Below are 288,358 nucleotides of genomic sequence, written 5' to 3'. Positions count from 1 at the left end.
GGAATGCCTCTGCTTTCCTCCCGGGCGGTCAGAAACAAAGACGGAGGACATTTGGCTTTGGCTCACAGATCACCTTGGCGTCTCCATTCAGGTCCACGCCATCTCTTTAGTAACCGATTTGAGACATGGCCTATCATTGGCAGGTCAGGTGAAGGGTCATGAATGCCACAAGATATTTCCTCAGCAGACTCCGACCAGGAATGCGGGGATTAAGAGAAGTTTTCAAGATAGGATTTTTTTTAAATGAGAAACAAACAAAGAACTTTATTGTGTGTGGGCTGAGAAAAGAGACAGAGGGGAATCGGTTTAGGCACCACAATGAAATGGATCCAAAAAAAGAAGCAAAACTTTTGCTGCAAATGTCTACGTCTGACATTTTTCTACTCCAAAATGCAGCCTCAAGAGACGAGAAAAAAAGGTTTTAAAATACAAACAATAAATACATAACGAAATAAAGCAAGACAGAGCAGTCATAAAGTGACCAGATTTATTTTATTTACACTGAAACACATTAGCGCCACCTAACAGATTTTGCCAGTGAAGAGCTACTTTTTTTTCATGTTGTTAGCTTTTCAAGCAAAAACACTCATTGATTTCTGAATAATGGGTGTAAAAGCTTTAAGTGTATTCCCTATGAGTGTTTGCTTTCTTCCAGTATGTTGTTTCTTTTTTTCAGGCAGCAAATTACTGTAGTCTAGTGCATAATTTGGATAGAATTTCTTCCAGGTGTTTATAGGGGGGCACAATTGGGTTGCAACTGAAGGCAGTGTGAGTCTCTCTCAGTTGGGCAGTATGGTGTTCAGTGGGGGGGGGAGGATGTGGCACTCTGCCGATGACAGAAACTGCAAGTCTCAGAGACAAATGACTTGTGATAGCACTTTTAAGCATACTTGGGACATTCTGCAAATGGCAAAATCTTCAGATGAATGTATAGTGTTGACCAATAACAACCAAGCGCATGTGTGCATTGTCAATTTAAATAAATGTGGAAAAATATTAGCTGTACCGTCGTCTTTTGCTTGAGGCAAAAATAAATGTGGATAAATACAGAAAAAATGCCCCAAAAATAAATATGGATAAACACAGACAGAAATGTCAAAAAAAATAAATACCATAAAACTGGGAGCCCTAAATGTAATATATCTAGGGGTAGATGTATCAAGATTCCATTTTGCAATTTCTAAATAGCAATTTTTAAGGAATCGCTATTTAGAAATTGCAAAATGGAATGTATGTAGAAAATCGCAATTTTTTAGCGATTTCTTAGTCTTCCTTATTTGCGAATTCGCAATTTGCGAATTCGCAATTAAGTAATAATTTCCCATGCATTTCTATGGGCCAGGAGGCCCATAGGAATGATTGTGAAATATTTCTTGATTTGCGAATCGCAATTTGAGAATTCGCAAATTGAGAATATTTTCAAGGGTGCAGGGGTGTCTCAAAGACGCCTTGCTGCACCCCTGAAATTTACATGTGTGTGCATATGGCGCACATACATGCCCTATGGGCATGTATGTGCGTCACATGCCACCTTCACAAATGCCAAATAGGGCATTTTTAAATGAAATCGCAAATTACCACCAACTACAAGTTGATGGTAATTTGCGATTTCTTAACCCAAATTCGCAATTTCTAAAACCCACATATATCGCATTTAAGGAATCACAACATTTGCGATTCCTTAAATGCTTAAGTAAAATAAGGAATTGCGATTCCTTATTTTGCGATTTTTTGATACATTTCAAAAAATGCAAAAAAGCCATTTGCGATTTGCAAAGGCCGAAATTCGCAGAATTTCGGCATTTGCGAATCGCAAAAGGCTTGATACATCTACCCCCAGTTCCATTAAAACAATCAATACATTATTAATTTAAATTCATTTAATAATTATAGAAATATATAGAAATGTACAAATGAATATATGTATTATTACATATACTTTTAAAATCTAATATAAAAAATTATACTTTAACACATTCAAATATTTAATAGTCTTTAAAACTAAATTTTTCATTCCATTGAGTGCAACATTAGGGAAAGTGTTGGATAGTGGAGGGGTACAAATTACTATTCCCACTCCAGTGGGTGCAACAGTAAGGAAAGTATTGGATAGAAGAGGGATAAAACTTGATATTCCCACTCCAGTAAATACAATAGTAGAGAAAATGTTGGATAGTGGAGGGGTAAAACTTGCTAATCCCACTCCAGTGTGTGCAACCGTAAGGAAAGTGTTGAATAGCGGAAGGATACATCTAAATATTCCCACTTCAATTAGTGCAACAATAGGGAAAATGTTGGATAGCAGAGGGGTAAAAATTACTCTTCCGTATCCAGTGGGTGCAACAGTAGGGAAAGTGTTGGATAGTGGAGAGGTAAAAATTACTATTCCCACTCCAGTGAGTGCAACAGTAGGAAAAGTGTTGGGTAGCAGAGGGGTAAACATTTCTATTCCCACTCCAGTTTGATCAACAGTAGGGAAAGCATTACAATTCATGAAGATCAGAGAGGTTTTGTGAAAGAAAGATATCTGTGTGAACTCACGTATGAGCTTATAGGGTCTATCGATTTTGCTACAACATTTGATACCCCTCTAGCTATAATAACACTAAATGCGTCAAAAGCATTCGATAAGGTGAGATGATCATACCTTTTTACAGTGTTAGAGAGAAACAACCTTGGGGATAACCTTTGCGGAGTGATTAAGTTAATCTATAAAGAACAGGTAGCAAGGGTCCTGGTAAATGGAAGATTATCTTCATCCTTTAAAATGTTTAGGGGTACAAGAAAGGGCTGCCCCCTCTCCCCTCTTTTGTTTAATTTTATATGGAGCCTTTTGCTTTTAAAATTAGGCTAGGTTAGGAAAGTTGCACTATATGCGGACGATCTTATGGTTTACTCATCTGATTTGGATATTGCTTTACCAACAATTTTAAGGGTAGATGGGGTGGGTGCAGGGGCGGACACATCCTCCTCAGTGCAGTGTGCAGCACCGAAGGTGGACTCATACTCAGCGCTGCACACTGCAGCCAGTTCGGCCAGCCCAACCCCTACACCAGAGGACACAATTGGAGTGGAGGTAGAGGGCTGCAAGGGTTACGCACTCTGACTATGGCTGTGTGTTTGTGGTCTATGCCCAGTCCCCTTGGGTGTGCCTACAGCCCCCTGAGTTTGCATGCCAGGAGGTGTGCACTTCGACTTTTGTGGGGTGTGCTGTCTGGGTCTGTTGTGGTGCATGATGGAGTCTTCCTGCGTGTGCGTTGGACAGGTTTTTGAGTGGGCTGTTTGAATGGGTCAGAAGGAGGGGATTTGGACTGCTGCAGGAGGGAAACTGCTGCCATCAGAGAGGAGTCATGGACTGCATTAACTGACGTTGGTCAGACATCGTAGCTGACATGCCCTCCATGAACGACAACAACTGTGTTATTATTTGAGTGTGGCCATGGAGGACATTCAGTATTGATGACTGACCAACCTGAATCTGGCGGAGTAAATCCACAGACTCCGCACTGAGGGCAGCAGGGGAGACAGGGGCAGGGGCTGCGGTGCCGGGGCCGAAGGAGACATGGGGGCTGCACGGACAGAAGGGACCGGAGCAACTGGGAGGGTGGAGATGGTTCTGGAGGAGGCGGGGACAGACACAGTGATGCTGCCAGGTGTTGTGGCATATTCCCCCTCCTCCTGGAAGTCAGAAGCGGATTCGTCTGCGTTGTAGGATGTGTCGCCTTCCAAGAGTTCCACAGTCTGACTCCCCTCACCCTCCGTGCCACTGGCTCCCTCCGACTCCTCAGCGCTGGTGGCACTGTGGCTGGGTCCCTCCTCCAGGCCCATGCAGCTGTCTCCTCCTGTCTCTGTTGATGATGCTGTGGGCAAGGAGAAGAAACAGAAATGCATCAGTCACCTGTACATATCTGATACATGAAAACAAAATCAGTAGGTGCCACTGGAAATCATGGCATGCATCATGAGTAACAGCCAGATAACTCTGCACATATTTGAGCCTTGTACAGCCCAGTTGGTATAGACACAATGCTACTTGGACATAATGATCCAAAGAACACACCAGGCCACAACTTGAATGAGAATTACACAGAGAAGCTAGTGTTTGTTTACATGAGAGCAGATCAATACAATGAAGTGATGCCACCTCAAGTTCACAAAGAAATAAACAGTAGTGGTGCCCCTCAGGGCAAACTAACCCACCTCACTCCCCAAGGTGACACAACACTACGAGCCCTGTAAGTACATTTGGCAAAAAATATATGTAACTAAATGTCGGCATCTTGGGACTCACCATACTTGACACAATCGACATGTATTGAATGTGTTAATTCTCCATCTTGTAAAGAGAACATGTATGTGCCTGCATGAAAGATGTCTCACAATGAAATGCACACAAACAACATTTACACATTCATTAAAACAGCTGGCACCCTTTAGGATAAAACACTGTTAGAAACAAATGGCGTTGCAGATTTGCCATATACATGGTCCAACGGAGATCTTGATGTCTTGACACTCATTAGTTTGTACAATTGACAACAAATGAGTTTCAAGACCTCAAGACCACTGTGGGGACATGTATATGGAGATCAAGGCACACCATTAATCACTAACACTGGCCTCTTTGAAAAGGATATTTAAGCATTTTATGACAAAATTAGTCATAAGACCACCATCAGTTTGCTTAACCAAGGGCCAGGTAAAAATTAGATATTTTTTCTCAAAAAAGCGTGACCATTAAAACATTTACGACGTTAGAAGAACTCAAAACGCCATTAAAGAGGACCACTTACTCAGCTGTAGAGCGAGAATTACCCCTTAGGTCCGTGGCGGGGGAAACCTTCACGTTTAGACAATCTGCGAGGAAGCACAACAGGAAAAGAAGGAATTTATATTTTTCCTGTGTTTAACCCCGTTTTTTCAAAACACGGAGGTTCTCTTTCAAGTCCCGATGCCATCGTGCCTTGCATTATTATTTAAATATCGCTATATGGCTTACTTTCATCCAAACGACTCCCCGCAAGTACACCTAGTCTGTACACGTCCACGGCCTGTAATCACTGAGCCGGTGGAAGCATCTTGACTAAGTGAAAGCAAAAACGACGTTTGCTACGTGAAAGCACACGTGACCGTCGTGCTGGATGGTCATAAATTTAAAGGGGAAGTAACTTTTTGGAAATCTGCTCGTATTTTTCTTGTGTGTGTGAATGGTATAAAGCTTTATTGCTATCTCATAGATCTAACACGACTAGGTGCTTAAATACAGATTCGGCAGGGAGTTGAATCATATATCAAATGTTTTCGAATTGACTTTCTCTAACAATGTAGTAATCTAATGAATAGAGTTTAACTTTATGCAATCGCCACAAATTGTGATGAAAGGTGGGGGTCTTGATGCATAGCTACAGCCTCTAGATGTTTTTCTTTGTATCTATTGATATTTATCAATGAAATAATTGAGAAACAACGTGCAATAATTCACCATATCTTTTCAGATTTACCAGCATGCAACTATGACAATGTCTAGATGGAATTTCGCGTGTATAAACTTACAGATAAGTTTACGAATTTAAATTTTAAATAATTTGTTTACCCCGCCTTGTATGAATTTGGTGCCTTAGTGAGCACTGAACATGAGGCCAGGGTTATTGTGGTCCTGAGGAATGCTGGGCTGAATTTGGGCCCTTGCAAGAAACATGTCGACCTTTTAGGACAAGAGGTTTCAATTAACTCAGCCTCATATTTGTCCGCCTTTCTACACTTGTTTTTAACAGAGTTAGAACTACCCCTATATTAAATAAGTTTTCTCTGGGGAGTAGTCCACACTCTTTTTATTCGAGCACTGTTATTTTTGACTACGTAGCACTTTACGTTTTCACCAAGAAGGACCCGATGAAGACAACTGGCAACCAACATATTTAGTTGGTGCCTGAGGGTTCTTTTTCGGCTTTGAGCTATGCTTTTCTCCCACTTCTTCTTTTTCTCCTACTGTGTTCTTTAATTTAATATTTATGCATTTGGCACTCTTTTGTTGTTTAGATATATTAGTCTCAAGGGGTATGAGAGTGACTGTTTGACCCTTTCTCTCTTGTTGTTGGTATACTCTTTGAAAAGGAGCCAGCTTCTTTCAAGAAAGTGGAAATGTCGTTTTGTGTGCACTACCTTATGAGACAACTATCATGCAGGCACATAAGTGTCCTTTACACAATTCGTCAGATTAACACATTCTAAACATGAACAACTTTTAACAAGTGTTGTGAGTGCCAAGGTACAATCATTTATGTGACACAACTTGAAATATGTCAGTTCTCACATGGGCATCTATTCCCTGATGACACAGTTGCTTGCACATAAAACCTACTGGCTGTCATGTGGAGTGGCACACATGTCCCAACTCTGGACAATGCTTAACCTATTGGGCCAGCAATTGTGATGAACAAAATCATTGCTGCATTGTGGACACACCGTTATCCCCAGGCAAAATGTCAACACAGAAGTGTGCACACTAAGACAAAACAGCATTGCATCTGAACTACATACATGTGGGAAAAATGTATGAGCCTGAATCATGTCTGGAACAAAATGACATAGGCTGCCAAGCCCCAACTGAAATCACTGGCCACCATCACAGGGGCAGTGCATGGTGAATCATTGTTCTGCCAATTCTCACCCACAGGTCAGACCTGACAAGGCTAAATCAGGCAGGCCCATGTAGACCTCTCCTGCACAACACCTCCATCCCTCAGTCAATGAGAGTGATACAGCTCAAGAAGTGAGACCTCTAAATCAGGGTAACAAAAACTGTGCAGCAACAATTCCAAAAGTAACCCAAGCTCACATTGTGGGGCTGGCACTACATATTTGTAACAAAACAACCATCAACAGATTGTTGTGAATAGGCACACAGGCACTGCCTAGTGTGAGTATGCACAAACCAAATCTTGTATCCCTGTCCAGTGGACACATGTAACAGACACAGGAAAAATACAAACTAAGCCAGGGACCAATGCCACAGAGGCAGACCCATGCTGAACCCACATAGAATGGGCAGAGTGTTGGATGACACACATGATTAGGAGGCAAGGGTGTCTCAGAGGACTGTAGTGGGCACACTGATCCGTGGTTGTGGAATGAGTTGACTGTAACATGAGCAACCGTCATGGCACTAAGCATATCTCCCACTGATGTACATCATGTCTGGGAACACAACATGGGTCATGCATGCTGCAAGGGTGTGCCGTGGAAACCTCACACTCCTATGTTGAGACTCATCATCAGTGCAAACAAATATGAAGCCCAAACACAGTGCACAGGTCATGGCACAGGCAAGGTCCCAACACATGTCATAGACCACCCTCCCACATGATGCGGAAATCAATGTGCAGTCTTATTTTTTTGCACCCTAGATGAACATGTGCAAATGTGATTAAACACAGACCAGGGGACACATGTTAACGAGGGGAAGTGATGACAATGAGCACCAGGTGACTATGGGGAACCGAAAACAAACTGCACATATAACCTGTCCGACCAGACATCCAACTGTGGGAGTGTAGCCAGGCTTCAGAAAACCTCAAAAAGCAGGTGACACACAACACAACAAACAGACATGTACCTACCCCCTCCTTGCTGCTGTCTCTCCTGCAACTGCCCATCGAGGTCTGGAAACACGACCTCCAGGACCCGGAGCATGTGGGGGGTGAGATGACAGCTGCCGCCATGCCGGCGTGGAGGTTCCAGCTTCAGCTTTACCCTGGCGATACGCCGGGTCCAGCACCGGATGTCTTGCCACCTCTTCTGCACATTGCGCAGCCGCCGGCGATGGCCCCCCACAGACCTGACGGCCCTGACAATGTCCATCCAGATTTCCCCCTTCTCGTAGGCAGTTACCTGTCAGGAAGACAAAGTGAAACAATATCACTACACCTGCTCCATGTCCCAGAGACACACACTTACACACCATTGATAATATGAACAGGGCATAGGATGCTGACAGGACTTGCATCATTGTCCATGTGAATCTAGCCTGTGGGCAAGCCACAATGCACTAAATGGCATTGAAAGGCAACATATGGCGTAACGGGTGCAAAACACTCACTGATCATGGCACACACTAGGCAACACATGCAATTTCAGGGTGTGGGAGTGCACATGCCAAGCAGTCACATATCCCACTCAACAGTAGAACCCTCAGCAGACCAGACAGACACAGCCTGGCACGAATATGTGACGTTTTTCCACATACAAATACCCCGCATACCATCACTCCGCAAAAATGATTCCGCAAATACTATCACTCCGAAAATTAACACAACGCAAACTTTTACAACGAATATGCCTTTACCACGCATGCCTTTACAACGCAAAGGCATGCATATTAAAGGTATACTCATTGTAAAAGTTTTAAAGGTAAGTGAGTACCCTGCAAAAACAGTAACCTACACTACACAAACACTACCCTACACTACACCAACACCAAACCACTACCCACTACCCTACACTACCTTACACTACACTAACACTACCCTAAACCCTAAAACACTACCTACACTACACAAACACTACCCTACCCTACACTACACCAACACTACCCTAAACCCTAAAACACTACCCTACATTACACATACACTACCCTACACTACACAAACACTACCATAAACCCTAAAAAACTACCCTATACTACAAAAAGACTACCCTACACTACACCCACACCACAACACTACCCTAACTCCTAAAACACTACCCTACACTACACATACACTACACTAACACGACCCTAAACCCTAAAACACTACCCTACACTACACATACACTACCCTACACAAACACAACCCTAAACCCTAAAACACTACCCTACACTACACATACACTACCCTACACTACACAAACACGACCCTAGAACCTAAAACACTACCCCCTGCATGACCCTACACTACACAAACACTACAACACTACCCTAAACCCTAAAACACTACCCCCAGCATGACCCTACACTACACAAACACTACACCACTACCATAAACCCTAAAACACTACCCCCGCATGACCCTACACTACACAAACACTACAACACTACCCTAAACCCTAAAGCACTACCCCCAGCATAACACTACACTACACAAACACTATAACACTACCCTAAACCCTAAAACACTACCCCCAGCATGACCCTACACTACACAAACACTACAACATTTCCCTAAACCCTAAAACACTACCACCAGCATGACCCTACACTACACTACACCACTACCCTAAACCCTAAAACACTACCCCCCGCATGACCCTACACTACACAAACACTACAACACTACCCTGAACCCTAAAACACTACCCCCAGCATGACCCTACACTACACAAACACTACAACACTACCCTAAATCCTAAAACACTACCACAAGCATGACCCTACACTACACAAAGACTACAATACTTCCCTAAACCCTAAAACACTACCCCTGCATGTCCCTACACTACACAAACACTACAACACTACCCTAAACCCTATAACACTACCCCCAGCATGACCCTACATTACATAACCACCACCACTCTACACTACACTAACACTACACTACACTGCACTACACTACAAAATCACAACCCCAGCACGACTCCCACCCCTAAAAAATTAACCCAAACCCCCTTACCTCTCTCGTCGTCGTGGTTCCACACTCCTCTGGATTCCATCTTTTTAAGTCTATTATTTTTTCACAACGCATGTACATTTACCATACACGCCTTTACAATGTAATTCGTTGTAAAGGCATGCGTGGTAAATGCAGCTGCTTTGTGAAAAAATGCGGAGTGATGGTATGCGAGGTCAATGACCTCGCGTAGTAATGGTATGCGGACTGAAAGTCCGCAGGAAAAAAAATTCGGAGTAACGGTGCCGTACCGCCTGGCACAGATCACTCGCCTGTCACTGACAACAGCGGATACAACCCTCACTTTGCACATGTGCCACTTGACAATGGGGTGGCACAGGTGTCATGCTAGCTTTGCAAGTCGGGCACACAGCACTGGTTACTAGTCACATCAGATGGCTAGAGCTGCGTGGTGCAACACATCACATACACACTCACCCAGATGACAAGGCACATTTACATACTTCAATGTCCATGAGGTTAACCACATCATTTGGACAATCTCACCACAGATCCCCTCAAGTCATAAACATCTGTGAGTACAGTCACCTGTCACTCTGGGCGGAACACTGTTCCACCTCAGGACATTTGGGAATAAGGCCACCATGGTCTGGCATGGCTGAATGTGTCATTCAATATGCAGTGAATGTCACAGTAAGCAGAATGCAAGTGAGGAGTGAACACACATGAACTATATCATGCTCTGCATGAGAGACACCACCATGTACACCCCCTGGGACTCACTCAAAACCACATTGCTTGTCTGTCCCACCAATACAAAATGCCTGTTGTGACACTCACACAACAGGTGCACAGTCAAAGGTAGTGGAGTCAGGACTCACCTGCTCCCCTGGTCTCCCATACAGCTTGCTGTACTGTGGTAGGAGGCTATCCAGCAGGGCCTGGTTTTCCTCCTCAGTGAAAGCTGGGGCCCTCTCCATAGTACGAGCCATGAAATGCCAGAGGGTGCAGAGACAGCTGCAGTATGGTCCAGTCCAATGTTGTGCAGGCAAGTGCCCTCTCAGGGGTTCTTGCTGCCTTAAATCAGTGCTGATGAGGGGCTTTCGGTTCGAGGAGTACAGAGTGATAGGTCAAATTCGTTTGCATCGTACGTTTCCTCCAATCCCTTTGAACATCCCGGTCTGACAAGCATTTGCATCGTTCAAAATTTGAGCTTCAGCTCCACAATCCTTTTGCAACATTGCATTTTTTTGCCCAACTGCCTTTTGCAGGCCACCTGTAGCACACACTCAAATCTCAGTATCCATGACACCCAGGATGCATTCAGGGCCTACTACTCGTCCCCTATGTGTCCCCTAAGTGATTTTGAGATACACACGTGTACGGTGCGTTTCACACGCTCGCGTATGGCACCATTGCAATAGTGAGATGATGCGCACACACGACTGGAGTGTAGGGTTACGGTGCACTCGCGTATGGCACGATTACAATAGTGAGACGATGTGCACACGCGGCCGGAACGTAGGGGTATGGTGCGCTCGCCTATTGCACGATTACAATAGTGAGACGATGCGCACACGCGCCCGGAATGTAGGGGTAGGGTGCGCTCATGTATGGCACGATTACAATAGTGAGACGATGCGCACGCGCGCCCGGAATGTAGGGGTACGGTGCGCTCATGTATGGCACGATTACAATAGTGAGACGATGCGCACACAGAGCCAGAACGTAGGGGTACGGTGCGCTCGCATATGGCACGATTACAATAGTGAGACGATGCGCACACACGATCGGAATAAAGGGGTATGGTGCTGTGAATGCAGGGGTACGGTGCGTTTCACACGGTGCATTTCACATGCTGATGCCAATGCAGGGGTATGGTGCATTTCACACGCTGTTGTGAATGCAGGGGTACGGTGCGTTACACACGCTTTTGTGAATGCAGGGGTACGGTGTGTTTCACACAATGCGTTACACACGCTACTGTGAATGCAGGGGTACAGGGCGTTTCACACGCTGTTGTGAATGCAGGGGTATGATGCGTTTCACATGGTGCGTTTCACACGCTGTTGTGAATGCGGGGATACGGTGCGTTTCACACGGTGCGTTACACATGCTGTTGTGAATGCAGGGGAACGGTGCATTTCACATGCTGTTGTGAAGCAGGGGTACGGTGCGTTACACATGCTGATGCCAATGCAGGGGTACGGTGTGTTTCACATACTATTGATAATGCAGGGGTACGGTGCGTTTCACACACTCACGTATGGCACCATTACAATAGTGATACGAGGCGCACACACAGCAGGGATGTAGGGGTACGGTTCAAAGAAGGATGTTTATCAAGTTCTTGTCATTGCATACTTTCATGTGCAGGCCCTAGGTGTGGCAGTCAGTGACATAGCACAGGGCATCTAATCTTGTTGCACAATCGATGTGTGATGACCTGTTGACACATGTCATGTCTGATGGGACACTATGTGGCACACATCACCTTGACACTTGTCCCATGTGTATCATTATGCAGATTGTGTCCTGCACATCAACACTGGGATGGCACAGTCATCTGTGGAAAAGTAAATTTTGCCATGTTCTGTGTCCCTACGTGTTCCCCATCTTATGTTGCATATGTATGATTAATATGCATATGTATTCCCCATGATCGATTAAAGACGCAATTACAGTTGTGTCCATCTCTAGTATGCCAGTTTCCAGTTCTCGTGAATACAACGAATATTAGGCCTATGTAAAGTTACGTTGCCACGTTTCTCAGTATGCACGTTATTTCATTGTAAAGTCCCTGTTTCTAGGCCTCAAAAGGGCCCGGACACCAGATTCAGCTCCTGTCTCCTGAGCCCTCGCTGAGGAGCGATACAGCCCCCACCTGTATCCCTGACCCTTCACTTACTTCCTGCCTCACAGTGCCCGGCCCAGCCTGGCTCTGCCTGCTAGTCTGCCAAAAGTATGTTATGATTCTAGTTATCAGTCCAGCCCTCTTTCTCCGCATTCCTTAGCTACTGAATCGCATCAATAGTTTCCGTCATGGTCTAGCCTTTACGTCTCCATGTAAGAGAAATACTGTATTAATGGTCATTTAATATTCCTCAACACACACTACATGAAGAATAATGCATGCACCAGTCTTAGAGTCTGTTAGCCTTTACCCCGATAAATTTGAGTTTATATCAACATGTTCTCTAAACATCAGATACTAGATAGTGTTTAGGTACATGTCGCCCTGACTCTCCAGACTTCAGTCTCTGCTCCTAGCGCAGAAGTCATAGCCCCCAGCTTCTCCTAGTAACACGTCATTGTCAGTTTGCGCGCACCACTAGGTTAGAGGTCCCGGCTCCTCAGATAGCCCCCTCCATGTCTCCGCCCCATTTATGACATATTCTGTTACGTTTACATCACATGTCTATGTAAACGCCTTCTGTTACACCTCTTTTCACCCTTATCTTTCGCGACTGTTACTGACCACACCCACTGCTCCGCCTATTGTATGTATTGTAATGCAATTGTTTTAGTATATATACTTGTGCACTGTTATTAAAAGTTACGCCAACACCGATCCTGCCCCCGGCAGCGCTGCCATCCTATTCCTGTGCAGGTTGTCCTGTTCCTGTCCTTATGCTGTATTAAACCTGCAAACTCCTACTACCTCGAATCCTGACTCTTATTTTTTGAGCTATCTGTTATTACTATGTCCAGTCAAAAATAGATCCGGTATTATTTATTTATATACCACATAATGGCGCCCGAACAGGGACTTGCCCTTTCCCCACGCGCCGGAGAAGCCACGCAGGCCCCCTGATCCTCTGCAGCCGTGACGGAACCATACCGTGCACGTGCAGATATTTCTGCTTCAAGTATCCCTCAGGCCCACGGAGGAGACGGAGGTTGCGGTCCAGCATCCAGACGAGGCGGTGGAGGAACACGGCGAGTCCCGACCAGAGCCCAAGCCGAGAGTCCAAGGTCCGAGGTATCCGGAGGCCCACCCGTAACAGAAGTCCGAAGTTCGTCCGTCCGTCGTCGTAGCAGTCCAGTACAGTCCGAGGCCTTCCGTTCTTGCTGCCCGGTGAGTACCATTGCTGGGGTAGTATCTAGACAGGGTCAATCTAATTGACTCTGGTCCGTGGGTTTTGGTGGTACACAGACCCAACACGAAGTGTCCACTCCGGTGGATGCGGGTCCTGACGTGTCTCTTTATGAGACCGGTAAGTTTCGTACTGTTTCAGCAGTGCATCTAGTCTCTGTTCTAGTCAGTTCTGTTCTCGAGAAAATTCATGTATTCTGTTTCCAGTATTCCAGGTAGTATTTTGTCAGAACTGTTATTTTAAATGTCATTCATGTATTTTAATGTCGTGGTATGAAAGTGGTGTAATTATCGTGTTCATTGTGTATTGTATTGTATCTAGATTACAGTTCAGTCATGCCTTTGTTTTCCAAACTACGTCAGTTAAAAACCAGAAAAGGTCTGTTAGAAGCAGCGGTTCTTGTCCCGCCTAGGGACAGTCCAGGTCACTTTATGTATCAGAAGCATGGCATAAGTGCCATATTGTATCTAGATTTATGGGTAGAGTACACCAAAGAGTTAGAAGAAAAGTATAGATGGCCCGTATCAGGTACGTGGGATGCCGAGTGCATCATGCGAGTAGAAGAAGCATTATGGAAAAAGAAAGCCAGACAGTCACAGAAAGACGCCATCGAGTTATGGCGCAAAGAATCTCATAAAAGAACCGAAAAAGAAATCAGAAAGTCAGAATTAAGTAGAGAATCCTTAGAACGAGCCCAAGAAAGGGAATTAATCGAGATAGGTGAGCGAGTTAAAACCGAACAGTCAGACAGACAGAGGAATGCCCTCATTAAGGGTATGTATCCTCTTCTTGCCGAGGGCTTGCCAAAAGCGACCCCGGAGACATCCAGTAATTTTCCGCCACCATTAGTTCCGACTAAGCTACGTCACAAACCGACCGCAGCTGATATTTTTATCTCGTCCTATTTGGACGACACAGTCCCAGAATATGCAAATCCTGTTCCGCCAGTTCCTGTAAATCATGTAAATCCTCCTCCAGACACCGGGGCACCTTTTGCAGTACCTGCTACGGTACCCCCGGTCCAGCCCATAGTACAACTTCCCGCCACATCAGCCACTCTGCCAGCACGAAGAGTATCAGTCGACGATTCTAGTCTAGGGGCCGCAGGAGGAGGTCCTCCTGGTACCCCGCCACCACACCAACGTGTAACGTTAGTCGAGTTACATGAACGTGCGTTACAGCGTACGCCCAAATATAAGTCCGTTGCAGACATCCGACGAGCTCTTACTGAATGCCGCTATGATCCAGTCACAGGCGATGATAGTACGGTTATATATTCCATACGTGTAAGACGGGTGACCGGGTATTTGGACACCCTACCGGATATGAAAGAAGACCTAGACAGAATATATCGTTTCATCCGTACAGGGGATGACCCAGAAAGTATTGGCGAAGCCATGTCTCAAAGGAAAGCTGAGATCCAGCTCATGATATTAAAGTTTCTGATTAATTGTTTAATAAGGGAACAAGATTATCCGACCAAAGATCCGGCCGAAATGAGAACCCTGACAAGGTGGAGTGATAATATAGCCGAGGGTAAGCACAGAACCATCAGTAGTATAGAGAGTATGTACAAGAAAATTCGTAAAGAAATAATAAGGTTACACGAACAACGTAAAACAGCACAAGTAAGCGAGAAAGAGAATGACTCTCCTACAGAAGAGGTAGAGGACGAGAATACCGCCAGAATAGCGTATGTAGGTAAATCTAGATTTCCAGACCGCCATTTACGCCTAGAACACAAGAAAATCTTTCATCATCCAGCACCGGAACAAGGTTCTCTAGAACAAGTATTTCAAGCTACCGATCACATTCTGAAATCACGAATCGGTTATAGTGAGTTAAGTACCATGCATGAGCAAGAACTAGTCCGATCAGCAGTCCGATGGGCTACTGATTCTACCACTTTTCCAGATGAAATAGTGGCACAAATGTTTCTGAAACTGCCCCCAGCCGAGCAACGACTGGTGGGTATGTATATGATTCAGAAGCTCATCACATTGTATGAGGGTCAACATTCTGATCCAGGTCCGTTACATGATGTCCTGAACGAGTTACTCCAGTATAGATGGAAAGGTTTAGGTACCGATTTAATTAGTGTCATTCTAGAACAGCGCCATAAATATAGAACGTTCCTGAACCCGCATTTTGTTCATGTCTCACCTCCAGAAAGTAAACCGTTTTACATAGATAGACAGAATCCGTTACGAGAAGTACACCCAGTCAGGACAGCAGATGGTGAAATGCAACGAGTATTTGTTTACACCCCGATTACAAAGATGGAACTCTTAGAGATGAAGAAATTAATTCCTTGTCATGACAAAGATCCAGCAGGGTTCCACCGAGAATTAAAGGACGTGCTCCGTATGGGAGAATACACGTATCCAGATGTTATTAAAATGTTAAAGGTCCTGTTGCCCGCAGGGGTATACGAGAAACTCAAGGAAAAAGAATGGGAGGTGGGAGAGAAAAAGATCGATTGGGCAGTTCTAGAAGCTGAAGATAAGATACGAGTACCAGGTACCGGTCTTGGAGAGAAATGTAAAGAATTACCAGAACTGTTAATACAAGTTTTACCCAGATTGTTAGCCACTAAAAAGGAAGACTGGGATGCAATCTCAGCCTGTAAACAGAAACAAGACGAAGACACTAGTGATTTTTATTCTAGATTTGAAAAATGTTTCATAATAAACAGTGGATTGAAGACGAGTAGTGAGTCATACCCTCATCTCTTTGTTACTAAATTAGTCGAGAATTCAAGTCCACAAGTTAAGAATCGAGTTTTGAAAGTCGAAAGTACATGGCAAGCTAGTACCCCGTCCCAGATGTTACAGATGCTCCAGTATCATCAGAATAGAATCAGAGAAGAGCAAGAACACGAGAGAAAACGTATGAAAGACACGAAAATGAAAGTACTAGTTGCACAATCTATTCCTCAAGACAGTCAGAAGAGGGGTCCGAATCAAGCCAGTCATCCTACAGCTCCCGTTAAAGGGACATGCAATTATTGTAAACAGCCAGGTCATTTCATAAACGAGTGTGCAGTTCTGAAACATAATATAGCCACTGGTAAAACTAAAGAAAGACCACGTCCGCCTAGACAAGAACAAGTTTCACAGACTTCTCAGCCACAGAATGCACAACAGACAGTTCCAGCACCGCAGCCTATTGCTGCAACACAGCATGTTACACAGCAGATGTACCAGTATGCTCAGACAGAGTATCCAGAGTATCAACAGTATTCATGAAACAGCCTAGAGAGGGAGGTAGGCTTGCCTCTCATCGAGATTCCTGTAGATCAAGAGGGTCCCTATGTTCATAGTCAAGTATTAGGGAAAGACAGAAAGTTTCTGATTGATACAGGGGCAAGTAGGACCACTATAAGTCACGCCGAAGTTCCAGGGGCTCCGCTCTCAGGCTCTAGAAATGTTTCCCTTGGATTTTCAGGAAAGCCTATTGTAAACGAGATATCAAAGCCAGTTACTTTAGAAGTGGGTCCATTGTCCCGAACTACTGATCTATTACTTACGAAGTCATGTCCAGAAAATTTGTTAGGCATTAAGACACTGAAAGAATTAGGTGCAGTTATTTGCTGTTCCCCCGAGGGAATACGTTTGTTTTTACGTGACTTCAAGGGTCACTATGTATTACGAGATTTTGATCCAAGATTGTCTAATGTTCCGCAGCATCTATGGGCGCAAGGTCCAACTGATGTTGGCTTCATGCAAATCACACCCCATCGTGTGACTCTCAAACAAGGTGTAGTGTTACCGCGAATCAGACAGTACAGATTGCCACCTGAGGCTGTAGCAGCCTTATCCAAAATTATTGACGAGCTCATGGCTCAAGGAGTAGTTGTAGAAACTGACTCCAATGCATGTAATTCTCCGATCATTCCAGTCATGAAACGTACTGATCCAAATGCACCCCCAGTATATCGATTAGTGATTGACCTTCGAGAACTCAATAAATGTATCATTCCCCAGTACCCAGTTGTTCCCGATATTTCTTCCCTATTGACAGCCATTGATTCCGAAGACTCATTTTTCACAGTCATAGACCTCAAGAACGCGTTTTTCAGTGTCCCCATTCATCCAGACAGCCAGTTTCTTTTCGGTTTTTGTTTAAATGGAAGGAGCTATAAATTCACACGAGCTCCTCAAGGTTTCACAGAAAGCCCTAGCATTTACAGTCAAGCACTTAAGAGACAACTAGACAACATTCACATGCCAACAGACACTGCCCTGCTCCAGTATGTCGATGATCTACTGATCACAGCCCGTTCTAAACGTGCTTGCGAGCGAGCATCACTTACAGTCTTGTTTTTCCTTGCCGAGATGGGGCACAAGGTGTCCCCTTCGAAGCTTCAATTCTGTGTCCAGCAAGTGATCTACTTAGGCCACTTACTGTCCAAGTGGGGTAGGCAGTTGACACCAGACCGTATCCAGTTAATAGCGAGTCTTCCTCAGCCCAAGACCCAGAAGGAGGTACGTGCTTTTATCGGCCTTACTTCTTATTGCAGACAATGGATTCCTCAGTATGCATTTCTAGCCAAACCACTGATACAGTTAACGACACAGGAGGCAGCCGTATCGACTGTCCTCCCTTGGACATCTGAACATACACTTAGTTTCAATGAGTTAAAGAAAGCTTTATGCCAAGCTCCTGTTCTAGCTACACCGAACTACAGTAAGCCTTTTACACTTTTCGTCACAGAACGTGATGGTACAGCATTATCTGTTCTCACACAAGATCAAGCAGGACAATACAAGCCCTGTGCTTATTTCTCTAGCACATTAGATCCAGTAGCCCAGGCTCTGCCTGCGTGCCTCAAGTCAGTTGCAGCCACAGCACTAGCTATCAGACAAAGTGATTCCATAGTATTAGGACATTCCTTGACAGTACAAGTTCCACACTCCGTGGAAGTTCTTTTAAACCGAACACAGACTCAGCACTTGACAATTGCACGTTTAACAGGTTATGAACTGACACTGTTCCAGCCACACATAGAAATCAGACGCTGCAACGTTCTAAATCCTGCTACACTGTTACCGTCAGTTAATTCGAATCCTGCCACACACGACTGTGTGGAAGTAGTTAACACTATGACTAAGCCAAGACAAGATCTGACAGATATTCCATTACCAGATCCTGACCTGACACTTTATGTGGATGGTTCATGTATGAGAACAAGTACAGGAGAACTAGTAGCCGCGTATGCAGTAACTACTGACACTGAAGTTATAGAAACACACCGTATTGACACCCTGTCTGCTCAAGCAGCAGAGCTAGTTGCTCTGACCCAAGCCTGCATACACGCCAAGAACCTGAAAGCTAATGTTTACACAGATTCACGCTACGCATTTGGAGTTGTACACGACTTCAGAGTGCTCTGGCAGGAGAGAGGTTTCATGACTTCTCATGGAACCAAGATTCAGCATGGTCTCCTTATTCAAGCTCTGTTAGATGCCATACATTTACCGACATCTATTGCTATCATGAAATGCAAAGCACATACGAAAGTTACTGACATTATTTCCCAAGGTAATGATCTAGCAGATCGCACAGCCAAGCTTACAGCACAGACTCCAGACATGTCAGTTAATCCGACACAGACACATACTCCAGATCCGACTACCTGTATGACAGTTAAGGACCCTACTCAAGATGTCATAGATATCCAGTTACATGCTACTCCCGATGAAATCAAGAAATGGTCCGAACAAGGAGGGGTCCAGACAGATCAGGGATGGGTAACGAAGGGAAAAGCCACATGGTTTCTCCCCGACTCTATGGTTCAAGTCATTATCAATACCGCACATAGTCCAGCACACTTAGGAGAAAAAGCTATGTTAGACAGTATCCAGAACATTTGGTTTAACAAGCATTTACGAGCTGCAGCCAAGCAGAAAGTCCGTACCTGTATGATATGTTGCCAGTTTAATCCAGGTAAAAGTGTCCCGGTGGAACAAGGTGGATTCCAGCCCCCTGACCACCCTTTTGAAGTCCTCCAGATGGATTATATTCAGATGGAGCGATGTCGAGGTTTCAAGTATGTCCTTGTAGTTGTATGCGCTTTGTCTAGATGGACAGAAGCATATCCAGTCCCAGATTACACAGCCGCGACCACTGCCAAGCAGTTGGTTCGTGAATTCTTCCCCCGCTATGGACTCCCTAGGGTCGTATATTCTGATAACGGCCAGCCATTCTCATCTGAACTGATGAAACACGTTTCCCTGTTGTTAGGATACCAGTGGAAGTTCCATTGTGTACGCCATCCTGAAGCAGCCGGTCTAGTAGAAAGACATAACCAAACCCTGAAAATCCGCATTGCTAAAATCTGTCAAGAAAAAGGTGTAGATTGGCTAGTTGCTCTGCCAGTCGCTCTGTTTTATATGCGCATGGTCGCACATTCCAGATCAGGTCTGTCCCCGTACGAGGTCGTATTCGGCCGCCCCCCTAATATGTGGGGTACACCTAGACCCCGAAGTATTACAGATGTTTCAAGTAATATGCTGACAGATTACCTAGCTTCCTTGATGTCTGCCCTACACTCTTGTCGTTCACAGGTTGCCGCCGCATTTCCAGACAATACCGAGGTGGCACCGCATGAAATCGTTCCCGGAAGTCTGGTTCTCGTAAGGAACTTTGATCGTTCAAGTCCGCTGGAGCCCCGCTGGAAGGAGCCCAAGCAAGTCCTCCTGGCCACCCGTACTGCCGTCAAGCTGGAAGGCAGGAAGGGCTGGGTGCATTTGTCGCATGTAAAGAAGTTTTATGGACTAAAGACTGTTTCCAAGAACATTTCCGAGGATTTTAAAGACTGCCAAAGTTCTATTCTCAAGGACTGTCCCGCAAAAGACATTGATACAAATTCCTCCCTGTTAGAGAAAACTCCGCAGCAGGAGTATAAGTTAAAATTAAGGTCTAGTAAAATAAGTCAGCCAGTTTGATTGTCTAAGTCCTCCCCTAGGTGAAACGGTTAGACCGGTTTCTGACATGTATAAAATAGACCCCCATAGAGAGAGAGTTAGTGAGAACTCTAAAAGTTGCATTATTATTTTATGTTTTCTGCTATATCTCAGCCTTATGATTACCTGCACGAGTTATGCATTTTATTTATGTTTTCCAGTTTCTCATGTAAATAAGTCTTCTAATACTACAGTAGAGCATACGTTTAGTGATCTGCCTCCTCATGAACTATCTTATCGTCTTGCTATGCGAAATAATTCCTTTATCCGCATGTTACATTATTCACACCAGACCAGCAATGCCACTAATTGTTGGGTATGTGGTCGACTCCCCCCTTTCCAGACACCGAAGGGAGTTCTGCCACTGTTTCCTTATCCATTTTCACATAACGGTTCATGTGGAGCATGGTCCACGTTAACGTCATCCTCAAATGATATGTCCTTTCTGAACAGTACATGTTTTCCAGACAAGCAAGGTCTTCCCCACAGAACAGGGTTAGATCTAGAAAATGAAGTTTATAATTTGGGTAATTATTCTTCGAATTTCATGGTCCTGAATGTTCAGTCTGATTCTACTCCAGACTTACCTGCTATGTCAGTACTACCAGTCAAAGGTGAATTATGTGTCAGAAATAATGGTTCCGTACATGTAGGACATAGTGATTGTACTACTATTGTCAAGTATAGTGACAGTGGGAAATCTATTTTCAAAGCTTCACGTCATTCTTATTTTGTTTGTGGTCAGACCGCATATGTTCGTCTGCCCCTCGATTGGGAGGGAACCTGTTACATTGCCTTCCTACTGCCACCAGTTTTTCTAGCCCCACCTGACTATCATAGGAACTCCCACCTAGTACATACTAGACACAAGAGAGGACTCCCAATTGTCGATTATACTGAAACTGCTCTAGAGCAATACATAGATATCAATAAAGGTGTCTTCCCCTACTTAGGTACTGTCGTGAATAGTAAACTGATACGTAGATTAACCAGAACACTTGAAGCAGTAGTGATTGAGACTACCTCTGCTCTAGGTAACTTAACCGAAGAGCAATCCTTTATGAGAATTGTCGTGCTCCAGAATCGTCTCGTCCTTGACGTCATACTGGCCGATAGGGGCGGGGCATGTAGAGTCATCGGATCTAGTTGCTGCATTTTCATTCCTAATAACGCGCCGTCTGTTTATTCAGCTATAACCAGACTCCATAAAATTGCCCATCTGTTACACCAAAATCCAGGCACCTGGACATGGTCCGGTTGGTTCTGGAATATAATTTCCGCCTGGGGATGGAAAGTGTTGTCCTTTCTAGGTATTGCAGTAGCGATCATATTCAGTTGCTGCCTCTGTATACAATGTGGCCCTGCGATTTGCGGCATTTGTGCTACCTCTTGTATTCCTAGTCCCGAGTCCCGTTCTAAATCCAGTTCCAAGAAAATTCGAGACGAGCAAATGATACTGTATGAAATAATAGATGGTATCATGAATATTGATGTTTCCTGATGGAAACGTAGTGACAAGGAGGGAATGTGGAAAAGTAAATTTTGCCATGTTCTGTGTCCCTACGTGTTCCCCATCTTATGTTGCATATGTATGATTAATATGCATATGTATTCCCCATGATCGATTAAAGACGCAATTACAGTTGTGTCCATCTCTAGTATGCCAGTTTCCAGTTCTCGTGAATACAACGAATATTAGGCCTATGTAAAGTTACGTTGCCACGTTTCTCAGTATGCACGTTATTTCATTGTAAAGTCCCTGTTTCTAGGCCTCAAAAGGGCCCGGACACCAGATTCAGCTCCTGTCTCCTGAGCCCTCGCTGAGGAGCGATACAGCCCCCACCTGTATCCCTGACCCTTCACTTACTTCCTGCCTCACAGTGCCCGGCCCAGCCTGGCTCTGCCTGCTAGTCTGCCAAAAGTATGTTATGATTCTAGTTATCAGTCCAGCCCTCTTTCTCCGCATTCCTTAGCTACTGAATCGCATCAATAGTTTCCGTCATGGTCTAGCCTTTACGTCTCCATGTAAGAGAAATACTGTATTAATGGTCATTTAATATTCCTCAACACACACTACATGAAGAATAATGCATGCACCAGTCTTAGAGTCTGTTAGCCTTTACCCCGATAACTTTTAGTTTATATCAACATGTTCTCTAAACATCAGATACTAGATAGTGTTTAGGTACATGTCGCCCTGACTCTCCAGACTTCAGTCTCTGCTCCTAGCGCAGAAGTCATAGCCCCCAGCTTCTCCTAGTAACACGTCATTGTCAGTTTGCGCACACCACTAGGTTAGAGGTCCCGGCTCCTCAGATAGCCCCCTCCATGTCTCCGCCCCATTTATGACATATTCTGTTACGTTTACATCACATGTCTATGTAAACGCCTTCTGTTACACCTCTTTTCACCCTTATCTTTCGCGACTGTTACTGACCACACCCACTGCTCCGCCTATTGTATGTATTGTAATGCAATTGTTTTAGTATATATACTTGTGCACTGTTATTAAAAGTTACGCCAACACCGATCCTGCCCCCGGCAGCGCTGCCATCCTATTCCTGTGCAGGTTGTCCTGTTCCTGTCCTTATGCTGTATTAAACCTGCAAACTCCTACTACCTCGAATCCTGACTCTTATTTATTGAGCTATCTGTTATTACTATGTCCAGTCAAAAATAGATCCGGTATTATTTATTTATATACCACACATCACTACTGGCACCTGTCTCCTGATGCCAGGGACCAGGGCACTTTGTCACTTGACATTTCACGCTCAGCATGACCCTATGTGACTATGTCCAGTGTGTGTCATGTTTAACATTGAGCTTGCTCTTTGTGTTGTGTAAACTGCATCAGCTGTTGGTACATCTATCATGGTTCTGTGTTGAGATGGGAATGGTTTCACATCTACGCACACTATGCCACATGTACATTCCCACGGCTTTTGGGTCTGATGGCATCAGACATCATTTTTCCCCAAGCATACATGTCAGCATCTTGACAATTGCTGTGTTGTTTTGTTGTCATATGCACACCTTAATCGCAATGTGTTTGATATGTACATTTGACATTCCATGTGACCTGTGCGTGTGCCTTGCAGTCAGCTGGCTGGATGGGATGACAACCTTTTACTGCAGGTATTGTGATGTGTGTGACTCCAGTGATATCTCGATACAAAAGGGGGTGGTGATGGACAGAGCATCTGAACCAATCAAACACTCACACCCAGTCAACAGATCTGGGTTTAATCCATCACCGTTCTTTAGCCCACTCTGCCACTCCAGTTCAGACATGGCCACATGCAAATCAGTCTGACCCTGTGCCTCATAGGAACAGTCCAACCCGAACTACCAAGCCATGCCTTCCCTGGACCGGAAACAAGCTTCCTAGGACCGGTTTCTGGCATTCCAGCCGTCTTCAGCCAGGCTTGCTTGAATCCAGTGGCAAAGTGAGCAAGGGACTCATGTCTGAGCATACCCTGCCAACTTATGGCGAACAAAGAAAAACCAAAGGAAATGATGGACTGAGCGTTGACAATACAAGCACTCACCCCCAGTCAACTAATCTGGGTTTGATTCATCACCGTTCTTTAGCCCACTCTGCCACCCCAGTTCAGGCATTGCATATGGCCATGTCTGAACTGGGGTGGTGTGGAGTGCAAAAAAACGGTGATGGATTAAACCCAGATCAGTTGACTGGGGGTGAGTGCTTGTATTGTCAACGCTCCGTCCATCATTTCCTTTGGTTTTTCTTACCGCAACAGGAAACATTATCATTCAATAAATGCCCTGGTGCTGATTTCCCACATTTGTGCACGTTTTCCAGGATCGGCACACAATGCTTTCATCATGAGGCATAGCAGGGTGCCACAAATGATGCTGCAGCTGCGCAACGATCGGGCATGTCTTGTTGGTGGGTAAACTCTGTTTGTCCTGTGTGTTTCAGTATCTTTAGCTCTGACGGCATCTCCTAAGCCACTTATCTACATGATGTATCTTTGTAGGTGACTCGGGATATCCCAACATGCCATGGCTAATGACATCTCTCCGCAACCCTAGAACAGCTGCAGATCAGCGGTACTATAATGCACACAGGCAGAACAGGCGAGTGATTGAGCGGACGTTTGGCCTCCTGAAGAGCCGATTCCGGTGCCTTGATAAGACTGGCGGATCCCTCCCATATGCACCGGACAAGATCTTCATCCTGTGCTGCATGCTGCACGGATCACTGACATAATAGCGATTACATTAATATAGAATTACAGAAATATCGAAGATAAAATATCGAATACAAAAATATCGAATTCCTATCTACAAACAGGTAAGCACAAAAATATTGAATCAAAAATATCGTTTAAAAAATATCATTAGTCAAAATATCGAATGTTTTGAAATATCTTGAAAATAATTTAAAATTAATGAAATATTAAAAACAATTAACTAAAATATACTTAAAAATACTTAAATAACCTTAAAATTATTATATAATTAATTTAAGTTTAAATAAAACCATACAATTGTATTTTTTAAAACATAGAATTATATTAACATAATATTAAAAAAATAATATACAATATTTTTACAATAGAATAGTATGAGGATACAATTTACTATTACCAGTCCAGTGAGTGCAACAGTAGGGAAAGTATTGGATAGCGTAGGGGTAAAAATGACTATTCTCACTCCAGTGAGTGCAACACTAGGGAAAGCGTTGGATAGCGTAGGGGTAAACATTACTTTTCCTACTCCAGTGAGTGCAACAGTAGGGAAAGTGTTGGATAGCGTAGGGGTAAAAATTACAATTATCACTCCAGAGAGTGCAACAGTAGGGAAAGCGTTGGATAGCGTAGGGCTAAAAATGACTATTCCCACTCCAGAGAGTGCAACAGTAGGGAAAACATTGGATAGCGTAGGAGTAAAAATTACTATTCATACTCCAGAGAGTGCAACAGTAGGGAAAGGTGTTGGATAGCGTAGGGGGAAAAAATACTATTCCCACTCCAGAGGGTGCAACAGTAGGGAAAGCGTTGGATAGCGTACGGGTAAAAATTACTATGCCCACTCCAGAGAGTGCAACAGTAGGGAAAGCGTTGGATAGCGTAGGGGTAAAAATTACTATTCCCACTCCAGAGAGTGCAACAGTAGGGAAAGTAAATGCTTCATATATCAATAAAAAAAATATTAATACCAATAAAAAATGTATTAAAATGAATTAACAATTTGATATAATATAATAATTAATCAATTAAAAATACAAATAAAAAAGCAATATTAAAATTCATTAACTATTAATACAAATTAATTACCAATTAACAATTAATTAATTATCAATTAAAATTAATTAACAATTATTTCAAAATAAATACCAATACATAAATTAATATTTAATTAATGACAATTAAATTACTTCCCTCCCTATTCCCCTATAAACCCACAACCCGCTACGGGAAATACATTTATAAAATTAACATAATTATCAATTATTCAATTAATAAAAATATATTACCAACTAATTTTATTAAATACCAATTAAAAATTAATTTCCAATTAATTCAAGATAAATACCAATAAATAAATTAAAATATTTAATTATTTATAATTAAATTACTTCCCACCCCATTCCCCTATAAACCAACAACCCACTACGGAAAATAAATTTATATAATTAACATAATTTCAATTAAGTAAAGTTAATTGCCAATTAAAATGTAATTAATTACCAAATAAAATTAAATAACAATTAATTCAAAATAAATACCAATGAATACATTTAAATATTTAATTAATTATAATTAAATACTTCCCACCCTATTCCCCTATAAACCCACAACCCGCTAAAGAATTAAATTACGGAAAAATTAAATAACATAAAATTCATTACTTAAAAAAAATTATAAAATAAATATACACTTTTCACACATATACTAACATACAAAACACTTTAAAAAATGTGATATTATTAAAAATTCGATATATTTAATACCTATGTTATATAGTTTGATAGTTTGACTTTCTATATTTATGGAAATCGATATTAAATTACTTACCTTAAATTTGATATTTTTGTTGCCTATATTCTGTCCATTCGATATTTTGTCCATTCTATATTTTGACTTCGATATTAGTGCTATTCTATATTTTTGATTAGATATTTTGTCTGTATACCATGCTGCACAACATGGCAGTTGAGAAGGCAGTGCCACTCATCCTGGATCCTGAGGAGCAGGAACATCCCCCGTTGAGGATCAAGGGCTTGGTCACGATGCAAGTTAGCTTATACGCAACATTTTCCCATAATTATGAGTCACTGGGAATGAGTGTGGAAGCTTGTAGCATTGAGTGGCATGAGTTGCAATGTGTGTGTCCAGCTGACTGTATGCAAAGTAATTTAGATGCGTGTTCTGATGTGTCACGCAAGTGCTGATGTCATGCCACACATTAATGCGCAGTGACTTAGCTTGAAATTTGCATGTATCCTACATTGTTCCTGTTTTTTACATGCCCATGTCTTTGGCAAAGATTTTTACCGGTGACTTATTGTGTGTCTGCCATTTCCAGGTTGCTGTGCCTGTTGTCTGTTTGAGTCATCTTAGTCCTCCTGCTATTCCTCATGATGATTGCAATGTGGGCCGAATCAGCGTTCCATGCACAGACATGGGTAAATGTCATTTCGGGTAAGAGATCCAAACAGGCTGTTTGTGCTTGGTATGGTTTGGGAATGTGTGGGGACTGTTTCTGTGCATGTTGTAGTACCATCCATACATGTCTCATCACCATGGATCAAATGACATGTTGCACCACTACCATGACTGGACAGTCACTCTTCTTGACAGTCATCTGTAGTGGAGTGTGGACTCTGGTGAAGGCATCAATGTGTGTAAACCTTGCCCCTGACACATTGCGGATACCGCGGCTTGACATTGTGTGGGACATCACACCCACAGGCTCTATGGGGAATTGCAGCCTCGCTGTGTGCAGCAGGATGTGTTTGGCTCATCCACTTAATCCTGTGTGCCAGTACATTTTGATTTCCAACAACCATGTTGTGAAGGTGTGGGCCAGCGTATGTCCCACATGTTCTGTCAACTTTTCCTGTGAGTCTGTTTGTATGGATGCATTGCCTTTTGTGCCAGTATGTCATGTCACTGTCACGTCGCTTCCTCAGGGTCGGTGGAGAACACTGCTTTGCAAGCCTTCTCGGTAAGTTGATTTTGACTTTCTATTCACATGATGCCAAGAAAGTTGCACTGATGAAGTCACTATGTTGGGCTGTAGCAAATGTAAATGCTTACGTGGCACCAGTCGGGTGCCGTTAATCCCAGGATACTCCTGTGGCGTACTGCATATCCTGGTCACGGTAGGGATGGTTTTGTGCCATCACTCCTCATTACTCTCTGTTGGGTTCTGTTTGGCATTTGAAAGCCTAGTTGGACGAGGCAATGACTGGCTCTTGTAGGACTTCCTTGTGTTCACCTAATTACCTCCCTCGTTGGATGAGCTTCTTAAGGCTCCTTCAGGGGACGTGCAATTTCCCATCTTTACCCTCACTGATTCCCAGGGGTAACTACAGATTGTTGGCTTTGTGTGAGTTGCACTGCAGCGCATTTGAATTTCTATATATTGGAGCCTTATTCATACACTGTGATTTTCTGCATTACCGCATGGCTCTAATTGCATTGAAGCAGCCTGTAGAGCGTTGTGCCCCCTTCATATAGCTGCAATACTCTGCTACCTGTTATGTGTCTTCTGCGAACCGTGTCCTAGTTCCACAATCCTTGGAATATGATCATAATATTGGCCAGTTATTTAGCAACTCGTACAACATAATCTTTGGTGTGTTATGGTGATTCATCCACTTTCCATGTGCTATGAATCCATGTGGATTGTTCATCTCTGTTTTCACAGCAGGGGCTTGTAGAGCTCCTCCAGGAATAAGCTCAAATTTACCAGTTACGTGGCAGTTAAGACTTTTTAGGGTATGTTGATAACTGCTGCATAAACACATGTAAACGTATGGAACAGCCTTCTATGTAAGTGTGTAGTAATGTCCTTGTTCTATCGTCAGCTCTAGTATCACTTTCATTACTGTGATCCAAACTAGGATACAGTGGCTGTTGTTTTAATTTACAGGTGTAACTGTTACAGTATAGCTCCTGAGGTATTCTGTGACTCTGTGACAAGAAGTGTTGAATCCTTATGCTTGTTTACCTTTGTTTCAGATCTCCCTCCCTGCTGTTTACCTTCCTTTCCTTCCCTCACCTGATCACCCGTTTGAGTCTGTCATTTCTACTCAGACCAAGGGGCTATCGGGAGATGGACCACTTTGAGCATCGCACGTTTCTGAGGATTCAAGGACCTACAAGTCCCAGGCAATCCTGTGCAGATTGTTTCACCAGCAGTACAAGTAAACTCATTGCATGACTGTTATTTTCTTCAGAGCAATGGCACTGGCCATGGACATTGGCTAAAGCAGCATGGCCTCAACACATACTTGTTCCGTTTGTGTAGAAAATGTGTTCATCACAGTACAATGTGCCTCATCACTGTCAACGCAGATCTCTTGCCACTTTGCATGTATCATCTATGGCATAATTGACAAAGATTGTGCATATGGAAGTATGTGTACTGTGGCAACATGCATGCAGTTTATCATGGCTAATGATCCCTATTGTGCATGAAGTACATGGTTGTGTATGTATTAGTGCAGGTTGCTACCCACAACGGTCAGGCAACACCTGCTGACGCTGTGTGTCCTGTGCGCAGCTTGGCCTTTTGGTGCCTGATCTTGTGCCCATCATTTTTGGTGATTGTTCATCCATTTTCTTTCAGTGACACATGAGTAACCAGACACTCATTCCTTTCCATACACCTGTTACATTGTGCCTTTAAAACCTCCTTGTCTTTATGTGCTAGTTCATGCCTGGTGTGTCACCCCTTCTGCCATCAGGTGTTCACTCATTCCTGCTGCTGCCTCCCCTGCGGCACCACCTCACCGAGTGCCCTGTTTCTGCAACACATACGCCTCCCAGATGCTTCTCCCTCCCTCCACCCATTCTTAATGCATGCAATAGCTTGTCTGTGCCACTGTTGCGCAACCTCCATGCCAAAGGCATGAACCTCAGCGCCTGCAACGTGCACAATGCAAGATCCTCTGGTCCTTGCATGACCCATGTAACACAACAGACTCATGCTCCAGCCACCCTCCAATCAATTAACACCAGACAATCAACCACATGCTATCAGGCAAACCCTAAGCGCACACACGACAGCTTCGCATGCTGTGTGTGCAACTCCTACTGCAAACACCGCGCTGGCCAGCCTAATAGACCATGTCTGTATAACCAGGTCATGTACCTCCTACTGCACACCCGCTCCATCCACCAGCATGCCATTGGACTCTGTTACCTCACATCGCCTTCATTACAGTAACCTGGTTGAACGCATCCTCAGCACACAACTTCCACATTGCCATCACAGACGGATACAAGATCACCCTCAGGGACTGGACCAACAATCCAGGAGGATGAATTTCAATTCATTCACAAGTACACCTTCAGAGTCACAAACAACACCAAGGACACACTCAGCATTGTCAAGCACCTACACTTCAGGTTTAACAACAAACCCCTGCCAAGTCTCAGACTAACACTCATCTACATATCTCCAGGCCTATATCCACAATTCCGCTAAGCCATCAACAACTACATCAGCACGCAGGCCTTCACCTACAAAGATTACATGTGGCAAAGGGACAACAACTCTGGCTGGAGGACAACCCCACCACCATCCTTCATTGGTACATCAACATTTGCATCCAGTTGTCCGACAAGCAACACACTGCACCACACTCCGCTACAGATCCACCAAAAATGCTTGACCTAAGTCCACACAAATGAGCTGTGTGGCACCCTCACGCAGGACACTCCAACCAACGACAACGCCACACCCTGCAACCGCACACACTGGATCAGCGACTGATCCAACACTCTTGCCACATTGACGGACTTTCCAGTAAAGCAACACAACAGTTAAGCCACCAGGGACAAGGCAGACCTACTGAATTCATACAGGTCTAGCCTGACTCTTGTGCAAACCTTGCAAACAAACAACCATCAGTTACCTATCAGCCCTAAAATCCGCAACACACAGACATCACCATATCATCAGCACGGACAAGAGGACAACCTTCAGATATGGCCTAGGCACCAACACACACAACATGAATGACCTAATCGGCATTGTGAGTGAACTATCTAACCCCAGCTCTCCCTCCAAAATACATCCCACCCTTGCAAGGCCAAGGGGATCCCTGGCAACTTTCTACCACTCCAAGCTCTTGGGCGTAAATGACAGCCTCACCACACAAAGGCAGACAGCGCTATTATCCACAGGACATACCCGCCTCAGGTCATGGACTCCCGTCAGCAGCAAAGACACCACCCGGGTCATGTTCACCATCCACCGCGGCTCTCCATAAGGACCCTTCCCACACAACATCTCAATCACAGCATACGCCATCCTTGAGGCCCATCTCAGGCATGTTATGAATGTCTCCTTTGAGTATGCCACTTTCCATGTGAGCTGGAGGCATGCAGAGACCCATGCCCTTCTTTAACAACGGACGGAAGTACCGCAGGATCTCCTGGAACATCACCCTGCTTCCCTACCCGGCAAATGCCATCAAAAAGACAGTCAACAAGCAACTGGCCATCTCCCTCCAAGCAAACATCTCCAGGCAACCCGCCCCAGTCCATCTTCCACAGTAATCACCCCACTGCAACAGCCCTCATTGCCACCACCAACTACATCTAGGACCCTGCTCAACATTGGTGAGACCACCACCCTCACCCCATCGACCTCTCAATGGCATTCTACACCATGTGCTACCACACTGTCAGATCACACATCTCCAACACTGGGATCCAGTTTAAGGCCCAGGATGAAATCACCAAGTACCTCACCAGCAAGGCCCAGGGCGTCCGCCTCCCCCTTCGGCACGCAGTACACTGGGGTCACCGGGCCCATGCCCCAGGGCTCATCTCTCAGCGTGACAATCTACAATGTCTCCATGACCCCCCTCTCCACCATGTCTTGCGCACACAACCTCATCATCATGTCCTAATCCATTGACACCCAGCTGCTCCTTACCCTCACCAAAGACCCAGCCACTCCCAAATGCAACCTTCAAGAAGGCAATGAGGTGCGTTGACAAATGGATGAACATCAGTCACATGAGGCTGGACTTGGACAAGACTTAGCTCATCATCTGAGGAATGTCCCCTTACGGCTGGGACAACTCCTTGTGTTACACCGGCCTGGCACAAGCACACAGTGGCCACACACACAAGCAGATGCTCATCGTACACTCCTCGCTCACAATAACCATGCAACTCAACACCATCTCTACCTCATGCTGCAAGTCCCTCCGCATGCTGCAAATGATCTTCAGATAGATCCACTTCTAGTCAAGACAGACAGACACCCAGGTCCACGACACCAGCCGGCTCAACTACGGCAACGCCCTCAACGCAGGAACAACAGCCAGACTCCAGGAGGACTTGTGCGCATCCAGGGTACATCCGCACACCTCATCCTCAACATCCCCTGCCACAGCCACATGAACATCCACCTGAGATACCTACAATAGGCTCACTGTCAACTGCAGGATCACCTTCATACTCCTCAGCCACACTCAGGAGGCACTCCACAACCCCAGCCCCAAAGACGAATATGGACGTCTCCCAACCAACACTCTATCGCCCCAACTCCGTCCAGCCAACCTTGCCCTGGACACCATTCATCTTATCCACAGTACAACTGCATGCAGGAGATAGTTCACCCACATCAGCAAACAGACCTGGTACTCCCTCCCTGGTCACATCCACATGACCCATAACCTCTACACCTTCATAAAACTCTTGCAAAACTGTCTGTCCGAGCAGTATGGCAAGCCCCCCCTTGCCCCCTCCTTCAGCAGATTGAAACCATCACGGGTGAGTATTGTGATCCATGTATGTATTTGATGATACATTGTGACCTATGAGTGTCCTCGACCGACTCAGATCCCTGTGTATGGATGGCTTGAGTTTGTTCCACACTCTGGAATACTTTGACATATTCCCACACGTATGTTGTTGACTCATGGAAAATGACTGCAACATCAATTTCACTTGTGTTCGTTTTGTTTATTAATCTGTCTTGTGCGGGAAATGTGAGTAATTGCTAGGTGCTGTACAAAAATGCTGGAAATCCAAAGTTCATAGAGGGAGATGCGATGCCTTGCAGTTTGAGTCAACAGAGTCCAGAGCACAGTGCTTGGCATAATTGTTCAGACTCCAACCAGCAAGTCCATGTGGGAGAGTAGGACAGTCAATGAGGTGATGCTGTTGCACACAAAGGCAAGATGCCAGACCAGGAGACCTGGGAGATGGGCATGGCCCACTGCCTCTCACTGTCTTTTCCTTGGACGACCCACCTTCCTTGGGGGACTCTCATATGCAGGCCTTGACGATGCATGGGATGCTCCGTCGGACGATTCCTCCTCCTCCTCCTCCCTCCCTGTGCCTGTGGGTGGTCTTCGCCTAGATGTTTCTTGCCTGGTGACACAGGGAGGGTGCTCAATGTTGTCAGCAATATGACGGAGTGAATAACTTATGTCCTTTTGCACCGCCAGGAGCTCAGCCAGTTATGCCTCCATCCGTCCTTGGTGTTGTTGTTGACTGGCGTGTTGCTCGGCCTGCAGGTTTTTGATCTCTGTGAGGGCCACCACTACCTGGTTGAACTCACTGGTGTCCCGCCGGTATGCCTCCATGATGTTGCGCAGTTCAGACATACCGGGCCCTGCAGCTCGCTGGTAAGGTTCTCGCCTCCGCCTGGTGCCACTCCCACCACCCTTGCCCACATGAGCCTGGCCTGCAGTTGTGGGCACATCGGGTCGACGGGACCCCTGAGGGAGGGCAGTGGTGATGTTGTCTGCCACCTCCTGGGTGCCCGGCGAACCTTGTCCCTCATTATCAGACTGGCTCAGCTGTTGAGTGTGGGCAGGGATCCGAGATGTCTGCTGGGATGTGGCAGGAATGGGCGTGGTGGTTGGCGCAGATTGTCCTGATCAGCTGCTGCATGGGTTTGGGCACCAGAGGGGCCAGGTTGATCGGGGTCATCCGTGGAGTGGTGAGAGGCGTCGCTGTTGGTGGGATCAGGGTCCTGCGGAGCCTGGGACTGTGATTCATCTCCCCCATTGTTGGGGGTAGATTCTGCACGTTGCCCTGTGGGTGTGAGAGACAGACAATGTTAATGCAAATTAATGCAACATCTATTTTTCATATACATTGTCGTTGGCACTGTTCCACCTGGTAGTTTTCTATGCTTTGGATTGTTCTCAATGTTCAGTTGTGGAAGGGTATGTTGTGGGGTCAGATTGATCTGTGCTCAGGAGTCATTGACATGTGAGGGACTATTTACAATGACTGGCACAGACATGCATATCAGCAGGGATTGGCCAGTCATTGTGCACCACAGCTATGCCAGGATGGATGCAACACATTTACAATGGTGGAAAAAAGTCACAGCTGTGTCACGCATCTGTGCCGTTGGAGTGGCACATTGCTGGAGTTGAGATGCCGGCGCAACGCATCACCAAAAATGCTCTGTGGGGCCCAATCTGCACAATGCTGCGTCAATCCTTACGCCTGCTTCAAGCATGCACAGGGTTTTGAGGCAGCATGTGCATAAAAGTGAGATTTCACTCAGCCACTTTTGGGCGGTTTTGTGGCGCCGTGACAGCCACCCACCGCCCCCTGCACCAGGACGCCTACTTCTGGCGCAGGGCTTTAGAACGTGGCACACCTCCCAGATGCGACACTTTGTAAATACCCAGCACCATGGCACAACTTTTGTGAGGCCGCTGCGTCACAAATGTGAAGCAACGGCGTCGTGAAGGAAGCGCAAGGGACTTGTGAATCTGATTTCGCGCCAGGATACTCCGGCAGTAATTGAGCACGTAATAAAACAGCATATTAATAATAATAATAATAATAATTTGGAACAGGGCCTCCCTCGTGGTTTGGCTGTCCCCCCATGGAGCAGTGGTTGTGAGTTCCTGTCCAAGATATCTGACCTTGTTGCCCTGGTGTTTGTGTTTGCACTGGTCACAGGAGGGCCTTGTGCTGCCTACACCAGGGCCCAGTGTCAGCTATCTTGTCAGTACATTCCCACTCCCTGTGCATTTTGCATAGTGCATTGGTGTGTACCTGGGCCATATGGGATGAGGACGATTGGGCATGGGCGTCCTCAGAAATGTTTATGAGGTGGCCAAATAGTTAGCTTCCTCACCACCCCTTGCACCCTTCTGGCCCTCTGCCTTGCACCCTTTTGGCCCTCTGCCTTGTACCCTTCTGGCCCTCTGCCTTGCACCCTCCTCCCCTCTGCCTTGCACCCTTCTGGCCCTCTGCCTTGCACCCTTCTCCCCCTCCCCCTTGCACCCTTAATGCCGTCTGCCTTGAACCCTTCCCGCCCTCCCCCTTGCACCCTTCTCACCCTCCCCCTTGCACCCTTCTGGCCCTCTGCCTTGTACCCTTCTGGCCCTCTGCCTTGCACCCTTCTTCCCACTGCCTTGCACCCTCCTCCCCCATGCCTTGCACCCTACTCCCCTCTGCCTTGCACCCTCCTCCCCTTCCTTGCACCCTTCTGGCCCTTCCCCTTGCACCCTTCTGGCCCTCTGCCTTGCACCCTTCTCACCCTCCACCTTGCACTCTTCTCACCCTCCACCTTGCACCCTTCTCACCCTCCACCTTGCACCCTTCTGGCCCTCTGCCTTGTACCCTCCTACCCTCTGTCTTGCACCCTTCTGGCCCTCCCCCTTGCACCCTTCTGGCCCTCTGCCTTGCACCCTTCTTGCCTTCCCCCTTGCACCCTTCTTGCCCTCTCCCTTGCAACCTCCTCCCCTCTGCCTTGCACCCATCTGGCCCTCTGCCTTGCACCCTCCTCCCCTCTGCCTTGCACCCTTCTGGCCCTCTGCCTTGCACCCTTCTCGCCCTCCCCCTTATACCCTTAATGCCCTCTGCCTTGCACCCTTCTCGCCCTCCCCCTTGCACCCTTCTCACCCTCTCCCTTGCACCCTTCTGGCCCTCTGCCTTGCACCCTTCTCCCCACTGCATTGCACCCTTCTCGCCCTCCCTCTTGCACCCTACTCACCCTCCCCATAGCACCCTTCTGGCCCTCTGCCTTGCACCCTCCTCCCCTCTGCCTTGCACCCTTCTCGCTCTCCCCCTTGCAACCTTATCGCCCTCACCCTTGCACCTTCCTCCCCTCTGCCTTGCACCCTTCTCGCCCTCCCCCTTGCACCCTTATCACCCTCTGCCTTGCACCCTTCTCGCCCTCCCCCTTGCACCCTTCTCACCCTCCTTCTTGCACCCTTCTGGCCTCTGCCTTGCACCCTTCTCCCCCTCCCCCTTGCACCCTTATTGCCCTCCCCCTTGCACCCTTATCACCCTCCCCCTTGCACCCTCCTCCCCTCTGCCTTGCAACCTTCTCCCCCTCCCCCTTGCACCCTCTTCCCCTCTGCCTTGCACAATTCTTGGAAACCCCCTTGCACCCTTCCCACCCAATGGAGGGTGCTGCCACCTGGGACAATGGCACCATTTCAAAAGCATGATGGACTAGGGCCGGCCCTGACTGGTGACTCAGACACACTGGTGACCCAGGAGGGGGCCAAGACCCTCCTTACCCCCCTGCGGACGCCCATGCAATTGGGTGTTCTTTGGAGTCCCACAATGCATTTTGTGACACCCACCCTCCCAGCATACCGGACGTCCATTCTTGGGTCTGTGCTTCCTGTAGCATGGGACATAGCATGGCCTTGGTTTGTCAATGGGTCATACACATGTTAGTGGCATTAGCATTGTTTTTGCCTGTAGTTGTGGGCGGCGGGCGCTTGGGGGTTGATGCAGGCTCTTTTTGTACTTGGGGTGTGGATGCCATTACCCCCATGTTACATGAGTTGTTTGTGTACTCACTAGGCTCTATGACTCCTTCAATGCCATGAACTCCCACCGGTGGTAGCAAGGCCATAACCTTCTCCTCCCAGGGATGGTACTGTTCTGGTCTGCGGGGACCAACACCTCCAGTGTGTTGGCTCTGGGCGTATTCTTTGTCCATCTTCCGCTTGATCATCCTCCGCAGATCGTACCCACTGGCCTGGCACTCCCTCCTGGTGCGTCTGATGGGTGCAACAGCATTCACCTTATTGACTATCCTCTCCCACAGGTGTGCTTTATCAGCTATGCTGGTCCATCTGACCAATGTGCCAAACACCTGTGGCTCGACTCTGATGACTTCATCTACAAGAATCCCCATCTCCTCCTTTGTGAACTTTGGATTCTTCTGTGTGGACATGATGTGGGGTGAATGTGATTGGGGGTGACAGTGTGTATGGATGTGGGTGTGTGGGTCTGAATGTGAATGGGGGTGTGGGTCTGAATGTGATTGGGGGTATGTGTGAAGGTGGATGTGTGCCGTTGTTGGTGTGTTGTCAGTGTCTGTAGCTAAATGGGTATGTTGCAAAAGATCATGGTTTGTGTGTGTGGGCCCTTTTTATTGGTCCATTTGTGGATGGGTCTTATTTTGAATTTTTGGTGGGTGTGTTATAAAGGATGGGTCTGAGTTAAGCCCTCTGTCTGCCTGTTTGGATCTGGCCAGGACATTTATTTCCAATGGTTTGTACAAAGGAGACATGTTTTGTGGTGCTGTGCGAGTCGTTTGCATCCTCCTTGTACTGTTTTTAGGGGTTTGCGTGCTCTTCGTTCAGGTGGTTTGTTTCGTATTTACTTTTGAGGCTCGCTCAAATGCGACGTTTTTACAGGGTTTGCGTGCGCTTCGTTCCGGGGGGGGGGTTCGTTTCGTATTTGATTTTGTGGCTTGCTCATACGCGATGTTTTTACAGGGTACGCGTGCGCTGAGTTCAGGGGGGTTTGTTTTGTATTAGATTTTGTGGCTCGCTCATACGCAATGTTTTCCATACAAATCGCACTTGACGGGTCATACAGCATGTTTACGAATCGTACGGTTCACTTTCCGGGTCCATATCGTACGGATTTTCACTTGATTTTCGTATGGTTCGCAAAGATTCGGACGTACTACGCGATTCGGACGGATTTGTACGATTCGTACGGTAATTGCTACGAATATGAATCGTCGTACGGATTCCTTTCCTGATTCGGAATCGACCCCTTGATGACTGAAGTTTCTCTTATGAACTTCACAGAGATCCAAGAGAAGTATGATTTATCCCCCTTACATGCTTCTGACTTCTCCTACCTTCGATCATCTATAATTCAAATCCAGTCTCAGAAGTCCTCGTTGGATTCATACAATCAGACACCCACTCTCTCTCTGGATTTCTCTACTCAGTTCAAGGCATCTGCTATTTACAAGATATCATCTCGCCCGACTGATATGAGAACCAAATCCAGTATAGAAATGTTGTGGGGAAAAGATTTGCAGCAAGAATTCTCGTTTCAGACCTGGGATTCCATTTGGGTAAAAATTCACTCCTCCTCAAGTTCAGCAAGCACAACACACACCCTATATTATTTTTATAATAGGCTTTTTCTCATCCCTACCCCTTCATAGGTTCAAGTTGTTAGATGTTACAAAATGCTGGTCTTGTCCTCACAAAAATAGTGATCTGGAAGAAATTGAATGAAATTTTATCCACCAATGTTCCCTTTGATATTGTACACGTTTATCTGGGTGGCTCCTACCCTATATGGGAAAGCTAAGGAAGCGTGGGTAAATTTATTGACTTGTTTATAGCTTTTATACTTTTCAGATCATCACCAAGAATTGGAAGGACTAAAATGTCGTACCAAGCCTGGTGGAACCTGTTATGCCATCATCACAGACTACATCACGCACATGCCACCTTTATACCCTTATGATAAAAATAGATTTACTTTGGTTACCACTTATGACATTTCTATCCAGATGGCAGTTTGACCTACTTCTTTTGTAAAATGTCATATACCTTCTTAATGATATTATTTTCAGTTCGTTGTTATTGTTATTTATGCATTACTGTTCAGCTGCTTGTTATTATTTTCCCCTTTTCTCCTGTCCTCTCCTTTCAAATGCTAAATTGCTCATTCTTATGTACAGGTTTAGAACATTGAAATTGGTATTGATCTTATACTAACTAATAATGCTCATACCCGTTTGGGTTTCTTCTTGTCACCTTCTTCTTACTTTACTTAAATTAGGGTTTTGGTCCTGTTTGAACTTTGTTTGTATACTTTATACTGAGATTTTACTTTGTATATTATCTAAAAAAAGCATTCTAAACAAAGAAAAGTGGTACAACCAGTACATACCAAGTAGAAAACACAATGAACTCTGAAATATGATTGTTTTCACCTCCAATAAATCAGTCACACCTACAAGAATGGTGGTTCTCTTCATAAGTTGTTACACTTTCAAATATATATGCCTCACCTCTTATAGGATCTGGTCATTTGCAGCTCAGGAGTGGTGAAACTTGAGGTAAGACAAAGAAACATTTTAATAAACTGCAGCAAATTATGTGGAGGAAAACCTTCAAATCTTAGTAATATTGGACAACTATGTGATGGTATAGAGTTTTGCTTTTCTTTAACCCCTTCACTGCGGCGGCTATTCCGCCGCAGTGCTAAGGGGGCGGGGCGGCCGCGTGGCGGCTGCATGCTGGTGACGGAACCGCTCCGTCACCAGCCGCGGTTGGGCTGTGCTTGTGACGGAGCGGTTCCGTCATGGCCCGCCCCGCTCAATAGAACGCTCAGCGCAGGCGCGGAATTCGCGCCACGCATGAGCGGCGAGCGGGCCATGACGGAACCGCTCCGTCATCAGCACAGCGCACCCGCAGCTGATGACGGAGCGGTTCCGTCATCAGCGTGCAAGGGGCTAAAAAAAATAAGTAAATAAACAAGACTTTTAAAGATAGTGTGATTATATGACTAAGCAGGTAGGTCAAGAGAAAAATGCTTTTCATACCTACCTTATTTGTGTAAGATATCAAAGGTTAGCAGCAAAAACAAAGATCTTGCCTCATGCAAGCACTCTGGTGTACCTTAGTCAAGGACTATAACTGTAAAACCTACTCCACCGCACTCCTGCTCCCTGCAAGAAACCTTTATGATTTGAGGGTGTGTGGTATTTGCAGGCATGGTGCAAGAATGTTATATGCTCCGTGTAAAGTGGCATGTTCCCACAGTAGGGCTACTCTTTCAGTAAGACAAGGACTGTTTTAGGGCTTCCATGCTATTAGTACTTGATGCCTGGTACTGATGTCTGGCCCTGGGCCCATGTGAGAAGCAGCAGGAGCTTATGCTGCTCTATGTTGCTGCCTGTGCTCTCTCCCTGATCTTGATCCATAGCATTAGGGACCAACCTTTTTAACTGAGGCCGTGCTGCAATTGTTCTTTAGCCAACGGGCTGCACGAGCAAACAAATTGCCAAATAAACTGAGGAGAGTCTGCAAACGTGGGTGACAGATTTTGCATTTTCTTCCCCTTGTTGGTCAGTAATTGATCAAAAAAGATACAAATGTTATTCACAGGCATGACAGAGTGGATAAAATGTAACTGAGAATTACACTGCTTTGTGAAGTTTCAGGCATACATTAGTTTTCGGATACCAGCGCTTTACAAAACTTTTCCAGGCCACATCACTTTTACGTCATGTTATCCTGCCCCCTGTTCCTTAGCTCAACATGCCTCTAGACATCAGTGTACATTCTTCAATGAATACATAAGTAGATGTTGGTTCACATGCAACATTTTCGAGCAGTCAAGCAGCTTATAGCAATGTTAGACTGACTTCAGCACAGTGATGATTTTCCGCCGCAAGGTCAAATCCTAGTGAGGCAGCTCAGAGTGTTAACGCAAATGCTATATAGGCTTAAGGTCACACGTTCTGATCATAAGAATTCTTTCAGTGGGTTATGTGCCTGCTACAGACACCTACATGTTTATCACAGCAGTGTCAGATTTTTTTTGGGCAGAGTTTCTTTTTTTGAATGTTGAAAAAATGAACACCAGAGAATGGGGTATTGATTTTATTGATCACTAAAAATATTTTTATTTTAATTGGGTTATAAATAAAATGTATTTTTTTGGTATAATTACATATATGTACTGCACAATGAATATAGTAGAGTGATTAAAAATAAGAGTTATAATATCTTTGTTCTCTCTTATTTTCGTTTTCTCTGAAAATTCTTTAGATATTACCCCCAGGATGAAATTTTCCATATAACCTATCCCACCTGATCTATATTCATTGAAGTAAGCACCAATGAGAGCCAACAGGTTAATTCATGGTCTATTTCACTTACCAGTGCTATTCAGGATAGGGATTGTTTGCAGATCCTGAATCCACATCACCTGATAGCATTTCGTCCATATAGACAGATCAAGCACAATGAAGTTCACCTTTTTTTTAAATAAAGGAGCAGCCATCTTTTTTTATATGTGCATTCAAGGATTCACTCCACCTTTTATACAAGAAAAAGGTCATGAAGTTAAAGCTGCAGGAAAATGATTTAAGTTTGAAATTTTTCTTGGAATTGATTTCTTATCTTAATAATATGTCTGCATTTGCTCATTACTTCTGGGTCTTATTTGATATCTGTGGTATGAACGTTTCTGATGTTCACAAATTACTTGTGAGGAGGATTGTCACACTAGAAACATTAAGGGGGTCATTACTATGGCGGGCGGACACATTCCGCCCACCATACCCCCAAGATTCGGGACCGGCCAGAAGACAGTCCCACAAGGCAGTCCCACACCCTCTATTAGGGTGCGCTCACCACACTGGCGGGCGCATCGCGGATTTGAAACATTGCGGCGGGCAGTGCTGATAGCACCACCCGCCGCAATGTCACAAAGTTAGGTTGTGCCTTTCAATGCAGAATGTGACAGGCACCATGCGGCGCCTGCCACGGTGTACATTGAAATTCAGGTGGGTACCATAGGTACACCCCATGTGCACCCCCCACCCCCCAAAGTCCCTGGGGGATTGCAACAGGCCCCCTCAATTAAAATCCGCATACCTTTCCGCCACGGAAAGGCATGTTTCCACCCCCATTGTAATATGGCTGGCGGTGTGTAACAGACACCACCACCATGGGCCTGCAATTGCAATTGATACAATTGTAACTGCATGACCTGTCCTCAACCGGATGATCCTGAGAAAATCAAAGTGCTCGGGTGCTCAACTGAACATCATTGAACCGCTGGTCTCCGCTAGGGCCTGACAGAACAGAGTTGTCGATGTTCTCAGTGAATGTCCAACAAGAATTACTTTTCTGTTTCTTAAATTTTCCTGAGGGTAAATCCTCCTCCAAGTAGTTTGCGACCATCAAACAAAGGACATACTGCAAATATAAAAGAAGACTGCAAAGAAAAGAGCAAATGGAGAAATAATAATAATATGAGGTATCATTTCACAGCAAAATATCAAGCTAAAATCACGTTCCTGCTGCTTTGACTTCATGCCTTCTTTCTTGTTTAAAAGGTTGAGAAAATCCTTGCATGTGCTTATGAAGTAGGACAGCCGTTCCTTTAAAAAACGGATTCTCCTTGTGTACACGTGGAACAAATGCCACCAAGTGACTTGGATTCAGGTACTTCAGACAATACCTATCCTATATAGAGTTGGTAAGTGAAATTACGTTTGGATTAATGTTTTTGCACACAATTGTGCTCACTACAAGAAATATAGACAGAGTGGGGTAAGATTTACAAAACATTTCATCCAAAGGGGCTGTAAAGGGATGGTTTATTTCAGTGCAGAATGTCACCATACCGAACTCTGCCCTAAACGTGGTTAAAATCCCACTTTTAAACTAAATGTGCCCCCCTTTATTCTTAAAACCTACTTGTTAGAACCTATATGTGTTGTGTGATTTTCCCCTAACTTTTTGCCTTCGACCTCCTGTTTTGCTGACTTAAATATTGCTGTCCTTAATCCTTTGTGAACTATCACCACTGCTGACCAGTGCTAAAGTGCTTGTGTTCTATTTTTAAGAAATGGTAAGAATGGCTTATACCCAATTGGCTGATATAGTTTAATAGTAAGACCCCAGTTAAGTGGCACTACGTGTGCTCATGGCCTGTAAATTAAATGCTACTAGTGGGCCTGAAACACTGTTTGTGCCACCCATTTAAGAAGCACTTTACGCATTGCAGACTCTGTATGTTCAGTGTTAGACTGCCATTGTGACCTGACAAAAGTAAACCACTTGCCAGGCCTGACCCCCCCCCCTCCTTTTTAATGCATATGAGTCATCATGGGTAGGCCCTGGAAATCCCAGAGAGCATGGTATATCGAATTTAAAAGGTAGATCATGCACTTTCAATTTTTACATGTCCTGATAGTGAAATACCTTTCACTACTGTAAGTCCTACCTCCACCATAGGTTTGTATTTGATGTTGAAGAAAAGAGATGGAACTGGACTAACAGGTTGTCAGACCTAGAGATATGGTCCAGCCTCATCCAGATGTGGACGGTCAGAGACGGGTTCAATCTTGTCCCGGTATTCTCCCTGGCATGTGCTCAGACTCAGCTTACACTGGTAGAGGCCGCACTCATGTTAAGGGCCTCACTGTGACTGATGCCTCACCTCCTGAGGGCAAAGCAGGCTGGTCCTCATGGCCCCTGGTGGTCTGGGGAGCGAACTTTAACAAAACAGAGACAGACAGTAAGGGGCTGCTGAGACATTTGTAACATAGATTTGTTAACATGAAACTAACATCTCTGGAGTTACATCAATGATTTGAGGTTCCTAAATTTCCCTAAGTGAAAATAACCTAATTGTAGGCACTCAACTTTTGAAATTTGTATGTGTTTACTATTTAGTGTGCTTGTGGAATTGACTGGGTCTTGAGCACTCTGCAATCATGTTATCAAGTAGTACAACCAATACGTACCAAGTGGAAAACACAATGAACTCCGAAACATGATTGTTTTCACCTTCAATAAATCAGTCACATCTAGAAGAATGGCGGCTCTCTTCATGGTTTGCTGCACCTTCTACTAATATATGCCTCACCTCTCATAGGAACAGTTCAGTCGCAGCTCTGAGTGGTGAAACTTGAGGTAAGGCAAATAAACATTTCCTTCACCTACAGCAGGTTACTTAAAGGAAAACCATGACATATTAGTAATATTGGAGTACTATATGCTGGTAAAGAGTTTTGTTTTCCTTAAAAAAAAATTATTAAATAAGCAAATCTTTTTAAGATAGTATTGTGATTATATGGTTATGCAGGTAGGTCAAGAGAAATAAGCCTTTTTGTGTAGGAGGATAAAGGTCAGCAGCAAAAAGAAAGTTCTTACCAACTGCAAGCATTGTGGTGAACTCTGGTCAAGAAGTATACACTTGCAAAATCTACTCCACCCCAGTCCTGCCCCTGCAAGGGATCTTTATGATCTTTATGATTTGAGGGTGTGTGGTACATGCAGGCATGGTGCAAGAGTGTTAGATGCTCTGTGTAAAGTAGCATGTTCCAAACAGAGGGCTATTGTTTCAGTAAGAAAGGATTGTTTTGGGGCTTCCATGCTATTAGTATTGGATGCCTCTTACCAATGCCTGGCCCTGAGGACATCTGAGAAGCAGCAGGGGCGTTTGCTGCGGTATGTTCCTGGATGTCATCTCTCTATGATATTGTTCCATAAAAGGAAGGACCGACCTCTTCAATTGAGGCTGGGCTGCAATTTTTCTTTAGCCAGCGGGCCACACGAGCAAGCAAATTTAGCTGAGGAGAGTCAGCTAAGGTGGAGGTCAGATTTTGCATTTCCTACCCCCCATTTGTCAGTAATATATGATAAAGTGATAGATTTTATTTAGAGGCATGCCTGAGTGGATACTATGTAACTGAGAACTACAGTTCTTTGTGACGCTTCAATTGTGAGTTTTTGGATACCAGCGCTTTACATAAATTTCCCAGGCCTCACAGCATATTTACATGATGCTATCCTGTCCTCTGTTCCTTGAGCTCATATGTGCAAGAGTGTTAGATGCTCTGTGTAAAGTCGCATGTTCCAAACAGAGGGCTATTGTTTCAGTAAGAAATGATTGTTTTGGGACTTCCATGCTATTAGTATTGGATGCCTCTTACCAATACCTGGCCCTGGACACATCTGAGAAGCAGCAGGGGCGTTTGCTGCGGTATGTTCCTGGATGTCCTCTCTCTATGATATTGTTCCATAAAAGGAAGGACCGACCTTTTCAATTGAGGCTGGGCTGCAATTTTTCTTTAGCCAGCGGGCCACACGAGCAAGCAAATTTAGCTGAGGAGAGTCCGCTAAGGTGGAGGTCAGATTTTGCATTTTCTACCCCCTATTTGTCAGTAATATATGATAAAGTGATAGATTTTATTTAGAGGCATGCCTGAGTGGATACTATGTAACTGAGAACTACAGTTCTTTGTGACGCTTCAATTGTGAGTTTTTGGATGCCAGCGCTTTACATAAATTTCCCAGGCCTCACAGCACATTTACATGATGCTATCCTGTCCTCTGTTCCTTGAGCTCATAAGCATCCAGGCACCAGTGTCCACTCTTCAATGGATACATAGGTAGATGTTGGTTTACATGCAACATTTTGGTGCAGTCAGGCAGCTCAATAGTAATGTAAGACTGACATCTGAACAGGGAGGCTTTTATGCTGCAAGGCATATGTGTATATCCTAGTGAGGCAGCTCAGTGGGTTAAAGCAGTTGGTACACAGCCTACAGGTACATATTTTGATCCTAAAAACTCTTTCAATGGGTGATGTGCCTGCTGCAAACACCTTCATGATTATCCAAGCAGTGTCAGATTCTTTCATGGTGGAGTTTCATTTTTTGAATGATGAAAATAAATGATCGTCATAGAATGGGGGATTAATTTTATTGATCATAAAAACTATTTTATTTGCATTTGGTGATAAATAAAATATAATTTTTGGTATATCTACATATAAGATTTGTAAAGTGAACATAAAAGAGTGGTTAACAAAGGAGATATACTTTATTCTCTCTCTCATAGTCTTGTTTTCTCTGAAAATCCTTTAGAGATTACCTCCCCTTTGCACGTAAGTTTCTATCATTCTTAACCCATCATGTCTGCATTCGTTGAAGAAACATCAACGTGGGCCAACATGTTAATTAATTGTCTATTTCACTTACCAATTCTATTTAGGATGCATATTCTTTCAGATCCTAAATCCACATCCCCTCGTAGCATTTCGTCAGGGTGTACAGATATAACACAAGGAAGTTCACCATTTAAAGGAAAAAAAAGGAGTGGCCATCTTTTTTTTTATTTGCATTTAAGGATTCACTCCACCTTTTACACAAGCAAGGAGACATGAAGTTGAAGTAGCAGGGACATGATTTTAACCTGCAATTTTTCTAGGAATTGATACCTAATATTAATGAAGTATCTGTATTTGATCTTTACTTTAATGTCTTCTTTGATAATTGTGGTATTTTCATTTCTGACATTCACAAACTCCTGGTGAGGATAGTCACACTAGAAATATTGAGAGTCTGGGAAAATATATATTTGGAAATTGCAAAGGCTTTAATTATCTTTAAAATAAAGATTGATGATTGATGCAAACCAGATCTAGAGGACTGTCTGCACATATCATATAAAGGAATAACCAGAGCAGGCTACAGTGGGAATTAAGATTTAAAAACTGTGTTAGGATCCATAAAATCATCTATGATTTGCAATAAAAACATCCAGCCACAGAATGTCTACTTTGTTTATTACGGTTCATATTTTTGCATTTTCAAATGTTCAAAAAGTGTCGGAAATATGAACCACGCTAGCCATCAAGCGCTACTAGAGTTCCAAGGAACACAATATTTATTCATAGTTTCTAATAGTGTATAATTAATCAGAATTTCTATGTGTAAAAGAACAAACCTGGAAGGATAGTCGGGACTTGAAACCGGGTTTAACAATGACACTTAACCTCTGATGGACCCAATACCAGGAGATACTGGTAGCAGTTACTCCAGAGACACCAGCCTTCCAAAGCTACCTAAATCTAAATGTCAAGATCCCAGTAGGAATGACAAATAACCAGTGGAATTATTTCTGTTTAATCTGATTCCAAGGATTTTTTGCCATTCCCAACTCATAATAGAAAATGTTTTCTAATCCCCAGTAATATGCGTCTAGCCATAATGCTTTCCCAGGGGCTTTAATTACCAAACCAATTAAAGGGCCACATACAATGAGAGCCTTACATTGAAAAAGTAGTGGATTACCGTGTGACGTTTAATATTCACAGATATGAACCCTTAGCAGTACCGAAACTGCTTCAAATCCATTAAAGTACAACACACCGATTACCATTGACCTGAGTAATAACATCACTTCTTTGTCAAGGATCAGACAGTTTGTGATGCATGTTTAGAAACTAATCAGTTACGTAAATTAAGAAAAGCCATCCTCGGCAATGATCTGGTGTGAGAAGCATCCTTTTGTATTATACATGCATTAAGGGAGAAAACAAGATATATTCAATATTTAATCGAAAGCCCTGCCAGGTGATTCTCTGGGCCATCTGGCATTATCATTCCGTTTCCTGGAGCACCCTTATCTTTTAGAGCCACTGCATCTTGAGGCTGTTTACATTTTTGCTGATGCACTTTACATTGGTTTCCAGCACCCAAGTGATGCTGCGTTTCTGACAGGTCATGCAATTGCTGCAACTTCAACTGCATAACCTGTCCTCAGCCGGGTAATCCTGAGAAAATCAAAGTTCTAGGGGGCTCAACTGAAACTACCTGAACTCCTCTCGCTGCTAAGCACGGACTGAACAGACTTGGCGATATTAATGCCCAACAAGAATGACTTTCCTGCTTTTTGAATATTCCTGCTTGGAAATCCTCCTCACAAGTAGTCTGTGAACATCAGAAAATGACACAACACAAACATCAAGTAAGACCCCAAAGTAAAGAGAAAATGGAGACATAATATTAATATAAGGTATAATTTCCTAGCAAAATATCAAGCTAAAATCACTTTCCTGCTGCTTTGGCTTCATGCCTACTTTCTTGTTTAAAAGGTGGAGTAAATCCTTGCATGCGCTTATGAAGAAGGATGGCAGGTTATTCTTTTTTAAAGTGATACTCCCTGTGTACACCTGGAAAAAATGACACTTAGGGGTCGATTCCGATTCGGGGAAAAAAACATCCGTACGATTTGTATCCGGTGCCCTCTCCGTTCGAATCATACCCGTCCGTCCGAGTCGCCAAGTACGATCCGCATTCCTTGAATCCGTCCGAATCGTCGCAATCCGTACGTATTGCAAGGCTGAAACTGTGAACCGCACGACTCGTACACATACCGTACGACTCGTACACATGCCGTACGACCCGAAGAGTACGATCCGGACCGGAGTATGAGGACGCGATTCGTACAGTCCACGTCAGGTAAGGGCGAGTCATATGGAAAAGCACACAAATATATACACACCGTACGGTGCGTACCCCTGCGATCATGGGGTGTACGAGCCGTACTCAATTGTACGATGGGTGTACGAGCCATACCCCCATTGTACGATGGGTGTACGAGTCATACCCCCATTGTACGATCGGTGTACGAGCCGTACACCGATCGTACGATGGGTGTACGGCTCGTACACCCATCGTACAATGAGGGTACGGCTCGTACACCCATCGTACAATGGGGTACGGCACGTACACCGATCGTACAATGGGGGTACGGCTCGTACACCCACCGTACAATGGGGTACGGCTCGTACACCGATTGTACAATGGGGGTACGGCTCGTACACCCCATGATCACAGGGGTACGGTGCATACCCCTGCGATCATGGGGGGTACGAGCCGTACCCGGGGGGCCGTTCCGTACCTGTTTCGGCACAAACTCTGCTTTTACGGCTGTTTTCAGCTCCCGTAGAAAAAGGGTCGTACGGAGTGTCGTCAACACGGATCGTACTTCCTGGTTTGGAAATGGCTGCCAATTTACGTACGGACGTGGCGTACAGCGTCGGCCGGAGTGTATCCGTATGTACTTTTTATTTGTACGGTGTTTGGTACGAGTCATACGGAGTGGCGCTTTGGGTTAGGATCGTACGTGCTAGTTCGTGCGGGGACGTTGTAGGTGTACGATTCGTACGGGAAAAAGGCTCCGTACAGCTAATCGGAGCGCTTTTTACCGGATCAGAATCGACCCCAAAGTGACTTGGATTCAAGATCTTAAGATGATATTCTATCCTAAATAGCAATGGTAAGTGAAATTAAACTTGGAATTATTGTGTTTTCATACAATGGTGCTTACTTCCAGAAATGCAAACAGGGTAGGGGAAGATATACAGAACCTTCCATCTAAAGGGGCCATAAAGAGATGGGTTATATCAGTGTAAAATGCCATCGTACACCGCCATTTATTCCTAAATCCTACTTGTTAGACCTGTATGCTTGGTGTGGTTTTCCCCTAACTTTTTGTCTTCGACCACCTGTTTTGCTGACTTTGATTTTGCTGGCCTTAATCCTCGCTGCACTTTACCACTGCTAACCGGTGCTAAAGTGCTTGTGCTCTCTTTTTAAGAAATGGTCAGTTTGGCTTATATCCAATTGGCAGATATAATTTAAAACTAAGGCCCTAGTAAATTAGCACTCCCTGTGCCCAGGGACTGTACATTAAATGATACTAGTGGGCCTGCAGCACTGATTGTGCCACCCACTTAAGAAGTACTTTAAACATTGCAGCCTGTGTATGTTCATCTTAAGACTGCAATTGTGACCTGGCAAAGTAAACCACTTGCCAGACCCAACTTTCCTTTTTAATACATAGGAATCACCCCCTTGACAGCCCAGAGGATAGAGTGCGTATTTAAAAAGTGAGCATGTCCTGATATTGTAAAACCTTTCACTGCTGCAAGACCTACATCTCCCAAAGGATTACATTTGAGTTACCTTATAACATTTTATAAGTGTACTTTTTGAAAGAGAACAGGTAAACCCTAACTTTCTTGTCTCTGGAACCCCAATTGAAACTCCTGAATTATGGTAAAGTCGGATTTTAAATTAAAATTCTTAAATTGCCACTTTTGGAAAGTTGCCATTTTTTTGCCTCAACCATTTGGTGTCTGCAGCTTATCTTTGAGTCACATGACTGGCTGCGGTTAACAGGTGGGCTTTGTGTATTCTGCCTAGACAGCCACACACAATGGGGAGATTAGTTGTGACTGGATCGGCCATCACTGGAAGGATGGGAGGGAGGAGCTGGACCCAGCCCCACTTACACTGGAATGGGCTGCAAAACCACTGTAGTTAGACTGGAGCCAGGGCCAGGAAGGCAGGGCACCTATGCACTTCATTGGCTTGCCCCACTTAAATTCCTTTCCGGACCTGTGAGTACTCTGCTAGGAAGAAGGAATGCTGTACTGATGAAAGGACTGCCACTCTGCTGAACTGCTGTTCTGCCATGCTGCCCTCTTGCCTGATTGAGAAGGAATGGACCTGCATCTCTCCAACCTAGAACCCAGAGTGATTCCAAGGGTTTGTTGGCTGGCCTCCTGATCTGAATCCTCATGGACATAACAGGCTTCCAAAAGTGGTGCCACCCCAGTCCTGGACACTTGGAAATTTGCTTAAGGCAGTGGTGCTAGAACAGTTTCGAAGCCCATAGGAATCAATGGGCAATACCGAATCGGTATTTACCGATTCGGTAAATACCGATTTCTACAAGTGTGTAGGGGGTGTCACTTTGACACCCTCTAGCACCCCAAATACAGGCACGTCTTACATGTGGCACACATACATGACCTAAGGGCATGTCTGTGTGTCACCTTGCACAGATGTGCATGCACAGATGTGCATGCACACCTGTATTCGGTATTTTACCACCCAATAGGATTGGGTGGTAAAATACCGACTCTTAAGGGCCTGTGGCACTTTCTGAAGTGCCACCTACATGTCATTTACATAATCGGTAAATTTACAGATTCTGTATTTTACCGATTCTGTATATTTACCGAATCGGTAAATTTACTGATTCTGTAAATGACTTGCCCCCTACATGCCAATTCCTAAATACTGGTCGGTAACGGCGGAAATCGGCCGTTACCGACCGGTATTTTGGCTCCTACATCTGGCCCTAGCTGTGCTATATCTAAGGTCTTCATAAATTACATCAGCTACATCACTGCTGGCCCTGAATAAATAATCTGGTGAACTGTCCCTCCCTACCAAACCTGTTCATTCCCCCAGTCTCTCACACTGACAAGTTATGAATCAGTAAGATTTTCAGGGGACGATTTCATGGGCTGAAAAACCCCTCAAATTGAGGCCCGATCCACAAGAGCAGATTGAAGTTAAGGGTCCGAAAGTGTGGCTGTGCATGGAATGCTCGGTCTTGAGTAAATTCCTCCAGGTCTTAAACAATAGCCTGTTACACTACTCTTCCTTCAGACAAAATAAGTTGAACAATAAAAGCTTCTCATCTGAATAAACCTCAAATGATGATATATTTAACACTATCTACAGCGTAGGCCTCTACATAATTAAAATGAGTATTGTCACTTTACAGAAAAGTGATTCAAAAATCTCTTTTGTTTTTGTGTCAGAGCCCATGTTCTGAAAACTTTACAACTGCTTAATTTATGATAGCAAAATGTAATTGGGATAAAACAGATATGGTGTCCTCCATTAATGCACCCCATAACTTTCTAAAGATTCACACTCCCCAGTTCTATATCTGAGATAAAAACAGACATAGCTGCAGTATTCGTATTAAAAGTAGGGCTACTTCATTTACCCCCTGTCTACTCCATGTGCTGCTTTTGTGTCATTCAAACATATACCATATTGTCATGATACCTTATTTAAGAATTAAGGTGTATTTCAAACTTTGTTTTAGATGTACACGTGAAATTACAACCTTGAGTCAGGGCCCGCCAAACTGTAAGCTTGTGCAAAAAGGATGGACATGGTGCTCTAGGACGGTAATATTTTTTGTCAACTGCATTGTTTTGGACCAATTTCTTCTGTCGATTTTCAAAATCTTTCACATTACTGACAATTTCCAACAAAAACTGAAAATCATTAGAAGCATACCCCCAGATTCATCAATGTCCCATTTTGCGAGTCCTTAATAGCGATTATTAAGGAATCGCTATTAAAGACTCGTAAAACGGGATGCATGTAGAAATCGCAATATTTTTTGCGATTTCTACTGCTTCCTTATTTGCGATTCGCTAATTGCTAATCGCAAATAAGGAATGGCTTTCCCATTCATTCCTATGGGCCTAAAGGCCCATAGGAATGATTGGGGAGTCATTCCTTATTTGCGATTAGCAATTAGCGAATCGCGAATAAGGAAGCGATTTCAAGGGTGCCAGGGTGTCCCAAGGACACCCTGTAGCACCCCTGAAATGGTCATGTACACTGGAGTTGCGCACACACATGTCCAAAGGACATGTGTGTGTGTAACATACAACTTACAAAAATGCACTAAAGTGCATTTTTCTAAGTTATCGCTATTTACCACGTAGTTATACTTCTCCGTAAATAGCGGCCCCAGATTGCGAATTCGCAATTTTCAAATGGTTCATGAATTGCATTTAAGGAATCACAAATTGAGATTCCTTAAATGCAATTCATCGCAATTTTGCGAGTTCTAGATTAGCGATTTTTGCATTTTATATGATGAATCCCAAATGAAAAAATAGCGCTCGCAAAGGGCCAGATTCTCAGAATCTGGCCCTTTGCGAGCCGATTTCAGTTTGATGAATCTGGCTGTAAGTTTTTAACACCTCATGACAGCTCTACCCTGATTAACATCTAATTGTGGTGTTTATTTTTGTTGTTTAGCTCCAGGCAGCTTTTGCTCTTTCCACTCATCACTGCCTCAAACTCCTTCCCAAGTGCTTTAGGCTCTTTCATTGGATGCCTTTTAGTCTATTTCAATGTTCTGCTTCAATTTGCTGCTTTCTTTGTATCCTGTGTGTTGTCCACCACTGGAGCACTGCTCTCCCATGCTTTTGTTGAATTTATTTTGTGTATTCCAACATAGCTTATTCGAGGAGACTCTTTTATGTCAGTGCATCTTCACTTATCATTTGTCTTTTAACAATTATTGGGAGTTCATGGCTGTCGTGCTCTTCTAATTCCTTTTCATTTTGTATTCCTTCTCATTGTCCCCTGTTCATTCTTTTCATTCTTCATGTTATTCCAGATTTCAGCTCACTACACAATCTACTGAATATTTTTCTCTTCCGCTGCCCCGCTCTTGTCTTTCGTTCCACTGCTCCTGATTCCCTCTCACTACATTGTCTGAAGATTTGTCTCTCTTACTACTCATTGCTTCTTTCAACTCCTGTTGCGCCAGATCTCTCTTGCCTTCTGCATATTCTTCTTCCCCGCCATTCCTCTACTACGCCATGATGTTAGCTCCTAGTGGCTTTATCAATGCAGTGGAAAAACAATGAGCATACAGCAGAGACCAGCCAAGTAAAAAGTATCAAAACATTTCTTTATATACTTTGAAGATCGCCAATGTATTGTGACATCACACAATGCGTTGGCATCTAGAATGTTTAGAATTCAATGTGTTTTATCATTTCAGCTGAGTTGTGTCTTCATGTTTCATCATGCAAGACAATGTCATCTTAAAGTACAGAAAACTATTGGTTGGGATTTGGCAAAGTCAATCTTATCACTTGCTTATCATTAGCAAACTGATGCCAATTGTCTTTGCATTTTGAGATTTTTGAATAAGTACCTCATAGCTTTTGGCAGATGGTCTTGTTGGCCAGATTTACTAACCTTTCCGTACATGCAACGTGCTGTTCTGTGTTGCATGAAAGGGAGAGAGCAGAAATGCACCACATCTACTTAGATATGGCACACGTCTGTTCTCTCATAATGCTGGTGTACTTTAAACAGACTATCGCCAACGCAGGCACCCTTCCACCATAGTGAAAGGGCTCCTGCATTACGAAAAGGGTTGTTTTTGCACAGACAGAGCTACCTAACTGCATATAAACAATCCTTCAAGGCATTTTCCTCTTTATATGTGTGCTTCAAATGCTGCACCTGTCGAAAGAGCAAATAACAAGACATGTATTTTTTCTCCTCATTTTGCATTCTTCAGGGAGACGTAATGATTTCATGCAATCCCAGTTTACATGCCTTTATAAATCTGGGATTGTATGAAAACCATGGGTGGATGCCCAGGAACGGCAGGGCTCCACCCATGAAACCCCTCCCAGAACGAAATGTAAAACAGTACATTACATTTCTCCACCAGGTCATGCAAGGCGGTGCAAAGCTCCCCTTCTCTGGCTTTATAAATATCTCTGGCTTTGAAATATGCTAGAATGTTAAACTAGCATTTAACATTCTGGTTGAAGCACAAAAGTTGAGCAGCCACAATGGAAATTCTTAGTAAGTCTGGCCCTCTATTCTTACATGCCTTTAGTTATGCTTTTCCAGGGATACTTACTGGTCTAATAATCCTAATAACAACTTGCTCTTATAAATCTCAATGGATCAATTACCTCAAAGGCACTGAGTTTAGATCCCAATACTTGTTGGACTCTTTGTGGATGTGAGTTTATTTTTGTCTATGGAGATTCAGTAGTAGGTGTTAGCAAGGGCAGTTGTGAGGGAGTCAAAGGCCCTGTGTCCCACAGCCTCATATTTGTCCTCTCCCTTGGTCCAAAGATAGGCTGGGGGGGGCTGAATCGATTAAACTTCAGGACAATGTTCCTCTGTGCACAAATACCAACTACTCTTCATAATTTTCTCATTTGTATTTTTCCTTTAAAATTGGTGAGAAATTTAAGTTGGGCGGAACCAAACAGGACCCCATTTAAGCTTTTGTTCTCTGTATCATCCCCATTGCCTTAACCGAATGGAAAGATAAATCCCAGATGTGTTCCTACTGTGGTTGGAGAATGTGTTAGTCCTCATTCCCTACTGTCCAAAGAAGAAGAATTTAAGGACAATACAGGGCTGTGGAGTTTACCAATTCTGCAGTGGACAAATATTAGTTTGATCACAGAATTGTTCTCATGTGTTATTTCATTATCTGCTATAATTTAACTTATTTGGATTACTTTCAACTTTTGTTTGTAGATTTGCCATCATCAGCCTCCTGACACTCTCTCAAAAAGTCCTTTCCTTGTATTAAAATTATTTTCTAGAAATGCTGTAAGTGGATCAGCCATTGACAAATATGGTTTGTGTTTTTTTTACGTCCCAGTCCAAATTCCGCTCCTCTGCACAGCTCCAATATTTTGCCTAGGTGCACTACAGGCAGCCGCTGCTGTTTATCCTACAACAGTGTCACAACAAACTGCTGACTCGGTTGTCCTCTCCAAATAGATGATATTTGATTAGTACACAATGCCAATTCCAACTGGAAGGGCTCTTGTGGTGTTTTGTCTCAGAAGGCAACATTGTTTTCAAGTCGGTCTATACTCTCTCGAAGTCCTGGTTGATAATTTTAAACTCTTGAACATTACAGATGTTTCCTTTATTTCACATGAAAACCAAACAGAACTTTGCTAGCTTAAGCATTCATGTTTTATTTTGAAAGAATAATGTATTTAATGGTTATGACATAGCCATGTAAATCTGACATAACAATGTTAACCTTACTCTTGCTTCCAGATCAACATCATTGCTATCGCTCACAATGGGAAATAAGGATATTAATCTACTGGCGCTCATCATGGGTGAGGATACAATGATTCAAGTGACCACAGTGTTGATTACATTCCAAACCAAGCCTATGTAATGTAGGATGCTAGAATATTTTTTATATGTTCCAGTGACACCATTTCACATAACTATGTAACAATGTATAGGCAATTGCATTTCACAATCTATCAATTCTGATTTAGGAAATATATGAGCATGAGCTTGGCTGAAATATGCTAAAGTTCCATTTGAGGTACATTAGGGGGCCTACCTTCACAGATTTACCCACAAACAATGTTAAAACTTGACAAAAGAAAATTCAAATTAAAAGGTGGTGGAGCAAGTATCACTTAGCATCTGTTTGAAGATGCCAGTCCACTTTTCTATGCGGCAACAGACCTGGCCTCACATTTAAAGGAGTGCAAGGAGTCCAATGCACCCACCTACTGGTGGCCAATTGGGGTGGGGGAGTTCCCTGGGACCCTTGTGCAACACTTCCCTCAGTATGTGGCACACCGTTTCCTTGCCTCTGTGCATACATCAGTAAAACTTTATGGGCAAAGAAACAAAGTGTTTCCTCATTTGTATTGTCCATTGTTCATACTCTGATGCAAAAGAGAGAACTCTCCCTCATAATCGCACTGTCTAAAAATGTTCTCCCAGACAATCCATATTATAGAAGGGGCTGCTTTAACAACCAGGGCTACTCCTACAACATCAATGAGCCCGGGGGGACCATGAAGTGGGTGCACATGCCTGTTGTGCCCTCAGCGGTACAAAAGGGGGTGTTGATGGACGGAGCATCTGAATCAATCAAACACTCACACCCAGTCAAAAGATATGGGTTTAATCCATCACCGTTCTTTAGCCCACTCTGCCATCCCAGTTCAGACATGGCTATATGCAAATCAGTCTGACCCTGTGCCTCATGGGAACAGTCCAGCCCGAACTGCCAAGCCATGTCTTCCCTGGACCGGAAACAAGCTTCCGAGGACCGGTTTCTGGCATTCCAGCCGTCTTCAGCCCGGCTTGCTTGAATCCAGTGGCAAAGTGAGCAAGGGACTCACGTCTGAGGATACCCTGCCACACTTATGGCGGCCAAAAGCAGGACAAAAGGGGGTGGTGATGGACAGAGCATCTGAATCAATCAAACACTCACACCCAGTCAAAAGATCTGGGTTTAATCCATCACCGTTCTTTAGCCCACTCTGCCACTCCAGTTCAGGCATGGCTATATGCAAATCAGTCTTACCCTGTGCCTCATGGAACAGTCCAGCCCGAACTGCCAAGCCATGTCTTCCCTGGACCGTAAACAAGCTTCCGAGGACCGGTTTCTGGCATTCCAGCCGTCTTCAGCCCGGCTTGCTTGAATCCAGAGGCAAAGTGAGCAAGGGGCTCACATCTGAGCGTACCCTGCCACACTTATGGTAGCCAAAAGCGGTACAAGAGGGGGTGGTAATGGACGGAGCATCTGAATCAATCAAACACTCACACCCAGTCAAAAGATCTGGGTTTAATCCATCACCGTTCTTTAGCCCACTCTGCCACCCCAGTACAGACATGGCTATATGCAAATCAGTCTGACCCTGTGCCTCATGGGAACAGTCCAGCCCGAACTGCCAAGCCATGTCTTCCCTGGACCTGAAACAAGCTTCCGAGGACCGGTTTCTGGCATTCCAGCCGTCTTCAGCCCGGCTTGCTTGAATCCAGTGGCAAAGTGAGCAAGGGACTCACGTCTGAGCATACCCTGCCACACTTATAGCGGCCAAAAGCGGTACAAAAGGGGGTGGTGATGGACGGAGCATCTGAATCAATCAAACACTCACACCCAGTCAAATGATCAGGGTTAATCCATTATTGTTCTTTAGCCCACTCTGCCACCCCAGTTCAGACATGGCTATATGCAAATCAGTCTGACCCTGTGCCTCTTGGGAAAAGTCCAGCCCGAACTGCCAAGACATGTCTTCCCTGGACCGGTAACAAGCTTCCGAGGACCGGTTTCTGGCATTCCAGCCGTCTTCAGCCCGGCTTGCTTGAATCCAGTGGCAAAGTGAGCAAGGGACTCACGTCTGAGCATACCCTGCCACACTTATGGCAGCCAAAAGCGGTACAAAAGGGGGTGGTGATGGACGGAGCATCTGAATCAATCAAACACTTACACCCAGTCAAAAGATCTGGGTTTAATCCATTACCGTTCTTTAGCCCACTCTGCCACCCCAGTTCAGACAAGGCCATATGCAAATCACTCTGACCCTGTGCCTCTTGGGAACAGTCCAGCCTGAACTGCCAGGCCATGTCTTCCCATGGGATCCGCTGTAGGTTTCTTCAGGAGGGCGCTGATCTTGGCGTGCTTCCAGCTCTCCGGGAAGGTGGCGGTGTTGAAGGAGGCGTTGATGATGTTCCGGAGTTGGGGTGCGATGGTGGAGTCGGCCTTGTTGAAGACGTGGTGTGGGCAGGGGTCGGTCGGTGATCCGGAGTGGATGGTGTTCATCGTGGGGGCTGTGTCTTCGGTGGTCACAGAATGGTAAGATTTTTTAGGGGGAAGGGTATCCATCATGTAAGAAATTCTCTCAACAAGGTCAACTGCGGCAGTATCCGCATTTGACAAATCCAAGGTCTGAGAGTTAGAGAAAAAATTTGCGACCGTATCATTGGAGATCAGGGCAAAATTACGTTTTTCTTCCGTTTTAGGTTCTGCCTTTTGGGAAGTACCTATCATGGTAGTCATTAGCTCAAAAGGAACGGCATGGTGGTCTGACCAGGAGAGAGGAACGGGCACATTCACAGAGATACAGTCGTCATTCGAAAAGATCCCATCAAGGGTATGACCAGCAATGTGAGTGGATGACTTCACTAACTGATGTAATCCACAGCCATTCAGGGCCTCTAGAAGTGAAAGAGTATCATGATTAGTATTATTTGCTAACTGAAAATTTAAATCACCAAGAAGCGTGAGCCAAACGAAGCCCTAGGCCCGGGTTGCCTATAACAGACAATCCCAGAGAAACTTTCAGTGGGAGTAAAATTTATGGAAAAATAAAGTGCCTGATAGGCATCAAGAGTGGAGGTGAGAGGCATTGTCCAGCAGGTAAATGCGTCCCTGACCAGGATGCACAGACTGCCACCACGTCGCCCCTCCCTATCCAATCTCAAGAAGCGATAGCCCGGGGGAATAGCCTCTGCGAGCTCGGGGCCTGATGAATCATTGGCCCATGTTTCGATAAGGAAAACACAATCCGGAGCATTTTGGAGAACAAAATCTTTAAACGCAATGTTGTTCTTTATAAGGGACCTGGAGTTTATCAAAAAACCCTGCAGAGGCCACTGAGTGTGGGAGTGCAAAGGATTGATAATAGTAGGGGAGATACTGGTTACCACCCCACCCCTAAGGAGGAGACAACATCTCCTACAATTTGAAGGCCCTTTTTTTGACAGCCTTTCCGATTTCCAGACATGAGGACAGCAAGGAGGAATTCTCTTACCAATGTCCAGCAGGTACACCCTAGAATAGCACCTAATAGCATCAGCAGTTTGTGTCACAGAAACAGCATCCCCGGCCCCTGGCGCAGACTTGGCGCAGACGGGCGCAGACGGACTTGCCTTTGGCAGCCTTCGGCGCGCCCGCTGCGCGCGTCCGCGGCGTGGGACTGGAGGCATGCTGGTTAAGAGAGCAGGAGGGAGGCAGCACACTAGAGCGCTAACCGGCGGTTTCCACCCCTCGACCAGCTGGCCGAGGAGCAAAAATGGCACCGCCTATTCACCCTCCATGACACACGGTAAAAACCGCGGTGGTTACACAAATAAAATATTAAAAGAAGATAAAATGTTAAAACTAGCGTGGAACAAATCAAAAACACAAAGTAAGCAGGACTGAGGTACCTGCAGGCGTCCGACAAGTACACAATGTGTTTTCCAAAATGTGCATCAAGTGCAGGCATGGATGCGAAAGGCAAGGAAAATGCTCGGATGACCGTTTTTTCCATAGTAGGTGCCGAAGTTCCAGTGAAAACACAATTTAAGGTGGCATACTCTAAGCAGAGGTAAAATAAATGTCTGAAGTAATAAATGTCTGAAGTTAAACTAAAAATAATTTTAAATTCCTAGCTCTAAAAAGGCATATTTTAAGTGTTGGGTATGCCCATGTGGGCATATTGAATTACTTGATGCCTGTCATGTCATGAGTTTCCATCTGTTCCTTCTGATGGTCATTACTCTGTTGGTGCGAAAGTTTCCTGAATACCCACAGAGCTTTAACTTATGATCACGTGTAGTAGCGAGTACTGACTGTCTGAAATCAAGCCCTAATATTTGATTAGTTTTTCCTAATATAAATCTGAAACGTCCTAAGGATCCCCTTTAGGATAATTTTTGGGGCAAATAATGTAACTTGTTTTACAAGAAAAGTCCTACCATGTTACCTCTGAAATGACCAAATAGTGAGCGATGTATTTGGAAAGTAAGGAGAGATTATGTTCCTTCCATTGAAATTTGATCCTATTTGGAACAAAATTTATATCTGCAAACACTGTGCCTATATGTATGAAATTTGAAAGATAGCACAAGTAGTGGTTGGCGGAAAGTCTGGCCTGATGAACACAGAATTGTCTTGACTTCGGATGAGTTTACCATTTGTTCCTGTCCGTCTATTAATTAAGAGAAATGACAGGATAGCAAAACTAACTTCACTAAAGGGAACAGGCTTTGCCTTACCAGAGGACCCCTGCAATTTTGTAAAATGTAGTTCTGTTTTCAGATGGTTAATTATTACACACAGACAGCATTGAATTCAATAGAGAGGTTCCACACAAGTTCAGTACATACAATGGTCTGATTTATAAAAAATAAAAAAAATCTAATCTGCCCAGTTGCAAACTAGAAAAAGTGCCCGTTTGCTTGAAGACCTACAGAGAACGTACAAATGTGTGTCTATGAAAAGCATCCAAGGCTGTAGTCAGCCTCATTGAATATGAAGGGACTCTACATGTGTGGATAGTCCAAAAGTTCTGATGGGCAGAGATATGGGCGTCACTCAACATAGCAACAAGAAATACTATCCTCTGTGGGATCCATGTTGTTTGAAGGTCAAAACTCTGCTGCCTAGAGCTGCCCCTGTCCCTCCCCTCATGGGAGTCATGGGAGATAAGGCACAAGGTTAATTTTCTGAAACACTCTAACTAACATAACAACACATTTCTGCCTTTAATTTACAGGATTTGCCTTGACACTGGCACCTACACGAGCCACCGGTAAGTGTTATTCCCACATTTAATCTTTACAGCAGTTTTCCCTTGGATAGGAAGCTTGTTATGTTAGCAGCAACAAATGTAAATATGGCAGTAAGAACAGCGGCTGTATTAGGATTACTGCAAACATTACCACTTTTTTTAGAGCCTGTCTGGTAAATAATAGTAATAATGAGTAGTAACATTATTATTTCTGGTCATTTTCTCATCTTTTATCTAGCAGACTCTCACTGCCGCAAACAACACTGACTATTAGGAAAGGTGTGGCAGTATCATTGCCACTCCTGACAGCAAATCCCACTAATCTTTAAAAGTAGAAAACAGACAATATATATGTGATTTATTTTCATTGTGCATAATTCTGGTCGAAAAGAAAGGGGGGGGGGGCAGGAAAATAGGCAAACCCATGTTAATAGATTGTAGTGGAATTCTAATTTACCATGTGGTGGAGAAACATCCTCCTAGTCATCCAAAATTAAAGGTATGAAATAATAAGTCTTGCGTGGCATCATGAAATGTGATATATTTGTATAAATTGTGGAAAAGGTAACTACAATGACAAGAGCATCTGAATGCACCAAATTCCTATATTTGTATCCTTTCCAGCCATTGCTTGTTTCCTACAGTGCCTGATATTATTATTTATTTACCAGAGTAATGGACATGTTTTATATACGTTTTCTGCTGTGGGAATCATGCAGAATGTATATGATGATGGCTCACAATTTAGTTCTGGTCTACCTCGGAGGCATAATTGGGAAGCCCTTGTACAATAAGACCTGAGTGCCTCAATCATCAGAGGTCATTATACTGAACTCTTTGACTTGCTCAGCGTTTTCCTTGCACCTCTTCTTTCCCATCAAACAATTTTATGCATACATCTCACATTCCGTTTGTCATCTTGATAAAAGTAACAATATATTGAACAAGCAATGATAAAGTCAGAATGTCTTAAAGGGTGGCCTACAATGCTATTGGCTTTTTCAAATGCAAAGTACTTCCTGTCATCCAACTTAAAATGATATTTCCCCATTATTATTTGTTTTAATAAAAGTTTGGCAAAAACCATACAAAGATGGGTGCGCTTCTGAGTGCACACAAAGTTGGCCATTTATTCATGGTTTTCAAACATTGTATACTTTGTTACTGTGAAAAAATTGAGTTGTTGGTTGACTGGAATATGAGCTCTGGTTCAGCAACAGCCAAAATCCCTGGCAGGATGAACCATGAAAAGTCACTAAATTAAGCTGTGCTTAACTGGAGGGAATGTTTTGAGAAGGAAAATGTTCAGCTGAGCAAGGCTGTAGACGGAGTCTATGGAGGGAGCATCCTTTTTGGGGAGCTTCTGGATAAAAATGTCTACATATAGACCTTATTCCATTTTTGTTAGTCAAAATTCTGATCACTACTAAACATTGCCAACAGACCCCACACACGAAATTCAGAACCTCATGCTAGACATCACAGAAGAATGCAAAAGCAAAGGTTTTTTGACACAAAATAAATTCCTATTACTCAATATTGAATTTACCAGAACATTGGTTATTTACATGCTCCCCAAAATGCACTAGAATACCAAAACTCCCCCTGGTTAACCAATCGTATCAGGTTGAGGGTCCATTCTGGAGCCCCTCAGACAATATGTAGATTTTCTCATAAAAGACTTTATTCCCAAGACATGTTGCTAAAATTAAAGACAGCATGGATATGGTCAACCAAGTGGGGCATTTCCCCTTCAACCCCTACACTGATATTCTCTGCATGCTGGATGTTGAATCCCTCTACACTGGATGTTGAATCTCTCTGCACTAACATCCCCCAAGCTGAAGGACAAAGGACAAGAAGTCATTGAGAATATCTTTAACAGTAGACCACACCCCATGCAGTTCCCACTACATTTCTATTAAACTTATTCCATATCTGATTGACACTCAATGTATTCTCATTCAATGGTCAATTCTATCAACAGGTAAAGGGGACATTTATGTGAGTGATATTTGCCCCAAATTTTGCAGTACTCTACATGGATGACTTAGAGACTAACAAGATACAGACTCCCACCAAAACCTTCTTCAATAGCGTATCTATTTGGAAGTGCTATATAGATGACATCTTAATGTTCTGGCAGGGCAATGAAGGGACCTTATTTGAATTTCACCAATGGCTTAATAATAAGTTCAACGGATTGAGATTGATGCTAACACATAGTAAGAAAGACATTTCCTTCCTTGATCTTTTGATCAAACACGTTGACTGCAAACAGTTTTCCATTCTTTTTCGCAAACCTACAGAGAGGAAAACCCTTCTGGTCTATAGCAGCCACCATCTTTGAATTAGAAGGAGTTACTCATTTAAAGAGGACAACTTTCAATAAGCCAACATTCTGGCTGAGAGATTACTCACAAGAGGTTCCCTTCGAAAATTAGTTCATAAATCAATGAAGAGAGCATGACACTGCCCAAAAGACACGCTCCTTACACCAAGGACCAAGGAAGCCAAGAATTAATTTGTATGCGTGACAACCTTTTTGCCTGTATGTAAACAAGTAAGAAAGTATATCCTCAAACACTGGCTCACACTTAATACCAGCGATCTCATTCTCGAGCTTCCTCTCTTAGCATTTCGCAAAAAGTGAAATATTAAGCACCATCTAGTAGGAAGCAGCCTTCCACTCAAAAAAAACATCACAGACCCTTAATGAGCTTTGGGGACTGTCCCCGCAAGTCGGACACTCCAAATGTGGTGACTGAGTTGCCTGTCAATTCAGCATTGAAAGCAAAGAATTCAAGTATGGCGACATTAACATTGTTCTAAACAGTTTTCAAATTGTAATACTATGAATGTGATCTATGCCGTTTTTTGTCCATGCAATCTAATATACCTTGGAGAAACAACCTGGAAAATACAGATTCATATCTTCCAACATTGGAGCCATGTCCACTGCAAAGTACCAAATGCACCGCTAGTTGACCATTTCTTAGAAAAAGGACGCACAGAGGACGAAATTCGATGACAAATAATCACTGTGGTAAAACCATAACCCAGAGGTGCAGACATCAACCAGGCTCTTAACAAAGAGTAAGAGTCAGTACACAGGTTTGAACTGAATGGAAGATTGGACCTCCTTAGTATGAACTGAATATATACGGTTTGATAACCTGGCCTTATAGATTGGATTGTAAAGCAGTGACTAGAATCACATTTGAAGTAATTGGCACAAACGCAAATCAGATGTTATTTTTTGCTTCACCTGTAATATGTGGTTGGGCTTTATTGGGAAATATGTAATCTTTCCTTCAATTCTGCATTATTCTCTTTAGAAGGAACCAGTTAACTATCATTATCATGATTGTTTATTTCGAAATTTTTAAACTTATCCTTCAATTCTGCATTTTGCTCCATGGAAGGAACCAGCTAATTTTCATCACAATAGTTTATTGACACCGATCTCAGATATTGGATGCTTCTTTGCTTTACACTTCCATACTGTCATCTGTCATTAATCGCCTTACCCTCTCCTGAAATAATAAGTCTTGCGTGGCATCATGAAATGTGATATATTTGTATAAATTGTGGAAAAGGTAACTACAATGACAAGAGCATCTGAATGCACCAAATTCCTATATTTGTATCCTTTCCAGCCATTGCTTGTTTCCTACAGTGCCTGATATTATTATTTATTTACCAGAGTAATGGACATGTTTTATATACGTTTTCTGCTGTGGGAATCATGCAGAATGTATATGATGATGGCTCACAATTTAGTTCTGGTCTACCTCGGAGGCATAATTGGGAAGCCCTTGTACAATAAGACCTGAGTGCCTCAATCATCAGAGGTCATTATACTGAACTCTTTGACTTGCTCAGCGTTTTCCTTGCACCTCTTCTTTCCCATCAAACAATTTTATGCATACATCTCACATTCCGTTTGTCATCTTGATAAAAGTAACAATATATTGAACAAGCAATGATAAAGTCAGAATGTCTTAAAGGGTGGCCTACAATGCTATTGGCTTTTTCAAATGCAAAGTACTTCCTGTCATCCAACTTAAAATGATATTTCCCCATTAATATTTGTTTTAATAAAAGTTTGGCAAAAACCATACAAAGATGGGTGCGCTTCTGAGTGCACACAAAGTTGGCCATTTATTCATGGTTTTCAAACATTGTATACTTTGTTACTGTGAAAAAATTGAGTTGTTGGTTGACTGGAATATGAGCTCTGGTTCAGCAACAGCCAAAATCCCTGGCAGGATGAACCATGAAAAGTCACTAAATTAAGCTGTGCTTAACTGGAGGGAATGTTTTGAGAAGGAAAATGTTCAGCTGAGCAAGGCTGTAGACGGAGTCTATGGAGGGAGCATCCTTTTTGGGGAGCTTCTGGATAAAAATGTCTACATATAGACCTTATTCCATTTTTGTTAGTCAAAATTCTGATCACTACTAAACATTGCCAACAGACCCCACACACGAAATTCAGAACCTCATGCTAGACATCACAGAAGAATGCAAAAGCAAAGGTTTTTTGACACAAAATAAATTCCTATTACTCAATATTGAATTTACCAGAACATTGGTTATTTACATGCTCCCCAAAATGCACTAGAATACCAAAACTCCCCCTGGTTAACCAATCGTATCAGGTTGAGGGTCCATTCTGGAGCCCCTCAGACAATATGTAGATTTTCTCATAAAAGACTTTATTCCCAAGACATGTTGCTAAAATTAAAGACAGCATGGATATGGTCAACCAAGTGGAGCATTTCCCCTTCAACCCCTACACTGATATTCTCTGCATGCTGGATGTTGAATCCCTCTACACTGGATGTTGAATCTCTCTGCACTAACATCCCCCAAGCTGAAGGACAAAGGACAAGAAGTCATTGAGAATATCTTTAACAGTAGACCACACCCCATGCAGTTCCCACTACATTTCTATTAAACTTACTCCATATCTGATTGACACTCAATGTATTCTCATTCAATGGTCAATTCTATCAACAGGTAAAGGGGACATTTATGTGAGTGATATTTGCCCCAAATTTTGCAGTACTCTACATGGATGACTTAGAGACTAACAAGATACAGACTCCCACCAAAACCTTCTTCAATAGCGTATCTATTTGGAAGTGCTATATAGATGACATCTTAATGTTCTGGCAGGGCAATGAAGGGACCTTATTTGAATTTCACCAATGGCTTAATAATAAGTTCAACGGATTGAGATTGATGCTAACACATAGTAAGAAAGACATTTCCTTCCTTGATCTTTTGATCAAACACGTTGACTGCAAACAGTTTTCCATTCTTTTTCGCAAACCTACAGAGAGGAAAACCCTTCTGGTCTATAGCAGCCACCATCTTTGAATTAGAAGGAGTTACTCATTTAAAGAGGACAACTTTCAATAAGCCAACATTCTGGCTGAGAGATTACTCACAAGAGGTTCCCTTCGAAAATTAGTTCATAAATCAATGAAGAGAGCATGACACTGCCCAAAAGACACGCTCCTTACACCAAGGACCAAGGAAGCCAAGAATTAATTTGTATGCGTGACAACCTTTTTGCCTGTATGTAAACAAGTAAGAAAGTATATCCTCAAACACTGGCTCACACTTAATACCAGCGATCTCATTCTCGAGCTTCCTCTCTTAGCATTTCGCAAAAAGTGAAATATTAAGCACCATCTAGTAGGAAGCAGCCTTCCACTCAAAAAAAACATCACAGACCCTTAATGAGCTTTGGGGACTGTCCCCGCAAGTCGGACACTCCAAATGTGGTGACTGAGTTGCCTGTCAATTCAGCATTGAAAGCAAAGAATTCAAGTATGGCGACATTAACATTGTTCTAAACAGTTTTCAAATTGTAATACTATGAATGTGATCTATGCCGTTTTTTGTCCATGCAATCTAATATACCTTGGAGAAACAACCTGGAAAATACAGATTCATATCTTCCAACATTGGAGCCATGTCCACTGCAAAGTACCAAATGCACCGCTAGTTGACCATTTCTTAGAAAAAGGACGCACAGAGGACGAAATTCGATGACAAATAATCACTGTGGTAAAACCATAACCCAGAGGTGCAGACATCAACCAGGCTCTTAACAAAGAGTAAGAGTCAGTACACAGGTTTGAACTGAATGGAAGATTGGACCTCCTTAGTATGAACTGAATATATACGGTTTGATAACCTGGCCTTATAGATTGGATTGTAAAGCAGTGACTAGAATCACATTTGAAGTAATTGGCACAAACGCAAATCAGATGTTATTTTTTGCTTCACCTGTAATATGTGGTTGGGCTTTATTGGGAAATATGTAATCTTTCCTTCAATTCTGCATTATTCTCTTTAGAAGGAACCAGTTAACTATCATTATCATGATTGTTTATTTCGAAATTTTTAAACTTATCCTTCAATTCTGCATTTTGCTCCATGGAAGGAACCAGCTAATTTTCATCACAATAGTTTATTGACACCGATCTCAGATATTGGATGCTTCTTTGCTTTACACTTCCATACTGTCATCTGTCATTAATCGCCTTACCCTCTCCTGCTAATATGGTCACGATACTACACCACCTTTCAGAACGTGGAATAAATGGTTCATGCACCGCCCACCACCTGCCCACTTATGCATTTTTATGCGAATGTGCACGTCATTACATTAGGTCTCCCTTGACCTCTCAGAGCGTCTCCCCATACTCCAGTACAATGAATAGACGCTGGAACTGACTCTGGTCCTCAGCTTATCCCAGGTAAGCACACAGTCATTCTCCCTTCTTACAACCCCTCGCTTAGAAACTTCCTTCCATTGGTTCATCCTTTGTTTCCTCTACACCAGAAATTTCGGCCACTTCCACTCCACACCACCAGGAATCTGGTCCACCCAGACTACTAATCACCTGTTACTCTTCTCAGGCTTGCCGCAGAGCCCAATTTAGCGCTGGTTGCTACCAATTACCACAACACGTTTGTTTCTCACAATTGCAAAACAACAGCACCATAGGTCAGTTACAACTCTTTGGGTAAAGTTAATTACATTGGGAATATAGGGCCAGATACACAAAGGTAAACTGAGACAAAATTCTAACTTACGATTTTCAGTATTCACAAAGGGCATTTACGAGTAGTAAAGTGAGACTTCTATCTCAGTTTAACTTATGATTTGATCTTAAGTTTAGCTGAAACTAGACTTTTGTTATTAGTTAAAAGTAAGACCAAAACTGAAGTTAAACTGAGATAAAAGCCTAACTTTGCTACTCGTAAATGCCCTTTGTGAATACTGAAAGTCGTAAAGTTAGACTTTCATCTCAGTTTATCTTTTTGAATCCGGCAAATTGAGTCCCAAATTGCCAACACTTTCTCCTTACCCCCCACAGACCCAGTTGAATTCTTCTAAAAAAGGATTCTCTTCCATTATCCCATAAAGGTGTGTTCACCCTGGTCAGTATGCACAATCATTTTTGCACTGTTACAGTTTTTAGTTTCATTCACGCCCGCCAGCTCATACATCACTGACTGATTTCAGGCATAGTCACTCTCCACGGAGCTATTAATGTGTATTTGGACACCATCAATTTGTCTTAAAGGTTTTTCACGCACCAATAACACCTAAGAGCATGCGCATCACCTATGCATGCCTAACCGGCAATGATCCATCAGCTATTGCCTATTTTAATATTTTTCCTTTATCTTCCTTTTTTCTCCCTTTTTTCCATTTTTTTTTCTTTCTTCTCCTTTCCCCATCACCCTACAGGCATCCTTCTCAGGCGTTAATTGTCATGTCCTGATAATGAACCCAGTATCTTACTAAGGGATCAAAACGTTGTCGACTCTCAGAACCTTGGCACAAGTGTACACCTTGGCACAGATATATATTTATCAGACTAGCGAGAAAAAATTACAGAAGGGTCATATTGAAGGCAAGGGGTGACCATGACACACAGTTTTAGATTGACCTAAAGCTGGCCAGCTCTAGGAAAGATCCCAAAATTTTTTGGGACTTGGTGAGAGCAAGGGACAAACCCACAGACTCAGTGTTAACGTGTAACATAACTGGTGAGGTATGGATCAACCATTTTACCAGGCTCTACTCTCAATCAATGGGCCCGATCAATAGCATGCTGTCACAGCTCTCTGATGACTACATAGAATCCATCGAAGCTAACCTCTTCTCGTCTAAGGAAGTAATCGGAGCAATCAACCGCCTGGTCCCAAATAAGGCCGCGGGCCCTGATGGCATCCCAGGGGACCTGCTTCGGGTTAATCCAGCTGAGTGGGGGACACTCATTGCCTCCCTCTTGAACAACGCCTTGTATGGGGGTAACCTGCCGGACTCATGGAAGGGCGCAGAAGTCGTCCTGATCTTTAAGAAAGGAAGTCGGGACGACCCTGCTAATTATTGCCCTATAAGTCTTCTAGATTCTACCCAGAAGGTGGCCGGTAAGGTAGTTCTAGGTAGGGTTCTAGGTAGAGTTATACAGTGGATAGATGAGAAGCACATTCTCTCAGATTTTCAGGCTGGTTTTAGATCCGGCACGGGGACCATCGAACAGTCTTTCCGGTTACTGATGATCTACTGGAAAGTAGTTGTACTGGGCAAGGGCAGTCTGTACCTCGCTTTCATAGATTTGCGGACTGCCTTTGACCTGGTCCCACGTACCCAACTTTGGAGTGTTCTTGATGCCTTGGGCATTCCCCGCTATTTACTTAATCTTATTATAAAGTTCCACAATGCCAACTTTGCGCAGATCAGGTGGGGGTATCAGGCCCAAAAAACACCACGTATTCCTGTAAATAGGGGTGTCCGCCAGGGTTGTGTGCTAGCCCCCACTCTGTTCTCCTTATATGTGAACGGAGTGGTGGAGCACCTGTCAAAACATCTAGCTGATGCACCCTCCCTGGTGGGCAGGAAGATCCACACCCTACTATTTGCAGATGATACCCTCCTGATCTCAAAAAGCCCGGTAGGCCTACAAAGTCTTTTAACCAATTTTGAGGCCTTTTGTGATTCACGGGGACTTGTTATTAATGCGGGGAAAATCAAATTCTTGGTGTTAAACCCCCCAAAGAAGTCTATCATCCCACCCTCCTTGGACTCTGTCCCTCTTGAGAGGGTTAAGGAGTTTGATTATTTAGGGATCCGCCTGTGCGATTCCATGAGTTGGAAACCCCACCTCCACAAAATGCTGCTGACCCACAAGAGGGTGGCCGGGACACTTCTCAAGGAACAACGCGCCTCGTCTCTGAAACTCATCGCTCCAGTAATCGACATTTACAGGGCTAGAGCAGTGAGTGCAGCGCTGTATGGGGCGGAGCTATGGGGCACGCAGACTGTAGATTCCCTTTCCAGTTCTGAAAACAAATTCCATAAAGACCTTATGGGACTACCGTATAGTACACCGTCCCTCCCACTCCTCCTAGATGCAGGAACTCGGCCCATCAGGGACCTGGCGAGATTACGTCCTCTTCTTCTGTGGGCTCGAATTTGGAGGGTCCCAGAATTGTCTAGTTATGCAGAGGGCCTTAATGATCTCCTTTCTTTACCAGGCTGGCCTAAGGTCCGCTGGTTAAAGGAAGTTAAGCGCCTTCTTTGTGACCTGGGTCTCGAAGAAGCCTGGCTTAGTAGATCGGCCCCGCCCAAGTCAACTCTGAAGCAACTATATTGGTCTTGGGTTATTAATGGCAGAAGTAGTAAGGCCATCCTCTGCAAAACAAGTGTGGAATTTTTGATGTTCAAGGAGGTCCCCCTATGCGAACCATACATGGATACGATATCAGATCCTAGGGAAAGGGTGCTTTATTTCCAATTCAGGGTGGGTTTACTCCCGGTGGGTAAATTAACTGCTAGATGGAAGGTTCCTGCACAAAGGACTTTGTACTGCCCCTTCTGTGCGAACAGGCCCGAGTCAGTCCCCCATTTAATATTTGAATGCCTAGCCTATGCAGCTCCACGTGCCAAATGGCCTAAACCACTCTGTAGGAGTCTTGGCACCAGATCACATGAAGAAGCTTTTCGAATCCTAAGATCTGACCCTCGCCCCTTGTTTGCATGTGGCTTGGCCAAATTCTTAGGTTGGGCTTGGCGCCTCAGATCCTCTAGGTTACTGTATCTTCCTTAAAGTATTTAATGTAGCCTGTTCTCATGTGCAAAAATGTATTCTTGCTTATTACGAAATGTATGTCAATAAGTATGCACTGAGTTTTGTAACGTTTTTATCCAATTTTGTACTGCTTTTTAAGATACATGATATCGAAATAGAGCTTGTTACAACATATATTTATCTTGCTGTTAATATGTGCCAGGTGTCACTATGTATGTTCTGAGGCCTAAATAACTAAAATCGTTTCTCGGCCACCATATCCAAATACCTGAGTTTGTTTTACTTACATTTTCTGTTGATAATTGTCCCAATTATATGTCTGTCCTTGTCATTTTCAGAATAAACTATTATATTCAGTTTTGATATATTATGCTATACATCTTTTTCCTCTCTATGTGAATCATTGATGTGAGGGACCACTAGCCCAATTAAAAGTTAGCACTTAATAGATTTACTAAGGCAACCAAATATCATCCAGTGGGATTGGAAAGGCAGGTCTCAAAATAGTGAAAAAAAACGATTTAGGAATTGTTACCACCAGGACATGTAAAACTTAAAAGTAAATGTCCAGCCTTTCAATGACAATGCACGCTACACTATAGACTAATTATGGCTACCTGGGGGGTGACAAATCCAATAAAAGGGAGTTTAAGGCTTGGCTATGGGCTTACATTGCCAATTTGAATTGGCAGTTTAAAACTGCTGTCAGGCTGAAATGGCGGGCTTGGGGCATGTTTTAAGAGGCTACTTAAGTGGGCGGCACAATAAGTGTTGCATATACCCTAGTAGTATGCAAGCCCTGGTTACATGGTATACCACTCAACAAGGGACTTATAAGGAACTTAAATGTTCCAATTTGGTGTAATACAATCTTACCTTGTTTAGGGGAGTGGTAAAGTGCACAGAGTACTAAGGTCAACAAAAATGAATTAAAAAAAGGGAGACACAGGCAAAAGGTTTGGGGGAAGACCCCTGTAAGGTTTACAGGTTCAACACATGCCACCCCCAGATGAAAGTGGGGATAGCTACCCAATCTCCTGGGAGTTCCCATTCCAAAGGAAGAGGAATCGGGATAGACCATCAGCATTGGAGTGATCTGAGACAGTAAGGTGAGGTCCATTCCCTGTATAGAGATGGACCACCTCAACAATTTTGGGTTCTCATGCCTCGTCTGCTTGAGCCACCTGAGAGACCTGTGGTCTGTCTGAACCCAAAAGTAAAATCCACACAAGTATGGTCTCACCTTCTCAATGTCCAGACTACAGCAAAGGCACACCTTTCAATAGCATACCATCCCTGTTCCCTGGGAATTAGCCTCCCGGAGATGAACGCTGCAGGCTGGTATAAGGCCTCCTCATTTAGCTTCGATAGGACAGCCCCCTTGCTATACTCTGATGCATCTGTTTGAACAAATAATCATTTGGAAAATCCAGGGGCCTTTCTCACAGGGACTGTGAATATGGCCTAATTGAGGGTGTCAAAGGCTTTATGACTGAGCTGTCTCATGATTACCTTCTTTGACTGGTTTTTGGAAGTTAGCTCAGTTAAGGGGGCAACAATAGTGCATATCCCTTGACAAACCGCCTTTAACAACCAGTGAGGCTCAGGAAGGGGTGTCCAGGCAAGTAAAGTCTCTCTCTCTCTCTTGCCCTGGAGGGACTGTACCCTGCCTCCACACACCAATGTAGTTGTGGCAGGTTGTGACAGCTAACATTGAGATATATGCCTCTTGCACTGAAGAAGCTGCTGCTTGAGTAGAATGTCAACTCGAGCTGCAGAAAGCAGTAGCTCCGTCTGCCATGAAGCATAATGCTATTTGCACGGATTTTACAGCATCGGACAAACTATTGGCACTTAAAAGCAGTGCAACCTAACTCAGTTAGCCGCTGCTAGAAATCAGCAGAGTGCAGCCGAGTTTTAATGATGCTTTGTGGAGTTCCATGGAGTAAAACTCTGCAAACTCCACCCAGACCTCCTAAAAAATACTGTGAGAACTGAGAGAAAACTGAAACCAACCTACATGTCTATCCGCACAAGGTGCATCACCGTTCAGCAGCTCCAGCTACATTCTTCTCTGCATCAGCAAAAGTGCTCAGCAGTTCATCGCCAAAGAGTTTGCGGGAACTCTCATCTGCTACAGACTCCTGCCTCGTCCTGCTGGAGATTTCGTCTCCCAAAAAGTAACTAAGTTCGAAAGTAGAGATCTTCATGGCAACTTTGTCCACCAGCAACCCAGGGGTGATGCTACCTCCTCGGACACTGCCGTTCTGAACTTTTACCTCCACAGAATATTATCTTCAAAAGGTTGATAAGCAAATGCCAACCAGGATCGATCAACTTCTTGTATTGGACCCGCTTTTCATTGTAGTAAGCCATATTATTCGGCGTTGCCCTAGTCTTAAGCAACTAGGGGTGATATTTACAACAGAACTGGGGGAGCGTGTTCTCAGCCTCCTTTGCTTATGTACACGTTCCACCACTTCAGAAATGCAGGGCTGCAACATTTTTACAAGAATATGGTACAACCCTGTGTTTCTTCCTGCGCTGATGCTACACTTAACAGTGTAGCGGCAACGCAGGCACCCTTGCACCATAGGGTGTTTGACTGCAGGGGAAGGTTGTTTATGTACAGGAAGGTCCCCCTTACTGCACATAAACAATCTTCAAATGCCATTTTGTCACTTCTATGTGTGATGCTTATTGGAAGTTACAAAATGTCATTTTATTTAATGGTTGTTTATATGCAGAAAGGGTCCCCTTCCTGAAAATAAACAATCCAAGGTGTTTACCTTTTTCCATGTGTGCTGCACACAGCAGCACACATGGAAAAAGCAAAAACGAGGGTAAATAAATAATTTCTCCTTGTTTTACCAAGTAAAGACCAAGGTTTCCCTGGTCTTAATTTTGCCGCTGCCTCCTATTTCTTCTACCTTTGTATATAGGGTTACAGTGTCAAAATAAGTAGGTGTTGCATTGGAACGCCCACCACTTCACCCACTGCCCACCCTTTTCATGCTAAGCATTGCGTGAAAGGGGGCCGTATTTACAAGGCAGGGTTAAGCCATGTTAAGTGACTTAACACTAACTTGTAAATAGGGAAAAGCCCCTATTGCCACAGGAATGGCACAGAAAAATGATGTACCCATGCATATAGGGCTCGTAAATAAGACCCTAGATGTCTCCAGTTCATGCTTTGGTCTTTTAGGTACCTGTTTTTACTAAACAATTTAGAAATTCATATTTGCGGTTCTACCGATTGGATTTTAGTCATTTTGGAATCAAATCATTTATTAAAATGTGCTGTTTCTCTACATTGGTTTGGGATTTTTCCTATGTTGTGTTTTAACCTTATTACTGTTTGTGTCTTGCTTAAATACTTCAAACTTTGCATCTAAGTTAAGCCTGACTGCTTTTGTGCCAAGATACCAAAGGGTTAAGCACTAGTTAATTTAGGGACTTTTGTGGTTTACCCTGATGGGGAATGTGGCTGCTGCTGCTTGACCAGTGTTAACCCTCCAGCCAAACAACATGCCCAGTTTCTCACTGAAAGTGAAAGAGGTTATGAGGAAGACATGTTTGACAATTAAAATAAATATAGGCTGATGGAGATAAAGAGATAGCATGGAAGATAATCATTGAGCAAGAGAGAAAGGGAGAGGGAGAAAGAGAGAGAGAGAGAGCGAGAGAGAGAGAGGGCAGGAGTGACTAAATGGCGGCTTTACTTGCAGATTCATTTATAGCGTCAATTTAATGCAACTTGCCTCTTGATGTTTTCTCTGCAGGTACATGCCCAGTGAATTCGTATTTTGACAGTTGCGGAAGTGCTTGTCCAAGGAGCTGCGCCCACCTGGGTGAGGTTTCAGTTTGCACAACTCAGTGTGTCCCACAGTGTGTCTGCAATCGTGGCTACATCCTGGAAGATGCAAACAGCACACCTCCATGTATATCCCTGACTCAATGTTTAGAATGCAAGCGTAACAACGCCTTCTACACCAGCTGCGGCACAGCTTGCCCTCTGAACTGTCAGAATTACCGACATCCACCCAGTAGCTGTACATTCAACTGTGTTGCGGGATGCTTTTGTGGGAAGGGATTTGTCTTCAGGAGTGGGAAAGAGGGCAGGTGTGTGCCACTGTCCCGCTGTCCGAAGCCATAAAGGGGTAGACACAGAAGGGAATATCGGAAACAATACACTTGGCCACCAACACAGATATGTTATCATTTTCTCTGGAATTCTTATTATAATGGTTGCAAATCATACCTAATCTGTCACTTATTTCTTGCTTCTAAAGGGTATTAAATACTGCTAGCCTGGCATTCATCCCCAAACTATAGCTGTATTTATAAGAAAAAGCAAAATATTTGTACAGTTTCACAGTTTTGTGTTTAATGTGCTCTTGTAAAAAAGCTACCCATATTCACGCTCCATGCTCTCCCATAAACATAAGGCAGGCCAGACACAATCGCTTAGGAGGTTACACCACAAAGCAAGCGTAAGTTACCTTGATAATCTCTTCTTCTTTCAATGCAGTTTCCACCGACCTTCATTTGATAAGCCACATTGTTCCAATGTCCGGTGCTCAGTAAATGTGCTCACCCTATCTGAAAGATGGGTTACATAGTCATGCTAACTGGAGCAAAGACCATATCAGAAGGACCTTTTTGTATGGTTTCTGGATAAACATGGTGCTCCCCTCATGCATGTTCTGTGTGCAGGTTATTTGTTTTAATGCACCAGGGTCAGTTGGGAAACATCCTTTACAACGCAACTTTTACCACGCAGTGCTATTACAACGCAGATTTTACAACGAAAACCATTATAACGCATTGCGCTGGGGGGTGCTCTAGGATAGGGAATAGATTTGATTTACTATCCAACACCTTCCCTAGTGTCCACGGAGACTGGAGTTGGAATAGTAAATTAAACTATTCACTATCCAGCACCCCAAAGCGCTATGCGTTGTAATGGTATGCGTTGTAAAAACTGCGTTGTAACAGCATGCGTGGTAAAAGCATGCGTTGTAACATCATACATCCGGGTCATTTAGATGCTACAGCAAGGCAAGACTAGGTGCCTGCCTAGTTCACCAGGTGGTGAGCTAGGCAGGTACCTAGTATAGGTCTTGTATTGCCTTGTTGTAGCATCCCATGGACCAAGCTGCTTTAGAGGAAATAACCAAAACACAGTACATGTATCAATATACCTTGTGGCCAGACAATGAAAAGGGCAATATTATTAGTTGTGGTACTCACAGGGTTCATAATTTTTGTTTAATGTAAACCGTTTTACCTGGACATTCAGCAACTCAACCTGAAAAACACATGTACGTCCTCGGCAGGATAAAGTATTCTACATATTTGAGAACTCCAAATACCATTTTTAAATACTACAACTGACACTAGCATCTATTATAAACAATATGTACACTTTTCTGCCGACTCTCCCAGTATCCCACCATTTCTTACTTCTACATTCACCACATTGTTCAATCACAATTTCACTACATTCCCCTAACGTTCTCCTTTCCGTCATTTTTACACATCAACATGCTCCCTCTCACTTGAACATATTCATATACCAACAATTCTCCCATCATTTCACTTACTCGTCCCTTGCTTGCACGCTTATTCACTCACTGATTCACTAAAGTGTCAGAAATGTGTGCAATCACGTGCCCTTGGTTTTGGATAAAATGACCTGCAGTTTACCTGCCCATGTTCTTGAATTACCTTGCAAGGATTCCCGTGTATGTACAAGGGTGGTCAGTATGGCCTCGAAGAGGTTTAGAGACAGGGCATAAAACCTGAACACTTAACTTCCCTGATTAAAAGTATAGAAAAAACCGCACTAGAGAGGTACAATGCCTACCTGTGTGGTGCATTCCAAAATGGACGCCTCCTGAACGAGTGTAAGTTGGTAGATTTAGCTATGTATTCCATGTGAGTAGAACGCTCACATAAGCCATTTCCCTCGACATTGAACACCCTGCCCTTCATTATATCTACTACACTGCACCTACTCCAACCTTAAGGAACACATACATGTTTACAACTTCACACTTCACTCCACTCAGAAGTCTGATCTCCGCATCTTAACTTGAAATGTTGAAAGAGAAATCGAATATGTTAATAAATAGATACATAGGGTTGTGAATAAAAACAACACATGCTTACCGTTGTTTATAAATCTTCCAAACATCTGAAACATCAATATCATCCTGCACATATACTGACTCCAAAATCTCCCAGTATCATTACATTGACAAGATCATCACTGCCAATTGAATACAGATTTACTATTCAAATTCAAGATCCTATTCTTCACACTATAGTATAAATCATTATTATGGCATCTTAAGGGAAGCTTAATATTGAAAATTATTTACTTTGGTCGGACAAACAAATACATCTCCCAGTAGATCTTTGAGAAGATGTTATCTTTTTTAATAAATATTAGGCACCACCACAGCGGTGATAAAAAAGCTGCACTTCCTGATACATATTAGGAGGATTGATCTTTAAGGTGTGGGTGGGTGGGAGACCACAGCTCTGGTGAGTGGGATTTGAATGTTGTATCATGAAGATTACGGATGAGTAATCAAAGCTCACCGATCTTCATCATACCCATTACCATTCAGTGTCTCAATTTACCTTCTTCAGTGAGAACCCACACCTGCAATCCTCCTCTCTATACACTACAGTTAAATGCATGTTCACCTATGCAGGCACCAGGCACTGCCCTTGAATGACTTAAAACTTCTGTTTGACGTTTTTACCAAAGTTCATATAAATGAGTAGTTTTTGCTTGAAGCATGTGAAATCATGGGTTATTTACTTCTCTGCTGTACTCCTTGTTACTGATTGAGTAGTCATTGTCTTTATCGCTGACATTCTCTTTAAATAAATGTTGATTACAAAGCTCTTTCATTGTTTGACATGTTTTGTTATTCTTCCTGATTTGTAAGATTTACAAAAAAGTACCAGATTTACTTAGCCTTTGCGGCGTTCTTGCATTACAAAAGGTGATGCAAGGACAATGCAAATGTTTCAGTAAGTGTTAAAGAGCCACCCAAGGGGTGATTTGCCTAACGCTACATTGAGCTTGGTGATTTAACTCTATTCCAGATTTACAAAGGTGTGTAACCTGAGATAGCATCAAATTGATATGCCTTGCAAATGATGGTGTAACAGAATTTTTTTTTTTATCGCTCTTCTTAGTTCTTTGTACTCATGATGCATCGATTTTGAAATGAGGAAAATTCCTTTTTAGGTTGTTTTTGTGCAGGATCCCTTCCTGCACAAAAAGAATCCTGTATGTATGACAAAAATCCTTCAACTTCATGCAAGGGTGCCTATGCTGGTGCTAGGCAGCACACAGTGTGCTCGCGCAAAAAGAAGAAATGCCCCCATCTTTAAATTTGGAGCATTTCTGCTCTCTCCCTTTCATGCCACACAACATAGTAGGTTCCCTTATTATGTTGTGTGAAATAGTAGTAAATATAACACTTAGGGCCCAATTCCAATCACCCTCGGAAGGGCTCCGAACGTGATCCGCCGGAAAAAGTATGAGCAGTATGCGTGTTCTCTGCCCGACTCGTACAGCTGTACGAGCGACCAAGTACGATGCGAGAAATGCAAAATCTCCGACTGAATCGTTTTCGGGTCCAAACCGCTCCCTACGCCTCGTCCGTAAGCAAAACGTGCCGTGCAATGGAGTTGATTTCCCACTGAGCCAGTATGATGCACGTGTCAGACAGCTGGATTGAGTCAAAGTTTCTGGCTCGCAAAATGTCAGGGAAGCTGCATATGGGTGTCCGCGTCGGACCCCCCGTCACCCGTAGCGTTACGACTCGGACATAGGCGGCGACCCAAGGGTCTCCCCAACACAGGCATGCAAGATGTGGATGGCACTGACGCAGACCCACTGTAGGTTGCGCCCTAGAGCGAGACGTACCCATTCAGTCAATGGGAGCCCATGTACGCGTCGTTCGACCGGCTCCCATTGACTTCTCCGGCAGCATGCGGCCGCATCGTACTCACTCGGTCGGACTGTAGGAGTTTGGCTCGGTCAGAAAACTCTCCGGATCCGGCTTTGTCGGAGAGCTTTCCGACCCAGATCAGAATAGACCCAAAAGTGTTGAGATTTCTCAAGTCTTAATATGATTTTTGACTTTGACAGAATACATTGGGCGTACATTCACTATGCCATTTGTACCTTTCAACTTACCCTAATGATATCATTTCTGTGTGAATATTCAAATGTCAAATTCACAATGAGCTCAAAATATATTCACACTGCTATTGATTACTAGGGACTAAAGTGAGACTGCTGCTGGTGTTGAAACTATATGTTTCAGTCTGCATGTTACAATGTTTTATGGATGAGGAATATGTTTGAGAACCCAGAGAAAATATGTATTCATTTTAGGTTTCTAGCACACAAGTATATTTCCTGTGACAACAAATTACCCCTCATTTTGTTAATCTACTGCAATATCTTCTGTAGTGAATTCTATTTTCAGGTTTACAGCTTCTATTCCATCATGGAGCAGTTCGGGTATGCCACACATTTGTCATAAATACAGAACGTTATCCTTCTCGTTACTCCTTAGCCTCTGTGGGGAATTGTCAGTAAGAAAATGCTGCTGCTGTTAGAAGTACACATTTTACACATACAATACGACTTTATCCTCGCATTCCTGAGCAACACAGTGTAACCTGTAAAATTGTGCTCCCAGTTTGGCTTTTGGAGTACTTTCCGTAATTTCTGTGAGAAAAACATGGAAAAAGATATTTCTTTCGAACATGGTTCAACACATCGCAGCAGTGGGTCAGCATTTTTCACAGGGTAAAATCACCTGAGAACTAACCAGAATTCCTAAAATTAGTACAATATGACCAAAACATTGTTTATTAGGGGTTAATCTTTCTTATAACCCTTCACATTTACTGTTTTTGTGACCCTCAAAAACCTAACTTTCATTATAATGCATTTTAATTACGACCTGTTGTGTAGTTTCCACCCATCAGTGAGAACTGCCTATTTGGGGGCAACATAAACTTAGAATTGTGCCTGACTGATTACATGCAACCTCCAGGATATGCAACCCATGGCCCCCCTCCTGGCCCTACCCCTAAGGTCAGGAACCTGCGAGTAACCTTTGATGACCACCTTAACTTCATGGCACATGCTAACAAAGTAGCGGATACAGCCCACTACAAACTCAGAATGATAAGGAAAATCATCCCTTTTCTGCCGAATGCTGCTGCCAAAACACTAGTTAGTTTCTTGGTTTTATCATCCTTAGATTATTGTAATGCACTTTTTCTTAATGCACAAGCCAGGGTTACAAAAAAGATGCAGACAATACAGAATGCAGCAGCACGTCTGCTGTCCAGAACACCTAAATCCGCTCCCATTTCAGACACCTTAAGGACATACCATTGGTTGACGGTTCAAAACAGAATCAAGTTTAAATCCCTCTGCATAGTCTATAAGGCACTTCATGATCAAGGACCACGCCCCCTCAAGGACCAGCTCACTCCTTATAGACCGGTTAGACTGCTCCGATCCACAACGCTCAACCATTTAGTGGTTCCACGCTCCAGAACAGTCTCTTGGGGCGACCGCCGCTTCTCAGTTGCGGCTCCTAAGATATGGAATACCCTGCCACAACACATCAAAACCAGCCCCTCACTTTTGCAGTTTCGAAAAAGACTCAAAACCTGGCTGTTTAACCAGTGACACGACTTAGCGACCTGCCTCAGTTTCTAATCTCCGGGGAAGGACATTTCAGTAGTCTAGCGCCGAGACGCCTGCGGGTATTCGTTCGCGCTCAATAAATGTCAGTAAATAAATAAATAAATAAATATGCTTCCCCTTGGACTACTGTAGTAATGTCAGCCATATTACTATGATGTATTTAATGTTCTGTTATCACCAGGTTGGTCATTCCCTTGGTGATAGAATGTGTGCACTCAAGCTTCTGGGACTGTTATCTTATTCCCTGGAAGCTGAGGAGTTGAACAGTATTAAAGACTGTTTCTCCACCTACTTTTGTGTATTTGGTCACTTCAATTGGCGACGCGGTTGGCCTATCTACAGTTCATCTCCACAACCTACACATGCAGATTACCCTCTTCAAGATTGCTGATTCTACTTTTCATCATTTTATCTTTATCAGAAACGAAAGATGTTGATGGACCTCTGAAGTACTTCAGATTATCTAATGGTCGATGGGACAACGTGTCTCGACTGATTTAGATAAACTTGGCAGTGAGCTTTTTTTATCATCTATTTTCTGTTGTACGAGAGGATCTTATACAATTTTATTCGAGTGGAAAATCTATGAAAGTTTACTTACTGGCATCCTTCAAGTGCCGAGATTCGTCAGTTCGTGTTTGGCTGAATTTAACTTTCATTTTCGAGCTGCTGCTGAGCACTGTTCCCCGAGGGATGATCGTGAGTCTGGGAGACCGTTGGTCTTTGCTCCTCTGTGCCCTTGGAGCTAATGATGACGTGGTGCGTCATTATTCACGTGACGTGCAGACGATCTACCCTCGAGTTCAGTGCGCGCTTTGTCATCCTTGAAGAAGCATTACCTCTATGATGTCAGTGCGTGCTATGTTTTGATCACGGTGTCATTCTCACTGTTTCTTAGCAACACGCACAAGGAGAAACGGAGCAAAGAGACGACAAGTGAGTACTGTTGGCCCCCATTGCGCACACGGAGAATAGCGCAAACGGACAATAAACATAAGAATTAATATTTTCTCACCTAAGAGTTGACTACAATATTTATTTTCATTGTGCTTTCATTTCATCCTCAAGAAACCTCGACATCTCCAGTGTATTAGAACTTTCCGAATAAGTATTTAAAAGCATTGAGAAGCTTGGATATATTTTCCTTATCAGTGCAGTTCTAATAAGGTTCACAGTACTTCAGTTCCATCTTGTGTTTTTTTATAAAACAGTCGATTGGAACACGAAGTGGAATACAAGCATAGAGAACTGTATCTTTACTTACTAACATTGAAATAGGTCAAGAAAATGAACTGTAAATGCGTAAGAGCTGTTGGGATATTTATATATATCTTTAATAAATATATATAATTTTTGTGTCCATTAGGAAAGGAGCATTTTTTATTAATAAGAGAGTACACTTTTTTTAGGTATCAATATGCAGAATGTGCAAGCACCCTCCCCTTTCCTACAGCTTCCAGGAGACCCACCTGTGGAGTGGAAGGTATGGTACAGGGCTTTCACCAAATATTTAGGAGCCATAGGTGGTATCAGATTCAGTGCTGAACGTACGAAATTCTTTCTGGAACACAACTTGGGCATGAAGTCCAAGCTGTTTTGGAACATTTGCCTTTACCCGAAGTGGCTGAAGGTGCTGAACCCCTTAATGATTTTGATCAAGCTGTTCAAATGTTAGAGAAACAATTTGATGTGGAGAAAAGTTTAGTTGTAGCCAGACACACATTTGTTTACAAGAGAACAACAAATGGCTGAAAGTATTGTTTCATATGTGGCTTCATTACGCATTTTAGCTTCTGATTGTGAGTTTGAGGGTTTCACCTCACAGCTCATTAGGGACCAAATTGTAGTTTGCTGTAGAGATAAAAAGGTTCAACAAAAGCTGTTTACTTTAAACAAAATCCTCTCTTGAGGAGACGATTTCTATTGTTAAAACTATAGAACTATCTCAAACATCGTCGAATGAATTGAAATCTGACAAATCTACTGTAGGAGTTGTGAATGAAGCAAAAGATGGAATAGAGAAAAATACTGGATCTGAAAAGAACAGCAATGAAAGTAAAGGAAAACCGTCTTTTATTAGACATGATAAGAAACAGTTATATCCTCAAAAGAAAAATGTGTGTTCAAAATGTGTTTTTTCTTCCCATTTCCCGAATTCACGCATTTGTCCTGCTAGGAATGCTTCATGTAGAAATTGTGGCAAGCAAGGTCATTTCGCTAAAGTTTGTATCTCCACAAAGAATGTCAATGCTGTGTGGGAAGACAATGATAGATTGGAGAGGAATACAGAAGTTGTAAGTTCAATGAGTGATCAGATGTTAGTTGTCAAGGATGATTGTAAGGAGTGTGTGGATCCTATTGTTGACATTATAGTGGATGGGAAAACCTTACAATTACTTGCAGTTTCAGGGGCGCGTATGACGATGATCACTGAAGAATTGTTTGGATCTGTGTGGGGTGATAGACATCTTGAACCTCCTGATAGAAGTCCGTTATTCTATGAGAGAAGGAAGATTGAATTGAAGGGGTTCTTTGAAAGTACCTTAGTTTTCAAAGAAAGATCCATAACAGGGAAAGTTTATGTAGCGATTAAGGGTTTGAATATCCTAGGGTGGTATCACCAAGGATTATTCGGGATGACCTGGAACAAAAGAACCTGTTTCAGGGTGGGTCGAGAGATTTCCCAAGGTTTTTTGTGACACTCTTGGATAAATGAAAGGTTTTAAACGTCTCTTCAAAGTAAAGGATGGAGCTATCCCTGTAAAGCACAAATTAAGAAATGTACCTTTGAGTGTCAGAGATGATTTAACCAAGGAATTGGGGAAAATGTGTGAATCTGGTGTGATTGAGCCCATCGAATCTTCCCTATGGTTAAGTCCTTTGGTCGCTGCATGGAAAAAAATGGAAATCTCAGGGACTGCATTGATTTACGCAGTCTTAATAAAGATATATGGGTGGATTCACACCCATTGCCCCGCATTGATGACATAGTTGCTAAATTTCAAGGATCCAAATGGTTTTCGAAGATATATTTATCTTCGGCATACCATCAAATTGAACTGGATATGTCATCAAAACATTTAACTGCTTTTGTATCTCCAGTTGGAACATTTCAATTCAAGAGGATGCCGTTTGGGCTGGCATCGGCGGCATCCGTTTTTCAACGTGTGATGGAAAGGGTCTTGGTGGGAGTACTAAATACGGTCGTCTTTCAAGATGACATCCTTGTGGCAGGGGAATGTAGGCTTTCTCATGATAACAATTTGACTGAAGTTTTAAACAGTCTAAAAGAGAAGGGAATTGTTGCTAATGTGAGCAAGTGTGTTTTTGGTGTTGAATCTATTGAATATTTAGGACATATAGGCATATCAGGGAAGGAATCCTACCTAGAGATGGTCTTATTGAAGCAATCTGCAAGGTCCCTTCTCCTAAGACCAAGGAACAAGTTTCATCTTTCTTAGGGATGTGCGAGTTTTATTCCAAGTTCATTTCTAATTTTGCTTCTAAAACTGTTCATTTGTGTGAACTTTTGAGAAGAGGAACTGTCTTTCTGTGGGATCAGAGATATCAGACAGATTTTGAAAATATCAGGAGCGAACTTGGTTCTTGCCATATTTTGACTCCTTTTGATCCTTCTTTGGAATCTGTTGTTTCAGTTAATGCAAGTCTTGATGGTCTCGGCGGTATGTTGACTCAAATGAAACTTAGTGTTGAGCATACGGTAGGTTTTATTTCTAGATCATTACGTCCCAGTGGGAAGAATTATTCTGTCGTTGAGAGAGAACTTCTAGCATGTTGTTGGGCAGTAGAAAGGTTTAAAAGTTTTCTCTGGGGTAGAACTTTTAAATTATTGACTGATCATAAACCTCTCATTCCTATCCTTAATGGCGTTATTGTAAAAGATCATACTCCTAGAATTGCTAGATTGAGTTCTAAGCTTCTTCAATACAATTTTACTGTTGAACATATTCCTGGAGGGAAAAACATCAGACCTGATTTACTTTCCAGATTGCCGTTACCTATAGTACACAGTGATTGTGTAGGTGATGATGATGAGGATTGTTTAATCGCCAGTATTGATGTTTGAAATGGAGGATAATTTAATGAAGAGGAATGGTTTGATGCATTACATTCTGATTCTATTCTCAAGGAAGTAAAAAATGTATTATTCAAGGTTGGCCTAAGGAAAAACATTTAGATAATAGTGTCCAACCTTTTTCTAAAGTTGCTGATGAGTTGTCTCTAGAAGGTGGTGAAATGATTTTGCGTGGTGACAAGTTTGTTCCTCCTGTAAGCCTGAGAGATCGTATAATTATGGCTGGTCATGAAAACCTGCACCAAACGTTGAATTCAATCTATCTATTGGTGGCCTTCAATGGATCGTCTTATAGAGAATACTGTGGAAAATTGTTTCACTCGTTGCTCTAGTGACAAAGTGATCAAAACTGTGATTCCTCCTAAAGTAAAAGTTGATTTGCCTTCTGGTCCATGGATGAAATTGGCATTGGATTTTATTGGACCTTTAATGCTCTATCCTGTAAATACATATTTGCTTTGGTGGTTGCTGATTATTACAGCAAGTGGTGGGAAGTTTGTTTTATGGTTGATCCCAACATACACAAAGTCATCAAATTCCTGGAGAGTCTTTTTGCGAGAGAGGGTTTTCCCAAAGAATTAGTGTCAGACAACGGAGTACAGTTTGTTTCTAAAGAAATGTCTACATTCCTGAGTCAATCTGGTATTAGTAATCTTCGGGTGGCACTTTATCACCCTCAAGGGAAAGGTTTTATTGAGCGCATGAATCTTATTTTGGTTGATTGTGTACAATGGGCTGTTTCTGGAAATGTGGATGTCAAAGAAGCTGCGCAAAGTATGCTTTGGGCTCATCGAACCACACCGGGTACTGAATTTGGTAAAAGTCCATTTGAGTTATTGAGGGAAAGAGTTGGTATGTTTAGCATGTGCCCAGCTTGGATGAGACAGTGGGGTTTATTTTATTTATTTATTTATTTTTAAAATTTCTAGAGCGCGCAAATACCTTGCGGTGTCTCGGCGCTTTGTCTTCAAAAACTTCAATGGGATGTTCGGAAATTAAAGCTAATGATGAGGTGAACTTTTCTATACATGATAAACTGAATGCTAAAGAAAGGGATGGATGCAATCCTGAGGTGAGGTCTCACAAGGAAGTGTGGAACCATAAAATCAATGTGGGAGATTGGGTAAAAATAAAGATCCCTCACAATGTACCCAAAGGTTTATCAAAATTTAGTCAACCTGTATGTGTTGATTCTGTGTCACATCATGCTATCAGAGTCAATGGGAAAAATTGGTGGAATGTATCCAGAATTTATAGAATTCCTGACAAAGTTGTACTTCAAATTGGTCTGAAATCAAATACAGTTTTTCATACTAGTAAACCTATGATTAATGGCTCAGATTCTGATGGGAGGAGAAGAAGTCCTAATAGTCGTAGGACATCAGCAGAATTATCTACTCCACTGTTGAGGAGGAGTAGTCGCATGAGATATTCACCCAAGCGTATCGATTTGTAATGTGATATTCACCCAGGCGTGTGGATTTGTATTATCTTGCATGAGTTGTTCATCCAAACGTATGGATTTGTAATTTTGTTTTAAAGGGTTATCTTTGTTAATTCTATTTTTATTATATTCCTATTTACATTATGCTAATGCTTACTTTCATTATCATAATTTATTCTTTTCCTCATTTCTTTTATTGTTTTTTTTAAGAAAGGGAGATATTGTAGTAATGTCAGCCATGTTATTATGATGTATTTAATGATCTGTTATCACCATGTTGGTCATTCCCTTGGTGATAGAATGTGTGCACTCAAGATTCTGGGACTGTTATCTTATTCCCTGGAAGCTGAGGAGTTGAACGGTATTAAAGACTATTTCTCCACCTACTTTTGTGTATTTGGTCACTTCAACTACCTATATTGCAGTGCTACTGTTATGCCCACAAACCTAAACAGGGGACGAACAGTTCTGGCAACCACTGAACATGACAACTCTGTTGCCCCAAAACGGACAGAGAAATATACAAAGGATACACAGAGGGGCGATTTCAATATTTGTTGTACAGTAGAAATGTTTACATAGAATATTTGAGCTGGACAGCATTTACACTGAATGACCGAACAGTGGACAAAATTAATAGTTCAACCATTTTATTGACACATTTTATATATTCATGCATATACACTAGTACAACTGTGTAGTGCACTCCTAAAATATGAGACCCTGACCTATGTGTCTAAGATACAGATGCATGCTTTACTGAAATCCTGCTCTTGGATGATCTAACCCCATTAATTGATGGGTAAGAGTGTAAAACCCTGCCTTGGTCATGAACTGGACGACCCTCACTGTAATGCCGGTCAGCTGCTAGGTTAAAGCTTCCGCATAAAGGGACCCCTTGAAGTCAGCAGAAGTGTATCATCTGATTATGTTAGGTAACAAAACACTATATATCAAATGGTATCCTTGCCTTGGGCCGAGATTGTATTCAGTCTACCAAGGTTTGCATTTCACAGATAGCTGCGTTGCCACATGGATGCAATAATAAAGCACATTTTTGTCATGCACCTGAGCGCCGTGTCTAATGTCAAGACAGTGTGATAGTGTGCTCACAAAGTATTCTGTGTCATCAAGGCCAGTGTTTCCTAGAAACTAGCCCAAGAGTTATGAATTCAAATGTGTGCCAAAGATTGACTTGGCAAAGAGAAGGCAACCTTAGGAAACAACAGCGTATATGCAAAAATGGCACTAATTCTTACGGGCCTAACTTGGGCACAACTCCGAAAGCCATGTAAACGGTTAATACTTAGGGCTCTAAATCACCAGACAGTCGCTCACAGTCGTCCAGCCTTGAAAATACTGCAAATCTGTTTGTATAATTGGAGAAAAATGGCAGCTCCCCAGTAATTTATGGTTTAAATCTTTTATTATTTTCAACATCATAGAAAAAACAAAGAGACCACAGTCGCTATTTGGTATATTCGTGCAGAGCCATCTTTAAACCAATCACAGGCAAATCTATCACCTAAGTGTCCCGGTTTAGATCGCTCTTCACAGCTCACTCCCTGCTGACCAGAGTTCTCCCTACTCACTACGGTGGTGCAAAAGTAACTAAGATCAAAAGGTTGAATAGTGGAGCTCGCATTCTGGTTAAACCCACTGCAAATATGATGCACTGCCCTACTGTCACTAAAATGTATAATTATACAATGACCCTCTATATCAAGGCAACAGAGAACCAACGGCGGACTCCAAATGCCGCATAATCCTCAAAGTAGTCGCCAAGGTGTAGTCTAGGTATCAGATGGTTGAGTGGTGTGCACGAGCTACTCCTGCACCCGCCGTTGAGGGATGCAACCCGCCAAGGCAGGAGACAATCTATGAAAACAATGGAGCAGTGCACTCCCAAGGTGATATAGAGTTCAGAAATGAAGCGTAGTAGTTCCATCGTAGGTATTATCTTTATTACAGTACATCTAAATTCATAGAAACAAACAACAGCCAACGCATTTCGTTCATCAACTGATCTTCGTCAGGGCTGGAAAACAAACATAAATGACATACATGAGTGCTGTGAAAAGTACACAGTGAACAACCATTTACCAATACTAACACTCTTGAGAACATTACATATACGACAAAAGGATGCTATATACAAAGGTGGAACCAAGGGCCACACTGATGCCATAAGTTAAAAAACGGTTATGAAAGGGGGGATAGGCCCAACAGACCTGAACCAGGTAGGGCCTTCGTATACAGTATAAACAATGATTTACCTGGTATCCTTGTCATTTACACTTGTTTTACTTAGAACAAACCACGCTATATTTCTTTCGTGATTGGGTTATTTAATCACCCTGTTTTTTCATGATTTCATCATCTGTTGAAACGAGTCTGAACAGTGAGCAGGCAAGAAAATACACGCAGGTAAGAGAGTCAATCGATGGGAGCGGGCTGGTTAAGAGAGCAGGTGGAGAACAGTGAAAAACGCCTAGAGAGAATGCCTATAAATTCGAAATTATAATTCCTATCGAACAATAAGGAGTGCAGGTCCATCCAAAATAGGTTGTACATGAGGACCAAAAGAGCTTTAATACAGAGAAAAAAAAGCTTTACCATATTGGCAGATGAGTCCAATGTGGGAAAATAAGATGCCCTGATGAGAGCCCACAGAGATAACAGTGAGGCTTGAAACGCGTCGGTTCAGCGATTGTTTTCGCTGGTTTAAATAAAGGAACAAAATAAAGGAATAAGATTGATACCTGATAAATACACAACAGCGTTCAAATTAAAAAAGAACTCTTGCTCAATTTTTGTGCATCAAAGAGAGTTTAATCTTTGTTCCACATTGGTTTAGTTTTTTATGTGATTGTATTGTGAAAAGTATTGTAACAGTCTTTTTCATTGGTCATAATTTGTTTTTCTTGCATATATAAATGTAACTTGTGTAATATATAAATGTATGTTGTATATGTCTTTAAACTGGTTGTGTAGCTATGTGAAGGCCAGATTCCTTCCCCAAAAAAATGATGAAATCATGAAAATACAGGGTGATTAAATAACCCAATCACGAAAGGAATATAGCGTGGTTTGTTCTAAGTAAAACAAGTGTAAATGACAAGGATACCAGGTAAATCATTGTTTATACTATAAGTTAAAAAACGTCAGAAAATACAATTAATAAAACCTTGCTAGCAATAACCAAGAGTGAAAATGTCCCAGTTGTTGTGTTGAAACTGAATGGTGGACCAGCATGTAAAATGTAAATTGTAAATTGATACTTATATAGCGCACTACTCACCCGCAAGGGTCTCAAGGCGCTTGTACGAATACCGCTGTGGAACCCATCCTGGCTTTCCCTGTGAGGTGTCCACTCCTGGGCACCCCCAAGGTGGAGGCCAGGCATCCTTAGCGTTGTGGGGGCCGTTGTGGAGATTAAGCAAGCTATTGCCCAGAGTTGCAGAGTGGGACTCCATGATTGGAATAGGCACCGAGGCAAGAATTATCAGGTCCGTGGAATTTTGAGCCCAAGACCCGCCAAGGCAGGGAATTGAACCCTGTCCCGGGCTAGACCTCTGCATCAGGGTCTGCCGCTCTAACCATTGAGCCACACTTCTCCAAAGCACATAAACATATTTAAGGAGTCATGCGGTGTGTGCGGTGGAAAGGGGGGATCCAGTGTGGTCCTCTAGAGTCTGTGCTTGACTAAATGCAGCAGTACTGTAATAATTCTTTTTCTAGTGTGTACAAATCTGGAACGATCTACCTGACACTTTACAAGGGGTACCGGGGCTGTTACCCTTCAGGAAGGCTTTTAAGACCTACATGTTTAAAAGGGTAACAGCCTCAATCTAAACTGTCAGTTCGGTAGCAGGCGGCCACCGGTGGTGATTTGCGCTATACAAAAATAAAGTAACATAACATACTCAAATGGATGCATCTGAAACATATATACTGTCCCTATTTGTTTAAAAGGGCGTAGGGATGGGAGTTTGAACATGTGAAATCAATATATGCCTCTGTAACCCTCAATATGGCCAGCAGGTTAGCCTCTAAGGTAATCACAGAGCATGACCCGCCCCTGCGTGAGATGTAATAAACAAATCCGAAATCCCCTTTAAGATAACATCCAAATTCTCGCCCTTCTGTGTATAACAATATGGAATGCTAAAATAACTGGGCCAGGATGTTAAAGAAAATAGCATTCACCCAAAAAACAGCATTTAATACATACCAATGTGTTAAGAGCAAAAGCGTCACTTAAGGTAATTGGAGTCTGTCCAGTAGAGCATCAATATGTAGCGTGGATCTCCATGATAAGAGCCAGAGGAAATAAGCCTGAAAATGAAGTGAAAAAAGCAGAGAGGTCACATATCATCCTGCAGAGTTAAAGCGGGCAAGTAATAGGGTGATCTAAATAAAGAATCCCGAGAAGCGTAGTGCGTGGCTGGAATCAATCTGCCCCTGCGATAAGCATAATTGGTGTTATGAACGAGAGAGGTGGCCCTCGGGTCAAGACCGTTAAGGATTGCTCTTAATATGTGTGGCAAGGACATACATATTGATCTTTTCAAGTTTCTACGTGTATTGAAATTAAAAGAATTCTTTGCATCGCAAAGTCCGCCTGTTGTGCCTAATGTGTATAATGCAATGTCATCTGCTAGAACCATAGAGGAAATTCGACAGGTTCAAACCCTTCTACCCATTGAAAATGACACGGTGACGGACATGCGTACCCTGCTTCTTGACTTAGATATCACTGAAAACACCACCCATGATAGTGGACTCAGATGTAAATCTTAATTTACTCCCCAGGTGGAATATCATCCCAATATTGACACATTTGGAACACTAATAACAGAAGAATTGTATAACCTTGCGAGACATCTAAAATATACTTCCCGCCAACACCACACCCTCTCCAAACCCGAAAGGGATGCCCGAACTAAATTACAAAATGACACCAGCATTGTAATAAGGGAAGCAGACTATGGTGGGAATGTGGTGGTTATGGACACCAACGACTATATGGGTGAGATTAAATGACAACTCAATGACCAGGCATGTTATGCACAAATTAGCTACAATCCTATGTCTGCTTTGCAAGCCACCATCAATGGGAGGCTTACTGAATGGAGGGACGAATGTTTAATCACTGATGATGAGTATAGCTAACTACACGTTGAACATACTCAATTTCCTTGCATCTACATATTGCCCAAGGTGCATAAAGGAGGCAGGTTCCTCCCGGGAAGACCAATTATTTAAGGGGTGGGTTCACCAACGGAGAGACTTTCCGAATTCGTAAGTCTGACACTGCAGAAACAAGTCACCAGCCTCCCTGCATACATAAGAGATAGTAAGGACATTCTCACCAAATTTGACGGATACCTATGGTCCATTGAACTACGAGCACAGGTTCAGGTCCTCACGCAAAGAACAAGGTCAGCTCACCGGCAGTTTTGTGCATGAAGGAAGTTCTAAGGGCCCGCGCTGCATGGGGGAAGGCGGCGCTTTGTAGCACGATGTCAGCACCTCCCCCAGCAGCAGCAGCAGCTGTGTCCACTCTGGAAGATACGGTGCACCCTGGGACCAGGAGTCCCACCAGGGTGTTTGCGGCATGACAGAGAGCCTCCCGCAAAGAACAAGGTCAGCTCACCAGCAGTTTTGGGCACAAAGGAAGTTCAAAGGCCCCTAACTAACAAGAAACCACATCTCCACCTTTGTTGAATAAAAAGTATGAATAATACATATATACATCAAAACTCTTCAATAAGTCATTTTGGTGCTCGAAGCAATTGCCCAGATCTGGTCATGTGAGGTTGCAGAGATACCGGAGAAGTGTGAATGACTGACACTGCTGTCAGACACATTGGTATAGTCATTGCACGCTCTAGCAACCTAGTTGGATAAGGCTCAATTCTGAAATCTGGACTTAGGGAATATCGAGGCATATGCTTGAAAGGCAATGAATCTAGCAAAATGGACATTACAGGACAATGAGCAGTCACTAGGTTTCCTCTACTAGTCACAACCCCCAGTGGGTCAGCATCAAAAGGATCATCAGACTTGCATTTCCATTTCTGCTTAACAATATCTTGTGCTCCTCATTTGAACACAGTGCTTAGGGAGCAGCAGCATCTGTCCGCATGGGTCTTCATTTTGCATTTGTGAGATGAATTAGTGGTGCAAAGTCTATAAATGTCAATAGCTCTCCAGTGGTCCATTGTGGCAATTTGGTTTCTATGGCTTTACAAAACATTATGGCAGAATGGGAAGTTGTCTTGTATACATGAAGTGTAAACCTAAGCACTTATTTGAGTTCAAACTTTACCATTGCACTGAACGGACTTTTTGAGTGAGAAACTCTTCAAATTCTTAGATATTGTCAGATTTTAATATCAAAGGATCACTCCATGTTGCAAAAATACTTTCAAATTACTCAACAACTCTGTCATGAGCAGTTGACAACAAATCTTCCACAAGGGAAACACAGAAATAGGCATCAACAATTACTCGTAGATGAAGTCCATTGTCAAGAGGTCCAAAGAAACAATTGCAATCTTCTCCCAGGCATGTTTTAGAAAGGTCAGGCATTTTTAATGGGTGTGGGGTTGTTTTGGATAACAAGCAGTTGTACAAATAGCATGCCCTTAACTATTTTTCAAATATTTCATCAAGATGAGGAAACCACACTCATTCCCTTAACCCCTTCGACGCTGATGACGAGCTGGGCTCGTCATGAGGTAGCCTCCTGCTACGCTGAAGACGAGCCCAGCTCGTCACGTAACATGCGAATGAGTAAATCTCAGCGTACGGGCGGAATTCCACCCGCACGCATGCGGTTAAAGGTTGTTTAGTACCAACAACTCCACGATGTTCCTCATGAGTCAGTTAAATAACTTGTTGTCTCAGACTCTCTCGTATGATAATTCTTGACCCTCCTCCGATGATGCCTTCTGGTGTAACTGAAAGTTATTCCTGCACTTTTTTGATTTTCTGGTATCCAAGGTCATTATGAAAAGGTTGTCTTTGTTTTCACTATGATTGATGTGTAATAATGGCTTTTATTATTAGCAAACCTCTGACAGTGCTTGTGGCAGCAATGCTTTGTTCCACCAATATGAAAGCAGGGGTACTGGATTTCACGATGAAGTTATCATAAGCATCAGCCATGTTAGAAGTAGTGCCATTGTAATCTATTTGCACATGTGAGAAGTAGTCAGCAGGATTTTGGTCTTTTCCTGGATGATGCACAATTATAAAATCATAATACTGCAAATGCAACCCCACCTCTCAATGTGAGGAGGCATCTTGGCTTTTAGATTGCCGAAAAGGGTGAGCAGTGCTTATTCGTCAGTGACAACTTTGAAATGCTGTCCATAAATGAACACATGAAACACTCACAAGCCCAAACCACGGCGAGGCTTCGTTTTTCAGGTTGTAAATAGGCAGGTTCTGATGTTGCCAAACTTTGGCTAGCATTAGCCACAATGCATCTTGGGGCATTGGGCTAACCAGTGTGCTAGGCAAGGTTGGCACCCAACTTCACTGGGCTTACTTCTACAACAACCTCCATCTGCAATTTTGGATCAAAGTATGCCAGTTCAGAGGCATTTTTTATTTGCTCCCCTCATATAGCTGCCCCATAGCAGACAACTTGTGACACACTTACTCCTGTATAGGGCAAGATTTAGCTGGAGCTCTTTTTCGGACATGTACAGCGCAAAATATTCTATTAGGCATTGCAGTCCATTCGCTGTCCTTGATAGCGGGACAGCGTTGTCTGCATATAGAAGTACCGGGGTGATCCTGCACACCTTTCGAGAGCATTTCACATCATTATACGCTAGCCCTGCTCAGGTGTCTGAGGTGGCCCTCTCCCAATTCCTGGCTCGTCACCAGCTGCCCCAGATAGACCGCGCCACCTTGATGATCCCATCCAAGCGACGGAAATCAGACACGCCATGAAGGCATTAGCTACTCACAAGGCCCCCGGATTAGGCGGCCTTCCACTAGAATTGAACCGCACCTTCGCATCCCAATTAGTCCCCCAACTAGAGAGGCAATTCCGAGATGCACTTGATGACCGCACCTTACCCCAATCCATGTGCAAATCGGTTGTAGTGGCCCTTCTCAAACCGGACAGGGATCCCCATCAGATGGGCTCTTACCGACCCATAGCCCAATTGCCTGCAGACTATAAAATCTATGGGAAAAACCTGGCGGATAGATATGCCACTGTCCTTCCTCAGTTGATCCATCTGGATCAAAATGGATTTGTTTCAGGCAGGAACACTTCCTACAATATCCGGCGGCTGTTCCACGTACAGGACAAGATCCGTGACCGTTTCCCACGTGCTGCGTGTCTGGTCCTGGATCTTGAAAAAGCCTTTGATACCCTATCATGGGCATACTTATTTTGGGTCTTGCAACATATAGGAATAGGACCTCGCCTCCAGGCATATACTAGGCTCATATACTCCACGCCCACCTCCAGAATGAGAATAGGCCCCCTCATCTCCGCCCCCTTTTCAGTCCATGCCGGTATCCGGAAGGGCTGCCCACACTCCCCCCTACTTTTTGCCATGGCAATTGAGCCCTTGGCTGCCGCTGGTGAGGAGTGGGGAATCCCTATTGCCAATTCCAACCATGCAGTGTCACTATACGCTGATGATGTCCTCGTATAAGTCCGGGATATTGCAGCGGATCTCACCTCTATATTGCTAATTTTGCAAGACTTCGAGGAAGTGGCAGGACCCATAGTTAACTGGTCCGAGTCCACCGTCTACCCCTTGGTACAGGCAATGCCCCAGTGCCAGCTGAGGCTAGGTACTGTTGAACTCTCATGGAGCCCCCCGGCAGTACAGTACCTGGGAGTCCGACCGTATCATACGCCGCAGGACATTTACGAGGGTAACTATTGAAAGCTGATGGCAGGCATCAGATCATCCATACACTTCTGGAACGTTCTCTCACTAGCAGTCACTGACAAGATAGCGATCGCCAAAATGATCCTAGTTCCAAGACTCCTATACCTCTTCTCCAACCTCCCAGTGGTTCCCCCTGCTCATTTTTCAGCGAACTAGATACCTTGCTTGGGATCCTTTTCTGGTGATCTGGCATTAGGCGCATCGCCCTGGCAAAATTGCAGCTACCGTTCGACCAAGGAGTGCTAGCTGCACCATCCTTCGAGGCCTACTTCCTGGCAGCCCAATTACGATTGGTGTCCAGCTGGACAGCGGGCCAGATGCAGAGAGAACTGATTACCACGGCTGGACAACTTCAAACTTCCGCCATCCACTGCATGCTACTACCAAGAACTACACCCCCGACCAAGCCACTCCAGCTGCTGAAGGATCATGCCTGTCTTGCACGCATCCACAGAGAGAATGTTGCACATGTGGATGGAACACGCCATGACAGGCGTTGTGTGCTCTATTTGTTCGGACAATTGCAGACATTTGAGGCACTCGTGAATGACTAGGGGACAGTTCTTGCTACACAGACTGCTCTTAAATGACTACTGTCAACATTGGCACACAATTGTTGAAGAACCCCCTACATACGCGGTCCTCCATGCAATCCTACAGATGGACCCAGGGCGACACCTAGTTACCTGGATATATAAAGCCATACAATCCCTTAAGCAGCCCACACTAGCATCCCTCAGGGAAGAATGGCAAACCGACTTTTGCAGGCCTTTACATGATGGGGAATGGGTCAAAGCACTAGCATACACCAAGAAGGTATCCCGCAACTACCGCTTCAAAAACATACAAATGCATATCCTGCATCGGGCATATTTCCTTCCTTTGCCTGCCCTAGATGTCAGGTGCCTGCTGCCTCTTTTTCTCACATGCTATGGGACTGCCCATCCCTCCACAGCTACTGGCGTACTGTCCATACTACCCTTAAAACGATCACGGGACTATGGGACCTTAACACATGGGAAGCCAGCGCCCTTGGTATCTGTAAGCAACACAAGCACATGAAAGTAGAAATGTGCTTTGCCTCCCTAGTGCTCCTCCTGGCCAAACGATGCATAACTATGTGCTGGAAGGCACCAGAAGGCACTCCTCTGGCGGCCTGGGTGGGTGCGTTCAAGAAAGGGGGCGAAGCGGAAGAGGAATACTATGAGGGGAGGAAGTCCACGAAATTTGAAAATATCCAATCTCCATGCCCTGGGCCATGCTACATCACACAAGAAATGGCAACAGGGCGGAAACACAGGGGGTGGTTCCCCCATGGCTCTTACAGACCCTGAGACTGCTGGGGGGGGGGGGTGCAACGGGCCCAAACACCCAACGGGTCAGACCTAATGGCTGCCAACGACCCATCACCACACCCTCACGCAGACAGCTCTTAGCTCCTAGAGTTGTTCCTCCCCCCTCCCCCTATCCGCTTCGGCGCAACTACACCATGATGTCCCACAATAGTGCAGCTCTCAGGCGGTCACATACACGTAATCACACCATAAGACACAGTGCATCCCAGTTTTCTACCCAAGTTTGTTCACGGTTAGAATGTAGCTGATATTTCAAAACCCCTACGAGCCCATGTGTGGGGACATAATACACATCACACCCCCAGCGTGACGAGGCAGGTGAGATGCATGAAGGTTACCTGTAGATGGGCACAGACCCATGAGGGGCATCGCCAATTAATAGACTGAGCAAAAAGGCTCAACAACCTTCAAAACATTATGTTCTGATGTCACAATATTGTGTCCCCGTATGGGAACACTTGTACGCCAAAACCATCGGCAATGAAAGACGAGATGTATGTAATAATCTTAAACGCCAATAAACATGTTTTTAAAAAAAAATGGAAGTACCGTGGTGGGGCGTGCTGCAATGTTTGGAGCATCTGCAGGTTTATTTTGTAAAAAGGGATCCACATTATTAATATATAAGGAGAATATAAGAGGCGCTAAAACTCAGCTTGTCGTATTCCGCGCGTTACCTTAAATTCCGGGGTACATTCCCCCATTGATCTAAACTGTGTCTCTCCGGCTTGGTTTAATTTTTTTCCAGGCCTCCTCACGAATCTCTATTTTCCTTTGTTTCAAAGTATTTTTTTAGTGTTTCCTCAAGGTGCTATTCCTGGCACTATCTCTTGGCTTAGCTTACAGGGCTGTTTTTAAATCCCTGTTTAACTTCATACACTCCTGGTTAAACCATCTGGGGCTATGTGCAAAAACAATCCTCCTCTTTTTAGATGTAAGGTCGCCTGCTGTTTTGGTCTTGATATTACAAAAGGCAGTAATAATTGCAGAGTTTATAGAGGAACTGTCCAGAGAGATATTTATATCATCTTGTTTTTTCCCTTTAAGATTATCCATGAAAATGGTAGGGTTCACACCAGACCATTTTATTGACACCCCGTTGTTACCTTGGCTCTTGAAATTTGTATCCGCTGCCTTCCCCCTTTGTCATGTCAAGCTAAGCCTCAAAGTCATAATTAGTGGGTGATGGTTGCTAAGCAAATTTACACAGATCAGTAGTTTTTCCAGTTTTTAGCTGTCTCTCCAACTGGGATATCTGGTTCCACAACTGCTCGGTTATACTTATGATTTGCGTTGTTAATTGCTTCCCCATAGGGATCATGTGGGAAGTGGGGATTCAGTCACCGAAACGGTTACAATATCATATGGTTCTCCCTCTACAATTCCACATTTATCACAGTTAAAATCACTAGCCCAAACTAATACATAATCCCCACGCGCTCCCTCTAAAAAATGATCCAGGTCCTCTTCTGGTAACTTAACAACCCTGCATCTTGTGTTATCGAAAATGTTATTATAAAAATGTATTACAATGATGGACTGTTTCCCCTCTGTGACAAAATTAAGGGTGGGCGTAGTTCGCGAAGTAGCGCTACGCGAAGCTACGCGAAGTGCACTTCGCACTATGCGAACTTCACGTAGCACTACACGAGCTGCTTAGTAGCATGTTCGTACTGTGCAAGATGCGTTTTCAATGATTGCACAGTGCGGACAAGCATCCGGCACTGTGCAAGCATTGAAAACGGCATCTTGCACAGTGCGAGCTGTAGTTTTCTGCTGCTCGAGTAGATTATTACTCGAGCGGCAGCTTTCTCAACGCGAACAGGTAGTTTCTCATTGAGAGCTGTCGCGAGCATGCGCAACCACTCACAATGAGAAACCTGACCTCCTCGCGTTGAGAATCTCGCCGGGATGTCATTTTGCTTGCTCGTGGTCGCGAACATGACGTTCAGGACCGCGAACAAGCAAAAAATGACCGCTGCACTACACTACGCTGCACTATGCATATTCGCACTGTGCTACGTGCAGCTCGCGTAGTGCGAAGTTGCGAAAACTTCGCAAACTCCACGAGCGTAGCGTAGTGCTTCGCCCAGGGTTAAACAAAATGTGAAACTTGATAAAACTGTGATATAGTGTTGGCTTTCCTTAATTTTAGAGGCAAGGTTACCGCAATTAGAGTCGCTAAGCCTCCTTTTGCTCCCACTATTCTAGAGGGGCTAGCCTTAGTACAAACAGTTTGAAAAACAATAATAAAAAGGGCTCAGTATACCAAGTTCCCTGTATCAGGATTAAAGCACACCCATCTATCATTTTGAACAATTCTTCTTCCTTAATCGTATTTTTAATCCCTGCCACATTCCAAGGCAAAACGCGTAAGTGGCTCATCGGTTCGTGTACAAAACCGGCTTCCATCAAGTTATGAAAAAAGTTATGGTTCTTTTTGCTGGTCAGTGGCTCACACAGGTCCCCCTTATCAGTTTGTACGCTTAAGTCAGCGTCTATCCTATTTAAGGTTAGGATGTGATCCGTGTTCCTAAGTAATGACTCAGCCATATCCTCTCTCTGTCAATCCATTTCACTACATTTTCTCAAGGGTGCATACTTAGAAGCAATTGGGATTGAGTTATACTTGGGAGTTATATTTGCTTTACTTTGTCCAGGTCTATAAAAGAAGCCAAGAGGAACAGCAGTTATATAATCATTCTGAATGAAACGTGGCGTGGTGGATTTCTGTGTAAAAACTTTCATTAGATTCCCTTCCAACTCTCTCCTGCGAAAATTCAACACAACACAGTCCCCCTGGAAAGAGTTTTTTTAGAGCTACCCACCCTATTCAATCTCTTTAGCATTATAATCTTCTGTTGTAACATGTTAATATCAAAGTTAGTCTTTACAGAAATCCAGTGAAGTACTTGGTTTTTCAATGTCTCATATGATTATTGTTGTTTTTCTGCTAATTTTGGAACATTATTCAAAACAATAACATATGGAGTTGCCTGGGGTGAGAGATGTAACAGCTCTTCAATATTATTACTGGGCTGCATTGTACCATTCACTTTGGCCACCAAGTTAATTTTAGGAGGTCTGGGAGAGGGGGCCATATCTTCTTTATTGGCCGTTAAATTTGTGTTCGGTCGGGTGATTAAACAGTCCCTTAAAGAGGATGTAGAAAGAGTTGCACTTCGCTTGGCTACACCAACAAAGATAGGGGTACCTAATCCTTCTTTTGATCTTACAACTGGATCATTGGCACTGGTAGTTTTGTTCGACATTTTGAAGATAATAATAAATTAGAAACTAGGGGCCAGATGTAGGTAATCAAATACCAGTCGGTAACGGACGATTTCGGCTGTTACCGACCGGTATTTGGTGATTGAGATGTAGGGGGCCTATATTTTACAGAATCGGTAAATTTACCGATTCAGTAAATATACCGAATCGGTAAATCTATATGTAGATGGCACTGGAAACAGTGCCACAGGCCCCTAAGAATTCGTTATTTACCTTGTAATACTATTGCATGGTAAATAACGAATTCCTGTGTACATGTACATCTGTGCATGAACACCTGTGCCATGTGGCACACATACATGCCCTCAGGGCCTGACACAAGCATGAATCAGGGGTGCAACAGGGTGTCAAAGTGACACCCTGTCTTCCTTGTCAATTCGGTAATACCGATTCGGTAATTGCCATAGGTTCCGATGGGCCTCAAGGCCCATAGGAATCAATGGCAATTACCGAATCGGTAAATACCGATTTGGTAATCACAGAATCATACAGATTCGGTAAAAATTACCTAATTTTTTCCTACATCTGATTTACCGAATCTAGACTACCGAATTGTAAAATTCGGTATTCTAGAGTCGGTAAATCAGATTTACCTACATCGGGCCCTAGGTCGGTTTGATAAGTCACATACTTATGAACTAGTTTAATTTCTGACATCAGGCGTTGTTCGATGCTATCTAATTTGCCATGTAGTTTTTTGAATAAAGTATTAAGGTTTTGCGGAATGATATTCCCCTTATGCCAACCCAACCTTTTTTCCCTCCTTTTTTCCGCTTTGGCTTAGATTTAGCCTTCACTACCTAGTTCTCCACGAGGCCAATATTCATTTGGGAAATTTGTTTTGCTTTTTTTGCTGGTGGGGAAAGCAGGTCGGTATTATTGGACAGTACTGAAATTTCCAGTGGAGTTGTTAGAATGCATGGGTTGGCTAAATTTGGGGCAATGTCTTTGTTAGTTACATCAGTGATAAGTAGTTCTATCTCAGTGTCCTTATCTCTCACGTTACTCATGTGTGATGGAGAGTCATGCCACCCTCTAATACAGACTCTTTTAATACAGCATCTAATGGGGTTTTGGTGGCTGCAAGTTGTTCCTCAACATGCACAATCTCGCTATCGATCAACCCCACAGCATTTTTCAAATACTTAGTGATGAGTGCACTTTTTGCACGTAGCTTTCCCACAGTGGGCGGCAATTTCTTTTTGCCCATATTCCAGCAGATAATTGTTCACAAGGTAAAGCAAACAAAGGATTATATCTCCTTACTGGTAATTAGCTGCTCCTGAAAGGCCAAGGGGGATTGAACAGCTCAGCCTCGGTCAGCCACGTGCGGGCACAGACGGGCCCGCCAACGTACAACCCGTGCTGTGGGAGCTCTGTCCGCTAATTGGGCACCCTCCAGGTGCGAGTGATGAAGGCAGCGGGCGTACCGGCGTTGGGATTGTGATCCCTCTCACCTGCGTGAAGAAACTGGCAGGGAAATGGTCTGGCAGCAACTGGTGGCAACTGGTGGTGGTAAAGATTGAGCTCCCACGCAGTGGGAACCATGTCCGCTACTTGGGCGCCTCCAGGCGCGAGTGATGATGTTGGGGGTAAATGCGTCATGTTGCAGCTTGGGGATTGTGGTCCCACTCCCCGCGTGAAGAAACTGCCAGGGATTGGCAGGGAAAAGGTCCGACAGGTGGCAACTGGTGGCGGTAAAGATTGAGCTCTTGAGTCATTCTCCCATCAGAGATGGTATGACCAAAACTTGAGTTCGATTTTTTTTATTTCACAGTTTGCTACACTTAAAGTGAGACCTGCATCGGGAAGTAAATGACACACTTTTGTAAGAGTTTGATTGTGTTCCTGTTGTGGAACCATATAAACTATTATATCACCACTGTAATTGAAAGCATTTGCGACTCGGTGTATAATGCAACAAACTTCTGCAGCTGATAACTCTCCGAAACATAGCCTTTTATATCTAAACAAACCAAAACAAGTCAAAATTGAAGTAATATACCTGCAATCAATTTTTCTCCAATTTGTGTTGATGATATCCTTTGTTCAAATCACAGGGTAAAAGACTTTCGCTCCATTCAGCTTGTCATTCATGTCAGCAATTCGTGAACCTGGAAGTCGTTTTCTTTCAATCGCCATGTTCATTTGGCACATATCAATGGAGACTCATACAGCTCCTCCACTATCCTTCTTCAGTACTACCACCATGAGTGATACCCATGGCATCATACCACTGAATCACTCAACGATGTTTTATTTTAATAGTGTTTTAAGATCTTTCTCAAAAGCCTCTTGTAAATGAAATGCAATTCGACTATGTAATTAAGCAAAATGACAGATGTCCTAATTTATATGAAATTTCACTTTCATAGTCTTAATTCTTCCTATTTCATGAAATAAGGATGGAAACTGATTCACTATCTCTTGATAGGCATTGACATTGTAGTTTACATGGCTCTCAGCAGTAGTACTGACGCCGTATAAACACACACTCAGTGTGATGCCTGGCAGGGCACAAATTGGTGCTTGTCTTTATATACTTCACAGTTGCTATGACTAAACCTTGAATTTGCAGTGGCGTGGAAGCTGCCCAAGTGTACATTTTGGTTATCAATGGCGTTAGACAGGTCACTGGACACAATGCATTGTACTTTTCTACTGGTAAAATGTTTATCGGCGCACAACTGTCGATGATAAAGGGTAGGGAGCACCCATTCACTTTCAGTGTTTTAGTGGAATAATGTCCAAATAAATTTCACACTTTTACTTGTTAATCTAGCATTCTTGCAAGATGCCTATCCTACATGCAGACGTCATCCAGCGGTTAACAATGACATTGCACACCCATCTTCCTCACTGTCGCTTGACAAAGGCAATCTTTTAGATAAGGAATTGACAACAATCAATGTCATTCATTTTTTACTTGCTTAACTGATGTGGGTGCTTGGTCTTGTGGGTAGACATAAAATATAGCATCCTTTTTATTTTCTCGACATAATGCACTTGATCTTTCCTCCATTTTGTTTTCCCGACGTGACACACTTGATTTTTCCCTTGCTTTGCAAACTGTTAAAAAATTATTCTCTTTCCCACAGCCTTTGCATATCTGTCCAATGGCGGGACATTGACCTTCATGTGCAAAGGAAAATCCACATTGGAAACACAACTTCTTATTCTTTGGAGACATTACCTTAGGGCCTTCTCCCTTGTGTTTGCCCGACTTTTTACACTCAGCGCTGATTAATTTTGGTCCGTCCCGGCCTCCATTTTAGATGCTTGTCTATCGACTCTTTCTTCTGCTCTGGCAGCCATGAGTACTCACTCCAAGCTGAATGTCTTTTTTAGCATTCATCATCTATGGAATCGGAGAGACAATCATTTATTACTCTGAAACGCACGATCTCTTCTTCATTGCACTTGTTAAACTTGCAATCCTTAATAAGCAAATCAAGTCTTTTTACAAACTCATCCCTTGGTTCACCAGTTTTCTACCATTCTTGGTTAAACATGTACGTTTCAAAGTCTCCATTTGACTTTGAATACTTGGGGTCATATTTACAATGAAGTGGCAGAGCGTGGCTTAACACCACACTCCTCCACTTCTGAAATACAGGCCTGCACCATAGTTACAACAATATGGTGCAGCGCTGCAATACCCCCTGTACTGGGGCTAAATTTAGCAGCCTAGCGCCAATGCAGGCACCATTGCACCATGGTGCTAGGGTGTCTGCATTGAGGGGAAGATTGTTTATGAGCAAAAAGTGCCCCTTCCTTCACATAAACAATTTTTAAATGGTGTTTTGTCACCATTAGTTAGTGCAGCACACTTAGTTAGGGACTCCTTCCTGCAGATAAACAATCAATGGCCTTTTGCTGTTTCAATGTGTGCTACATAACACAGCACACATGAAAACAGCAAAAATGAAGAGAAATAAGGCATTTCTTCTCATTTTGCCTGTTCCCCTGGTCTTAATTTTGGCGCTGTTTCCTATTTTTAGCATTAATCCACATTAAGTGGCTTAACACTGCCTTTTAAATATGGCAAAGCACATATCGCCACAGGAATGTCACTATAAGAGACGGTCCTGTGGCTATAGGGCTTGTAAATATGCCCCTTGGTGTTCAGCACCTCTTCGATTTGATGGTACATCACTTCACCACCTTTCTTTATTACTTCTTTTACTGCTTCTCCCACTACATTTTCAGATATTTAATGATCCTTTTGCCACTTACTTATTCCAGCACATCAATAAAATCATCATAAATTTTGATCCAGACAGTTCATCTATTGCTAATATTCTACTTTTTGGAGGTACAGAAGGGAGGTAATGGTTTTAGGAATGTGGCATCATCATAACCTGTGGAACTCTCTGATGTCTGGAGCAGAGATCACTCTGGCAGAGTCTGGTGCTTGCTTGGACTGGCACCTTTGTCAAGCACTAGCCATGTGCTAACATTTGGATCGTCGCACACCCTCCCTGGTTGTGAATCTCTCTCTTCTTCTTTGGCAATTAGTATCTGCTTTGTGTTTTGCATTGGTTCTTCACCCTTCTCACCTTTTTGTATTGTATCTGATTTCTACTGCCTTTAGTGTTTCTTTGCATCAGAAATGTTTCTTTTTTAGCACTGTAACTGGTTCTTACTCTCTTTAGCATTGATGTCCTATATGAACTATGGCTCTGTATGGCATTGTGGCACAGTACCATTTGTCTCAACTTTACCAGAAAATTTCTAAGTGACTACAAATAAACTTTCTGTTAGATCTTAACTTTTTTTTACAAGTCTTGCACTGGCTGGCGTAGCCCTAAGAGTTTACATACTCCAACCACTGTTTTCCGATTCGACTAAAGCAAATGTGGACGACAGTAATCTCTTCTGGAGATCACTCTCGTTTCTTTGTGTTACGGCGTTTACTTAATAACCTATATAAATCGCCAGTTTTAGCATCATCCCTTGCTAATGATCATACCACACACTGAGGTTTGTATTAAGTGTCTTTTTTCCTCAATGCGTAAACATCAACTGAACATTCTACATGATGAATTCTATCACCCACACCGATCACTGTACTATGAAGTCCATCAGGAACCAAAAGGGCTTCCGTCATCTCTAACCCAGAAGACACTGCAGTTGGCAACTGTCATCACTAGATTAAAACATTCACACATGAGACAATGTTTATGCATGTTTGGGTGATTTGTAAAACTTCCAGCATGAAAAATGCAATTAAAACATAGCTCCTAAAGGGCATTACATTTATAATCACAACACAGTGCAATTATGTTCCTTTTCTCATAGAGGATGTCTGCTGCACATACTCATAACATATTTCAGTACTGCATTTTAACCATAGCCCCTAAAGAGCAACACATTTAGAATCACAACACATGTGTAATTACATCTTTTCACCAGTAGAGGGTGTTTTCATAATATGATCAATCAATCAATTAAACAGAATTTGTAATGTCAACACTGTCGCACCTAGGGGCATCTTGGCACTCTATCTCCATTGAAGAGGTATGAATTGCTTCTCTTTCTGAAGTCTGCTAGTGAGAGGGCTGTCCGAAGCTTGAGAGGAAGGTCGTTCAAGGTCTTGGCTGTGATGTAGGAGAAGAAGTGGCCACTGCAGCAGCTGTGACGGATATGTGGGGTACGTGTGAGGGCAAGTGAAGAGGAGCTGAAGTATGTAGACGGTTGGTGGAAATTCAGTAAATGGTTGATATAGACTGGTCCTAGGTCGCTGGTGACGAGGCGCTGAGTGATGGTCTTTCTAGGGGTGGTTGGGATACATTTGTAGATTCTATGGAGCATGTGGAGTGTGTGGAAGCAGTAGGAGGCAACTGCGTTGACTTGTCATTTCATGATCAGTTGGCTGTCAAGGATGATGGTGAGGTTGTGTGTATGGTCTGTCAGTATGGGTCAAGGTCCGAGTTCTGCAGGCCACCAGCTGTGGTCCCATGTGGAAAGGTTCTTCCTGAAGATCAGTACTTCAGTTTTGTCGCAGTTGAGTTGGAAGCAATAGTCTCTTATCCATTTGACTATGTTGGTCATGGCGTCGCAGAAGTTGGTTTTGCCGTTGGAGTGGTCTTCATTTAGTGAGAGGACCAGCTGAGTGTTGACTGCATAGTAGATTATGTTGAGTCTGTGAGACTTGATGACAATTACAAGGGGGGTCATTTAGACGTTAAACAGGGTGAGACCGAGGGATGATCTTATTTGGACACTGCATATGATGTCTTTGGGTGCGGAGGTGAAAGGAGGCAGTTGGATACTTTGTGTGCGTCCTGTAAGGAAGAAGGCAATCCGTTTGAGGGCATCTTGCTGTATGCCTATGTTGTAGAGTCTGTTGATATTGTGTTGTGGGTCGTGGGGTTGAATGCCACGGAGAGGTCGAGGAAGATCAGGGCAACAGTTTCTGCATCTGTGTTCTGATGTTGTTTGTGGCGCCTTCAGCGCGGTCTTGGTACTGTGGTTGGCATGGAATCCTGATTGTGAGGTCTCCTGTAGCTAGTTTTGATCCAGGAATTTGGTGAGCTGTTTGTTGATGGCTTTCTTGAGCACTCTGGCCAGGTAGGGTTGCAGGGAGATTGGTCGATAATTTTCCACTGACCGCTGGAATGAGTGAAGGCTATCATTAGGAGGGGTCTGAGGTCTGTGTGTTTCCATCTCTCCAGAAAGGGCGTTGTGCAGATGGAGTTGCTGAAGATGCTGGTGAATTGTGTGCAGAATGGGTTTGTTGAGAGGTTGTAAAGGTGGTGGAGCAGGGGTCGGTTGACACCCCACATTTGATAGAAGACATGATGGCTGAAATGATCACAGCTTATGTTTATCACCTTGAGGCCACATATACTAACGCCATAGACTTTGCCTCCTGAGGGCGCAACACTCCATACCGTAGAACACCTGGTCATACCTGGGGGTTCACAGTAACACCCAATTTAGGTTGGGGACCCTGGTAATCCTTTTGGAAGGGAGACTCATGCAGCTCCCCCTGAACTTTAACACTTGTTTAGTGGTGACCTCGCCCTCCTGGGTCCAACACAAGTCAGAAACAAGTGCCTTCCTCAATACAATGCAGTCAAGCTCCACTGGGCTTTATGGGGTGCTCCTCTGGGTGCAGTGAATATTCAATTACTGGCTCTCCCACTGTGTTGGGGACAGCCACTTCATGCTTTCTTTTTGTAGTTTTCCTTTTTTTAAACAGCCTTGCACCCCTTTTTTCAGAGTGCCTAGTAGATAGTTCTACCCCGTCTCTGTTTGCTTTTTTTCATTAAGATAAAAGATTCCTTTACAAACACCACGTCTTCTGCAGTTATAAAACCAGGTCTTAAAAACAAGTCTGGGCGCCCCAAATCACCAAAACAACCCTTTATACATTTTAGCCATGGGATATCAAGCATATGGTCCAGACTCATTACTTCTTTCAGTACCTCATGATTAAGGCTTAAGTCTTTATTCAGCAAGCAATTGAGCCAAAAGAGCAATGGACGTATAGCCAGAGTATCATAGATAAATGCAGTCCCAGTCTCTTCATGTACTATTAGGTTAGCGGTACCTTTGGGAACCCCCAGCAGTTGTTCTAAAAAATTATGCTCAACCACCTGAATTCCCTCTGAGGCTACATATCTCCATAGTTCACTTCCGTAGGTGGCAGTTGCTACGCTTTTTGCCTGTTACATTTTCAGTAATGCCGCAATTGGGCGCTTGCCCATCTTTGTAGCAAAGTTGAGAATAAATGCATTTAATATTGTCACTTCCCCCTTCCTTCTCCTAACCAGGGCTCTCCAATCCAAACAATCATCCATTAGGGCGTACAAGTAAGAGAAGGTTGGGGTTATAGACACCTTCTTTGCATTCACCCTAAAGGAATACTGCTTCCTAGGGCATAACCCAACTTGCATTACAAATGATTTTGAGTTATTTACAGACAAATCGCGGTCTGCCATAAAACTGCAAAAGGTATCCAACAAGGTTTGTAGACTTCTTGGGGTTCCGGCTAGGAGAACCGCATTTTCCGCATAAAGCAGAACGGGCAGACCCCTTCGCCCCACATATGGAAATCTACCCCTGTTTCCAACAAGGTCTTATCTAAATCGTTGATATAAAGGTTAAAAAGAAATGGGGCAAGGATGCACCCCTGTCTTACACCCCTTTCAATACTGAAATCCCTGGAGACCCCAAGGTCCTGAGCATACCTAATATTTGCCCTCATATTACTATGCAGATCCCTCAGGAAGTCCACCAGGTTGTCCTCCACCCCCATGGCCCTCATGGATTGCCACCTTCTCCCCCGATTGACACAGTCAAAAGCAGAGGAGAGATCCATGAAGGCCATGTAGATTGTCCCTTTTCGGGCAACCGTGTACTTCCCGAGGATCAGGTAAATGTTGAGGCATTGGGCTATAGTAGAGTGGCCTGGTCGGAACCCATATTGAATATCTGAAATGATCTTATTATCTTACGCCCAGGTAGCCTGTCTATTCAATAGAACCCCTCCCACAACCTTAACCATGGAATTAATAAGGGAAATTGTCCTATAGTTCAATGTACTATTGCGATCACCTTTTTTGAACACTGGTACAATAGTGTATATGCCCCAAGATTTTGGGCAACCGGCCTTAGCTGCTGCATTAAGCTCACCCAGCAAGACCGGGGCCCATAGTGAAGGGTTTGATTTAAATAGGTCCGGCGGAATACCGTCTGGCCCTGGCGCCTTATTGCACGACAAACCAGCAATGCTTTTCTCCACTTAGCTCTGGGAGAATGCAACCAAGGCATTATTTTGAGCGCCAGCTTGTGGTTGAACTAGGGATAAATGGCTCTTGAAAACATGGCTAAAATGCGCGACCCAATCCTCTTCCAATATATTGGTACCAAGACCTTCACCCATAACCCTTTCAAAAAGAGGTTTATTGATAATACCCCAAGATTTAGCGCTACTACCTAACGTGCTAGGGTCTACCAATTCGCGCCAGATTGCTTCCTTCAATTCCGCCTTGTGGCTAGCCAGTATCTTTTTTGTAATTAAGTCAAAGGGCACGGATCCGAGGTAGATCCCTCGGGTTAGTTTTCAGAGCATCCTTCAAAACTCTGGCTGCTTTAGAGCATGCATAGTTAAACCATTTAGGATCATTAGATTATGTTTTTCGTGCAGGGACAGAAAGCAAAGCCCACCCCTTAGCAACAATCTCTGAAAATGAGTTGAGGACGCCTGCTGCTGAAGAGTCAGGGGACACACAAGATGCAAATTATGCAACACAAGACTTATGGACCTTTTCATAGAAAAGGTTTGGAGTCACCTAAGACCATTTAAGTCGACGCATAGCATCTTTCAATTTAAGCACGCCCGGCACTACCTCCCTGCCCCTCCAATTCAATATACCACCCCCCAACTGCACACACACTGGATTGTGGTCACTGAAAGAGCTCTCCGTAATTTTAAAACCCTGAAAGATAGCCTGAAGGCTAACAGAGATCAAAATATGATCTATAAAAAACCCTCCACTATGCCCTTTAAAGGACGGCACGGGCTGTTTACTAGATGGAACAGCAAAAGACATAGACGAAAACAGATCGTATTCATTAAGCAGATCATTGAGTACATTTCCTTGTGCTGAGTGCTCAAAGTGAAGACCCCGTATCCTGGCACACCCCATATCTCCCATCCTAGTTGTTTCAGGGTCACCACACGGGTAGACATTAAAGTCTCCCACTATCATAAGGCTATGAGAAACATAAACACAATGCTGCCTAGGAAGACCATTCAGCAGTGTTATCTGACAGAACCCCTGTCTTTTCAATGCATTATAAAAGTTAATTAAACACACACTAGTGTTTCCATGTTTTAATAGAATAGATTGGGAGTCACTTTGGGCAAATGGGAGGACCTTAATCCTGCATTTCAAAGCTAAAGATGTAAAAATGACTAAACCACCCCTTGCCCTTCCACTTGCTAAAGGGGCAGCAGGAACATAGAAAGCTTTGTACCCCTCCAGATATAGGTTGCAGTTCACTAGCCAAGTCCCTGTAAACATATCAAGGAGAATTGACTGATAAACGGCACCCACATAGGATCTGCGATCTTCTCTGCCAACCCAGCAATGTTCCAGGACAGAATGTTGTAGTCCTCTACCCTGGGTGAATCCTTAGATGATACAATGGGCAAAACCTCCGGTGACTTCAAAATAGGGAGCTCAAACGATGTTTGTACTAAAGGCCCCGCACCTATAAAAAATGAATGAGCTGGTTTTAAGGCCTAAACGTTTGATACTTAGGGCTCTAAACCACCAGACAGTCATTCACAGTCGTCCAGCCTTGAAAGTACTGCAAATCTGTTTGTATAATTGGAGAAAAATGGCAGCTCCCCCGTAATTTAAACATATCACAGGCAAATCTATCACCTAAGTGTCCCGGTTTAGATCGCTCTTCATAGCTCACTCCCTGCTGACCAGAGTTCTCCCTACTCACTGTGGTGGTATAAAAGTAACTAAGATCAAAAGGTTGAATAGTGGAGCTCGCATTCTGGTTAAACCCACGGCAAATATGATGCACTGCCCTACTGTCACTAAAATGTATAATTATACAATGACCCTTTATATCGAGGCAACAGAGAACCAACGGCGGACTACAAATGCCGCATAATCCTCAAAGTAGTCCCCAAGGTGTAGTCTAGGTGTCAGATGGTTGAGTGGTGTGCACAAACTACTCCTGCACCCGCCGTTGAGGGACGCAACCCGCCCAGGCAGGAGACAGACTATGAAAACAATGGAGCAGTGCACTCCCAAGGTAATATAGAGTTCAGAAATGAAGCGTAGTAGTTCCTTCGTAGGTATTATCTTTATTACAGTACATCCAAATTCATAGAAACAAACAACAGCTAACGCGTTTCGTTCATCAACTGATCTTCGTCAGGGCTGGAAAACAAACATAAATGACATACATGCGTGCTGTGAAAAGTACACAGTGAAAAACCATTTACTAATACTAACACTCTTGAGAACATTACATATACGACAAAATGCTGCTATATACAAAGATGGAACCAAGGGCCACACTGATGCCATAAGTTAAAAACGGTTATGAAAGGGGGGATAGGCCCCACAGACCGGAACCAGGTAGGGCCTTCGTATACAGTATAATCAATGATTTACCTGGTATCATTGTCATTTACACTTGTTTTACTTAGAACAAACCACTCTATATTCCTTTCGTGATTGGGTTATTTAATCACCCTGTTTTTTCATGATTTCATCATCCGTTGAAACGAGTCTGAACAGTGAGCAGGCAAGAAAATACACGCAGGAAAGAGAGTCAATCAATGGGAGCAGGCTGGTTAAGAGAGCAGGCGGAGAACAGGTAAAAACGCCTAGAGAGAATGCCTATAAATTCGAAATTATAATTCCTATTGAACAATCAGGAGTGCAGTTCCATCCAAAATAGGTTGTACTTGAGGACCAAAAGAGCTTTAATACAGAGAAAAAAAAGTTTTACCATATTGGCAGATGACTCCAATGTGGGAAAATAAGATGCCCTGATGAGAGCCCACAGAGACAACAGTGAGGCTTGAAACGCGTCGGTTCAGCGATTGTTTTCGCTAGTTTAAATAAAGGAACATTATAAAGGAATAGGATTGATACCTGATAAATACACAACAGCGTTCAAATTAAAAAAGAACTCTTGCTCAATTTTTGTGCATCAAAAAGAGTTTAATCTTTGTTCCACATTGGTTTAGTTTTTTATGTGATTGTATTGTGAAAAGTATTGTAACAGTCTTTTTCATTGGTCATAATTTTTTTTTCTTGTATATATAAATGTAAATTGTGTAATATATAAATGTATGTTGCATATGTCTTTAAACTGGCTGTGTAGCTATGTGAAGGCCAGATTCCTTCCCCCAAAAAATGATGAAATCATGAAACAACAGAGTGATTAAATAACCCAATCACGAAAGGAATATAGTGTGGTTTGTTCTAAGTAAAACAAGTGTAAATGACAAGGATACCAGGTAAATCATTGTTTATACTATAAGTTAAAAAACGACATAAAATACAATTAATAAAACCTTGCTACCAATAACCAAGAGTGAAAATGTCCCAGTTGTTGTGTTGAAACTGAATGGTGGCCCAGCATCTTAAAGCACATAAACATATTTAAGGACTCATGCGGTGTGTGCGGTGGAAAGGGGGGATCCAGTGTGGTCCTCTACAGTCTGTGCTTGACTAAATGCAGCAGTACCGTAATAATTATTTTTCTAGTGTGTACAAATCTGGAACGAGCTACCTGAAACTTTACAAGGGGTACCGGGGCTGTTACCCTTCAGGAAGGCTTTGAAGACCTACATGTTTAAAAGGGTAACAGCCTCAATCTAAACTGTCAGTTCGGTAGCAGGCGGACCACCGGTGGCTTCTGTTGTGTTCCTTTCTTTAAAAAGCGCTTAGAGACCAGTGGTGATTTGCGCTATACAAAAATAAAGTAACATAACATACTCAAATGGATGCATCTGAAACCCATATACTGTCCCTATTTGTTTAAAAGGGCGTAGGGATGGGAGTTTGAACATGTGAAATCAATATATGCCTCTGTAATCCACAATATGGCCAGCAGGTTAGCCTCTAAGGTAATCACAGAGCATGACCCGCCCCTGCGTGAGATGTAATGAACAAATCCGAAATCCCCTTTAAGATAACATCCAAATTCTCGCCCTTCTGTGTATAACAATATGGTATGCTAAAATAACTGGGCCAGGATGTTAAAGAAAATGGCATTAACCCAAAAAACAGCATTTAATACATACCAATGTGTTAAGAGCAAAAGCATCACTTAAGGTAATTGGAGTCTGTCCAGTAGAGCATCAATATGTAGCGTGGGTCTCCATGATAAGAGCCAGAGGAAATAAGACTGAAAATGAAGTGAAAAAAGCAGAGAGGTCACATATCATCCTGCAGAGTGAAAGCGGGCAAGTAATAGGGTGATCTAAATAAAGAATCCCGAGAAGCGTAGCGCGTGGCTGGAATCAATCTGCCCCTGCGATAAGCATAATTGGTGTTATGAACGGGAGAGGTGCCCCTCGGGTCAAGACCGCTAAGGATTGCTCTTAATATGTGTGGCAAGGACATATATATTGATGTTTTTAAGTTTCTACGTGTATTGAAATTAAAAGAATTCTTTGCATCGCAAAGTCCGCCTGTTGTGCCTAATGTGTATAATTCAATGTCATCTGATAGAACCATAGAGGAAATACGACAGGTTCAAATGTCGTGTATTCCTATAGGTTCTGAATCGATCCCCCTATTCCTGACCCTATTCTGGTTAAACTAACTATCAAGTTAACTAACAGTCAGCCCATGAGGCAAGACAAGCCCCCATGATGCAGATACCGTTATCTGACGCAGTCACACTACGGCACAGGAACGTGTTATCTGATTAGGTCATAACGCTTGAGATCTAATTAGACAAGGACATTCCTCCAGCCCCTGATAAGGCATACGACGTTCTCATAACAAATCAAACCTATGACAACCTGGGAAAAACCCTGCGGCCATTGTTTTGATTTCACCGAGAACTTTAGTAAAGAATGTGCTAACGAGCAAGTCGTATGACATCTTTATTGACGTACCTATGTCCATCCTTACGTCAATCTCGGCACCTTTAAGGTATAAATATTACCGATCTTGCCCTATGTAAACACACGCGTGGTGACAAGACGGAGCAGCCATACTTGCCGAAGCCGAGAGCAGAAGCAGACACCGCTGGCGCAGCCCCGCCTTCCTGACGCGCTGAGAGACGCGCTGCTATCTCAAGCCGAGAGACCCAGCACCGGCGCTTCCGGGTAGCCCTCGCAGGCAGCCTGGAATATCGAGAGCAGAGAAAGAGATACCATTCCTCATTCATCCTAAATTCCAGGTACAGAACTGAATAACCCCTCACAGAGAATTCCTTAGTTATTCAATTGGCAAAAACAAACTTAACTTAAACTGTAACTTTCTATTCCCGCCCACGCATTAGACTTAGGTCAGGTACACGGGGTAGGCGTATTTAGAAACACCAGTTGAGTACGTTTAGTCAAATGTATAGGTGTATGTAAATATATTTTAATCATTTTAAACATCATATGGCTCAGAAACCATATCAATGTTTTTACAGTATTATTTTATACTATTGCTTTTAATGTATGCACTTTACTTAACTATAAGTATTGCAATAATATCGATCCATTTCTCATGTATGAGAAAAGAGACTGATCAATAAATAACACCTTTTTATTGAACACGCCCGTCTCTCTTCCTTTTCTCTACATTCTGATGAGACTAAGAATGCACGTACTGACTGAGTAAAATAATTGCCTTGTGCTCACACGACTCTCGAGATTGACTCTTGATTAGGGGAGAGCAAAGTTGTCATGTTCTATGGTTGTCAGAAACTAAATCCCTTCTTGTCTAATCAGGGAAGTTAATTCCTCCTTGAACATTCGAGAAAGTTTCTAGCGAACTCTGAGCTACGCTGGCAAACCCAAAAATTAAGTCTAGTATCGACAGTAGTAGACCTAGTTAACGTCTGGTCTAGGCCTTTACTGCTGTAGGTATTATTCCAATGCGCAGAGCCTATTGGGAAAATAGGAACTACACTACATGGCGCCCAACGCGTTTGGAAAGGGCGATAAAACTAACGTAAGACATTTAGAGTAACTCAGTCGTGCTTTCTCACTCAGACCCCTTTTCCCATTATACTCCAAAGACGTCTGGAGTGGGTGAAAGGTTATATCCTCCAAAACCTCGCAGGAGGGAACTCCTATGTATGGTTCTTGGTATAGTCAACGTTGAAGGATACACTGTTCCAAAATATTGTGCATCTAATCTCTGTTTCCATAAAGAAACCTGATCTGCAAACAAATATAATACCATCCGGTCAGTAAAATGACTGAAAGTGATGAAGAAAGAGAGGCAGTTAGATTAGCAACTGAACTCGCAGATGCTGATGCTACCATGCAAGCAGCAGACCCGAATATAACACTCATTCCGGTCATTAAAAGGAGATCTATAACCTTAAAACTTATAGAAAATGGACTGACACCTAGAGGTGGCACAGTCATATTCGTAATTGAGGCACACGAATATCGGCAGACAGAGGTATATTATTCATGGATACATTTTCCAGCAGCTAATGCTGTAACAAAGTACTTCCACTATTACAAAGTAGAGGAACCTCCTAATGAGTACACTCCTTTCGAGGAGGTGGAAGTACCACTCAAATTCCAAGAGCATTTGCTCTTATTTGATGGCGCCCTAATACATAACAATCACATTACAAGGCTCGTTCCTTTAGGTAGACCAGGAGCAACGTGGCCGGTCTTAGCCGGATACACACCACATCCAGACATCGAAAGAATGCCTGCAGCAGAGCTGTTAATACAGCTAAAACAACTACTAAAAATCCATAGACAATTAGTTCAGTATGTAATGCGGACTTCAACAATTCAGCCAGCGATCAAACTTCCACAGCTGACCCCTCACCAGGGGAACACAAATAAAATTACACCACAGAACATCCAATCCTGCCTAGGTAAAGTTCCAGCTAAACGGGAACAAATACCATTCTGGTTGGCACAGAAAATTACCCAAATAGAGGCGGTGTTTCCTGACACCACCCCATTAGAAAAACACAGGATTCTGACTATATGTCTCCCAATGGGAATCGCACCACACATTGAGGACTGTGACACTTGGGGTACAGTCTTTGCTTCCATCTACACAAAAACGCACGGTGTTCCATCCATTTCGGTAATACCAGATGTGCTAAAACAAATTCAAGATGAATACGGTCCAGAACCTGCTTTAACTCTTGGTATGAAATTACTAAAAGACTTCAAGCAGGTCTCGGCTATATTATTAGCCAACATAAAAGGTGAAGCAGCAAACGTGGCGATCCGCCAGAGGTTAAAAGAGACAGATATAGCAGACCAACCAGCTGAAATTGCCAGAATCATAGAAAAATCCTATGAAGAACTAGGCAGAGATAGTCTAGGTGGAATACCAGTAAAACTGCAACTGACTACAAGTCCAGAAAAAATATTTTTTAATAATAATTCACCAAAAAAGAACTGGGATGGAAACAAACAATCCAATCCTAAAGAAAAGAAATTCCAGTCCCGAGGAAGGTCTCCCAGGCGAAGAGAGAAATCTCCAAACCAAAGACAGGGTGACCCCTCTGGGAATAGATATAACCTTAGAAATAGGGATAATATTAAAAAACCTGATAGATATCAAGACATTGATACACGTCCCTCTCAATCTTTTCAGACTTCCTCGCAGAAATCGGAAAGAAGAGGACGATCAGAGGAGCACGCCAAGTCCAAAGACAAGGAACCTGCTCAGCTAAAAAAGAAATTACAATTTCCAAAAAAGAAGGTAGCCAGTATCAAGGTAGTTAACAATGCCGAGAATACTGAGGACACAACTGAAAAACGGAGAGTGGGCTCAGACAATGCTAGACAGCGCAGCAGAGGTGAGCATAGCTCGCAAAGTCCTTATGAATCATCTGGAGACAGTGGACACGAATGAATATCTTCAAGTGGAAACTGCAGACACCAGAGTTAGCAAACCCCACAAGATATACGAGATAACATTACGTATAGAGGGAGATAAGACTAGGAAAATAAGGGGACTATTTTGGGATAATCTCTCCAAGGGCTATGATATCCTTCTAGCTGAAAAAGACTGGCCACCAGAGTTTGTCAGGGAGTGCCCTCATGGCGAAGAAGTAATTATGCCTGCCTTCTTGAATTAAATCCCGATTCATAAAAAATATACACTTGCTAGAAAGTGGGCAGTGGCTCTAGCACCTGCTTTATATAAAAATCATGTAGGATGGGATGAGGATTCTCCTCCTCACAAAATCCAGTTAAAATCACAACCAACTGCACAAAGGCAGTACCCAATTAAGCAAGAAGCTAAAAAACAGGTAAATGAAATACTAGATCAGCTAGAATACCAGGGGGTGATTGAAACTTGCACCTCACAAATGAACAATCCTTTGTTTCCGGTCTCCAAACCAGACAACTCATATCGTCTAGTTTTGGATTACCGACACCTTAACACATGTTGCAAAACTTTTGCAGTGCAAAACTCACACAGTGCTGCACTAATGAATAACATAGTGCGCAAAAAATACAAAACAACCTTGGACATCTCCAATGGATTCTTTTGTCAAAACATAGCACCAGAGAGCAGATATTTAACTGCATTCTCAGTAAATGGCACTCAAAAACAATTCTGTCGGTTAGCCCAGGGGTACAAGAACAGCCCGGGGGTATTCTCAGCGAGAGTAACAGAATTACTACAACTATATGATGATGAAGCATTATCCTATGTCGATGACATTTACTTAACAGATGATGACTTGGAGACTCACTTGAAAAGAGTGAACACCATAATACTTGGGTTCGCTGCAGAGGGTTACAAATTCAACTTTAAAAAGTCCAGAATTGCCCATCTGAAAGTCCTGTACGTAGGATATGAATTATCAAGTATAGCCTGGCTAACAATTTTCTAAATACTAGAAGAAATGGAAAATCTAGAATATAAAAAAACATATCCTCTGCCAATCGACATTCTGCCTCTACGACATTACGCCTGTGTAATCTATACAGACGGACATGCTCAACCCTCCGTTTGGGGAGAACAAGCATACAACCCCACATGTGAGATTACAAAAGAAGTGTGGCGCGGAGGTAAACTGAGACCTCTATTAACAAAATCACACTCGGTAGAAACTAATTCAGAAAAACAAACTGAAATAATAGCATTGAAAATGGCGCTAGATAATGCGGATCGCGAATTCCCGACACTTATAGTGTCAGATTCATATTACTGCGTCAAATCATACAACAAGGATTTGCAGACATGGATTCAAAACGGTTACAAAGATGACACAGATGCACCAATAAAGCAGAAACTGCTCTGGGAACAAATAGCTCTTTTACAAAAAAAACTACCAAAGACTCACGTGATACATACACTGAGTCATCAACGTGATGGCGTTCACGTTGCAGGGAATTCATTGGCTGATGAGGCCGCGAAGGCAGCTGTGCAAACGGCTTCCGTAGCTGCCGTCACCCGGTCAAAAACAAAAATAGACAGCGAAATATTACAAGCTGTCAGCGCTTCAGAAAAGGATTCGATAGAACCACTCCCTAAAGGCTTTCCAGTAAAATACTCATACATAACTGATGCAAACAATGTTCCTTTTGCTCAAATCCCTGGAGTGGGGGATAGGGCAATTCCAAACATGGAACATAGGTTAGGACTAATAATAGCGGCACACGAAGGGCTTGCTTCAATCCATGCTGGCGTCTCAGCCACAGTATCATTATTAAAACAGAGATACTGGTGGCCACAAATGAGAAGACAAACAAGGAACTATGTTCTAGAATGTGAAATATGTCAAAAAATGAAAGTATCAACGGTGAGACGTCCAGCTCAGACGCCCCTTCTAATCTCGGATAAACCATTAGCCTGTGTTTATCTAGACCACTGCGGTCCCTTACAAAGGGATGGTAACTATAAATATATCTTGGTTGCAGTGGACTCATGCACGAGATTCATATGGATGTGGCCCCAGCGAACGGCTGACGCCAGAACTGTTATAAAAGATTTGCGAGTCTTTATCGGCACATACGCAATTGGCATGCTGCATTCGGACAACGGTCCTGCTTTTAGCTCTCGGGCTTATAAGGAGGCCATGGTCAGCATGGGCGTGCAATTGCGGTACTCTTGTCCATTTCACCCTGAGGGGAACGGAATTGTTGAAAGAAAAAACCGTGACATAAAGCAATCTATAACGGCAAAGGTATTAGGTTCGGGAGCTGGGTGGGTCAAACATCTAATAAGTGTCCAACGTAGTCTAAATAACTTGCCAAGAAATTCTCTGAAGGGATTCAGTCCGTACGAATTATTATTTGGAATTAGGATGATGATCTCTGACCTTGATAGTCAGACTTCAGTGGTGAAAGAAAAAACCTTTGATGTCAAAGACCGTTTGGCTATTTTGCAGGACTTAAACAAAACAAGAAAAGACCTGAGCAACATACAGTTGAAACAACAGCCAACAACCACTGAAGAATCACCACCTGTCCCAGCAAGACCTGTCTGGATTCCAAAAGTCGGGGATCTAGTCAGGGAGAAGATCGCGGTAAAGAAGGAATTTGGGCCTTCCTACAGAAAAGCAGTTCCTGTCTTGTCTGTCAACGGGACAAGATCAGTTGTACTACCGCCACTTGCTGGAAAAAAGGAGAACCGAGTTGTATCCATCGACCTGGTAAAACCACAACATGTGGCCGATAACAAACGGTAGGCCAAGTGGACTCCCTATAAGTAGCAGAACACCAAGGTTTGCTACCAGTACAGAGGTCCTATCAAAAAGGCTCATCACATTCGAAACGCCTACAGAAGAACAAGAAGGACTATGCAACAATGCAATAGAACTCAGACCTCTGAAAACCCAAATAAAGACATTTAGCAGAGACACACCAATCTATACTGAAGTACCAAGTGAAAATGCAAGAAACAAAAATCCTGAACCAATTGGAACAATTGACAGAACTGCATACGGTTACTTCATCAACTTCGATGATTCCTCTGACAGCCTCAGTGAATCAAAGACACAGCCATCATCAAAATCCTTTAAAGACAAAGCTAAGGAACTTTTGAAACAACTGAAAGAAACATATCTGATTTCTCCATGGATTGAATTTTGGGTGGGTTTTGGTGCATTTATCCTCATACTTTGGCTCATCATGGTATTTACTTTGGGACGCTTCATTGAGGGAAAATATGCTAAAATGGACACAGCAAGTCAGAACATCAACTTGATCCTCAAACCACACACATCTTCACACGTCGAGAAAAGAGAACTTTCTTCAGCCAACTTCACAGCCAATCCGATACCTGGTGGGGTAGCCTGGGATAACACTGACTATGAAATTGATGGCCCGGTCGAGATCCTGAAATATCCACACCAAATCAAGATCTCCTTGAGTGATTTTGCAAAACCAAACTCATTTGCTGATGATTGGGACTTCGAAAGCATTAACAACATGATGTCTGACTTAGTAATGTCTGCTAAATTTACAAAACATGATTATTTGCAAGGTTCTACAAATTATGATAGTATGTATTGCTATAACCATTATGGTAACCATTTTTTACATAAATCTGCACAACCTAGAAATGTTTTAAATTATAATCAATGGGAACATTGTGCTACACCTCCAAAAGGGAGCTCTAGAACCGTGTATGACAAATATTCATATTTTTCAGGTTTTAACACAAGTAATGCTGAAACATTTTATTTTAAATTGTCAAACAAGACAGGGATGAAAACCATGATAACCAACACAAATTGATTTATTCAGACTCATTCTTTGAACAAATGAATACTTTTGGATTTGATTATTGGGACAAAAATGTTGATTTGAAAAGTGTTTGGGGTACAAAAGAATGGCAAGTACAGGGTATAGAAGCTTTGTTTAGAGCCTGCATGATCCCAGAACAAATGATATTTTTAAATGACACTGTTCAACAAACCACCTGTCTTGGCTTAGCCAAAATCAAAGATTTAAATAAACCGTCTATTCCAAAGCCAACAATGTTTAGCAATAGCTCTGATACAGATGAAGAGATAGACGTAAACCATATATTAAACCAAAACAGAACACATCCTGATTGGAAACAGTGGTTGATCTGGCCAACAGATACTAATAACTGTCAAGACAGATTCCTGAACAAAACACAGGGGTTCAAAATGACCAGGCCAGACCCAAGATATCCCCAAAGACATCACCCAGGGATAATAACAACCTACAGTGTGGGCAAATTATGCCTTCAATGGCTACAAACTTCCACACTGCCTGAAATTAAGCAACACCTAACTTTACTTACTGATGGTGCTGACTTGCGTGATTTCATAATGGGACCACGCAAACAGGGTCAAAAGCGTTTCATAGCAGCCTCTGTATATGCAGCATACAATGAGGCCTGGGAGGTTACTCAAATTGAAACAGCAGAAAGAATACGGGAAAATGACCGTATCAATTTGGAAAAATCACTTTCTGTAGTGGACAATGGGTTAATGACTCTGTCCTCCAGAATTTTTTCATTGGACAGCATTGTGTCTTCAGCAATCGATATATTATCGCAAGACTTACTGTTATTACAACATGGTCAGTCACAATTGCGTTCTATAGTACAGCTTGGCTGGACATTACAAAATCTGCGTTCAGGCTACGTGCCTTGGCGTTTAATCAACACAACGTCACTATTCCAAATCTTTAACCTTACTGATAGACAAATCGGTATGGCGCAAAAGGGTGCTGATTATACAATCTTGAGCATTGAAAAACTAGAAAGATTACCAATGACAATGTCAGAACGACCTGTCAGTGAATGGATAATCCACGGAATCATAAATATTCCTATCTCAACCTTCAGGTTTCAATACTGCCAAAAATATATACAGGCTGGCATGTACGAGAAATTGGGTAAAGGGTACCTTAAAACAACTTGGAACCTGCCCTATTCACATGCATGTGTCAGTAATAAAGGACAGAAAGTGTTTCTTAGTGGCAACAATTGTGCTATGTCACTAAGCGGCACGCTTCTGTGTAACGGTATTAGTTTGCACGGAGCCTGTGAAGGGAATTCATACAACCTTTCATGTCACCAGCAAGGCGCACCTGCAACAGAAATAGAACCATTCTTTCAAAGACTCTATAATGGGAGTTACATTCTTATTGTAGACCGCAGATGTTGTAGTCTTATGCCCGGGACTCCTTATCTAGTCACTACAACAGCGAAGGTCAAGTGCTGTGGACGTTCTTTGTTCCCCAGCTCCTTTCCAGACAGGGAGGCAAGGGCATGGCCCAATTTGAAAATTACTTCTATTCGAATAGATACTTTAAGCAGAATGAAAACAGTGCTTCTTCAGACGCCTACAAGGCTCACGTCATCAAAAGAAACGTATGATCTACAAGTCGCAAGGACGACTGCAGAGATACATACATTATTATCAACTAATTCCCCCGTACATTTCGCGGAAATCCTGAGCGAAATCTTAAATATTTCTGATACCAATGGGATCTCAGGGGTATTTAAGACAGTATTTTCGATGGCATTAACACCATTCAAAGCCATACTGGGTATTTTTCCAGATTTCGTCCATTCGATTTTTGGCGGACTTCCCTTGATCCTGGGACTAATTGCAGGAATCCTATTCCTAGTCCTTATTTTTCGTTATGGCAACCCATGTCACAGATCAAACTCTCGCGACAATGGAAGATACGATCCTAGCCATTGGATACCGGGACCGGATATCAAAAATCCTGGGACTCTCCCGGCTTAGAGACCTGAACATGACTTGGTTTCTATCATTTCGACCAATGTGGCAAAGGTGTGTTTTACCTGTACTAAGGTGTCTGCTATGCGGAGAAGAATGCGTGTTAGACACCTGTCTGACGCTACAATCGGATGCGCCAGTGGATGCAGATACACTGTTGGTTCCTACCAAGGTTCACGCTTTGTGCTGCCCTCAAAGGCTGCCAATCCTGATGACGGCATTCCTGGAATCTTCACCACTACGATTGAAGAGTAGTGAAGTTCAAGATGAAAGCAGCATCGAACAGGTACGACCTTCTGTCAGTGATGCAAATCAGAATGTCAATGGAGACAATCATGCGCATGAATGCATGGTTACACCTATTTCCGACTTAGAGGAACTTTCCCATGAAGCTGTTGACAGTTTTTTCGAAAGCCTGAATGATATGATGTTCTCTCCAGAACAGAAATAGAGACTTTTGAGTAAACTCGCACACGGCGTTCCCTGAATTCGGCCTTCAACTTTAAAAATAAAGTCACATGAACAATTACAATCCAGTTCGCGGACAGCAATTTTCAGTAACCCCCTAAAATATTTTCCCATATTTTTTCCGGGACACTGATCTTCTGCTTAAAGTAAGAAACTATTCCTAGAGAACTAAGATTTCTATTTTTAGATACTTTATAGACTTTAGCTGCCCGCTGGTATGTTAACAAACATTTTATTATGTGATGAAATGGTCTCGAACTTTCTTTCTGTATAGCCATATTAAGAGCCATTTCATGTGTATTTCTCATATACCAAATTAGCAATAATGCATACAAATGCGTGTTTACTTTTGCATTTAATTCATAGCTTAAGTGCATACAATATATATGACTGCAATTTTTCAGTATATTTGAAAATTTCAAAATGCATTTATGTATTTTGGGGTGGTATACACTATACTCTGTAGTATGTTGTACTATGTTATACTATGCATAGATTAGTAGATATGACCATAGTTAGCGTGGAGTGGGTGTCGTGTATTCCTATAGGTTCTGAATCGATCCCCCTATTCCTGACTCTATTCTGGTTAAACTAACTATCAAGTTAACTAACAGTCAGCCCATGAGGCAAGACAAGCCCCCATGATGCAGATACCGTTATCTGACACAGTCACACTACGGCACAGGAACGTGTTATCTGATTAGGTCATAACGCTTGAGATCTAATTAGACAAGCGACATTCCTCCAGCCCCTGATAAGGCATACGACGTTCTCATAACAAATCAAACCTATGACAACCTGGGAAAAACCCTGCGGCCATTATTTTGATTTCACCGAGAACTTTAGTAAAGAATGTGCTAACGAGCAAGTCGTATGACATCTTTATTGACGTACCTATGTCCATCCTTACGTCAATCTCGGCACCTTTAAGGTATAAATATTACCGATCTTGCCCTATGTAAACACACGCGTGGTCACAAGACGGAGCAGCCATACTTGCCGAAGCCGAGAGCAGAAGCAGACCCCGCTGGCGCAGCCCCGCCTTCCTGACGCGATGAGAGACGCGCTGCTATCTCAAGCCGAGAGACCCAGCACCGGCGCTTCCGGGTAGCCCTCGCAGGCAGCCTGGAATATCGAGAGCAGAGAAAGAGATACCATTCCTCATTCATCCTAAATTCCAGGTACAGAACTGAATAACCCCTCACAGAGAATTCCTTAGTTATTCAATTGGCAAAAACAAACTTAACTTAAACTGTAACTTTCTATTCCCGCCCACGCATTAGACTTAGGTCAGGTACACGGGGTAGGCGTATTTAGAAACACCAGTTGAGTACGTTTAGTCAAATGTATAGGTGTATGTAAATATATTTTAATCATTTTAAACATCATATGGCTCAGAAACCATATCAATGTTTTTACAGTATTATTTTATACTATTGCTTTTAATGTATGCACTTTACTTAACTATAAGTATTGCAATAATATCGATCCATTTCTCATGTATGAGAAAAGAGACTGATCAATAAATAACACCTTTTTATTGAACACGCCCGTCTCTCTTCCTTTTCTCTACATTCTGATGAGACTAAGAATGCACGTACTGACTGAGTAAAATAATTGCCTTGTGCTCACACGACTCTCGAGATTGACTCTTGATTAGGGGAGAGCAAAGTTGTCATGTTCTATGGTTGTCAGAAACTAAATCCCTTCTTGTCTAATCAGGGAAGTTAATTCCTCCTTGAACATTCGAGAAAGTTTCTAGCGAACTCTGAGCTACGCTGGCAAACCCAAAAATTAAGTCTAGTATCGACAGTAGTAGACCTAGTTAACGTCTGGTCTAGGCCTTTACTGCTGTAGGTATTATTCCAATGCGCAGAGCCTATTGGGAAAATAGGAACTACACTACACAAACCCTTCTCCCCATTGAAAATGACCCGGTGACAGACATGGGTACCCTGCTTCTTGACTTAGATATCACTGAAACCAACCATGATAGTGGACTCAGATGTAAATCTTAATTTACTCCCCAGGTGGGATATCATTCCAATATTGACACATTTGGAACACTAATAACAGAAGAATTGTATAACCTTGCTAGACATCTAAAATATACTTCCCGCCAACACCACACCCTCTCCAAACCCGAAAGGGACGCTCTAACTACATTACAAAATGACACCAGCATTGTAATAAGGGAAGCAGACTATGGTGGGAATGTGGTGGTTATGGACACCAACGACTATATGGGTGAGATTAAATGACAACTCAATGACCAGGAATGTTATGCACAAATTAGCTACAATCCTATGTCTGCTTTGCAAGCCACCATCAATGGGAGGCTTACTGAATGGAGGGACGAATGTTTAATCACTGATGACGAGAACAGGTACCTACACGTTGAACATACTCGATTTCCTTGCATCTACATATTGTCAAAGGTGCATGAAGGAGGCAGGTTCCCCCGGGAAGACCAATTATTTCAGGGGTGGGTTCACCAACGGAGAGACTTTCCGAATTCGTAGATCTGACACTGCAGAAACATTTCACCAACCTCCCTGCATACATAAGAGATAGTAAGGACATTCTCACCAAATTTGACGGGTACCTATGGTCCAACAAACTACGAGCACAGGTTCATGTCCTCACACAAAAAACAAGGTCAGCTCATCGGCTGTTTAGGGTACTAAGGAAGTTCAAAGGGCCCCGCGCTGCATGGGGGAAGGCGACGATTTATAGCGCGATGTCAGCGCCTCCCGCAGCAGCTGTGTGCACTCTGGAAGATACGGTGCACCCTGGGACCAGGAGTCCCACCAGGGTGTTTGCGGCGTGACAGAGAGCCTTCCGCAAGAACAAGGTCAGCTCACCGGCAGTTTTGGGCACAAAGGAAGTTCAAAGGGCCCCTAACTAACAAGAAACCACATCTCCACCTTTGTTAAATAAAAAGAATGAATAATACATATATACATCAAAACTCTTCAATAAGTCATTTTGGTGCTCGAAGCAATTGCCCAGATCTGGTCATGTGAGGTTGTAGAGATACCGGAGAAGTGTGAATGACTGACACTGCTGTCAGACACATTGGTACAGTCATTGCACGCTCTAGCAACCTAGTTGGATAAGTCTCACTTCTGACATCTGGACTTAGGGAATATCGAGGTATGTGCTTGAAAGGGAATGAATCTAGCGGAATGGACATTACAGGACAATGAGCAGTCACCAGGTTTCCTCTACTAGTCACAACCCCCAGTGGGTCAGCATCAAAAGGATCATCAGACCTGCATTTCCATTTCTGCTTAACAATATCTTGGCCTCCTCATTTGAACACAGTGCTTAGTGTGCATCAGCATCTGTCCGCATTGGTCTTCATTTTGCATTTGTGAGATGAATTAGTGGTGCAAAGTCTATAAATGTCAATAGCTCTCCAGTGGTCCATTGTGGCAATTTGGTTTCTATGGCTTTACCAAACATTATGGCAGAATGAGAAGTTGTCTTGTATACATGAAGCGTAAACCTAAGCACTTATTTAAGTTCAAACTTTACCATTGCACTGAACGGACTTTTTGAGTGAGGAACTCTTCAAATTCTTAAATATTGTCAGATTTTAACATCAAAGGATCACCCCATGTTGCAAAAGTACTTTCAAATTACTCAACAACTCTGTCATGAGCAGTTGACAACAAATCTTCCACAAGGGAAACACAGAAATAGGCATCAACAATTACTTGTAGATGAAGTCCATTGTCAAGAGGTCCAAAGAAACAATTGCAATCTTCTCCTAGGCATGTTTTAGAAAGGTCAGGCATTTTTAATGGGTGTGGGGTTGCTATGGATAACAAGCAGTTGTACAAATAGCATGCCCTTAACTATTTTTCAAATATTTCATCAAGATAAGGAAACCACACTCATTCCCTTAAAGGTTGTTTAGTACCAACAACTCCACGATGCTCCTCATGAGTCATTTAAAAAACTTGTTGTCTCAGACTCTCTCGTATGATAATTCTTGACCCTCCTCCGATGATGCCTTCTGGTGTAACTGAACGTTATTCCTGCACTTTTTTGATTTTCTGGTATCCAAGGTCATTATGAAAAGGTTGTCTTTGTTTTCACTATGATTGATGTCTAATAATGGCTTTTAGTATTAGCAAACCTCCGACAGTGCTTGTGGCAGCAATGCTTTGTTCCACCAATATGAAAGCAGGGGTACTGGATTTCACGATGAAGTTATCATAAGCATCAGCCATGGTAGAAGTAGTGCCATTGCAATCTATTTGCACATGTGAGAAGCAGTCAGCAGGGTTTTGGTCTTTTCCTGGATGATGCAAAATTATAAAATCATAATACTGCAAATGCAACCCCACCTCTCAATGTGAGGAGGCATCTTGGCTTTTAGATTACCGAAAAGGGTAAGCAGTGCTTATTCGTTAGTGACAACTTTGAAATGCTGTCCATAAATGAACACATGAAACACTCACAAGCACAAACCACGGCGATGCTTCATTTTTCAGGTTGTAAATAGGCAGGTTCTGATGTTGCCAAACTTTGGCTAGCATTAGCCACAATGCGTCTTGGGGCATTGACTAACCAGTGTGCTAGGCAAGGTTGGCACCCAACTTCACTGGGCTTGCATCAACAACAACCTCCATCTGCAATTTTGGATCAAAGTATGCAAGTTCAGAGGCATTTTTTATTTGCTCCCCTCATATAGCTGCCCCATAGCAGACAACTTGTGACACACTTACTCCTGTATAGGGCAAGATTTAGCTGGAGATCTTTTTCGGACATGTTCTATTAGGCATTGCAGTCCATTCGCTGCCCTTGATAGCGGGACAGCGTCGTCTGCATATAGAAGTACCGGGGTGATCCTGCACACCTTTCGAGAGCATTACACATCATTGAACGCTAGCCCTGCTCAGGTGTCTGAGGTGGCCCTCTCCCAATTCCTGGCTCGTCACCAGCTGCCCCAGATAGACCGCGACACCTTGATCACCCCATCCGAGCGACGGAATTCAGACACGCCATGAAGGCATTAGCTACCCACAAGGCCCCCGGATTAGGCGGTCTTCCACTAGAATTGAACCGCACCTTCGCATCCCAATTAGTCCCCCAACTAGAGAGGCAATTCCGAGATGCACTTGATGAGGGCACCTTACCCCAATCCATGTGCAAATCGGTTATAGTGTCCCTTCTCAAACCGGACAGGGATCCCCATCAGATGGGCTCTTAACGGCCCATAGCCCTATTGCCTGCAGACTATAAAATCTATGGGAAAAACCTGGCGGATAGATATGCCACTGTCCTTCCCCAGTTGATCCATCCGGATCAAAATGGATTTGTTCCAGGCAGGAACATTTCCTACAATATCCGGCGGCTGTTCCACGTACAGGACCAGATCCGTGACGGTTTCCCACGTGCAGAGTGTCTGGTACTGGATCTTGAAAAAGCCTTTGATACCCTATCATGGGCATACTTATTTTGGGTCTTGCAACATATGGGAATAGGACCTCACCTCCAGGCATATACTAGGCTCATATACTCCACGCCCACCTCCAGAATGAGAATAGGCCCCTTCATCAGTCCACCGCGGTATCCGGCAGGGCTGCCCACAATCCCCCCTACTTTTCGCCATGGCAATTGAGCCCTTGGCTGCCGCTGGTGAGGAGTGAGGAATCCCTATTGCCAATTCCACCCATGCAGTGTCACTATATGCTGATGATGTCCTCGTATATGGCCGGGATATTGCAGCGGACCTCACCTCTATATTGCGAATTTTACAAGACTTCGAGGAAGTGGCAGGACTCAGAGTTAACTGGTCCGAATCCACTGTCTACCCCTTGGTACAGGCAATGCCCCAGTGCCAGCTGAGGCTAGGTAATGTTGATCTCTCATGGAGCCCCCAGGCAGTACAGTACCTGGGAGTCCGACCGTATCATACGCCGCAGGACATCTACGAGGGTAACTATTGAAAGCTGATGGCGGGCATCAGATCATCCATACACTTCTGGAACGTTCTCTCACTAGCAGTCACTGACAAGATAGCGATCGCCAAAATGATCCTAGTTCCTAGACTCCTATACCTCTTCTCCAACCTCCCAGTGGTTCCTCCCGCCCATTTTTCAGCGAACTAGATACCTTGCTTGGGACCCTTTTCTGGTGATCTGGCCTTAGGCGTATTGCCCTGGCAGAATTGCAGCTACCGCTCGACCAAGGAGTGCTAGCTGCGCCATCCTTCGAAGCCTACTTCCTGGTAGCCCAATTACAATTGGTGTCCAGCTGGACAGCGGGCCGGATGCAGAGAGATTGATTACCATGGCTGGACAACTTCAAACTTCCGCCATCCACTGCATGCTACTACCAAGAACTACACCCCCCAACCAAGCCACTCCAGCTGATGACGGCGCATGCCTGTCTTGCACGCATCCACAGAATGCATCGCGCAGGGCCTCCGTACTCCCCTCTCCTGCCACTGGTAGGGCTTCCCAAAGGTCGCACACACTACACAACGAGAATGTTGCACATGTGGATGGAACACGCCATGACAGACGTTGTGTGCTCTATTTGTTCAGACAATTGCAGACATTTGAGGCACTCGTGAATGACTAGTGACAGTTCTTGCTACACAGACTGCTCTTAAATGACTACTGTCAACATTGGCACACAATTGCTGAAGAACCCCCTACACACTCGGTCCTCCATGCAATCCTACAGATGGACCCAGGGCGACACCTAGTTACCTGGATATATAAAGCCATACAATCCCTTAAGCAACCCACACTAGCATCCCTCAGGGAACAATGGCAAATCGACTTTCGCAGGCCTTTACATGATGGGGAATGGTTCAAAGCACTAGCATACACCAAGAAGGTATCCCGCAACTACGGCTTCAAAAACATACAATTTCATATCCTGCATCGGGCATATTTCACTCCTGAAAAACTCCAGAAGTGTTTCCCCGATGGTTCCTTTGCCTGCCCTAGATGTCAGGTGCCCGCTGCCTCTTTTTCTCACATGCTATGGGACTGTCCATCCCTCCACAGCTACTGGTGTACTGTCCTTACTACCCTTAGAACGATCACGGGACTATGGGACCTTAACACATGGGAAGCCAGCGCCCTTGGTATCTGTAAGCGTCACAAGCACATGAAAGTAGAAATGTGCTTTGCCTCCCTAGTGCTCCTCCTGGCCAAACGATGCATAACTATTTGCTGGAAGGCACCAGAAGGCTATCCAATCTCCATGCCCTGGGCCATGCTACATCACACAAGAAATGGCGATGGGGCGGAAACACGGAGGGTGATTGCCCCATGGCTCTAACAGACCCTGAGACTGCTGGGGGGGGATGCAACGGGCCCAAACACCCAACGGGTCAGACCTAATGGCTGCCAACGACCCATCACCACACCCTCACGTGGACAACTCTTAGCTCTAAGAGTTGTTCCTCCACCCTCCCCCTATTCGCTTCGGCGCAACTACACCATGATGTCCCACAATAGTGCAGCTCTCAGGCGGTCACATACACGTAATCACACCATAAGACACAGTGCATCCCAGTGTTCTACCCAAGTTTGTTCACGGTTAGAATGTAGCTGATATTTCAAAACCCCTACGAGCCCATGTGTGGGGAGATACACATCACACCCCCAGCGTGACGAGGCAGGTGAGATGCATGAAGGTTACCTGTAGATGGGCACAGACCCATGAGGGGCATCGCCAATTAATAGACTGAGCAAAAAGGCTCAACAACCTTCAAAACATTATGTTCTGATGTCACAATATTGTGTCCCCGTATGGGACACAATAGTACGCCAAAACCATCGGCAATGAAAGACGTGATGTATGTAATAATCTTAAATGGCAATAAACATGTTTTACAAAAAAAAAATGGAAGTACCGTGGTGGGGCGTGCCCCAACGTTTGGAGCATCTTCAGGTTTATTTTGTAAAAAGGGATCCACATTATTAATATATAAGGAGAATATAAGAGGCGCTAAACACAGCTTGTCGTATTCCGCGCGTTACCTTAAATTCCAGGGTACATTCCCCCATTGATCTAAACTGTGTCTCTGCGGCTTGGTTTAATTTTTTCCAGGCCCCTTCACGAATCTCTATTTTCCTTTGTTGCAAAGTATTTTTTTAGTGTTTCCTCAAGGTGCTAATCCTGGCACTATCTCTTGGCTTAGCTTTCAGGGCTGTTTTTAAATCCCTGTTTAACTTCATACACTCCTGGTTAAACCATCTGGGGCTATGTGCAAAAACAATCCTCCTCTTTTTATATGTAAGGTTGCCTGCTGTTTTGGTCTTGATATTACAAAAGGCAGTTATAATTGCCGAGTTTATGGAGGAACTGTCCAGACAGATATTTATATCATCTTGTTTTTTCCCTTTAAGATTATCCATGAAAAGGGTAGGGTTCACACCAGACCATTTTATTGACACCCCGTTGTTACCTTGGCTCTTGATATTCGTATCCGCTGCCTTCCCCCTTTGTCATGTCAAGCTAAGCCTCAAAGTCATAATTAGTGGGTGATGGTTGCTAAGCAAATTTACACAGATCAGGAGTTTTTCCAGTTTTAAGCTGTCTCTCCAACTGGGATATCTGGTTCCACAACTGCTAGGTTATACTTATGAATAGCGTTGTTAATTGCTTCCCAATAGGGATCATGTGGGAAGTGGGGATTCAGTCACCGAGACGGTTACAATGTCATATGGTTCTCCCTCTACAATTCCACATTTATCACAGTTAAAATCACTAGCCCAAACTAATACATAATCCCCACGCGCTCCCTCTAAAAATGATCCAGATCCTCTTCTGGTAACTTAACAACCCTGCATCTTGTGTTATGGAAAATGTTATTATAAAAATGTATTACAATGATGGACTGTTTCCCCTCTGTGACAAAATTTAAAACTTGATAAAACTGTGACATAGTGTTGGCTTTCCTAAATTTTAGAGGCAAGGTTACCGCAATTACAGTCGCTAAGCCTCCTTTTGCTCTCCCTATTCTAGAGGGGCTAGCCTTAGTACAAACAGTTTGAAAACCAATAATAAAAAAGGGCTCAGTATACCAAGTTCCCTATATCAGGATTAAAGCATACCCATCTATCATTTTGAACAATTCTTCTTCCTTAATCATATTTTTAATCCCTGCCACCTTCCAAAACATAACGCGTAAGTGGCTCATCGGTTGGTGTACAAGAACTGGCTTCCATCAAGTTATGAATAAAGTTATGGTCCTTTTTGCTGGTCAGTGGCTCACACAGTTCCCCCTTATCAGTTTGTACGCTTAAGTCAGCGTCTTAAGGTTAGGATGTGATCCGTGTTCCTAACTAATGACTCAGCCATATCCCCTCTCTGTCAATCAATTTCACTATATCTTCTCAAGGGTGCGTACTTAGAAGCAATTGGGATTGAGTTATACTTGGGAGTTATATTTGCTTTACTTTGTCCAGGTCTATAAAAGAAGCCATGAGTAACAGCAGTTATATAATCATTCTGATTGAAACGTTGCTTGGTGTGGGCCAAAGGCGGGCCCGGTCACGCCCACATACAACCCGTGCTGTGGGAACTCTGTCCGCTAATTGGGCACCCTCCAGGTGCGAGTGATGCAGGCAGCGAGCGTACTGTGTTGCGGCGTTGGGATTGTGATCCCTCTCACCCGCGTGAAGAAACTGGCAGGGAAATGGTCCGGCAGCAACTGGTGGCAACTGGTGGTGGTAAAGATTGAGCTCCCGCGCAGTGGGAACCCTGTCCGCTACTTGGGCACATCCAGGCGCGAGTGATGACGTTGGGGGTAAGTGCGCATGTTGCAGCTTGGGGATTGTGGTCCCTCTCCCTGCATGAAGAAACGGCCAGGGATTGGCAGGGAAATGGTCCGGAAGGTGGCAACTGGTGGCAGTAAAGATTGATCTCTTGAGTGATTCCCCCATCAGAGATGATATGTCCAAAACTTGAGTTTGATTTTTTGAATTTCACAGTTTGCTACACTTAAAGTGAGACCTGCGCTGGGAAGTAAATGACACACTTTTGTAAGAGTTTGATTGTGTTCCTGCTGTGGAACCATACAAACTATTATATCACCACTGTAATTGAAAGCATTTGCGACTGGGTGTATAATGCAACAAACTACATTTTGAGGAGTTCTGCAGCTGATAACTCTCCGAAACGTAGCCTTTTATATCTAAACAAACCAACACAAGTCAAAATTGAAGTAATATACCCGCAATCAATTTTTTTCCAATTTGTGTTGATGATATCCTTTGTTCAAATCACAGGGGGAAAATACCTTCGCTCCATTCAGCTTGTCATTCATGTCAGCAATTCGTGAAACTGGAAGTTGTTTTCTTTCAATCGCCATGTTCATTTGGCATATATCAATGCAGACTCATACAGCTCCTCCACTATCCTTCTTCAGTACTACCACCATGCGTGATACCCATGGCATCATACCACTGGATCACTCAATGATGTTCTATTTTAATAGTGTTTTAAGATCTTTCTCAAAAGCCTCTTGTAAATGAAATGCAATTCGACTATGTAATTAAGCAAAATGACAGATGTCCTAATTTATATGAAATTGCACTTTCATAGTCTTAATTCTTCCTATTTCATGAAACAAGGATGGAAAATGATTCACTATCTCTTGATAAGTATTGACATTGTAGTTTACATAGCTCTCAGCAGTAGTACTGACACCGTATAAACACACACTCAGTGTGATGCCTGGCAGGGCACAAATTGGTGCTTGTCTTTATATGCTTCACAGTTGCTATGACTAAACCTTGAATTTGCAGTGGCGTGGAAGCTGCCCAAGTGTACATTTTGGTTATCAATGGCGTTAGAAAGGTCACTGGACACAATGCATTGTACTTTTCTACTGGTAAAATGTTTATCGGCGCACAACTGTCGATGATAAAGGGTAGGGAGCACCTATTCACTTTCAGTGTTTTAGTGGGATAATGTCCAAATAAATTTCACACTTTTACTTGTTAATCTAGCATTCTTGCAAGATGCCTATCCTACATGCAGACTTCATCCAAAGGTTAACAATGACATTGCACACCCATCTTCTTCACTGTCGCTTGACAAAGGCCATCTTTTAGATAAGGATTTGACAACAATCGATGTCATTCATTTTTTACTTGCTTAACTGATGTGGGTGCTTGGTCTTGTGGGTAGACATAAAATATAGCATCCTTTTTATTTTCTCGACATAATGCACTTGATCTTTCCTCCATTTTGTTTTCTCGACGTGACACAATTGATTTTCCCCTTGCTTTGCAAACTGTTACAAAATGATTCTCTTTCACACAGCCTTTGCATATCTGTCCAATGGTGGGACATTGTCCTTCATGTGCAAAGGAAAATCCACATTGGAAACACAACTTTTTCTTTGGAGACATTACCTTAGGGCCTTCTCCCTTGTGTTTGCCTGACTTTTTACACTCAGCGCTGATTTATTTTGGTCCGTCCTGGCCTCCATTGTAGATGCTTGTCTATCGTCTCTTTCTTCTGCTCTGGCAGCAATGAGTACTCACTCCAAGCTGAATGTCTTTTTTAGCATTCATCATCTGAAGGAATCGGAGAGACAATCATTTATTACTCTGAAACGCATGACCTCTTCTACATTGAACTTGTTAAACTCGCAATCCTTGATAAGCAAATCAAGTCTTTGTACAAACTCATCCCTTGGTTCACCAGTTTTCTACCATTCTTGGTTAAACATGTACGTTTCAAAGTCTCCATTTGACTTTGAATACTTGGGGTCATATTTACAATGAAGTGGCAGAGCGTGGCTTAACACCACACTCCTCCACTTCTGAAATACAGGCCTGCACCATAGTTACAACAATATGGTGCATTGCTGAAATAACCCTGTACTGGTGCTAAATTTAGCAGCCTAGCGCCAATGCAGGCACCCTTGCACCATGGTGCAAGGGTGTCTGCATTGAGGGGAAGATTGTTTATGTGCAAAAAGTGCCCCTTCCTTCACATAAACAATTTTTAAATGGTGTTTTGTCACCATTAGTTAGTGCAGCACACATAGTTAGGGACTCCTTCCTGCAGATAAACAATCAATGGCCTTTTGCTGTTTCAATGTGTGCTACATAACACAGCACACATGGAAACAGCAAAAATGAAGAGAAATAAGGCATTTCTCCTCATTTTGCCTGTTCCCCTGGTCTTAATTTTAGCGCTGTTTCCTATTTCTGCTGCCTTTGTAAATAGGGGGCAGTGCCGAAATCAATGGGTGTTGCGGTGCAACGTCTACTGCAACATCCATTGCCCTCCCCTTTCTCGCTAAGTACAGTGTGAAAGGGTGCCTTATTTGAAAGGCAGCATTAATCCACATTAAGAGGCTTAACGCTGCCTTTTAAATATGGCAAAGCACATATCGCCACAGGAATGTCACTATAATAGACGGTCCTGTGGCTATAGGGCTTGTATATATGCCCCTTGGTGTTCAGCACCTCTTCGATTTGATGGTACGTCACTTCACTACCTTTCTTTATTACTTCTTTTACTGCTTCTCCCACTACATTTTCAGATATTTAATGATCCGTTTGCCAATTACCTATTCCAGTACATCAATAAAATCATCATAAATTTTGATCCAAACAGTTCGTCTATTGCTAATATTCTACTTTTTGGAGGTACGGAAGGGAGGTAATGGTTTTAGGAATGTGGCGGCATCATAACCTGTGGAACTTTCTGATGTCTGGAGCAGAGATCACTCTGGCAGAGTCTGGTGCTTCCTTGGACTGGCACCTTTGTCAAGCACTAGCCATGTGCTAACATTTGGATCGTCGCACACCCTCTCTGGTTGTGAGTCTCTCTCTTCTTCTTTGGCAATTAGTATCGGCTTTGTTTTTTGCATTGGTTCTTCACCCTTCTCACCTTTTTGTATTGTATCTGATTTCTACTGCCTTTAGTGTTTCTTTGCATCAGAAATATTTCTTTTTTTAGCACTGTAACTGGTTCTTACTCTCTTTAGCATTGATGTCCTATATGAACTATGGCTCTGTATGGCATTGTGGCACAGTACCATGTGTCTCAACTTTACCAGCAAATTTCTAAGTGACTACTAATAAACTTTCTGTTAGATCTTAACTTTTTTTTACAAGTCTTGCACTGGCTGGCGTAGCCCTAAGAGTTCACATACTCCAACCACTGTTTTCCGATTTGACTAAAGCACACGTGGACCACAGTAAACTCTCCTGGAGATCACTCTCGTTTCTTTGAGTTGCGACGTTTACTTAATAACCTGTATAAATCGCCAGTAGTAGCATCATCCCTTGCTAATGATCATACCACACACTGAGGTTTGTATTAAGTGTCTTTTTTCCTCAATGCGTAGACATCAACTGAATATTCTACATGATGAATTCTATCACCCACACCGATCACTGTTCTATGAAGTCCATCAGGAACCAAAAGGGCTTCCGTCATCTCTAACCCAGAAGACCCTGCAGTTGGCAACTGTCATCACTAAATTAAAACATTCACACATGAGAAAATGTTTATGCATGTTTGGGTGATTTGTATAACCTTCAGCATGAATAATGCAATTAAAACATAGCTCCTAAAGGGCATTACATTTATAATCACAACACAGTGCACTTATGTTCCTTTTCCCATAGAGAATGTCTGCTGCACATACTCATAACATATTTCAGTACTGCATTTTAACCATATCCCCTAAAGAGCATCACATTTAGAATCACAACACATGTGTAATTACATCTTTTCACCAGTTGAGGGTGTTTCCATAATATGATCAATCAATCAATTAAACAGAATTTGTAAAGTACAGCACTGTCGCACCTAGGGGCATCTTGGCACTCTATCTCCATTGAAGAGGTATGGATTGCTTCACTTTCTGAAGTCTGCTAGTGAGAGGGCTGTCCGAAGCTTGAGGGGAAGGTCGTTCAAGGTCTTGGCTGTGATGTAGGAGAAGAAGTGGCCACTGCAGCAGCTCTGGCGGATATGTGGGATACGTGTGAGGGTAAGTGAAGAGGAGCTGAAGTATGTAGACGGTTGGTGGAAATTCAGTAAATGGTTGATATAGACTGGTCCTAGGTCACTGGTGACGAGGCGCTGAGTGATGATCTTTCTGGGGTTGGTTGGGATACATTTGAAGATTCTATGGAGCATGTGGAGTGTGTGGAAGCAGTAGGAGGCAACTGCGTCAACTTGTCATTTCATGATCAGTTGGCTGTCAAGGATGATGGTGAGGTTGTGTGTATGGTCTGTTAGTATGGGTCTAGGTCCGAGTTCTGCAGGCCACCAGCTGTGGTCCCATGTGGAAAGGTTCTTCCTGAAGATCAGTACTTCAGTTTTGTCGCAGTTGAGTAGGAAGCAGTAGTCTCTTATCCATTTGACTATGTTGGTCATGGCGTCGCAGAAGTTGGTTTTGCCGTTGGAGTGGTCTTCATTTAGTGAGAGGACTAGCTAAGTGTTGACTGCATAGTAGATTATGTTGAGTCTGTGAGACTTGATGACAACTACAAGGGGGGTCATTTAGACGTTAAACAGGGTGGGACCGAGGGATGATCTTATTTGGACACTGCATATGATGTTTTTGGGTGCGGAGGTGAAAGGAGGCAGTTGAATACTTTGTGTGCGTCCTGTAAGGAAGAAGGCAATCTGTTTGAGGGCATCTTGCTGTATGCCTATATTGTAGAGTCTGTTGATATTGTGTTGTGGGTCGTGGGGTTGAATGCCACAGAGAGGTCGAGGAAGATCAGGGCAACAGTTTCTGCATCTGTGTTCTGAAGTTGTTTGTGGCGCCTTCAGAGCGGTCTCGGTACTGTGGTTGGCATGGAATCCTGATTGTGAGGTCTCCTGTAGCTAGTTTTGATCCAGGAATTTGGTGAGCTGTTTGTTGATGGCTTTCTTGAGCACTCTGGCCAGGTAGGGTTGCAGGGAGATTGGTCGATGATTTTCCACTGATCGCTAGAATCAGTGGAGTCTATCATTAGGAGGGGTCTCAGGTCTGCGTGTTTCCATCTCTCCAGAAATGGCATTGTGCAGATGGAGTTGCTAAGGATGCTGGTGAATTGTGTGCAGAATGGGTTTGTTGAGAGGTTGTAAAGGTGGTGAGGCAGGGGTCGGTTGGCACCCCACATTTGATAGAAGACATGATGGCTGAAATGATCACAGCATATGTTTATCACCTTGAGGCCATAGATACTAACGCAATAGACTTTGCCTCTTGAGGGCGCAACACTCCATACTGTAGAGCACATGCTGCTCCAGCTTGGGGATAACTTAAAAACACCTGGTCATACCTGGGGGTTCACAGTAACACCCAATTTAGGTTGGGGACCCTGGTAATCCTTTCGGAAGGGAGGCTCATGCAGCTCCCCCTGAACTTTAACACTTGTTTAGTGGTGACCTCGCCCTCCTGGGTCCAACACAAGTCATACACAAGTGCCTTTCTCAATACAATGCGGTCAAGCTCCACTGGGCTTTATGGGGTGCTCCTCTGGGTGCAGTAAATATTCAATTACGGGCTCTCCCACTGTGTTGGGGACAGCCACTTCATACTTTCTTTTTGTTGTTTTCCTTTTTTTAAACAGCCTTGCACTCCTTTTTCTCAGAGTGCCCAGTCTCACCTAGGCACCCATGAATAACTTCCTTCATGGTAAGACAACCTGGGGAGCCTACATCGGCTGTCCCTGCTGGCTCTCTGAACTGCTAGCACTCTGTTGTGCTGCTCCAGGCTCCTGTGACCAGACATGTGGTCGGTGGTTGGCCTTCCTGCTCCCCCTAAACATGGATTTGATGAGTGTGTAAAGTGTAGAGAGAAGACTCCCTACCACCTCTCTGCAAACGGGGCCAAGAGATTGGGTCCTGAGACTCCTCCTGTCTTCCCAGCGGATCGCAACGGTGCCCCCTCGCGTTGCACCATCCCCGCAAATCCACAGAAGGCAGCAGGACCCTCTTCCTGGTCCCCTTCTCCTTATTTGCGGTGGGGTGCAACAGCACTCCCTTGCCTTGCAGCTTCCAGGGTCTCATGGATGGAGTCCTGGGCCCCTTGTCTTGATTTGTGGGGGGATGTGATGGTGCACCCTTGCCAAGTAGCTTCTAGGGGGCAGCCCCCAGGCCCTGGCACACCCGGGGGCCAAAAGCAGCCTTGCAGCTGAGCTCCACACGCTCCAGATGAGGTAAACGTTGCCCAAACATAAGAAGATAGATTTCCTAGAACCTGTTGGGCTAATTTGAATGATTGTGGTCTTGTTTCAATCTTGGTGGTAAACACTAAACACTTAGAGCACTTTCTTCAGGCCTCCTTGCCTAGAGAGTTATGAACTTTGTACGGTGCCGGTTTCCCCGGCTCCCTTTTTTTAACTGGTCCTCAGGGGTGTAAGAGATGAGCTTCCCTCATCCTGGGGAGTGACACATTGGTCTTTGGGTCAATTAGAGTCAGAATCTTGGCGAAATGTCCGTCAGGGGGATCTTCCTTCCAATTGTTCATGGCGGCTGCCTCCAGTTCCAGCATCCATCAGAAAAGCACATCTGAAAAAGCTCTCCTCCCTGTGTAGGACCATTTAAGGGGTGGTGGAAGGTTGCAACAGGGATGCACCTCTGGCCTATCCTGATCTGTCATATCAGCTCACCAACCCTGTTCCACCTTCCCTACACAGGCCTGCTGAAAATTCTTCAAAATGGCATCACTCAGGAGCCATTTGCCACATCAACTCTGAGGGTCTTAGCTCCACCCCTCACTGACATCACTGCCAGCTCCCCAGCAAAACTTCGAAAGGGCCCCTCTCCTAGTTTGGCTCGAGAGGACTGGGCTTCCTCCTTTGTTTAGTAGCCTTTCTTTTTGGCACACAGTGACAGATGGCTGATTGATGCAGAGCAATCCACCCCACCTCTTCCTCCTCAGAGCTGACTTATGTACTGTTAATTGTTCACTTTCTGGGGCACGGCCTTTATTCCTACTGCTGGGGAAATAAATAACTTACTCAGCTCAGTAGGGTGGCAAAAGGCTGGGGTTTAGGTCCTGAGCTGACCCATAAATTGGACTTTACAGAATTGTTCTTTTCACACAAGTTACACTGTACATTGGTACAACTCTGGTGTCTGTTGGTCAAAGAGAAGTAAAGCTGCAATCTTAGGCAGTCTTCCCCATGCATTTATACCAAGGTGTCACCACAGACAAAACAGTAAACCCACTGACTTTTCCTAAATGTGTACACCAAAATTATAAGGCCTATCTGAGGTCAATCTGAGATCAATAGCCAACCCTACAAAGTCCCTTGTGTGCCAGACTACATGTGCGCAGTCTCTGGGCTGCCATGACAGGAATCTCCCACATGCCGCACTTATGCATACTCACACATGTGTGCACACTTGTTCACATATAACCAGTCAAGTGCCTCTTAACCTTGGTACATGTGTTTACTGCTTGTGTCTCCCTTTTAAGATAAGGGCGCTTACCTTAAAGGGCAGACACTAGCAGTAAACACACGCAGTCTATTTTACCATTTTACCATGAGTTTACCGTGGGTGAGTCACAAGTTATAAGGCTCACCCACAGTAAAAAGTAAAAAAAAGTGATCATAAAGCGAAAATTCCGGACAAATCAGATGGGCAAATCACCCTACAACAGTGATGCATTTGAGGAGCCTTTCTTTTCTAAATGTGGATAGAATACACTTCACATTCTCTGCAAGTTCAATATAATTTAAGGAAAATATTAGAGTATCTATACATATTAAATAGAAAAAAGTATGATTTTCATTCATCCAAATATTCAAATAGCCTTTCTAGACAAAATAAAGAAAATATGTTATTCAGATCTGACAAATTTACTCTAATAAGGCTTAGTCCAGCAGAAATGATATCACATGGCAATGTTTCCAGCTAGTGCAACACTCTGATGATCCACTTGTCAGTCATGTTTTGTAATTAGTGTACATCCAATTCATTGAGTAAATATTGGAAATAATCGAGACAGACTTGATACCTCATAACATACTGCTAAATATGTTTATATATATTTGTTGAAAAAAACAATGATTTATAATGTATTCAATGCCTCTTCACACCTATGAGGCATTAGGAACACATACATTTCGCAAATACTTACACCCATTAACAGGATACAGGCTGTACACAATTATTTAGAAAAGTGTCCAGTAGTCACCTGCCACTATGTAAACTATAAATCAAACTAACATACTCATTGGAGAATGGATCAGTGATGTCATTAATTATGTCATTTAAGATCTCATCAGTGATATCATAAATGTGGTCATAGAACATGTCATGAGCAATGTCATATGTGAGGTCATAAGCAGTGTATGGGGTGAACAAATTATAGTTAACTCTGCTAACTATAACTCGTAAATTTCTAAAAAACAATTGAGCTCAGAATGTTAATGATGTCAATTACATATTCACTGAACTATAACATTACTGTGACATTTGTTTTTTTTCAGTGAATTCCCGAGGCTTTTTAAACAAAAACAAACCTTTTTATCTCATCTAACTATGACATTACTTTAACCTTTGTTTTTTCAGTGATTTTCTAGTTTTATTTTAATATAAAGAATTATTTTATTACCATACGTAAGCCTGCGGCCAGGCCTTGTGGCAAAGCCGGGCCATATAGCCAAGCCCACTCTGCACATGGCCTTCAGCTGTGCACAGCAGGGTGTTGGCAATGTGGCTTTATCATTCATTCCACCCAGCATGGGACTGGCCGCAGGCACCCAAAGGAAGGCAGTCAACCCCATGTTGTCGATGCCCTTTGCTCTTGCGTAGCATGGGGCTAGCCACACAGCCTGTGTTGCAGCAAGGCCCTGCTTCCAAGTCCCCGCTAACAGCCAACACCACGCTGCAGACAGCCTTTGGCCCCTCATCAGCGGGATCGCCCCACAGGATCATGGTAATTGTAGTCGCAGTAGTTCAGAACGTCGTATCTTCCTTTAAATCTAAATATCATATTCTTCGCCATCCCTGGACACGTGTTTCGTGGTATTTGCCACTCGTCAGCAGGGAGCAGGTCACTTCTGGGGTTGCCAATGGCTGCCGCATATCACCAGGTATAGTACCAATACAGAGGCGCGCAGGTGCAGAGTTCCCATGCTCGTCAGCCAAGAACCAAAATATCAAAAAAGTTGGGCTCGCACACCGCTCACTCATCTGCGGGATCGCCCCACAGGATCATGGTAATTGTAGTCGCAGTAGTTCAGAACGTCGTATCTTCCTTTAAATTTAAATATCATATTCTTTGCCATCCCTGGACACGTGTTTCGTGGTATTTGCCACTCGTCAGCAGGGAGCAGGTCAACTTCTGGGGTTGCCGATGGCTGCCGCATATCACCAGGTATAGTACCAATACAGAGGCGCGCAGGTGCAGAGTTCCCATGCTCGTCAGCCAAGAACCAAAATATCAAAAAAGTTGGGCTCGCACACCGCTCACTCATCAGCGGGATCGCCCCACAGGATCATGGTAATTGTAGTCGCAGTAGTTCAGAACGTCGTATCTTCTTTTAAATTTAAATATCATATTCTTCGCCATCCCTTGACACGTGTTTCGTGGTATTTGCCACTCGTCAGCAGGGAGCAGGTCAACTTCTGGGGTTGCCGATGGCTGCCGCATATCACCAGGTATAGTACCAATACAGAGGCGCGCAGGTGCAGAGTTCCCATGCTCGTCAGCCAAGAACCAAAATATCAAAAAAGTTGGGTTCGCACACCGCTCACTCATCAGCGGGATCGCCCCACAGGATCATGGTAATTGTAGTCGCAGTAGTTCAGAACGACATATCTTCTTTTAAATTTAAATATCATATTCTTCGCCATCCCTGGACACGTGTTTCGTGGTATTTGCCACTCGTCAGCAGGGAGCCTTTGGCCATAAGTAGCAGGAGGTTGCTCATAGGGTTTGGCCTCCTGCCAGTTCTTGTGGCCAAACTCCCAGCAGGTTACCAACACCACACCACACACAGCTTTTGCTGGGCTCAGTGTAGGGTTGGGCCTCGGGCCTTCGAGCCCCAGGGACCCTATCCCCTCCAAAACATATGTATTAAAGAACAATTAGCTTGCGTCCCCTGGCGTTTATTTGCTGCTGGAGACCCCATTCCATGGGGTCAAATACAATCAAACAGGAAAAGAGGACATGCAGTTCCCCTCCCAAGCCTGAATAAGCCCCAGGGACCTCATCCTCCAAGGCCAAATACTTAAAAATGAAAGGGGAACTGCATAGCCCCCCTCCCAAGCCTTATTAGGACCCATGGACCCAATCTCCTTCGACCAAAATGTATACAAAATGGGAGGGTCAGAATGGCCCCCTTCCTGAGCCATATTAGGCCCCAGGACTCCCATTCCAGAGGCAAAGTTTCTTTTTTTAAAAGGGAGGGAGTTCCATGTGGTACCCCTCATGGAGCCTCATTAGGCCCTGGAGACCCTATCCCCCAGAGCTTTATGTATTTTAAAGGGGAGAGAGGCCACATGGGCCCATCCCAAGCTTCACTGGGACCTGGGGACCCCATCCTCCAAGGCCATATTTTTCTTAAACATGGAGGGGGCTACCCCCTTTCTCAAGCCTCTTTAGGTTCTGGGACCTCAGCCTTCAAAGCCATATGTAATATAAAGGGAAAGGTGGCCTCATTGTATCCCATCCCACTGCCTTATTAGGCCCTGGGGGGCTTTTTTAAAAAAAATTCAGACATGATGGGGCCTCACGGCAGGCCCCCTCCCCTCCCTGAGTCTATTTTGGCTCCAGGGACCCCATCCAAGTGGCCTCATTTTTAAATAGGTGGGAGCTCCAGTGCTCACCCAAGGCACACACTATGCAGACATTGTTGGTCATGGCAGGAGCATCTGGGCCCTCTCTGCCCAGCCACCTCACCGACGGCTGCAGGAGATTTCATTGCTCCTAGGGGGAGAACCTATTTATGCAGCTTCTTCTGGGTGGATCTATTTCCTTGCCCACATCAGTGTGGGAAGAGAAATAGGTCACAAACCTTCTCCCAACTGGCAGGAGCTTTATTAAACCTTCTGTCCACTGGGAGTAGACTTTTTGTTTGCTCCTGTTTGATGGCTCCTTCCTAAAACCTCAGGAAGGGTTTCCACGTGGCCCCCCAATACCTTATTAAATGCCTTGGGCACCGGGATCTCCAACCTTCTCTGTAGTAAGAATTACTTCTGATCGGTCAAAATCGTTGTGAGCTACTAAAGGACAAGCAACTCGCGCACTTTTTTGAGAGACCCCTCATGCCCAGCGTCATTGACTTTTAAACCAAATTTTCTCTGAGCACATACTGTGGTTTCAACAATATAAATAGAGTTATCTTGAAACACTGATAGGAATGTTATTAGAATTATGTTGTCATCACGCTTCAAGACCTTTCACCTTGCTTTTCATCAGGGAAGATATGGAAACACTTCCCACATAGGATCACATCTCAAAGAAAACACTTCCAACCACACACCCTTCATGATATAGCTTGCTGAACATGTAGGTAAGTGATTTAGGGCCCCATATTGAGTTAGTAAAAGCTATAAATACTGCAACATATTGCCTCTTTTTTCTTCCTTATCACACATGAAGGTTCCTTGAAATGCATCCGTTAAGAGTGTTCACAGTGCAAAATCTCTTATGTGCGACTATAAAGCTCTGTCTGTAGTAATAACAACCTAGGCCACATATATGATGCATATGTTAAGTGAATTTTGATTTCTTGCCATCAGCCTTCCTGAATCTCATTAGGAGTGGCTCTCTGCCTCTGCCCGTCCTCAGTGGAGTTATTACCTTCTATCGCCCAGAGCCCCACTTTCACCCTGCCTCTAAAAAGTGAAGCTCTATAAAAAGCAGGCCAGAGCAACCACACCACAGTGCTCCCAATGCAATTATACATGTCTGCAAGCTCTGGAGAATTGCTTCTTCCCAAACAAGCAGGAAGTAACTACAGGGCTAATGCCATCAATCACTAGCACGGTTAGGACGCGACCCCACTGGTACTCCAAGGGCACCTTGCAGAGCAGTCTGTGGCTGCGCAGTCTTGGTCAGACACTCCCTCCTACAAGCACCACCTACAGTTCTGAATGCATCTCTTTAATGGTATTTAGAATTACATTCATACACCCTCTTTCAATAAAATAACAGCACATTTTCAGTAAAACATCAAAATGCATTTAGCATAGCGAAAAACAGCACTTGGTGGCAGGCAGTGCTTCTACACAGAAAGCTAACACTCCCCACTGGGCTTTGAATAACTGCAGGTCCCACCCGTTAGCAGCCCAGCTCTGGACTGGATCATTCACAGTTGCACTCACTCACAGACAGGTTCATTCACTTACAGGCTCTCATTATGAGTGTGTGCTTACTCCCTTTCATGCTCACTCACCACTCGGTTCACTATTAATCATATTCACTCATGCTCACTTACCAAATACCGGTAGCTCGCAATCAACCAGTTGGAGACCCCTCCCACATACGTTTGAGTCTGGTTTCTCTCGAAATTCAGAGCTGCATAATATTGGTGAGCCCCAGTTGTGTTTTGAGTGCATTTATGACACATTATTTGCTAATACCATAAGTACCTTTTGACAAACCTGTAATTGTTCTCTGTGCCAAACTTTCTAAAAATTAATCCGCCTCAGCACTTTCCTGGTAAGTTTCTGGGTGGCCTGTCAAGTGGGCGCTAAGAAAAGGAGGAGGCCTCAAAGCATTGATTTCTCATGCTAATTCTCATTGATAATTTGCTCGCCGGTAGGAAAAAAAAGCTGAATGGAATTACGTCAAATTTGGCAGAAAGTTAGAACTTTACACTAAAAGCGTACTTACCATTATGTGGAGGACACCCTTTCAGCAGTTACCAAGAAAATTGCATTTGTGGAGTTTCTCAGGGTGGTAATGAAATGATTAAAAGTTAGGCATTTCTGGACAGTTGCTCCAGCAGGAGTCCCACTGTGCCAAATATTTAAAAAAGGCTTTCCGATTGACAGAGAGTTTTTTCTCCTATAGATTACTAGTTGCCCTAAGGAGCATTTTTTCCTGTCGACTACTTCAGTAAAGTGGGACCAGTCCTGCTGTAGGGGTGACAACTAATCTCATTGACTGATCGCAATTCCGAAAATATTGCCCTGAATATGATTTAAAAAGTAGTATTTGGGAACTGGGTAGGGACAAATTGAAACCCTGCACTTATGGGAGGGACACAGTGTGACCCTTCCCCCAGAGGAGGAGCTAAATTAAAGAAACAAATTAGTGCGGTCCTTCCATAGGAGAATGCAGTACCCCCACAGATGTCACCTCTGAAGCTTCACAACCATGGTAACTTAGTACTGTGTGAGATTCTCTAAGGGAAGCTTGTATGGTACTGCAGTATTGTAGGGAAGAAGCTTGGTTCCTGGTACCATGGAAGTATTTGCAAAAAAATAATATTTTAAATGTGAGTTGATGGTCCATTGAGGGATGTGGCCAACAACACCGTGCCTGCTGCTGGAATTGGCCACCAACAGTGTTATCTGAATATTATCAGTGACCCCAGAAGTTCGCTGAAATAAAACAAATGTATGACACAGTGACGTTTTAGTTAGGTATGGTAATAGGATTTTAGCTTAGTTTAAAAAACCCTCAAATGTTCTTGAAAAAGCCAAATGTTAAAGCGATATTACAACTAGACGTCAAAGTGACAGAAAAAATATTTAAAAAACAAAATGACACTAAAATTCACCACTTATAGTTTACTGAGCTAACTATAACTTGTGTCTCTGTCATGCTTATCACCTCACACATGGCATCACTCATGATGAATGGCATCACTGATGAAATCTCAAAGATAACATTGATGGCATCACTTATCACATCATTGATGAAAAATCCATGATACTCCTATTCACATACATCAATAAACCATTACATCATTTTAAAAACAAAGGAGAATGGTTGGCCACCAGTGGAGGATTGGGTGAATGGGTCAGGTTCTCCATGCACCCCTTCAGAGCCAGGCTACCTCTTTGCTGCACACAGCTTCTGCAAGATGAATGAATGGATGAACGTTGCATTTCCAGAGCGCAATGTCACTCATAATTGATCATCCTAGCGCTCTGATGTGGGAAACTATGAACCCTAACAAAACCAGATGGATCAATTTAAATAAGTGCGAGGCAAAGTGCATCCGAGGCAAGGAAGAGACAGATTTTTGAAGAGCTTTTAAATATTTCTTCTGTCAGTGAAGCAGAGATTTTGGTGCCGAACACCATGAAGGACTTTCCACCTTGATATTTTAGTCTAAAGGGAAGAGGTTTCAGCAGATTTGTATTTGCAGATATCAGTGTTCTCTGGGTCTTATAATGACAGAATCTGGCTGTGAGATATTTCGGACCAGTGGATCTGAATGCTCTGAAGACTCAAAACAAGGTCTTCAGTAGGATGATTTTGTCTATTGACAACCAGTGGATATTTTCTTATGGCAGGCAATGTGGCGCTCACCTTAGGAAGCTGTAACACCACTCTAGCTGGCAGACTATTTGAAGTCCATAAAATAACAGTTTCACCTCAATGATCTCAATCTATGTGACCTCCAGGACTGTAAATACTAGTTGATGTACTCTATTGTCTATGTTTCTACTCATGTTATGGTGCTCTGTCTATGTTTCTATTCATGTAAAGCGCTTTGATACCCTTCGGGTCTTGCAAGCGCAAAAACTCCTAAAATAAAATAAAATAAACCTGCATATTGGCTGTTGCAGTAGTTGAGTCTTGATGTGATGAGGGCAAAGGCTTCCGTTTTCTTAGTGGTAAGGGGGGAAAAGTGGAAAAAAGCTTTTGAGGGATTTAGTCAAGTTGAAACACACCCCTGATACCGTGAATTCTTGAGGTTGGAAGGAGAGGTAAGTGTCAAATATGAATCCCAGATCCTTGGCTCTTGTGCCCAATCCTCACCTGGCAGCCAATCCCTCCACTTCACAGTGGAGGGTTTGACAGCTGTTTCCACCTCTTTAGAGCTAGGTGGAGGCCTGATTGCAGGGTCTGGTACCACAGTTCTGACTCCACATGTACCTAGTCACTCCCCCTAGCACAGCCCTTTGCTGTGCACATCAGATGTTTAGCAACAGAGCATGACCTCTGACATGCACCCAATCCTCTATAGGTGGCCATCCGCAATGAAGGTCTGATAAGCAGCCTTCCACCAATAACCAATCACAGCAACTCACACTGCCTTTGGCTTCACAAAGCGGAGGACTGGCCACATCAAGTAACCTCCAAAAAGGCCCAAGTTTCAGCAAGAAGGTCAATCAGAGTGGAAGGCTGGCATCTAAGTACCTAGACAATATATTTATTCAACTCTACACCTATGTACTATGATGGTATATAGTTTCATCTCAAAGACTGTTCAAAATGGCCATATTTGATAGTGAAGTTAAAAACAAGTATGCTCCAGACATCTAAATGGAAGAAGCAATCTGCCCAGTAGCAGCATGTAGATGGCAGGCAATTCCGAAAATATTTTTACAATTAAAAAATGACAATGAAAAATAAAGAGAGCAGGAGTGGCAGGGGAGTGGTAGAGGAGAAACAGATGTGTGGAAATTATTGGGAAGAAGGAATACAAAGCGCTGGGGTAGGGATGTGAGGTGAATGGATAGTTCAAAGGAAGGTTCATGGAAAGACATGTGCTTCCATGGATTGCTGAAGCACGAAGAAAAAAAGAATTCCCTGATGTCATTAATGGAAGGATACAACAAGTCACCCTATCGGAAACACAGAAAAGCATTTATGGTCCATGTGCAAGAAGAAAACAAGAATAGAGAGCAACTTGTAAATTACTCTGCACCAGAAAACATTATAATGAAAAAGGTATAAAGTAGATTAACTACTGTAATATACAATATGAATACTCCGGACTAGAATGGCAGCAGGCAGATGTATGAATCTGGTGTTAAATATTGCAGGGATTTGTTAGCATGAGCTGAACGCATATTGCTATTTCATTTACACATATTCACACAGAAATCCCTATTCATTCATCCAATAATTCTGTATTTCCAATAGACATCGCTTACCTCTACCCTACCACAGAATTTCTCTATTGTTAGTAAAGTAACACATCCACTTTATCCTTCATTTAAGCTCGGGTTAAGTCCTACTACTCTCCCAGCAGTAAGTTTTAGTCAAGATACGCATCGATCCCTATACTTGAATCCTAAGATTTTATAGACTGTCCTCGCTATACATTTATCCTTTCACACTTAGTGTCCCTAAACACTTAGTGTCCCATTTTGTATTTCTGGCAGCCATCTTGTTTGCCATGTGCTGCCATATGCTCGCCATGTGCTCTGTCCTCCCTCAGTGTTGACTACTCTTGTAATCTGCCTAAAAACGAACTATATTTAGCATCTTCCACCTTCGCACATGCTCAGAAGGGCCTAGCTAGTAGAATGCACCTGCTTCTCTAGTATAACTGTCGGGCAATTTTTGTTGCTGCATGGAGAAGTAACTCTCCTCCCACTTTGTTGAGCAAGCAGATCTTGCATGTCCATATTAGTCATTTTGCATGCTTACAATAGCCAGGATTGCCCCTTGGTCTTATGCTGACTAAGTAACCCTAAGCATATATAAGGCCTCTGTTTTCTGTACTCCTTAGACTGCCTCATTCAGGTTCTAAGGCTTCTGTGTGACATAGTCTCCCTCATTTGAGGTTAATAAAGATGTTCTTTTTATATTTCAGCTCTTGTGCCAATTTCTTCTTTGTTGGTTTAAAAGGACCAAGTATCAGGGGGACCCCTGAGAAGGTTTCTATTTTCTACAAATGGCGCCCAATGTGGGGCTCATTAGAGAAGTGGCTATCTAAGGAGTGATTTTGTCAGGAGACAGAAATCTAGTGAGTTCAGGACAGGACTCTACTAAGGAAGTACTCTGTGCACGGAGATTCTGGGGATTCTCTGTCTCTGCAGCCCCGTAGATTTCTGATCTTCCTGATTTTGATCCCCCACATTATGTCTCTCCTGACTGAGAACCTTTTTGGTGTGGGTATCCTAAAAAACGACCGTTAGGTCATTCAGAACTTGGCAGTTAGAATTTGGACCACTATTTGTTTGGTAAGAGTCGTTCTGCGGCACTTGCTGTTGGTTTTGATGCCTTGGATTGGTAAGGTAGTTTAGTAACACTTACTGTGGCTTAGATTTGCGTTGGCCAACTTTTGATTTGTATGTATGTAATATGTGAATTGCAATTTATGTAGGCAGGTAATGAGGAGACTTTTCTCTATTTGAATTTGTTTGAACGGCGCAACGTACGAAGAGTACCTTAAGCGCTACTTTGATTATAATATTTGCATATTCTGCAATATTTTTGGCATGCCTGTTTCAAGCAATATTTTTGGCATGCCTGTTTCAAGCACACATCGAAGAATGTGTTGCTTTTTGGAGGTACTATAGTGAGATGTGAATGAAATTAGCCGGCTCCCCTGAGGGAATAGCTAGATAGGTTTAAGTATTAAGACATATTTCTTTCTTGGTAATTCTGTATCCCCATGGAATTAAAATATGACAAAAATACAAACAAGGATCCTTTTCTGCGCACGTTTATAAATGGAGATATGCAGAGCGATTTTTTGGTGTTCTGCCAGCCTAAGCTAGTGAATTGAGTGTATTTTGGCTTCTTGAAAATAAAACAGTTGTGCTGGTTTTTGTTGCAGTCTTTTGGAATACTATTGAGAAGCGCTTCTTGTAAATATGACTTACAACTAGTATTTACAAATGGTTTGGTTTAAGTACAGTCTGTGGGCTGTCCTTTGTTTCTGTCTTAAGTGTTGATCTGTGGGTTAAATGTGTGTTTACATGTCTATGTGGTTTGTGATTTTCACATTAGTGATACTTCTGTAAGTAAATAGCGATTGCGCTCTTTGTGTAAGGATTGCTAGCCTTAAGCACCCTGTATTATGTGTTCTGAGTGTATGACCCCTTCTGTATATGTCTGGAATGAGCTCAATGTGTGTGTTTGTGTTTTCTTGCTGTCATCAGTCTGTTATGCAAATGTCATTTAATTAATATTAAATAACAATTAAATCAAAATCCAGAAATGAACCATATGATATGCTAAATAACTACATGTTACTTTTAGATTGATAAGAGTAAGCAACTGTGCACATGTACAAATTGCCAATGCTTAAAAGATAACATTAGAATTCACATTGAATAGGAAAAAAAAGGCCTAAAAAACAAAAAAACTAAATTGTGTGTTTTGTAATAAATAAACAAATATAAAACATTTTCCTTAGATACATTATATTAGATATAAACAGGCAAACACATCATCTGAGTAAATTGCATGTTGTTGAACTAAAACACATATTATAGAACATGCATTGTAATGCCTCAGTTTTAAATAGACTGTCACAACAGCTGTGTTTTAACTGCTGAGCAGCAGCTGTTGTTTTGATTGTAGGCCACAGAGAGACAGGTATGTTGACCCAGCCAGGATTTTGTCACTACGAACATGGTGTAAAATCCTGCATTTCAGACTGCTGTTTTAAAAAGTTACAAAAATCAGGTTCATTATTTTGGATAACAAGAAAACATTTAAAGTAAGGATTTCCTTTTCTAAAGCCTTTTTACATAAGCATATCCATGGTTCTGATTTTAAATGTTATGTTATGTTATGTTATAAAATGTTTTGTAACGCGCTCTGCTACTGCAAAGTATCCTGGCGCGACATAAATAATAACTGTCCTTTTAAAAAAAGTGGCACAATGTTTCATGTTTCTAGTTAGGCTTCTGTGCTTAGGCTTATGAATGAATGCATCTAAATATGATAGGCAAGGAATGAAGCTTGCTTTTCCTATGTGGAATTATCAAAATGATTGGTTTTATAAAAAAAACCTATTATTAATTATGAAAAAATTCTTTAAAAAATGAGTGCTTTTAAATTTGTTTTTTAATATTTATAAAGCTTAATACTCATACTGTGACCTAGCATTAAAATTACATTTAAGTTGTGTTGTACCGCATAATGAGGATAATGGCATATGAAATTTTACTCTGCGCAGGTGTAAAAAAGTAATTTTTATAAAGAGTATAAATTATATTTCTGATGCCCAAATCTCTGGGATTTGTAGAGAACATTCTGAGGATAACTATTATGCAAAGAAATGATAAGATATTCATTTTTAAGTGGCCCAAATATCAAAGTCGAAATTGGGCAAAATTCACTATTTAAACAGCATTTTTTTCCATTCAGAGTAGCTTTTAACGTGCCTTAGGCCTCAGTAAATGCACATATTTAGGTATAATATAAATAGCTGACTTCTATATTGTTAACAAGTCTACTGCACACTGCTTACAATTGAAAATATGTATAAAAAACGAGCAGAAGTTATTAAACTGACAAAGAGGGGAATGGGTCAGCTTTCTGTTTTCAGGGTGACTTTGAATAGGAAAAGCTGCATGGAAAATTTGCACACAGAATAGGACAGCTGGGAAGAGTTAAAGGTCAGTTCTATATTTAGAAGCCTGTCATGGTTACCAGAGCAAGTTCTGCTTTGACATTTTGACATCTGAAACTTTTTTGAAAGATAAGATGGCAGCGCAGGGAAAGAAGGAGAAGTTGTGCTTCTTTTTTGTTGAAAAAAGCAAGTTTTTATGCACTCATATGAATATACCACAATACAATTATATATGTGAGCTTGACCATATATACAGCACTAATGCTTGTAGTTTGGTGCTTACTAGGGCTGAGCCAATGGGATTTAGTTTGAATTCATTCCCCCTCATGTTTCACTTGTACATTTGCTAAAAAGATTGGGGTTTGGGTATTCATATTCCTTACCTCCTCAAAAGTACTATTTACCTCCTATAACTTTGTTTATGCCTAGTTGCTACAAATAGGGGTTGATAGTGTTGACAGAAGTGAAACCTGTTTCAGGTTTCCTACTGTCAAAATGGGGGAAAGAGGCTATCTCCTCTACAAATTAAGGCTAGGTAAAATGTATGTTGCTCTCTCCTTTTCTCAAGTTTTTTTAGCCTGTCTAAATTGTCTGTGAAATAGCAATGAGACACTTAATTGGCTATTCAGTAATACTGTTTTAAACATTGTTAGCATTAATAAAATGAATACATATATATGCTATGTTACTGCCCATCCTATTTGATGAAATTATGACAGGATCAGTAGTCTAGATTGTTGTTCCCTTATTTGACCTTTAAGGGGAGCTAGATGTGGCTAGTTTTTGTTCTACAATTCTAAGGTGATAACACCATTATTGTATGTTATTACCTGCTACATAGCTTTGCAAGGGCATTGCTAGTTATTTAATAGCTAGTCTGTGTAAATAAACTGACAGTCCTTATTAGAGCAGATGTTGCATAGTTTGGATCATGAAAAGTAGAATGCAGGAAAAATGCCCATGTGATCCTTAGCAAAAAATGTTTTGAAGGAAATTTTATTTTATAGATAAGAAACTCCTGTTAAATTAGCAGTTTTAGATTTTTCCTGCTGCTCCTATAACATGAGAGCATGGTCCTAACCGTACAATGTAGGTGCTTTTATTAAGATGAATCATTTTAGAAGCGTCTGCAGTCCTGTACAGGTAATGTAAAGTTCATGAGCAAAAGTGTAGAACATTTCCTTTTGTTAGGGTTTTCAAATTAGCACACAGGAATACACCAATGTAAGGATTTAGGGTATGTTTGTGTTGTTTTTCTCTTTTCCTCACAATTTAATGAATACAGACTTCCTTGGCTACTTGGGATTGGGTGATGTATTACTCTTGCCAAATAGTTCCTTTTATACTTGCCAGTAGGTCCAGGCTGTTGTTTTTTTTTTACTCTCAAATAGTTAGATGGAATTGGTTCTTGGGGGCCTTGCTAATATATGGGGCGTCCCAAGACTAGGAATCATTCTGACACTATCCCCACTGTTGATAGACTGTTTCTGTGCCTTGTCTAAAGACCTTTTATTCTGTCCACCAATAGATATTTGCTGCCTTACAACCATTGCCAGAGGGGCCCGGACATCAGATTCAGCCTGGGGAGTCAGCATCAGCACCAGTCCAGCTTGAAGCCAAAGTGAAGGTAACCAGCGCAGGCATTGCTGGCAACTAGGACCTCAGTGAAGGCGGAAGCCCTGGGATGTTAAGTGTGTACCCCTGCCACTGTCTTGGGCGAAAGAGAGGGTCACAAATCAGAAAGGAGAAATATTTGATTCCCAGCTGAGAATCACAGACCGACCAGAATAGCGAGGAGACTTTGCATGAGGCGACCCCTTTTGAAACAAGGGTTGCTTCAGAGATCCTAGCATCAGGCCTCTGAATCCTGGCCTAAAGTGAATGCAAGTTTGCTCCTTTGTTTGTTGGTCAAGAGATACCTGGGTACAGTGGATGCAAAGTGTGGCCCCAACGAATGAGCAGTGCGCCAGCAGAGCAATGCAGGAGTTAGAGAAGGACTTGAGTTTAGGGTACAGGTGCTGTGTCTCTGGTGCCTGTTAGATTGAAGTGAAGAAAACTGGTGCACTGCCTGAGACACTGGACAGGATCGCTAAGAGTATTTGCCTGGTGGGTGATTGCCCTATCCTGAAAGAAGAGACTTTTTTCCTTGAAACTGGGTCGTGATTCTTCAGTTGCGAGTTGTGCAGCTCCACCGTGGAAACAACAAGAGCCTGCTTGTGAGGCTCAAACGGACACAGGGAGAAGACTCCCCTCTGGTTGGTTGTAATTCTTCTTTTTGTCAATAATGTACCCCTTGGGATGTCCCGTTTTTAAGGAAGAGCAGCCATTTGCCGCAATTCGTCCTAATTCTTATGGCCCTTGGTGGTCCTCCTGGTCCCAAATAATTGATGTTCTAGCCCTCATAAAGGGAACAATGGAAAAGTTTACTAAAATGTTTTTACTAGATGATTTTAGGATTTGCTTTTGCTTAGGACTAGGAAAAATGATAATTCTGTTTGTGATAGTGGTCATTACTTTCTCCTGCTATCTGTATGCTAATTATGACCTAATGCTTCATTCCCTTTGTATTCCTGCTTATACTTAATATGTACCCGCTTAATGAAATGTTTAGAATGGAAAATGCCCACATAGGAATGAATTAGGATATTGAGAAATGTATGAATGTGCAAATATTTTCTATGTTCCTACTGGATCATAGGAATGTCTTTAGCTCATGCTAAAAGGACTATCTGTTAAATATTGCAGGGATTTGTTAGCATGAGCTAAAAGCCATTTTGTATTTCTGGCAGCCATCTTGTTTGTCATGTGCTGCCACATGCTGCGATGTGCTCTGTCCTCCCTCAGTGTTGACTGCTCTTGTAATCTGCCTAGAAACGAACTATATTTAGCATCATCCACCTTCGCACATGCTCAGAAGGGCCTAGCTAGTAGAATGCACCTGATTCTCTAGTATAACTGTCAGGCTATTTTTGCTGCTGTATGGAGAAGTAACTCTCCTCCCACTTTGTTGAGCAAGCAGATCTTGCATGTCCATATTAGTCATTTTGCATGCTTACATGAGCCAGGACTGCCCCTTGGTCTTATGCTGACCATGCAACCCTAAGCATATATAAGGCCTCTGTTTTCTGTACTCCTTAGACTGCCTCATTCAGTTGCTAAGGCTTTTGTGTGACGTAATCTCCCTCATTTGAGGTTAATAAAGATGTTCTTTTTATATTTCAGCTTCTGTGCCAATTTCTTCTTTGTTGGTTTAAAAGGACCAAGTATCAGTGGGACCCCTGAGAAGTTTCTATTTTCTACACTGCAAAACTCAACATTTACATAAAGATTAAATATTTGAGAAAATTCCATGAAGAATGTGATACCCTAGCTGAAATTGAGTGCCTCTCAAATATTCTGTTCCCACAGCTGGACCAGGAGAAGATGGAAGTCCTTAACAACAAATAACAGCTGTCAAAAACACAACCAAGAAATAAATCCCCTGGCTCAGATAACCTTCTCTCTTGGCTCACAAAACCTACAGTGATATTCAGGCCAATGTCCTTACAAAGGTATTTAAGAATTTGAGATAGCCAGGACTACAGTGTTAGGTTATGTCATGATATGTGTATTTATATAGCACACAACTAGCATGGGATGGTATCCTGACCCTGTTCTGTGTGTGCTGGTGGTATGCAGGTATGTGAGGAGTCTCACTGAGTGTCTGGTAGTCTTTTGAAGGTTAATACAGTTGTTGATGTAGAGGGGACCAATATTTGGACAGGTTTTATATGTGTGCACGAGGAATTTCAAGAGCGTTGCTTTGTGAATCGGGAGCTGGTGGAGCTCTTTGAGTTGTGGGGTGATGTGAAGGCAGGGTTGGAGGTTGCAGTGAGCCTGGCTGCAAAGTTCTGCATGCCCTGGAGTCTTCTGCTCAGTTGAGCATTTGTTTACTAATGTGAGGTCTACCTCTCTCACAGGATAACAATGGGTTTTACCCGATGACATTTAGTAAGTATAACTTTTGTATTGGAATAGGCAGAAATTTCACTTTGATTTCTAAATAATTGTCATTTAATAAGCTCTTTAATGATAATGTTGGATTATAAGTCACAATTCTGAAAGAGACACTTTTCTCGTCTTTACCATTTGGTGATTGCTGCCTGTGCCCAGGGTCACATAACGGTGATTAGAGCGGCAGTTGCTATTCGTGTGCCCATGCCAGAGAGTGAGACAAAGGGAAACTAGTTGTTGGCAGTCACTGCCCCGATTACATTTCAAAGGAGTTGTCCCAGCACACTCACAAAAAAGTTCACAGTTGGCTTTGTCACCACAGCTTCCTTGGAGCCTGGGCAGAGAGGAAGGACAAAATCAAGAACCATCTGTGTTGGAAAGCTCTGGAGGTTTCTTCGATTTCAAAGCTGCCCCCAGGTATAAAAATAACACTATCATACCCACTCTTCAGTTCATCCCAGGACCGGTGGAGGACACTCAGCATTTCAGAGGGATGCCTTGCTGCTTGAACCCTGACATGAACACTCAGAGAACTGGCTGCCCAGTTCCTGGAGGACTGCCTCAATGCTTGAACCGAGGAATATAAGAGTGACTCCTCCAAGGGCTAGTTTTTTGGTACAATTTTTCGGAACTACAGGAACACAAAAAGCACCAGCACCACAAAACATGCATCTGCACCTAGTATGATGTGAGTCCAACCTTCTAAGTGTTTCCCATCCAGCCATTGATCCTTGAAAGTGGTACCAAAGATGCCCAAAAGTTTTTAAAAACCGAATAATTCAGCCAAAAGGTGCTCTGAGAACTGATACGAAAACAGTTCTTTTTTGCTTGCCGATCCACTCAAGGTACATCGCTAATTGGCCTATAATTTACAGAAGCTCCAATTATGTTCTTCTCTGCAACAGCAAATCTTGTTCAGTGGCCTCTGACAAAAAAGGTATCCATCCTCTAGGAACACCCACCGGCAACTGCATGCAGCTTTGTCCTGCTGGAGATTTTGGACTTCCAGAAAAGTGACAAATCTTCACTGTAACTTCATCCAGCGGTTCTCTGGCAGCAATGTCTCCTCTTTGACACTACCTTGGCATTTTGAACTTTATCTTCTCACACATTTTTCCTTCAAAGTTCCTTCTAAGTCCAAAGGTAAACCGGGCCAAATCCATTCTTTGTATCCGAACTGAGCACCATCGCGGTCGGCCATAATGTTCGACTTTTCCCCAGTCTCGCATGGCAAGATGGCCCTTGTTGGCTCTTTGATCTTTTAGGCACACATTTGTAGAAAAAAATTAAAATTATAACTCCAGTTCTACTGATTGGACTTTAGTGGCTTTGGTGTCAAATAATATAATACATTTTACTCTATTTTTTCAAGTTGGCGTGGGATTCCTCTTGTATTGTTACTTTCGCTTTATTACTGTTTAAGTGCTGTATAAATACTTTACACATTGCCTCTAAGTTAATCCTGACTGGTTTTGTGGCAAACTGCCAATGTGTAAGCACAGACTATTTTAGTGACCTTTGTGGTTCACCATGACTAGGATTGTGGCTGTTGCTTGAGAAGGGTTTTCTCCCCCTTCAATCATAAACTCAATTTCTAATGGGTGGATTCTTAGAAAATAATAGCGGTTCCTGGGTCTGGTTATCGGGTGCTGTCTTTCAATCTTGTATCTAGGGAGGATTGCTGTGGTGATATCAGGGCCTGACGAGGGAGTCAGTCTGGTTTCGGTAATGAAGAGGAGGTCAAGTGAGTGTTGTGTAGCAGAAGTGTGTAGGGCTAAGTGGTAAATATGTTTCAATCACATCCCACTATTGTGCAGGTTATATCAAATTCAGTCAATATCCATGACATCAAAGAGCGAAATTATTGTTTTCACGAATTCGGAGCATAGACTGATCATCAATCTTGTAGCCAAAGACAATATTGTATACAGTGTTTTTAGTTTCATAAAGAGGTCTCACCCCTCCGGTCTATCTTTCTCTTACAAACCAAGTAAGGGAAGAGATTTTCTAATAAAGTTTGCCACACCATAATTCCCATCTATTGTACCCTCGGAGCTCAGTGGTGCCCAAGCAATCACGTTACCTTTTCATTGACTCAGGTTCTGACGAGTATATGTCCTGGATCAGATTGGATTATATAGTGGTCAAGTAGTGCATTTTAATAAAATGTGACATATCACTGACTTTCAAATAAGAAACTACCATTGGGCTTTCCCAGTAGGAAAATAGCTTCTAATGTGGAGAAACCCCCAATGTGGAGAAACACTTTGACTAACCCCATCGACCAAATTCTAGCCGTGATCACTTCACTTTCCAATCCTCAAAAGGGTTTTGGACTGGCTCTTGACAGGTGTAAATTTGCAATCATAATTTTTTGGGTTGCAAACTACCTGCAAAGGAGTTGTACCTGAATGTAATGTAATGTAACGCGTTTTTATATAGCGCATGGTTACCAGGAGGCATCCCAGCGCTGCGATAGAATCAGGCTCGAGAGGGGAAAAGGAAAACAGGGGGTCATTTAGGGAAGAGGAAGGTTTTCAGGAGCTTCCGGAAGCGCAGATGGCCAGGTTCCGCGAGCAATTTCAAGGGGAGGGAGTTCCATAGCGAAGCCGCATTCACAGAGAAGCGGCGGCCTCCTGTGCGTGCTTTCTTGACTCTCGGCACTCTCGCCAGGTACTCATTATCGGAACGCAGGGGCCTATTTGCCTTGTAGGGCGTAACTAGGCTCTTCATAATCGGGGGTCCTTTTCCTTGAAGAAGTTTATGAGTAATGCATAGAGATTTAAACTTAATCCTCTCCCGTATGGGGAGCCAGTGGAGCGATTTGAGAGCAGGTTTAGCTGACGTCCTAAGTGAAATACCCATTAATAGCCTAGCTGTGGCATTTTGAGTCTGTTGGAGCTTATTGATGGTGGCTTCGGGGTCGCCTAAGAAAATCGCACAAATACTAAAATCTAGTCTGGACAGAACCAGTCCTTGTACCAGTAACTTCCTAGAATGCTGCTGGAGGAGAGGAAGGATTTTCCGGGCAGACCGAAGAAGAGCGAAGCAGGTTCCTGCTGTTTTTTTGCTTGTGTTTTGAGTGAGAGATCCTGCTCCAACCAGATCCCTAAACCTTTCATTTCTTTTTTTGGGCTGGGAGGATCCCCCAGACAGGCAGGCCAGATGGCAGTGGGCATTGAGGTCAACTTGTGGCCAAGTAACATGATTTCCATTTTTGACCCGTTTAATTTAAGGGAGGAGTCACACATCCAGGTATGTATCTTCGTCAAACATAGACGAAGACTGTCAGGGCATTGACCGAGTTGGGAAAGTGAGACGACAAGTTGGGTGTCGTCTGCGTAACTTGCAACTTTAATTCCAAACGGGGCAACCACATCCTCCAGGGGGGGTATGTACACATTAAACAATGCGGGGCTTAAAGATGAGCCCTGCGGCACGCCACACTGGAGGGGTATTAAGGCAGATCGTGAGTTGCCTTCCCAGACTTGAAAAGTGCGGTTAGACAGGTAAGATGTTAACCAAGTCAGGCGGCCCCCAGTATTCCCACCTCGGCCAGGCACTGGATAAGGATACGGCGACTCACCGTATCAAAGGCTGCACTCAGACCCAGGAGGATCAGTGCCACTGATCCTCCTGATTCCAAGATGTACCTTGCCTCCTCGATGACAGAGAGGAGGGCCGTGTCAGTCCCCTGGCCTGGGCGGAATCCGGTTTGAGAGTTACGCAAGAGTTCATTGGACTCCAGGAAGTGGGAAAGTTGGAAGTTCACCAGTCTTTCTGTGATCTTGCTGAGTCCCGGGAGTAGTGAGATCGGCCTAAAGTTTGCAAGCTCCAAGGGGTCGAGATGTAGTTTCTTTAGAAGGGCCTTCACAGTGGCCCCTTTCCAACTGGGCAGAACAATGGCCTGGGAAAGAGAGGAGTTAATGAGCTCAGTTGCCGGAGTGGCGATGGTAGTGGCAATCTGTTTGAGAAACCGCATAGGGACTGGATCGGTAGGGGAGCCGCTTTTGATGGCGGATAGGATTTTAAGGAATTCCTCTACTGAAACTGGGTTGAAGGCATTGAGCTGGGGCCCACGTCCGGGAGCAAGTTGCCGACAGAGGCAAAGCCATCCGTTTGGGGCAAAGTAGATACGATGTTTTTAATTTTTAAGTCAAAGTAATTAGCAAGTTCATTACATTTGGCTCCTGACGTATCTTGAGACAGCGGGGGGTCGGGGATCTTCAATAGTTCTTTGACAATCTTATAGGTTTCTCTCGTAGAGTTAGATGCATTTTTGATTCTCTCGTCAAAGAATACTGTTTTGGCATTTCTGAGAGCAACTTTATACGCTCTGATAGCATCACGGTAGATATCTTTGTTTGCCTTATCCCAGTCTTTTCTCCAAATGCGCTCAAGCTTCTTACAGCTTTTCCTTAGAATTCTGAGCTCAGGAGTATACCAGGGGGCAGAGCCAGCTCTGGCAGTCTTTTTCCCTTGAAGGCCAAAAACTACATTTAGTCAAACTTAACAAAACGCCATAATGGTGTGATATTAAATGTAGGTAAATCCAGTTAAGAATGCAAATTCAAATTATTTGACTCACTAACGTTATTTGTACTTCTATTGATGTTAGTTAAGAACTTAGGGGCATATTATCAAGCAGGACGTTAAAATTATCACCGTGTTAGCGGTAGAAAACTGCCGCTAAAGCGGCGATAACAGGCTTGATATTATGCCATGGAGAATTCCCATAGAAGTCCATGTTTACACCAGAATATGGTAGGAAGAGGCTGATGAAATGTTTGGAAATGGGTGGGTACAAATAAAGATTCAAGGGCATCCTGACTGAAAAGCGCGTTCCCCTCCAATGGGAGCAGACCTTTTTTCCACTTCTGCTTACACTATATCCTGCATACAAAGATGGATGGCTCGTTACTAATTTTCACTGCATTTTAGATACAAAGAAAGGCTCTGAACTCCTCATCATTTCAATGTATCGTCGAGGGTCATTTGATAATATATGCTTTTCAGTAGATCAGAGGTCATGTACTCTGGTAAGCAGACATTTACCACTCTACGTGAAATCCCCAACCCAATTCCAGCTGAAAAATAGTTTGAGAGGAAGGAGATTGAAAGTGGATAGGAGGAATGCTGTCGATAAAGTTGAACAGAGAAAGTTAAAGAGATACACATTTGATTCGACAGCCACAAGTAAAACTCTAATGAACACACCAAACATTGTTACATGGAGTTTGTGGGCAAGAATTCTCACATCCTCCAGAAGAAACATTTAATTATTTTAGCCCAAAAGGTATGAAAAAATAGTCCACGATAGACTGTCAAGATGATCCTTCTTGATTAAATGTAATTATGTGTTTTAATGTAATATTACACGCCTTTGCATGGGAAACATCCTTTACCACACAACCATTACAGCGCGCAATGGTTACATTGTGGTTTTAACAACTCAAGTCATTACGTCGACTTGCACTGGAGGGTGCTCTAGACTAAGGAATAGTGTGAATTACAATTCCAACACCTTCCCTACTGTACCTAGACTGGAGTTGGAATAGTATTTCACACTATTCCTAAGTCCAGCCCCCTCCAACGCAAGTCGGATGTAACGACTTGCGTTGTCAAAACCGCGATGTAAAATACCGCGTTCTGATGGTATGCGTGGTATCATAATATATTCCTTTGCATAGTTCATTTCATCTATCCTAATGTGCTTTGGCCTCTTATTCAAGTTTTGTCATTCTTACTGAGTGCTTTGGAACTATGGTTTTAGACGCGCTCTATAATGTTTAGAAGTTCATCGTTGGCGATAGTACCAAGAAAATTGACAACAGACTAATGTGTAGTTTAGTAATGAAATATAATGTAAAATGGCTTGCTGGATCCAGACATGGATCTGTGTAACACTTTGTATGAATGGATCTGTGTGACAGATGACTGCTGTTTACACAACACTGGACCTCAATATCTCAAGGACAGAATCCCCTTCCACGTACCCAAGAGGAACCTCCGATCTGCCGACCACGCCCTTGCTGAAACCCTTATCTACACACCTCTCCCTCACCGAACCCCTACACATCCGCAGTGCAAGAACAGGTGGATAGTCTTCTCCTACATCTCGTCCTAAACCTAAAATGAGATGTTGATCAACATCAGACCTGCCCCCACCCTGCACATCTTCAGGAAGACCCTTAAGACCTGACTCTTCGACTTACTGGAGATGCTCCCTCCCCACCCCGTCCCCCCGCCTTGAGACCCTCAGGGGTGAGGAGCGTGCTTAATAATTCCCTTATTGATTGATTGTTGATTGATTGAATGTTTGATATGTAGATTGGTGAGAAGATAGAGATTTGCTGGTAAGATGGTAACATTTAGCCAGCGATTTGGTCTTGGTCCCATGTTGTGCATAAGATTATAGACGTTAAGTATGGGGAATAGAAACTTAAATTGGAAGTCTGAGCTTACAAGCATAGCTTATGAGCAACTGGGTTATTCCACTAACACTTATTGCATTTTTTCAGAACCCATGACAGAGTAATAACCCAAGAGCTCCTGAGATCTCAACAATCAAACAGTATTTAATTTTTGTTAATCAAGAATGTACTTACAGGAGGGGGCGTGGCAAGCAGCCAAGCATGACGGTCATCTTCTCTGAGCTTTGGACCTGGGTCGCAGAATCCTGCAATTTATCTGTTTCCCGCTGTAATGCAGGGGCTTTGAGTGTGGTGAAGCATGGATAAAGGGGGCACGAAGACTCAGCGCTGTCTCCTGGGAGCAGACTGATAAGTACCTCAGAGATATCACCCCTGAGACCCGCTGGTGCAGCTTACGGCGAAGAACCGATGTAGGCCTGGATTGAGGACGGCCGGAACTGTGCACACATGAGGTCGGGCCGGAACTGATACGCACTGTGGTGGTGGAGGAATAACCTTGAGGCTGAAAATCTGAATTTGCGGCGAACACCGAGATAGCAGGAACCGGGACCAGGATCACGCAAACCTGGGGCGGCACAGAGGCCTACTGCTCGAAGACATGGATACTGGGGAGGAGCTGTGATCGGGCGGTGGCGGCACAACCTGGAGGGCGCTGACATAGGCAGGAGATGGCAGGATACGAACGCTAACAGGCTACCACTGAGCCGAGGATAGAGGTGCGGAAGCTGTAGATCGAGTGCAGCGTCTAGATGGACGGACACCCGGTCGCTACTGCCAGACGTACCCGCGCCAATTGCCGGACGGACAGAGAAACAGCGGTGAGGAACGGCAAGGAGCGCTGCCGGGGCGATATAACTAAGAATAAGTGCAAATAGAGAGGTCAAATAGCCTACCCCCACTCTAGTTAGGGCGGGCAGTGAGACGAAATGCTAAGTGGCGGGGGCCGGTTTCGGTCAGAGTTGGAGACGGGAGGTGATGATGGCCGCGGAACCGCTTGAGCGCCGCTGAGATGAGAGACACTGGGACACTGTGAGCCCTTGAGAAGCCACTCAGCAAAGAGGATGACTGATTACTGCAGCTGGCCGCCATTGCACCATTGTGACTACAGTGCAGACGAGGGGGACAGCCTGGAAAACTCCAGCTCTGCTACTATTTTGCCCTGCTCCACTTGAGGCCGGCTCTAGAGACAGTTGGTGTGCTGAGGGGCGAAAGGGATAGTGCGAGAACGTGTTGCGGCACCAACGAAGACGGACTGAGATAATTTCTAGGCCTTCGCACTGGTGCATTGCTGGCAATGAACCGGATATGTATTGTGGATACCGCACACACAGTATTTCACTGGCCTGACCTGCAAGATGGTGCGCAATAGGGCAAAAGCAGAGGACCAGCGCGGTCCTTACTCCATCCAGGACAAAGCGGAACAAATGGCTATCACACTCACGTCCGAGTGTGTTCCACCTACTGCTGTACCCGCTCCTGTGGACAAGTTGGATCTTATTTTGCAGGAGGTACGGGACTCCAGGAAGGCAATAGAACTGCAGATTGGAACCCTCACTACTGGCCTTACTTTGCTTCGAGCAGACCACGCGAAACTAGCGGAAAAGGTGAAGGAAAATACAGCGACACTGGAAGACGTGGCCCGACGGCAGGCACGCAGCGAAACCAATGTAAAGCAGCTACAGAACCAGGTCGCCACCTTAATAGACCGTGTGGAGGATGCAGAGGGTAGAGCAAGGCTAGACAACATATGCGTAATTGGCCTACCAAAAAGGAGAGAGGGAAATGATGCAACCCGTTATATGGAGCAGTGGTTCAGAGACCATGTCATGAATGAGGGACTGTCCACGCAATACTGTATAGAGAGAGCGCATAGAATTCCTACCGACGACCTAAACCAGGGGCTCCCCCACGTCCCCTGATAGTGAAACTACTGAACTTTCGAGACCTGGATATTCTCCTGCAAAAAGCCCGGGAATCTTCTCCGATAAACTTTGAGAATGCTCAAATTTCTTTATATAGAGTAACATCAAGATGGCCGCCTGGTAGGAGCTCCTGTAAGAGCTCCCGGTGCTTGGGATCCCAACTCGGGCTTTATCCCTGCTAGCACCCACCAGTCTTAAAGAACTGAACTACGAAAAGTACCTGGATTGCGAAAGTAACTGGATTAAAAGTAAGTGGTTTTCACGCTTACCTGCTCGACGGAGATCGGGAGCCTGCGAAGACCTGCGATCTTCCCTTCATCCACGCCGGACTGCTCCTGGACACTCGCCTTCAGACACCCCCATCGCCTTGCCGAGACTGGGCGGCTGGAGCTCTGGGACGGAGGAGTACTCGGTGAGGCGGTGCGGAGGGTCGGAGTCGGTTGAGGCCTGCGGAGCTGCTGTGGGAGCCACACACGCCTGAGCGGCAGTAGCTGGAGTCTGCCCCGCCTCGCCGGGCTGCTGCGAGTCACCACAGGACCTGGGACGGAGGTCCGGAGCCCACTCGACTTTTGGCGCTGCACACGGCGGAAGACTGAAGGGGACAGAGGCGTGGATGCGGGGCGGCATTGGGAGCAAGCACCGTGAGCCACCCTGTGTGTGGCGGAGGCTCTGAGCCCGCCGGGCTGTGGTGAGACACTGCATGTGCGGGGGGCCGGAGCCCCTGCGTCCTCGGGGATGGACCGCTCACTGCGCGGTGCCAAGGAGGGCAGAGGACTGATTGCGAAGACTGACGCCCTGCAGAGCGGATAGGCGGGACCCCCGTGCTCCCTGGGCGCAGCAGGCTCGGGCCGCCGGATTGCTGAGGCTGGATCCCTGAGGCTGCCGGCGGGGACGTGGTGGTCCATACGGGAACGCCCCCTCCCCCCAATGATCCTGCTGTTGGTGAGGTGGTGCACACGAGGGCATGCTTGCAGCCGGTGAGCCTGCACCTCAGGACGTGGGCTATGTATGGGTGGTTGAGGACCCACAGGATGGGATAAGAGCCCGATCCACCAGCATATAATTATAACAAATCGCCTCTCGAGGCTGAAGGGGCTGCAGTTCAGCTGTTCTGGACGCGCAAGTAGAAGAACAGACCTCAACCTGCCAGAAATTGATGATTAACCGCAGCTGTGCACATTTATGGCCAGACCACCGACAACTGTAATACACTGCTGGCAAAATCAACATGCTTGGTGAGCAGAAAATACAAAAGGTATTTACTTCCCCCCACCCCACTAGCTGGCTCTCATTTTTAAACCACATCCTTTGTTCAAAATGGCTGTGGCCATAAAACTGTAGCTATAAATCCCCTCCGGTACCGCTGCTGCCCACGAGGCTCCTCAACCTAACTCCCCCACACAAGACCTCCTAAAATAGAGATAAGACTCTCGCCCAGCAAGTTGGGGGCTGGGATTGCTCAAACAGAAAGGAAACTGCCTTTCCCCTGTTCTCAAAGTAATAACAACAGACAGAGGACTAATGTCTCTATCTCCCCTTTCTGATCGGCCATATTAGACTGGCTCTTAGGCGACCATCATGGACTAGTCATTTCTGCACCACATGTACTAAGAACTGGATTCTTTAGACTATTTCCAATTGTATTCTGCACATTTTACGGAACTGGCACCCATTTCACTTTCCTTCACCTGTAATGCACCGACCGCTACCTCATATCTAGCTAGGAACTGGGCTTGCTCAAACGGAACCTGGTACTGCCCTTCCCTGCTCTCAAAGCAACAACAACAAAAGAGGACTATTGTCTCCTTCCCCCCTACTTGGCGGCCATTTTAGACTGGCCTCTCTCTCTCTTTAGCGGCCATCATGGACTAGTCATTTTCACGATCTGATCATACCCTAAGAATTGGCCTTATTAGACTAATCTCAACGACCGCATACTCTGCAATGCCCTGTATCTAAACCTTCGAGGGATTAGTGGTCTATTATACTATATTATTTTATATTTTTATATTATATTGTTTATTATGGTATTATAATGCTACTTGGATATAATGCACTGATCGCTACCTCATATATTCCTGGCTGCTCACTAGGGTCATTTTGACTCATGTAGCTTGTTGTTTGCTTCTGTATTGTGTTCTTCTACTTGTATATTGCTCATTTTTAGTAATAGACACCCAGCTCACTTTTAATTCTTGCATTGCACTATTGTCACCCCAGATACTTGGGACATTTTATTGGTGAGCTGCACCCATTTCACTTTTTACTCCTGGACTACACCAATTGCTACCTCTTATATTTTGGTTATGGGGGCTGCTCACTCATGTCACTTCTGTCCCATGTTATCGCTCTCCCTCCCATACCCACCTAAATATCAATCCCAACATGGATCCGATTGGCAAGCACACACATAAAATCAACTATCCATCCACATGCACCAAAAAAGCCGCTAATCGCTTTAAACCCTCATCTAAATTTTGACTACTCACTATTGTTATATAACATATAACTTTTGTGCATCTCTATTTTGTCACTGAGTCATGTACCTCATTTATTTTTGACCACTCATTTTTGACTACTCACTGTTGTCACTTTTGATTCAGGTATTTTACTGTCTTAATCGGTATTTCATTTTATTATATCGTCAGTATTATACCTATATTTTATTCTGTACATGTTTGTAAACCACACCGATTGTATAGTCGGTATTATACCTATATTTTATTCTGTACATATTTTATTCTGTACATGTAAGTGTTATTCATGGATGCACCAATTACTACCTCATATACTTTGGCTGCTCATTAATGTTACTGATGTTTCATGCAACCGGGTAGTAGTGTATGCGTTTGTATTCTGCTCCCGTATATCATTATTGTGCACCCTACATCCGTGCAACTCGCACCCACGGCAACTCTTATCCCTGTTGGCATTAACTACTAACGCATATACTTTGGCTGCCCACTAGTGTCACTTCCATTCCTTGCAACCGGCGATACTGGGCATCCTCCCACACCTACCTACTCCGTCGTCCCAACATGGAGCTCATCGGCAAGCACACATATAGAATCACCTACCCACCCACACTCACCAAAAAAGCCGCCAAACGCTTTAAACACAACTTACTGAGGTCCCACCCTGAAACTCCCTTTGCAGACACCTACTTCTCAAAGGTTAAAGGTGCCGTAAGCACTGATATCATCTTCCACACCACACGCAGAGCTCAATGGAGAAAAACGTTCCTCTCTTTACTCACCGTCTCCAACTCCAGGAAATCCACCCATGGCCGAACACTCTCCATCACACCATCCCAACTCTTCCCGGGGAGAACAACGATCACTATCTATAACAACGGGATTGTTCTAATCCAATCCACAGACAGGAACCTAGAAATACTAGACAACCTGTTCCCCACTTTCTTACAGCACATCTCCAATCCGCAGACCCCCACTCATAGCACTCTCAGTCCGATCACCCTTGACCTCACAGCCCCCAACCATAACCATCCTATCCTAGCTCAGTCCCTAAATGACACGCACCTCTCCTCTACCCCCGGCACCTCCGTCATCCACCCACCTACTGCAGCCACCTCACACTCCTCAATCACAGACTTAGATCTCTCCCCCCCATTCACCAGCCGCACCCTCTCCCCCCCACCAACACCTTGACCTCCATTCATACCACTCCCATTCCTTTCACCCCTGACACCACAGCCCCCTACGACAACGCCTCTAATCTAGCTCAGCCCCAAAAAGACACGGACCTCTCCTCTACCACCGGCACCTTAGTCACACACCCATCTACTGTTGCGACCCCACACCCCTCAATCACAGACACAGATCTTTCCCCCACATACACCAACCATACCCCCTCCCCCCTTTCACCAGCCCACATTCCCATTCTCTTCACCCATGACACCACAACTCCCACCCACAATACGCCTAACCGAGTTCAGCACCAGACCGACACGCAAACAGACAAACCCCACCCCTTATCCCCCCCCATTCTCAGCCCCCGCTTCCACCCATTAACTAACCACACAGAACACGCCTCTATCAACTCAACTCCGCCTCTTCAAAAAAGATCCACACACAATCCCACTCCCCCCCATTCTCACCCCCACTACCCTTCATGCGCCCCCATCACCACTAACATACGCCCATCCTCCACCATGCACTCGCCACCCACCACCAATACCCTCTTCCATACCTCCAACCTCCCAAATAGGTCATCCATCCCCAACACTCCAATCCCCATCACCAACACACATCCCACACTTGACTACATTATGGCCTCCCTCCTCCAGCTCAAAGAAGACATTCACATCATCAAACAACTACTCTGCACGCATTCCAGTCACTCCTCACCCACCACCCTCCTCAAGCTCCAAGAAGACATTCACATCATCAAACAATTACTCTGCACACACCCCAGACGCCCCTCACCCGCCTTCAACAGCACCACCCTTCCCAACAGGACCTCCACCCGGTCGGTTGACTCTCGCACTCAGCGACCCCCGCACTGGACTTCAATCCCTGTCCGAAATCGTGAAAACCATCCCCATCGCTCCTGCAACCCACTATCGGACCTCGACACAGTCACCCTCCTCCGCTCCTACGACCCATCTCCCCTTAACAACATACCCACCACCCTCCGCGCCATTCCAACGATTCATCCTAATCCCCTTAGACCCCCCACACTAAACAACAGAATTTCTATCCTTAGTAACCTGAGAAAAGTCCCCCTCTCTCTAGAACACCCTTCCACCCTCGACACACCCCGTCTCAAATGCACCCTCCTCAACTGCAGATCGGCCCCTAGGCACTCCTCTGCAATCGCTGATCTCATCTTAACACTGGACCTTGACCTAATCTTCTTGACTGAAACGTGGCTAACTGAATCTTCTACACCTATAATGGACATACTGGTTCCCCCCAACTACCACATCACTAGACTAGACAGGGTGGGTCAAAAAGGTGGTGGAATCGCATGTATACACAGGAGTAACCTCTCTGTCTGGAAAGTAACCTCCCCCTCTCTACCCTCCCCAACATCCTATGAATACATCTGCCTCGATATTATCAGTGAGGGCAAACCGATATGCTCTCTTCACGGCATTTACCACCCACTTACCTTCTCGCAACAAATCATGGATCTGATCACAACTAATTCAGGGCGACAACTCACACAAATATACCTTGGTGACTTCAACCTCCACTGGAACGATCATAATGATGCGGTGGTAAATAGTCTTAAAAACTTCCTCGATGCCCTTGACCTCACCCAAATATGCAACAGCCCGACCCACGAGAAAGACTCTATCATTGACTTGAATCTATCCAACCCTGTGACTTGTCAGATCATCATATTGTCACATTCTTCGTCAATGAAAAAGTCAATTTTAACCCGGTTCAATCCTGCAAGCCTAAAGTCTGGAAAAGAGACCTGAAAAAACTCAACCCAAACTCTCTACCCCCCAACAGCTGCAACCGCTTACTTCCCCCTACTGGCGTTACGGATGTCCAATCCTTGACGGATCACTATCTCAATGCAATGACCTCTATAGTTAATGAAGCTGCACCTATGCAGCTAAAAAGAGCCTCCACAAAAATGTCCAATCCTTGGTACGACGGGAGTCTCAATGAGGAGAGACGGGCCATGCGAATGGCGGAGCGCACCTGGAGGTCAGCCCCCTCCGCACTGCACTTAAAAACGTTGAAGAAAAAGAGAAACGCCTACTTCAGGAAAATAAAATGCTCAAAATCGAATTTCTTCAACCGTCAACTGGACCAAGCCAAAAATCGTCCGAGAAAGCTGTTTGAGCTAATCAGAACACAATCCAAGGAACAACCCCAACCACTCAGCTCTTTGGGCGAAGCACCCTCCTGTGAAGACTTCGCCTCTTTCTTTATCCAAAAAACAGACAACATAAAAAACGATCTCCTCATTGACGTAACTCTCTACCCCAAAGACCACTGCACAGCACCCACTGAACCAAAAAACAATGCTACATGGTCATCCTTTGTCACCTATTCGGAAGAAGAAATTGGTAGACTTCTCAACACTGTGAAACCAGCCAATCACCTCACGGACCCACTTCCTGCCAATGCTGTCAAAGACCTTACCCCGTCGCTCCTCCCACTCTGGACTAAAATTATCACCAGTTCACTTCTACAAGGGACCATCCCCGACTCCCTTAAAGTTGGACAAGTCACACCTCTACTAAAGAAACCCACAGCCGACCCCTCTAATCTAAATAATTACCGTCCCATAACCAATTTTCCGACTCTTGCCAAATTGTTGGAAAAATGCGTTCAAATACAATTGACTAAACACATTAATCAGTTTGATCTACTCAACCCTCATCCATCAGGCTTCAGAGCAGATCACAGTACAGAAACTGCTATGACTCACATAATTGACGACGCCCTTCAAATCCTAGATCAAAACGATACCTGCCTCCTCATCCTTCTTGATCTCTCTTCTGCATTCGACACGGTCAAACATGAGAGCTTACTCGATCTATTAAACACAAGAATGGGCATATCTGGAACTGTGCTCAATTGGTTTACGTCCTTTCTACACAACAGATCGCAGAAATTCAAGAGTAACAACTTGATGTCTTCGCCAATACCTGTATCGCTAGGCGTCCCACAAGGATCCTCCCTATCCCCAACTTTGTTTAACCTAGTTATGGAACCTCTCACCACCTTGCTACAAGCATCCAATGTTCACTTCCACATGTACGCCGATGACACCCAACTTTATCTCAAATTACAATCACCCAAAGACATTATGCTCTTGAATTCAACGATCAGAAGCACCCAATCCTGGCTGGCCGCTAATCATCTCAAACTCAATGCTCTTAAAACAGAGTTCCTCTTGATCTCACCTCCCGCGAAGATCACTACCGCTCAAATCTGGCTTAAACACCTAACCGCACTCAATGTTCATCCCACCATCGTGGACTCAGCAAAATCTCTAGGCATAACACTTGACACCAACCTCAACATGCAGGAACACATCAACAAAGCAACTAAGGGTGCAAACTACCAGAACAATACCTTAAGGAAACTCAAACCCTTCCTTCCAGCCAAAGATTTCCAAACTGCGGTACAAGCACTAGTCATCCCACGAATAGATTACGGCAGCATCGCCCTCTGCGGTCTCCCCCTAACTACTATGGCACCCATAAGAGCTTCTCTAAATGCCGCAGCGAGACTTATCACTGGATCAAAAAAACACTCACACATTTCCCCTGACCTGAAAGCCCTGAACTGGCTGCCTTTTGAAGCCAGAATACATCTGAAAATCGCCTGCTTGACGCACAAGGATGTTCACCTGAGCTCACCCGGATACCTCGCCCAGAAGCTGACGATTTCTGGTGGCTACAGAAATACTAGAGGCACAAACAATCTCTTGCTAAAGCCCCAAAGATTCCGCAAGGAAAAAACGTATAAACGCTCCTTCTCAGGAATGGCACCCAGGATCTGGAACTCACTTCCCCCTGAAACCAGGCTCATCTCCTCCACCATACTTTTTAAGAAAGAAGTAAAAGCTATCCTCATGGCTAAATACACCTGAATTTTTACTGGGGTTGATATTTACAGACGCTGTACCATTCAGTTCTACTGATCTTTTTGCATTTTTTGTATGACTCATGTTATTGACCTACCTGAGGGTTTACGCTACAACGTATTTGTACTTGTATCATTATTGATGTATCTGTCTGACTATGGTACCTGAATGCTTACGCTACCACGTATTTGTACTTGTATTTGTATTTGTACTTGTATCATTATTGATGTATCTGTCTGACTATGCTCCCTCTGATATCTGCAAAGATCTTGTTCGCGCTATATAAAACTTTCAAAATAAATAAATAAATATCCTGACAATACAGTTCTGGTACAGAGACAGCTCTTTTCCTTCATGGCGGTTAAGAAGAATCTTAGAGATCTGAACTTGAAATATGCACTTCTCTTCGCGGCCAGGTTGAAAATATTGCATGACCAGAAATCTTATTTTGAAAGTCCGTGAAATGTGGAATACTGGCTGGAGGTAATGGAACTGACCAACGCCGCAATGTCTACTTCTCGGCTCACTGCCAAGAGTCAAACCAGCTCCAATTGCATTCACTAGGCGTGACAACAGAAGATCGCGCAAAATCCTGCACAGACATATATCGCCTTGCAGCAGATACGACAGAACACATCGCAGACGATCATTGCGGCAGCAACCTTCACACATGCCGCAAGAACGGAAACCAAGTCCTCCTCTGAAGGAAGTGTGGCCCTCTTTCCCTCTGCAACCCCACAACTGATCAATGACATATATGGCTGACTGTACCCTTGCAAGGATTAATATTGTAGCTGCAGTAGGCTTTTCTATGTCACGATGTTTGCAGTAATGGTTGGTTTAGATTTAGGAGGCAATATACTGATTAGGCCCAGGTGTCCGTAGTAGCTTTTCTGTGCTGCTGAGACAAAGGATACATCAGATGCAGAGCACTAGCAATGTCCCCCATACGGCGAAAGCGCTTTCTATATCCATTAAGTTCTTATTGGTTCAGTTAAGTTTCATGGTCCGGTATAGTTTGTTGACCATACCGAGTATTGGGGTTTTTAGGGGAGAAATGGTCTCATTGTACAGAATGCTATAGGTAGGCTCATTTGCTCTGGTACCTTATTAGTTTCCCAGCAACCACAGGAACACTCACGATCCATACACCGGGTAGCTATGAGGGATAAAAATAAGAGTTTCCATACATGAGGAGTAGTGGACATATATTGTGTTAGCATGATGTATCTATATACCCTCTTTGCTCGGCATACATATAACATAATTCATATATGCTTCAACTGGTAGGAAAAGGCTTGTTCTTTTCTCATGTTTCTAGCACTAATAGAGTAGGACGAGAACCATACAGACGCCATCTTCTTTCCTCTGATTCAGACACGAGCTCCAGTAGTTGTCAAGCCCCAGTTCATTTGAGTTACTGAGAGCAGCTGAAAGTAAACTGTGTTCCCTATGTCCTGGGATTCAAGGTCGCACCTGGCTTTGGGTGCGATAAGCGCATTCCTGGAGGCGCCGTGCCTAACTTCCGGGCTCCAGGACAAAAGGGAGTCACCCCTCCTGACCTTCCCAGTAATAAATAGTAAAGCTTTGAACTAATCATGTGTGCCATATATGGTCCTTCCTCTGGCCCGAGGGCCAACTGGTGTTTTTCCGTTTACAGTGATTTTGTGTGTTGAACTGACAGTATATAGCCTTTGATTTGAATGTGAGCCAGCAGTCTTCTCAGCTCGTCTGATGGGTGAGGGTTGGAGAGGCTCCTCTATAAAGTATTTTGCTTAAATAAATGATTGAACCTTCTTCACTGCCAACTGACTGGTTATTTGGTAATGGTATTGGGGCTATTGGTAGGTATAGCCCTTTATGTTATTTTTATGGTACATCAGCTGGCGACTCCGCCGGGACTCCGTGATACGGTCGTCCTCACGTAACCGGGTAGAAAGGACAAAGAAAGGGGAGCTCTGGTCGAGCGGGTCGACTGACCGCAAAAATTCGACTTACTCCGCTCTCGCGATCAGGGAGCCCCAGCTGCTAGTGACCCTTCGCCGGAGTCCTACGGGCATAACCCGGGAGCTGACCGTGTTGGTCTTCAGGAGTTGGCAGTGGAGAATACGCAATTGTACCTGCATGCACCAGGTGAGTGGATTGTTATTGGTGTCTGTTGGTACGCACTGTTGAGCAGTGCCTTTAGGAGCAGTTAACTGTATCAGATTTGGTGGTCAGTGTACCACGGAGAATTTTGGGAGTCTGACGGGGCAGCATTGTGGCTGCACGGGTAGATGCTCCACGGACTTGTTTTGTGAATAATAGAGACGCTGATCGGACGCCTTGGTGTGACTTGTGTGGTACGCACCAGCCGGACTGGTCTCGGAAAGGTCTGTGGTTGTACCTGGGTAGCCTTGGGAACATATCTGAAGTGATGCTAAGGCAGCGGGCTGAGTCAGAATAGTCCCAGGGGTGAACCAGGATGTCTGCAGGATGGTCTGTAGGACAGTCTGTGGTCATACCTGTCCGACAGTCTCTGGGTAGTCTTTGGACTGCTTGTTTTTGGTATCTGTTGGTCTGGAATCTGAATTGATTAATTCTCCATGAACAGGAGTCGACAGGCTCTGTTCTTTTGTTTGGAAAAAGGCATGTCATTTTGAAAACTTTTAGTATATATATATGTATTGTTCTGTGTGTGTTTGATTCAGAGAGTGGGTGAAAATGTTGGGAATGTGTGAACATGGCCATGTTTGAAAAAGTGTTTCTAGAATGAGGTGTAATTGTCAACGATCATTATGCCGTGTTGTAGTAAATTATGCTTTGGATGCTGTTGTCGCTGATAAGGCACACGTTTGGATGAAAGACAACCTGCCACGCCCGAGGGCAGCCCGAGTATTGATATATATGTTAAACATGGTAATACACCCATCCTGTTTAATATGCTATGGCATAAATATACTAAAGACAATGTGGAATTGCAATGGCCCTTAACCGTGTCTTTTGAGGAGAAAAAGATACATTTTTTGCAGGATCGATTGTTTTGTAAACAAAGTCGGCAGGCAATGTTTGATTCTCTAAGCATGTGGCAGAAGGAAGCAAAGCATAGATGTATCAGGGAGGAAAAAATATGTAAAATGAAAGGAGGTCAGACGATTACGCAGAAAGCCATAGCTTACGATAAAGCTCAAACCGAAAAGGGAATTGATTATGCAGACAGACAATTTAGATTACAGGTGGGTAAAAGCTATGTGACCAGGACTGAGGCAGAGGGAGAGATGGAGGAATACGCGTCCACCTCCCCCTTATGCTCTGCAACGCATATACCCCGCTGTCCCTTTAACTCCTGCTCCGGCACCAATGGCCTCTGCTCTTGCTGTTTCCTCTCCCCCAGTCCCTCTGGGAATGTCCTCTATTTTATCCCCATCTGCATGTGGGACGGCTACTTATGGACCAACGCGTTGCCGTCTTCTGCCATATCCACAGTTGTTTTGTCTCCCCCAACATCCACTTGGGCTTCCCAGTCCTCGAGCACGACCCCAACCCTAGTTGACCCAACTCCATCTCGTGCTCTGGGGGATCTTGGCACACGGAGGTTGTTTACTCGTTCGGCGGTAGGATTTGATGAGAAGCAGATGATTGTGAATCAGTCATCCCAATAGGTGCACCATCCTATTTATACTCTGACTGATATATAGAGCACGCTTTGAGACTATGAGCCTCTTATGCAGCAGCATGCCCTGAAACACATGGCCTCAAGTCTGATTAATTTATGGGAACAGTGTTTTCTGGGAGGGCAAGCTCCCCAAGTGATGTATGATATTCGGGACAGGGGTCATATGTCTGAACTAGGACCAGGGGATGTTTATAGGAATGTTGAGGTTTTATTAAATTATCAGGTACAGATGCACCAGAAATGTCCATCATGGGACTCTCAGCACCCTATGCGTGAAGTCCATCCTATCTTCCATCCTGAAGTGCCGTAATTAAAAAACGATCAGGATGAGGTAATCATGGCTCGTGTGGAGGCACGAGTACAGGAGCAATGGGTTTACACACCCTGGAACAGGAGTGAGGTCCTTTTGCTAAAGTCACAACTCCCTGACCCCCGTAAAAAGGCCTATTATAAAGAACTCACAAAAGCGGCCTCCTCAGCTGTTATGACCCTAGCTGACATAGAGCTATTTTTCAGGCTACTGGTCCCCATTGATGTATGGTGTCAGGTGCATGATCAGGACCATGTTCCAGAGTTAGGTTGGACTTAGGATCAGATAAAAGGTTGGGATAAGGATCGAAAGCCTAGTGATGAACCGAAACCTGAACTATTGGCTTAACCGGGTCGGAATATTACTTACATGCATTCCTTAATTCCGCCTCGTAAAGTGGATTGGGACAAATTGACATTATATAAGCAGAAGAAGGACGAAAGTATTTCTGATTTCTTCACTTGATTTGAAGGTGTATTCATTGACTTTAGTGGGCAGGATTTATCAGTAGAAGGCGGCGTACGATTATTTGTTAATTGTTTCGTGACAAATCTGTTGCCGGAAATCTCCTCGCGGTTACAGGCCGCGGAGAGTACTTGGACTACTTCTACTCCCTCGATCATACTGAGTATGGCTCAGAATTACGAACATAGGGAAAATGAGAGTAAGGATAAGACGGAAAAGAAGGCGAAGGATCTTAAGACACGGGTGCTGTTGCAACAAGTCTTCCGAGGACGAGGCAGAGATAGAGGTGGTAGAGGGTTTGTCCCGAGGGGGGGCGGGAACTGGACGAGGTGGGGGACCAGCTGTTGCTTTGGGACCAAATCAGTGCGCTTACAGTAAGGAGGAAGGACACTGGCAATTTCAGTGTCCATTATTGTTGGCTCAGAATGGGGCAATGAGAGGAAGAGGTCGAGGTGGTGTGGATCGCAGTGACATGCGGAGAGAGGAGGCAACGCATGGTGAGTCGGAAAATAAATATTTTGATAACCTGAGAGGTAGACAGTATTATAATAGGGATTGTGCAATGGCTGGGACTGAAGGGTATGTTTTTACATAGGACAGCCAACGACAGAGGTGGGGCCAGGTGTCAGTACTCATTGATCAGCAAGATCCTTATGTAAAAGAGCGGTTGATGGGGGACATCTGAAAACTTTCTAGTAGATACGGGTGTGATGAATAGTTCTATTTCTCGTTTGCTGGTTCCAGGGGCTGCTCTCTCCGGGCAAAATAATGTTTCGGTGGGATTTTCAGGAATTCCGGTGGTGAGCCCTATTTCCATACCTGTATGGGGTTGGACAAAGCCAGTAAGATTCCATGGCTGATGTATATATTGAAATTTACAAGGGATTTAGGAAAACCGGAGTACTACCACCAGCCAGACTCACTGTTCAACATTACTAGAAAAGACCTGAAACAGTTGTGTTGGTACCATGTTGAATCCCTGAGACTGGGTGTGGAAATGAACAAAAATCTTGTCATCCAGCATCAACTCACCCTAGCTACCTATACTATCCAGCCTTATCTGAATTGGTGCCTGGAAGGCTTTGACCGGTATCTTTTAACACGTTTCAGGTTCGATGTCTTTTTTCATCTAACCTCATTCCCTAAAGTAAATGATTGGGGTAGAAATCTTTGTAAATGCCCGTGTGACAATTTGTCTACCCAATCTACTCTGCATGTTATCTGTTTTTGTAAATTTTATATGTTGGAGAGCTCTAGATGGATCAAACCATTTTTAAAAAAGTTTGGTACTTGGAGGCAATGTCGCCCAGCCCTACTGTTTTTATTATCTCTAAATGATGCAACCTGTGTGGCTGTCATGCTAGGTTTTTTAAAGAGTATTTTAAAGAAAAGGAAAAGCTTAACTATTTGTTAATATATGAATGTTTTTAAACCATGTTGTTGTGAAATGTATCTGTTGCTTTTATGATTTTATGTACGTAAAATCGAATAAAGCTTTTTCATTAAAAAAACCACAAAAAAAACCTATTCCTTTCACAATCGGTCCAGTGACGGTAGACTCCTGCTTTCTGTTGACTTCACATTGTGGGGTGAATCTCTTGGGATTGGATTTGTTGAAGAAGTTGCATGCAAAGATTCATTGTTCCCACAATGGTGTTTGTCTGACTATTCAATCCCCTGGTAAACATACTTTACAGTGCTTCACTAAACATGAACCCCTCCCTCCTGAGTTTGCTGCTATCCCAGCAACAATATGGACCACTGGAGACACAGATGTAGGTGTATTAAAGATTCCACCTGTTTCTATTACTTTGAAACAAAATGCTTGGTTACCACGTATACCTCAATACAAAATTTCTCCGGCAGGCGAGAAAGCTTTGCTCGCCATCATTCAAGATTTGATAAAAAAGGGTGTGGTGGAAGAGACGGCTGCTAATATATGTAACAGTCCCATTTTACCGATTTTGAAAAAGGCCTATATGTCGGGAGCGATCCTAACTATGTTGATACTTACCGTTTTGTGATTGATTTGGGTGAAATTAATAAAATAGTGGTGCCCCAATACCCCGTGGTTTCTGAAATTATTACTATTCTCACTATGATTCCACCCACAGCTAAATATTTTTCAGTCATTGATTTAAAGAATGCTTTCTTTAGCATTCCGATCCCCCGCAATAGCCATCATATTTCGGCTTCTCCCTATCTGGTCGCAGTTACCAGTTTTGGTGGGCTCCCCAGGGCTACACAGAGAGTCCCAGTATATATACTCAGACTCTGAAAGCATTGTTGGACGATTTGATCCTGCCCCCTGGTAATGTGCTTTTGCAATACGTCGACGATCTGTTGGTGGCGCTGTAAAGAAGCCACTGTTAAATTATTGTCTCATTTGGCGGCTAATGGTAATAAAGTATCTCTTTCCAAATTCCAATATTGACGACAGGAGGTGACCTACCTTGGTCATCTACTGTTAAAGGAGGGGAGTAGACTAACCACTGAGCATGTAACTACCATTTCTAACATGTCTGTACCTCGTACTCCGCGTGATGTACGTGCATTTCTTACTGTCGCCAATGGATTCCAAATTTCTCTCTTCTCATTAAACCTCTCCTGTATTTAACCACTAAAGATGTGCATGAACCTCTACCGTGGACTGATGATTGTCAAAAAGCATTTGACTCTTTGAAATCTGCACTTTGCTCTGCACCCGTTCTGGGTACCCCTGACTACCGAAAACCTTTTGTGCTTTATGTGCACGGGGTAGATTGTTGCTCGCTTTCTGTGTTGACACAGGGATTTGGTGGTAAGCAGAGACTTTGTGCCTATTTCTCGGCGGTGTTGGATAACGTCGCCAGAGTGCTTCCTAGCTGTTTAAGGGCAACTGCTGCAGTCGCAGTGGCCATTCGACAGTCGGAAGGGCTCGTTCTGAACACTGACCTCACAGTGATGGTACCACATGCTGTGGATACATTATTGAACAAAACTAAGACCCAGCACCTCACAAGTGTGCGTCTTACAGGTAACAAATTGACTTTGTTTGCTCCCCATAGAACAATTAAACGATGTGCCACCCTGAACCCTGCCACATTACTACCCCTCCCTTCAGACAAAAAAGATAATGATGTACATGATTGTATATTTCAGACGGAGGAAGAGACGAAGGGACGGGTAGACAGTCCTCTATCTGACTCCCAAGGGGAATTGTATGTTGATGGCTCTTGTTTCAAATTACCAGATGGCACAACAACTGCTGCATATGCAATAAACACTCTACCTACAGTACTTGAGGCTTCCTGCGTACCCTATCAATCAGCACAGGCCACTGAGATAGTGCATTGCTTCGGGCCAGCAGCCTTCTCCACGCACCCGATGGGTGAGGGTTGGAGGGACTCCTCTATATAGTATTTTGCTTCAATAAACGATCAAACCTTCTTCACTGCCAACTGACTGGTTATTTGGTAATGGTATTGGGGCTATTGGTAGGTATAGCCCTTTATGTTATTTTTATGGTACATTAGGTACACCATAATAACATGGACTGTAGGGGGTCTGGGCTCAGTGCAGAAATGACTCAGAGTACACGCGCAAATACAACGCCGCAAGGCACAGATAGTATATCTGCATGAGTCTCATATGGTGGACAGCGACATGGTGAAACTCCACAAGAAATGGAGCAGTCAAATCTTCTCCCCTTCTTACTCCGGCTTTGCAAGGGGAACCATGATTTGGGTGAGGCACGGAGTGCTGTTTATAGCTCTGGAGCAGAGAGCGGACAAAATGGGGAGGTACATACTTGTGAAAGGTACGCGCATTGGACAAGAAGAGACCGGATATATTGCTCCAATAGGATAGCGATGCAAGTGACACAAACCACGTCCCTCCCGAAATCCTTCTCGGATCATAACCCATTAGAGATAGTTCTCTCCTGGGGGAGAGTGCCCACCCCTGTTCCTATGTGGCGGCTGTGGCTGCAGTTGCTGGAGGACTCAGTTTTCCACAGGAATCTCCTAGACACCATAGAGCATTATTTTTCAGAAAATAGTAATACAGCGACAAACAGGCTGATAGAATGGGATGCTTCTATGGGGGGGTCTGGGAATCCCTGACTTGTGTGCATATTATTACGCATGCCAGTTACAGTGGTTGTCATATTGGACAACGGGGCGTAATTTACAAGAAATAGGATACACGGATGCGGATATCAATAGCGGTGCTTTACATGTTCTGTTGCTCCCTGGTATTAAGCTACAGAGAGACCTCCCCCACTACTACACACGGCACTCTGATGTTGGAAATGGGCGCTGCAATATGCACATGCACCCCCTGCTTATGCCTGTAACATTCCGCTGTTAGGGATCCCACTGACAAACAGCAGACTCATCAAGCACAAATAACACCCTGGCTGGATGCCGTGATTAGTATAGGGGCAGATTTGTTTGGGGATGGGATGCTGCTAGAGCACAACACTTTTATTAACAAAACTAGGGATCAGCACATTTATATTTGCTACATGCGGCGCTGCTATAGTATATAAAAACTCATTTGGCCCCGCAGAGACAGGAACCCCCCACCCATGATCTAGTCAAAATGGTTTATTATTTGGGCAGAGGCAGGCACCTCATTAGATGGCTGCACAGGCCTAAGTTTGCATACACAAATCATCCTAGGCACGTTGCGGAATGCATGGACCGAGGACATAGGCAGCGACTTAACAGATAAGGAATGGGTCACTGTGCTGGGGTACCCAAGGAAAACATCGAGAAATGCAAAGTTTAAATTTATTCAGACAATGGTGTTACACAAAGCTTACCTGACCTCGCATAAACTAGATAGATTGTTCGCTCAGACGCAACACTGCTGCCCGTGATGTTTGTTAGAAGGGACAGACCTAAATCACATGTTGTGGACTTGCCCGAAAGTGCGGGGGTACTGGGATACCATTAGGAACATAACAGGGGAAGCTGCACACCATGACATACTGAACACTGTAGAGGAATGTGTTTTGGGTCTGCATAAACAAGTGTCTAAACATAAAGTACAATATCGTTTTATAGACCTGGTGCTTATTTTAGCAATTCGAGCCATCCCTATGCAATAGAAATCACGCAAACCACCGGCCATATTAACCTGGCATGCGGAGCTGCTGCATTGGGGCAGTGCTGAAAGTGCTGCATTGTGCAAAGAGGAACTCAGAGGCCTGCGCAAGACACCAATAGCACTGGAGTGGGACATGATGCTTGAGACCTTGAAGTCAACTGATAACGCTTAGGAGCCTATTTGACTCAGGAATCTGAATGCACGTTAGGACACCCCTACTTTGCATGTGGAACAGGGAAGATGGTGTTATCCAATTAAATATGATGTGTTTATGAGCTGAGATGCTTAGTATGAACTATTTAAGACTTGTATGGTGCACATGAGCCAGAGGAGTTGCGGGAGGGGAGAGTTACAGGAGGGTTTATGGAAATATTGGTAATGAGTGCAGTTAAGAACTGAAAATGCTGTAATAGCACAGTAAACCTGGGGACATTTGCAAATTCACAAGAATCATTGACAATATACAAGGCACAGATACATCAAGATGATAAAATGTATGAACTTATGATACACTGTAGTCATTCTATAAGCTACGTTATGTACCGATGTGACACATATGATAAGAAAACCAATAAAAATATTTTTTTAAATAAAAAGAATGTACTTACAAATATTTGTATATGATGAATACATGCTACTGGGGAAGACAGTTTCAATTAATGTTGTTTTACTTTTAGTTTGCTAGTCTTTTAATTCATCTTCATACAGTAAGAAAATTAAATCTGGGTTGTCAATGGATCTACTTGACACAGCCAGACCTGCAACACTGATACCCAGGGGCAGCATGAAATCTACATCAATAACCAATCCTTGATGAGACGCAACAGGCAAATCAGGAAATGAATTACTCCATAAACTGAATAAATGTATAATTTGATCTCGCTATGTGTGAAGGCAATCATCCTGGCTTAAAAATATTTGCAAGGACCATATGTCGAACTACATTTTTAAGAGACAGCCTCCAGAATACTTTACCCACACAGTAACCCATCTGGAGCAGACTGTGAATCATTAGTAGTCTAGGTAATTTTATCCCTCCTCAAGATCTTCAGGTAGCTCCCAGTCAACACCAGGAGGATGGTCACATAGGCCCACATCTACAGCAGAATGGACTACAGAAACACATTCTACGAAAGAATTACTGTGCGCCAGACAATTCAAAATGCAGAAGCGAGACTCATCCTGGACCTCCCCAGATCAACCCACATCACACCGAATATCAAAAATAACACTATCTCCCAATTTAGAAGAGTTGCTAGTTCAAGATGGCTTACAAGGTCTTGCACAAGGAAGGACCAGTATTCATCAACAGACATCTGCCTTTCCACCAACCGATCAGACACCTTCAATCCACTTCTATCTCCCTCTCAGACACCACACAGATCCACTGAACCAAGAGCGGAGGGCGCTGCTTCTCACACCTGTCAGCCAAGGCATCGAACAACCTCCCCCGGCCATTCAGGACCACACCTTCACTCCAGAAATTCAGGAAATAACTCAAGACTTTGCTGCTTGAATGATCAAACTACCTCTCCAGTGTCTTGAGACCCGAAGAGGTGATTTATTCCACCGTGAACATTAAGGCTTTTAACTTAAAATTGATGAGTACAGTTTGGAGCTATGTGGATCAAAACGTTCCCCCTACTCCTGCTACAACAGTCTAGCGTGCAGTGTAGGAAGTAGAGGAAAACTGACAGTGACACTTCCTATACTGCACACCGGTTGCGGCAGGCAAATGAATCTTAGGGAAATTATCCATAGTGTTATCACTTATCAGAAATTGGACAGAGGGACTTTGTGTATTATTTTGATCCCAGTGTGTGAAGATGACCCTATGATGAAGCATGTCACCCTAGGGTGAATAAGGGGTCTCGTCTAAACACTAGTTGTGCCTCACACTACTCCAACATGTTATCATCTTGGTACCCTGTACACTGTGTGAGTTTAACAAATGGATTGTGCCACCTCAAAACATGAAAACCCTGATTCCCCAAGGAATTGTAGTAATAGATCTAGAACCTTTTCACGGTTCACTGACAAAATATAGTAACCACAAATATCAAGGGACATAAATATTGTGCCCAAATATATAGCGCACAAAACTATCATTATTCGATACTTATAATGTAAATAACCAAAATATTGGAAAAATATATCAATATACACTAATAGCAAAGACAAACATAACATTTAGTTCATATATAAATATAGTTAAACATAGTAAAAAGTGAATATATTAACAATATTATAATGTAAATAAATATATTTAATTACTTTTAAATTATATATCAATGTTATGCTTATTTAAAAAAAACTCACATTTATGTATGTTTATTTATACATATATAATGCATTGGAATATTAATTATAAATATATATACATATATATTTACACTAAACTGTAACAGATAAACTGCCCAAAATTTTTTTTAAAAATATTCATTGCACATGAAAAAGTAAGCAATACAAAAAAAAACATTTGACTAAAAATATATTTCATATTAGAAACATGAATAAATAAAAATAATATAATATCAAATACAAAGAAACATCGTAATAAAACAGATTCAAACAAAATGAACATACCCATAACAGTTTAGCAATAATACATATGCTATTTCCATTCCAATCTCTGCAACAGTAGGGAAAGCATTGGACTCGGAAAGGTTACAATTTACTATTCCCACTACAGTCTGTTCAACAGTAGGGACAGAGTTGGACTCAGGACGGATGCAAATCACTATTCCCACTCCATTCACTGCCAAAGTGGGGAAAGTTTTGGACTTATAAACGGTACAATTTATTATTTCCACTCCAATCTATTCTACAACGGGGAAAGCGTCAGACTTAGGAGGGGTATAAATTACTATTCCCACTCCAGTCTGTGCAACAGTAGGGAACGTTTTGGATAGCGCTGGTGTCAAATTTACTATTCCAACTCCAGTTGGTGCAACATTAGGAAAACGTGTTGGACTCAGGAGGGGGCAAAAATGTATTATTCTCACTCCAATTTGTGTGTCAGGGAAAGTGCTAGAATGCAGTGGAGTAAAATGTACTATTCCCACGAGTGTGGCTTGCTGAGCATCATGATGGCCACTCAGAGACAGGAACTGGCTGTAGTGTAAAAATCTGAGCGGTACCTGGGGATTCCGATGAAAAGATTCCTAAGTCAGCGAGGCCGTGCTGTGGGGTCAGAGTGGGCAGGCCTGGCCGCTCGCTTACTCGGCGCGGTGGCATAACGCACATAACCTGCATGGAGAAGACAAGAGACCTGCATGTAGGAGAGACTGGTGGCTGGCTCCGCCTGTCCTTAAGGTGGGCTGACACACTGTGGCTGAGTTCCATCACCGAGCGGTTGGGGTGTGCGGCCTAGCTGAGGTCAGAGGAGGATCACAGTAGTAGACAGTGGAAGCAGCTGTGTTAGACAGGTGGTAATCAGGGCAAGAATGGGGCCTGTCTGGGGCGTGCCAAGCGTGCTGTAAGCCAAACCTCTTGATCGGTGAGGAGTCGCGACCATGTGTGCCTAGTTGATTGGCTAATGCGTGTCCCAGGGCCCATGCTGTGGCTGGTGCTGGCGGGCATGAAGTGATATCCGCCCCGTGCTGGCTTTACCCTATACGTACTGAGAAGCCCGGATCGGAAACCGGGATCGCCACCGAAGGGACACCTCTGCAGCCTCTTCCAAGCTAAGTAACCAAGCTCGTGGAGCATTGTGATGTGAGAAGGCGGCTGCCATAGGCTTGGCATCCCCCACACAGGCCACAAGGGAGGGCCACGGGATGCGGTGCAGCCGGGATATTAGCATTGAAGTGGATGGCCCAGCAGGCTTGGATGCTAGGTGAGGCTAAAAACACACATAAGATATTTGGTGTGTTAAGGGGCCCGAGGCTGAAGTTGGTGCCAAGACTGATCGAAATAGGCCCTACGGCGCATTATAATTGCAGGCTGGGTTTTGAGTTGACCTGGTCTGTGTTTACCGGTAAAGAAACACTGCATTAATATATTACTTGGCGGAAGAGCGGAGGCAGGGCCTGAGAGAGCGGCTGAATGTTTTACGGGCAATATGATCCAACCCCCTTAACTGCATTGCAATCCTAAATCTACAATGGGTCACGTACAGTACCATGCACAGAAAAGGAAATAGACGAAACATTTGGGGAGACGGTTGGTCCCAAAAGATTACTATATAGCGTGTGGACTGTCCTCAATGTGTTAGCGATCCTAATCAGACATTGTAGGTGCTTTGGGAAAACACAATGCTAAACAAAAGAAGCTCTTAAAAAATAAAAGACTTACCCACCTGATGAATGCAGAGGCGGACACTGACCCAGAGCTGAACTCACAAGATGGAGCTGGGGGCAGCAGTGATGACCTCCACTCCCTTTTGCTAGATATGAAAACCAGCCTAAAAAACATAAACATTAAACTAGACTTGCTCACCTTGCAGATGGACCAGGTCAGGAAACAAGTAGAGACCCATGAAAACCGATTAGACCAGCTGGACATTCGATTAACTGAAGGGCACAAATTTCAAATTGAAATTAAAGAACAGTTTCTTCACATAGACAAACTACTCAACATCATTAGGGCCAAGAACCATGATTTGGAAGCCAGATCACACCAAAACAATCGCTGCATGACTGGCATTCCAGAAACCACAGCGATTTCCAAGATGGATACATTCGTTGAACAATTGCTGACGATCTGTTTCCATGTTATCCATGGTGTTCATAGTCGAGAGGGCAAAATTAACAAAGGAGGGAGGTAGAGTAGATGATGTAGGATTCTTACTACACGGGCTTAGTTACATAAACAAGGGGAATCCTACTTACAGTGACTGAGGGAAGTGTTACCCACAGGAGTGTGGGAGCACTTAGTGTTTTGTAAAATACCCCTCACACACCAAAAGGCCCCTTGGTGTCATGCTTCATCATAGGGGTCTTCGCACCCCTTTAGCGGGATGCGGCGTGCTACGACCTACGACTACGCGGGAGCACTGGTAGTAATGACTATGTGTGGTGCGTGTGGTGCAAGTGATAGGGATATTTTATGTGAGTGGTGGGATTTAGTGAAGAGTTTAAAAAGTACCTGGCTCGTGGGTGTATAGGAAAAAACTTTATTCACAACCCCTGGCTGGTACTACTAAAAGAAGTGAAGTGCGAGGTTTGATCTGTCGTATTTATGGACAGTACCTCATGTGTGCGTCGACATGTTTCGGAGCATGTGCTCCTTCTTCAGGAGGGGGGCACAACTTCCCCACCTTACTCACGTTTCACTAGTTTGTAACTTTAAAAGTTTTGTATAAGTAACAAAAAGTGAGAAATAATTTTTAAGTGTATAAAAATATAGGCTATAATGTGCCTACAGCGGTTTTTGGCTCAAGTCACATGCATTGCATGACCTGAAAAAAGAAAAAGGAGATGGTCACCCTAGTCATGGGTAGCTCAAACAGGTGCAGTCACCTGGAACAAACCATTTGCGCAATTGGCCCTGTAAAGGAAAAACTCACAAGACATACAACATAGAAAACACACATTTTTGTCTTTAAAATTAATATAAAGGAAGTGTTGGTCATACTTAATAGATGTAGCTTGCTTGCTTCATGAACACTCTAGAACATCTGGGGGGTGATTGCTATTTGTGCAATCTAAGTAGAGAAACAATTTGGGTTTTAAAATCATTTCTTACTTACTTTTTCATAAGGAATGCTTTGTGTTGCCAAAACTATACTCACAAACTTGGGACGAGTTGTCCTCCGTCTTACCCCACACGCTGCTCCGCCGGTATGAAACTGAGAGTCTGCCGTGTGTGGTATTTATACCCTGTGTTCTTAATTACTGGAGCTGTTTAACGAGCCCTAGCGGATGTAATGTTATACCCAAATAAGGGTAATCCGCCCCTTGTTCCTTGATTGTTTGGCTGATTATAAGTCCTTTTAAGGCAGATCCGGTGCTGATGTCAGCTCTGTGTCCATACATGCGCCCCCAGGGTTTGTCTTAGCTTCGCGCATGCTCAGTGAGTGTCTACCGCAACGCGCATGTGCGGCGGAAAGACACAGAATCCAGCGCGAGCGTTATTTGCTCAGAACTGGTTGCACCGAAGGGTTTATTACCGTAGTCACCACACGAAATGTTTATGGAGAAAACGGGATAAAGCCAAAGTTATTTACCAAACATGGGGATATCGGTAGGGCTAGTTGAGTATAATACATATATTGTCATAATCACACGCATTGCTTGAGGAGACTGGGGGATTAAGCCAAAGTTTCTTTAACGGGCATGGAGATTTCTGTTGGGCTATTCAAGTATGATAAGAACATAGTCATTTTAAATAAAAAAGGAGACACTATATCCTTTGTCAGTTATCATGACATAGTGATTCATTGTGGACCGGTGACACATAGGTCCATGTTTCTGACAGTATTAGTCTATGGCTACAAGTACAATTGATAGGTTGTAGGCGTAACTGTTAGTGAGACAGCTGTCCCCAAGGGACGTCATCATTTAGTCCCTGGATGGGTGTGCCCAGACGGAACACCCACCTTTGTTCCTTTTGAAATAAGCCTGCTTCTGATGGCAGTGGTTCAATAATGGTCCATCTTAGATCATTTACACAGTGTTGTGTCTCGAGGTATTGTGTTGCCATCTTGGTCGTGCTTTTTTTGCAACGTACATTGCTTTTGTTTTCATTTATCCGTGTTTTTACAGCTCTGGTTGTCATTCCCACATATTCCAAACCACAGGGGCAGGTGATCAAGTAGACGACATTCTTGGTATTGCAGTTCGTGAAGTGACGCTGTTCCCAAGTGGTGCCATTTCTGAATGTTAGGATACTACTCTTTTGAGTCAGGTGGCAGCTACTGCAGTTACCGCATGGGAAATGACCTTGTATCCCAATTGTGTTTTGCCTTATCTCATTGTTGGGTTTCGGTCTTGTGTGCACCAAAATGTCTTTAAGGTTTCTACCTCGGCGATGTGCGTACATGGGTTTTTCCAGGTTAAGTGTACCACAGTTCAGTATCGCCCAGTGTTTGTTTATGATTTTGGAGACTTCATTGGACACGGTGGTGTAAGTGGTGACGCATATCGGTCCTCTGTTTTCGTCTGTCTCCAGTTGTTTGTCCTCCAGAAGGGCATCCCTGTGGTTGTTCTTTGCCCTCTTCATGGCTTTGTCGATAATCCTTACTGGGTACTGCCTCTGTATTAGTTTCTTTTTTAGGTCACATGCCTGTGACCTGAACTCAGTTAGCTCAGTACAGTTGCGTCTCCGGCGCAAAAATTGACCATACGGCAAATTTTCTCTCAGGTGTCTCGGGTGAAAACTGTCATATCTTAAAAGACAGTTCCTTGCCGTGGGTTTGAAATGAGTTGTGCTTTTGAGCTTACCCCCGTCGGTGTAAATGTCAAGATCCAGAAAAACCATTGACTGGTTTGAGACAGTGCTAGTGAATTTCAAGAATGCATTCTGATTTTTGAGCCATGTCAGGAAATCAGCCACAGATTGATAATTTCCGTCCCAGATGACAAAAACGTCATCAATATACCTTTTCCAGGTATTGATGTTACTCTTGTATGGGTTATCCACGTGCAGAATTTTGCTTGTCTCTAAATGGTGGACCTAAAGTCCAGCCAGACTAGGAGCAAATGTACTACCCATGCTGGTGCCATGGCTCTGTAGGTAAATAGTTTGTTTATATTGAAAAAAGGTTTGCTGTAGTGCCAGAGAAATACATTCGAGGACCAGACCCCTAGGTGTTTGGTACTTCCATGGTGTCGTAAACAGAACTTCCTCAATAATTAGGAGTGTTTTGTCATTTGGTAAGCTCGTATACAAGCTTTCCACGTCCAAACTCATCAAGAGTTGGTTTGTTGGATCGAAAGGCCTGTCTTCTAATAGTTGCAGAACCGATTTCGTCTCCTTTAGGTAGGTGTTAGTGGACTGCGCCAATGGGCGTAAGAATGCATCCGCAAACTTCGACAGTGGCTCCAGGATGGAGCCATTGCCCGACACAATGGGTCTACCTGGTGGTTTGGTGATGTTTTTGTGAATTTTTGGGATGCAGTAGAAATAGGGGATGCATGGTGCTGACTGTTGTAAAAACTCTGCTTCCTTCTTGCTCAGCCAGTCATGTGCAAGCCCTTCTTCAATCATGCCCCCTATTCTTGTGCGCAATCTCTCAGTGGGATCCTCCTGTATGACAGTATAGTTCCGCCTGTCTGATAGTAATCTCATGCATTCTGTGTCGTATGCCTCCATGGTCTGTAAGACGATGGCACCACCCTTATCTGCTGCTTTTATAATTATCTCTTTGTTATACGCCAGTTCTCTTATGGCTTGTTGTTCCTGTTTACTGGTGTTGTGGAAAACACCGGTACTTGACATATTGATTTTATTGACTTCAGTCATGATCGCTTTTTCAAAGGTTAAGAGTTCAGTGGGTAGTGAAGAATCGGGGGGAGTGAATGTAGACTTTGGCCGTAAGCCTGTGTCTGTTGCTCCCAAAGTGGATGGTTTGTTTTGGAAAAAGGCTTGTAATTTCAACTTTCTGATGAAGTCTTGTATCTCCATATTCAGTTTGAAAATGTCCGGTTTGTGCGTAGGCACAAAACCTAGTCCTTTGTTTAGCACATTTCTCTCGGTTTCAGTTAAGAGCCGGGGGTCAAATTAACCACTAGGTCCCCCTCTTGCTTGTCGATGGATGGTTCGGGAGGGATCCTGTCATGCTCTTCGTGGTCCGGGAGTTGCTCTGTTCTTGATCCTCCCATACGACATTGTTGCCTTTTTTGTTTCTCCCCCGTGCTCCGGGGCGTGTGCCTAAAAATGATTGCGGGGCGTAGAAACCATCATTGTACTCAGGGTTCCATTGCTGGTAGTTTGGTCCTGTGGTAGGTGGCCCGTACTGGAAGGGGGTGAATTGTGGTGGGCCCATATATTGTGGATATTGTGGTTGGGGTTGATAACCTCTCCACCCTCTTTGTCTAGGGAACTGCTGTCTCCTTTGTCTCCAGCCTCCTCTCCGTGGTCTGTACCCTTTGTTGCCACTGGAATTAGAACTCGAAGAACCGTTATCAGAGCCATCACTGTCAACATCACTATTGGAGTTTTTAGGAACATAGTCAGGTTTAGTGTATGGGTATGCCCCCTCTGGTGTGAATTTGGCGTTATCTTTACTTCATTTGTTGAATTTACTTTGTTTTAATGTGAACTCAAATTCGGTCATTTGTTGATTGAGTTCATCCAATCATGCTTTCAGATCAGCAGGGGATATATATGTATTTAATTGTACTTCAATCTTATTGATCTCAATTTTAAGTTCCTGGGTGATCCTTGCAGTTGTTTTCACTATCAAGACCAGCCAATCTCTTGAGCAGTGCCATGAGATCAGAGACCACTCTTTTTTGAACACGAGATCATTCTGGAAAATCAATGGTTCATTTTTGACAATCAAACCGGGTGGTGCCATTTTATTCCTTAGATATTCTGTCATAAGCAGGGCATGCAGGGCTGCTTTTATCTGGTTGCGTCTTAGATTCAGTAACTCGTTCCAATCATTGATGTTAGGACCGGTTTCTGGGTTGCTTAGTCCTTCAAAGGGATTGATGGCCGTTAAGATTTTATCAATTTCATCTTCCCCGACCGTGAGGCCATGTTCGTCCTCCATTACGTAATAACCGCTGGCTTCCTTTGTATATAGTGTGTGTTCCTATGTGTATGTGAATGTGTCAAAAAGCTCCCACAGCTGCGTGCTGCCTAAATATGCAAAATTAACAAAGGAGGGAGGTAGAGTAGATGATGTAGGATTCTTACTCCACGGGCTTAGTTACATAAACAAGGGGAATCCTACTTACAGTGACTGAGGGAAGTGTTACCCACAGGAGTGTGGGAGCACTTAGTGTTTTGTAAAATACCCCTCACACACCAAAAGGCCCCTTGGTGTCATGCTTCATCATAGGGGTCTTCGCACCCCTCTGTGCTCCTCCTGAAGAAGGAGCACATGCTCCGAAACATGTTGACGCACACATGAGGTACTGTCCATAAATACGACAGATCAAACCTCGCACTTCACTTCTTTTAGTAGTACCAGCCCGGGGTTGTGAATAAAGTTTTTTCCTATACACCCACGAGCCAGGTACTTTTTAAACACTTCACTAAATCCCACCACTCACATAAAATATCCCTATCACTTGCACCACACGCACCACACATAGTCATTACTACCAGTGCTCCCGCGTAGTCGTAGGTCGTAGCACGCCGCATCCCGCTATGATGAAGCATGACACCAAGGGGCCTTTTGGTGTGTGAGGGGTATTTTACAAAACACTAATTGCTCCCACACTCCTGTGGGTAACATAGTCGAGAGGGCCCATAGAGCCTTGGGACCTAAGCCAATGATCGGAGCCACGCTGAGATCAATCCTATCATGTCTACTGAACTATCGGGATCGGGACACTATCCTGCACCTGGCCAGCGAAAGAGGAAGCATCAACTACAAAGGGAACAACATCTCCATTTATCCGGACTTCACGCCAGTGATCAAGGCAGCCAGATGGGAATTTGTGCCTATAAAACAGATCCTGAGACAAGCAAAAATACCTTATGCATCAATATATCCGGCCAAACTAAAGATAACCATGAGAGATCAGTACATTACTACACAGACGCAGCCATGAAATTTGCAAAGCACATATGGGGGCAGAAGCGTGCAGGCAATTCTACAGTGGATACCTCCTCAGATACCATGCTCAGTGACAATGATTCAACTGCGGTGCTCTGCACCACCAGGTATCATTCAGTATATACCAATTTGATAGTATTTGTGCTCTTTTATGTTTTAGCCTACAGCAACTTCATTATTTAAGAACAATGATCAAGTGGTCTTAAGCCGTCACTGTCTCTAAAGCACCAGTTATGATGTGTTGCTGGTTCAGCTCTCACATATCTGTGTGGCCACCCCGCTGTAAGGCAAAGGTTGTATGCCAGCGTAGTCATGGCCCCAGGGAGATCGCCGACTAATGGCCCAGTGTCAGCGGCTGGGGCATTTCACTGAGTTTGTTAGCTGGGGTGGGATTTTACTCTCAACCTAATTGGGGTGTTGGTGTGGGTGGGGGAGGGGCGCGATTTTTAATGTTGTTAGACAGGAGAGTAAGAAACTATATCAGATATTTTCAGGCAGCAATTGGATCACATCAAACATGTGCCTGACCCTAAGATCATGTTTACAATACCATATGCTGTTAGGTCGTACTGTAAGCACCCTCATTGTATCTACATAGAGACACAAAGCACATCATCGAAACGTCTTGACGCTAAAGCAACTCTGACATGATGACCTATAATCTCCTTATTTGGAACATCAGGGGGCTAAACAACTATCATAAGACCAGACTCGTCCACACTTATCTAGCCTGATATAATGTTGATATATGCTTCATGCAAGAAGCGCATTTGAACGACACTTCGCACGTTAAGCTAAACAATAAGCAATGAGGCTTAATCTACTCTTCTATCTACTCCAACTTTGGTAGGGGCGGTCCATATTAATTAGATGAGGTATATATTGGTCAACAACCACATCACATGCTTTGGTGGATGACAACATGTATAGGAAAGGAAGAGCTCGTAGGCTACACCTGAGATCTAACACAGCACTTAATGCCATAATCGCAGAGGGATGTTTGTCAGATATTTGGTGACATAGGCACCCTGATACGACTGAAGGCACATGAATCACAGCTCATCACAATGCCTGGTCAAGATTAGATTATTGGTTAGTGTAGTCTGACATAGTGGCTAGGGCAACAGAAGTTAAACACCTACCCAGCACTCTGTAGGACCACTCCTCAGGGGCCCTCGAAAGATAATACCTGGAGGTTTTCCCCCATATACACGCACGGATACGGTTTTCAGGGAAGAAATCAGAGGCGATATTGAAGAATATTTTTCTACCAACACAGGCACAGTGCAGTCTCAGGCTGCTCTGTGGGAAGCTTTTAAGGCTGTCATTCATGGGCAATGCATATCTAGACAGGCAGGGGTACTGAAATCAATCAGGAAAGTCCTCAAAAAATGGAATTCAATTTCAGTGCCCTGGAACAACAGTTTTAGAGCTCCCGGGATACAAAAATACTGGGAGAAATAAGGACTAAATTTCAGAATATGAGGAGAGGCACTAAGGGAGGAAACATTTTTGGGGAAATATATCGAAGCCACAGGGTACATCGAGGGGGATAGACCGAGCAGAACCTTGGCTCACATGCTAAGCTCACCCATTGCCACATTCATATCAGGAATCCTAGATGATAATCGTGTTGCGGTCAAGGGATGTCAGGAAATATTAGATTAATTCACAAGATTCTAAACCACGCTTTATACTTCCTCTTCATGCAAAATATCTGCTGAGGTACAGGCCTACCTATACTCTATTGAGCTGCTTTGGCTGGGCAGAGGGCACAGGGCCTATTTAGATGAGCCATACAATGTAGAGGACATCTAACAAGTTATAAATAGCTTACCCTCGGACAAAGCCCCGGGTTCAGATGGACTCACAGCCGCATTTTACAAATGTTATGCAGATTTGATAGTGCCCCAACTCCTGACACTGTATGAGAGGCTCAGGAAACAGTGATCCTTCCTCCCACAATGAGAGAAACAATCATACTGTCATTAATCAAGCCAGGGAAACCACCTAAGAAGAGAGACACATATCGCCCCCTTTCATTGATAAATACTGATACAAAAATGTATGGCAGAATACTGGCAAATAGATTTCAGCCCTTACTCCCCTTGATTTCTAGACATGATTAGCCGGCTTCATTCAGGACAGGTCTACTTCACACAACCTACGCACCTTCTTTGCGGTGCTACATTATTTAGACCCTCGCTCACAGACCTTGGCGGCACTAATATATGCCACCAAGACATTTGATGCGCTAGAGAGGCAATAACTTTTCACAATACTAGTGAGATTGGGATTTAGTCCGATTTACATTAATCAGAAAACATTGTTGTACACATGTCCCACTGCCAGACTTAGACTAAACTATTTGGTCTCCCCGCAGCTGCCAATTACCCGCTGCATAAGAGGAAGGATGTCCTCTATCTCCCCTGATTTTTGCTATTGCTATGGAGCCTTTGGCTGAGAGTCTTCGGCAACACCATGCACTGGGTTTTACTACCAGAGGGCTCATCATATCGCTCTGCGCAGATGACATAACCGTATATATATCAATAATCCTGCAGACAATCTAAAACCAGTGCTGTGTGAAATTGTATAATTCTGTGAGCTGTCTGGTATACAAATCAATTGGGTGAAGTCAGTCTTGTTTCCGCGAATGGCTGACACTGTGCCTTGCCAACTGGAGTACTCTCTGCATTGGGCCGATTGCTAAGTGCAGTACTTGGGAATATGGCTGAGCTGCAATATACAAGAATTGTGGGACATGAACTATGGCAAGGCAGTGGCATAGCTGGAGGGTAAAATAGAGACTTGGTCTAGGCTACCATTGTCCGTAGCAGGAAAAATCGCTATATCTAAAATAGTGGTTCTGCCTAAATGTTTATACCTGTTCATAAATATCCCACTCCCATTTACACAGGCCTTCTTCAAAACAATGAGGTCCTTGTTGACATCTATGGTATGGGTGGGTAAACAAGCCTGTGTCTCATGGGAGCTCCCGACCCTTCCTTAATCACAAGGTGGGCTGGGCACCCCACACATTCTGTTATATGCACACTGTTCACAGGCTCAATTCCTACACTACTAGGTTCACCCTGTTCCATTTCAGACTCATGTCGCGGTGGAGACTGATATAGCTGCGCCCACACCACTCCAAGTTGCCCTATAACAACCATATAAATGGCCCCAAAATGATAGTGATACAGTAGATACATTACGATGGAGCTGGGTGGTCCTGATAAAAAGAACCGAACTTGAGATCCTGTATGCGTCACTGGTGCACAACCCACATGTTCGGCCACTGGAGGACAAGGGGAGCATGGCGCTGTCATGGTGGCTGGGAATAAACACATTTGCTGTTTTATAGCCTGAGAATATCTTTCGCCCTCCTCCAACAGAGAAAGAAGGGGTAGCACCTACTTTCTCAGAGATGTTCCAATACCATCGAGTTCAAGCGGCATGTCGACAAGTACACACTACATTCCACGGCCCCCATTCCACATTGCACGACCTTCAAAATATAGTGTCTGGCCCATCATTGGGCAGTTTCATTACACAACTATATAGTACTTTGCAAAACACATTCCTGGTGATGATACCCAAACCATTAAATGATTGGAACACTGAAATAAACCTTCCAATCTCTGGAGAGTAATGGAAGCTCTGTTGCAGTCAATTATGGATGCTCTATCCTAACTATAAGTCAAATCATATCCATTTGAAATTCTTGCATAAATTCTAAAGAACCCCTACCAAACTACATTCCATGGGACTAAGATCTGATGCTAGTTGCCGGAGATGCGGGGCGGCATCAGCAACATTCTTAAACCTAGCCTGGAATTACCCTACGGTTGCGGAAATCTGGCTAGACATATTCAGCATAATTGGAGACACCCTGGGGACACCAGCTGATCCCACACTGCTGGTGGGCATACTGGAGTACATGTAGGAGACCCTAGTAGGTACATAGAAACTACACGCCATGCTACTACTTCTGGCAAAGAAGAGAGTGGCTATGGATTGGGGAAAACCTAACGCGCCATCGGTCAAGACCTGGTTACAGGATGTCACTTACTGCCAAATCCATCTCTCCACATATTGGGAACTGATGCCCACTGCCTCCAGACCCAAAGACATCTGGGTCCGATATTAGAATGGATGCGCACAAATCAATCCAGGGACACTGGCGCGCCTCGCCCAGAAGCGGCAGCATCATGCAACTAAACCCACACTGCTGTGTATAGGGGTCCTGAGCAATGTGCTGCACAAATAAAGTCTGTGTGGTTGTAGTCGATGGGTAAAAGTGTAAAGTTATACCATAGGCAAAAGCATATTGGTAACGCAAATTAATTTTGCTGCTTCTATGTAATCCTGCATGACTGTGTGCTGAATGTTAAGTTTATTGTAAAGTTGAAACCACAATACACATCAACCACTGGTGTTGAGCAAATATGCTAATTGATATTGTATGTGAAAATGGCTATAAACAAATTATAAAAACATTTTTTTTTAACTATTCCCACTCTGGTCAGTACAACAGTAGGGAAAGTTTTGGACTGCGGAGAGGTCAAATTTTGATTACAAATATATTGATTATTACAAATATTATTAAATAAAAATTATATAAAATTAAATACATAGAAACATCATAATAATACACATATAAACAAAACAATTTTTGTTAGGAATAATACATATACTATTTCATTCCAATCTCTGCAACAATAGGGAAAGCATTTGACTCAGGAAGAGTACAATGTACTATTCCCTCTCCAGTCTGTTCAAGATTAGGGAAAGTGTTAGGAGGGGTACAAATTACTTTTCCAACAATAGGGAAAGTTTTGGATCGTGGAGAGGTAAAACTTGCCATTCCCACTCCAGTCAGTACAAGAATAGGGAAAGGATTTGTTGTGATGTACCAGACATAGCCATGGAGTCTCTTTGTAGTTTCTTTATTAACCTCTTCAGTGCTGCGCGAATTTTGCTGCAGTGCTGAAGGGTTTAAAAGCATATTGGCTCATGACGGAAATGTTCCGTCATCAGCACCGGAGCACCGATGCTGATGACGGAACCGTTCCGTCATGAGCATGGAAGGGGTTAAGCATATGTTACAGGTTGGTGTCCATGTAATGCAGCCCCACCAGGAGCAGCCTGCCTGCTGCTCAGCCCATCTTCAAGTGTCACACCTCACCACACAGGCACCCAAACTTTCCACTCATCTCATCACACCAACATTCCTCTCAGAACACTCACACTGGCTGAGCAGCTAGGAACCAGGAAACATGGGAGAAACAGTAATACAGAGACAGGATACAACATATCTTCCCCCTTTTAACTGGACACTAAAAATAACAATACTAAGTGGGAACAACTATACACATAAATAATATAGTCCGGAAACCAGAGATGCAAGGTAAAATACAACATCACCATGGGGACTGAACAATTAAGAAAACTGAGAGGATGAATAAATAGATACACAAGAAATGCAACCAATCTTGGATTGGAATCAGGAAGGGTACAATTTCCTATTCAACCTCCAGTTTGTGCAAAATTAAAGAAGATTTTAGATTGTGGAGGAGCTAAATTTACTGTTACCAGTCCCATTGGTGCAACTGTAGGGAAAGTGGTGTATGGCAGAGGGGTAAAATGTAGTATTTCCTCTCCATGCTGTGCAACAGTAGGGAAAGGGTTGCACTTAGGAGGGGTAACATTTGCTATTCCTACTCCAGTCTGTGCAACAGCAGATAAAGCTTTGCTTGTTTCAAGTCCAGGGAGAACCTTGTGATGTATTCCTATAGGTTCTGTATCGATCCCCCTATTCCTGACCCTGTTTTGGTTAATAATTAACTAGCAGCCAACCCACGGTGCAAAAACCGTTATCTGATTAAGCCACACCACGGCACAGAAACGTGTTATCTGATTAGGTCATAACGCATGCCATCTAATTAGACAAGCACTATTCCTCCAGCCCCTGATAAGGCATACGGAGTTCTCAAAACAAATCAAACCTATGACAACCTGGGAAAATCCCTGCGGCCATTGTTTTGATTTCACCGAGAACTTCAGCAAAAGAATGTGCGAACAAGCCCGTTCGTATGACATCCTTATTGACGTATCCATGTCCATCCTTACGTCAATCTCGGCACCTTACAGGTATAAATATTACCGACATTGCTTTAAGCAAACACACGCGGTGGTGACGAGATCAGAGCAGCGAGACGCGCTGAGGAGCCCAGGAGAGAGCGAAGCCCACACGCGCTGCCCCGCCTTCCTGACGCGCTGAGAACGAGACGCTGCTTTTCTCCTGCCGAGAAATCCAGCTCCGGCGCTTCCAAGCAGCCCTCGCAGGCAGCTGGAATATCAAGACCAGAGACGAGAGATACCAGCCCTCAATCATTCTAGATCTCAGGTACAGAACTGAACAACCCCTTGCAGAGAATTCTTGAGTCAGTCCCTTGGCAAAACAAACTTAACTTAAACTGCTACTTATCTACTCCCGCCCACGTATTAGGCTTAGGTCAGGTACACTGGGGTAGGCGTGGTTAGAAGCACCAGTTGAGTACGATTAGTCAAATGTATATATGTATGTATCTATTTTATCAGTTTTAAATATCATATGGCTTAGAAACCATATCAATGCTTCTGCAGTATTATTTTATACTCCTGATTTTATTGTATGCACTTTACTTAACCATAAGTATCGCAATAATATCGATTCATTTCTCTTGTACGAGAAAAGAGACTGATCAATAAATACCATCTTTTATTGAACACGCCCGTCTCTTTCTTTTCTCTACAATCTGGTGAAACTAAGAATGCACGTACTGACTCAGTAAAATAAGTTGTCTTTTGTTTTCACACGACTCTAGAGATACACTCTTGATTAGGGGAGAGCAAAGTTGTCATGTTCTATGGTTGTCAGAAACTAAATCCCTTCTTGTCTATCCAGGGAGGTTAAACTCCTCCTTGCCTATTCGAGAAAGTTTCTAGTGAACTCTGAGCTAGCTGGCAAAACCAAAAACTTTAAGTCTAATATCGTCAGTAGAAGACCTAGTTAACCTCTGCCCTAGGTCTATACTATTGAAGATATTATTCCAATGCGCAGAGCCTATTGGGATAATAGGAACTACACTACATGGCGCCCAAACGTTTGGATAGGCGATAAAACTAACGCAAGACATTAGAGTAACTCAGTCGTGCTTTTTCACACAGAACCCCTTTTTTTCCCATAATACTCCAAAGACGTCTGGAGTGGGTGAAAGGTCATATCCGCCAAACCTCGCAGGAGGAGACTCCTATGTATGGTTCTTGGTTTAGTCAACGTTGAAGGATACACTGTTCCAAAATATTGTGCATCTAATCTTTGTTTCCATAGAAACCTGATCTGCAAACAAACAGAATAACCTTCCTGTCGGTAAAATGATAGACAGTGATGAAGAAAGGGAGACAGCTAGAATAGCAGCTGAACTCCTAGTAGCAGACAATACTCTGCTGGAAAATGACCCAAATGCAATACTCATCCCGGTCAACATAAGGAAATCTATAACCTTAAAACTTATAGAAAATGGACTGACATCGAGAGGTGGTACAGTCATATTCGTAATTGAGGCAGACGAATATCGGCAGACAGAGGTATTCTATTCATGGATAAACTTTCCAGCAGCAAACGCTGTAACAAAAGAGTTCCACTATTATAAAATAGAGGAACCACCGGATACCTACACTCCTTTCGAGGAGGTGGAAGTACCACTCAAATTCCAAGAGCACCTGCTCTTGTTTAATGGCGCCCTAAAACATAATAATCACATCACCAGGCTCGGTCCACTAGGTAGACCAGGAGCAACGTGGCCGGTCCTAGCCGGATATACACCACATCCAGACATTGAAGAAATGCCTGCAGCAGAGCTTTTAATACATCTAAAACAACTAATTCAAATTCATAGACAATTAGTCCAATATGTAATGCGGACTTCAACAGTCCAACCAGCAAGTAAAATTCCACAGCTGAACCCTCATCAGGGTAACACAAATAAAATTACACCACAGAACATACAGTCCTGTCTAGGTAAAGTACCCATTAAAAGGGAACAAATTCCATTCTGGTTAGCACAAAAAATCACTCAAATAGAGGCGGTGTTTCCAGACACCACCCCGGTAGAAAAACACAGGATTCTGACTATCTGTCTTCCAATGGGAATCGCACCACACGTGGAGGACTCTGACACTTGGGGTACAGTCTTTGCTTCCATATACACAAAAACACATGGTGTACCATCCATGTCAGTAATACCAGATGTGCTAAAACAGATTCAAGATGAATATGGTCCAGAACCCGCTTTAACTCTTGGTATGAAATTACTGAAAGACTTCAAGCAGGTCTCGGCTATATTATTAGCCAACTTAAAGGGAGAAGCAGCAAACGTGGCGATCCGCCAAAGGTTAAAAGAGACAGACATAGCAGACCAACCAACTGAAATTGCCAGAATCATAGAGAAATCCTATGAAGAACTAGGAAGGGATAGTCTGGGTGGAATACCAGTAAAACCTCAACTAATTGAAAGTCCTGAAAAGGCATTTATTAAAAATAATTTAAACACTCAAAAAAAGAGCTGGAATGGAAACAAACAATCCAATCCTAAAGAAAAAAGATTCCAGTCCAGAGGAAGGTCTCCTCGGCGGAGAGAAAGATCTCCGAACCAAGGACGCAGGTCTCCCCAAAGTGAGCCCTCTGGGAAAAAATACAACCTTAGAAATAGGGATAATCTGAAGAAACCTGATAGATATCAAGATAATGATACACGTCCCTCTCAATCTTTTCAGACTTCCTCGCAGAAATCGGAAAGAAGAGGACGATCAGAACACAGGGAAGAGCACGTCAAGTCCAAAGACAAGGAACCTGCTCATCCAAATAAAAAGTTACAATTTCCAAAAAAGAAGGTAGCCAGTATTAAAGTAATCAAAGATGCCGAGAATACTGAGAACACAGCTGAAAAACGGAGAATGGGCTCAGACAATGCTAGACAGCGCAGCAGAAGTGAGCATAGCTCGCAAAGTCCTTATGAATCATCTGGAGACAGTGGACACGAATGAATACATTCAGGTGGAAACTGCAGATACCAGAGTTAGCAAACCTCATAAAATATATGAAATTACATTATGTATAGAAGGGGATAAGACTAGAAAAATAAGGGGACTATTTTGGGATAATCTCTCCCAGGGCTATGACATCCTTCTAGCTGAGAAAGACTGGCCACCAGAGTTTGTCAGGGAGTGTCCTCATGGCGAAGAAATAATTATGCCTGCCTTCTCAAATCATATTCCAATTCATAAAAAATATACACTTGCTAGAAAGTGGGCAGTAGCTCAAGCTCCTGCTTTATATAAAAATCATGTGGGATGGGATGAGGACTCTCCTCCTCACAAAATCCAGTTAAAATCACAACCTACTGCACAGAGGCAGTACCCAATTAAGCAAGAAGCTAAAAAACAGGTAAAAGAGATCCTAGATCAACTTGACTACGAGAGGGTGATTGAAACTTGCACCTCACAAATGAACAATCCTTTGTTTCCTGTCTCCAAACCAGACAACTCATATCGTCTAGTTTTGGATTACAGACACCTTAACTCATGTTGCAAAACCTTTGCAGTGCAAAACTCGCATAGTGCTGCACTAATGAATAACATAGTGCGCAAAAAATACAAAACAACATTAGACATCTCTAATGGATTCTTTTGTCAAAATATAGCACCAGAGAGCAGATATTTGACTGCGTTCTCGGTAAATGGCTCGCAAAAAAGTTTCTGCCGTTTACCCCAGGGGCACAAGAAAAGCCCAGGATTATTCTCAAAAAGAGTAACAGAATTACTACAAACATACGATGACGAGGCTTTATCATATGTCGACGATATTTACCTAACAGATGATGACTTGGATACTCACTTGAAGAGAGTGAACACCATAATACTTGGGTTCGCAGCAGAGGGTTACAAATTCAACTTTAAAAAATCAAGAATTGCCCATCTAACAGTCCTGTTTTTAGGATATGAATTATCAAGTGAAGGCAAAAGCCTGGCTGACAATTTCCTAGAGAAATGTGCTGTACTCCAAGCTCCTAGAACACTAAAAAATTTACAATCAATTCTAGGCTTCCTAAACTTCGGAAGAACATACATTGCAAATTACGCAGAAAGGGTTAAACCCCTTTATGATCTAATAAAACCAAATTTTAAAAGAATCAATTGGACTCAAAAACACACAGAAATTTTGAGATCTTTACAAACAGACATGTTAATTAAAACAAAATTAGAAACACGTGACAACACACGCAATCTTGTTATTCGAGTCATCCTAGGAAGATGCGGATTCACATACCTGACCTCTAATGAGGGAGAAAAGGTACCAATTGCATACAAATCACACTTGTACACAAAGGCTGAAATGAAATTTAGTCCAACGGAAAAAATTCTGACCGCGGTACAGACTGCTGTAGCAAAGGAGCGGGCCCTAGCACAAGGTAAACGAATAATCATCTTGACACCGATACCAGCCCTGGAGGCGGTAACAAAGGCAAGCATTCCGAATGCTAAAGCACTCCATCCAAGGTGGATACAGTGGGCTAATTCTCTTGCTGCAACAGACGTGGTATACGAATCTGATCCCAACTTAAAAACACAAGAATTTCTCCAATACGAATTTGAATGTCCTCCGCCAATCGAAATTCTGCCTCTAGAACATTACGGCTGTATAATATATACAGACGGATCAGCACAACCCGCAGTTGGGGGTAAACAAGCTTACAGTGCTGCGTGCGCGATTGTTAAAGGTCGCTGGCACGAAGGGAAATTTAAACCAGCGGTCACTAAAACACAATCTCTAGGAGATTGTACAGCTCAGCGAGCTGAACTACTGGCATTCAAGATGGCGCTTGAAAATACCGATCAAGAATTCCCCACACTCATAGTGTGCGATTCGTATTATTGCGTTCAGTCTTACAATGAATACTTGCAGATCTGGCTTCAGAATGGTTTTAAGGATGCAAAAGGAGGCACAATCAAGCATAAAATGCTTTGGGAACAAGTAGTTCATTTGCAAAAAGAACTACCAAAGACTCACGTGATACATACACTGAGTCATCAACGTGATGGCGTTCACGTTGCAGGGAATTCATTGGCTGATGAGGCCGCGAAGGCAGCTGTGCAAACGGCTTCCGTAGCTGCCATCACACGGTCAAAAACAAAAACAGACAGCGATATATTGCAAGCTGTCAGCGCTACATAAAAAGATTCGATAGAAACACTCCCGAAAGGCTTTCCAGTGAAGTACTCATATATAACTGATACAAACAATGTTCCGTTTGCTCGAATCCCTGGAGTGGGGGATAGGGCAATTCCAAACATGGAACATAGGTTAGGACTAATAATAGCGGCACACGAAGGACTTGCTTCTGTACATGCTGGCGTCTCAGCCACAGTATCGTTATTAAAACAGAGATACTGGTGGCCACAAATGAGAAGACAAACACGGAACTATGTTCTAGAATGTGAAATATGTCAAAAAATGAAAGTATCAACAGTGAGACGACCAGCGCAGATGCCCCTTCTAATCTCGGATAAACCATTAGCCTGTGTTTACCTGGACCACTGCGGTCCCTTACAAAGGGATGGTAACTATAAATATATCTTGGTTGCAGTGGATTCATGCACAAGATTCATATGGATGTGGCCCCAGCGATCGGCTGACGCCAGAACTGTTATAAAAGATTTGCGAGTCTTTATCGGCACATAAGCAATTGGCATGCTGCATTCTGACCAGGGTCCTGCTTTTAGCTCTAGAGCTTATAAGGAGGCCATGACCAGCATGGGCATTGCATTGCGGTACTCTTGTCCATTTCATCCCAAGGGAAACAGAATCGTAGAAAGAAAAAACCGTGACATAAAGCAATCTATAACAGCAAAGGTAATAGGTTCGGGAGCTGGGTGGGTCAAACATCTAATAAGTGTCCAGCGTAGTCTAAATAACCTGCCAAGAAATTCTCTGAGGGGATTCAGTCCGTACGAATTATTGTTTGGAACTAGAATGATGATCTTAGATCTTGACAGTCAGACTTCAGTGGTTAAAGAAAAAAGCTTTGATATCAAAGATCGTTTGGCTATTTTACAGGACTTAAACGAAACAAGGAAAGACCTGAGCAACATAAAGTTGAAACAACAGCCAACGACCACTGAAGAAAAACCACCTGTCCCAGCAAGACCTGTCTGGATTCCAAAAGTCGGGGATCTAGTCAGAGAAAAGATCGCGGTAAAGAAGGAATTTGGGCCTTCTTACAGAAAAGCAGTTCCTGTCTTGTCTATCAACGGGACAAGATCAGTAGTACTACCGCCCCTTGCTGGTAAAAAGGAGAACAGGGTTGTATCAATCGACCTGATAAAACCACAGTCATGTGGCCGATAACAAACAGTAGGCCAAGTGGACTCCCGATAAGTAGCAGAACACCAAGGTTTGCTACAAACACAGAGGTTCAATCTAAGAGGCTACTCACATTTGAAATGCCAACAGAACAACAACAAGGACTATGCAACAATGCTATGGAACTTAAACCTCTAAAAACCCAAATAAAAACATTTAGCAGAGACACACCAATCTACAATGAAGTAACAAATGACTATGCTGCTGCAACAAAACACACTAATAAAGCAAACAGCAATCCTGAAACAATAGGAACAATAGACAGAACGGCATCCGGTTACTTCATCAACTTCAGTGATTCATCTGAAGACCTGAGGGAATCAAAGGAACAAACATCAACAAAAACCTTTAAAGATAAAGCTAAGGAACTGTTTCAACATCTGAAAGAAACCTATCTGATTTCTCCGTGGATAGAATTCTGGGTGGCCTTAGGTGCACTTATCCTCATACTTTGGCTCATCATGGTACTATGTTTGGGACACTTCATTGAGGGAAAATATGCTAAAATGGACACAGCAAGCCAGAAAATCAACCTGGTCCTCAAACCACACACGTCTTCACACGTCGAGAAAAGAGAACTTTCTTCAGTCAACTTCACAGCCAATCCTATACCCGGTGGGGTAGCATGGGACAATACTGATTATGAAATCTATGGTCCGGTGGAAATCCTGAAGTATCCACATCAAATCAAGATCTCATTGAGAGACTTTGTAAAACCAAGCTCAGTTGCTGATGATTGGGACGTTGAAAGCATTAATAATATGATGTCTGACCTAGTGATGTCTGCTAAATTTACAAAACATGATTATTTGCAGGGTTCATCTAATTATGATAAAATGTTCTGCTATAATCACTATAGTAATCATTATCTGCATACATCTGCACAACCTAGAAATGTTTTGAATTATAATCAATGGGAACACTGTGCAACCCCTCCAAAAGGTAGCTCAAGAACTTTTTATGACAAATATTCATATTTTTCAGGGTTCAACACAAGCAATGCAGAAACATGTTATTTCAAATTATCAAATAGGACAGGTACAAAGACCATGCTTACAAACACTAAATTGATATATTCAGACTCATTTTTTGAGCAAATGAGTACATTTGGTTTTGAATACTGGGACAAAAATGTTGAAGTAAAAAGTGTTTGGGGTACAAAGGAATGGCAAGTACAAGGTATAGAATCATTGTTTAGAGCCTGCATGATCCCAGAACAAATTATATTTTTGAATGACACTGTTCAACAAACTACCTGTCTTGGCCTAGCCAATATCAAAGACTTAAACAAACCGTCTATTCCAAAGCCATCAATGAACAGTAATAGCTCTATAGATGTTGAGATAGACGTAAACCATATATTAAGCCAAAACAGAACACATCCTGATTGGAAAAAGTGGTTGATCTGGCCCACAGATACAAATAACTGTCAAGACAGATTCCTGAACAAAATCCAAGGGTTCACATTGACCAGGCCAGACCCTAGATATTCTCAAAGACAACACCCAGGGATAATTACCACATACAGTGTGGGCAAGCTCTGCCTTCAATGGCTACAAACATCCACACTGGCAGAAATTAAGCAACACCTGACTTAACTTACTGATGGTGCTGACTTGCGTGACTTCATTATGGGACCGCGCAAACAGCGTCAAAAACGCTTCATAGCAGCCTCTGTATATGCAGCTTATAACGAAGCCTGGAAAATAACTCAAATTGAAACATCGGAGAGAATACGGGAAATTGACCGTAATAATTTGGAAAAATCACTTTCTGTAGTGGACAATGGGTTAATGACTCTGTCCTCCAGAATATACTCTTTGGACAGCATTGTGTCTTCAGCAATCGACATAATATCGCAAGACTTACTGTTGTTACAACACGGTCAGTCTCAATTGCGTTCTATTGTACAACTTGGCTGGACGTTACAAAATCTGCGTTCAGGCTATGTGCCTTGGCGTTTAATCAACACAACGTCACTGTTCAATATCTTTAACCTTACTGATAAACAAATCAGTATGGCACAGAAGGGTGCTGATTATACAATCCTGAGCATTGAGAAACTCGAGAGATTACCATTGACAATGTCAGAACGACCTGTCAGTGAATGGATAATACATGAAATAATTAATATTCCAATATCTACTTTCAGGTTTCAATATTGCCAAAAATATATACAGGCTGGCATGTACGAAAAATTGGGCAAAGGGTACATTAAGTCAACATGGAACTTGCCCTATTCACATGCTTGTGTCAGTAATAAAGGCCGGAAAGTGTTTCTTAGTGGCGATAATTGTGCCATGTCACTAAGCGGTACACTTCTGTGTAATGGTATTAGTTTACACGGAGCCTGTGAAGGGTCCTCAAATAACCTTTCATGTCAACAGCTAGGCACACCTGCGACACAAATAGAACCATTCTTTAGGAGACTATCGAACGGGAGTTACATTATAATCGTAGACCGCAGATGTTGTAGCTTGGTGCCCGGAATAGCTTATCTCATAACTACGACTGCGAAGGTTATGTGCTGTGAACGAGTATTGTTCCCCAGTGCAATGCCAGACAGGGAGGCAAGGTTATGGCCGAATTTGAAAATTGCTTCCATTCGAGTTGATACTTTAAGCAGAATGAAAACAGTGCTCCTTCAGACGCCGACCAGGCTCACGTCATCAAAAGAAACGTATGATCTCCAAGTTGCAAGGACAACGGCAGAGATTCATTCATTGTTATCAACTAATTTCCCCATACATTTCGCAGAAATCCTGAACGAAATCTTAAATATTTCTGATACCAGTGGAGTCTCAAATGTATTTAAGACAGTGTTTTTGGGGGCTTTAACACCATTTAAAGCCATTCTGGGTATTTTTCCGGACTTTGTCCATTCCATCTTTGGTGGACTTCCTCTCCTTTTGGGACTAGTGGCAGGAATCCTATTTTTGATTCTGTTATTTCGCTATGGCAAACCATGTCACAGACAAAACACTTGCGACAAGGGAAGAAACAATCCTAGCCATTGGATACCGGGACCGGATATCTAAAATCCTAGGAATGTCCCGGCTTGGAGACCTAAACATGACTTGGTTTCTTTCATTTAGACCAATGTGGCAAAGCTGTGTTTTACCTGTATTAAGGTGCTTGCTATGCGGAGAAGAATGCGTGTTGGACACCTGTCTGACGCTACAATCGGATGCGCCAATGGATGCAGAAACTTTGTTGGGTCCGGTCACGGCTCATGCATTGTGCTGTCCTCAGCGGCTACCAATCCTGATGACGGCATTCGTGGAGACTTCACCACTACGATTGAGGGGTAGTGAGGTTCAAGATGAAAGCAGCATCGATCAGGTACGACCTTCTGTCAGCTATGCTGATCAAAACATCAATGAAGGCAATCATGCTCATGAATGCATGGTAACATCTTTTTCCGAGTTAATGGAACTTTCGCAGGAAGCTGTTGACAGTTTTTTCGAGAGTCTAAATGATATGATGTTCTCACCAGAGCAGGAATAATAACTTTTGAGCAGGCTAGCACACAGCGTTCTCAACACCCTGAATTTGGCCTTCAACTTTGATAATAAAGTATCATATACAATTTTTTCCAGTTTACGGACAGCGGAACATAATTTTTTCAGCTGCCCCAAAAATATTTTGCTGTTTTTCGGGACACTTATCTTCTGCTTAAAGTAGAAACTATTCTTAGGGAACTAAATTTCTATTTTAGGAACTTTAGAGACTTTAGCTGCCCTCTGGCATGTTCAAATATATTTTATTTTGTGATGAAATGGTCTCGCATTTTTTTTCTTCTGTCTTAAGAGCCATTTCATGTGTAATTTTCATATTTTATTAATAATGATGTATGAATATGCGTGATTTATTTAGCATTATTATACTGCTTGAGTGCATATAATGCATATACATATCTTTTCGTATATTTCATGTTTTCAAAATGCATATGGATGTATTTTGGGGTGGTACGGTATACACATGCTCTACTAGTATATTTACTATGCCTAGATCTTGTAAATATGGACATAGTCTGCGTGGAGTGGGTGTGATGTATTCCTATAGGTTCTGTATCGATCCCCCTATTCCTGACCCTGTTCTGGTTAATAATTAACTAGCAGCCAACCCACGGTGCAAAAACCGTTATCTGATTAAGCCACACCACGGCACAGAAACGTGTTATCTGATTAGGTCATAACGCATGCCATCTAATTAGACAAGCACTATTCCTCCAGCCCCTGATAAGGCATACGGAGTTCTCAAAACAAATCAAACCTATGACAACCTGGGAAAATCCCTGCGGCCATTGTTTTGATTTCACCGAGAACTTCAGCAAAAGAATGTGCGAACAAGCCCGTTCGTATGACATCCTTATTGACATATCCATGTCCATCCTTACGTCAATCTCGGCACCTTACAGGTATAAATATTACCGACATTGCTTTAAGCAAACACACGCGGTGGTGACCAGATCGGAGCAGCGAGACGGGCTGAGGAGCCCAGCAGAGAGCGAAGCCCACACGCGCTGCCCCGCCTTCCTGATGCGCTGAGAACGAGACGCTGCTTTTCTCCTGCCGAGATATCCAGCTCCGGCGCTTCCAAGCAGCCCTCGCAGGCAGCTGGAATATCAAGACCAGAGACGAGAGATACCAGCCCTCAATCATTCTAGATCTCAGGTACAGAACTGAACAACCCCTTGCAGAGAATTCTTGAGTCAGTCCCTTGGCAAAACAAACTTAACTTAAACTGCTACTTATCTACTCCCGCCCACGTATTAGGCTTAGGTCAGGCACACTGGGGTAGGCGTGGTTAGAAGCACCAGTTGAGTACGATTAGTCAAATGTATATATGTATGTATCTATTTTATCAGTTTTAAATATCATATGGCTTAGAAACCATATCAATGCTTCTGCAGTATTATTTTATACTCCTGCTTTTATTGTATGCACTTTACTTAACCATAAGTATCGCAATATTATCGATTCATTTCTCTTGTACGAGAAAAGAGACTGATCAATAAATACCATCTTTTATTGAACACGCCCGTCTCTTCCTTTTCTCTACAATCTGGTGAAACTAAGAATGCACGTACTGACTGAGTAAAATAAGTTGTCTTTTGTTTTCACACGACTCTAGAGATACACTCTTGATTAGGGGAGAGCAAAGTTGTCATGTTCTATGGTTGTCAGAAACTAAATCCCTTCTTGTCTATCCAAGTCAGTCAAGTCAAGTCAAGAGATTTATATAGCGCGCTACATACCCATAGGGTCTCAAGGCGCTTGAGGAAGGGTGGGGAATTACTTGTCGAATTTCCAAGTTTTAAGTTGCTTTCTGAATGCTAGGTGGTTCTGAGTGAGGCGAAGGTGAGTGGGAAGTGAGTTCCAGGATTTAGCTGCCAGGTAGGAGAAGGATCTACCGCCCATGGTGGTTTTGTTGATGCGAGGTACAGTGGCAAGGGCTTGGTTGGAGGATCGTAGCTGACGGGATGGGGTGTAGAAGGACAGTCGTGTGTTGAGGCATTCGGGTCCAAGTTCGTAAAGTGCTTTGTGTGCGTGGGTTAGGAGGCGGAAAGTAATCCTCTTATTTACGGGGAGCCAGTGGAGGTTTTTCAGGTGACCAGAGATGTGTTCTTTACGCGGGATGTCTAGTATGAGCCTGGCTGAGGCGTTCTGGATGCGTTGGAGTTTTTTCTGGAGTTTTGCGGTGGTACCGGCGTATAGGTTGTTTCCGTAGTCCAGGCGGCTCGTGACCAGTGCGTGGGTGACCGTTTTTCTAGGGAGGTTAAACTCCTCCTTGCCTATTCGAGAAAGTTTCTAGTGAACTCTGAGCTAGCTGGCAAAACCAAAAACTTTAAGTCTAATATCGTCAGTAGAAGACCTAGTTAACCTCTGCCCTAGGTCTATACTATTGAAGATATTATTCCAATGCGCAGAGCCTTATGGGATAATAGGAACTACACTACAACCTGGCCTGGCATTTTGGTCTCTACGGTCCACCGCAGCCCTGTGGCTGATTGATGTGGAGGGCATAGGCAAGAGATAAGACCGGAATACACCCACTTCCGGGAGCGTGCCATTTTGGTCGGCGCTCTAGTTCCTGCACGCCACAGATCTCTATTTAAAGCCCAGAGGCGGCGCAGGGAGCGCAGCAGACGCGCGCAGGGGGCGCGCCAGCGGCACGCCGAAGGCGCACCAAAGGCAAGCCCGTCTGCGCCCGTCTGTGCCCGTCCGCACCAGTTCGTCGCCTCTTGCCAGACATGCTGGCCAAAATCTGCCAGATACTGGTTTCTACTCTAGAGAGGATCTGGTTAATCTGCGCCCTTTAAATCACCACTGTAGTATGCCCCCTCTTCATCCCTTGAGTGGCCCGATAAATTGTTTGTATGGCCTGTTTGCTCTTCCCAAACCTACAACCATATTTGCCCCTCCTAACATACTCCCTCAACAACGGTTAAAAATACTACAGTAAATGTACAGTCATTAGCTAAACATCATGGGGAAATATATGACCCCATTTCTGATGAAACCCCTGATATCTTCTTTTTGACGGAGACATGGTTGAGTGATGACATAATGGCCATATCAAATTTGGCATTACCCCCTGAATACTCGATTTCTTTGGTGAATAGAGTCACCAGGGGAGGTGGTATCGCTTTGATCACCAGGTCTACCTATTCCTGCCTCTTTGAGAAAGTCAATATGGAGGGTGGGGAATGCGCTCACTTCAGTATTTCCGTGTGCACCCATTTTACCCTTTCCGGGCTCTTAATATACAGACCTCCTGGTCCCGCCTCTGGTTTTAACAACATCCTCTTAGAGACAGTAGGAGCATTTGCCATGGGATCAGCTAATTTCAGCATTTTGGAGATCTTAATCTCCACTTTGACTTAGAACAGGACCCGACTATTCGCACTATGCTTGCTGACTTAGCTGCTTTTCAGCTTTTTCAATTAGTTAAAAACTCTACACATAAAGGAGGACATCTGCTAGACCCTATTTTCACTAATATTGAAATGGCCACTGTGAGTACTCCTACTCTTATGGCCTGGTCTGATCATCTTCTAGTAGAAATGACTATTCTTACACCTATATCCGTACCTTGCAACATTCAACGTTCGGTATTTAAAAGACCATGGCGCAAGTTCCGACGGGAAGATTTCCACGCACTTTTAGGATCAGACCCTCTAGGCTCATTTAGTGATGTTGAGACAGGATATGATTCTTTTTGTGCCTGGTTTACCCGGGCACTTGATACTCTTATACCGGCTACCTGGATTAAGGGGCGCACTCAGGACTCATATCCCTGTTATAATTACATCTTGGCTGTCCTGAAAAGACCTGTAAAAGACATGAGCGGGAGTGGAGGAAAGATTATTCTCCTGTAAAGAAAGCTTACTATTTAGCCGAACTTAAAGCATATCACAGAGCTATATGCAGGACTCGGGCGGAGTATTATGCATTTGAGATTAAACTGAGTTCCAACCCCGCTAATGTCATCTTTAAAATTCTCAAAGATCTCAGCGTCAAAAAATCTCCAGCGCTCATTCCCACGAATCCCAATGTGAAAAATTGGCCTCCTTCTTTGTGGAGAAAATACGAGCCATTTATCAACCTTTTTCTCCCATGAATATGTCCGGCCCAGCTCCTTCTATCAGACCAACCCTAGCCTCCAATCTGATGGTTATCCCTGAAATTTCTTGGGAAGAATTTAATAAATTAACTATGAAAATTAAGTTCGGCTCTCCGGCGGATCCGCTCAAGCCAGCCCAGTTTAGAGAATCTTCACTGCCCTGTTGGTCCCGCTTCATCAGCTGATTAATGCCTCCTTTTCATCGGCCATTTTTCCAGTGAAACCTAATCTAGACCCTTTGAAGCCTGAAAATTTCAGGCCCATCTCTCTTCTTCCCTGGATTGCAAAGATTGCTGAATCACATGTTAATACTATACTTACCAACGTGTTGAGCTCCAATAACATTCTGGATGAAACTCAACATGGGTTCTGCACTGGTCATAGTACCGAGACTGCTCTCCTGCCCATGACAGAACACCTCCGATCTACTCTTGATCATGGTCAAATGGCGGCACTGATCCTATTGGATCTTAGTGCTGCCTTTGATACTGTCTCCCATAGGATTCTGCTCCACCGGCTTGAGGAGGCAGGGATCACTGACATGGCCCTTGCCTGGTTTAGATACTTTCTAACCGAGAGATCATTTCGTGTCTCCACCCCTCCCTTCCTATCTCAGGCACATCCTATTGAGCAGGATGTTCCCCAGGGCTCGGCATTGAGCCCTACTTTATTCAACCTCTATGTCCAGCCACTAGCTGCTGTCGCCAAAATATGGGACCTCACCATCGTCTCATATGCTGACGACACGCAGCTAGTTGTCGCCCTTACGGAAGGATCGACCCCTGATCTTGCCAGGTTTAAAAATGGCCTGTCCGCCGTGGCAGACTGGATGACATCTAATTGTCTGCAGCTGAATGCTAATAAGACGGAGGTGCTACTGGTCGGAAACAACGTCCGTCTATGGGGCGATCACTGGTGGCCCAATGCTCTAGGAAAAGTCCCAGAACCCAAAACTGAAGTTAAAAATTTGGGGGTTTGGCTGGACTCCTCCCTTAGTTTCTGCACACATACTAAAAAAGTCTCCGCCACATGCTTTGGCATTTTGCGCGGTCTAAAACCTATCTTAAAATTCTTTGACCCAGCCACAAGGCAGCTGAATATCCAGTCAACGGTTCTTTCCCGATTAGATTATGCCTGTTCCCTGCTGTTAGGTGCAAATCAAGCAGAAATTACCTGAATGCAGCGCACTCAAAATGTGGCTGCTAGAGGATTAGTTGGCCTCCCTCGATTTTGCTCCATCTCTGATACCCTCCGGAGGCTTCATTGGCTCCCGGTGGCTCAGCGAATTCAGTTTAATACCCTATGCCTCTCCTTTAAAATCTTAAAGCTTGTCACCCCCAAAATGCTTGGTAACCTGTTGACCTCGTATGTTCCAACCCACGCACTACACTCTGTAGGTCAACACCTGGTCAGAGTACCCAGGATTATGCGCTGCCAAGCGGGAGGACGTTCCTTCCGCTTCTTAGCAGCAAAACTGTGGAACACTCTACCAACTCACATACGAGAATTGGAAGGCCTGTTAGATTTCAGGAAGGCAATTAAAACTCTTCTCTTTCCCCTAAATTAAACTCTTCTGGAATTATGTCCTGTTGAATTCCTCTGAGTCAGCTATATATCTGCTAAACAGCGCCGTGACGCCCCTTCGCTGGGGTAGCTGAGCGCTATATAAGCTAATTTAACATAACATCTAACATACTGTTCCCATTGGAGGCAGGGTTAAGACTGATTTGCATATGGCTGTGTTCAAACTGGAATGGCATGGGGAGGGGAAAAAAACGATAGATTTAGGCCCAGATCTATGTACTGGGGTGAATGTATGACATTGTTCTGTATTCTGTCCATCAATTGTTCTTTTTGCATCTGAGGGTAAGGAGGACCTGCTACGGGCCCTCAAAGGCCCTTTCCACCAGCCTTTTCATGGCAGGTTAACTGGTTCTGTTGGCGGTCTCACCGCCATCATAATCAGGCCCAAAATATTCACAGTCCCAAAAATATAATGTTATTTACAATTAAAAACAATAACACAATTAACACATAACATAACCTCTACAAAGAAAACATCACACACCTAAAATACATTTTAAAATACTAATAATTACACATTCACATAATTAATTATCAATTAAAATATTATTAGTAATTAACATTGATTATTATAATGAATTTCCTTCACAACCTTTATCCCTAAAAAACCATAACACAAACCAAAAATCTTAATTAAAATTACATTATTTCTACAATGTGCATAATTGATTACCACTTATATATTTAATAATAATTAAAAAGTAATTATTAAATAATTATAATTAAATTACTTCTGACCCTGTAACCCAACAAACCGAACAAGCCACACCTAAAACATAAAATGACTCAAAGGTTTTAACATAGTTAATTATCAATTAAATATTTGTATTAAATAAATAAAATGTATTACTAATCATAATTAATTTATTTCGCAACCTGTACCCGTACAACCTGCTACTGCACTAAAACTGCAAATGAACTAATAAATTGCATTTAAAAACAACTTACAATTTACAAACACTATTAAAAAGCATTAACAATAGTTATACAAGAAATTTGAAACATATCTAATTAAAATAAATATTAATATAGGCAAAAATAATTTTAAAAACGACATTATTAACAACAATGTTTTTGTAAACAATATTAACAATATCGATATTTTTTAAATTGGTATTAACAACATAGAATTTTCAACATCAAATATACCTCAAAGTCGATATTCTTTCAATAATATGTTTGACCGCAATATTTCTGCATCACTATATTTTAAACTTTTGAGGATTTTGGATAATTTGTCTAAATACCCCCTTTCACTTAGTCAGTCATGCACACCCAGAGATAAACACAAAGACAACAAGGAAGAATTATAATATTCACTGAACCATTGCGAGTCTTGTATTAAATATGTTCTGTAACGATTTTCAGACAGTAAGAGATGAGAGTTATTAGCATTGTGAGAACAGTGAAAAGAATAAACAATTCCACCATTGTGCTAAATTACTGTGTATAGTATACTCCTACTATGCTCTCCCTAACCTTGTTGCCTAGGGCAGGGTAATCTGCCAAAATCCCATACTGGATGATCTAGCTCCCCGTTACCTGAGGGTGAGTGTCTTCGGGGGCCGGCTTAGCCACAAGTTGGACATCTCTCCTCGCAGAGGGAAACAGGAACAGATAGGCTAGAATTCTGACAAGCAGCAAAGTAGCAGTGACAGCAGAGTGTTTTTTTGATGTAAACACAAAGTGCTACTATATATATATAATAAACAGATCTGTCATTGTATGTCCTCTTCTGATAGCTATGTCATCTACCGGGTGATCAGAAACAACAACATATGCGCAGTGCACTTTATCCCATGTACGAAGTGTGCAAGGTGTAGTGATAATGTTCAGATGAAATTGACATGTAAGCGAATGTGGTTTCTAACAAAAATATCAATAGGCTGTCCGGTTTTAGGTTTAAACCTATAATAACTGATAAAACCCCACCGAAAGGGAAATAGCCCTCACAAGTGTAATTATATAAACACTGAAAAAACACCTGCAGAACCACAAACTAAATGCCATTCAAAAAGGAAAAGGAGAGTGAGAAAGTCATTTTTTTTTCTTTTTCTTCCTGAAGAGGCCAATACAATGTAAGTTTGTTATACAAGCTAGCAGCAAGAAAGACTGGGCTACAATTATTCTGCTTGAGTTGTATTGTTTAGGGATGTCACTAAAATACTACTATTACTTCCTTTTGCATTTTTCAGTTTTGTAGCATTTGGTCTAAAGATGAAGGGGTTAGAAGCATGTTTGAGGTCTTATTTAATGATTTTATAAACTGTAGGGAATTAGGAAACAACAAAATCATATTTGACATTTTGGCTGCTTTTGATTCTTTAACTGATTGGTGAAATGGCTGGTTTCAAAGGAATCTTTCCCAATATGTGCCATAACATTTACTTACAGGGAATGGGTAAAAACCCATGATACATCAGTCTCCAGTTTCTAGTCAGTATTGATAGTAGGTGAATTGCCAATACATCAGGTTTAAACATTCAATACAGGAAGTAGCGACAGGTATATGTGAAAAGAGTCCTATCACCAAGCATCTAGGATAGTGGTGAAAACATGATACCAGACTTTTGGAAAACATGGAACCCAATGTCATTTGGAATGGTGCTGCATCAAGGTTGTTTCCAAGTTCAATAAAGATTGGAGTAATATTGTTTGTATTTGCAGTGATTCAGCTACATATATAAAAAGTTTGTGTGATGACCTACCAAAATCGATACCTGAGCTGAAGTACTTCCCTGTAAGAGTTCCTTTCCACTTGGTACATGATATGCTGAAAGCATGTTTACAATCTTCAGAGTTAATGAAGAATGCTATTGACTTTTTAATCTATTCTTGTGCACTGTTTTGCTATGTGCAGGAACTAAAATGCAAATATTTCTCACTTTGTGTGGCATTAGAGAAAGAGTCATCCCAACTGTGTCACCTAGCTGATGGTTGTCAGTTCAAGGGGGAATGTGAATGCTATATTATCCATGTGACAACTGTTTACAGAATTGATGATGCCAAAGGCAAGAAATGTGAGGATCTATGGTTGCAAATTGATAGTGATGTGAGAAAAAGTACTCTCTACTCCATTCTTAGATTTTTACAGGAAAACATAACTGCTGTAGTGTACATAATAAAACAACTAGAGTCTAAAAACACCCCTGTCTGCGAAGTGTTCAGTATAATTGGTGTAGGTGTGAAACATCTCCTTGAGAGTAGGCTGGGCAACATCATTAGTGACTTTGGAATTGCAACATGTTCCATGTTAGAGTGCTAGCCACTTGGTAAGCAAAGCAATGTTAACAAGCAATTCAGGAACTTTCATTTTACAATGTATGAGAAATGGCTTGACATGATGCATAGAAGTGTCCCTTCAGTGTTGCTTCATTTTTGACCGCTTCAATAACTCTGTGGGCATGAGCGCCCAGTTCAACACAAATGTTCCCGAACCTGCACAGAGAATCTCAATCTTTAAGTTCACTACTTTTGGCATGGAAAGCTATGGGTGTTGCCCATCTCAAGTGCCAAAGTTGACAAGGCCTTTTCACAGAAAAAAGTTTACATGGGAAGGAAAAAGTGAGCGCGCATGACCAAAGACTCACTGAAGAAGTATTGTATGGTGTACTACAATAAGTTTGATTTGCAAACATTTATTTGGACCTCATATACACTGTATGTACATTGTCTATATGCCAATGACTATCTGTGCAGAAAGCAAGCAATAATAAAAGCAAAATGTTCCATAAACACTGGACAAACACTGTTTCTGTTGTTTTTAATGCAAATGTGTAACCACTTATAACAACTGTTTTTTAAGGTATTGAAATCACTTGAAAACACTGAAAAATTCCACCAGAATTTTACAAAAATAGAAACTGGAAACAGGAAAGCCTACATATCATGCACAGTCATGCAAGCACATGTGTGTAAAAAGTAAGCTTGTAGAAATGAAGTCAACTGGCTGTGTTTCTCCCCACACCTAAGCCAACCACTGTACAAACTAAATCTAGAGATGATAGCTGACCCAGGGGCCATCTCTTTATGCTGGAGTATTGACCATTATGGTGATTCCCTCAAATGTACAAAATGTTTACTCCCAGCGCTGGATTTTATGTCCGTTCAATAAACATTAACAACTGTTTGTTTTTCATAGACAAACTCCCAAAGCAGGTGTTTGTTTTTAAGAAAAAACAAGAAAATTATTCCCACACCCTGGAAGTTTTGTTTCGAGATATTGGGGGTCATTATATTTGTTTTATGTCTTTTACCACTAGTAGGACATGTGAAAAGAACTTCACACTATCCAACCTAAATAGGGCTTGTGGTGTAATGCTCACCCTTCAACAACGCCTGCTCCATGGATTGTAGGAGTAACCTTATCATTTAAGAATCAAAGGTGGCTTCCTCAGTGGGAAGCTTAAGGTTTGCCTGTCTCTAAATGAGGTGGGTGGGCTGAAAGTTTAATGTACATGGTACTCCATCCTGTCAGCGCCTTTGTGAACGCTGGTATAAAGCCAATGTGAGCCCCTATAATTCAAACCTGTTTTGCCCAACACAAAGATGTCTGTCTGTCAGATAAATTAATTATGAGAAAAATACATATGAATCAAAGAGACTGCAGTTAAAAAGAGCACACTGATGGGTAAAGGACCTGATTATGAATTTGGCGGTCTGAACTTCAGAACGTCATGGACGCAGCTTCTATGAGACTACCGGCACTCGGGTCTTCCAATACTTATAATTTTACTTGATCGCTGTGCCCACGGTGTGGCTGCCGAGGTCTTGTAGAGGTGGTGAATGATTTTTCATATATATTAATATCTCTATAAGCATTTTGGCTGCATTCGTGTCGAATGCATACATTTGCATGATACATGTTGAAAAATACCACCTAGCCATTGCCAAAGTCTGTCCCATACATGGGCAGTTCAGGCAATGTTTCTATGCTGCAAAGAGGACTTACCTGTATATCGTCACAAACAGAGATGTATTACTCTTGAGCAGGATGCTGCTGCGAAGGGGTATCTGGAGAAAGGGATCCACCTCAAACTCTGATGGGAAAAACAAGAAAGGGGTAGGTTTGCACCACAAATCCTTCATTTCACTGACTTGAAAATGGCAGTTCTACCCCCACGTTTGGTTCATCGGAAACCCAACTCATAATATAGACAACAGTGAAACCCCTTGGACCACCCTAAGGTGTTGGCAGTTCACCCGCAGTCCTGGCAACAGCAATCTGACAATCTTGTAATATGGTGGTCAGAACGCAACTGCAGGTACAGTTGTTTACAGACCCCTGAACTCGCAATCCTGGCCAAAGTTATTATTATTATCATTATTTAAAATGTTATATAGCGCGCAGTTACCTTAGGGCATCCCAGCGCTTGAACAGTACTTCAACAGATAAAAACAGTCAGTCTGTCAGGACCAATCACGCAGGAAACAGATATGTTTTCAGACCTTTGCGAAAACGCAAGGTACAGGTTTCGGCGCGAAGTTTTAAAGGTAAAGAGTTCCAGAGCGTAGCTGTGTTTACCGAGAATCTTCTCCCGCCCGAGCGCGCTCTCTTTACTCTAGGGACAAGGAGGAGATGTTTCTGGTTGGATCTCAGCGTTCTATTCGCTTTGTAAGGCACTGCCAGATTTCTTAAAATAGGTGGTCCTGTACCCTGAAGAATTTTGTGGGCCATACAAAGTGCCTTGAATTTAACTCTTTCACGGACTGGTAACCAGTGCAATGCCTTGAGAGCAGGTCTAGCTGACTCAGTTCTGGGAATACCCATGAGCAGTCTGGCCGCCGCATTTTGGACCTGCTGTAATTTATTGAAAGTAGATTCAGGGGCACCCAAAAAAAGGCCATTACTATAGTCAAGGCGAGATGTTATAAGCCCCTGAATCAACAGTTTCCTCGATGGAAAGGGGAGAAGCGGAAAGATTTTACGAGCTGCACGTAGCAGGGCAAAACACACTCCTGCCGTTTTTTTGGCTTGGGTCCTGAATGAAAGATCTTGTTCCAGCCAAACCCCCAAGCTCTTAATCTCCTCTTTCATACTGGGGAGATCGCCCATACAGCTCGGCCAGCAGGTCAATGGCAGAGAGGGAGCTTTATTCCCTAAAAGCATAATCTCTGTCTTAGAGCCGTTCAGCTTAAGAGCTGATTCGTCCATCCAGGTATGAACTTCCACCAGGCAAGAGTGCAACAAATCGGGGTTATCTACCAGTTGAGGAAGGGCGACCACTAACTGAGTATCATCAGCATAGCTGATGATCTTGATGTTGTAAGGGGCCACCACATCCTCCAGGGGGGCTATGTAAACATTAAACAATGTCGGGCTCAAGGAGGAGCCCTGTGGCACACCCCACTGGAGGGGGATAGATGTAGTCCGATTGCTGCCTTCCCAAACCTGGTATGAACGACCGTCAAGAAATGATCTAAGCCACTTCAAGGCGGCCCCTGCCACACCCACCTCTGACAGTCGCTGAATCAGCACCTGGTGATTCACGGTGTCAAACGCAGCACTCAGGTCCAGGAGGATCACTGCCACTGATCCTCCCGAATCCATGATGCGTCTGGATTCTTCTACGACTGCCAGGAGGGCCGTGTCAGTACTCTGGCCTGGACAAAAACCGGTCTGCGAGTCTCGGAGCAGACCATTCGACTCTAAGAAGTTTGACAGTTGGTAATTTGCTAGCCTCTCAGCAATTTTGCTGAGGCCTGGCAACAGAGATATAGGCCTATGGTTTGCCAATTCCGCCATGTCCAAATTAGGCTTTTTTAACAGTGCCTTTACCACTGCTGTTTTCCAGCGTGGTGGCACCAAGCCCTGGGAAAAAGAGGCATTCATCAAATCCGTGATGGGAGCCACAATGGAGGTTGCTACTTGCTTTAAAAATTTAATAGGGACCGGATCCATGGGGGAGCCACTTTTCATGGAGCCAAGGGCTTTCAATGTTTCAGCCTCTGAAACTGGGCCAAAAGTATCTAGAAAGATCGATCGCTCTCTCGGCTGGGTTGAGGAATACTCTTCCTGGGTTAGCTGAGGTTATGTATTCTGAGGTAAGGAATTACGTATCCTCTCTATTTTAGTGTGAAAGAAGTCTTCCAACTCCTTACACTTCTGATTGTCATGTGTGGCTACCCGTTCGGGAACTTTAAGGAGTTCTTGCACCACTTTAAAGGTTTCCCTAGAGGAATTTGATGCTGATCGTATGCGTTCCTCAAAGAATTGGGCTTTTGCCAGTCGCAGGGCAGCTTTATAGCCCCGCATCGCTACCCAATATTCCTTTCGCCTATTTGCCTCAAATTTCTTCCCCCAAGCCCTCTCCAATTTTTGCATCCTTTTTTAAGCAGGCGAAGCTCAGCCGTATACCATGGAGCGGAACCAGTTCTTTTCTCCCTCTTTTGTAATCTTTTATTTGGAATGAGGGCATCAAGCGAGGCACTCAACCATCGGTTGAAATTAGCATCTCCTTTAATCGGGTCTGACTCGGGCGGGGGTAGCGAGTTTACCAGTTAGTCGGACCAGTCATTGATCGATAATCTGGACCAGGCTCTATCCACCAAAAACGCTTGATGCGCAGGTGTTGAAGGTAATTTAACTTGCCATTCCGCCGAAACTAAAAAGTGATCAGACCACGGTAGAGGATATGCTGGCCTGGCCGTAAGACGGGGGATATTAGAGAATATTGGGTCTAATAAATGACCCTTCTCATGCGTGGCTCCTGAGTTGATTAAAGGGAGCTCACATGCAGTCAAGTCACCTTGAAGATCTTTGGCTATAACATCTGTAGTATCATCGAAATGGAGATTAAGGTCTCCCAACACGATGAAATTAGATGTTGATGAGGCCAGCAACGTTACAGTTTCCATAACGGAACTTACGAAATTGCCCACACCAACCGGAGGCCGATAAATCAATAAACCTGACAATGCCACTGTGGGAGATATCTGTAATGAGAAGTGGCAGCTCTCGCAGTCAGCGACAAATCCCTTCTGGGCCCTACATACGTAGATTTCTCTATGTAGGATAGCAAGGCCACCCCCACGCCCCTCAGGTCTATCCAGATGATACAAGAGAAATCCTGGCGGGAGGGCTTGCACAATGTCAGCGTCGGAGCTGGAAGTTATCCAAGTTTCCGAAAGAAACAGGATATCTAAGTCCTGATCTTGTATAAGAAGATTGAGTTCCACTGAATGCCGCGGAAGAGACATGCAATTAAGCAGACCCAACAGCAGGGTATTCTTACCTGTCTGCAGAGGAGCCGGCGTGCCCACCCCACACAAAGGTGGTTGGAACAGTCCCTTGTCAACCGGAGAGCAGTCTTCGGGAAGGAGATCGCGCAAAGCGAGGAGATCCTCCCGGGAGTATGTACGTCTAAATGCCAAACTGTTAGGCATAGTGCCAGGCCCCAGGCCCGTCTGAGCCTGGACGAGCCCAGACGGGCAGGACTCTGGCTGGACTCCGGCGTGAGTCCGGCGTCTCCGCTGCGCTTCTCCGCTGCGCGTCGTCATAGTGAGGATTAAATAGGGGCGTGTAATCCTGGCTTGAAGACTAGGGCGCTGGCCGAAATGGCGCCGCGTTGACTCCCTGCCTCACCCAAGATGGAGGTCAAGATGAGAGAGTGTGTTCAGAGTCTAAGTGATCCGCTCCCAACAGCGGTGAGTGCCAAATTTTAAATGCGGGTAAGCGCTATATGTGAGGAAAATATAAAACGAGTTTTAAAAGTTAAGGCAATATTTTTAAAAAAATGCGCGTTTGACGCTGTAAATTCCGCCGTAAGCGCGCCTGGAAAACTCCGTGCTGCGAAGTCGAAATACCTGTTCAAAGTCCATGATGGAGTGCATAAATTAGAGGTAATGCATTAGTACCTTTGCAGCACTTCAAACTGTAATAAAAAGAAAGTACAGAAAAATCCCACACCAATTTAGAAAAACAAAGTACATTTTAATACATGTTTTGAGACCAAAACAGCAAAAATTCAATTAGTAAATCTGGAATTATGCAATTTTGAAGATTTAAGTGAAAATAGTACTTAGAAACTGTGGTGATCTGGTCTCACTGGACCGGGACAGAGTCACAAGTGCATGTCAACCACGACAGAGCACGGGCCAGATAAGGAGTGCAAGTTAAGCTCACTGAACAAAATTCCTTAAATTCTGCTTTGGCGTGCAGTTTGAGATCCCATGTCAAGGGTGCATCGCCCAGTGATGATTTCGAGGAGCTGCGGGGCTATTATGCAGAGAATGGCTTTGCTGCTGGTCGTTCCATTGATGAAGGGCTTGCTATGCGAATGCCTGCATTGAGGTTGAATTACACAGTGGTAGGAGACTGCGGGCTGTGATGCAAGGTCTGGCGTCAAGGAGGCGGTGCACTACAATGGTTCCAATGTGGTTGTGAGGGGCTGCACTACGCTTCACCGGTCCTGCCCGTTGAACCACAGCTGGGCTGGTGGAGAACCTAAAGGCCCACTTCCAAGGGTCCAGTCCTGGTATGGCACTACTTAGGGCTAGTACTCACAGCAGACAGAGTCAACATTCTGGGTTCATGGTGGTTGGAGTCGTTTCTGTTTCTGAGGCTCTGGCCGGAAGGACAGTCATTTAGCCCTTGTAGTCATTCTGGTCGTCTTGGGTTTAAGATGCAGGGTCCAGTCCTCTCACTTAGGCAGGAGGGCAGCAGGGCAGCACAGCAATGTAACAGATTTGCAGTCCTTCTTGCAGCAAATCAGCACAGCAGTCCTTCTACTAAGGGGTCGTTTATGATATCGTAAGGAAAGACTCCGAATGGCATTCTATTTTTCTGAATCCAAATCAGGGCCGCCTTCACAATCGTTTCAGACACGTTTCCCAATGAGTGATTACGATGGTTGAGAAGCATTTGAACTGTCCGATTCATTTCGTAACGGCATTAGGAGTAACCAAAACTGTTGGATTTAAATCACAGCGGTCTACGGAGCGCGTTTCCACCTGAGTGATTGGGATATCAGAGTCGGACAGCCTTTCCGAATCGGTTGTTTCAAAATGGATTGCTTGTTGGAAGCTGAATTAGCATGTAGCAGGCCCCCTTCACATGGGGTCCTCCGAATTTGGCAAGTGGGGGAACCAATGAATCCCCCCTTTCCAACCATGCACAGTGTGGCAGTCACCATGGAGTGCCTGTGACAGGGTGCATGGTTTGCCCCAACAGCCCATGTTTTCAATGGAAGCCTGTGTTCTCGTTCAAACCAATTCATTCGGAAAGCATTCCGGAACCAATTTGGATGGAATGCTTTGTAACGGCATCGTAATCGACTCCTAAGTCTTCTACAGCTCCAGATGTGTATTGAAGAGTTGGAGTTTGAGTTCAAATATTTTAAGTAAATTCCTTGTTGGCATCCTTACCTACCTGATTAAAGTTACCCAAGCCCACAAGGGAATATTGGACTGTGCTTTTGTACTGAATAAGCAGGTCCACTAGTAGCATTGAATTTATAGTCACTGGGAACATGCAGTTCCGTTTTACTAGGGATTCACAAGTATATTAAATGTGGCAATTTATGTATGCCAATTTTACGGAGTTTAAAGGAGAGAACAGAAGCACGTTAGCGCTGGTTAGCAGTGGCAAAGCAGAGTCCTTTAGCTTTTTGCCTGTTTTCCTTCTGGCCTGGCAGGTTAGACAGGACCTGCAGAATGTGTTTGACAATGTATTTGAGGCTCACTTCATTGGGAGCCTGTAATATATTTGGTTGGAGGTTGATAGTGGCATGAACCCTAGGCAAGCAATAACCACAATCCTAGTTAGGGTAAGAGGCAGGCAAAACTTAAATTAACCTGTGCTCTCCTTATTGTAGCTTGACACAGAGAAGACAGGCTTAACTTTAGAGACAACCTGTAAAGTACGTGTGCAACACTTTGTTATATTCTACTATGGCATATTTCTATGCATGCCTTTATCCACTTTATGCTTTCTAGTGGAATGCCTTTGGAATGTCTCTGCACTGTGATTCATCATAGAATGTTAGGTGAAGGTTGAAAGAAAGACACAGTTATGATGGGGCTGAGCTGCCTGCTGGTGGCTCCTGGTGGTTCTTGTTCTTGACATATTCCTGATTACTTAACATCTCAATAAATACTTCATGAAATATCTCAACTCAACTGGAGTCATTTACTACATTTTGATGGCGACGAATTGATCCTACCTACGTGTTCAACTCAAGAAATCAACATTCAAGAAACAAAGTCTGTCAAAATCTTCAACAAAGAGGCAAGTTACTCTAATTTTTCATTTATCTCAAACTCCATCAAACTTCAAATATTAATTCTGGCACCGAGACCCACCAGTGACCCTTTCACCGGTCGCCCCCAACATCTATGTGCCAGATTCCTCTACACAAGTCTCAATATAGACCAGTTTGACTTTGTGAATTATTTGTCATACAACGCCTTTCAATATCAAAACTATCTTTGTGCTCCAACCTACACATACCAGATCTATTTCTAATATTCATCAATTCAAGTTTGTTATCAACTCTACCATAACAGCACCTCAATAACGAAACTATTCAAGTTATCCAGTACCACTATCTAGCACCTTCCAGTTACTACTGCCTGCCCTGCAGGTACTTTTCATGCTACATTTACGCTATCTCAATATCCAATATCCGTTTTCTGCCGAAAGTCTTCCATCATTTTATCACAGCAACAACATTTCATGTACACTCAGGGACATTCAAGTACATTGCTTTCAATTGAGTGAACAGTTTTAGTTCGTGTGGAGCGTGTGTAGACAACATCGATGAACAGCTGTGTAACTTTCTACAATTTTAATTGCTACCAGGAAACTCAGTACTGTGTGTAAAGACTACACAGTCTCAGCATTTGTCTTCTAAGTTTTACTTTGCCTTGCATGCTCGTTTACTCACCTTCCTATATTCTGATGTCCGTTGGTCAGCAGCGATCTTCTCTCCTTCCCGTCTTCCGTCCTTCTGATGACGTGCGTGGAATGCATCTAGGAGTTAGCGAAGATTTTCAGTGACGTTACACTTTCTTTCTTGCTGCAGTTTTCCTGTTGTCTTCGTTTAACTCGCTTTGGCCGTGAGCCATCCGGCGGTGGCGTAACAACGTGCCACCATCTTCTTCAATATCAGCGTTGGGAGTTGGAACTCGAAGTTTTCTTTATGGTGCTCCCAGTGTAGCTTCAACTTGTCACGCACGCTGTTGTCTTCAATTTTCAGGTGTGAAAGTCACAATTTGTGTTGACAATGTGCCATAAACGTTAGTAATGATGTTTTCTTTGTGGCTTCATACCGCCGAGTGTAAATTTCAGCTTCACGATCAATAGCGAGACCAGAGCAACGGATTGGAAGGAACTTTACTTAGGTTTTTACTCACTTTCTATTTGTCTGACAGAAGTCCACGGTGACTGTTGGAAGCCAATTGCTCATCACCGATCGAACAAACAGCATGACATCGGATGTATTAATGGACCATCTTCAAGTTTAATTATACATCTTCATTTCGTTTAAGAGGTGACTTTCTTTTTTCATAATGCAGCGTTTTCAATGCTATGCTGCCACCTAGTGTTTTTAAAATTATTTTCGAGGTTGCACATTTTCAAGAGTTTATATTGTCAATTGGTGCAACATTATTCTATTTCAATATTTATCTATTTCAATGTATGCTGTTTACCTACAAAGATTGCAAGGTTTACTTTTAGGGATGTGTGCATATTTCCAATTTCACTTTAATCAATATTTGTGCATACAAACATGTGTTTTTTTTAAATGTGGATTAGATCTGCATCCAGTCCAGTTGTGTTCCCATCATTGGGAATACTTTGTGGTACTTTTCGACGTACTCACATTTTTCAAATAGTCACATTCAAGAGATTTTCTAATGTTTTCAATGTGTGACTTTTAAGGTTTTCGAATAGTCACGTTCAAGAGATTTTCTAATGTTTCAATGTGTGACTTTTAAGGTTTTCAAATAGTCACATTCAAGAGATTTTCTAATGTTTTTAATGTGTGACTTTTAAGGTTTTCAAATAGTCACGTTCAAGAGATTTTCTAATGTTTTCAAAGTGTGACTTTTAAGGTTTTCAAATAGTCACGTTCAAGAGATTTACTAATGTTTTCAATGTGTGACTTTTAAGGGTTTCAAATGGTCACGTTAAAGAGATATACTAATGTATTCAATGTGTGACTTTTAAGGTTTTCAATTTCTATTGCTGCCTTTCAAAATTTCAATGATTGACCTTCAGAGGTTGTCGACATGGAGTATTCACCATCTCAATGTTTTTGAGGATATAACTTCTATTACAGCTTCTCAATATTTTAATGTTATTCATTAATGATTTCTACAGGTCGTTTATATGAAGTTATTTTCCAAAATTCTCAATATCTATTCAACTTGTTTATTAATGCTGTTGAACAGGGTGGTATGAAAGATCTTTATTTGTTCTTTTTTCTACTTCTGTTTGATATACTCAATGTTTCACTTTTTCATACTCTTCTTTGGTATGGGTGTGTCTGGAGTGATTGTTGGGTAGTTTTTTTTTTTATTCCACGTTAATATTATTCGTTGGGAAGAAAGGGCAGAATAGTTTCTATTTATGTCTTTCTGCTTTTCTGTCTCACTCCTCTAATCTGGATGTTCTTTCGCTTTTTGCTTTGTCTTGTGTTCACTGAATGGGTGTATATCTGATCTATATTCATTCATATCTTCTCTGTAGTTTCTATACTTCTTTCTGTTCATTCCTTCCTGTCACATCTGTTTGGCCAGTGGGTGTGTCAGCTCGCAATGTTCGGTACGTTTTTTCTTTATTTCAAGTTCTATGTTCCTATGTTCTCTATTTTGTTGTCGAAGAAAAGGAGGTATATTATATTCTACTATGGCATATTTCTATGCATGCCTTTATCCACTTCATGCTTTCTAGTGGAATGCCTTTGGAATGTCTCTGCACTGTGATTCATCATAGAATGTTAGGTGAAGGTTGAAAGAAAGACACAGTTATGATAGGGCTGAGCTGCCTGCTGGTGGCTACTGGTGGTTCTTGTTCTTGACATATTCCTGATTACTTAACATCTCAATAAATACTTCATGAAATATCTCAACTCAACTGGAGTCATTTACTACTCACTTCAGACAGTAAAACATTGTAAACACAACCCAAATCGATTCCACACCAGATTAGAAAAATAGAGCTCTTTATATAATACATATAACAAGACCAAAATTCCAAACATCCAATAAGTAGAACTTGAAAGGCAGAATTTTTTATTTTACACTGAAAAGTAGCACCTAGAAGCAACAATTGCTATTTGGGATATCTGGTCTTGCTGGACCTGGACAAAGTCAAACGTTCTCGTGGACCATGATGGAGTGCGGGCTGGCTACAGAGACCCAATTAGGCCATCTGAACCACAGTACTACAATCCTGGCTGTGAGTGCTTGCATGCATCCACTTTGAAGATGCACCCTGCAACAGAGGCAATACGTTGGTTCCCAAATGGAATGAGCCTGCGGTGGCATATCCTGGTGCGTCGGCCTATAGAATCCTGTTGATGGGGATTGCAGTGTGAAGGTCGGTGTTGAGCATGAGAGATGCAGTGGAGATGATGCGTTGGTTCCAATGAGCAGTGTAGTTGCCATGGGACGGTTAGATGTTGTTGTCAATGCTGGCATCAAAGAGAGATGCAAGGAGGTTGCGCCACGAGAAGCATTGCATAGTATACGTTCTGAAGGCAATGCATTGGTCCCAGATGACTGATGCAGCAGTTATAAAAGTCTTTTACAATGGGCCTAATCCATGCAACAGCAGTGATGCATCAGTTCTGCTGACAGATGCACTGCTCAGCCGAGGTGATGTGTTGGTTGTGCTCAGGGATGCATCTCTCAGAAGAGAAGTCATCAGTTCTGCTGGAGAAACACCTGAGGCCCTCATCCAAGGGTTCAGTACTGGGGTGGTACCACATGCAGGGTAGACTCACAGAGTCTAGGTGCAAAAGCAAGGTGGTTGACAGTCTTTTAGGTCCCTGAGACTTCAGATCAGAGGCCAGAAATCTAGCCCTTGGAGTGAGTCTGGGTTCAAGTGATTCATGTCCAGTCCCCTCACCCATGCAAGAAGGCAGCTGGCAGCAGGTCAGCACAGCAAGGCAGGAGTTCAGCAAAACAAAGTCCAGCAGTGACAGTCCTTTCAGCAGCACAGCAGTCCTCATACCTAGACTAGTCTTCACAGACCCAGAAGTGTACTGAAGTGGTGGTGTCAGAGGTCTAGTACTTATACCCAGTCGGGCCTACGAAGAAGGGGAAACTTAAAAGACAGCCTCTGAAGCACACAAAGGTCCTACCTATCTTCCGTGACTCCAGGCTCAACACGGGGGAGTATGCAGCATTTTGTGTGGGGATGGGACACAGCCTATTCAGGTATGAATGAGGTTGGATCCATCTACTCCCTCCCATCCTGCAGGGATGGCCCATCCAACCACACCTATGTGCCCATGGTGTGTGGCTGTCTGTGAGAAATACACAATTCCCAACTGCCCCCCACTCCAGACGTGATTAGAGACAGGCAATAGGCACCAAATGGCTTTAGTAAGAAAACACCAACTTTTAAAAAGTGCATTTTCTGAATGGTAATTTAAAATATGACTGTACAATAAGTCAATTATTTACATTGGGATTCCAGAGACACCAGCCTTTGGGGATTGAATATCTTCTGAAATTAAAAAGACACTTAAAAAATTGAATAACATAATCCCACAATTATCCTTTGGAAGAAATAGGCCTTGGAGTAGTGAAAAACGACTTTTAGACTTTTTCACTACCAGGACATGTAAAACTTACAAGTACATGTCCTGCCTTTTAAATATATTGAACCCTGCCCTCTGAGCTTGAGTATTGATAGTTCTCCATCTTCTAACTTACATCAATGTCACTGCTTACTCAACTATGAATACTTCATTGTAATGGAATGTCTCAAATTAGTGCCTTGCACATATTACCAGCATTGTGCCATTAGTGACTATATGTTAAAACTAAATGTGATGCAATCGAATAAAGGTGACTTTTCCAATTGCTTATGTGACCTTTGTGTCCCAAAAGTGACATTTGCAGAGTAAATGTGACTCATGTGAAGGAAAGGTGACTTTTCCGCAGGCTTACTTGACGCTTCATTTGGAAAATGTATGCAAAAATGTCACTGATGTATTGGTTAAGTGGCTTACCCATAGTAAACATGACACTTGCTTTGGAAAAGTGACCCATCATCAACAAACATCACACATGCATTGGTTAAGTGATGTGGTAGCAAAAAACATGCTGCATCAGTGTCAAGTGCTTAGGGCAGAAATCATGCTTCTACACAAAAAAAACACTACCCTATGATGAACCTCTATACTACATAAACACCACTGCACTACTCTAAACCCTTAAACACTACCCCCACAGTAGACGAACACCACTAGACTATCCTAAACCTTAAAACACTACCCTCAGCTCGACCCCCTAAACTACACAAACACCAGTGTACTACCCTAAACGCTAAATCTACCACGTACACGACTCCCTACTGTACACAAAGACCAATGCACTACCTTAAACCCTAAGCACAACCTGTTCACTACACAAACACCACTACACTACCCTAAACCCTAAAACACTACCCTTAACACTTATACAAACAGCACTTCATTTACTCATAGGTCCCCGCAGGACACCCTTCATTTTGTACTTTTGTGTTATTTTTATTCAATGCCTAGTCGCAGATTTCTGGTAGGAATTTTAAAACAAGCCAATTTGATACACGCCTAAGCTGCTTTAATTTTTTTGCAAAAGGCGACTGACCCCCTGACATTATGTTGCATTATGAATTTTATTAAAGTTGTGGTGCAATTAAGGGCAACCAGAGGGCAGGCCTGAATGTTGGTATAATGAATTGTGGTCGTTAGCTTCTTTTAAATCCAGTATGTAATTGCAGTCAGGATTCTGATAAAGATTTAATTGTATTTTAATTGTTTGTATATACGTGCTTTTATGGTGTTTTTTAATCATCGAATAAAGAACTTCTGAAATCTGAACTACTCATATAGATAGTAACTCATAGTTAGTGTTATAAAATCACTATTACAAGTATACAGTTATCCATACAGTTACTGAAGCAATCACTGAGTCATATGTATACTTCTTTATATACAACAAATGTCACATATACTGCTTTTTATTTTTGTACTTTATTGCACATGTACCATTGAGAGATATATTTGCTCATCACCACACCCATAAAGATATTAACTCACCCAAACAATTGTTATAACATGTAGTCTTAACGTCATATAACTACTGAATCAACTATTCACACATCTTTGGGCAGTAAGACACCCCGCACCGAAACACACACACATTCACTCTCCCATACGAATACTCAGTTAACTAATCAATAAGTAATATAGACTTTCACGTAGCTAGTAACCAACTGGTGCAGCAGTTTACAGAACAACTGACAAAGTAATACAGATATTCACACAGTTTAGTCACTATCCAATATATAAAATGAGACACTATAAATTACTCAAGTAAACAATCAATCATACTGCTAATAAATCCTTTATCCAGATTTTTTTATATCCACTCATTCTTGCAGATTGCTATATATAATACATATTTAAATAACAAACCAAACCACATTCACTGGATGCTGTCATCAGTAATGTCATAAATTATGTCATATGAGATGTCATCAGTGATGTGATCAGTGATGTCATTAACCATGTCATGAATGATGTAATATATATATACGTAAAGAGCTGCGTATGAAGGGTCCGTATTTAGAAGGAAAGGAAAAGTCAGGCAGGGTAACTTTTTCTCTTATTGTAAATATGGAGGAGCCACCTGCGCAACCAGTACTTCAAAAAAGTGATGTACAGGTGGCGCAGAGAGCTTGGAAATCTGCTGCAGAATTGTTATCATTTCTCTTCATTTTTTTCCCAATATATGCTACAATGCACAGCATACATTGTAGGAGAAAAATGCCTTCACTGATTGTTTTTGTGCAGGAAGGTGTGTCTTCCTGAACAAAAACAAACTCTACACGACACCGATATTCTTGCACCATGGTGCATGGGTGCCTGTATCACCACATGCCTGCAGTTTAAGCAGCAGTGCAGAGGGAAGGACAGACTTCCAACATATTTATGTACATATGTTGCATCTCTGTGCTTTGGAAGTAGCTCAGCACACTGTAGCTAAAGAGCATACAGTGTCATGGAACAGCACTTCCTTATAGTTCTGCATTTATACATTCACCAAATATGAGAAATGCATTCTTTAGTCAATTATGCAGTACGTATACATTTATGTAAACTTTCACACACTAGCATATACATTTAGCTCTTTCTTTAAACAGAGAAGTTTGTTTTTTGTACTTTTATATATTTTTTTATTTTTAGAACGTTTTTTATTTTTTTTTAAAAGAAAAAAAGTCAACAGGACAAACAAAACCATGAACTTTGAGGGGAAAAAAACTAGCATTGATGGTTATCAATTGCTCTGCAAACTAGGTCTACTGATTGCTCCCCATAACAAATTAAACAATTGCACTTCACGCAGTGCATTCTAACTTTCACGAATTGGGGACGTATGTCTGGTGGTGATGTTGAAGGTGATGCTGCAGAGGTACTTGGTTTTGCCGTTGGTGGAGGTGCATTTTGTCGCAGTCTTCTACATTCTTCGTGAGCACAGTTCAGATACTAGCAGTGCCACAGGAGTATTTCGTGTGTGGATCTCCTCTGGACAGTACTGCCTAGCAAATCCTGCATGTTACTTTGGTTGCATTACATTTCTTTTGCCCCTCTGGAAAAGTAAAACATTTCCATACGATGGATGTGTATCTTTTGGGAGGGTGAGGTTCTGGTAGAAATTGTTCAGTAACAAAATCATCAGAAACAGATGATTCTTGCAGTGGTGTAGCCATTTTTTAATCCAAAAAAGAAGTTCAGGTTTCCAATTAACAAAAAGTGATGTTCTTTTCAGGATAGGGCTTCTCCTAAGGAAGGTTTAAGAAGAGTAATTGAAATGGGTGGGGTTCTTCAATAGTTAGAGCAGTAAGTGTTATAAACCAATGAAATCTCTTTTTTTGGTCACATGGGATCCGCTTTGGGTGCGTACATGCAGCACGCATCTAGCGCAACTTCTTCAAATTGCATTTAAAAGAAATATAAGTTTATTAAAACTAAAAGAATATTTTTTCCCCTTAATATTTATATTGAATACATATATATATATCTTTTTTTATATAGAAAAACCCCACCGCGTTGAAAAAGTAGATGACGTCATGTGGAAACGCACGTGGTGTGGCGTGATATGTATATGTTGCGTATGTTCTTGAAGTCACGTACGGGTCGCATAGCAATCGCGCATGAAAATACACACCCATCGCACACCCTACGCGCATCCTACAGAACAATTGTAAAATGGCGGCTATATTCTCTGCAGGAATTGAGAGAGGTGCACCACTTTGGGTGCGGGACTCCTCAAAAAATATAAAAAAAAAAAACAGAAAATATAAAAATATTTTAAAAAAATAGAAAATATACATATATATATATATATATTACATTTTTTTTAAAAGTATATTAAAAATGTGTAATGTAATCTAAAGAATAAGATATCTAAAAATAAATATATTTAAAATACATTTGTAAATCAGTATCAAAGAAATAAATATAACAATTAATAGATTTAAAAATTGTTATTGAATAAATCTTTCAAAATCACTGAAAAAAACCTTGGGTTTCAGGTAGGTTATACTTTGGAATTATCTTTTAAAAAACTTTTGAAATTCACTGAAAAAAACATAGGTTTTAGGGGTGTTATAGTTAGCTGGACATTTCACTCATACAAAACCATTGAAATTCCTCCTTTATAGTTAGTTGTAGTAACTGAAACTCTTGCGCCCGCAATCCACTGATGATGAAGTCGCATATTACATCATTCATGACATGGTCAGTGATATCACTGATGATATCTCAAATGACATCACTGATGACATCATCCACGTGACAATCAGCTACACCTCGTCATACACTACTATAATCTATCATCAGTCACTGTAAAATACAGGGTACCTGTAGTAATCTGTTTCTCGTGTAATGCATCTCCCTGGCCCTGGTTCTCTGCCTGAAGCTCTGGCTATATGATGTCATTTGGAATGTTATGGATGTTTGTAGTTGAAGAGAGAGCTGTTAGAGAAGATGGGCTGAGCAGCCAGGAGGCTGCTCCTGGTGGGGCTTATATTAAGAGCTTATGTTAAGACTTACATTGGAACTTACTAAGCTGTGACCTAAGGAATAAACTACACCTACAAGAACTGTCTACTGGACTTCTTTATTTCTACATTGGCGACGATTTAAAAGGAAAGAAACTTACGCGTGGAGAAAAGAGGCTACTGGAACTGAAGGTACATTATTACTAAAGACTTTGCACTATTTAAGCTATCTGGCAACGGTCGCCCTAAATAATTTTAGGTGCCAGATCCACCTGTGTATGAAACTGTAAATTCTTGTTGACTGTAGTTTTCCAACAAGAATTGCCAACCACGACTGGATTCTCCATGGTATTGAAATGGAATTGCAAGAAGGCCCCAGTTTGTTGTTGTGTCTCTGTGCTCTGTAGCTGACCTGGATTGCCACAGAGTTAATTTCGTGGGTCAAGTACTGGTGATAAAAATGATTTTAATGTGAGGGTTGCCATGAGCATTGCTGCCTGAATATCGCCACAGGTACTGTCATTTACACTAATCGAAAACTACATATTACTGAGAATGTCGCTTTGGAAAACTTAGAACTAGTGCAACAGAGCCATCTTCTGGCTATGGAGCGCAATTGCACCATGAAAAAAAGAATTAACTGGTGCAATCTGAGAGAATGGAGGATTCAAAACTGGAACAGTAATAAAATTTTGCTATAAGGAAAATAGGACACCCAGAACTGTACTGTGTGAGATGATTGTTAGGTATTAAGTCACTCACTCATTTGTTGTGGTGCTTGTGATGACGACTAAGTCATTTAGTGACACTGCATTGAATTTGGTGATTTATGCCATTGTAATGTGCATCTGCTTTTGATATCCTAAATTGATACTCAATGTGTATTTTAATTTTACAGTATTATTATAGGGAGGTGAAATCCCCCCTTTATAATATTTGGGAGTTTACTGCAAGTGTGTGGTTTATAGGGAGGTCGATTCCCCCTTTACAACTATTTGGGAGGTTACTGCCAGTGTGTGGTTTATAGGGAGGTGGATTCCCCCTTTACAATTATTTGGGAGTTTACTGCAAGTGTGTGGTTTTGTGTGGTTTATAGGGAGGTGGATTTCCCCTTTACAATTATTTAGTAGGATACTGCGAGTGTGTGGTTTATAGGGTGGTGGATTCCCCCTTTACAATTATTTGGGAGGTTACTGAGAGTGTGTGGTAATAGGGAGGTGGATTCCCCCTTGGGAGGTAACTGTGTGTGGTGGTTTATAGGGAGGTGGATTCCCCCTTGGGAGGTTACTGTGTGGGGTGGTTTATAGGGAAGTGGATTCCCCCTTTGGGAGGTTACTGTGTGTGGTGGTTTATATGGAGGGGGATTCCACCTTTACGAGGAGGTATGAGTTCTCTTATTGGGAGGTTATTGTGTATTAATGTGTGTGTGTGGTCCTGCAATAGTATACAGACGGAACGTTATAGTATGTGCATTAGAGGATATGTACATTTCCCTGGTCCGGCAATATTTTGCAGTAGAGGGTGTTTCTGGTAAGTGGACGGTATGTTATAGTGTGTGCAGTAGAGGGTGTATGTTATTCCCTGGTCTTGCCAGTTTTTTAAGTTTGACTTCTATATCACTACTTTATTGATTACATTACTATTGCTACATTTACTATGGCATTATTATTATCACTATTATTACATAGAGAAGGCTATTTTACTGTTTATTACTTACATTATTACTATTGGATCGTTATTATTATTATTACATAGGGAAGGCTATTTTATTACTTACATCATTATTTTTCTCATTATTGCATTGTTGTCATTATTATTACATAGGGAAGGCTATTTTATTAGTTACATTACTATTTTCTCATTATTGCATTGCTTGTACATTATTATTATTATTATTATTACATGAGGAGAGTTTGGCTCATGTTATTATGGTGTTCTTTTACGTTTACTTCTGGAATGTTTATCTTCTCTTCCTATGTTTATATATGTGTATACTATTTCATTTTGTTAAATATTATAAAGGATGTGTAGTAATCTGCTTCTCATGTAATGCATCTCCATAGCCCTGGTTCTCTACCTGAAGCTCTAGCTATATGATGTCATTTGGAATGTTATGGATGTTTGTACTTGAAGAGAGAGCTGTTAGAGAAGATGGGCTGAGCAGCCAGGAGGCTGCTCTTGGTGGGGCTTATATTAGGAGCTCATGTTAAGACTTACATTGGAACTTACTAAGGTGTAACCTAAGGAATAGAGTACAACTACAAGAACTGTCTTCTGGACTTCCTTATTTCTACAGTACCTTTTTTGGAATCCATTGACACAGCAATACTAGTATCTAAAAACACACCCAGTGATTCTTAGTTCTACACACACACATCTAATCAAATACCTATAGATTCACTCATACATGTTGTCAATGATCAATATAACACAATCAAATATACTTATACACTTATAATCAATCAATCAATCAATCAAGACATTTATAGAGCGCACTACTCACCCGTAGGGTCTCAAGGCGCTAGGGGGGGGGTGTCGTTACTGCTCGAACAGCCAGGTCTTGAGCTTCTTCCTGAAGGAGAGGTGGTCTTGGGTCAGGCGCAGGTCGGTCGGTCGGGAGTTCCAGGTCTTGGCGGCCAGGTAGGAGAAGGACCTTCCTCCTGTTGTCGCTCTTCGGATGCGGGGGACGGCGGCGAGGGCGTGGCTGGTTGATCTGAGGTGGCGCTTGGGAGCGTAGAAGTTGATTCGGTTGTTGAGGTAGCTCGGGCCTTGATCGTGTAGGGCTTTGTGTGCGTGGGTGAGGAGACGGAAGGTGATTCTTTTGTTGACGGGGAGCCAGTACAGGTCTCTCAGATGTCCGGAGATGTGGCTGTTTCGTGGGATGTCGAGGATGAGTCTGGCTGAGGCGTTCTGGATCCGCTGGGGTCTCTTCTGGAGCTTGGCGGTGGTTCCGGCGTAGAGGGCGTTGCCGTAGTCCAGTCGGCTGGTGACGAGGGCCTGGGTGACAGTCTTCCTGGTCTCGGTGGGGATCCACCAAAAGATCTTCCGTAGCATGCGCAAGATGTTGAAGCATGACGAGGAGACGGCGTTGACTTGTCTGGTCATGGAGAGGGAGGAGTCCAGGATGAAGCCCAGGTTGCGTGCGTGGTCCGTCGGTTTGGGTGCGGTGCCCAGGGCGGGGGGCCACCAGGAGTCGTCCCAGGCGGAGGGCGAGGAGCCCAGGATGAGGACTTCCGTCTTGTCTGAGTTCAGTTCCACTCGGCGACGTCTTTCATCCCTTCGTGTAGGCTGGCTCTGGCGGCTGCGGGGTCGTTGGTGAGGGAGAGGATCAGCTGGGTGTCGTTGGCATAGGACATGATGCTAAGGTTGTGTTGGCGTGCGATGGCTGCGAGGGGGCTCATGTAGACGTTGAAGAGGGTGGGGCTGAGTGAGGATCCTTGTGGTACGCCGCAGAGGACTTCGGTGGCCTAGAATCTGAACGGGGGGAGGCGGACTCGCTGGGTTCTTCCGGCAAGGAACGAGGTGATCCACTCCAGTGCCTTCTCTTGGATTCTGATGTTGGTGAGGCGCTGTATTAGGGTGCGGTGGCAGACAGTGTTGAATGCTGCAGAGAGGTCCAAGAGGATGAGGGCCGCTGTTTCCCCGTTGTCGAGCAGGGATCTGATGTCGTCCGTGGCTGCGATGAGGGCGGTCTCGGTGCTGTGGTTTGCTCGGAAGCCGAACTGCAAAGGGTCGAGGGATCCATTTGTCTCGAGGAAGGCGGCGAGCTGTTTGTTGATGGTCTTCTCGATGACTTTGGCAGGAAAAGCGAGATGGGGCGGAAGTTCTTGAGGTCGGTAGGGTCCGCTGTTGGTTTCTTCAGGAGGGCGCTGAGCTCGACGTGCTTCCAGCTCTCTGGGAAGGTGGCGGTGTTGAAGGAGATGTTGATGATGTCCCGGAGTTGGGGTGCGATGATGGAGTCGGCCTTTTTGAAGACGTGGTGGGGGAAGGGGTCGGTTGGTGATCCGGAGTGGATGGTGTTCATCGTGCGGCTGGTGTCTTCGGTGCTGACCGGGGTCCAGTTGCAGAGGGTGGTGGTGGGGGGTGTTGGTTCGGTTGTTGGGTGCGTGGTCTGTGCGCCGAAGCTGTTGTGTATGTCGGCGATCTTGCGGTGTAAGAAGGTGGTGAGTGAGTCGCAGAGGTCTTGCGAGGGTTTGATGTTGTTGTTTCCAGCGTTGGGGTTGGAGAACTCTTTGACGATGCTGATGAGTTCCTTGCTGTTGTGGGTGTTGTTGTCCAGTCGTTCTTTGAATGTTGTCCTTTTGGTGGTGTGGATCAGCTGGTGGTGTTTGCGGGTGGCGTTCTTGAGGGCAGTCATGTTTTCTGTGATCTGGTCGTGTCGCCAGGCTTTTTGAAGGGTGCGGCAGTTTTTCTTGGATCTTTTGAGTTCGTCTGTGAACCAGGAGGCTTTCTTGCTGCCGGGTCTGCTGGGAGGGTTCTTCAGTGGTGCGAGGTAGTCGGTGCAGTTGGTGAGCCACTGTGTGAAGGTGCGGGTTGCTTCGTTGGGGTCTGTTGCGCTGGCGGGAGGGTTCTGGCTGAGGGAGGTGATGAGCTGGTCGGCGGTGATCTTGCTCCAGCTCTGGGGAGGAACCTGTTGCGGGTGGTGGTGGGTCGTGGTTCTTCTGAAGCTGAAGTGGACGCAGCTGCGATCCGTCCAATGAAGTCCGGTGGAGTGGCTGAAGGAGATGTGCTTGCTGGAGGAGAAGACGGGGTCAAGCGTGTGGCGGCATAGTGGGTGGGGTTTTCACCAGTTGCTTGAGTGCGAGGTTGTGAGGTTGTCAAGCAGGGTGGTGGTGTTGGTGTCGTTGTTTTTCTCCAGGTGTAAGTTGAGGTCCCCTAGGAGGATGTAGTCAGCGGAGGGGAGGGCGTGCGGGCTGATGAAGTCTGCAATGTCTTCGCCGAATTGTGTGCGTGGTCCCGGGGTTTTGTAGATGAGGGTGCCTCTGAGGGTGGTCTTGGGGTCGGTGTGTAACTGGAAGTGGAGGTGCTCGGCAGCGGTGAAGGTGTCGTCGGAGTTGGTCGTGATGCGGATGGTGTTCCTGTGGATGATGGCGATGCCTCCTCCGGTCTGGTTGACGCTGGAGATCTTGTATCCGTCCGGGATGGCTATAGCAATGTTGGGGGCTGAGGAGGCGTTGATCCAGGTTTCTGTGAGGAAGGCGACATCTGGTGATGTTGTGTCGAGCAGGTTCCAGAGTTCGACGGCGTGTCTGTGGACGGAGCGGGTGTTGAGCAGGATACACTTGAGGTGGTTGTTGCTGGTGCCTGGCCCTTTGGGTGCGGTGTAGGTCCGGAGGCAGGTGAACTAGCAGGCTTGGCAGCTGAAGGGTCCGTGGGTGCGTTTCGGGGTGGCTCGGTAGCAGGTGGGGTTCCGGTCGGGTTTGAGTGCGTTGAGGGTGGCGGCGTCGTAAGTCCGTCATGTGGGCTGGCAACGTCGGGGGCCAGGGGTCCTGGCGCTGGGCGCGGTCCATGTGTGGACGGGCGCAGACGGGCTTGCCTTTGGCGCGCCAGCTGTGCGGTTGCGCCACGGTCGCCATAAGAGGGGAGGAGGAGGAGGAGGGGAGGAGGGGTCAGCTGGGAGGCGGGAGGGAATAGCCAATGGGTGCCCGGGGGGCGGGGCCGCACGGGAGGCAGCAGCGGGAAGACAGAGGAAGCGGGAAGAGAAGACTCCCGGCAATCACAGGCACACTAAAACACACTCGGGGTACAGAAGTAGAAAAGGGGACGGCCAGGCTTATCAGAACACACTGGGGGTAGAGAACGAGGAAACGGGGTGGGCAGGCAGACTCAAACTCACTCGGACACTCGGGGACAGAGAGGAAGGGGCGGGCAGGCACACGGGCAGTGAGCAGGGCCCAGGCAGTACAGGTGACGATCGGGCAGAGTGCCAAACTGTAAAGAGGATCAGGCGGAGCAGCGGGCAGGCAGGCGGAGCTGCAGCAGTGGGGAACCTACCCGAGGGTCACGAAGTTGGAAAAATGTACTGTGGAGGAAATATAATGTTTGGGATTTATCATCTATGCAACGATTATACCAATGGATGCTGTTAGACATTGGGTTTCTGGTTGGCAGAAGTATGAACCCTGTCCAAGTAGGAACCAAAATTCTGGTCACAGAAAGTCACAAACACATCCTAAGTGAACCTATGCTCACCCGCTGGTAGATTGGCACAGAGCAGTTAGACTGAACTTAAAAGGCAATACGTAAAGTATTTGTGCAACACTTCAAACAGGGAAACAGTGAAAACACAACACAAAAAGCATCTCCACCAATTTGTTAAAATTTAACTTAGATTAATATATGAAACCAGAACACATAAAATAATGATGTTAGTACAGCTTGAGATACGAATATTAAAAGAATAAACTGTAAAATAGTACTTGTAAGCAGGAAGCATATTTTTGTGATATCTGGTCATGCTGATTGGCGCAAAGTCCAAACTTCAGGCCGAACGCGGTGTGCAGGGTCTGCTCCATGCAAGGAGAAGATGCACCAGTTCTGATCCATGCAACAATGCAGACGCACCCGTTCAGATGCAGATGTGTAGGTTGGCTGAAGAAGCACCTTAGGTCTCACTTCTAAGGATCCAGGACTGGGGTGGCACCACCTGGCAGGGCAGACTCACATACGGCAGAGTAAAAATGCAGGTGCAGGTAGTAGGAATTCTTTTTTGTCCCTGAGACATCAATCAGGAGGCACGCAAGCCCTTGGAGTCACTCTGGGTTTAAGTAACGCAGCTCCAGTCCTTCTCGCCCATGCAAGGGAACAGCAGACCAAAGGGCAGCACAGCAAGGCAGTAATCCAGCAGTCCAGAAGAGTGATAGACCTTCTTCCTGGCAGAGTCTTCACAGGTCCAGTGGTGGCGTTAGATGTCCAGTACTTATATCCTGTTGTGCCTTTGAAATGGGGAGACTTCAAAGAAAGGTCTTTGAAAGGCACATATGTCCTGCATTCCTGTCATGGCTCCAGACCCACTACATGCAGTATGCAGACCTTTGTGGGGGTACAACACATAGTCTATTCAGGTGTAAGTGTGAGTCTGTGTCCAGGCTCATCAGGGTGTAGATGGACCATCAGTCATACCTAGGCTCCCTTTGTGTGTAACTGTCTAGAGGGAATGCACAACGCTCAGCTGTCACCCAGCCCCTATGTGTATTCAGATACAGGTAGCAGGCACAAAATGACTAAAGTATGTGAATGAAATCTTCCTTAAAAGTTGTATTTTCAGACCTGCAGCATATAATCCAATTTCACCATAAGTTGTGATGTTAAATTGTGAGTCCAGAGACACCAAACTTCAAAAGTGTATCTCTTCGCAAATGGGAATTACTACTAAAAGAGGTCATAAGGTAATTCCAGTGCTATCCTATCAGAGGGATATGCCTTGCAATAGTGAAACATTAATTTGAGATGGGAGAGATAGGCCATGTAGTAGTGGAAAATGAATGTACATTTTTTTTTCACTACCAGAGCATGTAAAGTTAAAAAGTACATATACTGCCTTTCAAATACATTGCAGCCTGACATCTGGGTTAACCAGGGCCTACCTTAGGGTTGACTTACATGTATAAAAAAGGAAGGTTTAGGCCTGTCAAGAGGTTTATCTTGTCAGGTCAGAATGGCAGTGCATCTGCACATACAGGCTCTGCAATGGCAGGCCTGACCGATGATTAGAAGGCTACATAAGAGTGTCACACAATGGGTACTCCAGGCCTATTAGTAGCAATTGAATTACAGGCCCTAGGCATGTGTAGTGCACTTTACTAGGGTCAGATAATTAATTTAAAAAGGAAAATTGGGTATGACCCAATATTTCCACATTTAGCGAAGAGAGCACAAGCACTTTAGCACTGGTTAGCAGTGGTAAAGTGCACAGAATTCTAAAGTCAGCAAAAACTAGGACAGAAAATTGGAGGAGGTAGGCAAAACATTTGGGAAAAGACCACCTTAAGGCTGTCCAGTGGGAGAGCTACCCAAACCCTTGGGAGTTTTCTTTAGTAAGGCAGAAAAACCTGGAGAGAGCATCTGCGGGTCCCACGCTCACTACACCTCTGGGTTCACCTAAAAGGGTTGAGGAGGGGTGATACACTGAAACTCGTCCCAGTATGCTTGTTTTTTAGTCCAAGGAGAGCCAAGCCTGGAAGTTCAGGTTGGGCTGTTCCCTAGGAGAGCAGTGTCAAGACTGATTTGCATATGGCTGGCTCCAAACTGGAATGGTGTGGCAAGCAAAAAAACAATGGATTTATGCACATATTTGTGACTGGGGATAAATGTTTGACAATATTATGCATTTATTCCAGCATCTTTGTCTGTTGCAGTTAGGCCTTTTTTCAACCCCAAATCCTTTTAATACATATAAATCACCCTTAGGGCACGCCATGGACAACGCAGAGGGCAGGGGTTCCAGGTATTTACAATATTTGACATGTCTATTTATGTTTTACCTGTCTCAATAGTAAAAAACTGTTAAATTAATTTTTCACTACTGCAAGGCCTACCTCATACATAGGATAACATTGGAGCTCGCGTATTACATTTATGAAGCAGCGAATTCCAATTACGTACAAGAACTCATTCATTTTTGGTATCTTCGGAATTGTAAAGGAAAAGCCTAATGTATGGTAACTTCAAATTTTAAATTAGAATTTGGAAAATGTCACTTTTATAAAGTTGAATCGTTGCTGGGGGAATCACAGTTCCTAAGCAGGAGTGGAAAAAGAGGGAGAAAGTGCTGTTCTCATAAGATAGTAAAAGGGGACAGTATGTCATTTCCGTGATGCCCTCAAACACCCCGAACGATGTCATGCTTCATCATTGGCCGTTGCTCCTCATCAGGCAGCGCTGCAATGCCCTACGGGTACCCCAAAGGGTTACTTTTTCGGCGATCTTATGAATGATTAAGCCTTAAAGGTGTGTGCAGGTCTGAGTTGGAGTGGTATCTGGTTCAGTGTTAAAAGATTCAGGAGGTTACTCAAGATATGGCTATTTGAGCAGTAGCAGCACCCCCCCTTCCCCCCACCCCAAGTGCCTTGAGACCCTCACGGGTGAGTAGTTCGCTTTGCAAATGTGCAAATTGATTGATTGAAAAGATGGCTGGGGGGCAGTAGTGAGTTTGATGAGAAAAATACCCTCTGTCATCAATAATAACGAAAAGGTTGTGTGCTGCTCAACAGTGATGATGGCACTCAGGAGCTTAGGCGAGTGTCATGTCCATTCTGTACATATAGAGGGTCGACATTTTTTGTGCAGTGTACTGGTCTCAGGAGGAGATCCTATGCGCTTCTTCTGGACCAAGATAAAAAGCTGATATCATGAAATGATCACTACCCAGTGACATAGTACATTGCTCTAAGAGCGGTGTAGAGTAGGTCATAAGAGCGAGAATAAGTGCAGAAAGAGACCCGTCTGGGGGTCGTGGCTGTGTCATGGGTAGATACACATATATGGTTGACCATTGATGGCAAGATATCAAGTCACACTGTGCTGATAGGAGGGTATTAACGTAGCTAGTGCTTAGTTATTCAAAGTGGGTGCAATGTCCCTTTAAGGTTTGGCTGAGGTAATGCTGCCGTGATCTGTGCAGGGAACTTAGCGTTAGTTGAGGTACACTCATAACGGTATTCATGGAGCAAGTGGAGCAAAGGGGAAAGTCTCTACTTACAGTTACGATGGTTAAAGCAGGTACTTAAACCTACCTGACCTCTTGCTGCCTTTGAAGGTGTTCAGCACAGCTCCTTCCGTATTTGTGCCGGGCTCCCAGTGCAGAAGCACGGGGTGTCTGTACGTGTGATACGCGTGACGTAATAGTCACATGTCTATTGATGTGAAGTGGGTCGCCATCTTGGAAAAAGGTTGATTGTAGTAATGTTACAGAGAAAGAAGGCATGATAGAGGCAGCTGATTCGTGTTAAGGGGCCAAGATGTTATGAAAGTGTATAAAGCAGATAGGTTTGATGAGATGTTCAATGGGAATGTTAGCAAATGTATGTTGTGGGTCAAGGAAGGAAAGAGTCATTGACTAGTTCTATGCTAAAACCAGGTAGTATGGTGAGTTCATGGCTTAGAAGGAAGAATTGTGAGAAAAAGTAGCCTATGAGGACTCGAGGACGTAAGGTAGCTCCGGTTATGGTGTATGATTGTTGAGCATTCATGTAGTGCATGTTGTAGAAGTGTTACTCTGGGTTAGAGGGTTCAGGTCTGTAGTTCTATCCAAGGGTTCTCGTCATTCAGTCCATTGATGTTGGAACGTAGTTGGAACACCCACTGTTGTTCTTTACGGAATAGGGTGGAGCTGTTCCAAGCAGTGTTGACTTCCAAGATAGTCCATTTGAGTTGGTCAGTGTTGTGGTTATATTCAATGAAGTGAGTACTCATTTTTGTTGTGCTGCTGCAGCAACTGATGTTGATTTTGTGTTTATTTATGCGACTTGTATAGTTGTCATACCCATGTAAAACAGGCTGCAGGGGCATTTGATTAATTAAATGCAATTCTTAGTATTGCAATTTGTATGCTGACGTTGGTTCCAGGTCAGGTCGCCTAACTTGAGTTCCTTAGGATGGTTGGTGGATGTGCATGCATTACAGTTTCCACGGGGGTAATGTATTTTAACAGATGGATGATCCCATTAGGTAGTTTGGATGGTTTGTCTTTTTGTTTGAGGTCTGGTGTGGACCAGTATTGTCTTTTAGGTTCTGTGTTCTCTTGAAGGCAAACCTTGGATGTTCTTAGTGTAGGTCCCCTGTATTAACAATATTGCAATGCTTAAGAATATTGGGCCCGATTCAAAAAACTAATTTGAGACAAAATCCTAACTTTATGACTTTAGTTATTCACAAAAGGCATTTAGGAGTAGTAAAGATATGATTCTTAACTTTACTACTACTAAACTGAGAAAAATTCTAACTTTAATACCCCTAAATGCTTTTTGTGAGTACCTAAAGTCGTAAAGTTTGGATTTTTCTCAGCTTAGGAATAGAAAAGTTAGGAATGCTAACTTTACTACTCCTACATGCCTTTTGTGAATACCAAAATGTATAAAATTAGGATTTTTCTCAGTTTATGAGTTGCAAAGTTAGGAATCTTAACTTTACTTAACTTTACTACTCCTAAATGCCTTTAGTGAATACCGAAATTCGTAAAGTTAGGATTTTTCTCAGTTTAGGAGTAGTAACTTTAGTAATCCTAACTTTACTACTCCTAAATGCCTATTGTGAATACCGAAAGTCGTAAAGTTAGGATTTTGTCTCAGATTACTTTTGTGAGTCAGGCCCAATGTTGTTTACTTGGTTACAAGTAGGGGTGAATGTTGTGACACAGGTCATTATATCTTCTGGAGTTTCCAAATTGCTTCGTAGTGGTTGTTCTGTTCTATCTTTCTTGTTTTTCTAACAACCTTTTTTGGTTAGCTCTTTTTTAGAGATTGTTGGTGAGAATTTCTGCTTACGCCTCTTGGTCGCTGATGTTGCTGCAGATCACTCTCATTCTCAAAAATTGTCCGTATTGAAGGTTCTCCTGGAGTGCTTTTGGGTAGTGACTGTTGACGGAAAGGAGGCTATTGTTAGTTGGTTTTTTGTATGTTTTGGTTTTGCAAGTTTCTTGATCCAGTGTGATGAGGAGATCCAAAAAGGGGAATGCATTGGTGGATTTTGATATGGTAACTTTAAGGTAGGAACCTTTGTATCGATTCAACTGTGAAATTCATTGCACCTTTCCGCTGTACCTGCCCAAAATACCAGGATATTGTCAATGTAATGTTTCCATTCTATGATCTCAGTCAAGTATGTGTTATTACTTGTTAGCAAATGGGAAGATTCAACATTCTGCCATGTATAGGCAGGCCAGACTGGGAACGAAAGGGCTGCCTAAGGATGTTCTCTGTATTTGATGGTACCGTTGGTTTTTATATTGGAAGAAATTGTTCTTGGGGGCTATATCAACGCACTCCAAAATGAAGTCTACAGGAATAGTCTACAGGAATAGGTGAGGATGTTGTGGACGACCTCAGGGTCTCGTCAATGACCCTGATGGTAGCATCCTGGAGAATATTGGTGTACAGTGCCTCTAAATCAAATGTGATAAGTAGGGTGGTCTCATGCGGATGGGGGAGATTGTCAATAAGGCTGCCAATAAGGCAGAGGGTTTCTTTAATATCCTTAAGAAATTATGTAGTGCTTTGGACCAATGGTTGTAGAAAATGGTTGCAGTATTGGCTCAAAGGTTCCAGCAAGGAGTTAAAGCCAGATACGATGGACTTGCCTGGTGGTGGTTGTATATTTCTATGGATCTTTGGAAGGGTGTATAAGTAACGGGTGGTGGGTACAGTTTCAACCAAGAAATGTGCTTCATTTTTGGTGATCTAGCCATTGATGAATGCTTCATTGACCACAATTCTTATTTGTTTTGTCAGGGTTTCTGTGGGGTCTGTGTCAAGTTTCTGATAATATTTGGTGTCAGCTAGTTGTCTGTGGCACTCAGTGTTGTAGTCAACAACTGCCTTCTTCCTCTGTTACATTACTACAATCAACCCCATTCCAAAATGGCGAACAGCTTCACATCAATACACATGTGACAATTACTTCACACGCTTCTCCTAATGGGGAGTTAAGGACTGTGGAGGCTGGAATCAAAATTAAATCGCTACAAAAAAGGCCTCAGAGACCAAAGATTGGGTTTATTTCACCGATAGCGAGCTAAAGGAGTCTTACTATCATTGTTCAACTAATGAACGGTCCTTACTTGGAATAGCTTTTTTGAAAAAACTGTCATTTTGCTTGTCTTACTTTAGATGTGAAAACCAACTGGTTTTGTCAACTGAATACTCACATGCCAGGTTATTAACTTGGTTGGATATTTATCTTTTTCTATTTTTTAGATTTCATCTCATGTTTTACACTTAAAATATAACAGGAATATACATGTTTACACATGACTGATTGATGACAAATTGCAAATACACAAATAAATGAAATAAAGATTAAAACATAAAGTGACAAAATATTTTACACCTAAACATTTTCTGTACAATGAGATGTGACAATCTACATTGCACCCATCCAACACAGAATTACAAATCTTTTGTGCAATTGCATGTATTAGTACTTTAGTGACCTCTATAGGACCTTACACTACCATAAAAAGTGCACGAGGACACAAGGGCAATAGCTGACAATAAAAAAAAATTGATTGGACACTAAAGGACTAATTCATGCAATAGCACGTAAGATTTGTAATTCTATGTTGGATGTGTGCAATGTAGTAAGTCATGTCTCATTGTACACGAAATGTTTATGTGTAAAATGTTTTGTCACTTTATGTTTTAATCATTATTTCATTTACTTCTGTATTTACAATTTTTCATCGAGTCATGTGTAAACATGTATGTTACTGTTATATTTTAAATTTAAAAACATGGGATGAAATCTAAAAAACTGAAAAAGATGAATATCCAACCAAGTTAATAACCTGGTACAGGTGGCAATTTGGGCTTTCTGGCGCTATTTTAAATCAAAATCTTGAAATTGCATAGCTCTAATTCTATTAATTGGATTTGTGCCATTTAGGGCCATATGTATCATCAAACTATTTTGCATTTCCTAAATAGCGAATTTTAAGGAATCGCTATTTAGGAATTGCAAAATGGTATGTATGAAACAAATCGCTTTTTATTTGCGATTCCTTAAGCTTCCTTATTTGTGAATTCGCATTTTGCGAATTCGCAATTAAGGAATAATTTCCAATGCATTCCTATGGGCCAGGAGGCCCATAGGAATGAATGCAAAATAATTCTCAAATTGCGAATTCGCAATTTTCTAATCGCAATTTGAGAATTATTGCAAGGGTGCAGGGGTGTCTCAAAGACACCCTGCTGCACCCCTGAAAAGAACATGTGTGTGCATATGGCGCACATACATGCCCAACGGGCATGTGTGTGCATCACATGCCACCTTTAAAAATGCCAAATTGTGCTTTTCTGGAAGAATTCGCAAGTTACCATCAACTAAAAGTTGGTGGTAATTTGCGAATTCTTAAACAAAATTCGCAAGCCAAAATTGCTACATACATAGCATTTAAGGAATCGCAAATTTGAGATTCCCTAAATGCAATGGAAAAATAAGGAATCGCACAAGTTTGCAATTCCTTATTTTGGGAATGTTTCATACATTCCAAAACATGCAAAACGGCCATTTGCGAGTCGCAAAGGCCGAAATTCTGCGAATTTCGGCCTTTGTGATTCAAAAACGGCTTGATACATATGGCCCTTAGATCTTGTTTCATTTATTAACATCTACACTTTATGTCTAAGTTAGTGTAGGATCCTTTTTGTGTAGTTTTTTCCTTTTAGTACTGTTTGCAATGTTGCACAGGTACTTTACACATTCCCTCCAAGTTAAGCCTGACTGCTCTGTGCCAAGCAACCAGAGGGTTGAGCACAGGTTTATTTGGAGTTTGCTTGTGACTTTACCCTGACAAGGATTGTGGATGTTGCTTCAGTATGGTTCGTCACCCGACCCCCACAAGTAACCTAACAGGGCGTATGACAAAGTCCTTGATTCATTAAAGAATATTTGTTTTTCAAAGCAGTGGTTACTGCCTGGAAACCTATTTCCATACACTGGAAATTGCATTCAAAGTAATTATTGGATCATGGGACAGCAAATGAGTAATGAAGCAGCAATGGAAACGACTTCTGAAAGACACTTTTTACAAATTTAGTCAGAAATGATTGTCTTTGTTTGGAATTCCATTGTTTATGAGGGCAAAACATACATGTATCAAATTAGTATATGTTGGAGTTCTGTGAATGATAGTTGAAAGCTATTTAAGATAAACGAATTTACATATACAATAATCTGCATGCATTTCATTGTCATTGCACATGCCTGAGTTGATTGTATTTGTTTAGAAACTATTAAATATCTTATGTGGTTGTCTCTTATTATCCATATATCTAAATTCTGTATATTTCAATACATTCCTAAGCTTTGAATTATACAAAAGACTTTAAATGGGTATGAGAAAAAAATACTGAAAATGTTTCACAATAACATAAAGGTATACCTCCGTAGCCTTTACTACTTTGTACTGCCATCTTCCAGGACTGTTCCCACTTTCCACTAGGTTGCAATTAAAAAGTTTAAAAAGCAGAAAATCTGGAGAATCGAAACCAACTGTTTGTGATAGACAAGCACAAATGATGCTATTTCTACGTATACTTGTGTCTTACATGTGCAAAAGGATTGTGAAAAAAACATACTACCTTTAAGTATATCACAAGAGTATGATTTGTTTATAGTTTCTGTGGAAGGATTAAGTTAAACTTGTACAGGATTTCTTTCTATAGCACAATTTGGCATGGAACGGAAGCATATTTTACTTATGATGCAAGGTCTAATCATAAAGGAAGAATGACTAACTGTCAAGTACAAAACGTAACCTGAAAATGTTTCATGGGACTAATGGATATCTGTCTCTGTGGTGGCACTGAATGCAGAATGGTAGAAGAGAAGAAAAGCCAAATTGTTGATTGGATCACTGACAGAATATCCAGACCAAAAATTTCATGACGCAGAATTATTTTGTCAAAAATAGTGATTACAAAAATATTGTTTTCCTATACATATAGTGAAAAGTCTAAAATATTGAACAAAATATTGCTTTACAATCATATCGAAAAATATATACAATAATATTGCTTTTTAATATATATAGTTAAAAACATTAATATAATTTAAATGAAATATTTAAGTGATATTTAAACATATGATACAAACTTATTTAAACAGACACATACATATAGAAATATTTATATACACATATATATTATAAAACAATTTTTGTTAACTTATTAATTATAGATTATATTTTATTCTTCTAAAGTTTTTTACATAAATATAACATATATTTATATATATATATATATATATGGTGTGAATAAATATATACATATACATACATATAAATATATATATACACATACATATATATATATATATTCACACACATACATATATATTTACAAACACATATAAAAATAATGAATAAATATAACAATTAAACTCCTAAAAAAGTAAAATATCTAAAATTCAGTTATACATAAATCAGTAAACAATATCTAAGAATATATTTTACAAAAGAATATATTATAAATTACATAAGTTTATATATATTAAAATATAAAATGAAATACATAAACACATAATAATAATAAATAGGTAAACTATTCAGCAAAAAACTATTAAACTGGAAGAAAAATAAATATACTATTCCCATTGCAGTATATGCAACAGTAGGGTAAGCGTGGACACCAAAGAGATACAATTTACTTATCCCAATACTATATGTGTGACAGTAAGGAAAGAGTAGGACTTGGGAGGGGTCAAAGAAAGCTAGCTGTACTAGTGACACTCATGTTGTGTGTGTCAGAAAAAACACATTAGTTTTTATGAAGGACCTCACCCACCAATCTAGTTGGTGGCATGCTTCATCACCAGGCCCCGCCCAAGGCACCGAGTGTGCCTCAGGTGTGCTGCGACGTCTGTTTACAGCAGAGCGGATGGTGTTAGGTGAGTGTGCAGTGATGGTGTTGCGAATGAAGTTTAAAAACTGTCCTAAGGGTCCCAGTGTCCAGATGATAATTTTAATTGTGGGCCCTTGGCAGTATTAAAACAAGGCTAGTGGACGTGGTCAGAGAGACTTATGGTCTCCCACATCTGGTGTGGTAAACTAGTTTCAGCCGGGCCTCGTGTTAAATCTGGCTTTCTTCAGAACCTATGTGAAAAGTGAGTTTAAAAAGGAGCTATATGTACTATATGCGTTCCTAAGTGAACACAGTGTTCCTGTGTGGCCGCAGCAGTTGGAGAAGCGGGTTCTGAGAGAGCACCAATGTGCTACCCCTACTCGGACCCCCTCCAGGGACTCATGGAGTTTGCCTTCCGGAATATGGAAGTACACATTTAGAGGAAACCCTCCTCTTACAGTTAACACACCTTAGCGAGTGCTTCACTTATGAACGCATATACTACATATATACATATAGCTCCTTTTTACACTATTATTCCACAATTTAAATAACTAATTATCAATTACGTACTTAATATTTATTAAGAATTAATAATAATTATATTACTTCCCACCCTATACACTTACAAAACCCACAATTTGCTCTGAGCCTAAAAATGACATTAAACATTCAAGTTACATTCATAAACAATTTTTTACAAACTGTATTAAAAAACATTAACAATTGGCACTATTAACAATAATTGCATCAAGAATAATTATGCAAATAATTCATAACATACACTAAATTACATGAAAATAATAAAAGATTAATATTGTCAACAAGGATAGTTTAGTAAACAATATTAACAACATAGATATTTTTAATGCCAAAATTAACAACATAGATATTTTTGTAGACAATATTGATAACACAGATCTTTCTGTAAACAATATTAACAACATACTTTTTTTGACATCAATATTACCTACCTTGGAAAATTAAAATGCTTGTCAATGATATTCCAGCATCACAATATTTGTGTATCACAATATTTTAAAAACTCAATATTTCTGCATCTCAATATTTTTGTTTAAATATTATATCAGAACACAATTTGTTTCTTCACTGCAAATTTTCAAAAGGTTTTCTTGGACCTGCATTGAGAGTGAAAGTGAAGCCCACAATTTGGAAGTTAGGATAGAAAATGTTGCCACCTTCCATAACCTGCAAATGGTGGCACACTTGAAGAGATAGCCAAATGCAGAGCAACTGGTGCTCAGAACATATGTATGTACAGTTTGCTTGTGGGGATACTTTTATAGTGCAACCCTACTTACTTACTTGTACCTAGTTTCCCTCCCAGGGTATAGGCCATCAACCGGAACTTTCCAGACACCTCTGTCCTGGACTTTTCTTTCAACTTGACTTGTAGGTGCAACACATATCCTGGCAGTCAACCTCAATGTCTCGGCCTTCCTCTTTTCCTTTTTCCTTGAGGGTTCCAGGTCAGGGCTTGCCTGTTGATGATTTCTTCATGAGCAGGAAGTTGGAAAGTCTGCTGCCATAAGTCATGTTTGCTGATAGTGTTTGGCCAGCAGACTCGTAGGATATTTCACAGGCAGGTGCTGCTGAAGATCTCGACTTTGTTGGTGGTGGTCACTGTTGTCCTCTAGTTTTTAGCTCCATACAGAAGGACCAATTTTACGTTGGTGTTAAGAAGCCTGATTTTGGGTTGCAGTGTTAGGTCCTTGGAGCTAAAGATCTTCTTTAGCTGAACGCAGACAGCCGTTGCTTAACCAATTCTTGCAGTCACATCAGTGATTGTACCACCTGCTTTTCCAAGACACTGCTCATAAGTAGGTGAAGGTCTCAACTTCTTTCAGTGCATCATCTGCAATTGTGACTGCAGTTATGCTGGCTATGGTAGCCTTCAGGATCTTTTTTTTTTGCCTGTGAATGTTGAGGACAAGCTTTGCTGATATAGCTGCCTTCTGTCGATATTATCTTAAAACTTTATGTGGGTATGGGAGAGCAGGGCCAGATCGTCTGCAAAGTCCAAGCTGCGTCCAAGGGTTTCACTGGATTCCATTTCTTCACACTATATGGATGTCTTCATAATCCAGTCTATGCCCAATCGTATGAGAAAAGGCAGGAGCAAACAACCCTGGCAGACTCTATTCCTTACTAAAACGCTTCTGTGAGTTGTTCCATATGGACTATCTTGAAGGTCATTCCCTTGTAAGAGTTCAAGTTGATTCTTAAGTTTATCTGGCACACCATAGTGGCAGGGGAGTTTCAAAAGGGTCCCTCTGTCCGAGCTGCTGAATGCCTTCTCTAAGTTGATGAAGTTGACATAGTGGTGGGAGATCCTTTCCATCAAATGCTCAATGATGATGCACAGTGTTGAAATTGGGTCTGTACAGGAACTATCTTTGCAGAAGCCACCTTTCTAATCTAGAAACTTGGAGGCCCATTAGGATGGCGGGCGGATCGCCCCGCCAGGCTGGCAGTAGCCTCCGCCGGCCTGGCGGGGGCGATCCGCCCGCCATCCTTGCTGCAATGATCCCCGCAATATTAACATGGCTGGGGGGTCCGCGCGGACGGTAAGACCGTCCACCGATTTTACGACCCGGTCACCCTGCAACCAGGCGGAAATGGGTTTATATAGTGGCGGTGTCTATCAGACACCCCCAGCCATATCAGGATGGGCTTTGTCAGATGCCTCTTAGCCGCCACAGAAAAGCATGCGGTCTTCACTTTGGGGGCCCATTGCAGGCCCTCATGGTGAAGGCGAGGTGGGGGGTGCACATGGGGGGTACCTGTGGTACCCCCCTGCATTTGCATACACAATGCGGCAGGCACCGCGCGGTGCCTGCCGCTTTGTGTATGCAAATGCATGAAAAGCATTTCTAACATTGCAGCGGGGGCTGGTGTAAACACCGACCGCCGCAATGTTAAACATGCATGGTGCACCCGCCACTGCGGCGGGGGCATCATAATACCCCCCACGGGACCCCCCGCCCTCATGGCGGGTGGTCCCTTCCCCCGATGGGATGGCGGACGGACTAAGTCCGCCCGTCATCCTAAAGTGTCACTATTGAACACTGATAGAAGAGTTACCCTCTGTAGTTTGCACGGTTACTCAGGTCACCTTTCTTGGGGAATCACTCCTTCCAGCCTGACTGCACCTTTTCCTCTTCCCATATCCTTCCTAACATGGAATAGAGCATATCTACTGATGTTTCAATGTCTACCTTTAGTGCCTCCGCAGAAATGTTTTTAGGTTCCTCTGCCTGGTCTGACGCAATTCCTCTCTCGCAATCCTTACATTCTGCAGAAACATCTGGAACATGTTGGCAAAGCAGATATGGTTAATCTGATTCTCTGTTGAATGGTCTGGTGGCACCCACAGTGCCATGCATAGTCCTTTGTGTGGTAATACATTACTGCCTATTACCAGACTGTTCAGGGCACAGAGATATAGAATCCTTTCACCATTCTCGTTCATTTTGCCATGGCTATAGTTGCCTATGACTTCTTTGTATCCAGTGTTGATGCTTCCAATCTTGGCATTGAGGTACCACATCAGTACAGTATGTATCCCTCAAGACATTTCTCTAAGATGGACTGGAGTCTGTTCTATTTCCTCTTCTTTGCAGTCATGTGTCGGGCATACAAATTAATCAAATTTATGTTGACCCTCTTTTTCTTTGTGCAGAAGGTTGCTGTGATGAATCTGGGACTGTGGGCTTCCTATCCAAATTGCTGACTGCTGGCATTAGAATCAGTGCTACTCCCTGAGTATGTGAGACTTTACCTTCCTTGTGTCCAGAATACAGCTGCATGCCTCCTGGAGCCAGTCTTTTCTGTCTGGACTGTGTACATATGGTCTCGCTGACGCTATGTTGGCTAGGTTGTATTTTGTCATCACCACTATTTCTTGGGCTGGCTTGCCTGTCTCGTAAATGATCCTCACGTTCCATGTTCCAATGGTGAAAGTCTTGGTCCAAAAGCAGGTGTATTGGCTTTGTGGGTTCCAGTGATATATGTTTTTCACCACAACGCATCATTGCTCTGCTTGAAGGAGATTCCACTCTCCTTAAGGCCGGCATTTCTTTTGGTTGACATTTTTATAACTAGGAGTTATTTACATGCTGGGGTGGCTAGCCCCAGGCATAACTCTTCTCCTTTCGTATCTGGGCTTGAGGCTGGCCATGGTGGAATTATTTCACAACTAACTTGAAAGCAAGGGCTTGCCAGAAAATGAGATAAAAGAAATACTGGGCTGTTTCTAATGGCAAATCTAGAGGGATATAAAACAATCCATTTACTTAGAGGTAGCCGATGCACTGTCACTAGATGGAAATAAACAGAGGCCCAAGTGCATGGCTAAGTAGAAGATTGGCTGTGGCATTTTAAGAAGTAGATTTGTAGACCAAGGTAGACTGAGTTATCATATTCAAGTGAAGAGGCCACCCCGGTCCATACCACTAATTTCAAACTAAGCAGAGGTAAAACAAGAAAAATGTTCCTTAGAGTTCTAAAGGTGAAGAAACATGTGGATCACTGGGTTGTGATTTGAACAACAGGTAAAAATCCAAGAGAATGAGGACCTCCATTTTATCACAGTGAAAATTGAAAGAACTAAGGTTTATCCAAGTGATAAAAGCAAATCATCAAACCAGAAGCTGTATGTCAAATGGAAAGGAAAATTAACAGGTGTGGAAACACATTTCTAGTTATAAACGTGTATTAACATGGAGTAAAAAAATAAATAAACAGCACAGAAAGCCTTTTTCATTTAGGCATGCAGGCTCTGAGACAAAGCAGTGTATACTTTAGGATTGCCCCAATGCTGCTACAATTTAGGAATAGTTAAAGAGTCATCTCTGTAAAAAACACTACAACGCAATGCATTAACTGTCCACAACCCTGCTTCCTCCCCTATTTCTGATTGACTTTAAACTTGTCTTTGACCATGTAAAGAACTCAGCTACCTTTTGGCTATTGTTTGCTCTTTCGAAATGCAATATCTATCTGTATATACATAAAACATATAAACATTACTGCAGATGCAATGTCAGCGTAAAGTAGTATTCATTCACTGCCTACCAAATAACCTTATGCGTTCTGTAGCAATGAGAACTGCGCATATCTGTTCTGCAAGCCACATTCTCAAAGAATAACCAGGTTTTAACTTCTCACTAAAATGTAATCTCTTCTAAAGATGCATGCAGAAACTTTTTCAGAATACAGTCATTGAAGGTTACTAGCAACCCAATTACCAACTCACCACAGGCAACAACCAGATATGCCAATAATCGGAAGGTACTTAAAACATTCCTTTGCACAAAACATGCAAACTATTAGCTGGTAGCTAATGAATGTTCTGTTTTTCTAATTTCTTGTTCTTGAACTCATTGCTAACCCCCACTCCTTAATGACCCCCCTTACCCCTTTCCTCTCAACACACTACACTTCCCTTACCATCACCCTGTCAGTACCCTCTGCTTCATGATGTTGACAGTATTTACATGTAGTTCTTCAATGTACATATATTCTAGGATGGTTGTTAAAATTGTAAAGTGCACCAATGCTGATTGGTGCAGCTATCCAAAACATAGACGTCAAATAAACAACAATTTGCAATACAGCCAAACGTTCATCAATTGTGGCTGATCCTTACATTTTTAATCTACAATTTCAACCTTGGTAGGGAGCCACTTGCTTGCTAGTTCAGCAGAGGCTATGGCCACTGCTCCCTGATGGAGAACATGTTATATTTAGATGTTCAGCGGAGTTGCAGAACTACCTCAGCAACACCTTTTTTGAGGTTGCCAGTTTTACTGAGCAGGTGTCATGTTTGATGCATTTTGATTTAATTTCAAAACTTCCAATGTTGTAGAGTTTCTCTTGAAAAAAAAACCAAATGACTAAGATGCACAAGCTACTTTTCCCATGCACATGGTGGTCATTGTGTGTTTTTTCTCTCCAGGATCAGGTGCATGATAATGCTAGTTTGGAAAAACACAGTTTTGTTTGCCCGCTCTAAATAGTCGCTGATTCAAAGGTATTCACCAGCAGAGCCATTGGAGGCTCTACCAGTGAAGCACAGGTTTTGGTGACAGCTCTGACAAAATTCAATAAGGGGCCCTATATGAGGTTGACTTTTCGGCGGAGGGACTGGTCAGCCCCTGCACTGTCAAATCCATGTGAGAACCGCCTGCCGTGTAATGGCTTTACTAGTCAATGATGGGCTCTCCCTTTGGCATTCCCATGGCAGTGCCAATAAAATAGGCCCCTTTACCATCAAATTTGTGGGTTGCTCAACAAAACCAACGAGCATGAGCCCAGGGTGCAGATGCTACCTACTACAGGTCATGAAATGAAATGAAATTAAATTAAATCTGATTTGTATCGCGCTACTAAGCCCAATGGGCGTCAAGTCGCCTAACCAAAAAGAAAATAGCTGGAGCAAAAATACTCTCTTACTGGTAGGCCTTGATAAAGCACCAAGTTTTGAGCGCTTTTTTAAAGAGGGACAGAGACGGTTGGGCCTTAATCTCCGGTGGGAGGGCATTCCACAACCGAGGGGCAATGATGGAAAAAGCTCTGCTGCCCCATCTGACCTTTCTTGCGCGGGGAACAACAAGCAGATTCATCTCCGAAGATCTAAGGGTCCTGCTAGGAGCATAGCGAATTGAAAGAGCTCTATAGGCCAAACACAGGATCTTAAATGAGATCCTCTGTTGAATGGGAAGCCAGTGCAGGCTCTTCCTGGCCATTGTGGCAGAGGATGCATTAGGTAGAGCCAAAACAAATCTCGCAGCCGCGTTCTGAACGACCTGAAGGCGCTGGATAAGGCCCTTGTTGGTATCTGCATAAAGTGCATTACAGTAGTCCAACCTGGAACCCACTAATGCAACGACCGTCTGCTTACGTGCTTGGGGAGAGAGATAGTGCAGCATTATTTTAAGGATCTTAATTATCCCCCAGCAGGTGGCCACCGTTCGGTTGACCTGGAGAGTCATGGACAGCGATGTGTCAAATTTGACGCCGAGATTTCTGGCCGAATGGGAAGGAGAGGGGCAGGTTCATAAAGATGTAGGCCACCACTCCTTAGACCAAATGTCCTGGTCTTTGCCAAAGACCAAGATCTCTGTTTTATCGCCGTTCAACTTTAGGGAGTTTTGGATCATCCACTCCGCGACTGTCTGCATACAGGTCCTAAAGTTGACAGCGGATGTAGTAACAGAGTGGGCCAGAGACACCATGATTTGGGTGTCATCGGCGTATGATACAACCTCCATCCCCTGCGATTTTACTAACCTAGCAAGGGGGGTCACATAGATGTTAAAAAGGGTCGGACTCAAGGCCGACCCCTGTGGCACCCCATATTGCACGGACTTAGCAGGGGAGAGGAACTCTCCGAGCATGACTCTCTGCTCTCTTAGATGTAAAAAAGAGTGCAGAAGGCTCAAGGCCGACCCCGCAATCCCTGCCTCCCTCAGGCGAGATATTAAAGTAGAGGGAGACAGGGTATCAAACGTTGCTGTGTGGTCAAGCAGGACCAACACAGTGGTTTGGCCCAGATCTACTTTCAGGCGGATGTTATTGACCACCATAGTAAGTGCAGATTCAGTGCTATGGAGCTTTCTGAATCCGTGCTGGGAGTTGTCTAGGTACCCAGAGGAATCCAAAAAAGAAGATAGATGAAAATGCAGATGGGATTCGAGGATTTTTGCTGGGGCAGGTAACAGAGAGATGGGTCTGAAGTTTTGAAGCTGTTCGGGGTCCAAGGTGGGCTTTTTTAAAAGGGGCTTCACTATTGCTTTTTTCCAAACCGAAGGGAAGGTACCCTGAGCCATGGCACCATTCATCACTTCAAGAAGAGGCGGCAGAAGGGTGTCCCAACATTCCTTCAGAATCTTCAGTGGACAAGGGTCCGAAGGGGAAGCCGACTTTGTCCTATCTAACAGGCGATCAAGCCCATCAAGGGAGAGCGAGGGAAAATGAGTAAGGGTCTTGTTGGGGTCTCTCGACCAAGACTCTAAGTTAGCTAGAGTTAGGGAGGAAGGATCCCCCAAAGTGTTCCTCTGAGTTTCCAAGGCGAGATATATATCCTCGATTTTTTTATGAAAGAACTCTGAGATATTATTGCACAGCTCCTGTGATCCCACAACTGGATCAGGCACTTGGAGGGAACACAGTGAGTCCACAATCTTAAAGAGTTCCCTAGACGAAGTGAGAGATGTGGTAAGGTTAGAGAAAAACTCCTGTTTTTCTTTAATTACTCTAGTCTTATATTCTCGCAAAAGGCGTTTGTGTGCCTCTCTTTCAATAGGATCCCAGGCTTTCCTCCAACGTCATGCAGAACCCTTCAAATAAAGGAGGCCATCCTTAGTAGGAGACGATGCCTCACACATATTATCGTGTAATGCTTCATCATAGGCATCCTCTCCCCACCTTGGTAAGATGTTACTACCAGGGCGGACTCAACCTCCACAATGACTTGGCAGTAAGAGGGAGTTCTTATATAAAACTTGCAGGACAAGGCCCGGATCCAGTTCAATTTAAAAATCCCTTCATGTTCCTCATTTATAACCTTTATAAATGTGGACCCTCGGTACAGTAAATTCAAATTGCGTGATGGAACCTTTGAGAGTGATGACTCTAGTCCATTTTTATAATTACTAACGTGTTTCTGCCCACATTGTTTAGCCTACTAGGTCTGGGGCATTTGTCATGGTTATTGAATCCCTATTAAAACAATTATAGGTGTCCACAGATCTTTTACATACTAATATGAGAAAGTACACCTATGTGTTGACGCAAGCTGAACCTACCTTGGATACTAATATTCATATTTTGTAATTCATCTGCATCGGGAAAATCACAAAAAAGACCAGGGAGAAGGACAGTTTGCATCCATAGTTCACTTATCACATACATGCTAAAAACATTATCTAGTGAACCGCTTGGATACATTTACAAAGGTACCCTATGATTGATTAAAACACCATCCAATGCATGTAGCTACTCAGGGTAAACAATGGTTTGTGAGTGCGGGTAGTGCATGTAGTATGTCCCCCCATGTGGCGTGGAGGTGGCGTCATTACATCAATTGTATGTACGACTTCTAGCTTTTATTCAGTCGTTATTAACCATTTCAAGCAAAGCATCAAATGCTGATGTGAAACTGGTCCTAAAATGTCAAATGTATTTGATAATTAATCATACTTGTAAAGGCCTAATCCTTACCCTATGTGTTGGACAGGCCACATGAAGGGCCGCTCTCCCCCGGCCCAACCAGGCCCGAGCCCAGCCACGCAAGTACCACACACCACCATTGCACGTCCACCGTCCCCGCAGGGACCCCTACACTCGAACCTGTTGACCGCGTAGGCCGACCCACTACCGGCCTGCGCGCCCATCCTGGGCGCCATCTTGGACACTCCACCACGAGGCCGCCTGGCCCCCGATCGACCTCAACCCTGGGCCTGGCCAGGCCTCAGACATTCCGGCACCAACGTCCACCCAGGAGGTGAGCGGGCTACTTGGTCAGTCAATGGGAGCAAGAGGTGTCGATGGCTCTCCCCCGCCAAGTGCCGCTCGCCCATCGCCTCCCCGGGCGCTGGCTCCACCCCCCTGCTGGGTGTCGGGACTCCCTCATCCCGGACCTCCCGACCTCCAGGTGCGAGGGTCCGGACATCAAAGCACACCAGCCCTATAACTGGGGCAGCTCCGGAGCAGGACGGGAGTTGTATCTTGGAGTCGAGAGACGCAAAGAAGAACTCATCTTTGACGGACTACTGGCGCTGCCGTAGCTCTGTCTTGTGCACCCTCGTCTTGCCTGCTGGCGCTGCCGCGGCTTTGGGAACCACCCTATCCTTCATCGTCGTCGGGACCTGCTGGCGTGGCCGCGGACCGTTTGTAACCACCACCTTCATCGGGACCTGCTGGCTCTGCCGCGGACCGTCGTCTTCCTTCATCCATCTCGGGACCTGCTGGCTCCGCCGCGGCCCGTTCATCTACACCACCGAGCTCGAGGATTGAGAGCTATTTCCATCTTTTTGGTAACAAGACTGTCCCGCTACCCTTTTCCCAAACAGAGACCAGAATAGAGGGGACCCCTGAGTCCAGACCTCCTTGTACCATTCTACCGTACTTGAAGAATTGCCTATAAAGTATCGTTGAACTTTATCATTGTGTGGTGTCCGTCTGTGGGGGGGGAGTTACTTGTCTGTACGATTCACTGGAGACGGCTCTCCCCGGAGACCTCTCCCCTTATCCTCGGCCGACCCTCCCGGTCCGTCTAACATTGGTGGCAGCGGCGGGATCCGAATCACCGCATAAACCGTACAGAGAGTAGCTCACCCCACGGCGAATCACGATGTCAACTAAAGACAGCGGATCAACGGAGAAATTCCAGATGGAGAAATTGGATGAGTACAGCCATCGTGAACTTAAACAGTTCTGTATCGAATTAGGTATCGCTACCACCGGACTAAATACCAAAGATGACTTTAAGCAGGCCCTAGAATCTTGGGCAGAAACCGGGGCTTCCGGAACCCCCGATCAAAACATCGCAGCACAAACCCCCATGGCCCCTGAAGAGCGAAGAACGGGTCTCTCGCCAGACGAGATCCAGGAACGAGAAAAAACCCGACTACACGAGCTGGAAATGGCCCGGATCAAAATGGACGTTGAACTGAAGTTGGCCGAACAGAAAATCAACTTAGAGCACCTGCGTCTCCGAGAAGAAAGAGAGGAGAAACAGAGACAAAGGGAGCTCGAGGAAAAGAAACTGGCATATGAACATGAGCGGAAACTAGCTGAAATCGACCTACGCAAACAGAATAAAGAAGCAGGGGTGTCCGAGCAACCCCACACTCCAGGGGCAACAGAGAAGAAGGTACACATCCCCAAGGATGTCGTTCGAGAATACTTCCGAGAGGACGACATCCAGCAATGGTTTAAGGCCTATGAAATCGCTATGACTGCACACCGGATCGATAGAAGCGATTGGGGGGCCGGTCTGTGGGGGAGATTCCTCAATGAGGGCCGCGACGCCCTGCTGCAACTCCCGGACCACCAGATGACCTCCTATGACCATATGAAAGCTGCACTCCTCACCCGCTATGGCCTCACACCCGAGATGTACCGTCAGAGGTTCCGAGACTGCACCCGCATCCCGGGTACAACTTGGGTGGACTATGTCAATTACTTTAGCCGAGCCTTCGAGGGCTGGATCAAAGGAAGCAAGGTCACAACCTACGAACAACTGTTCAATCTTATGGTATGGGAGCATCTGTCGAACAATTGCTTCATTGAACTTCGCCAGCACCTTCTCGACAGCAAGTTAACGGATCCCCGGCAGCTCGCAGCCGAAGCTGACCGGTGGGAGATCACCAGAGTGGGTCGAAATGGGTCCTACGAACAGAACCGGAACAACAATGGTCAGCACCGTCCCCGAGGAGGAGGAGGCCAAGGACGCGGAAGAAGCAACGCTCCGGTCACCCCCACTACCAGCACCACCCCCCCGGCCAACCGGGGCAGCACCCCAGCGCGACCGGGATATCGAGCCAATGGTACCTGCCATCGATGCCAACGAGTCGGACACTATGCAAACGACCCAAACTGCCCCCAGTACCAGAGCCCAAGACCCCGCCAAGTAGCCGCTGCTGCTCTGGGGGAGGAACAGATCTCAGAGGAACAAGAAGAATATGAACAGGAACACCAAGAATGGGAGCCAGCCGCCATGGCTCTCGCCTGCCTAGGGGGGGGAGACATGGTCCCGCGGGTCCCCCTACCCGCTAATACCCAGAAGTACAGCCAATGGGTGGGCATCAATGGACGCCGGGCTGAAGCCCTTCGTGACACTGGGGCCAGTGTAACAGCCGTCCGCTGTCACCTGGTGACCCCCGAACAATACTTACCAAACATTCTCTGCCCGGTACGTTCAGCCGATAACTCAGAAAGTCTGTGTCGGATGGCCTGCGTCCCCTTCGAATGGGGAGGGGTCTCCGGCATGTTGAAGGTGACGGTCCGAGATGATGCCCCCGTAGACTGCCTCCTGGGTAATGACCTGGAAAGCTCTCCATGGGCAGCAGTCGAACGAAAAGAGCACCTGGGGATGTTGGGCGTCCCGGACTGGGCGTGCGTCACCACCCGGTCCATGACCGCCCGGGCCAACCCCCGCCCAGAGGAACCCGAATGGCCGGCGCCACCGCCTCCGGTCGCCCCCGCCGAAACCACCGACCGTGACGTCCCCCCCGAACCAGCTCAACCTCCAGACCTCGCTAACCCCGACCAGTGGCCTCAAGAGGGGGGGCCCACGCAAGAACAATTTCGCCAAGAACAAAAGACCTGTCCCTCCCTCGAGGGACTCCGCCAGCAAGCGCTAGCCCAAAGCGCAGGGGATACCTCCGGAACTCACTGGGTCTACTGGGACAATGATCTGCTGTACAGTGAGCAAAGAATCGCGGAGCTGGGGGCCAGCCGAGTCCTAGTGGTACCCCTCCGTTTTAGAGACTTTCTGCTAAACCTGGCCCACGATGTCCCCCTGGCAGGACACCTGGGTCAAGACAAAACCTATAGCCGCCTGGTGACCCACTTCTTCTGGCCCAAAATGAGGGACAATGTACACCAGCATTGCCGATCTTGCCCCACGTGCCAAGCCAGTGGAAAGAGCGGCCGCAAACTGAAAGCCCCCCTGCAACCTTTTCCCGTGGTCACCACCCCGTTCGAGAGGGTCGGAATCGATATCGTAGGGCCCCTGGACCCACGCACAAAACAAGGCCATCGATTCATCCTGGTGCTAGTGGACCACGCCACCCGCTACCCGGAGGCTGTTCCCCTGCGGACTGTGACAGCCCCGGTAGTCGGCCGGGCGCTGATGGGGATCTTCTCCCGGGTGGGCTTCCCCCGGGAGGTCGTCAGTGACAGAGGCACGAACTTTATTTCGAAATATATGAAGTCTCTCTGGCAACAGTGCGGGGTTACCTACCGGTTCACGACCCCCTATCACCCTCAAGGAAACGGACTCGTTGAGCGGTTCAACCGCACGCTCAAAGGGATGATCGGGGGGTTGGAAGAGCCCCTCCGTCGCCAGTGGGATGTGCTGCTGCCGTGCCTCCTCTTCGCCTATCGAGAGGTTCCCCAGAAGTCCCTGGGCTTCAGCCCATTTGAACTGCTATATGGACACCCCGTGCGGGGACCGCTCAGCCTAGTCAAGGAAGGCTGGGAGATGCCCCCTCTAAAGAACCCACCAGATGTTTTCCGCTACCTCCTAACTCTCCGCAACCAGACCCGGCGATTCCGAGAACTAGCAAAAGCCCACCTAGAGGCCAGTCAAGAGGACATGAAAAGGTGGTATGATCGGAATGCCTCCTCCATCGAATTTGAACCTGGGCAACAGGTATGGGTGATGTCCCCCACCGAACCCTGCGCCCTACAAGACAAGTGGACAGGGCCCTTCAAAGTGGTCGAGCGCAAGGGTCCGGCTACCTATCTCATCGACTTGGAATCTTCCCGGAACCCCCTCCGGGTCCTCCACGCTAACAGACTGAAACCGCACTTTGTACGGACAGAACTCAGCCTCCTGATGGCCACAGACAATGGGGCTGAAGAGGACTCCGAGCCCCTCCCTGACCTTCTACGAACTCGGGAGAAAGACGGCTCCGTAGATGGGGTCCGACTCTCAGAGGCCCTCACCCGAGAGCAACGCCAGGAGTGCCGAGTTCTCCTGTCACAATTCGCCAGCCTGTTCTCCCTCACCCCAGGTGTCACTTCCTGGTGTACGCACGATGAGGACACGGGGGACAGCCCCCCTATCCGCCACCGGGCCTACCGCGTGCCAGATCGGGTACGGGCCTGCATCCAGGAAGAAGTAGCCAAAATGCTCACGCTCGGGGTCATCGAGCCCTCAGACAGCCCCTGGGCCAGCCCTGTAGTACTGGTCCCCAAAGCAGCTGCCCCCGGCACCACACCAGAACTCCGGTTCTGCGTCGACTACCGGGGCTTGAATGCGGTCACCAGGACAGACGCACATCCCATCCCCCGGGCAGATGAACTAATCGACCGCATGGGAGCTGCCCGCTACCTCAGTATCTTCGACCTGACGGCGGGCTACTGGCAAATCGGCCTCACACCCCGGGCACAAGAACGTTCTGCCTTTTCCACTCCCGATGGCAATTACCATTTCACCGTCATGCCCTTTGGCATGAAGAATGCCCCAGCAACATTCCAACGGCTCGTCAATCAGGTCCTGGCGGGGCTCGAAGGATTCAGCGCCGCCTACCTAGACGACATAGCTGTATACAGCAACCATTGGTCCGAGCACCTCCACCACCTCCGAGCAGTGCTGCAAGCCCTTCAGCGAGCTGGCCTCACGATCAAGGCCAGCAAGTGTCAAATTGGGCAAGGGTCTGTAACCTACCTCGGGCACTAGGTGGGAAGCGGCCTGGTGGCCCCTCTGCAGCTAAAAATTGCCGCCATCCAGTCCTGGCAGCCCCCCATCACCCAGACCGAGGTACGAGCCTTCCTGGGCCTCACGGGCTATTACCGAAGGTTCGTGAAAGACTATGGTACTATCGTGAGGCCCCTCACAGAACTCACGTCAAAAAATCAGCCCCAGAAAGTCAACTGGACCTCAGAGTGTCAAGCTGCATTTGAACAATTGAAAGCCGCCATGTGCTCCGCCCCTGTGCTCCAGGCCCCCGACTACAGCCGGGAGTTCATCGTCCAGACGGATGCCTCCGACCATGGCATTGCGGCAGTCCTGTCTCAAGTGAACACCGAAGGCCGTGATCAACCGGTGGCCTTCATCAGCCGGCGACTCCTACCACGGGAACAACGCTGGAGCACCATAGAGAGGGAGGCCTTCGCGGTGGTGTGGGCCCTCAAGAAGCTCCGGCCCTACCTTTTTGGCACACCCTTTCGGGTACAGACCGACCACCGACCCCTGCAGTGGCTGATGCAGATGCGGGGGGAAAACCCGAAGTTACTACGCTGGTCCATCTCCCTACCAGGGATGGACTTCACAGTTGAACACCGGCCTGGGCCAGATCACGCCAACGCAGATGGCCTGTCCCGGTTCTTCCGCCTCGACGAGAAGAGTCCCCAAGAGGATGGGTAACTCTCCCCGCCTTCAGCTGGGGGGGACGCATGTTGGACAGGCCACATGAAGGGCCGCTCTCCCCCGGCCCAACCAGGCCCGAGCCCAGCCACGCAAGTACCACACACCACCATTGCACGTCCACCGTCCCCGCAGGGACCCCTACACTCGAACCTGTTGACCGCGTAGGCCGACCCACTACCGGCCTGCGCGCCCATCCTGGGCGCCATCTTGGACACTCCACCACGAGGCCGCCTGGCCCCCGATCGACCTCAACCCTGGGCCTGGCCAGGCCTCAGACATTCCGGCACCAACGTCCACCCAGGAGGTGAGCGGGCTACTTGGTCAGTCAATGGGAGCAAGAGGTGTCGATGGCTCTCCCCCGCCAAGTGCCGCTCGCCCATCGCCTCCCCGGGCGCTGGCTCCACCCCCCTGCTGGGTGTCGGGACTCCCTCATCCCGGACCTCCCGACCTCCAGGTGCGAGGGTCCGGACATCAAAGCACACCAGCCCTATAACTGGGGCAGCTCCGGAGCAGGACGGGAGTTGTATCTTGGAGTCGAGAGACGCAAAGAAGAACTCATCTTTGACGGACTACTGGCGCTGCCGTAGCTCTGTCTTGTGCACCCTCGTCTTGCCTGCTGGCGCTGCCGCGGCTTTGGGAACCACCCTATCCTTCATCGTCGTCGGGACCTGCTGGCGTGGCCGCGGACCGTTTGTAACCACCACCTTCATCGGGACCTGCTGGCTCTGCCGCGGACCGTCGTCTTCCTTCATCCATCTCGGGACCTGCTGGCTCCGCCGCGGCCCGTTCATCTACACCACCGAGCTCGAGGATTGAGAGCTATTTCCATCTTTTTGGTAACAAGACTGTCCCGCTACCCTTTTCCCAAACAGAGACCAGAATAGAGGGGACCCCTGAGTCCAGACCTCCTTGTACCATTCTACCGTACTTGAAGAATTGCCTATAAAGTATCGTTGAACTTTATCATTGTGTGGTGTCCGTCTGTGGGGGGGGAGTTACTTGTCTGTACGATTCACTGGAGACGGCTCTCCCCGGAGACCTCTCCCCTTATCCTCGGCCGACCCTCCCGGTCCGTCTAACACTATGCTTTAGGGGATACCAGAGAATTAGTCCATGGAGGGATGATGTCCTTTGTAGTCACACACTAACGAAGGCAAGTATACACAAACAGGGAAGGAAAACATAAACAAATAAAATTATTACAGCTGGGAGGAGGTACCAGGCACAAGCAAGTCCTAGACCCCAATGATGTCATCCTCATCAAGTTGAGCGAGCATACACTGAGTACACATAAGAAAAGAGCCTTGAACAGAGGCCTCGGTTATGTCCTCGCATCATCAATAAATAATTTCTGGCTACCATAGGAGCTTTATGAGTTCTTGCTGAAGGTTAGAATTAAGGTCTTTTTCTAAAACATACCACAAAGAGACATTGAGAACAAAACAGGTTTACGTTGTAAATCAACTTTTGTTCCACCTACATCAGCCATGCCACCTAAGGTGTTGGCTTTTGAAAAGGCAATAGGTTGAGCATAGAGTACATTGAAAAGACACCTCAAAGTAGCTTTTAAAACATCAAGATGGGTTAGGTAGATACCTTTAGAGTGTTGGTAGATGATGAATCAATTGTAATTAAACCAGCAGACAAGAGAGGGGCTATTGTGATTCTCCCAAAAGAAACGTACAGACAGGAGTGTCTAAAATTACTCAGCAATACCCGCCAGTATAAACCACTGAAGAGGGATCCTACGAAGGATGTTCAGGAAGAAATCGCATTTCTGGTGACAAAGGGCCTGGACAATAGGTGAATCACAAAATGTAAGCATGATTTTTTAATTAAAAGTACCCAAAGTACTGAAAAAGAAGGTTCCTCCACCAGGACATCCGATTTCATCTGGTTTAGGGTCGTGCCTGAAACCATTGTCAAAGTTTTGTGACTGTTTCCTAAGGCCTTTAGTCAGAAAGATGCCCTCTTTTCTGCAGGACTGTAAGGATTGATTGAATCTGATTAAGAATCTCCAATTTGATGGAACCAGAGAACTTCTAGTCTTATTAGAAATGGAATCCCTGTACAGTAATAGTTTGCAGGACACCAATCTGGAAGTAGTGAATACAATCCTTTTGAGGAGACTGAATTGGATTCGATTACACCACAGGAACCTTCACTGGATCAAATCCATCTTGCACTGACCAGGAACTTCTTTGAGTTTGAAGGTGATTTCTACTTACAAGTACATGGGACATTGATAGGGAGCATGTTCGCTCGCAGTCTACCTTGTCTTTATGTTCACTCCTTTGAATCCGAAGTAACACAAGATGCGAGCAACCCCTTCCTTGAGAAGATCAGACTTTGGAAGTGATACATTGATGACTTCCTTCTGATCTGGACAGGAACTAAAGGATGAGGTCCATAGGTTTGGGAGATGGTTGAATACACAGAACCCATACCTCAGGTTCACTTGAATCTAGGTGACAAGGAATTGACCTTTTTCGATCTGGGAATAAGAGAAAGAGACGGGGTAGTAAACAGTGGAATATTCTACAAACCAACTGACTACACTGAGGTTTAATAGGGTTACTAAGGTTTGAGAGCTACTATCTACATTTCCTAGGGGAGAACTTGCTGGTGGGCCAATTTCTATGTCTTAGACATAATTGCAGTGAGAAGACTGAGTATCAGGCCCATGCTAAGCGTGCAGGAGACGTGGCCAGACTCGTCCTAAGCATCCCACCGCATGAGCACATTACCCAACACCTGCGAGACCTCCACTGGCTCACCACTGAGACGAGAGTATCCTTCAAGCTACTCACCCATGCCTACAAATCCCTCCACAACAGCAGACCCAAATACCTCAATGAAAGAGCATCCTTCCACGTACCCAAAAGGAATCTCCGCTCCACCGACCTCACCCCGGCAGAATCCCCTACATCCGTGGGTGGAAGAGCCTTCTCCTACATTGCAGTCAAAGCCTGAAATGAGCTCCCAGTCAACATCAGACGCTCCCCCACTCTGCACACCTTCAGGACGAGCCTCAAGATTTGAAACTTTGACTGAACAGGAGCTGCCACCCCCGTCCCCCCCGCGCCTGGAGACCTTCACAGGTGAGTATCGCACTTTAAAACCCCTGACTGATTTTGATTGATAGGTTGGTTGGTGTTTTAACTCTATTACTGTTTTGGTACCACATAAATTACACATTACCCTAAGTGCGGCCTGTCTACCCTGTGCTATAGGTAATAGGAGGTGAGCTCACATTAAAATGTGTGACTTTGGGGTTCACCAAGAAATGTTAGTGACATTATTCCTTGAAGCATCAACCAAACCCAAGCAATAATATTTACAGTTCCTCTAATACTCATACTTCCATTTCCAGTCAGTAACTGAAGGGGTTAAGATGTACAGCCAGATGGCTTTGTTGCTAGAAGGAAGGGATTGGTCTGCTAGTGGGGATTTTAATCGTGCATTTTTAATACAAAATAACACAGCTAATAAACATGACTGAACACAGAGTGTTAATATTGATTTACCTCAGATGCCGAGGTAATAATAAGATTAGTAAATGTATGGATGCTGATATTAGTTTTTTTGTTTTTAGTTTAATTTCTCTCAGCAGCAATACAAAAGATCACAATGACCGGTAGCTTGAATGCACAACAAATATAAAAAAGCAAAACAGACAATGCAGAATATAGCTCCATTGTTCTCACTTCAAACAGGATTGCTAAACATTGAGATCCGGAATACATGTGTTGCCAAAATAAACAAAAACGCACAAAAGCAGCTTCAGTCATGAGGATACAGAGAATTAATTTGGGGAGAGCACTTTTTCAATGTAATATTGCTTTCATTATTTATATCAAACTCATGTGGCCTAATTTCAGATATGAATATATGGCCTGTAGTGCTCCATCTGTTCCCTCAGTTTACTCCCTCACTACCCATGCACTCCTCTCCTTTAAACATATCTGCCACAGTGATACTTGTAGCGTTTTCAGGAAGACTGTTCTAGATTTTCAGGGTCAGGTACCTGTATGAGAGCCCTTAGATGCATTCTTTGACCTCGGGTTGGCAAGCAGAGTATTTCAGATCCTAGAGATGAATTAGTTTAAGAAACATGGGGCCACATTATCAAGAACGGCGCAAAGAATATTGCCGCTTTAGGTGCAGGAAACTGCCACTAAAGCAGCGATAAGGGGTTTGATAATATGCCCTGGATAATTCCAATAGAAGCCTAGGTTTGATGTCCTTGGCAGCAGAACCCGGAATTCTATTGGAATTCTCTAGGGCATATTATCAAGCCCCTTATCGCCTCTTTAGCGGCGGTTTCCTGCCCCTAAAGCAGCAATAATGTTTGTGCCGTTCTTGATAATGTGGCCCATGATGAATTTCAGGGTCAGTACCGTAAGCCAATGTAGCCAAATGGATAAACATGTTATTGACATCCAAGAATGAGTGTTTCCCCCACCATGGGGTTTGTGCATTCCCATGGTCTTCAAAAGTTTAAATACTAGATTTATCAATACTCGGGAAATGAATGATATCTACTAGGTGGTAAGCACACAAATAAAGCAGTAAAAATGTTCAACTGTATGTGTCAAGCCAGTGAATCTTTTTATGACTCCGGACCGGTAGAAACCAAATGCTCCTGAGAGAACCTGATTTTATGGCCTTGAATTTCCATGGCTAATTAGGTTGAACGATTAAGAAAAAAGTGCATTTTCTTCCAGTGACTAGGCCCCAAAACTATTTTCACTAGCTGAATCCTAAAAAATGTAATAGCACCTGAGAGAGCGCGGGCTCACCTGCTTGTTAATCATACTCACCTGGGCCCATATAACTATATAAACGTTAAACATGTAAACCTACACTCAATCAATTTTGTTTAACCATTTAGGATCTATATCATTTGACTTACCAATCCTAGCCCGGTACCTAGAATCCTAAATGATCAAGGGAGTTAGCAAGAAAATATGTAGTATATAACATTTGCATTTATAAATAATCTCTAACTCGGGAAAGGTTTAAGTTCTTTTATCTAAGTTAAATCTTTAAATGTTTGCAACCATGAAATCAATAATTTATTGTTCTATTTAGAATGATGAAGCTTGAAACAAGCATATGCAATAATTTGGAAAGAAATATCATTAAGCATTTAGACAAAGGGTGGGTAGAGAAGGGAAAACAATATAATGACAAACCCACACTTTTTAGTTACCTGGAATAGTGTGAAGACCAACCCTGGCCACGGGCTGAGTCAAAGGATAAGAATCCCAAAGTGTAGGTCCCAGCGAGGAAGAACAGGTACAGACCAGAATCAGGACAGGTTACGGACCAAATTGGATCAGGACAGGACCACCACAGGCTAAGACCGGCACCCACATCTAAGTGCAATGCCAGCGTCACACCCCTCTATGCAGCTAACGGCCAAACCCCGATTGGGTTATCGAACTCCTTCCCAGAACCCCGATTGGGTTATCGAATCTTCTGACAGAGTGCTCCGTCAGCACCTCTGCTCTCGATCACCTATTGAGTGCGTTGGGTCAGTGACAGGTCAGCTATTCGGACAAGTCGGACAATCTAGCTAACTATGCCTACCCTAGTTATACTATTTTCCAGGTCAATGTACCACCCTCAATGTTGCAAATTTGAATTTAAAAACACTTATAAAGCGCACTTTTACCATGCGGTTTCATGGCGCTAATGTGTGAATCCCACTATTTTATTGGACAAAAGAGGAGAAGTCATCACACCATATTGATATGAGGTAACTTGCCAAGCATGTATTCAAATGTTTCCTCCCATGACTTTATCTTCCCATGTACTTTTATTCCACCAGGCAGTGAATGTAACAATTCCATACAATATTTTAACAATTTATTCAATTCAGCTTCCTCTGGCAGGGTGAGGAGGTCACTTTTCCTCATAGTGTCTCAATCCATGTCAAATTCTGGCACTGGTTCAATGCCACAGCTTCAATAGCTTGGGATTCTTTTGCACAGGTGCAGTCTCTCCAAAGATGGAGTTCAGAGGTACATTTCAGGCCCAAATATGATACATGCAAAAATAGAAGAGAAGCAGTTTTAGAGACACAGAATAAATGAATGCACTGTATACCACTTATCTCTATTCTATTCCCATTATTTTATTTTCACTATTGCATTAAAGGTTAAGCAGAACGAACAGCTTAGCAAAGCAGACATGCAAGTTTCTTGCACGTTAGGACACAGAACAGCCATCTTAGTTCTAGTGCGCAGAAGTAAAAGTTTCCCACCAAGCGAAATAACACGTCATGTCACGTGAGTGTGACAGACGTATGCGCTGTAGAACATCCCGCTTAGCCGCTGCCATTTTAATGTTGTAAATAATTTTGTCCACCCTAAGCGTGGAAGGGTATACTCAGATGTGAGTCCCTTGCTCATTGCACCATCAGGATTCAAGCAAGCCGGGCCGAAGACGGCTGTAATGCCAGAAACCGGTCCCCGGAAGCTTGTTTCCTTCCCACTGTAAGAATTGGCTTTTGTAGTCTGGTCTGCCCTGTTCCCATGACGCACTGGGCCAGGGACAGACTAATTTGCATACAGCCAGGTTCTGAAACTGGGATGGTGCAATGAGCTAAAAAACGGTGTTGGATCTAGCCCTGATCTCTTGACTGGGTGAGAGTACTCTGCTTAATTCAGAGACTCTGTCCATCACCACCCCTTGTTGTAAGCCATTTTAATGGAAGCGGATTATAGTTAGTAAAGCACATTGTCAAGCTTCCCCTAGATACTATAAATGTTGTGTAATGCAAAATTAATATAACGAAACATGTTAGTTAGTACATTAATATTATTTTTGAGAGGGTTGAATAGAAGCAAGTCACTTTACGTGTGCAACCTTGCTCCATCACACCAATTATGAACATTTTGAGAAGACATTATCTGTAATATTTATTCAAATTCCAATTGTATTGCAAAGTTGGAATTTCAGGAACATTTATTTTTTAAAGTTGCCTTTTAGAGTCATGATCCTTCATTAGGCTAATTTGCATTAGCTTACAGACATAAGGTCTGCCAGTGATTGCTCTTAATGAGTTGTGAAAACAGTTCCCAGTGCAGGAACAATGGTTTGGTGTGTGGGGGTGTTTTTCTTCCCCTTTCAGATTTTTCTGTTAGAGTTGACCCATAAGCTTAATTAAATATGAAGGGGCTTGCCCTTTAACAAGTAAATGTAATGTGAGACCATAGATAACAACATCTTTGCCCCCCCCTTAGCCCAGGGGTAGGGGGATACTCCCAGAACCAGTTTTTAGTGACCGTAGAGAAAAGGACTTGTTACTTTCCTTGCCACGCAACCAGGTGGGCTCAGTGTCTCTTCTCAAGGGATGAAGGGATTATCATCCTGAATTTCAGGAATGAGGTGCAGTTTGGGAATATTTGCATTAGGAAAAACAGGAACTGCTGGAACATAGGCAGAGTGACCATGAGAACTTTTATCCCATTAGCTAGGGAGACCCCAGTACTCACCCTCACCCACTACCTGATGCCAGGCATAACTGTGGCACCCCAAGGACCAATCCTCAGACACTTTCTGGACCTATAGAAAATTAAAGAGGATTGGATTTGCTGTGTGTGACCTGGTAGAGTCCACGAAGGACCTGTTCCTTCTTTTACCCATGGGAAAGAAATTGACTCAAGGGTTCAGTTGGCTGACATCCTGTGTGGCTGCAGGGACATAAGCTGCAAGAGGCCTTTTACCTTAAGTGACCAGTTGACCTCTACTAAGTAGGCTTGGACTGGACCTTGGTTGTGGCCTCTGCTGAAGTGAGTCCTGACAACTATGGGGTGTCCCAGAGGTCCTGAGAACTTTAGAAGTGGCCCAGAGGAGCTGCTTATGGAACTTAGAAAAAGTTCGGACTTGCCAGGCCTCCAAAACTGTTAAAGAGACCTCCTGGCAAAGATATTCAATTTGAAAACATTTTCTGTAAGTACAGCTTCAGGCTTGCTCGCTGGGAGATTTTAAAACCCATAGAAAAGAATACAACATAATACAATATAAGGTTACACTTTTGAGTTGAATTAACTCACTTAGTAGATCCAAACCAGTGCTTAATTTGTAAAATAATAAGTGCCAGGGCCCCAACCAGGAGGCCGCTGCAGCTTGAACCACCCATTGCCCTGTTAACGCTGCCAATGACAGTACCAAAATAACTACTAACCATATCTCTCACCTTCAAGTATGACAGTTCAGATTATCCCACGTCCCGTTAGTATTTTTTAATGTATATTGTATTCATAAACAACAGCTGTTTGGCTCATCTCTAAATTATATGAGAAGCACCACAATGTGGTAGGACATCATAATTGTGGTGATGACAATTAAGTGCCGGTGCCGAGCACCGAAAAAAAAATCAAGTGCTGGTGCCGGGAACCAGAAACCACTGGCTCAAATTGCACACTGACCCGACCCATGCTCCATCACAGTCGGTCTGAAATTGCACCTGGTCTACAAAGGTCTACAAATTTCATACACTATGTTAGACCTGTCTGGCTTTTTGCGTAGTCCCTCCAACTTAATATTTATTTTGCCCCTTTTTGCCCCCCATACTTTTACTAATTTTTGTGTCCACTAGCTTTCCTAGTGTTGGTGAAGGGGATAGGTGTTCTTTCCCCCCTCATAGTTTTTCACCTCAGGCTTAGAGGCCTGTTCTGACAGGAATAAAGTTGGAGTCACAAAATGGTGGCTACCAACTGCCCTAACTGCCAAACCCGGAACCTGTCCCATAGAGTAGAATAGGGCGTTCTAGAACCTTCTGGTCCCTTCTGGACTCCTGAGGGTCAGCCTATGAAAGGCGGAATGCTGGACAGCCATTTTGTCTTACTGGAGAGAGTCAGCTGGAGGACAGGCTGTAGCTTAAGGTGGGGGTAGGATAGTCAGAGGATTGACCTATTGATTCACCACCCTTCCTCCCTTGGGTTAATTGTCCTGACTCTGCTGCTTTGGATGACTGGAGACCCTGGGCGCCTGGTTAACCCCTAGTCTAGTAATACAAGGGGGTGTAAAAAGGAGAAGGAGACTGCAGCGCTGCGGAGCGCAGTCCTCTGCCCAGTAAAGAGACTGTTTCTGAGGGAAGCCTAATCCCCTCCTTACCCAGTAGGAACAGAGGCTTAGGGCGGAACCTGAGGGAAGTGACCCTTAGATACTTCTCTTATCAGCTAAAAGGGTCTGTGAGCAGGAGAGGAGTCACTCGCCATAAAACTCAGGTTTATTCCCCCTTTCCCTGTTACCTGGGGCAGCCTTGCCAGGGAGGAATTGAGGTGACTGTGGTGGGGCTGGAAACGTGTCCTCAGCGGGCACCACAGAGTGCACTGGCCGCCTGAATCAGCCCACCGACGTTGTCCTGTATCCGGTGACTGCGGCGGTAGAATTGTGAGGAGAAGTGCCCTTCCTCTTTCCTAGGTTTGAGAGAGAGTGCTGGCCCTGCCGAAGGAGCGTGACTGCTGGCGCGTGGGGGCGGGACCGGAGGAGGCAGTCCCAGTGAGCCGAGCAGACTCCATCCTGAGCCGCTGTACTCCCGCGCATGCCCGGTCACGCCGCGCTCCGTCAGGAAGGTGGAGGCGGGACCAGACGGGGAAGCGCCGGGAGCCCAGCAGCGGCTAGGAAGCGTTGAATCATCTCTTCCCCGCTCAAGCGCCTCACGGGAGAGCCGGCGCGAGCGGGAGGGGAGAGCTGAGGAGCCCAGCAGCGGCCTGTAAGCATTGTAGAGATCTCTTTTCCCCGCTCGAGCGCCACACGGAGGAGCTGGCTCGAGCGGGAGGGGGGAGCTGAGGTTCCCTGGAGGCTGGTGGGCCTTGCCAGCGCTTGGCTCCTTTGTCCTGTCAAGCGGTTACCCCCACCCTCTGGCGTTTCAAGACTACAACTGGAAAATCCTACCACAAGTAAGGAGAATAACACGAGGGCAGGGGAGCGAGACTTAACAAGTAGGGGAATAAAGAGTCTATTCCAGAGTGTGAAGTGCCCTTGGGGAATCCCCGAATGGAATACATGAAACGTTACTCTAATTGGAATAGTCACATTTCCAGTTGTCAGTAGTGAGGAGGAAGGAAAGGAGTCCCCTTTGCTAGAGGAGTACAGGCTCTACTTCAAGGAAACTACTGTGCTTTGATGGGAAGGTGACAAGCCAAAAAGGGGAATTGTAAGGTTGACAATGAAATGGTTATTGCATATCTGGCTAAATGTAAAGTGCTGACTCTGCCTCTTCTAAAGTAATGTTTGTGATGAAAGTTACAGAAAGTCATAATAGCAAAATTTAATCAATTCTAGAGTTTAATAAGATGTACTGTTAATACTGATTAATGTGATAAGTTGATACTTCTGAAAGTGCTATTACTAATTTTTCATGACATCCGTATGTACTGAGTTATGATTTCCAGAGGTATAAAACAGAGAATATTTTTATAAAGCAGCTCTTATTTTTCCATAATTTGGTGTAGTGTCATTTTTGTGTGTGTTATTGCGTGGAGTTACTGCTGGGTGGTTTGCAACCTTCACACTTGTGCCTCTAGCAATTGTGCCCTACCCTAGGCCAGGCTACCCTAGGTGACCTGTCATCCCAGGTTCCAACACACTATAATTGGTGCATGGTGCTTTTTGGCTCTATTTTCAAACTTTAAAAATTCATATCTCCATTTCGCCATATATGATTTTTGTTACTTTGGCACCATTTGTTTATTTTTTTACTCTATTTTTCTACTTTAGTTTTAAAACTTTTGCTTCTTGGTGTTTTAACTATATTACTGTTTTGGTACTGCATACTTTACACATTACCCTAAGTTTAGCCTGTCAGCCCTGTGCTATAGAATAGGCGGAGGCCTCACATTCATTTCGTGACTTTGGTGTCTCCCTGAAATGTTAGTGTCATTAATACTTTAAGTGGGCAATAAGCAAACCAAACAATAATATTTACAGTTCCTCTAATACTCATACTACCATTTCCAGCCAGTAACTGAAGGGGTTAAAATGTACAGCTAAACGTCTTTGTTGCTGGAAGGAAGGGATTGTTCTGCTAGTGGGGATTTTAATGGTGCGGCGTTAATACCAAATAAAACAGCTAACAAACATGACAGAATTCAGAGTGGTAATATTGACTTTCCCCAGAAGATTAGTAAAACTATGGACGCTAATATTCTTTTTTATTATTTAGTTTCATTCCTCTCAGGAGCAATACAAAAGAGCACAAGGCCAGGTAGCTTGAATGCACTCCAAATGTAAAAAACAGGCAATGCAGCACATAGCTTCTTTGTTCTCACTTCAAACAGGACTGCTAAATGTTGAAATCAGGAATACATGTGGTGCCAAAGTAACCAAGACCGCAAAAAAAGCAGCTTCAATCATGAGGATAAAGAGAATTAATTTAGGGAGAGCACTTTTTTAACGGAATATAGCTTTCATTATTTATATCAAACTCTTGTGGCCCAATTCCCTTAATTTAAATATGAATAAATGTGGCTTGTAGTGTTCCATCTGTTCCCTCAGTTTTCCTCCTCTCTACCCTTGCACTCCTCTCCTTTAAACAGACCTGCCACGATGATACATGTAGTGTTTTAAGGAAAACTATTCTAGATTTTCAGGGTCGGGTAACTGCATGAGAGCCCTTAGATGAATTCTTTAATATGGGCCAGAGTATTTCAGATCTTAGAAAGACTTGGTTTAAGAAACATGATGAATTTCAGAGACAGCTTCATAACCCAATAAAGTCAAATGGATAAACATGTTATTGACATTCCAGATGGAGTGTGTTGTGAAAATACTTAGATGTAAGTAGCAGTTCACTTCTTAGTAGTTACAAGATAGGTCTATTAAGACACAGCAGAACACTACACCACGCCAGCAGACCAGACCATCATCTGACAAGTGTGGAACATCCAAGTACAATATAGAATGTACACAGGAATTCTGGGAGGCTTAGTAGGTGGGAAGATAGAAGAAGGTCTATTGACCACAGGTGGCCATATTGGTTGGAACTGAAGTTTACTACACATCCTCCTCCTTTATCGAAAAATGTGTTACACATTCTCCTCCTTTATAATAGAAATGAAAACAAAGGACAACGTCTAGAACTATTTTATAGATAGAGAAAGCAAACGAGCGTTAAAGGGGCAAAGAGTGTTAAGAGTGAAATGTGAGGTGAGACACATCTGCCAAAAAAAACTAATAGTTATCACCAACACCTATTCCCCTTAAATAGACAAAAAAAAGGAAAAATCTGTCCACTTTCTCATATCTGTCCTTGACCAGCAAAAAACATGAAGAGAGAGTTCACTTTCTTCAACCTGTTTTACGCTCCAAGTTGAAGATAAAGGTTCAACTGATGTTACAACGCTTTTTGCTTAGATACTTAATCAGCAATCAATGTTGAATCTTAAAAAAAAAAACTAGATGTCCCAGTATTGTTCTGGTTCTCTCTAACCGATTTTTGGCTTCTTTTTTTTCTGGTTGAGAGACTTTGGGGCATATTATCAACAAATAGCGATATTTATCGCTAAGTAGGGTTAGAGACAATTTTTTTATCGCTAAGTATCGCTAAGCATCGCCTATTTTTATCGCTTAGGAACCTTGCTATTATCAAGGTTTATCTCCTAAGCGATAAAAATCGGCCGAAATGCATGAATATCGCTGAAAAGTCAGCGATATTCATGCATTATCGAGCTAATGCTCTTAGCCATGTTATCCACCTCCCATTGGATAACATGGCTAAGAACTGCTCAGGGGCAGGTGTTAGCTTTTAGTTGGTAATAGGAGATAGCGATGTTAGCGACTGTTTCCAGTCGCTAACATCTTGGCACGCCCACTTTGCATGCCATTAGTGATAAATATCACTGACATGCAAAGCGGGGCCCAAGATGGTCGCTATCTCCTACTAGCTGTCGCTAACTGGTGTTAGCGACAGCTTGGTAATAGGGAGATAATTTTATCTCCGCTTTCTTGGCTTTTAAAGCCAAAAAAGCGAAGATAAACCCCCTTGATAATATGCCCCTTTGTTTTAGGTATTGTTTCCCTTTTTTAAAAAAAGTTTTGTTTCAATGTCTGATACTGGACATATTGGGGCATATTACCAACAACTAGCGATAATTATCACTAATTTGGTTTAGCGGCGATTTTTTTATCGCCGAGCTGCGGCAATTTTTATCGCTTAGGAACCTTGCTATTATCAAGGTATATCTCCTAAGCGATAAAAATCGGCCGAAATGCATGAATATCGCTGAAAAGTCAGCGATATTCATACATTACCGAGCTAATGCTCTTAGCCATGTTATCCACCTACCATTTGATAACATGGCTAAGAACTGCTCTGGGGCAGGTGTTAGCTTTTGGAGATATTCGCGCTTAGCGCGAATATCTCCAAAAGTTGGTAATAGGAGATAGCGATGTTAGCGACTGTTTCCAGTCGCTAACATCTTGGCACGCCCACTTTGCATGTCATTAGTAATAAATATCACTGACATGCAAAGCAGGGCCCAAGATGGTCGCTATCTCCTACTAGCTGTCGCTAACTGGTGTTAGCGACAGCTAGGTAATAGGGAGATAATTTTATCTCCGCTTTCTTGGCTTTTAAAGCCAAAAAAGCGGAGATAAACCCCCTTGATAATATGCCCCTTTGTCTCAATAATGTAGGCTCAGAGACCCCATTGCAGGACCATCGTCCCGTTTCTCATTCTTGGTTAAGAGCTCCTTGACCAGCTTCCAGATGTGAAATGTTAGGCCCTGTTCTGTCCACCATCCCAGTCATGTCCACTCCTTGTTTTGGGAGGACCTTTGTCCCCTCTTGGATGACCATTGTCCACTCTTTGTTCTGGGACAACCTTTGTCGCCTCTTGGACGAGCTTTGTCCACTCTTTGTTCTGGGACGACCTTTGTTCCTCTTTGACGACCTTTGTCCACTCCTTGTTCTGGGACGACCTTTGTCCCCTCTTGTACGAGCTTTGTCCACTCCTTTTGTCCTCTTTTAGTATTGGTACCTTAGTCCTCAGCTGGTTCTGGGAGCGGTGTCCTACTGATATCAGGGCCTTTGTCCCCTACTAATTCAGAGGCATTGTCTCCGTCTTGCTTCTCTGTCGTGGTTAGGACAAGCTTCCAGTCGTAGGACGTTTGTCCCTGGTTTGGGTCCAGCGGCCCACTTATGGGCTCGCTTTCAAAAAATTAAACTCTTTGCCCTGCTCCTGGGCTTTCTGCGTCAAGCAGGTGGTAGCTGGAAGTGTATGCATTCCTTGTTCTTTGATCAAGTGGTAAATAGACGGCATGGAATGCGGTACAAGGTTGAAGCGGGAAGATAACCAAATGGGTTACGGCTTTCAACTCCTAGAGACTACGGGGCATATTACCAACGATTAGCGATATTTATCGCTAACGATGCATTGCAACACATTTTTTAATGCTAAGCATCGCCGAAAATTATCGCAGAGATAACTTGCTATTAGCAAGGTTTATCTCAGAAGTGATAAAAATCCTCGCGCTAACTCCCAAATGAGAGATTATCACTGAAAAACCAACGATAATATCTCGAAGTTTTGCGTTAGCTTGATGATAGGGGCTGACAAACTTAGCCAGGATGTCCACCTTCCATAGGATATCATGGCTAAGTCAGGAAAATACCAGGTGTAAAAAAAGCAGTGGTAACCGTGATTAGCGCTGCTTTTTTTTTATCACTTACAGGGTTAGCGAAATCCTTGATAATAGGAGAAATGTCACTTAACAACATTTCTCCTATTATCTTTCTCTGGAACGCCCCCTTTGCATCTCATTAGAGATGCAAGGGGAAGCGTAGAGAAAAAGGGTGCTAACATGCGAATTTGCGTGTTAGCACCGAGTTGCTGATAGGGAGATAATTTTATCTCCGCTTTCTTGGCTTTTAAAGCCAAAAAAGCGGAGATAAATCCCTTGATAATAGGCCCCTAAGTGACAGTTTATTTATTTATTTTCTTGGCTATACCCGATACCTGGCTATTACTGATTGCCTGTTGTGATTACAACAATGCACTAGGTGATACTCTTGTCATGGATTTAGTACTGCCACCTAGGTTACGTTACCTTAAACATGCTTGCAACATTAGATGAGTGAACATCAAATAATGTACCCTGGTGTACAATAATTAAAAAACATTGCAATTTACTTACTGCCGTTTCACTCTTGTCTGATATTTTACACTGTCACTTGTATTGTAATGTTGTGCCACTCATGATCATTCACTCTGTGTAACTGGTGGTCTTTTCATTGAAAATGTAGTTTATAACATTCTATTTATTAGAGTGGTGTCTGTTATTTTTATTCATTTACGCTCAATTACCAGTTTAACCAAAACGCATCCCTTCAAAGGTGAAGCTCGAGTTTGTTCACCACAGGTTTTGGCTTACCTGCAAGTTCGGATTTGCGCTTGTTCCTGGTTGGCATCAAGTTCAGTAGTTTGTTGGCTCACCAGATTCTTTAATTTAGATGTGACTCTTATGGAGTCTTCGTCGAACGTGTGGCATCTCAGTAAACTGACATTACCGTAGCCATGACTTTGAAGGAAGCAGAGAGAGACGTGCACTACATGACGTGCTGACTCTCTTCTCCGGCCTGACGCTGGTAACCAGGGCAACACAGGGAAACGCTGGATCGTCATGACATGTGGTGTAGGACGCGCTCTCTGCTAACACCAACGGAGATTCTGTCACGTCATCAGAGGAAGGATGACAGTGCAGTAGGAGGATCACCCTGCACAACAACAGCAAAACAGACCGAGTGGATCCTCAGACACAAGACAGGCAGCTCAGGGTAGGGTTGCTTACCTGCGGTTAAGCGGAGACATCTCTTGCCACCGAACAGCTAAACCTTTATGAAGTGGTGTGTCAAGGTCCTTCAAATACGTCTTTTCTTTGGTTTATTCTTATTGCGGTGACTTGCAGCTGATATCTTGTATTTCTTTTTCTTGGTTTATATGTTGACTTTACTTGAGACAGATTTCTTTAGTTTTATGGCGTTAAACAGGTTTCTGGTTTCTTCTCTTATTGTTTCTGGCGGCAGTTGGGTGACTAGCAGTCTACCAGGTGGTAAGCACAAAACTAAAACAGTGAAAATAATAAACTGTATGGTGTCGATTCTGATCCGGTAAAATGCGCTCCGAATGGTCGTACGGAGAGTTTTTTCCCCGTACGAATCGTATCCGTAGACGTCCCGCTGTACGCGACATCGCGGCACGTTTTTACGACCCAGCAAGTACGATTCGTGTCGGGTACGCACCGTACGACCCTTTTCCTACGGGAGCCGAAAACAGTCATAAACGCAGAGTTCGCGCCGAAACAGATACGGAACGCCCCCCCCCGTACCCCATGTACAGTGGGTGTACGGCACGTACCCCATGTACGCTGGGTGTACGGCACGCACCCCGCATGACCACAGGGGTACGCCGCGTACCCCTGCAATCATGGGGGGCACGCGCCGTACGGTGTGTAGGTGATCGTGCGCTTTTCCGTACGAATCGACGTGTACCGTACGAATCGCGTCCAGGTCGGCCGATCGGGATCGGAATCGTCCGGTCGTACGGCGTCTGTACGAGTCGTACGGAAACGTCTCCGGATACGATTCTTACGGACGGGGATTTTACCGGATCGGAATCGACCCCTATGTGTTAAGCCAGCAAAATACTTTATGACTTCGGAACTACAGAAACCAAATGCTCCTAAAAGAACCTGATTTTAAGGCCTTGAATTTCCGTGGCTAATGAGGTTGAACAATTACAAATTTGGGCCTCATTTAGTGGCCGATTATGAGTCTGGTGGACTTCGGAGTGGCGATCTTACAAGTGCCGCCCAGGGACTGATGACACCCCCAGGGAACCACCATTCCCTGGTGTTAGACCTGTCTGGATTTTTTGCGTAGTCCCTCCTCATTATTCTTTATTTTGTCCCCTTTTTGCCCCTCATTCCCTTACTATTTTTTGTGTCTACTACTTTTTTTAGGTGTTGGTCAAGGGGATAGGTGTTCTTTCTTCCCCCCATAGTCTTTTACCTCAGGCCCAGAGGCCTGTTCTGACAGGAAAGTTGGAACCACACAAAATGGTGGCTTCCAACTGCCCCAACTGTGCACTCAGAACTTGGCCATAGCCTAACATAGGGCATTCCAGAACCTTCTGGTCCATGCTGGACCATTGAAGGGCAGCCTATAAAAGGCGGAATGCAGGGCAGCCATTTTGTCTACCTGTGGAAGTCAGCTGGAGGACAGGCTGTAGCTGAGGGTGGGAAGAGGTTAGACTGAGGGTTGACCTCCTGGACTGGGAAGCTACCTTATTGGTCCAACCCACTACTCCCCTTTTAGTTACTTGTCTTGGCCCCGCTGTGGGAAGTTACTGGAGACCCTGGGCGCCTCGCTTGCCCCTTGTCTAAATTGTCCAGGGGAAGCCTTCAGGAGAAGGAGACTGCAGCGCTGCGGTGTGCAGTCCTCTGCCCAGCATAAAGAGTCCAGAGACTGGTAAATTGTTCTAGACTGTCCCCTAATTCATAAACCCCTGGAGCGTTATCTCTCACCTGCTGTGGTGGAGCGCCACTGAGGAGAGTAGCAGAAGCCAGAAGAAAACGGGCTGTTCCGCCCTTCCAACCCCCCAAACCGGTGCTGGGCGAGCGGCGCCGTGGTGGAGCTGTAATTGAGTGCCCTGAGGTGAGGAGCGGACCCAGGGAAGCCTTTGACCATTTCCGCGTGTGCTGGGAGTGGAGAGCAGCGTCGGAAGAACAGCGCGGTCTCAAGCGGTGAGACACTCATTACTCGCGCATGCTCAGTGGCGCCGCCGGGCTCCGTGAGGCGGAGCCGGATCAGTGAAGGCGGGAGCAGCAGCTGAGGAGCGAGGAGCGCTTCGCGCATGTCCCCGTGATCACCGCGTCCCCTGCCGGAGCGAGAAGGAGAGCCTCGCGCATGCCCCAGTGATCAGCGCGTCCCCTGTCAGTGTGAGGAGGAGCGCCGGGAGTCCCTCGGCGGTAGCTGCACACAGGAGCTTCTCTTCCCCCTGCTCGAGCGCCATACAGTGAGGCGGGCGCGAGCGGGAAGGGAGATCTCAGAAGCCCAAAAGCGGCTGAAGAGCTCTGAGGAATTCTGCCTCTGGAGTGGCTGGTGTTACACGGAGGAGAGCTGAGGGGCCCAGAGGCCGGTATAACTCGCCAGCGCGTGGCCCTCTTTTGTCTTGCTCTCTGTCCCTCCCTCACCCTCTGGTGCAGCAAGACTACCACTGCCTGGTAGGAAACAAGTAAGGAGGTGTTCAGAAGGGGGAGAGTGACGCTACTGCTTTACTTGAGAATAACTTATGTACTGATCAGTTCCACAGTTGTGCAGCCTACAGTGGGGAGGAACTTTAGGAAAATCCTCAGTAACTGTGTGCTGGAAGGAGGAGGTTAAAGGCACTGTGGGAAACAAGTATAGTGCGCTATATGTTAGCCCCCTGCAACTACTTCTGGGGCTTAATTAAATGCTGAGTTAAGTGGGTCTATCCCCATTGCATTCAAATAGGTAGAAGGAGACCTGTAATGTTTCCATGCAAATGAAAGTGTTGCTCTGATCTGATTAAGAGCTATTCTTGCCAAATCTTAAATTAATACTGTGTTTAAAGGTGATATAAAGTAAGCTGAGTACAGTCATTATCTAATTAAGTTATAAAGGAGTAAGAGTTATCTGCCAGTTGTCTAAGTGAAGTGTCTATACTAAAAATGCTGGTAGTTAATATGATCTAGAGTTGAGAAATATTCCTGCTTTATTCCACACAAACTGAAATGTAATTTAATTGTGAATCCTAAAAGTAAAAATACAAAGAAATTATTTTTATAAACCAGAACGTATTTTTACAACAAATTGGTGTAGTGTTGTTTTTGCTTGCTATTGCGTGGATTTACTCTTGGGTGGTCTGCAACCTTAACACTGTGCCTCTGAAATGTATGTCTTGCCCTAGGCCAGGCTACCCCAGGTTCTAACACCTGGTGATCCAGAGGCATCGATATGCTTTCCTCTACCGACCAGGGTTTTCATGGTCGTTTTTCCACCATGAAATCTCTGGATGAGAGGAAACTCAGGGGGACCAACAGGGCTCCCTTGGGCTTGATGCCGTGTGGATACATATGTGCATGCCATGCAGGAACTGTTTTTGACTTTCCCATGGTGGTGCCTATTTTAGAGTTGAGTCACAAAGAGAGAGCAAGGAGGAGAAAAGAAACCCTACTGTCCTCCCAAAACAAGAAAATTAAAGAAGTGGGGGCCTAACAAATACAACAAGCGTGAGCCCATTTTGGGTGCAAATGCTACCTACTACAGGTCCGTTGGACCCTTCAAATGAAGGAGGCCATCCTTAGTGGAATAGGATACCCCACACACATTATTGATTCATGATTCATCATAGGTATATTCTCCCCACCCTGGTAAGATGGTATTCCCAGGCGAACTCAACCTCCTCAAAGACTTGGCGGTAGAAGGGAGTTCTTAAAAAAAACATGCAGGACAGGGTGGGGATCCACTTCAATTAAAAAACCTTCATGTTCCTCAGATTTCACCCTTATTAGTGAGGACCATAGGTACTCTAAAATCATTGAGTGATGGACCGTAGAAAGTGGTAACTCTAGTCCTTCTTTAAAATTACCAACATGTTTCTGCCCATATTGTTTAGCTTACTAGGTCTGAGGCATTTGGCAGGGTTATTGGATCCCTATCAAAATAATTATAGGTGTTAGGTATAATTGAGTCTGGTGAGTCTGGCCTACCATTCAGCTGTATTTATCTAAGTTTTCCAGTAAGCCCAATATCATTGTATTTGATTCTGGCATTGGCCTATCTATCCCTGAGACTTCAGCCCTCGCTCGCCATCCCCATTCGCCACCCCGCTCCCCCTCCCAGCGGCCCCTCCCTCGCTCCCCCCCCACTCTCCTCATATGGCAGAGTGGCCAACGCGCAGCGTGCACGCGCAGCGGGCGCGCCCTAAGCGCGCCGAAGGAGCGCCAAAGGTAAGCCCGTCTGCGCCCGTCCGCTCCTGGACCACGCCCAGCGCTCGAACCCCTGGCCCCCGAGGACCCCAGCCCACCCGCCGGACGTACACCGCCGCCACCCTCAACGCACTCAACACCGGCCGAGTCCCGGGATGCTACCGAGCCACCCCGAGACGCACCCACGGACCCTTCAGCTGCCACGCCTGCAAGTTCACCTGCATCCGGACCTGCCCCGCACCAGCACCCGCCAAGCCGAACACCAGCAGCAACCACCTCAAGTGCATCCTGCTCAACACCCGCTCCATCCACAGACACGCCATCGAACTCTGGAACCTCCTCGACACCACAGCCCCTGACGTTGCCTTCCTCACGGAAACCTGGATGAACGACTCCTCAGCGCCCGACATCGCCATCGCCATCCCAGAGGGATACAAGATCACCCGGAGAGATCGCGTCAACCAGACTGGAGGAGGCATCGCCATCATCCACAGGGACACCATCCACATCACGACCAACACCGACGACACCCTGACTACCGCCGAACACCTACACTTCCAGATCCACACCGACCCGAAGACCACCCTCAGGGGCACCCTGATCTACCGACCCCCGGGACCACGCACACAATTCAGCGAGGACATCGCCGACTTCTTCAGCCCGCATGCCCTCCCCTCCGCTGACTACATCCTCCTGGGGGACATCAACTTCCACCTGGAGAACAACAACGACCGCAACACCACCACCCTGCTCGACAACCTCGCCAACCTCGGACTCAAGCAGCTGGTGTCCACCCCCACCCACCTCGCCGGACACACACTCGACGCCGTCTTCTCATCCAGCAAAGACATCGCCTTCAGCCACGCCACTGGACTCCACTGGACGGACCACAGCTGCGTCCACTTCACCTTCAGAAGAACGACGATCCACCACCACCAGCAACAGGTTGCTCGAAGAAGCTGGAACAAGATCACAGCCGACCAGCTCGCCGCTTCCCTGAGCCAGCACCCTCCCACCAGCTCAGCGAACCCCAGCCGGGCCGCCGACAACCTCACGAAGTGGATCAGCAACTGCGCGGACGAACTCGCCCCACTGAGGACCCCGCCCAGCAGACCCGGCAGCAAGAAGGCCCCATGGTTCACCGACGAACTCACGAGCTCCAAGAAGAACTGCCGAGCCCTCGAGAAAGCCTGGAGAAGGGAGCCAACACCGGACAACATGACCACCCTCAAGCTCGCCACCCGGAAACACCACCAACTGATCCGCGCCACCAAGAAAACTGCATTCAAGGACCGGCTGGACAACAACGCACACAACTGCAAGGAACTCTTCAACATCGTGAAAGAGCTCTCCAACCCCAACGCCGGAAGCAACGACATCACCCCATCGCAAGACCTCTGCAACTCCCTCGCCTCCTACTTCCACAACAAGATCGCGGACATACACAACAGCTTCAGCACTCAACCGACGCACGCCACGACCGAACCACCGCCCCCCACCACCACCCTCCGCGCCTGGACTCCGATCAGCACCGAAGACACCGTCCACACGATGAACTCCATCCACTCCGGATCTCCGACCGACCCCTGCCCTCATCACGTCTTCAACAAGGCCGACGCTGTCATCGCACCCCACCTGCGGGACATCATCAACACCTCCTTCGACACCGCCACCTTCCCGGAGAGCTGGAAGCACGCCGAACTCAGCGCTCTACTAAAGAAACCAACAGCGGACCCCACCGAACTCAAGAATTACCGCCCCATCTCGCTCCTCCCGTTTCCAGCCAAAGTCATCGAGAAGACCGTCAACAAACAGCTGGCCGCCTTCCTCGAGACGAATGGATCCCTCGAACCCTCACAGTCTGGCTTCTGAGCCAACCACAGCACCGAGACCGCCCTCATCGCTGCCACCGATGACATCCGAGCCCTGATGGACAACGGAGAAACAGCGGCCCTCATCCTCCTAGACCTCTCCGCGGCATTTGACACTGTCTGCCACCGCACCCTTGTGCAGCGCCTCAGCAACGTCGGAATCCAGGAGAAGGCACTGGAATGGATCATCTCCTTCCTCGACGGAAGAACACAGAGAGTCCGCCTACCACCGTACAAGTCAGAGGCCACCGAAGTCATCTGCGGCGTCCCTCAAGGATCCTCGCTGAGCCCCACCCTCTTCAACATCTACATGAGCCCCCTCGCGGCCATCGCTCACCAACACAACCTCAACATCATCTCCTACGCTGACGACACCCAGCTGATCCTCTCCCTGACCAACGACCCCGCCGCCGCCAGAGCCAACCTTCACGAAGGGATGAAAGACGTAGCCGAGTGGATGACGACCAGCCGCCTGAAACTGAACTCGGACAAGACGGAAATCCTCATCCTGGGCTCCTCGCCCTCCGCCTGGGACGACTCCTGGTGGCCCCCCGCCCTGGGCACCGCTCCCAAACCAACAGACCACGCACGCAACCTGGGCTTCATCCTGGACTCCTCCCTCTCCATGACCAGACAAGTCAACGCCGTCTCCTCGTCGTGCTTCAACATCCTGCGCATGCTACGGAAGATCTTCCGGTGGATCCCCACCGAGACCAGGAAGACGGTCACCCAGGCCCTCGTCACCAGCCGACTGGACTACGGCAACGCCCTCTACGCCGGAACCACCGCCAAGCTCCAGAAGAGACTCCAGCGGATCCAGAACACCTCAGCCAGACTCATCCTCGACATCCCACGACACAGCCACATCTCCGGACATCTGAGAGACCTGCATTGGCTCCCCATCAACAAGAGAATCACCTTCCGTCTC

This window comes from Lissotriton helveticus, chromosome 7 (assembly GCF_964261635.1).
Source record: "Lissotriton helveticus chromosome 7, aLisHel1.1, whole genome shotgun sequence".
Classification (NCBI taxonomy): Eukaryota; Metazoa; Chordata; class Amphibia; order Caudata; family Salamandridae; genus Lissotriton; species Lissotriton helveticus.
The sequence above is the reverse complement of the archived record's forward strand: the minus strand, read 5'-3'. Positions refer to the sequence as shown.